At 31.0% G+C, this 288,358-nt stretch overlaps 1 protein-coding gene across 1 annotated transcript; it reads left to right on the top strand.

Moving 5' to 3' along the window:
• Positions 1-118,719: 118,719 nt before the first annotated feature.
• Positions 118,720-238,865, top strand: LOC148275842 (ras-related protein Rap-1). Its single transcript, XM_088235124.1, has 4 exons — positions 118,720-119,008; positions 231,590-231,915; positions 234,364-234,793; positions 237,052-238,865. Exons 2-4 carry the CDS (start codon positions 231,794-231,796, stop codon positions 237,349-237,351), a joined length of 852 nt encoding a protein of 283 aa, XP_088091250.1. The 5' UTR covers positions 118,720-119,008; positions 231,590-231,793; the 3' UTR covers positions 237,352-238,865.
• The last annotated feature ends 49,493 nt before the right edge of the window (positions 238,866-288,358 follow it).

Genomic DNA, 288,358 nt, shown 5'->3' with positions numbered 1-288,358 from the left:
CTAATTTGCATTACGAATTTACAATTCTAATGAAAATTATTCTAGTCCTAATGGGCATCACCAAAAACAACACTTTCTTCAATATCAGACAAAATAACACGTTTTTGGCTAGTTACAAAAATGTTGTTTTTACCTTCTAGATTCCCTTTGAAAAGGGCAAATGGTAGTCTAAGCTTTACAAAGCTTAAGATCTATCATTGGTAGATTGGTCACTTTACGCATTGTGTAACACTCAACATGTTGGTTTTGTTTTAACATTAACATTTCGCAAACTTAATTCAACTGACTGGTATAAAAATGTTTAAGAAACTGAAAAGTGTTTTTAGGCCTTGCCTAGAAGAGGGAATCATTCACCCAAATGAATCTCATCCACATCAATAAAAGTTTCGGCTTTTTTATTTTAAAAGTCAACAGATGGAAAAGTTCTGTTGCTTATTAAAACATATTAAGCAGAGTCAACAAAAAGCTAAAAAGAAAGAAAACAGAAAAAATATAGTATAACAAAAATATTTATGTATGAGGGTACAGTGATCAAAGGACAATTAATTAATGATAAAATATTTTATTAGCAATGTAAACGAATTTCGTCTTTTTAATGAGATTTATTATAACCAGTAAATAATTTACGTACAATGTTTAAACTTAGTTTTTGGCCCAATTATTCATTTTTCATTAAAATTCAAGGTAAAAATATCGTCACTGAAAATAAATAAAGACTACAAGATTCATAAAAAGAAAATGAACCGAAGTTTCCAAGTTCCGAGTTATACGACAATTTAATTATAATATTATGATTGGTTGCTACCCACTAACAAGCTTATTCTATAAATACGCTTTGAAGATGAGAGTCGTTGATTAAATATTTAGAAAACAATAAAAAGAGCGGGACAGTCCATTCAAGAGAAATACATGTCAATTATTAGTTATTATCATCCCTGTTTGAATCAACAATATTTTGCTCTTTTTTTTGCATCAAAATAGGTCATGAGGCCCATTTACAGTATTGAGTTACAGCACAGAATATTTAGGATTGAGAAAAACACATAGAACTTTTGTGGACTCACCGGGAACCGAACCGGGATTTTTCCTTGTGTGAGTCAAACATCTTAACGAATACACCACGGAGGTCGCCATCTACCTTATAAAAAAGAGAGAGGGGATGAAGAGAGGGGCATTTAAGTGAAATATTTTATGATCCAATTCTAACCGTTCATTCCCTGTAGCTGAACGCCGACGGAGGTATTGTATCTTAGCGCCCTTGTTTCACATAAATGGCGCTTTATAAAATATCAGTATTAATAGTAATAAAAATGTAGGCATTACTAGGAATTGTAACCTCAAGCATGGTAGGCGAATGGGCCAACGACTACAACACCAGGAAAATTGATTGTCACTCAATTTCCACTTTCAGGATTTTTATCTGAGACTAACCTTCGAGTCTCATCCAGTATTCCAGTTCTTTTTCACATAAAGACTTGTATTGAAAAAAAAAAAATCATCGGCATCAAACCATCATCCCAATCTAATGGTACATAGAGTATGCATCACCAGGTTTGAATATGGATCTATTACAAGAGTGTAAGATGATCAATCTTTCGCTTGTCAGTTCAAGGACATCAACATATTGAAGTGTGAAACCATTTAAAAAACAAATAATTTATCTCAAACCTCTCAAGACCTCAACGATAGATAGGACAATTCATAACCCTTATAAATGACTAGATTTTCATATTCTCTACTGAAAAATATTCTTCGTCTCTGCTGTAATATTTATTCAACTTGCCAAAATCGTTACAGATTAATTTTTTTTTTGTTGTGAAATTTACTTGTATGTATGCACGTGTGTACGCATGAATGAGCATGTATTTGTATGCCTCGACTAATCATGGATTTTATCGCGAGTCGGGGCAGGTTCACAGACATGGGTCGTTCCTGGTTGTATCATTACTACCTCTCTGTACATAAATAAGTTTTATACTGTTATTTTTTAAAAAAAACTTGTCGTCAAAGATTTCAACTTTACAATGTTCAATCATGTTTGTTTGATAAGCAGTTAATGTAACAAATATAATACCATCATTCGATTTTTTCCAAACAACGTATTCGGTAACTCACCTCTTGATTTTAATTGTTAAATTTTAAACAATTTAAATTACAATTTGATTCCAGTTTTGAATTCTAAACTTAATAATATAGGTTAATATTAGCAACTTTATTTAGATTGAATTAAATCGATAATTGAATTTCATCACTTAATTAAAAGCCTTTAACATTTCTGTAGCGGTTGCCAAAGCGTAATTTACATGATTTATGTGAACAACCAAATTTAATTATTAGAAAATTCGCCACACAAAATAAACAACAAACTACTTTGTAGAACCATTAGAAGTATAAAGATTTTTTAAATCAACTATATTTTGAATTTGCCTAATTGTTTGCAGACAAGGACTGAATTAAATCCCCTAGAGTAGGCATGGGTAACATGAGGGGTGGTGAGGGCTCTGGTTCTCCCGGCTGGACTTGTTTCTCCCGGCATACTAATAAGCTATTGAACCAAAATACCCTATCGCCATCAGAATTGGAAAAAATAGATTGAGGGTGAAAGACAAATTGGCTATATATACTGAGGTGCACTTATGATATCATTGAAAGCGGTAAATGTAAATTTAAGGAAAAGACAAATCTTTAACAAACCAAAAATATTAATGTAAAATTTAAAAAAGTAATTAACCGCTTATTAAAGGTATTTTTTTAAAAAATTGTCATGTGCGGCTTTAAAAAGAGGCCATAAGCTTCAAAAATGGATAAAGGTGAAGAAAAATGGAAGAAGGTCTTTGAATGTTGATTTTTGTGGAGCTGAAACATTATATTGTGAGGTATTTATCACAACTATATAACTTCAAAATAAGTATTTTTGAGTTACCCACTAAAACACATATTTGTATCTTCCTCCATGGATGCTACAAATAAACAAGTCGTGATTTATAAATCACACATTCTGATAATTTAAATGCCTAATTTAAATTCGGCGATTACGCGAATCTGGAATAGCGGGAGCGGTATGCGGTAACGCGGATGCAGAGCGGTTAAGCGATTGCGGTTATCTCGACGACGCGGTGGTCAATTCTTAACAAACTGCTGGTTGGACGAGGTACATGGGTACAGGGTGTGGGTGAGAATATTTTGTTAAAATGTGGGTAGCATAAAATTTAAATAAAAAACCAAGGTGTATATAAGCGTGTGCATCATTAAAAAACAAGTGGAAGCCTATCGCAGCCAGATTGAATATGCCGTAATTATTTTTTAAATGATTTAAAGGGCATGTTAAATATGCGAGTAAAAAAATAATAACAAGAACGAAAGCGGAAAAAGTGTTGTGCAAAGTTAGTGCTACAGACTGGCACATGGAATAAATATTTGTTTCGTGTCACACGATTGGGGATATTAAAATCATATTACCCACAAACTGATCCCACATTCATGTTACAAAAACTATCAAGATGCACTTCGGTTAGTAGACCAATGCAGTGCCCTATGTACCATAAGGTGCAAAAAGGGCAATGATGATGATAATAGAGTTTTTTGCAGAAATTAAAAAAAATATCTAGCCTGCAAAAAGGTAATGAAAAAATGTTTGTAAAAAAATACTAAAAAAGAAAAAAAAAAAATAATAACGATAATAAATAATGATCTTCGAGAAAACAATACAAAAACTTTTATAAAAGACAAAACGTTATTCGGGTGATTTATTACAATTGTGAAGATAGATTAATTCATTCAAGTTATTTATCTACGTTTCCAGGTATAAAACAATATGAGAACATACATTTTGTCGTGACAATCATATATTACATTATCAAAAACTTTTTCCCATTTCTAAGAAATAAAGATAAAATTACTTACAGTGATGCTAAACTTTTGATAAATGATAATTCTAGAAGGACACGAAGCTTTTCCTTAAAATCAACTAAGAATAATGGTAGATGTCAATTTTCAATGTAAAAATATAAATGTGTGCATGTGATCTGGGTATTCTCAGCGCGATCACTAATAAGTTATTTTATTTATCAATAAGTTATTCCCTCCACTGTGTCATGCTATTGCATGCACCAATAATTATGAAAAAGACGAGTGCATAGTTGACCACAGGACATTTAATAGAGCCTGCTGCGAGGGAAGTTCGAACATTTAGGTTGGAAGAATCCCATTACAAGACATGCAATTGAATTAATTTGTATTGGGGTTCGCTGTCAATATATATGAAGATAACGCTTTTGCAACTCCAAAATCCGCGAACCAGTAAAACCCGCCAATTCGAGCGTCTACTTGCTATCTGTCGAGTTGCGGGATCACTATTAAAAAAAATGTATTATATATGTATTTTGTACCGTACATATTATCAAAATACAAGTGCGTCGAAAATGGCATTGCAATTAGTGGGTGCCAATTGCCTTTCATTCTCCGATGGACTTTCATAATGACCATACGTGATTTTAAGTAAAAATATGCCTTCGTGTGTAGTATAAAAATATTCAAATTGCACTTCAAATACAATAAACAAAACATATATATCGTTTCGTTTGTAAACGAAATTCAATTTATGAACTTTTTATGTTTTTATTATAGGTAATATAAGAAATTTTATTTATACAAAAGAATTTCTTTCTTACAAGAGTAACCTGTTATTAGGACTGTAGAGTGTTCAGTTTTCAAAAATATATTGGACATGTCTTTCAAACATTCTTTTTATTTCTTCTATCCTAATTTTCTTCAACCAGATGTTAATTTCTTTTTAAAAATATTTTTAGTTATCAGTAAACTTAATTTTATGTGGAAACATACTAAACAATTTAGCAAAAAATAATCCTTAAACCTTTGTCCGAATGTTGTGTTAGGGCTAGGAATATTGATAATTATTTCTGGCCCTAGTTATAATATTCATGTTCCAAAGCAAAGAAACGACGATGTTCATTTTCAAATATGTAAAGAAGAATATTTTTAGTGTATATTAGACATATCACAGGCACCTCAAAAGCTTTCAACATTTCCGTAGATGAGGTTCTTATTGGTACCTTCAAAATAACTTTTATGAAGCCTTTTTGTACTTAAATAACTCGTTTAAGATGTGTAGCTGCAGCGGATTCCCATTCTACGAGCGTTGTTACTGAAGTTTTGAAATATGGCAACACTAATGTGAATATGTCAAATCTGACATTGGCATCGTAAAGTTTGCTATTTTGAAGGTTAAACGTACTCAGAACGTTTTGTCATGCGAGTGATATCTGTGTGGTTTACAGATACTTAAATCATTTAATCACTGACAAACAGGGAAGTAGTTCACAAAATCAAGTTCCCACTAGGAAGTTAAGTGAACACTGAATAAAATGTAAGTAGTAATGTCCTAAGTTACAACGTGTAGTTCAATAAGACCGTTCAGTCAGCCTCAGTCCGGACAAGCACAGTTAGTTCACAGAGTCGGTTCCAGTTTGTAGTTAGTTTAATTCACCAGTTACTAACGTAAAACATCTACGTAGTTTTTTGAGTTTTTCTACTGACATTTCTTGGTGGAACTGCATTTCAATTACAATAATAAAAATATTTTATAGTTTTATTCCACTTTTCGTGCATTCTCCATTATTGTATTTATTAAAATACACACAATGAAACTAATCGATAAGAATTAACTGCCGGGAATTTTTGCTTTCAGAGAATCACTTAATTACCCCCCGGGCCCGGAGACATAGCTGTCGATAGAACTACCAACCAGCGGCCCCAGTAATTTTTAATTAAATTTAAATACATGTAATTCAAATACATTTTCATTATAAAACTTCATAAAATTATATATTTTACACCAGTTTTTATTATATACGAGTACATTCAAACAAAACTTATATTCTTATAATTGTTATTACCTTATACTTAAATGATTTTAATTTAAACTCTTTTATTTACATAATTATATAAAATCGTGATTTACAAGCCCTGCTTGCACTTGTAAATAACATAGAAATTTGTTTAGTCTGACGATGTCGGTCACGACGAAACCCGGTCACTGGTAAAAAAATTATAAAAACATTATAAATAAAAGTGGAATAAAACTATAAAGTATTTTTATTATTATAATCTACGTAGTTATTCTCCCTATTACTCTGTTTATAAGATCTGAAATAAACACGTTTCTGAAGTAAGCAAAGTTTTCTTTTGTCAACCTTCAACTGGGTAGGAGATCACATTCATCTTAAAGCATCAAATTCTACATTGGTGACTCCGATGTTTAATGCATCAGATCCTTAAAGATTTTACAGGCAGAAATCTTTTCTTAGACTTTTCACTTTCTTCATATTTATATCTGATTTGTTTGTCTATTGTATTTTATGTTTCGTGTAGATTTATTCAACGCTTGCAAAATATAAGGCAAATAATAAAGTGAAATTACAAATTATGTTACCCGTGGTGCAACGTAAACGAAAAAAGGGGAAAACGAAAGAAATAATCAAATAAAAAATGTGTCAAAACATCTATCAGTGTCAAATACGGCAACCACGATAAAGATAACAGATCGTAATCCATTTAACCGGCTGAAATCGGATAGTGATATTTACCCTCAGTGTAAGAATTCGCTAGAGAAGCCGTTTAACTCTATTCTATGGAACAAAAGCGTTCCAAATTTTTGGTTTGGTTTTTAGTTTAACAACAAAAATATAATGGACGGTTTCAGTTTGCGCTTGCGATTCTCGACCTGAGTACCTACTCACGACCCGCTGTATTGTTGTAAACTGCATATAACTTCTTAGTCTATAATTATAGAATGGTTTTTGTCCGTATGACAAGTCTTTAAGCCAACGGCGTATTATTTTTAGATTTAACCATTATTTAATCGACCGGTTAGACTACGAATGTTTATAAGACGCTAAAATTAACCAGAATATCAAATATTGGTAAAAATGGTATCAATGAATGTTTATAAAACTGGCCATGAATCAACACAGCGAAAAAGAATTTTAATATAGAAAAATGGAAGCGAATCCTATTTGCAGGGTTAAAAATAATAATGAATACGGTTAAAAATTGACTATTCCGCCCATCTTTGACTTAAATCGGTTTTATTTGTTAACTTAGAATAATTAAATATTAGGTTTTAAAAATGAATTCATAAAATTGATGATTCGATGTAATGAAGATAGCTATAATAATTATTATGATATATGGAGTAAAATAAAACTCAACATTCAGACATAAAAAAAAATATCACACATTAAAACGAGTAATAATTTTCAATGAATTGTGATCACGTAGCTAGATAAAAATGTTGTTGTTTATCAAAGAATGATAAAATATTCGGTGTTCAAGCGGATGAAGAACAGTTCTGTATGTGAAATAGAACCAGAATTCTGGACAAGCGTTTTTGACTCGATTGGTACTCTCCGGGGAAAATCTTGAAAAAAAAATCCATATTGTATTAGTTGGCGTATTCACCTGCCGTGATTGAGGTTCGGGTTCGCTTTCTAGCTGGGTTTTCTTATGAAAACATTGTTTTAACTTCTGATTGTGTCACAATAAAATGTGTCTCTGTAATCAAGTAATGTATGTATAATGTTTTTAGTAAATAAATAAAATTGTGGTTTAACATTGCAATGTTTAATATTGCTTGGACTGGTTCCTGAAGCGTAAGATACGCTACGTTTGAAGTGACAATGCAGTGTTCTATGCACCACTGGGTACGCATAGGAAAATAATGAAGATGATGTAACAATTTTTTGAGTTCTTATATTTTTTTTGTAAACAAGAACAGAATTTCACCCCCTAGGAAATTATTAATATTAACATGTTATAACAGAGACGAAGAATATTTCAAATAAGGTAATATGGATATTTAGGCATTTACACAGCTTATGACTTGTCACATTACACACTGTGTAATTAATATTTAGCATGCTGCATATATTTGAACAGACCCATTACTTTAATTCTTACATATGTTAATATTCGTGAAGTTAAAGAATTGAAACTTTTATCGACGTGGGTTAGAGTTATCTGACTGAATTATTCCACATTCATAAGGCAAAGTGTGCAAAGTGATAACATTAAGCCAACCAATGATTGGTCATAAGTTATGTATATAAATACCCAGACTACAACTATCCTTTCTTGAAGAGGTTTTCTATCTCATTTGAAATTTTCATTAGTCTTGAATAAAAAACTACAAAAAAAAAATTGTTTTCTTGTTTTTTTACAATATACATAAGAGGTAAAACAGAATAAACAAAAAATAAAGGATAATTACATAACAATAAAACACAAATTAACAGTAAAAATAGTACACAAAAAATCCCACAAAGGCATAGCCTGTTCTTAGGCATAGAAAAAATGTTAATGAATTTGTGTACCTATAATGTAAATGTATTATGTAACTTAGTAGACATTATAATAATAAATATGTACATCTCCCCTCCCCTCCTTATCCTCTCTTCAAGCATTTTTGTCCTTATCTCTCCCAATTTACAGTAACTTAACGTTCTTAAAATAAATATTAAAAACATCTTTGATTATTGAGTACATGAAAATAACATTTTTATATGTATAAATTGTATGTATTTATTTGATATGTAATATATTTTCTTTACTAACTTTGTATACTATGTGGAAATCTGTTATTAGTTCTGAGTTTATACACTATATCTGTTTGTTTACTAAAAATATAAATGTAGAACTGTTGATTTCCCAATTAAAATAAAATAAAATAAAAAAAATAATAAAAAGACAGGTATAAATTTTTTTATTATTAAGAAAGAGAAAAGAAAATATACTGTAAAAAATTATGAGGTATTTTATTATTTTATAGTAATTAAAAAAGTAAATAGAAAATATATTTAAAAAACATAAAAATATTCCTTATTATTAAAGGACAATAAAATATATCATCGAAAAAAAGAGTAAATATCTTTAGTTTGAATCCAGAATAATGCGTGTTTTTTAAAAGGAAAATTTTGAAAGTTTGGGATCAATGAAATATTGTCAGAAAAAAAAGAATTCAATTTTTTTTATACAAAAATCAAACTTTGATATTAGCTTTTTGTGATTTCTTATATTTTTTAAGTATTCTAATAAAATTGCAAAAGGGTTTGTGAGGATTATTTTCTGGGGGGCAAATCGGAAGTTGCCATGGAAGTATGAATTGCCTCCAATCGAAGCGTGTGTGTGACATGTGACAAGATCTTATGTTGTTTGCTCGCAATTCTAAATCCATCTCCCGATCTGCATATTTTCTTCCAAGCAAACTATCTATACTCAAGAACTTTTTTTTATACGGTTTTAAAATATCTTGGTACAAAAATTAATTAATATATATTAATAATTAGATGATCATTGATTAAAAAATATGTAGTATTAATATAATAGGGAAATATCAGGTTCCTTTTTTTACAATTTTAAATTAATAAGAGTATGAAATACTGTCAAGGAAAAAAAAACGTAATTATTAATGGCATTTTTTTTTAATTCCCGCGAAAACGGTTCATTGCATTGGCCACGCTCCTAATACGTCACGATTCGTTTAAATTTTGGTGTTTGCTTGTGACTGTTTCAATTTCAACAGAACGATGTCACAAATTTTGAGGTAACTATTTAAGCCAAACTTTAACATTTTGATCTCTGATCATTGATTTCGTGTAGTTTTCGAACCGTTTTTTATGAGATTTATTACTTCAGATAAATTACTTGTTATTATTGAGTGATTTATCTGAAGCCTAGGTGTTTTGTGCTGTAATTCACAACTGAGATTAAGCCTCTTGGCTTGTTGTGGTGTAAAAAAAAAATTATGTATTTTTCTTGTATTTTTTTTTAACTCTAAAAAAATAAAATGGTATCTACAAGTTTGTACCGTCATGGAATTAGCATATTAAAATTGTTATTTTGCAATACGACATATTTACGAAGATTAATAAAAAACGAAATTTTATTCAAGCAACAGAAATATTGTTAAAAAAGCTGACTTACAAACAAAATAATAAAATCGATGTTTATAAAGGAGAAGTGATTTTATAAAACCAAACGGGAACAAATCTACGCAAAACTGATACCAAATAAGATTTTTTTGTAATAAATTATTTCAAAATGGCCGGAATTACTTAAAAACGTCCATATATATATCTACTGTGTGTACGACAGTGGTTTGTTGCATTAAATGCATTCGCATGTGGATTGTGTTATTTAAGACGTATTTTTACCTGGAAAATATAGTTTGATGAGTTTAAACTTATAAATTCTCTGTAAAACCTCGATGTGTTAACCAAAAACCATGCAAATAGACTAAAAATCATGTAAAAGTGCTTTAAGGTGCTTAACGTATTATTGCAAATTAAGATTAATATGTGGCTAATGTAATGACACCATTGCAAAAATGTGTTGACCCCACTAAAGACGCTTTCTATGCCAAAATTGTCATTAAGTTTTGTTATTACAAACGCCAACTAACTGTTTGAAATTTAGAGATTCACATTGTAAGTAAATACCAAGGTTCGGGTATGTTATTCATTTATACAATATATCACATCTTTAAAAAATGCAATTTATTTAATTAACTGTTATTTTTATGTGAATGCGAATTAACATCTTATGGTTCGTTCTCGGTGTTATACAAGATTTTTCCACGACCAATATTTGTGTATATTCGAGGCCCTTGTGTGCAAAAAACTAAAAAGTTTATCTTAACTATGATGAGATAGTCCGTTTAATCGACTACCGGAAATAGTTTGTCGCGAGTGTAGGTAAGGTTAAGAGGTGACGTTGCTGCGCTGCGCGTGGGGTCTAAATTTGAGCTTGTGTGGGCATGGCGCGCGCTTTATATTGTAATAATTGATGATTTTGATAAATAAATGCTACGTATAGTGTTATGTTTTTTTACATTTCAACTTTCATTTTGACAAACAAAACAAAATAATTTGACAAAAACAAAGGTACCATATATAAAACATTTAAGTTTGTAAGTGAAAATTCTTGATGGAAGTTCATTGTAATTTATTATATAAATAAAACACGAGTGATACTTTAATCCACACATTAGGAATATCTAGTGACCGGTTTCATCGCTTTAGCGACATCTTCGAGACTGGTACCTTTATTAAAGAGTTAAATGTATTTATACAAAACAGAGGTAAGGATAGGTAATTCAAAGTTATATGTAAGTAAATTAAATAAGGTTATTCATATTCCAAATTTGTGGATTAAAGTATCACTCGTGTTTTATTTATATAATTAAACAAAAGGTACCATATATAATTAAGAATGAATAAAAGAAAGATCCGACGGGAGTATCAAGAATAATCCCTATCTAAAAATTTATAAGGATTTTACTTTCTTTGGTTAGGTTGTTTAATAGATAATAATTGGATAATAGACCGTTCTTATTAATGTTTGTAATATTTTTGATAAATAAATACTCCTAAATTATGTTGTAGTAAAACACTCAGTGATTAAGTAAATACTTATGTTTAAAAAAATATGCCATGTTTATGTGAGACAAGATGACATTCTTTAAATTTAATTATGTTTTAAACAATTTTTTTATATATGCTAGTGGTATAATAAAGGAATACTGATAAAAACCTTTTTATTTTACAATGTTGTAATAAATTCTACATAGTATTTTAATGTGATACCCAGTTCAGGGCCGGTTGCACCCAAAACTTACTGAAGGTTAAATAATTGTTGCGTTTTTGTCGAATTTGTTGCACAAAAACGATCAAAATTAGATGGATGGAAAAATTAAGAAAAAAAAACCAAATTTGACCATTTTTAAAATACGTGATATATTTATTAAAAATATTTTTTAAGTTAACTTTTTTTGCAACTAGCCTGGTTGTGCCGATATTATATACTTATTTATTTATATTTATATTTATATTTTTATATGTATTTTTTCTACCCCCATTAACATTAATATTCTCACCCGCACCTGTCCCCAAGTTCCTCACCACCCAGAAGATTAGTTAAAAATTGACCACCGAGTCGTCTTGATCGTTACCGCTTACCGCTTACCGCTTACCGCTCCGCCCGCATAACCGCCCCGCTATCGCAAAACCTCCACAAACTAAGTGAGAAGTGAAGTGTCCCAGAGCCATCTCCAGCCTCCAGTCAACAACAAGATATATCCAGAAAGTAGGAGATTCTTTTAACTTTCTGCTGGGATCCAAACCCGTCTCCTTAGTTCCTATTCGCCGCACCGCTCCGCATGGCCACATGGCCCCTTCATGGCCAAAAATTAATAAAATTAACTGTAAATTTTAAGATATTAGATTGAGGGTATTTCTATAAACGATAAAAAGTTTTTGAAGTTTTGATTACAGTAATTTATCGGGGGTTTTGAATTGTAAATACCTAATAGCATATTCGATTCAACCCATTTAAGATGAATGATAAAATAAGTACATAAACGATTTATGATATCTTCAACCCGCTCCTCTAAGGATGATTTACGCTTCAGAATTAAGTTGAAATAATGTCCTTATTTTCCTCGCCTTGTTTGGCATTTAAACTGATGTCCTGGCTTTGGACTGTTTTGTTCAGACTTGTTCAAAGTTATTTTATAAATAATGACTTTCAACAAGTATCTGTGGGCTTTAGACAGTGAAACAGCGGAACTGTCATTCTCAAGGTTGGAGTAAGGATCCCAGATGTCTCATTAAGGAGCTACTATTTTGGAAATTCAATCCGAAAAATTGCCTAAATAACAAAAAAGCTCAATTTGTTTACGAACAGTCCTAAAATAAGAAAAAAGCTTTTTTACCCTGTATAAAAATAGAAATACCCTTACGCACAAGAATGAAAAAAGAGCAATCGCGAGAAGTGCGTTGATTTTCCTGCTATACATTTGTCCATGGCTCAAAATTGTTTTGTTTCCTGGTTGAAATATTAAAAGTGAAAACACAAAAAAAGAATTAAAAATTTGGTTTCAGGCTGGGTAAGGGAAAATCGAGAAGAAGAATCTACAAAAATACTGATTCTTTGTTTATAGTCCACGTTTTAATGTTTGACTTACTTTATAAAATGTTAACAATATTAACTTGATTCATATCATTGTAAACTTGGCTCATTAAAACCGGTATATTTTGATGCCTATTATTTTTTCAATTTTAAATTTTATTTATTCATAAATATGTACATTACAAAATGGAATATCTTTATTCATACATATGGAAATAATTGAAATAATTAGGTAAAATTAGGTATATATATTTAAAAAAACACATAAGTGTACATAATATCCAGAGAATAATATGTTAAAAAAGTAAGATAATCTCGTAACGAAAAATTCTCTCATAGACGTGAAAAATGTCAATGTCCAAAGTAATTTAGTTCAACATAGAGATAGCCCTTCCAACAGGCATAACCATTGGCAGGTTGGTTCTGTATATTGAATGTGAAACAGTCTATGCTGACGCTGTTTAAGGTAATTATCCGGAACATAAAAGCTAATGCTCCGTATAATTTCAGGGTTGTCAATATTACGGCGCAACAATCGAAAGAAGTGCGTTGTTAAATACACATTCCTTCTAGTCTTCAAACTGTTGTAACCAAGCATACCCTGGAGGAACTCAGTGGAATAAAGCCATGGATAATATTCGCACTCCCTCATGTAGAGAAACCGAAGAAATTTCTTCTGAAGCTTCTCCACCATAAAAGAGTACTTCAACTCACACTGTCCCAAATTATGAGAGCATGCTTTAACTTTAACCCTGCAATGCATGATTTTCTGATTTTTTTGTAATTTAAAATTGTAATATTAGTTCTTAATCTGTTACGTATTTACTTAATAAAACATATATTAAACAAATCGAACTGATTTAAATGATTGGTTAAGGTGGGGGTAAAATAATTTTAATAAATAAATGATAAAACCTTTAAAAAAAACCACGTTGATTCATTTGTGCATCAGTATTCGTTAAGCGTATATTATTTAACATAATTACAACATATATGAAGAACATTTTAAAGAAGGTAATAAAGAAGTCAAGGCAGTTACAAGGCTTATGATCTGTCATTGGATGGCCCATATTTGAACATTTATATTCCTTGAGTTCTTTCATCTGTTTATATTTGTGACTCTTTAACTTCACAAACATCAACAGACGAATGTTCAAATATGGGCAGAATGGTGAATGTTACACATAGTTTAAAGTGGCCACTTAAACCAGCCAATGACAGGTCATTAGCCCTGTAGATGCCTAGACTTCTATATTACCTTCTCTTAAATGTTCTTCACCCGTGTTGTAATATGTTATTATAAACGGCTCCCTAGAGAGTTGAATCCAGTCCATGTCTACAAAAATTTGTTCAAACTCAATTAATTGTTGGTATATTATTTACCTAAGCAAATAAGTACCAACAAGAACATAATTTTCATGGAAACTTTTGATACAGTTATTACTTTACTTAAAGCATTAAGCAGTTTTACATATTACAAAAGACGGAGAGCCGCACTGTAAATGTTTAAATTGTAATCGATCTGATAGGAATGCTTTTTTTTGGTAAATCTGTATTTCTAAAAAAAGTGAAAGATACATTGGACATGTTATTCCGTCTCTACAACAACACAGGCAAAACTTATAGTTTTCGGGTAATTCAAAATAAATATATTTAAAGCCTTTGTAGAAAATTTATCCGAGGTCACAAAAAATATATATCAATACCAGTACGATTGGAATTTAAAAATGACTTAAAAATAAAATAAAAAAACGTGAAAATGTCCTATTGATTAATAAAATAATTAAACTGTTATTATAAAAAATAAACGTTCACCCAAATATTCCGATTATCTGTATAATTTCAGTATATCAATCAATCAAACAGTTTTCATTATTATCCCAATAATTACAATATTATATTATATGTATAACATTAATTAAAATTTTGAAGCAGTCAACAAGACTCTCAAATTTCATGCGTTTTATTGCTGCAAAACGAGTGATAGTAAATTATTTATCTACTATATCTCAAATAAGGCACAACATTAGTAGCTGCCGCGAATCTTGATAATTTTTTTTGTTATATGAAGGTAAGATGATCAGTCTTACACTTTGGATGCAAGTCAAAGGCCTATGAAATATTTTATCTTCCTATCCTATACTATCAATATTTTATGTCAACCGTGTTGTGAATTGAACCCGAGACCTCTTGTGTGGTAGGTAGACCATTAGAACACAAGGCGCACAAAAAACAGCATTAATAGCGAACTTGGAACTAGCATCCTAACGGTTCATGTCCCTTGAAGCTGTAAGACGTGTTGGGATATTTAATGTATGTACAGCATTTAAGAGATTTTTTTTTTGATGATGAAAGATGATTTGAAGAAGATTTCGAGTGGCACTGATATTTATATTTTAAAAAAATAAAAAAACGATTTTTACATTTTCAAAACGGCTTAAAAAAACGATACACGTCTTTTTTATGAAATCCTTTTTTTCAAGTAAAAAATATAATCTTGAAATTTTGAAAATGTTTTTTAAAAACCCTAATGCTCTACCCCTAACGTTTCTTGGAAATAAATGTAAATACGTCTTGTAGTTAGGGCTATTTGTCTCAGAGCGTAAAGGCAGAGGCGCTATAATATATGTAGTGAAGGAAATAAATTAGGCTTCAGAGTGTCGGATTTACACAATCAAGTGCGGTTGACTAAAGTGAGAGACATTTACTAAATAAATTCCCAGACACACTTTTGTCTTTTTTTCCGCTTCAGTGTAAATCATAGTCACCTCACATGGCAGGGTAGCAAAAAAAAAACTGGAATAAAAATGTAATTTACATTGAATTTTTCCAAGTGTTCGTCATTGTAGTTTGGCAGCCTCCGGAGTCACTTGATTCACGCTTGGAAGGTTCCGGGATCGATTCCCAGTGAGAACACAAAAATTAATGTTTTTTTTTTAACTTGTGTGTTCTGTGATGCAAGTCACCACTGCAATTGGCCGCCTATTGTGGTGCAAAACATTGATTTTATCCCCTAATGAGTCATTATGATTAACGTATTACAACAGAGATGGAGAATAAATGTGAGAAGGAGATACAGATGTCTTTGAGCCCAGTAAATGCCAAGATTTCCATACACGGATTACTTGATGTTCATTGATGCATGACAAATTTACCTTTGATGATGCCTGTGGGGAGGCTGATTCGTCTGTAGAATAGTCTACCGAAAGAGATAGATCTTTACCATGCTAAAATTTACATTTTTTACATTTACATTTTTTTTTGCACAACAGGCCAGGAGGCCTAATTACAGTGGTGAATTACATCACAGAGCACCCAAGCTTGAGAAAAATCACATTTAAATTTTTGTTTTCTCACCAGGAATCAAACCCGGAGCATTCCGTGCGTGAGTCAAGCGTCTTGACCGCTACACCACGGAGGCCACCAAAATGACTAGTTTCAGACTCTTTCTCTCTAACTATGTATCATCATTGACATACCCAAATATCTCCTGTTTGTTTAGCAAGTTCTAGGACCAACTATCACATACACCAGCCTATTTCTAGACTCCACAGCTATGGTAATTAGTACGAAGACAAGGCTGATATATTTGGTTCTGGACATGATAGTTATAAGTTATTATAATCCCTAAATTGTTTGAAAAACTTGTACTTGATAACTTAATTATACCTTTTAAACAAATAATTGCTCCTGAGCAACATGGGTTTATTACTGGTCGTTCAACAGTCACCAATCTCATTTTGTACGAGAATTTTATTGGTAGTGCACTTCATAAAATGCACTAGGTTGACGCTATATACACTGACTTCAGTAAAGCCTTTGACAAAGTTTGCCACTCTAACTTGTTGCAGAAACTTGGTCGACTGGGAATACGTGATGAACTCTCAAAATGATTCATTAGTTACTTATATAATAGAAAAATAGCAGTTAAAATAAATTCTCATATCTCTTATAGTTTTTTTAGCAACAAGCGGCGTACCCCAAGGATCACACTTAGGACCTATTTTATTTTTAATTTATATAAATGATATTGTTGAAATTTTTAGCGATGTAAAATATTTACTTTTTGCTGACGACCTCAAACTTTATAGAGTTGTAAATAATACTGATGATTGCAATACCCTGCAGATGAATCTCAACATAATTTACGAGTGGTTCAATAAAAATAATATTTTTCTCAATAAAGATAAATGCCAGGTTATTTCCTTTTCTAAAAGTAAGAAACCTTTAATTTTCAACTATTTGTTGAACCACGCAACAATTGAAAGAGTTGATTTTATTAGGGATCTTGGCGTAATTTTTTATGATAAACTTACATTTATCAAACATATTGACAAGATTTAAAATGAGGCGCTAAGTATGTTGGGATTTATTTGTAGGGTTACTAATAAATTTGAAAGAACCACACCAATCAAGTAAATTTATTGTTTCCTGGTTAGAAGTCGTTTAGAATATATTTCTCCAGTCTGGTCGCCCCATTATCGTGTACGTTCTGATTCACTCGAGCGCATCCAGAAGAAATTTCTAAAATATATTAATTTTAAACTTCATATTCCAGCTGCTTAATTATAATCAATTGTTGTCTTAAGAAAATCTTTTAAGACTTTCTAATAGAAGAATCCTAACTGACTTAATATTACTTCATAAAGTGATCAATTCATCAATTGACTGTCCTGATATGCTGAAGTTGGTGTTTCCGTGTACCTGGTCGACATACCCGCCACAGATCTCCTTTTTGTTCTGCAAGTTCTAGGACCAACTATTAGATGCACTCGCCGATCCCTAGGCTCCATAGATATGGCAATCAGTATGAGGACAAGGCTAATATATTTGGTTCTGGACTTGATAGTTATAAAACGAGTCTGATTTTTTTTTCTCTCGCAATATTATTTTTAAACTTTTCTTTATATTTAAAAATGTTTTCCCTTTTTTTGTTTTTTCATATTTATTTCGTTAATATTTTTGGTTGCTTATGTGTATTTACTTACTTGTTACTATTGTTATAGTTATGCAATTTTATAATTTTTTGTTATGTATTTATATATATCTATATATATATTTTCTTCATTTTTATGTTCAATATATATCAAAGGCATTTTATGCCGTTTATGTAAAAATAAATAAATAAAAAAATAAAACGAGTTTGATTTCATTTTTTTTTCTCGCAATGTAATTCTTAAACTTTCAGCTATGTTTAAAAATGTTTTATTTTGCTTGGTCATTTTTACATCCGTATTTTTTATATTTTTAGTTACTTATGTGTATTTACTTGCTACTATTCATACGGTTATGGAATTTTGTTCTGTTTATTTACATTTTTTTCATATTATTGATCAATATATATTAAAGGCAATTTGTGCCGTTTATGTGAAAATAAGTAAATAATGTGTATTAGTGACTTATTTGTCATTGTTCACTGTTGTTTGTATGGATTATATGTTGGACCTTAATAATCTACTTTGCACTTTTTTATTCTAATAAGTTTATAAATACATACCAAATCATATACGCATATTATTATTTGCAGTTGTGCTGTATTGTACATTAAAAAAAAAAAATATTAATCTCTCATTCGTTCTCTTTATCTGTTGTAGTTCGTTAATTTGATTATTCACAAAGAAGCGTTTCCTTTTTTGGGTACGGGTTTAAATAGTTGTGTCCATACGAAAATATTGATCAAATGAATATTTAAAAAACAAACAAAGTGACTGTCCATGTTAAATAATAATAAAATATATTTAATTTGTGTAGCATTACTAAAATAAATTAGAAATGTCGACTGGTTTCAGATCATGACTGTTTTAAAAACAGTTCTTAACTTTATTTTTAAGTCTCAAGATACAGTCATGTTTTGAAACAAGTCAACAAACATAATGTTTAGAATTTAATACGGAAATACCGGCATTGACAGGGCTTACGCTCTTTCATTGGCTGGTTGTAGCACTTTACTCACTGTGCAGCATTTTAAAATTTAAATAACTACGTAATTTTTCAGACATGTTTCAATGCAATAGAATTAATTAAAAATAATTTCTTGTAAAATCGTTTTTAGCTCATAAACACAAACCAAAAATAATAAATATTAAAAAATTGTTAAAATATCAATTGTTTTTACGTACGAAGAGATTATTAGCTAAACGATTTGCGTTATTAAGGTTTATTAAAAGCAATTTGCAATGGATTTAGGACATTTTGTATACTTTATTATATTTCTCTCTTAGTTTTATATACTCGCATTGTAGGTAGTAAAAGTAAAACCATGTTCAACCCAAACATAAAGGCTTCATAATATTGTTTGTCTAACGCCGTAAGGAAAACCGTTCATTAGAAATAATAGAGTTGCCATCAAAAAAGTTTTAAAAAATGCTTGTCCAAATAACTGATAACTGCATTGAATAGCTCACTTGGCTTGACAATATAATAACCATTTTTCATTTTTAAAGATTTTTACTTTACAGTATTTTGAAAATATCCTAATTTTTGTAGATACGTACTGGACTTTACCCCCTTAAGGAATTCTTATTGAAATTGATACACATATGGATAGGGAACATCTTCGAGATGGAAAAAGGTTTTCTAGACGTTTAAAAGACTTACGACCTGTCATTGGCTTGTTTAAGTGATCATTTGAAACATTATTACTTAGCATGTTAACAATGTTTGAATATTCATATTTCTTAAAACAGACCGCTCTGTAAATGCCTTAACTTATATATTCCCATCTTAAAAATGTTCCCCAACCTTTTATATACCTAAATTACATTATTCTCTTATCGCCACGCGCTGGTGCATAGGACACTGAACTGGTAATCCGATTACAGCGTATTTTGACCATTTTGTCACAAATAAGGTGAAGTTATCAGTCTTACGCTTCAGGTGCCAGTCAAGGAACTATGAAACATTGTAGTGTACAACCACAATTAAAATCAATATTTTACGTTCTCTCAGCCAAGAATCGAACCTCGGACCTCAAGCATGGTAGACGGTCGCGCTAACCATTACACTACAAAGTGGACTTCTCCACTCAATTTAGTCTTTAGGATTTTCACCTGAGGTAGATATCGCGTCGAAAGCAGTCGTTCAGGCTAAAGCAGGCTTATTCTGTCACAATTTCGTTTCGTAAGTTCGTTCGTTCGTCATATATCCATCTCTTTCAATTGCAATCAAAACCATGTTTTGCTGTCGTTCCATCTCATACGGTAGTAGCATTTTATTTTTATCAAACAAAGAAAACATAGATAGACTAACTGTATTACAAAATAAAGCCTTTAGAATCATTTTGAAAAAAAACAGATATACGAGGGTAAAGTCGATGGTAAATGAAATGAAATTATTAACATATAAACAAAGAATATTTTTTAATACAATGATATTTGTTCATAAAGTTATAAACTCTAATAAAAAAACAGAATTTTGGAAAAAAATTGATCGGAACCAGCATGAACACGATCACAATACTAGAGAAAAGAACAAAATTAGACTTCCATTTAGGAAAAAGGCAAAGTCACAAAATTCAATTTTATTTAAAGCAATTAAAAAGTATTACGAAATGGAAAAAAATATTTATGAAGAAAAAAACATATCAAAATTCAAAATAATGGTCAAGACATATGTGATAAACAATATATAAATTAAATAAATTTGCAATGTTATTATTAAAACACACATAACAATATGTATGATATGTGTGCCCTACTTTAAGATTTAAATAAAATAAAAAAAATACGGTACGAATGAATTTACAAAACGAATAAGTAACATAAGGCCACTGGTTATATATTTTTCGTCCGCCAGAAGGTAGAAAATATAAAAATTAAGCTTAACAATATGTTTATTTAAAAAAAATAAACCCTTTTCTTAATTTAAAAAAAAAAACATTTCAGTTGTTATAATTATTTCAAATACTTCAATATAAATACATCCGATCTAATATGAAACTAAATATTGTTTAGAAAGGTACGCACATCATTAATAGTTTAACCACACATCCGCCGAGTGGTCTCATCCGAAAAGTTTTTTGTGTTAATTTTTTTTTTTTTAAATAACTTTTTTTTTCACAAAAACCTAAAATCCTGTACAAAATCTTTTCTATCGCCTTTGTTTACTTCTGCGTTGTATGATAATAACCACTTGCGACGTGTAGTACAATACGTTGATAGTGTACTGAAGACTATAATATGCCAGTGTTAGCGAATGGCGAAACAGCCAGCGGAGAACTTCAATAAGTCTCGTGCTGTTTATCCTAGATTGGTTTGCTTTCGGAGAGCTTATTACTGAAACGAAAAATAAATCGAAAAATAAAAATACGCGTTAAAAAAAAGGGTGGAAATCTCAATAACACGAGTGGCGCACTGTGAAAAAAGGAAATCGGGTGTTTTTTAAGCGCAAATTGAAAAAAAAAAACCAAACATTTGATGGAATGAGATTGTTTTCATTGTACTTAAAATAATAAAAATACCCTATTTTTATTCAAAATGTTATCCGATACGACTAGCACTTGCATAGTGCATTTCGTAGATTTAATTTTGGTCACTTTTACTATCACTATCCAATCCGGAAGGCTGAGTGTGAAATTGGCTTCCAATGGTTCAAGAGATTTAGTTTTTTTCCATAGACCATGGCGTGAACTTAACGTAGCTCTATCGATAATCAAATTAAAGAATCGTGGAGGTCAATTGAGAGGACTATTTCTGAAAACATTTTTTTCCTCAAACTTGTCACGCAGTTGATTTGTGGTTTTATGAAGAGCCCTATATATAAAGTGTTATTGAATCTTTGTATATAACCACTCACCAATTTTCAGTAAGTGGCTACATACAAATATCACACCGTTTCCCCGTAAGGGTACGCAGAGAGGATAAAACGCCACATCAGTCTATCTTTGTATACAAATTTCGCTTTCTCTACGTTCATACATCTTCTCATGCACGCGCGCTGTTTATTCCGACTTTTAGCATCTTTACAAAATAAAAAATACAAAAAATTCACACTATACTATGGAGAGGAAAGGGGATGGGAAGGAAAGAAGAAAGATAAAGGAACAATTTAAATATTTAGATAGTGACATTTCAATCTTGACTTAAATGTAAATAAAGAAGGGGCATCTCTAAAATTAGTGGGTAGATTATTCCACAATCGAGCGGCGACTTACTGTGAAAGAGAATGCAAGAAAATTAGAGCGAACCAAATTGCTTCTGGTCATTCCAATTAGAAGAGCAGTCAGGCAGCTGAATATGATTAATTTGGAGATCTACATCTTTCACATCAGTAAAACTTTGTTTAAGAGGCAAACATACTTTTGCTATTGGAGAGTATTACACTTTACTAATGTCGAACTATTCCTCAAGGGTTCCTGGTTTGATATTTTGTCCGAATATAACGTCTTAAATATTTTGTTATTTTTAATATTTTTTTTGTAAATAAATAAATTTAAATTTGAATTTGGTGCGGAAAACTGGTCAGCGAAACGTCGATTTTATTGATTTAGGCAAAACCAGTCCGACGCACAGTTATACTTTTTGCACAGTATCGCGGAGGCATTTGCAAGAGAGTGATAGAAAAACAATCGTCAAATACCTATTTGTTGAAATTTCCAGACACTGCATGTCCTTTTAACTCCCCTCAATTGCCCTTTTTAGGATTTATACCAGAGAGAAGTCACTAAATCAAAAACACAAGTCAGTGGTTCTTGTTCCATTCACACACATAAATGTATTCTTCTTCCGCCCAGACAGGGAAATAAACAAAAATATTATTTGACTTTACAAGTTAAAGAACTACATTATCGTTTTAAAAATTAGTTAAAAAGTTACTGAGAACAGAATATAAAAATGCACCGATGTGCAGGTATCTAGTTATGTACATAAGTTGGACTATTCCAATTTTTCAAAACATTTTCTTTATTCATAAATTATTTTTAAGATTGCAAATAACTATAGCTAATTTAAAATGATATTGACAAGTGACAGCAATCAGAATTTAACCCATTTTTAAAATGGTTTTTAATTGAGAAAAAAAGGATTTAATGCTTAAATTTTTTGAATACCATTTACTTAACTTATGAAAGACTGATACATCTTTAATATCATTAAAAAAATTCTCGCGAAAATCACTAACTTTAATACGAGGAGGGAACTTTAAAACTGAACAGAGGAATTAATTGCTTTAAAAGATTATAAGAATATCAATTTTAGAAAATAAACCTTAAAACATTTATTACAAATTTTGTATGCTAACGCATTAAAAATATAAACAAAAATGATTTAAATCTCTTGTACCTTTACCGCTTTATAAATACGAATATTTGCTAGATTTGGTTAGGTAAGAAAACGGTTATTCTGTGTCCAGGCGGATGAATAGTACAGATCTGCATGTGAAATGAGACTTTGACCCCACTAATTTCTCTTCCTTCAAATATTCAACCCATCTTAGCGAGCAGAAATCCATTTATAAATAACCTTTTGCTTAACTTAAAAAAAAAAAACGGAATCGTTTTTGTATTGCTCAACTGGGGCCTGTTGTTAGATCGGTGACAGTAACATGAATATGGGTGGAGAATTGATCGTTTGGTGGGGGATTCTTCTTTTTAGTTTTGAAACGAAAAAGGAGAGAACTTTCTCTAAACTGTCAAACTTACCTATGTTTATGTTGCTTGCAGACCCGAGGGTAGGGCTTTGGGAGGGTTGCGTACCGCGAACTAGTTTGTTTATAAAATAATTCAACATGACATTGGCAAAAGCATCAAATTTATTACGCAACGTCATTTTATTAAAAAAAAAAAAACAAACTGAATCCTGGACGAGTATTTTTGACTCGGCTACTCTCAGGCGAAAATTCTGATTAAATAAAACGAGTGGATATAAGTCCGCGTCGTTATCTAGTAGTTAGCGCTTGAACCTAACGTTCTTAAGGTCTTGGGTTCATTTCCTGTCAAGAAGGCAGTGAAATGTTAATTTAACATGGTATTTTTTATTGTTCCTGTACTGATGATAGCAAGTCCTGAATGCTTCTTATGAATATAATATTTCTGGGTATAGAATGAACTTACTAAATCAAATTACCTCTAAGAATTAGAAAATTATAAATTTTGACAAATCTGTGAATCAGGGTGTCTTTAAACTGCAAAATGTTGTAAAAAGGTTACTCTGTATGATATGTTATAGAATGGTTAGTGGAGAGGTGCCGATAGCTCTCGTTTGCCTAATTAGACATGGTTTTTCTGGTCTACTAACAAGCTAATGAACTAACATACCCTATTACCATCAAAATTGGATAAATAAGATTGTTGGTGACAGAAAAAAATATAGTATAGACTGGAGTGTACAGACATTGACAACAATAATTGCAAATACCTTACAGCGCGAATCTATTAAACTGTCCTCATAAGCAAAAAGGCAAGTCATATTTTGAGATATGGCAATTTTGAGTATTTATCAACTTTGTGCGAATTATTGAAAACAGTAAATAATCCTTAGGAAAAACACCGCCTGTCGATTATTTCTAAGCATAAAACCAATTTGTGTCATATCTGCACTGTGTTATTGCTTAAAACACGTTAAAACTCAAGTAAACATTATATCGTTTTTCAAACTGAAATATTTTATTACTGCTTTTTGATTCATATCAAATGGTTCGGAATTAACTGTAGAACGTTACCTTACAGAATCGGCTTGTATTTCTGTGGCTAGTATCTTGAAATCATGGATCAAAAGTCTGAGGTTCACACCCCTCTCTACCACAACTTGATTCTGTTTTTTTGATAGTGGGATATTTACAACTCTTTAAAAATGTCCATCAAAATTGAAACATAAGGGTAAATCGGACGAAGAAAAACGTTTCTTCTTTTTAAAATAGATGTTTTTAACTCAAGTTTGTGATTTCTGCCAAAAACTGTCTTGTTACTTAAGAATGCAGTATAAAAAAATATAATTTAGTAATAATAATAAAAAAGTAATAATTTGTTCATTATAGGTTAATTGTTTTTGCAATGAACGGATCGGTAAAGAAGCTACAACACCTCGAAATTGGTGAGGGCTTTTAATGTTCCTGAACTAGCCTCTGAGGCGTAAGACAGATTCCCGTATCGTCATGTAGCAGATGATCGAAACATGGTGAATTTGGTGTACAAATCCAGTGCCCTCTACGCCACTGGGTGCAAAAACAGAAATTATGATGATGAAGAACAGAGAAAGTTGTACTTTTGACTCACTCTTCAGATTCTCTAAAATAGCGTTCTTATTAATAAGTTCTGATATTATCTGCAAAATTAATATGTTTATTATGCACGTACCTACATTAGATTTCATAATTTACCACTAAATGGAGTTTATTAATGTAACGATGTTATTATAGTGTTAGCACTTGCTCGTAAGTCGTATAAAATCCTCGCTCGGTATTATTAAACAATTTCTGTAAGGGTAGGTAGACAGACGCTAATGAATAAAACATTTTGGGTATCTCGAGGAATATGAAGAAAGTTTTATCAATTTAGATTTTATTTACTCATGAATCCGTTTGCCAGGGATTTATAAATGTCGCGCGAGATGCAAATTTCGGGAAAATGTCAAATATTTACGCAATTATGAAAATTTTCAAGCGCTAATGAAAAGCAGAGAATTTGAAAATAATACGTCAGCAATTCGATACAAACTAAAAAAAATGTATTTTTTAAATACTGTACTGTAAGAGATTACATTCGCGTCTAAGAAAATTCCATTTATCTCCCTATAACTCTCCTCTTTCTCTTCTTTTATTTTTCATTTCCTATTGAAGGCTGGTATCGAATTAATGAATTAATATGCACATCTTGGTAAGATTTTCGTTTTATTTCTCATACGTATTAAAAATTTAAAAGTAACACCTTTAATAAAACCACCAATATACCTAAAAATAAAATTCTATAAAAATTAGGGCGGGAAACAGAAAAGAGAGAAATCGACAACATTTAAAAAATACATCACGATGACATGATGTGTTATTGTTATTATGTTTTTTCATTAGGAATAAAAACAATTAAAAATGCACTGTTTCCGTTCACTTAATCTTTCATTACTACAAAATAAACACCAGGAATGTAAAAAAAAAACAAATAAACTAGTTCCATTCTTCTAATTAAATTGTTGGTCATTAGAAAAAAAATGAAAATATACTGAGATTCCTTTTTATGACAATAAATAATGTTTACCTGTAGAAAGCATTTTAAACATTCTAGTCTATACTCGGTCAAAACAAAATGCCGCTTATTCAACTCTTGTATAATGCCAGTACTCCTATATGGGTGCTAATTTTGGCACCTTACCAAAGCTCAAAATACCAAACTTCTGAGTAGAATATTAGGTATAAGGTGGCTCGATTTTATAACTAACATTGAAGTCCGAGAACGGACACAGCAGCCTCCTATAACGAGCGTCTTGAGGATGCGGCGGTGGACCTGGCTTGGACACGTGCTGAATCTGCAGGCTCACGCCGTCCTGGAAGGCCGTCAATGACGATCTTTAGACTTTATTCAGCGGAATTAAGGACGCTGGATTGACGTGGGAAGAAGCAAAAATGCTGGCTGGCGATAGTGTCTCTTGGAGACAACTGACGATGTTCACATGCTCTACTTAGGAGCGGATGTGGAAAAGAAGAAGAAGTACAAAGCATTTTACATGCAGCCCGCCGTTCATTTTTAATTTCTAATGCGGCCCTTCATTCGAAAAGTTTCCCCAGACCTGGTGTCTAACGTATACTGTTTCCGGCCGGAATAAAGAACACAGTTCTGAGTAACATATTACAAACAGTGAATGTACTCCCTCTATATACCTGAAAAACCGTTTTAAAGACCGCGGGTCTTCCTATGGGTTTCGCTCATCCAAAAAAAAGTTTTTTTCGCCAATAAACGAGTTACTCTTTTAAAATTGCGATCTCGTAAATCGCGATTTTAATTTAATTTAACTCTACCATTTTCACTGCCCCTTTCAACCTCACTTCTTTGAATCTCACCTGCATATATAAAGGTTTCAGCTCTTTAACTTCACAAACATCAACAGATGAAAGGAATATAGATGTTCAAATATGGGCAGAATGGTGAATGTTACACAGTGTGTAAAGTGGCCACTTAAACCAGCCATTGACAGGTCATAAGCCCTGTAGATGCCTAGACTTCTATATTATCTTTCCTTAAATGTTCTTTATCTCTGTTGTAATATGTTAATATGAACAGCTCCCCAGGGAGTTGAATCCAGTCAGTCCAGAAAAACTCAAAATATTGTTAACTACACTTAATTGTAAAAGTGTAGTACCAATGAGCTTATTGTCCCCAAAAAAGGACGGCAATATAAAATTTGACGGAGACATCGATATAGATTATTGAAGGATGTTTTATATGTAAGACAGTTTGTACACGAGTTTTGTTTATGTTTTTAGTAAAATTTCGAAAAAAAAAATATTCAACATTTTAATAGAATTATGTGAAAAAGCAATTCAAACAATAACTCACCGGTAGACGCTGCAACTGCAATGAAGTTATCCGCGGATAAATGTCAAATTTGAGCAAGTCATTGTCATTTTCGGCACATTGTAATTTTCAGTGATATCTATGCTAAAGAGCTAATAATTTTTTTTTACAATAAAACGTTAAAAAAGCACATTCTAAGCCTCGTAAGTAGTGTCCTTAAATGGGGACAGAGGACGTAAATGAGTTAAAGCAATATGTCTGGCCTTTCAAACTGCTTACATAATAAACAAATATGTCCATTACAGTGTTTTCATAAATTAAATAACATTAAATTACATTATTATTACTCATTCACGCCAGCAAAAGATAAATTCGGTTCGTCATGCTTGTAGCACCACTCATGTAAAGGTTATTAACTTGATCAATTAAATCAAGTCACAGTAAAAGGATTTAATTAAATTAATTACGAATTAAAATGCTAGTTCTTATTCAATCACTTGTAAATAGATGCAAATGCTATGGTTTTGACTTTTAAGGACTCTTTAAAGGAAAAAACCAATAAATTTTAAGTAATAAAGTGTCAAAGTTTATTAATTATTTTGTGTCACTAATTTCAGTAACCCAACAATAACAGGCACTGAGCAATCATGTGAACAAAGCAAGTGGGATTGTTAAAATAATTTTCTTTGGTCCCCAAAGGCGTCTAATGTAATAACTTTGTTAGCAGAAACGATGTGAGGATAATATCACCCTCTAGTCTTCTTAATGAATACCTCTTCTTATGATGGGTGTACAAAAAGCTTGATATTCAAATTATTATTAATTTATTAAATTTAATCACAATATAACAGAAATAATTGATTAAATACAATGACATAGAAAATATTATAATAAGAGAACTTGTTAACTGGATTAGTGGTGAAAAAATGGGTTGAAAAACTTTTAACTTATCTAAGAATTGCAGATGATACAACACGGTATGCTAAATCCAAATTCAAAATGGCTGAACTTCTATCAACATTTGAGAGAGAGCAGAAAAATGGATCTGGTGATTAACAAAGCGAAAAGCAAAACACTCATGGTAGATTGTAATCATCAAGTCACCAGGACAAATACTTTAACTGATCTTGAGGTTGTCCATGAACTAAAATATCTCGCTTCTTGTATGGCGGACAGTAGCAGCTTCAACCTTGAAATCAAAATACTAACTTCAGCTCAATCACAATGGCCGCACTTGCAGGTAATTATCGACGCGACGACGACGTGATAAAAAAATTCTCATGAATGAGTGTTGGTTAAGAACTTTTAATCGACGTGTTAGAAGTGCAATGGCAAATTCAGAAAATATATGGAGTGATATTAAAACGAGTAAAAGCGTAACTTAAGTTTTGTATTTTTTTTGTTCAGGACAATGAGGAACTTCAGCCCTACGGGAAATTAGATACAAAAAGTTTTTTCTTGCGCGCGGTAAAAATTAAAGCATTAAATTGTTCGGCAAAGTTTCTTGAAAATGTACGAAAAAAAAAACACACTACTTTGAACGACGCCACTGATTCATATAAACCAGCCAATGATATGAGAGCGGTGAAGGATATCCAGTTTGCTTGCCGTAAGCAAAATAATTGAAAAAATTGACTTTTAAATGTAGCTGTAGCAAAATAACTCTCAAAAAACATAAAATGTTTTTTTTTATATTAAGAAGGTAATTAAATATTTTTGATTATTGCAAATAAAACGTGAAAGCTAAAGAGAAGAGTATTATTAATTGAATCGGCATTGACTCGTAACACTTTATTATAAATTATTATGGAAATAAGAAAAGAGTAATTGTTTTTTAAACCCTGTTCAAAATTTTTCGTTACGCAATTTTCGTAATAGGTACGAAAAAATCAAATTGAAATTGTGGTAAGGCTGCTGATGACGTTTGACGTTTTTCATAAATTATTTATTTTTCCAATCAGAATTTCGTGAGCAGGACACGTGGTGTTAAACAAGCTTAAAAAGTAACAAGAGTAAACACGTTAGAAATTTGGCCACATTTTTGGTTAGACTTTCTTGTTACCTACTTTAATTTTTTGAATAATTATAATTTTTAGTTAAATTCTATGATTTTTATCTCGATCAAGCCTAAAATTATTGAATTAATATAAATAAATTATATCTCAAGTCCATTTCAATGTCCAGTAGATAAAAATACAGCTCTGGCTAAAATATGATAAATTTGATGGAAATATTTCAGTATTTACACTGAGGTTTATAATGTGCATTAAGAGCTTAGATATTTGTTTCTGATCAATTTTAAGCCATATCCTGCAGCCGATTGATCTTTAATGTTTGATAAAATTTGTTCAATTTATTCATTTGTGGTGACTTGGGAAATGTAAATGGCGTATGTATAGCCTGTGAGCTCGCCAATACATGACAGATGACATTAACATAACCATAGAAAAACATAGCAGTTGAGCTCTCAGAAGTAAAGCAACGTGAATGCAGCAATGCTTGAACTACATGTCAATAATATTCTAATAATAAATAATATTATTTGGCCATACGGAACTTTAAAGCACACCTTGGTTTAATTACTAATAGTATTTTATCGGTTAGGTAGGTGTATTTAAAAAAAATGTTGCGTACCTGAAAAAAGCACAAATAATTATGTTTTTGTAAATGATGTCAGTAGCGACACTCAGAGAGTGGCTTTGTGACGTTTTGTCATTTTTTATAAGAAATTCATGGCGTAGCCGAAATACTGTTAAAAAAACGAGGATGTTTTTGTTGATTGACGTTAGCAGGCGCTACCCAGGGACGACTTTGTGACGTGAGAAATTATTTTAAAAAAGAGATTCATGGCGTAGCCGAAATATTGTAATTAAAACGAGGATGTTTTTGTTGATTGACGTTAGCAGGCGCTACCCAGGGGCGACTTCATGACGTGATGAAATTATTAATTTAAATATTTTTTTTCATTTTACATAGCGTAGCCGAGATAAGAAATTGCGTGGTGTTTCGAAATTTAACCGTGTAGGTAGCCGCCTAGTTACAATATTATTTTTGTATTTGTATAACTCCTGTTTTATAATGTTTATGTATTTATCGCTATAAGAATTAAACTAAAGATAGTTTTTACTTTTAATCGCTATCCGTTTTTTAAATTATGTTTGTAACACTCAGTAATATTTATTTTTCAAGTATTTAATGTTATTTTTGCATTTTAATTAATATTGTTAATATAAAGCGTATTTTTATTTATTCGAATTTACTAGACTGTTTTTATTACAAAAAATAAAAATGCATATTTCTCTATGTATTTTTCTGTTATAAACAATCTTTTAAAATAATACACATCAAATTTCCATTGTCTGTTGATTTTATTTGCAATCTTCTTTTTTTTCGATGGTTAAAACTCTAGGAAATTCAAAGACAATAAAAATTTTACTGTCATATATTGGCGAGCTCACACGCTATACATAGCCCATGTAAATCGTATTTTTCAGACCATAAGAGGCACTTTTTTAGTGTGAAAATTAAACAAAAAAATGAGTTGCCTCTTATGGTCCGATGCGTTTCAAGGTCCGCAAAATACGCTAATTTATTACCTGTACATATTGCGGTAAAACCCCTCATTTCAGATTTTTTTTCACTGTAATTTTATTTATTTAACTTTTTGTACATAATGTTATTTGTACATTGGCGGGCTTATTGCCAAATGGCAATTTCTTCCAAACAACCAACGAAATAAAAGTTTTATTTTTATAATTCAAGTTACAGAACATATTCAATAGAAAAAAAAGATTAAAAAGTTAAAAATATATGAAAATAGAAATAAACGTATTTGTTTATAAATTATCTTAAATGAAAACTATTTCTCAATGGGAAAAAGGAAAAAAGAGGAAAAAGGAAAAAGGGAAGGAGGAGAGATTAAGGAAGAGAAAGGAGATGTTTCTTCAGACGTGATTTAAACAGAGATAATGTAGTAACATCTTTGATGGTGGATGGGAGATGATTCCACAGTCGAGCCGCATGGACACTATATGAGTTAGAGAAGAAAGAGGAATTGCGCATGGGTATTAAGAGAGTGCCTTGAGAATGAAAAATTTTACTTGCCAGATTTTTACCTAGGTTAGTACAATTAAAAAAAAAAATGTTTGCAGTCTGTTAGGGGATTTCAGTGAAATACATGCTTAAGTTCTCATCCTTGATAAAATATATATTGCCTTTTATCGTCTGTTTTTTACTAAAACTCATAATTAATATAATATTTTACTTTCTATTGCCGTCGAAAGTGATGGTTTTTGAAAGGGCTGATAATATAACTAAACGTGAGATCAGTGTGAACGGTGATATTCTGAATCAGGTAGAAAAATTTATGTATCTGGGAAGTATGTTTACTAGGGATGGAAAGATCGAGAAAGATATTGAAAGGAGAGTGAGTGCCGGGAACAGGGTAAACGGTGTACTGAAATCTAATTTCGTGAACAAATGTTTATCGCAGGAGGCTAAACTAGCAGTTCCCAATGGAGTTCTAGTGCCAACTCTAATGTATGGGAGCGAAGTATGAAATTGGAAGAATTATGATGAAAGAAGGTTAAATGCTGTAGAAATGCGACCCCTCAGGTGAATGTGTGGTAAAACGATGTATGATAGGTGCACAAATGTCGAGATCCGTGAACTGTGTAAGGCTGAGACATGAATTATCGACAGAATCAAGAAAGGGGTGCTGCGTTGGTTTGGACATGTAGAGCAAATGGACAGCGAAAGAACGGCTAAAAGGATCTACGATGCGAACGTTGATGAATGCAGAAAACGAGGAATGCCGAGAAAGACATAGCACGATCAAGTCAATAACATACTTGAAGACGGACATGTCGAGAGTAAGAATAATCGGCGTGCGTGCATGAGAAGATGTATGAATGTAGAGGAAGCGAGGACTGTATGCAAAGATAGAGTGATGTGGCGTTCTATCCTCTCTGCCTACCCCTACGGGGAAACGGCGTGATGGTTTGTTTGTTTGATTGTTTGTTTTTTTGTCATGCCGTCATTTTGTGATGTTTCTAATTTTTTTTTTACATATACTTGTATATTACAAAATAATAATAATAACGTATCCCTAACTCGATGAGGCCAAAAGCCCTGTGTTGAGCTGGGATACAACATAATGGAAAGTGGAAGCATGTACATTATTAAATAATAGCTAAAATCAAATTTAAAAATTATAACAAACTTATATTTCAATAAACATCTAATCGGTAAAATTACTAATAAAGTTTAAATTCATATAAGTTTTTTTATGTTGACTTTAGGCAATTTTTGCCTACGAAAACCATTCGATTTGAAAAAACAAGAAGTTTATATGAACATGTTGTAGGTTTATTAGATTTTCTATTTTTTTATTATTTTTTGTCATAAAGTAAAGAAGTTTTGTGTATTAAAGAAAGTGAAATTAATAAAAATAAAAATAAAAATCTACATAATTTGAAGAACGAAGGAGATAAAAGTGGGGATAAAAAAACGGAGAGAAAGGATTATCATATTCACATTGAAATATGAGGATTATATTTCTGAGATTAAATTTTGCATCGTTATCCATACCCCGAATATGCGAGTACTTAGAGTTAAATAAAAAAAGCATCAATGGTTTTGATCACGTAGATAAGAATGACTTGAGCAAAATGTTACGTGTAACACGTTTTACGTTTTACGTTTAATGGCAGGAGTAGTAATCAAATGGTAACTGAAAAAATAAATATCATGATAAAATAAATAATTATTTAACTAATGATGTAATAACCTATTTTTACATGTAAGTTATTAATTAAAAATACTTGGTACACTTCCACTTATTTGTTTGACCAATTAGTGCTTTCACTTTCTAATGGGCATCTTCAGACTAGTGAATATTATACAGTGTAAGGATATAATAGAATCCTTACAGTACACCGCCAATACATGTTTCGATAACTTGTCCCACTCTGTTCCATTGCGTATTATACCTCTTTCAAATTATTTTTAATATTTAGTTTGATATCAATTATCTTTACACTGTATAATATTTACCAGTCTAAAGATGCCCATTAAAATGTGAAAGCGCTAATTGGTCCAAAAAATAAGTGGAAGGGAACCAAGTATTTTTAATCAATGACTTGTTTGTAAATATAAGTTATCACATCATTACAATGGAATTCCATCAAGTATTGTCAAATAAATAATTTAGATCAAATAATTTAACTTTATAAAATCTTACAAAGGCCTCTCTAACACCCTTTCTCTTACAAATAAAATGCTTTTTTTTTTAAAACGCGCCCACTTACACGTGCCCTCAAATATAAATTTAAAATTGGTTCAAATATTAAGATATTTCTTCTTTTTGTTGTTTCATAAAGGACAATAAGTAAATACTATCAGTATAAAATCGTTATTAATAAATGGACAATAGAGGTGGGACGCGTACGGATTGATGAGTGGATCAGGCTAAACAGGTAGAAAGATATTTTTATATGTGAGTTTAATTATGTTTTATATGTTTTTGAAATTATGATTTAATTATGTTTTTTTAGGCATGATTCAAAATTATATAAAATGTTTCCCTCGGCACGGGACACCCCAGTGAGGAAACATTATATTTAATAAAAATAATACCTACATATATTGTAAAATAATAGATAAATAAATATAAAAATTCCATAATAAAATGTAAAAGCAAAAGCCGTTGAATTGACGATGATTTATTTTTTATTATTTTTCTATATTCGCTCTAAGTAAATTGCTAGCAGGGGTGAATGGTCCATATAAGCGATTGTGCGTAATTCACCAATGTATTTGACTATCCATAATGATGTTTCAAAGTAACTTTATTTACAGAAAAACAAACAAAGTTATTTTTAACAACAGATTTGAAAAACATTTAAGAGAAGGTAATATAGAAGTCTAGGCATCTACACGGCTTATGACCTGTCAATGGCAGGTTTAAGTGGCCACTTTACACACTGTGTAACATTCACCATTCTGCCTATATTTGAACATCTATATTCCTTCAATTCTTCCATCTGTTGATGTTTGTGAAGTTAAAGAGCTGAAACCTTTATTTATGTTAAAGTTATTTTTCATAAATCGTTGCCACCGTTTGAGTTTTGATCCAAAAAATAAATGAAAATATCAATAAAACGCTTCCAGCGCCAGCAGTGTGCCATAAAAGTAGTCTATTATTCCAGTTTATTTCGTTACACAAATAAATATGTTATACTTTTAACATTTAAAACCTAGTTGCGGTTATTTACTTTTAATGTAAGCTTGGGGATTACACACGTTTTTTTAAGTTTATTGATTCGGAAAACAGTAATTACGGGAAACGGGCTATTTTTCTTTAAGATGATGCAGTTGACATATGACACCATTATTTTTGTGCAGTCATAACGCAGGATATGTGGGGCTTGAAGTAGCCGTTTTAGGCATTTTTTATTTCAACAACAAATCAGCTAATCGATATTTTAATTGTACTGGAAATAATTACATCTTATTAATTAAATGTAGCATTTTTCATTAACTTTTGTTTTAGTTATGTATTTAAATAATGAAGAATATAGCTACATAATTTTATATTTCGCGAAGTTAATAACAATCGTAGTTTGAGTTAATTTCATAGAGGAGAGATGTTGTATTAAAAAGGACCATAGAAATAATAGCAATTTATATATTACTTGTATTCAGCAGTGGCGAGCGGTGAGTTTTTAAATTGGTAAGCTATGAAAATTCTGATAAAATGTCCATAGCGGTAGTATGGCATATAAAAAACAAGTCTATTTTATATTTAATAAATAATTCCTAACAAATGGCTCCAGCGGCTAATAGTTTCAGTAAAAATATTTTCTAATGTAGCACAAACATTTGATTTAAAAAATACAATTCAAATAAACATAATTTCAAAAAAAAAATTGAAGCCCCTGTGCACTCGAACCCCCCGGCCCGCCTTCATCTTAGAAATCAACGACTTAACCGCGCAGCTATTTCGCGTTTTCGGCCAAACGTCGAAAAAGTAATTAATAAACTGGATAATTCATTAGCGCACCAGTGCATCTTTGGTTAAGTCAGACTATTATAACTTGTCTTGAAATAAAACACTATTTCTTAATAAATTATAATAATTAAATAATTTTATATATATAGTTCACCAAACAAAACATAAATTACGTTTTAAGAATCATTGTTTAATCGACTTTAATATCACATTAGTATTCACAAAACGACATAAGTTATACATGTTATAATTCTTCATATATATTTATTCTTAACACTATACACTAGTTACGTTTTTATCATAACTCTAACTAAATTTTAAAAGTTTAAATGGATACTGAAGAATAACCTACAATATTCAACTGTCATCGTATGCACAAAAACGAATTACAATCAAAAAACAATTAGCGAATCTTTGTTTTTTTAAAACTCACTAAAGGATTTATACTATATTATGGATTAAAATATCAATTCGTTTCGATTAAAATATAAATATATTAATAATTTTAAAGCAAATTTACTTTCAAACCACCGAAACATAAGTATGATCAATTACTGTCAATTACTTACTTATTATTGTAACTTTCGTGTTAAGACGTACGAAATATATTCGTTATCTCTTTCTCAAACATAACGAGTGCGTATATTGTCACCTCCCTTAGACTGTCGTAAGTCAAATTGATATATTTTAAAGAATACTAGCCCTTATTAAAAAGTATTTAAAGACTAAATTGCATTAATGAAAGTTGCAAGATTTTACTGTAATCGCAAGTGTAATTTTTCGAACGAGATTCTAAAGTTTTAGGTTAAAGACGTATTTGAATTAGTGATTTTAAAGTGAGCAGAGTAATCTCGTGTAATCCAGTAGTGATAATTTTGGCCAATAGAGGCGCAACTGGTCGCTGTATGGAATAAAGGAATATATACATTTACTTACCCAAGAAAAGTAATATATTTTTTTGGTGATGTGTTTTTTCCTAATAATACTACAGTATTATAAAACATTACTTACGATGTCAAAAAAATATGGTAAGCTGCATGTAATCGATTATAAGGAGCATTCGCCCCTGGTATTCAGTATGTACTATGTAGGTACAAATTAATGAACATTTTTTGTAGCTTACCTGTAAACAATATCACAGTTCGCTTTTGGTATGTAGATATCGTAAAACCTTTCTTTTTTGTCCGAAAAAAATATAAAAAACATTTCCACCAATAGGTTGGCTTTTCATTAAGATTTTTTATTTTTTAGGTTAATTCCAAAAGTGGTACGTTATATATGAATATCAGAGGATAGCTATAAGATAAAAAAGATAGGATATACGGAAACGTAAATTAAATTTGTAAATTGCAAGTTGACGACTACATAACAGTTTCTCACCCCAACGAATTACATATAATAATTATTATTTCACTCTTAAGTAGGGCACACATAAACATATTTTATTGGTGCTCTAATAATAACAAGATACATGAATTAAATAAATAAGTTATTTAACACATATTTCTTAAACTTCAGTTTGAAATTTTTTTTCTTCATAAATATTTTTTCCCATGTCGTGATATTTTTTTTACCTTTTACAAAATGGAATTTTGTGATTTCACCGTTTTTTTAAATAAAAGTCTGACTTTTACCCTTTCTCTGGTATTGTGGTCATGTTCAGGTTGATTTTGATCATTTTTTTTCCAAATCTCTGTGTTTTCTTTTAAGAATGAAAAATATTATGCACAAAATATCACCGCACCGTAAAATATTATTTGTTTATATTTTAGTACATTTCATTCATTTAACGTCGAATTTACACTTTCTACATTTATTTAAAAGATTAAAAAAAAGCAATTGAGTATTCGTAATGAATAACTTTAGTGTGTGATTAATCCATATCAATAAATTAAAAATATTTTTTCTGTTTCTCCCTTGCTCTCTTACCGCTCATTTACGATCCCTTGTGTATAATACTCCTATATGAAGCTGATACCTGTTTATATACAGCTTCTATAGAAAACACATTAGCAAAATCGAACGATACTCGCGTGCGAATGTTTTCCTAACAGAAACGTTTTTCTTGTGATCGTGTTTGTTCCGATGAGATAGCTATTAGGTACAACTTCTGTTTTTACAATAATATATGTACATTTAAATTCCCTCTAAAAACAGAATGAAATTCTTTCTTACCTTTGCAAAAAGCGTAAAATGCTAATTAACAAATTACAACAGGGATGGAGGATACCTTAAATAAGGGAATATAGAAGTCAAGGTATTTACAGGGCTTATGACCTGTCATTGGCTGGTTTAAGTGGCCACTTTACGCACTGTGAAACATTCACCATTTTGCCTATGTTTGAACATCCATATTTCTTCAATTCTTCGATCTGTTGATTTTAGTGAAGTCAAAGAGCTGAAACCTTTATTGTTGTGAAGAGATTCATCTGACTGAATTATTTCACATACTAAGCAACGCCTGAAAACAATTTTTCAATTTTTAAACTTCTTCTTGGACCAGTTGGTTTCATTACAATATTTGAGTTTGTCCAAATGTTCATAGACAAAAGACTGGATTTCACCCCCTCGGGGGTCATTAAGATTAACAAATTACAACAGGGATGGAAAATACCTTAAATAAGGGAATATGGAAGTCAAGGCATTTGCAGGGCTTATGACCTGTCATTGGCTGGTTTAAAAATATTGTAGTAAAATGATAAATTTCGATTTTAAGGGAGAAAATGTTTTGGTTCTTTTATTTTTCTGAATTATTTTAAACATGGGTTGTTTTTATGTTGTGATAATTTTTCCGATTGGTGATATTGTTTCTTGTCAAAAGAATTTTTATAACATTTGGACAACGCTTGCAAACTGTAGAAATTCTTTAAAAATCAGTGATCTGTTGGCCAAACGTACAGGGCTCTTTATAAAACATAAACCAGGTGTCAATATAAACATAACCAAAATAACATTACATAGAGATACTTATGTAATGGTGGGGTTGAATGGAGAGGGTAAGAAATAGTGGATTACTTTAATTAATGGGAAATATTTATATATATATTCATTAATAAATAAATTCAAATAAGTATTAATACATAGCTTTTATATACATACATACAACAGCTCTTTTAACCATATAGATATCTATCATACAGGATTACAATTATTTAAAAATAGTGTATTGAAAACTTTAGAATAAAACTCCCGTTGGTCCCTTTTTCTCTTATATCACTCAAATTACATACATTAATATTGTTATTATAAATCAAATTTCTCTTTTGAAATTTTGTATTACTACTAAAATCGCTTTAATGAAATTTTATCGACTTCTCTTGGTTTAAAATCTTCTCCTTATATTGCTTTTTCAAATTTTAAAGATTACTTGCTATACTTGTTATTCCTTCTTTATTTTTTCTTTTTTCTCTGCTGCCATTGGCATGTTTTTATACTTTTAAACTACTTTTAATTACTTATATTGTATATGTTAATAAAATCAATATATTGCTGCTCTTACTATAATGTGTTGTTAATTTTGAAGATGTTTTTTAAATTGACCTAAATTTACTGTCTTATATTTCACTTAAAGATTTTTCTCATCGTTTCTTTGAATCCCTTAAAATAAATATGAGTTTATGTTTTTCCTTTTTTTAAAAAAATGATATTACTATTTTATTTTATTTTTACATCTGAGCATGTTTTTCATTATTTTTTTTCATTTTTAATATTATTTCCATTTGTAAATACTCACTACAAACTACAAACCTTTAAATATATTTTTTTCACTTAAATTTTAATTTTTAAACAACTTTCATTTATATTTTCTATTTCCTTCTCTTTTTTATGCTTTCATAATTAACCTTACATATAATTGCTTTTTAATATGGAAACTTCACTGGTCCATTAGAATTAAGTCTAATTGTGTAAAATATTAAACTTTGTAACTGTACTGTATGTTTCCTGAATAAAAGAAAAAAAAAAAAATAAATAAGGATCGTTTTTTTATGCCATTAAAAAATATCTTCTTCCGTTCCACATTCGCTCCTAAGTGGAGCATGTGGGCATCACCAGTTGCCTTCAGGAGACCCTATTGCCAGCCAGCATTTTTGCCTCCACATAGACAGCAATTGTCGTGTGAGAATTGGTAGATCTTCGACTGATCGGTTCGGGGTCTCCACTGAAGTGAGGCAAGGTGGGGCTTTGCTCCGCTCTTATTCTTCATACTGATGGATTCTATTTTATGCAAATCAATATCATTTGATCGAAGCATAGAAGTGAACTCCCTTTTAAAGTTGTGTGACTTGGAGTATGCAGATGATGCAGTTTAAAAAAAAAATCTGTTGGTGATTTTCAGGAAATTGTTGACCAACTTCAGGAAAACTCAATTCGTCATAATATTAATACAAAAAAGACTCAGATAATGTGCAACAAATCCTGTCCTGACCATGATCAGAGTTTGATAAATATAGGATGACCATTACAATTCAACATCGTATTATGAACTATTTTTTATTTTATTGAAGCATGGAGTTGGAAAAAAAGGGACGAAAGTAGACTGAATGCTGTTGAAATGCGATCCCTCAGGCGAATGTGCGGAAAAACAATGTATGATAGGTGCCCTAATGTCGAAATTAGAGCAGAATGCAAGGCTGAGTAAAGCATTATCGACAAAATTAAGAAAGGTCTTTTGCGATGGTTCGGTCATGTGGAGCAAATGAATGATGAAAGAACGGCTAAAAATATTTATGATGCGAATGTGTCTGGTTGTAGAAGTCGAGGAAGGCCGAGAAAGACATGGCATGATCAAGTACAACAAATTCTTGAAAGTGGTCATGTGAAAAGTCGGAATAATCGACGTGCGTGCATGAGAAGATGTATGAATGTGAAGGAAGCAAAGGAAGTGTGCCAGGACAGAGTGGTGTGGCGTTCTATCCTCTCTGCCTACGTCTCCGGGGAAATGGCGTGATGGTTAGTTAGTTAGTTAGTTTATTATTTTATTTAATGCACAAAATACGCAAATTTTACATAGACACAATTATACGTTTTTTATGTTCCGACTTGTTAGAAAATTCCGTGTTAAGTCGGGACTCTTCGATATATAAATCAAAAATATTTATTTATATATTAAAACAATATACAGAATAATAACAATAAACAAAATAATAATAGAAAAATATACAAAATATTAACAGAAAAATATAAATATAAAAAATTTATTCATGTCGAAAAATGGAATGAAGAAACGTTATATAATAATACGTATGACAGTGATGACATACACATATACGTATATGGATAATAATGAAAACAGCAGCGATGTTATGTATATAAAAAGGTTGTTTGATTATGGATTAAAGATATTATTTTTTGAGTTTCAATATCTTGCTGTTTTTCATACGCAAATTATAGAGAAATTTCTGTTACGAGTAATGAGTTGTCTTCTATGGATGGCATTCTATAAAAAAAATATATGAAGTAGATTCTAAGGCGAAAAATATAGCCATTGCAATTTTCATGTCTATTTATTTTTCACTAAGTTTGAATTGATAAATAACACCAATGTCATTAGCATAAAAGTAAGATAGTTCAAAAGATAGTTCTTTTAAATTAAAAAATATATTTCAATTGTCAAGGGTGAAAATTTTGAAACCCAGGCTGTTTCACAAAGTATCCACTATCTAAGCAAACAAGGGAGGGATAGTTAGCTTTGTTATTACCTGTTCTTGTAGAACAAGGTCAGAGACAATCATTTAGAGCGGAAAATTTTAATATGGGGTTTATAATTGAATACTTCATTCTAAAAACATCGAATGTCCATATTTTCCAAAACGATATTTTTGGATTTTATTTTTCTTCGTTTATGAGATCATACAGTCGTTCTATCAAAATACATCGAAAAATTGTAGATACCTCAAACTCACTGTAAAAAAATACGGTTTTTATTGACGAAAAATCAAAAAATGTTCTGGAAACAGCAATTACTCGTTACTGTCCACATCAATTGGCAATTGTCCTCAGCGTTTGGCAGTTCAAAAGATGTTCTGGACAGTTGTACGAGTATATGTTTTAGCAGTGATGAATCATGAATACTTTAACTAATCTAAATATAGGGGGAGTTCACTACTTTACAAGTTTCTAAAAAAAAGGTTATTTTTATTTCAACCATTCCCTAATTTCTTCATGGTTTGCACTAATGATCCAAATATTGCGTAAAAACAGCAAATGTCGCATATAGTAGATATAAGTCCAACCCTTAGTGTAGTAGTTAGCGAATTTGCCTTCCTTGCTTGAGATCACCGATTCAATTCCTGGCAAGGTTTACATTTCATCGTATATTCGTCCGCCGCATGGTCTTGTGATCAACGCGTTTGCCTATCACGCAAGAGGTCTCGGGTTCGATTTCCGACATGGTTGACATGAAGTAATTATTTAAAAGGTGTTTTCCTCCTTGATGATTTTCCAAAGGTTTGAGTTTACTTTTCACCATATTGATGTGCCATATAATTGTTTTTTTATTGTTATTTTGTTGTTGTGTTTCTGATTCTATATAATATTTGTGATGATATACTCATGTGTCTATGTCAACTAATTGCTCGTTCCAACTCAACACAGGACTTTTAGTCCCACGGGATTTATGTCTCAAATAATGTGTAATAAACTGCCTTTAAGTAAATAAATAAATAAAAAAAATACCCTCAAATATTTCAGTCTCTGCACAAGCACCCAAAACGTAAGAACAATTATCTCACATGCGTGTAGCAAAAATTATCAAGATACACCTCGGTTGGTGAACCAATGTAGTGACCTATGTACCATTATGTGCGTAAAGAGAACAAAAATCATGTTGTGATACCGTGTCTATTGTCTCGGACTCTGGATTCACGGCTCAAAGGTTCGTGGTTCGAATCCCACTCTACCTAACTTGATTACTATTTTCTAATAGTGAGTTATTTACAACTCGTTGAAAATGGCCCTCAAAATATAATGTTTCTGTAAATCATAAGAACGCAAATATTTATTTTTAACACTTTGTATCCCGGAGCCATGTAAACACGTGATTATATAACTATGCGTTGTGTCCCGGTCCCGTGTTTTCCCGTGGTTTACCAGCTGTCTAAAAAAGTGCATTTTATTGACACCTAGTGACTTTTATTAGTACTTTTTCACTGCTGGTAAACTACGTGAAAATACGGGACCTGGCACAACGCATGGTTATTGTAATTACGTGTTTACATGACTCCGGGATACAAAGCACAAAAAAAGGAGTGAGGCCCTGTATATGTGCGAACATTGCAATGCGCAATGTGGTTCTCCATAAAGGCCAATGTTGGCAAAACTATCATACAAAAATGACTCATTGAATTGTTCCAAATAAATAAGAGAAATTTTAAATTGATTTAACCCAGTATTTTTATAATTATGACACTTTTAAGAAACGCTTCGCAAAGCATGAAATTTCACAAAAATGAGCCGGGCACAGGGTTAATTCTATGTGTATTCGGCCGGTACTCAAAGCGTTAACATATAATATTTATAAAATTTTCAAGTTTTATACAGTGCATTGATAGTATTTATATCTACAATTAATTTTATTAAAAGTCCAGAAAACCATAGCAAATTCGTGGTATTCCGTTTAAATACTCCCCTGAAAAATTGTTGGTTTGTGACATTTGAGGTTTTTTAAATAAGGTCTTCAATTTATCATTGATATTGTTTATCTATTCCCCTTTCGTAACTAATTTTATAATTTACCTACAAACGCCTTATCTCGTGTCTGCGTATTTTAGAATGATGCTTTTAAAATATGCCCATAATTATGAAGTTTATTGCTACGGGAAATTAAATATAGAAAATGTTTTCTTAATCGTGCGGCGAAGTTTTTCGATAATCAATGAAAAAAAAATCCTTTTAATAAAAACTCACCACTTTGAAACGTCAAATGTTTAGGTGGACACTTGTTAAGAATAGTCAATCAACTATGAATTGTATTAGAATTCCGGCTTTCAGGTAGTCGTGTTTAGCGTGTTTTAAAAAGTACGGGGTTCTCTTTTTAATGTTAGAAAAACTCGCCGATTTTAAGTCGTGACATCACGGGCGGTATAATATTCAAATGAACAAAACTTAAAAATATCATTGCGATGATAATATGATACATAAAAATTATAATAAAAACATTTTTTTGTCATCTCTGAATTCCCTCATTGCCCAAGGTGTTTAATCCTATTTATGGAACAAATAAATAAAAACCGTATTATATTTAAACTTGTTAGCTTAAAAATAGCTTGGTTCCGAAGGTTCAGGCAAAGAAATTTCAGGTTTCTGGGCCCCAAAATATTCAATATGTTACCCAAACATTACAAAACCACGACCCGGATTTAATTTAATAAATTTGTAAAAAATTGGTTACTGGGTTTAGATCGAGAAAAATCGCAAAATTTACTCAAAAATATTCTTACATAATAAATGGGAAAAAATAATATTGTATAACTGTATTGTTAATAAACTAGTAATTAGTAATCTTATAGTTTATTTTGCATAAAAATGTCTGCCTTAAAACAGGTTGTACCTAGTTAGGCAGACTAGACATGATCCAGAGAAATCTATTATCTAACTGTGTATGTAGTAGATAAAGTAATTGTTATTTTTGTTAATAAACCATGATAATTATTATTATTACCTTATTTATCGAACTGATGATTTCCTTTTCTTTATCGATAGGATAAACACAATTCTGATGCAGAAATTTAATTTCTTTGTCCAGGAGGATGAGATATACAGTTCTGTGTATGAAATATAACCAGAACCGTGTGCGCGTATTTTTTATGACGCGATGCGACTGCTCTCAGGTAAAAAGGTCGAACGGAGATAGGTCAGCCTGGCTGCGTAGTGGTTATTGAGGTTTTGGGGTTGATTTCTGGCAAGGTAGACGTAAACGTTTGATTTTAAACGTAATTTAATCTAAAATTTATTAATATTCTAGGGCTGATCACCCTACCTTCTTGCAAAATATGATTGATATATGCTGTAGTGAATGCAGTACTCTGCACACAGTATAGGTGTGGAAAGACGACTCAAGACAACTATTTTACAAAACATTTCTTAAAACAATATTTTGAGTTTTTCCAAATTTTTGTAGACAAGGACTGGATTCAACTCCCTGGGGAGCTGTTCATATTTACATATTTATTTATTTATTTATTTATATACGGCATTTCTGCCATTTACATATATGTGGTATAAAGAGTGCTTAAAAATAAAAATATTTAAAAAAAATCGAGTATGAAATATGAATATACTCGTACTGTACACATTATTAATAACTTGAAATACATATATATTTTAAAGAAATTATACAATAACAAAATACATTAATCAATCAAATTATAACTATTCCAACCCAAAATTCTGAAGATAATTTGCTCTTTTTGAGAGAGAGATGAAGAACATTTAAGTGAAGGTAATATAGCAGTCGAAGCATGTACAGGGCTTATGACCTGTCAATGGCTGGTTTAAGCGGCCACTTTACACACTGTGTAACATTCACCATTCTGCCCATATTTGAACATTTATATTCCTTCAATTCTTTCATCTGTTGATTTTTGTGAAGTAAAAGAGCTAAAACCTTTTTTTGCGGGTGAGATTCATCTAATTAAATTATTTCACCTACATACTAGGCAACGCCTGAAAATGTTTTCTTTTTAATTTCCATACTTCAATCAGGTGGATTTATCAACAGATGTGAAAAAAAAATTAAGAGAAGATAATATAGAATTATACAAAAATTTGGACAAACTAAAAATATTGTTGTTAAAATATATTAACATTCTAGGATTGATCAGCTTACCTTCTTGCAAAATATGATTGATTTATGCTGTAGTCAATGCAGTACTCTGCACACAACTAATTGTGGAAAGACGACTATAGACAACTTTTTTACAAAACATTTCTTAAAAGAAAAATATATCCTAGAATTGGACTCATCTTTTCTTTATCTGAAAATATATTTTGATAAAATGGAAGACCCGTTAGACTGTCTCAGGTACAAAAAGATTTTGATCTTTATTCAAATATGTATGTGGATATAAAAAGGTGGTGGTATATCCATGAAAATTAAATAATAAAACAAAGTGATGAAAAAAATTCAGAGAAATACAGTAAACATTTTAAACAGATAAGGACTGTATTTAGCCTAAAATATTGCAAAGGAGATGAAGAAAATTCTGGAGTATGGAAGTCTATGCATTTACAGATTTAAAGCAAAATAAAGGTTTCTGCTCTTTTACTTCTTTTAAATTATTATTTAATAATACAATATTTGAGTTTGTTCAAATGTTTGTGGACAAAAGACTGGATTTCACCGCCTCGAAAGTCATTAGAATTAACAAATTACAACAGGGATGGAGAATACCTTAAAGAAGAGAATATAGAAGTCTAGGCATTTACAATGCTTATGACCTGTCGTTGGCAGGTTTAAGTGGCCATTTTACACACTGTGTTCACCATTTGCCTATGTTTGAACATTAAACAGTCAGATGAATTTCTTCACAACAATAAAGGTTTCAGCTCTTTAACTTCACTAAAATCAACAAATCAAGTCTATTTTCCTTACAAGAGTGGTAATTTGATATCAATATTTTCGAAGCTAGACAGGTTATTGGGACTGATTTATTGGGTCCACGTGTAGTATTTAGTAAACATAATAAAAATAAAATAGGAATTAATTCATTAGTTACTTAAACCTTGACGAAGAAACTGGTTTGCTTTGAAACTGGTCGGTGGAAAAAAAAAAGTTAGCGGTTAAAAACAAAGTTGTTTTATTTATTTTATGATAATGAATAACCACAAAGTTAGTACTTCAAATATAAACTTTATATTGTTCTTAAATGTTTAAAGTGTTTTATTTTTGTTATTTCTTTATTTTTATTACAATGTAGAACTATAATTGTTATTATAATACATTAAAGTGAATAAATATATTATAATTGTAGTTTAAAAACTGGTATTTTTTTGTCTAGTGAAGCTGCTATGATTTTTTGCTTACAATTCAATTCGATATCAAATGTGTATTTTGTTTCATTTTGTATTTATTTATTATTTGCATTTATTTACTTTTATTTTTTGCCAATAAACGCCGTATTTTGGCACTGAACTTGAAACATGCACGCCCATCTTTGAACCTCTTATCTCATTCCTATGTCCATGTTTTCTATATACACGTTTAAAATTTTTAATGATTCGGTACACGAAATTTCATTAGCAACACACAATTTGAGGTACGTTCGTTGTTCCAATTTTTTATCCCCTGTAAAAATCGCCTCACATCAATTTTCTCACTCACTCAAACATACGCTGACAGAATACTGAACATCCGATCACCGTCAAACTTTGATAGATAATTAAAACAGTGCTGCCAATGTGACAGCAAAAAATATCGATTGGTGCAGCGCGGGTATTTTAAATCATAAATTCTCGTTTTTGTTTTGATTGTATGTTATTACTTTAATACATTTTTTTAAAACCAATTAACATGTAAAATCCGCTTCTAGGTTAATGTCCAAAGCAGGGAGTATCAAGATTTTGACACATTTTCAGTGATTTTACAAGCCTTTGATTGAACTTAACTCAGCACACAAGTCCTACAAAGCCAGCACAATATTTATTTAGAAAAAAAAAAATTAAAATGTCGAAAAAATTGTTTAAAAACAAAGACACGACACGGTTTTCGTATACAAGGTACCAGTATAAAGAAACAAAAAATGAGAGAAAGAACTGCTCACTTCGTGAAAAGTGGTTTAAACACTTCCGCATAGCAATCAAAGGAATTGTTATTTGTACATTACATTACATATTTTATTTGTACGAAATATTTCCAATCAGCAAAAGTGCTGGTATGAGGGGATATTATATATAATAACACAATAGTTTAAATAAAAAAATGATAAAATAACAACACATGTCACTCGTCACACGAGCTGTAAAAACTGTTTTTTTTAAGGTGTTTTTTAAGTCCGTACTTGATTTGTATATTTTTTAGATCATTAGAAAGTGAATTGTAAAAATTTATTACTGTATGCAAAAAACTGTTTCTTTTTCTGTTGGTCCTAGGTTGTTTGCAAGTTAAATTATTTGATGCTCTTGTATTTATTTTATGTATGTTGTAATTAAAATTAAATTTAATATTTGTCTTTATTTTATTCTTTTTCATCTTAAATACCATTTTTATTTTTTCTGTGAAGATCAATTCCTCTAAATTGAGCATTTTTGTTATTCTATATAAATCTGTGCTTCTAGTATATTTATTAAAATTAAAAGTTACTTTAAGTGTTTTATTTATTGTTCTTCGTATTGATTCTTGCATTTGTTTACTACATTGCGACCGCATATCATTAATTTTGTACTTTTGTCAAAGACATGTGTTCTTCTCATTATTCCAATAATTGGACCTTTGAAAGTTGGTTTAAATTTGTAAGATTTTTGCTTGTTGATGCAGGGAACTAAAAATCAGTTTGAGGTGACAGAAGAAAACATTATTGTTTCTAAGTGTTATAGTTGCATGTTGAATAATACTATTGTTCAAAATTGGAAATGGAGCCATCCGCCTGGTGTGGTACCTAAGGGTGACAGTTCGATCACTATCATTCAGTGCTATGCGCCCACAAAAACTGCAGCTGCCTTAGTAGGATACCTTCCATGACTCTCTTCACGCGATTATCGCATCTCTACTACAAAGAGACTGCGTGATAGTAATGGGCGACTTGAATGCAAGAGTCAGAATAGACCCATTACTTGGCCCATTGGTGGTGGGAAGGATAAGCCTCGAGCAAGTTAATGACAATGATAAAAGACTGATAGAGTGTGCGACCGTCAGCGATCTTGTCATTGGTGAAACCCTAGTTCCCCATAAATCTATCCATAATGAGTTCTTCCCACGAAAGAACGAGAGCGCAGCTAGATCACGATATTAATGACCGCACTAATTGTAAAGAGCTTCTGAATATCAAGACATATGTAGGGCCGACATTTATAGTAAAGCTAGGGTTTCCTAGGACAGCGGTGCCCATCTTTTAACGGCCGTAGTGAACGGCGATGCGGTGGACAGCCGTCGTAACGGTGACTAGAGTGTGGTTTCCTAGGAAAACGGTGTTATCGATACCATTTAACACCGTTTTCCTAGGAAACCACTTTCTAGTCACCGTTACGACGGCTGTCCACCACATCACCGTTCACTATGGCCGTTAAGATACGGGCACCGCTGTCCTAGGAAACTCCAGCTTAACCGCGAGTTAGGCATTGCTAAAATCTGGCTTACCGCGCTTGCCTACTTTACAAGGCATTAGGTTCTCGAAGTCCTCAACGTCCACGGCTGACTGTTCTTTGGCAGTTCATTTCAAAACTACGGGACGCAAACCTGACGTGGGAGGATACACGGGAACTGGCAGCCGACAGAAATGCAAGGAGTACCTTCGTGGGCACGGAATGATGATGATGACATAAGGGTGCTACTGCTTTTGAGGTAGTGTTTTCCATAGTGTTATCTTTCTAGTGTGGACTTGAAGTCATTTTCTATTTACTTGACTTTCAGCAATTTGACATTAATGTTTGATATTAAGTACTTTTGAAGTTATTATTATTTGAGGTTAACTATCTCTTTTCAATCCGCGCCTCATGTCTGTGGATGGTGATCATGCTTGACTCCAGGCATGGCTCACCTGTGGACAGTCTCCCTCCATCTGGAACGGTCTTGTGCATTTCTGTAGGCATTCGTCAGTGATAATTCTGTTACAACAACCCACAGGAAATGCATAATTCACCACATGTATTATTCTAAAAACGATAGTTAATCAGATGTCAGTGGACATTGGTTTTCGAGTGAGTCCCGCAAATTAGTTTCGAAAAAATATGTATGCAAAAAATTAGATACATATTTTTAACAATAATTAAAAATCAATTGATGACAATAGATATCACGTTACACTTGCATTTTGAATATTTATATGGTGTCGAAATACAAAATCGACTCCATTATATTTTATTCGAATTTTTGTACGCAATATGTATGAATTGTGAATTCAAACAATTTTCACATTTTCTCTTCAAAATATATTTTTACAAAGAAGTATTTTCGGATAAGCAAAAAATCTTCAAAAATGGTTATTTAAGGATATGATTTGAATTTCATAAAATAACAAAAGAGTTTTTCCTTCCGAACTACATACGAGTATGTGTTCCATAATAAAATATTTTCAGACAAGTCACGCATTTCAACAAGCTTAAATGTATGGATTAAACGCCAATGATAAAAATAATCAAAATTTGAATATAAGTAAAAAGGCCAAACCAAATCAAGACGCATTTGTATTTCAGTAAAATGATGAAAATAAATTTGTTTGATTATGCTTTCATTTGATGTGTGAATTGGTCACGTCTAGATGAGAAGAAAAATTCACATAATAATTCAAATCTGTACTTGCAAAATCGTTATTCACAAATTCCGCATTTAATACAAATAATATTTACAGTTCTAAAACTTCAACATAATAATACCATGATGAAGCAGAAATTCAAATTTTTTCCTGCTTTATACGAATATTGGATGCGTTTCCGAAAATTTCGATCTTAAATATTTATTTCGAAGTACGAATCATTTTAATATATTTGTGTTTTCTGAATTGGAATAGATCCGCACCAATTATTAAGAACTAAAAGCATACGTATTTTTTTCACAAAATTTATTTACCAAAATTTTAAAATATGTGCGCAAAGAAAAAAGGTCAAGTTAACTTTAAAAAAATATCTTTCTGTATGTAATACGTGAACACAAGCGAAAACGCAAAAAAAAGTTTAGCTATAGGTACAAATGAACGTTTTTTGCAGAAAGTAGCCAGCCATGGAAAAGTGAAACTGTTTAAGAAAAGAGTGAACAATAAAATCTACGTAACAGACAAATAATGCATACATCCATTTTAATAATGATATTTAAAAAAAAAAAAAATGTTTTTAACCAGTTGTAGTGATTTTTAAAGTCTGATTGATTACACAACCTAAGATGTGTATTTTGCAGAAAACAGCCAGCCCTAGTAAAACTCTAATGTATGTTGAGTCATTATGTATTGAACATATTATTTTATATTTATACTAGGAAACTTGATTGCAAAGAATCACTTATTACATATTATTAATAATATTTTAATTATGTGTTAAAGGATTTCGATGTTTTTTTTTGGCTGACCAAACAACCTATAATATGCATTTTGCCAAAAACATCCAGATCTTATATTGAACAATACCTCATTCAAACGTTGAATATATAAGGTGATAGTCTGTGTTAATACATTTTTTTCGTAACGAATTTTTTTTTAATGAACGAATTTATAAAATTTGGCGTTTTTATTCCCGTCAGAAACATTTGTGAGATTTTTATTTGCTGCTGGTGTTTTCTGCACATTGAAAAATTTCGTTTTTGTGATGAACACTATCTTTAGAAGGTGATTTTCAAAGTTTTTTTGTATAAAAGTGTCCTGGCTGTTATAAGCAAAACATAGAATTGATTTTACTGCACCTAATAACACCAATATCTTTTTTTTTTAAAATTGGACTCACTGCTTTCTGCATAACTACGGTCAATGAAAAATCTAAAAAGGATACAAACTTCAAGATTTTGTCTTAATACTAAAACTAAGAAGAGCATTATAAAGTCTGTGCAATATAATTATTGTATTATGCAGTTTTTTAGATATATTTTATCGGGCGTGTTTATTTTAATTATAAATTATTCATATTATTAAATTTACCATCTAAACAAATAAATCTATTTATTTTTCCACCACAATAGGCAAGGAGGCCCAATTACAGTGATGACTGTCAACTTAAATGAACTAATCATATTGATTTTTTTTTTCCCAAAATTGAGATTTTTGACCTTTGTTACGTTTAACTAGTTATGCGCATCCAAACACTAGCGAAATAATTTATCATGATATTGTACAGTCTTTTCTCTTTTATGGAGTAATTAGACGGGGAAAAGCCTATAATAATCACACTAAGCCTTTAGAAACCGTAGAAAAACTAATTATCAAAATTGTATTTCATAAAAATTCAACTTTTCCCTCCAAACTAATTATTTCAGGAAGCTGAACTTTTGAAGCTATGAGAAATCTATTGCCAGCAATATCTAGAATATGTTTTCATACGCCGGCATTTATTTCTCGAAAAAATTAATAGATCTAATCAAAGATTTTAACAGTTTACTTGAAATCCCTTATTGTAAATCCAGACTCGGGCAAAGACACTCGTATTTCATAGCTTGAAAACGGCTTACTGCATTTCATAAAGACATTATTATAGAGATGAATTATTTGAATTAATTTCGACTCAAATTTTTGGTGAAGTTATGGACATAAAAACAGATATAAGCATCTTCTTTTTTTATGAAATGAATATACATTTATTATAATTTTCTCGTTTCTTGCGACAAAAAAAATTGTGCTCTAATATTAGAACTCATTTTTATTTTTTTTATATCTGTCGTATTCTTTCAGTAGACTTTATTTCAATTTAAAATTTAATACTTGCCCACACACACGCCTTTGCGGGATTTTTTTGTGTTTATGTAATGTTTTTTTTAATATTGTAACATATGTATACCATTGTAAAACGAAAAAAAAATACAGCACAGAAGACTTAAACCTGAGAAAAATATTTTTTTTAATATTTTTTTTATATTTCTTAATCTTCTTTCTCTTATAAAAGCATAGGTTTGCAGTTCATGTAAATAATAAAATAACAAGAAAAAAACCCACATAGGCATCGCCTTTGCGTGGGTATACTAGTTTTTTAGTTTAACGTGACAGTACGAATTTATGAACAAAATTACACATACATAATGATACATACATGCATACACACATATGCATACACAACATACATGTGTAAATTATGTACATACACAAATAATTGCATACACATTTATGAAAAATACACAACAGAATATTTGAGTTCAAAAAACCAAAAAGTAACAAAAATCGAAAAAATAACATATTTTTCTAGCAATTTAGCCAAATAAATTAAGTGAATATTTTTTCATGACCCATTGCTTTTCATGTTCTCACCAGGAATCGAACCCGGAACCCTTCGTGGGCAAGTATCTTACTGCTACCCTGCGGAGGCTGTCTGTCCTTAAATACAAAGCATTGTAATGTAGATAAAGTACTTTGTTTTACAGGGGTTGAATGTACCTACATATTACATGCGAGTATGTATGGAGAGGGGATAATTAAAGGTGTGGCGTTGGCATGCGGTCAGTTCCATCAACCATCGGTTAGACAAAATTGTTTTCGATTTGGGAACGCAAATAGTTTAGTAATGTGTCAAATGGAACGATTAAAACACACTAGAGTATTGCGAAAAGTTAGTCGCCCACAATTGCCGTACGCTAGATAACTATTCCTTGTTTCAAACTTCATTACATTTCAGGTTCTTCCTAGTATTTTATTCGGATTTTGTATAAAAACATTTACCTTATTCCCACAAAGTGCTGCATTGTTTCAAATAATGATAAAATGAGGAAGTTTAGTGCAGCAAGAAATTGGAAATAATAAATATGTTTTTAGATGCGGTAAAAATTAAAGCATTTACTGTTGTACGACGATGTTTATTGATATTTGAAAAAAATACTAAAAACAATTTTAATAAAAATGATCTACTTTGAAACGTCACAGGTTCACGTTGTGGATGGCAACACCAACAGCCGTAAAGTTGACAGGTCAGAACTCGTAGTCCACTGCAACGTCAGCTCAGACAAGATATTAAACGCCGTGCATCGGAAGAAATAACTATATTTTATCTTGGTATTTTGTTCGTCTGACCACTAGCTCTATATTAAATCCATTTTATATATTTTTATCGGTATATATAGTATGTGATATTTTCCTATTGATAACTATCAGGGTCAGGCTCTCGACGCCTGGAAGTCCGCTGCTGACTCTTCGATTGCAGATTATGTCAGGAATACGGAACGCGAGATCTGAGTTACTGATACACTGCCGATAGAGGTGCCTGGAGGCGTTTGTGGGCATCATATGCTTCAACTAGACAGCGGTCATGGAATGATGTACTACTTTTTAATCAACAACCTCTCACAGAACAGCTTGTAAAACGTGAAGCAATTCCAGGAATGCGAAACCGGCCAACAGAGGGCGCTGTCAAACATTATGAAACAATGAACGCCAGATAGCGAATATGTGGGATTTAATCTCTAAAGCTCTTTACAATCAATTATTCTTACATTGTTAACTCAGTTGGAAAATAAATATCATGTACCTACGTAATCTTCGTCGGGTATAATTAATTATCAGGACATTCTCAATAATTGGAATTAACTAATCTCAAAACGGGAAAATCTTTGCGGATCACATCTCAACAAGCTTTAAAAATATTATTATAATCAAAACTAAATTATTAAACAAAGGCAAGTTTAATGCTCATAAATATCGCAAAACAAAACGATGAATTAATAAACATATTCAGTGATGAAATTTGGCTTTTTCATTTATTGCATATATGTACTAAGAAAAAAATATTTTTTTGACAAAAATATGAATAAAATCTTCGTTCCAAAAAGAAAAGTTACTGTTTGTGTACATTTAGGATTTTCTTTTATGTAAAATAGCGACTGACTGAGAATTTCAATAAAATATTGAGAAATTTTAAGAATATTTTGACCCATCTATCCATTTGTCTTATTATTCCCAGGCTCTTGAAGACAAACAAAAGACCCACAATCTACATAATATGAGGTCAGGAAGGGTATAAAAAATATTTTAAGGAAGTGGGTCTAAACTTACCCTAACCCTCATAATGTTTCCGGTATTCTCATCCTTTTTTTACTGGAAGAAATGTAATAAAAAAGCACCTCAAAATAGCTCTTTACTTTTAATATAAAATATTTGATTGCGTATGCATACATTTTTCTTTTTTACACATAGTGGTTGAACTTTATAAGAAATACAGAATAAGGCAACCAATCCTGCAAAAACAGCTAAAAACTGGCCCAATCATTTTATCATTTAAAATTCAATGGGCCTTTCAACCAGAACCAATATTAAAATGATCAGGAACTACAGTATTCCATTATAAAGAAAGTTCTACTACTAGAATTATCCTATCAGAGAGATAGCAAAGACTTTTTTAGAAATCACTCAAAACTCTGCCAGTTCATCATCTTAGAGTAGTAATATTATAATATTGTTAAAATTTAGTAATATTCTTATATTGTTAAGGTTTAGTGATTCCTAAAATGAGTAATAAATAAAGTAGTAAATCATTAAATTACATTGTGCCTAGTATTTTTTATTTAATTTCCACAGACCTTACATTTAATAATACATGTCATAAGAAAAAAAAATAAAACTGGTTTCTTAATCAAAAGTTTTAATTATAATGTTCTATATTATAATGTATTTTAATTTAATTTAAATGAATATATTTTTTCAGGATAAACTTGATTTTTTTTTATTGAGCGGATACATTCTAACTACTGCTCCTTATTTTGACTGTAATTGTTGTGAAAAGATATATTTCTATATTATTGTTATTGAAAACATTTTTCACTTTGTGGTATGACATTTAACACTTATTTGTTTATAAATTTGTATAAACCACATAATTTTTTTAATTACACTTCGACCGGTTTCGAGGACCTCATCGTCAGGAATTAAACTAACTTATAATTACACGCGTTGCTATTTATATAGTAAAATATTGTATGAAAGAGACAGAAAATTGAAAGAAAGAGAGAGAAAGAAGATAAAATAAATCATAACGGGAATAGTTTTAAAAGAGGACTCGAAGTTAAATTTAATTGATTATTTATTATTTGAAGTTTTCGATAAATGGATTTACTTATTTCTAATCGTTCTTAATTATCTAAACGAAAACCATTTTTATTGACATGCAAAATTTCTACACACGTTTCTTGACTAAATTCATGGTTTTCGGATATAAGATGATTTGCGAATTCTGAAAAATTATTATTACTCAGACATCTTATATGTTCATTGATTCTAACTTTAAATTTACGTGAAGTTTTTCCAATATAGAAATTTGGGCAATTTAAACAATTTAATTTATAAATTCCCGAACGATTTAATTTATTATCCTTATCTTTACAATTTGTTAATATTTTACCTATGTTATTATTAGTATAAAAATATATATTTCTATTTAAGTAGGATTAATTTCTATAAAGGCAAACTTCACCAACAAGCCACAAATTGTAGCGTGGTGATTTTTTTGTATTTATTAGATATTTTTTTTTTTAATCTCAATTTTTATTCATGTTTACTTTTACAATTAATTTTTTGTTTTTTTTTAAACTGCAAATGGGAGTCGGAAAATTAAAGGGCGCATAGAAATTGATGATGCAACAGAGAAGGACATTGTTTCGGAAGAGGAAAAAAATTATTTTTTTTAATTTTTAAGATACTTTAAGTAATATGAAAAAAATATTTAAGTTCTATTTCAAAATTGATTTTCTAAACACAGATCAAATATATGTATCTTCATCATCATCTTACCCTTATCGGCACCTCATGATCTGCATTAAAATACCAAATGCAGTTATCTCGATAAACTGTTTCATAAAGTGAAGTTACTAGTTTTATTTTTAGATACCAGTCCAAGTACAATAGAATATCATAATTGAAAACTATTTTTTTTTAATTTGTAAAAAAATATTTGGTATCTTATGATTTTATGAATATTCAAATATTTTATTTTAAGGGCCATTTTTAACGAGTTGTAATAACTCACTATTAGAAAGTAGAAATCAAGTTGGGGTAGAGTGGGATTTGAACCACGGACCTTTGATCCGTGAATCCAAAATCCGAGATAATAGCCACGGTACCACAACAGGATTCTCGTTTTTTTCCGCACATAATGGTACATAGGACACTACATTGGTACACCAACCGAGGTGTATCTTTATCATTTTTGCTACACGAACGTGAGATAATTGGTCTGACGTTTCAGGTGCCGATCCAAAGACTGAAATATTCCAGGGTAATTTTTTATTTATTTATTTACTTAAAAGCAGCTTATTACACATAAGTCCGTGGGACTAAAAGTCCTGTGTTGAGTTGGAACGAGCAGTTAGTTGACACATACACATGAGTAGATCATCACAAATATTATATAGAATCAGAAACACATCAACAAAATAACAATAAAAAAACAAACAAATGGCACATCAACATGGTGAACAGTTAATTTAAGCAATTGGAAAATCATCAAGGAAGAAAACACCTTTTAAATAATCACTTCATGTCAACCTTGTCGGAAATCGAACCCGAGACCAAGTAGGCAAACACGTTGACCACAAGACCATGCAGCGGACGAAAATATGATGAAATATCAACCTTGCCAGGAATTGAATCTGGGATCTCAAGCAAGGTAGGTGAATTTGCTAACTACTACACTAAGGGGTGGACCTTTATCTACTTACCTGAGAGAATGAAAAATACAGTTGCGTGCGCAAAATAGAACCAGAACCCCAGACGAGTGTTTTCGACTCGATGGCTGCTCTCAGGTAAAAGTCTTGAGTCAGAAATAGAGTTCAGATAAGTTCGGCTAGTTGTATGGTGGTTAATGCATTTGCCTACCCTTCTTGAGGTCCTGGGTTTGATTTCTGGCAGGGTGGACGTGAAATATTGATTTCATAAGTATTATAAACTGCAGTATTTCATTGTTCCTTGAGTCGAAATACCTACGCCACCTTCGGTTTACAAATAGAGTGCTTTATGCACCACTGTTGATCTACTGCCACCTCGTCGGAACCACTTGTCCAGAGGCATGGTTTTAATTCACATATAGAACTGTATTCAATATCCGATTTGGACAGCTTTGTACTAATGATGTGTAAAGCTAATTATCTACTGAAAAATTACAAACGATTGGGAAAGGTTAAATAAATTACACATTTTGCAATCTAATACTTAATAACAGAAAGCGTTTGAAAAAATTGCTTCAATAAAACATAAACTTTAACTTAAATTAACAATGTTTTGAGTATATCTAAATGTGTGTAGACGGGTTGGATTTCACTCCCTTGGAGTTAGTAAGGTCTAAATTTATTGCAACAGATATGACGATGAATGTCATACAGTACATAAACGTATTGTCAAGTAGATGAAATAATTAAGCCAGATCTATTTCATCCAAAGGTTTCAGCTTTTTTACTTTAAAAAAAACAGCAGATGAAAAAGTTGAAGAAATTTAAAAAGAATGGTGAATTTTACACAGTGTGTAAAGTGGGTTAGGTAAAAAAATTATCAAAAATAAATTAAATAAAACCAGCTAATGACAGGTTTTAATCCCCTGTAAATGCCTAGACTTCTATATACCCTTCTTTAAAATGTTCTTTATCTCTCTTGTAATATATAAACTCCCTAGCAAGTGCAATCCAATGTATCTACAAACATTTGGAATCCATTTAAACCAGCCAACGACAAGTCGTGAGTTCTGTAAATGCCCATATTTCTATTTTCCATTTTCAAAAATATTTTCCGTTTCTGAAGCAATAAATTAAGGTGAAAAAGCGTTTGAAAAGGCCACCCTCATTTAACTTTGATTCGAATGCCTAATTACAAAAATAATATAAAAAAGCTGCTTTAATTGAACTTTGCAAAACTTAAAGTGTCGACACTGTGCAAGATATTTTATTTATTACAACTGGCGTGAATTGCAGCTCAGAACACTAAGGCTTAAGAAAAACCACATTAATTTTTTTTATGTTTCTACCGGGAATCGAACCAGAATCTTTTTATTCTTTAGTCAAGTGTCTTAACCAATGCACCATGGAGGCCGTCTTATTTATTTATGTATACTGTGAATGTTCTATAAGTCACGTTACTTGGATGATCCCCAAAATTTTCATTTTGGACTGCAATATATGCAATATATGCAATATAAGTTTTGGAATCAACTTGTGGAAATTTTATATTTGCTGTTTCTCTGGCCAAGAAATTTTTATCTTTTTAAATGTAGTTCTTGGCTTTTCAACTCAAATATGTAAAGAAAACATTCTAACTTATGAGACAGTGTATTATATAGGTTACTATTGTAGTGACATATATTTTAGTTAATGCCTAAAAGATCCTCAAATTCCATCTGAAAAATAAACGATTATAAAACTGCATAAAAATGATTTAAACGCCAGTCGAGCATTTTTATTTTTTAAATACAGTTTAATACAAAAAAAGGTTAAAAGCGATAAAACAAAAAAATACATTCAAGAATACATGTAGGTACATTGTCATTGTCATTGTGCAAAGTGGCCACTCAAACCAGTCAATGATAGGTCATATGCACTATAAATGCCTAGAATTCCATATTCTCTAATCAAATATGCCCGTTAATCCTAAAATGATTTCCATCTCTGATGTAATATGCATATCTTATTTATTTTATTTGATACTTTATATACATATACAATAAATAAACATATAAGGGCGGGCATATTGCCTTAAGGCAATTTCTTCCTACCTACCCAAACCGTTAAGTTTGAGAAAATTATAAATACATGGACATATTGAATCTTACAATTTTATACAAAAATTAAAAGCAAAGATTAACAAAAATAAATATATAAATAAAAAAAAATAACACTTTACTATGAAGAGAGGAGAGGGGATGGGAAGGAAAGAAGAAGGATAAAGGAACAATTTAAATATTTAGATAGTGACATTTCAATCTTGACTTAAATGTAAATAAAGAAGGGGCGTCTCTAACATTAGTGGGTAGATTATTCCACAATCGAGCGGCTACTACTGTGAAAGAGGAGGCAAAAAAATTAGAGCGATGACAGGGTATTAAAAGGGTTCTCTCGTTACTAGAACGAAGAGATAGTCCGTGTTGTGAAAGAGGTTGGATGAGCTCTCTCAGATAAACAGGCGAAGTGGGATTATTTAAAATATTGTGAAGAAGTGATAGAATGTGATATCTTAATTACTTCATTGGAAGTTAAATCCAGATCTTTTTATCTAGAAAATTATCTACAAAATTTTTTTCAAACTTAAAACGGTGTTAAAATAATAGTTTTCAAAAAATATATATTTTTCTGTGCTTTTCATTGTCTCTTGACTGGCAATTGAATCGTAAGACTTGATAAGCTTGACTTCTTTTTTGACATATGATCGAGATTCGTTGTATTTGGTTAGCGAATGCGGTGTACTATTCGCAATCAGGAGCTGATATGGGATATAATAATGATCTAAATTGACATATTCGCTTTTCATATCTACATATAACATTTTATACATGAATAAAATTTGGTGCTGTTTACAAAAACAAAAAAAACATTTATTTGAATCCTTTCTTTGTGTTTTTAACACAAAATGAAACTCAAACACTTCAATTAATTAGTAAATTTATCCAATTCTCACAGATTTCTTTGCAAGCTGAATTTTTGTATGGAAAAATATAAAAATTCTTTTGTTTTCAAGTTTTTTAAGGTGAAGGGGAATCAACAAAGAGAGGCTTAATTTATGTTAAGGTCAAAAAAAAAAGGTGAAAAAGGAAACTAATGGCTTTTGAGAACAATCCTTTGTTTTTCGTTTATTTTGAAGGGCCCTTGTTCGAAAAATTTACTTGAAAAATGATGAAGTATTTTTTGATAACTCGGGAAATCAAATACACTCGTCCAGGGTTCTGGTTTTATATCACACACATAATAGTATTCTACACCCGTTTGAACACAGAAAAAAAACTGTATACATGTAGTAAAATATAAATATTATATTATTTTTAATGTTTTCAATTTTTTTTTATCGTTCACAAATGGTGTTTGTAACTCGATCAAAAATTCCAAAAACTTTCGCTTTGCCGACAATGTCAAGATTTTCAAATTTTTAAAAGTGCTGAGGACTCATTTTGCCTCCAAAATGATTAAAGTAATTTTTGGCATTGGTCTGTAACTAACAAATAACCTTTTAGCATACAAAAATGCTACGTTATCTTGTATACTCGCTTCAAAAAAATATCTCTATTTCCGTTCAACATGAATAATGTAGTTTTACCTCGCAATTACCAAATTAAAAATCTTGGTATTATTTTTTTGGTAAATTTCACGTTAAGGTAATACATTACTAGTGTTGTAGATACATCTAGTAAGATGCTTGGATTTGTATTTCTAAACTTTAGATAATTCAATAATACTACTGTAATTCACACATTCTATGATACACTAGTTTGCAGCATACTAGAATAATGTTCCATCATTTAGAACCTTATTGAATCAAACCACGTTTTTAAAATAAAGAAGGATCAAAAGCAATTTTTGCGACACTTTTATCTTAAAAGAATATAAAAATTATCCATTCTTGTATTCATCATTATTTCAAGCAGGGATGCTGAATTATAACACCCTCGAATCTCTTCTTCAATTTTTCCTAAGGAAACATTATTTCTTCTCAAGCTGATCTCTGGAAATATATTTAATCCAAATATACTGCAAGAGATCAGTTTGTTAGTTCCTAATAATTATACTAGAGCGATATATCATGCACTGTTTTACACACTTAGAAGCCATACAAATGCAAGTCAGAATTCACCAATTGATAGGGCAATTTGCTTGCTGGATACGGCTTCTGCGGATAACATGGATTTTTTTGGTACTTATATCGGCATATTAGCAAGTATCTTCTTTCCATTCATTAACTTTTAATTTGTATTTACAGCCTGCATTACGTGATGGGTTAAACAGCCTGTAGAGTAATGCAGACTACAATTGTCATGTAAATAAATATAGGTATAAATACATATTACGTATAATTATACTAACATTGTATGTATATTTAACTGTATTTGCAACTAATATGCAAAAGGCACTAAGTGCCGTTTATTTACATAAAATAAAATATGTACATTACAATATAGTATCTTAATTCATACATCATCATCATCATTCCCTTTCCGCACCTAATGGTGCATGCGGCATTGCATTGGCTCACCAATCGCAGCGTATCTTAATCATTTATGTTACACAAAGGTAAGATTATCAGTCTTACGCTTCAGGTACCAGTCCAGGGATAATGAAATATTTTTAGTTGAAAAACACCCTTTAAAATAAATATTTCATGTCAACCATGTCGGAAATCAAACCCGAGACCTCTTGCATGGTAGGCAAACGCACTGACCATTACACCATACGGCAGATAAATTTATACACAAAAATAAAAAGTCAAGAAAATCAACTCTATACAAGAATAACACGTAGGTATACCTACATAAAATCTTGAGAATAATATGGGCAAAAAGTAAGAGAATTTTGTAAAAAAATGTCATCGTTCAAAGTAATATTGTTCGACTTAGAGATAGTCCTTTCAACAGGCACAACCATTAGCAGGTTAGTCATGTAAATTGGAATATGGAACAGTCTATGCTGATGCAGTCCAAGCTGGAACATAAAAGCTAATGAAAGAAATGCGTACGCACTGTTGTTTCTTTTATTTTTTGTTACGGTATTTTAAAATTTTTGTGTTTTTTATTTTATTTTTATAACTCTTATAAAAGCCTTAAAGGCGTGAAAAATTAATAAATACGAAGTTGTCCGAAAAACCAGTAAGTTCTAAAAACACACGTAATAGCAATCAAGAAAAACACCATCACTATCGTAACGTATAGATTGGCTTGTGATAGAAACAATAATTAGCGTCACTCTTTATAAATCTTCTAAAAGTACCGAAGACAGAAGCGGATGGTGGAACATGATGATGCACTTTCCTACTACTAAAAGGCATGGCTTAGTGGAAATTACTAAGAAGAAAAAGAATTGACGCATTCTAACCGTGGCTTAATCTTATTTAATGTAATAATGCTATGTGTATATATTGCAGGAGACCGCTGAAAGATATTGCATAGATTCATATATAGTACTATTAAGCTTGTTGTCTAGATGTTTATTGAAATTTATGTTTGAGTAATAATTTTTAATTGTAGTATTCTTTAAATATGCTGCTTTCACTTTCTATTTTGTTGTATCTCAACTCAACACAAGGCTCTTAGAGTAGCCTCATGGAGTTAGGGATACGTTATTATTTTGTTTGTAATATGTATCTTTATATGAATAAATAAATAAATGTAAAATATGCTCTCTGACGGGTACCAGTTACTCCTGGTGTAAAATAACTTTATGAATTTTATTTTTTTATAAATTAAATATGAATAACTCCCAAGGGAGGAAATCCAGCCAGTCTGCAAGCATTTGGACATACTCAAACATCGCCAGTACTTTAAATTGTTTTGGTCAAGTTAAGGGTTATTATTAAACAAGCAAACAAATAAACAAACCCGCCGTTTCCCCGTAGGAGTAGGCAGAGAGGATAGAACGCCATATCACTCTATCTTGGCATACAGACCTCGCTTCTTCTACATTCATACATCTTCTCATGCACGCACGCCGATTATTCCTACTTTTGACATGTCCATCTTCAAGTATTTGATGGACTTGCTTGTGCCATGTCTTCCTCGGCCTTCCTCGTTTTCTGCATCCATCAACATTCGCATCGTAGATCCTTCTAGCTGTTGTTTTGTTGTCCATTCGTTCTACATGTCCAAACCAATGCAGCACCCCTTTCTTGATTCTGTCGATAATGCATATCTCAGCCTTACACAGTTTACGGATCTCGACATTTGTATCATCATACATCGTTTTGCCACACATTCACCTGAAAGATCGCATTTCAACAGCATTTAACCTACTTTTATCATCATTTTTCCAATTCCATACTTCGCTCCTATACATTAGAGTCGGCACTAGAACTCCGTTGTGAACTGCTAGTTTAGCCTCCTGCGATAAACATTTATTTGCCAAAGTAGATTTCAGTGCACCGTTCACCCTGTTCCCGGCACTCACCTTCCTTTTAATATCTTTCTCGGTTTATCCATTCCTAGTAAACATACTTCCCAGATACACAAATTCTTCTACCTGATTTAGAATATCTCCGTTCACACTGATCTCACATTTAGTTATATTTTTATCCCTCTCAAAAACCATCACTTTCGATTTATGAACATTCATAAGCAAATCGCTTTTCTTGCATACATCGTAGACTTTTGTTACCAAGAATTGCAGGTCTTCTTTGCTGCTAGCAAGAAGCACGGCATTATCTGCATACAGGGGACAGTTAATAGTTATACCACTCATTTTTGCTCCCATTATTAAATCTTTCAGTTCTTTCATACAGTTCTCGATGTTTATGTTGAACAACCATGGTGACATTACACATCCCTGTTTGACTCCTTTAGGAATGTTAAACCACGATGTGAATGACCATTCACCTTCACACATGCTGTGCTGTCCTTGTACAGAGACGCAATAGCCCTTGTCAGGTTACCATTCACTCCATACTCCGATAAAACCTTCCACAATTTCTCTCTGCCAACTCTATCAAATGCCTTTTGCAGATCGACAAATGCGCAGAAAAGTTTCTGGTGTTTGGCCAGAAACTTTTCTGTCATATTTCGCAGAACAAATATTTGATCCATACATCCTCTTCCATTCATAAATCCATTTCGTATGTCCCACACTCTATCTTCAGTCACTTTTCTTACTCTCTCAAAGGGTTATTATTATATTTCTATCAACCTAACGGTTGAGTAATTACAGGCATACACTTTTTCTAAATGGTATAAACTGAGATTATTGAAAAAGGTCTAGACTTCGCAAATATAGACAATGAACCCGAAGGAAAAGTATTTAAGAATTTTTATTTACAATTGATAAGTTTAGGTTTCTCTGAATATTTATATTTTGTATTGTAATAAAATATTAACAGGATTAAGTAAAACGAAATGGTTCAAAAAATGAATGAACACTCTGCTGAAGTATGATACTTTCATGGAGATTTGATGTAAATAAAATATCTTATACAGTATATTTACGCGCATTGTGCATTAATATATTATACATGACTGGTTTTACATTATTTTAAAATTCCTAAAATAGGAAATCGAGAGGGGACAAGTCCGCTTCATAGTGAAGTGGTCAGCATGTTCACCTACCATGCTTGAGGTCTTGGGTTTGATTCCGGGGAGGGTCTATATGGAATATTCGTCAATAAGATGGTTTTACACTGCAATATTTCACTCTTCTGCATATAAATTGCTGCCGCGCGGCATAACTCCGAGTCGCTCGGGGAAGTTCAGCCGCCAAAAAGCCGAAACAGTTTAATAGTTTTTATGATTCTAAGACTGTTTATATTGTTTAGGTTAAGATTATTAAGATTAAGATTGTTAAGGTTAAGTTAAATCAATCAATCCTTTACACAACTTGAGATTCTTTGGGACAGATCTTCCGACTTTTCGTAGATCTCTTCGCCATTAACACTGTGGGATAAAAATAAATTGGCATGGGTTAGTTTAAAATCTTATCTGTAAATTGTGTTTTTGAATACCATTACATTTTGCCCTTGTTTGTCTTTGCTACATCTTTAATTTTCGTTCGGTTCAGTTTCTAATACATATATTTCTTCATAAAAGTGTTGTTATTGGCTTTATTTATTTAACAGAAACAAATAGTCGACAATGATATAATAACACAAAAAAGATACGGTTTAAGGACAGACCAGCGAATTTGTATATTTAATAAATAAACAAATTAGAATAAATCTTTATTTATATAATTCTTCTGAACATGTGATGTCACTGAACTTCGCCTAAACGGCTTAACCGATTTACGTGCGGTTTTCAGAAAAATATAGATCTTTGCGCTTTGCGTGTTCGTAGATATTAAAACCTTCAATCGAGTGTGTAAAAAAGAAGTTAGGAGCATACATGTTTTATGCATTGATCTACCAGGGTTGCATTCGAGGAGAATGCATTGGCAAAAAAATGGAAAGATGTTGTTTTGTTGTGTATAAAAAAGTTTGTTCTTGAATGTTTACAAACAGCATTTGCTCTTTGTGGATTTCAATCAGATTCTTTTCTTAAATTCCTTATAATTTTGATCCATTTATTTCTTTTTACTAGATTTTTGATAATACTAAAATAATATTAAATTCAATACATTTTAAAAAATCGTATTCCTACATAAGTACACCCTTCTGTTGGTGAAAAGACCGGAGTTTGACTTTTGCAAAAAGAATGCCATATTTGAATACATATTTATTTTATTGGTTGGAATTCAACCATAAACAAGTACCTACTTAAATTCAATATTTGAATATTATCAATTTTTAGTTTTGGAATTTAATCACAAACAAGTACCTAGGTACCTACTTATCAATAAAAAGTATTTTTCCAAGGTAATAAATAGCAGGCAAACTCGGGCAGGACAACGTCTGGCGGGTCCGCTAGTATATTACATATCATTAATGCTAATGTGATGGGGGTTTCAAAAGCCCGTTATTTGGATTAACAAAAATGGAAAGGCATTCGAGATCGCTAGCAGAAGCAATATTTGGCCACTCAAAATTGTTCGATTAACAATAGGGAAATATTACATACTACGAATACCGATTAAAATATATGAAATGAATTTAGAATAATTAATTGTATTTTTAAATCAATATGGATATTGTGGAGAAATGTTTTCATACATAGAAAAAAATACAATAAAAATACGTTCGTAGAACAACGCGACGTGTGTGGCCTTGGTTGTTGTGACGTCAATATTCATGTAATTGTTCAACACAAATTTCAATGGCAGGAAAAAATAATCATGGATTGTGACGTATTAGGGGCGTGGCCAATGAAATCACCGTTTTTGTGGGAATTCTGAATTTAAATTTTTTTATGCTACTGATAATTAGCAAAAATATGTTTCTTTAATTGGGCTGTTTTTTTTACAGACCTTTATTGCTTTAAAAATGTTTAAAAAATGTTGTATTTCCCTTTTCCAGATTTGGCTTTATTCCACCAGACTCTGGCTGCATATGTCAGTTGTAAAACAAAGGTGGCTCTATAAATAAACCTGACAACATTACTTTTAAGGACTTTGTAAAATTAGTTTTATAAATCATCTTTAAATAAGCGGTGATAGATGCACGCTTATGGAATTTGTCCTTTGGTGACTTGTATGAAGGGAATCGGAGTTAAGAAATTTAAATAATTATGATAATAATGTTATTTTATGGGGCGTTTTATTTTCTGCCTACACCTAAGGGGGAGAAGCGTGATGGTTTGTTTGTATATTCGTTTGTGTTTTCATTTGTATAATACGCCGGGCCCGCGTCGCGTTCGCGCCCGCGCCGTGCCACGAAACGCTCGCCACTGTGGCCAAGCACTTAGTGTTACCTACTAAAAGCATGTGGTTTCAAATCAACACGTTAGTTTTCTATTTTCACGCATCTACTGGGATATCCTTGTTAAATTGGTGGACAATTGTCGGCCTCGTGGTGTAATCGTCAGCGCGTTTGTCAGTTATGCAAGAGGTTTCGGGTTTGATTCCTGACATGGTTGATATGAAATATTTATTTAAAAGGGTGTTTTTATACTAAAAGATATAATTTTTATTCTCTAGACTGGTACCTGAAGCGTGAGACTGATCATCTTACCTTCATGTAACAAAAATGATTCAAGATACGCTGCGATTGGTGTGCCAATGCAGTGCCCTATGCACCATTCGGTGCGGAAAGGGAATTATGAATAAGTAGACATAGAAATATCGGTAAGTGGTTATATGCAAACACCTAATAAATACACAACTATTTTTTATAATCTTAAATTAGTTAAACTAGTTAAACGTATGAGAAAATGTATATACCTATTTATTAGATTAAGGATTTTTTTTCAAAATCAATAATTTAGCTTATTACTCAATAATACATCTTTATTATAATATGGTATTGTTGAATGGGGTGGGGTGGTGGATATGCCAATATATTAAACCCTTTTAAAATAGAACAAAGATTAATTATCATAGTAATTTTAAATAAACCCTCAACATTCAGTACTGAAAGTCTTTATAAATTATTAAATTATACAAATTTATAAACAAGAATAAATAAAATAATTTGAGATGAATAAGTCACTAAGATACCAAAATAATATTAAAATCCAATAAAAGAAAAATTACAATAATCTCCCCAATAAACTAAAAATTATTAAAACGAATATATCTATAAATAAATTCAAGGTAATTTCAAGAAATTTTTTTAACAAGTGTAAAAACTTAATTATTTTTTATTTAATATGAGTTTATTATTATTTTCTATGTATTGATGTATTTGTATATTTAAAATTATATAAACTCTAATAAATAAATAACTATAAGGTGCACTTTATAGATATTTTTTGTTTGAATGTATTAGTGGTGGTTATTTATCATAAATAATGATTATTTTACTAAATGTTATTAAATATTTGTATATAACCACTTACCGACTTTCCTATATCTACCGGTTTCGAGACGTACCCGTCTCTTCGTCTGGACACCAATTAAACCAGCATGCGAAACCCACTATCTACCTTCACCATAAGTGTAGCTCAAAAATATAAAACCTACACAACATGCATTTAAATAAACACATGCACTTATTAGGACAAACATGCACTGGTGTGATTTTGAAAATATTTTATGCTGTTTAAGAAATAGATGAAAAAAAAAGGTGAGGGGTTGGAGAGAGGGTCTTGAGTTTAAAAGGTTTAGGGTGACCATTACAATTTGATTGAAAGCGGCAGACAGAAAAGTTGGTAAGTGGTTATTTCTAAATATTTAATAACATTTAGTAAAATGTTTGACTGCAAAGTTAATACTTAAAGCAAAAAATATTAATAATTAAAAAAATTTCCGCATAAATATATTTGCTATAAAAAATTATTAAAAAAAGGCAAATAAAATGGTAAACTGTGCATAATCGCTTATTTTGACGGTTCGCCTCTGCTCTATAGGGTGGTTCGCAACGTGGGGTTATACTTGTTATTTCTCCAACTGTGAAAGTGTTCGCTAATCCTAGATTTGAACGATCCTCCCATTTTTCCCGCGTACTCGGCTCTGCAGGATTCACGCCTGAGTTCGCATACTTTTCCCTTTGTATGTATTATTATTATGACCACATTTCTGATTATCGTAGGCAACTGAAATGGCTCAAAATTAGACAGCGGAGAGACTATCACTCCCTCTCACTTCTGTTCAATGTACTTCATAGTCCTAATGCTCCTATATACCTGTGTGAAAAATTTCAACGCTTATCAGTTCATGGTTTACCTCTTCGTTCTTATTCTCAAGGCACTCTCTTAATAACCATACACAATTCCTCTTTCTTCTCTAACTCATATAGTGTCCATGCGGCTCGACTGTGGAATCATCTCCCATCCACCATCAAAGATGTTATTACCATTATCTCTGTTTAAATCACGTCTGAAGAAACATCTCCTTTCTCTTCCTTAATCTCTCCTCCTTTCCTTTTTCCTCTTTCCTCTTTTTTCCTTTTTCCCATTGAGTAATAGTTTTGATTTAAGGCAATTTATAAACAAATACGTTTATTTCTATTTTTATTTATTTTTCACTTTTTACTCTTTTTTTTTCTATTGAATATGTTCTGTAACTTGAATTATAAAAATAAAACTTTTATTTTATTGGTTAGTTGGAAGAAATTGCCATTTGGCAATAAGCCCGCCAATGTACAAATAACATTATGTACAAAAAGTTAAATGAATATAAAAATAATAATTAACATTTTTTCCTTATTTGATGGGACAGAACACTCATTTCTGTTAGCTATTTTGTAAGTTAAATTACTACTTGTAATAGATTTTTCCATTTTTTACTTTAATGCTCGACTAAATTGTGGTAAAAAAGTATTATTTTCATATTATTTTCTAATCTAAATCTAATTTTCTTACTGAAAAATAGTTTTAGCGAAAATGCAAAAAAAAAATCGATTACTTGAACATCACTTTACACGCAGTATATCAAACGCAATTCTTTGTTTAATGATTCATATTTTTTAAATTATTTTACCTGTGTGGGACTCACCCGGAAACCAATACCCACTCTCGCCTGACCTGTTATTCACCTGAGGACAGTACAGAACGTGAATCATATATTTTCTTGTTCGTAAACAAAATGATAGCAAAAGTATCCAAAATACTGGTAACCTATCACGGATGTCGAATTGCTGACAGTAAGGAAAGTAAAAGTTGACCATAATTCCCCTTTCGGAAGTAAAGAGAATGGTTTTGTTCAGATGAACATTGGACAACTATCATAAAAGGAGTAGCACACTGAGGTTCCATCAGTAGTACCGTTGTAGTTCAGTAAAGTCCGGTTCAGTCATGGAGTACTTTAAATTCATTTATCGGCGTTACTCAGGCGTTTCATTGCATAATTATTTATATTATCTTCAACATGCAATAAATACGAGTACTCGTCGAAGGGTAACGTCGTATTATTTTATCATCTTCAACTGAGATTCCCATATTAACAAACTACAAAAGCTCGATATTGGTGACTCAGAAAAAAAAATTAAAACCCATTCTATCAAAAATTTACAAGCGAAAATCTTACACCTCTTAAAAATAAAGAGATTCAAAAGTTGCTTTGCAATGTGCGGGTATGAAAAAAACTACAATATTTCTAAAGTACGTCCGTGTGACTGGAGAGGCTTGTCTGCAAACGTTTGAAGAAACATCGTTGTAATATGAAATATTTTTCGTTTTAATGACCATCGAATTAAAAATGAATTATGGCACATGAATGGCTAAAATTTCCCTCGACAAACAAAGTACACAACTGTGTAGTTGAATTTATGTGACCACAAGTTTGGGGACGACACAGCGTACGATGTGAGGGTTGTCCTTTGACCTTTGTTTACTTAGGGTTGGGATTAATTAGTAAGTTACCATAATAAATACACTTAGAACAATAACATAAATTGACGAACCCTCAATTTGCACTTTAAAAATAAATAAAAGCTTTTTACAATAAAGTAAATTGCAGTAAGAATTAATTCATTCTCTAACATTTAAACGTAACCTGGGCAGAACTTTTCAGTCTTATAATTAGAGCCTTGAAAATTTAAGTGTAGATATGTTTGAAGTTCAAAGGTTTAACTCTGTAATATTTCTGTTCTAACAAAGAAGAGATGATTAAGATCGTTGTAGTAATTTTCCAATACGGTGCTCTATACACAATCAGGTGCGGATAAGGATCTGATGAAGTTATTTACAAATTGATAATGCATTAATATATTCAAGAAACATTTGAATCTGATTGGAAATTTGTGGAAAAGGTTGTACCACAAGGTTGTATTTTAGGGCCTCTACTATTTATAATTCATATAAATGAGCTACTTAAAATTGTCAAAACATACTGTACTATTTTTGCGAATGATACAGCATAATTTTTTGACTGCACAGGTGATTAAAAAAATATTTCCATAGACACAAGTGAAAAACGTCTATCAGTAGCAAATTGATTTGCATCTATAAACCTATCTTTAAATACAGAGAAAACAAAAACTATACTCTTTCGGCTAAATCAAGCATTTCCATTAAATTTAAATTAAAAATTAACTCTAAAATAATAAACATCACTTCTCACTGTTCTTTTTAGGTATTAAATAAGATAAAAACTTAAACTGCAAAGAACACGTAAAGACTGTTGTCGCGAAAATAAGCAGTGATATATTTGTATTAGAAAAACTGAATAAAATAGTAAAAATGAATATGTTATGTCTACTTATTATGCATATGTAAATTCATTTTTGAAATATGGTGTAATTTTTTAGCAAAACTCTATTAATGTACAGGATGTTTTTAAAATTGAAGAAATATGTGTTAGGGAAATAGTAAATGCTGATTACCTGGCTACATGCAAGCCAATTTTTATAAGATTAAATTTATTAACAGTGACGGGTATTTATATAATGGAACTTTGCCTTATTGTTAAATCAAGACCAGAATATTTTAGTACACTGGGGAAAATACACTTTCACAACACCAGGAATAAAAGTAAATTAAAAATTCCATTAACGAAACAATCAATTATACAAAGAGAGCCCGTATGCAAGGCAGTAAAAATATATAATAACCTCCCCCATAAAATTAAGGCAAAAATACTGGAGGTGTGTGAAACGCGTTTCTAATCAATAAATGTTTCCTTACTATAAATGAATATTTGGAAGATGTAATAGAAAAAATTGAATGTATTAAATATAATTAAAGTAACAATATACACCATAAACTTGTGTAATGTTTTTACTGTTTGCGTTTTTCTGAACTTCTTCATTTATTTGTTTTTAATTTTAATTTATTTTTTTTGGTTTTGAAATTAATTTTAATTTTTTTTAAAATTTAATTTTGGTTAGACTGTAAGAAATTTCAGGTGGCAATTAGTCCGTTTGTTATTATTTTTGTATATATGACATTGTATATTATGGTTAACAAAGAATTATTATTCTCATTATTATTATGAAATGGAAGGCTCTAATATAGGCATGAAAAAAGCCATATTGGAATGAGTTCAAGATTGCCTACCTACAAATATATAAATTAAGGAAAATTATTGAACACAGGTAGTAATTAAGTACCTAAGTAGTTATTTATTTGTGGTTTCTGGTTAAAACACGGTAACAGGATTTGTACATATATCTGAACATTGCTATTTTGTATTATAAATTATATTAGAACGTTAAAATAAATTACTACGTTTAAGAAACAACGAACATAACTTATTAGAAGTACATTCAGTATTGAGACCTTAAAAATTGTGCACAAAATAACACTGGGAAACAAACAAGACGACGACATAATATTAGTCAAAAATGCTGACATACATAAATATAACACCAGACAACAAAAACACTATCATATTGAAAAAGCAGAGACAAACACAGGACAGTCAAAAATACTACATAATGGACTTAAACACTACAACGACCTACCTTACTACTTGAAAACTTTTAATGGAGACAAAATTAAAATCAATCTGAAAAAGCACATGATGACTGAACTAACTAGACTAGACGAGACATAAAATGACTAGACAATATTAAATTTCTAATGTAACCCTAAGGTTTTTAAAATTGTAAATAAATAAAAAATAAAAAAAGACATTGCAATAATATCAACGAATTACGAATGAATGATTTTTGCTTTTTCTAATTTACGGCGTTATCTTTATTTTTATCAACCTGAATATGTTAAGCATAATTTAACGCATATACTGTTATAATATATTAATATCATTTTCAAAACTGTGTTATATGTATAACTATACTGTTTTTGTATTATTTAATAGTTTTATATAAAACCCTGTCATGTTCAATGTATACTCGTATACCACCGGGATCGTAGAACAATAACGCATCTGTTTTTCTTCAACTTTACATGTGAGCGGTTAATTTTTCTAAAGACACTTTATGCCAATATTTGATTAGTACATATAATAACATATAAAAATTGGGTTAGTGATGTGTCTACAATTTTTTCAAACCTGGAAAATAAGCCTTTATATACCTTTTTTGATATCAAATATAAAAGAAAGTCCATGTCGTATTTTTCACACATTAGTCGTTATTCTACGATTCCGACGTTATGTTTATGTTTGTTTTAGGTATTTGTGCCGTGTACCAACAAACGAAACAAAATAAAAATAAAATAATGAAAAAGCTATTCGACTAAAAATTAACAAAAGAAGAACACAATCGATATTAACGTTAGTACCCATTACTAAAATTATTTCAACAATATTTTGAGTTTGTTCAAATTTTTTTAGACAAAGACTAGATTCAACTCCCTGGGAAGCTGTTTAAATAAACCAATTACAACAGAGATGAAGAACATTTACGAGAAGCTAATATAGAAGTCAAGGCATCTACATGGCTTATGAACTGTCAATGGCTGGTTTAAGTGGCCACTTTACACACTTTGTAACATTCACCATTCTGCCCACTTTGGATATCTTTGTTCCTTCAATTCTTTCATCTGTTGATGGTTGTGAAGTTTAAGAGCTAAAACCTTTATTTATGCGAGTGATATTCATCTAATTGAATTATTTCACCTACATACTAGGCAACGCCTGAAAACGTTAATTTTTCAATTTCTATACTTCTTCAGGGACCAGGCGGATTTATCAACAATATTTTGAGTTTGTCCAAATGTTTGTAGACAAAAACTGGATTCAACTCTCCGGGGAGCTGTTTATATTAACATATTACAACAGAGATGAAGAACATTGTGTGTAAAGTGGCCACTTAAACCGGCCATTGACGGGTCATAAGTCCTGTAGATGCCTAGACTTCTATATTACCTTCTCTTAAATGTTCTTTATCTCTGTTGTAATATGTTAATAAAGTTATTTCCACGAAAAACGTTTCTTTAGTTAAAGAAGTTCGAAAATCAAAGCAAAAATGATCTTGTTGAATTTTTCTCCTTAACTTTTGTAATGCTCACTTCCATTGTGTTCCAGAACATTCTGTAATATAAATTGCCGGTATAACATTTTCCGAGCAAATAAGGAAAATTCATCACGATTCCATAAATCAACCCTTTCAAAATTGATAAAAGGAAACTTCTGATGGTCCAAACTAGATTTACAAAAAGCGACAAACAGCAAAATTAATAACACAGTTTAATGTTTTTAGTGTTCTTAGTATATATTGACGGACTTTGTAGGAGTGAATCTCTTCGAAAAATAATGTTTTTCGCTGATGATACAGTATTAATATATAGTGCCCCAAATTGGGCAGAAGTTCATGACAAAGCCAACAAATATATGATGAAGGTAAACACTTGGTTGAACGACAGTTTGCTTACTCACAATGCAGAAAAAACAAAGTTTATCTGTTTCAGACCAGCTTCGGTGGGACAACCAAACTCTGAGTATGAATTAAAATCACATCATTGCATAAATAATATAAATTATAAATGTACAATATTGGAAAATGTCACTAGTGTAATATATTTGGGTTTAAAAATAGATAAATTTATGAGATGGAACCTACAAACTGAAGAAATTTCCAATAAAAAAAAACGTTTGATTAATTTTTTCATACCTTTAAGAAATAAACTAAGGATTAAAGAACTTAAACAATTGTATTATGGATTGGTAAATTCAATACTGACGTATGGTCTGATTGGCTGGGGAAGCTGCACTAAAACGACTATGGCTTTAGCAGCTATAAAATCAGTGATAAGAGTTATATAAAAAAATTCATACCGACACTCGAGTGATTCGCTTTTCAAAGAATTTCAAGTGCTGGATATTCGTCAACAGTATATATTGAGGTCAGTAGTGGTCACACATCTCAACAGGGAAAAATACGCAAGGGTTTGTCATGTTTATAATACTAGACACTCCAATAAAGATCTGATTCTACAGAGAAGAGTTAATACTTTTTTGGCTCAAAGGCAGCAATATTATATAGGCCCGAGGGTATATAATCTTATCCCAGATTCATAGAAGTGTGGTGGGATTGCCAGGCTGAGGAAGGTGTTGACTGCATTTTTAATCCATATTGGTCGTCGGGAGTCAGAAAAATTGTTGTCCGATGTAGAAGGATCTAAGCTGATTTCATGTTTTACTAGTAATGACTTAAAACTTAGGATATAGAGATTTTGGTATTATTTACGTTTTCTCTGGATATTTATTGTTTACTTTTAAGATTGAAAAAGCACACATAATGATATAACTGTAATTAATTTTTAATATTTTTACAAAATACATAAGTAACTGCCTTAGAACGGGAAAGCTAACCCTAGTTAGGCAGTTTAGATGAACCAATAGCAAAAATACAAAATATATTTGTTTACTTTTACTACTTAATTCATTTGTTGTATAAATAATTTCTTGTAAATTGCTGTAATAAATATGTAAAAAATAAATAAATAAAAAATAAAAAAATAAAAAAAAGTGAATGAGGCAAATGAAAAGTAGTTTTAAAATGACATTATTTCTTATTGCATTTATTATTGATACAAGAGCATCAAATAATTTAACTTGCAAACAACCTAGGACTAACAGAAAAAGAAACAGTTTTGTGTACACAGCAATACATTTTTACAATTCACTTTCTAAGGAGTGATGTTATTTTATCGACTTCTTTGAACTATTGTGTTATTATATTGCTTTTGCTGATTGAAAATATTTCGTTCAAATAAAATATATAATGCAATTCAATATGTAAAGTTTAAAAACCTTGTATTTTGTCATAAATAAACAAATCTAAATCTATTTTAATTGTGCAATAGCGGTTGGCGCTTTCCACTACTACTATTGAGATTGTAATTTTAAATGGGATGTACATATTAGAAAATTGTGTAAGCGATTAATATCAATAAGTAATAGAATGTTTATATAAAATATTATGTCCCTGTTAATACTTTACGAATTATTTATTTATCTCTCTTTGAATCAATTATACGATACGCTATAACTTTCTGGGGGTTATCACGTGAAACTAATATTAATTTTATTCAAACTTTGCAAAATTCTATGATCAAATTGCAACTTCATAAAGATGTATACCGCCAGAGACACCAATATCATCAATTTCAATATCATTGATGTATAAATCTGTAAATAAATTATCTGTTAGGGCTCTACTTTGGTACAAATTAATTTGTCAGCATGCGTCGCACTCCGAGTATAAACACAAGTTGGTTTATGATTACAACACGAGGTTTACTAGTATAGAAGAACTAGCTGTTTCCTAGATATTGCAATAAATATGACAAAAGGACACTGCAATACAGTATACCTAAAATATTTAACATGTTACCAAACAATATTAAAAATACTCAGTAAATATAGGAGTGAGACGTTTGCTCAAATTATGGTATATAGAAAAAAGTTTTTTGTATTAGTGATAGTTTTTAATTTTTGATAATGTAATATGTAATGTTTTTCAAGTGAAATTATTGTTAATGTAAATTAAGTGTGAATAATTTATGCAATTTATAAGAACCTGCTGACGAGTTGTATGTATGCAACTCAGCAGGACTTTAATTTAAGACTATTTTGTAAATATTTTTGAAAAATAAATAGAAACAATATTTGAAAAAAAAAAAACAAAATCAACAAATTTTTCCGAAAAGACGTGTTAAAATTGTGCACCAAAATATCAAATTTACAAGCGTTTTTAAGATAAACCTACTTTTAGTGAAAAAAAGTTGTGTGTTAAGAAGTGTGTAAATCAGTGCAAGAGCAAATTGCTTTAAAATGGCAATTATCAACATTGCAAAGGGAAGTCCATGAATCTTTTTCATTACACGTGCATAAGACGAGAAACCTCGCTGTGCCGCGAGAGAGACTCTTTAAGTTTGTAAAAATTGTGTCGACAATCTTAACCTCGTATTAAATGGGTCAGAAAATAGTATAAGATCTTGTGCAAGATTTTACCTAATAAGTATTGCGTCCTGTAAAAATGAAAAAAATATTTTATTTCAGCTAAATTGGGCAGGTAGTGCAATACTCAAGCAGCCATACCACCATTACAAAGCGTAAAAATCAGAAAAAAAATGGATATTCCATTCGATTTATTTTGCGTATTTATTTTAAAAGGTGTTTGAACACTAAATTATTTCATAGTCCCTGGACTAGTACCTAAAGGGTAAAACTGATATTCTTCCCTTCGTGTAACAAAAAATATCAAGATACACTGAAATTGGTGTACCAATGTAACCAAAACCGGATCGTGGTCCCGTGGTAGTATTGTGGACTCGCTGGCCGAAGGTCCAAGGTTCAAATCTCACTCTACCACAACTCGATTTCCATTTTTCTAGCACAAGTTATTTACGACTTTTAGGAAATGGTCAGAAAATTTAAATATTTGAGTAAATAATAAGAACTCAAGTATTTATCTTTTTAAAAAAAAATGCCGGGCCTTATTTATTTATTTTACATAAACGGCATAAATTACCTTTAACATATATTGAATATAAATATGAAAAAAAAAACGTATATAAAAACATAACAAAAAATTATAAAATTGCATAACTATAACAATAGTAACAAATAAGTAAATACACATAAGAACCAAAAATATTAACGAAATAAATACAGAAATATGAAAAAAAAAAGGGAAAAACATTTTAAATATAAAGAAAAGTTAAAGAATAACATTGCGAGAGAAAAAAAGAAATCAGACTCGTTTTATAACTATCAAGTCCAGAACCAAATATATCAGCCTTGTCCTCATACTGATTGCCATATCTATGGAGCCTAGGGATGGGCAAGTGCATGTGATAGTTGGTCCTAATGCATAATTAGGTGCGGAAAGGGAAAGATGATTATGATATTTCATATAAAAATGAAACAGATTTATACAATACTAAAGAAAGAAAACATTCAAGGGTAAACCAGAAAGGAACTGAAAAAGAGGGAAATAAAAATATAACCAAAAAAAATAGTAAACAGTTAACAAAATGAAGAAGAATAGTAGTAAATCGTTCTGCTTCAATGCTGCCATAACCTCAATTCCCTGAAATGTTCCACCAATTGGCTGATTATGATGTTAGGGTGTATTGGGTGAAATCTGTCAAATTTGGAAAAATTAGGACTCGTCCTATTTTTATAATTGTCAACTTCAAATGTCAACGCATATTTGTTGTTGCTTAGGGACAGTTTATTTATCCTCGGTCTTATTTGTTTGACTACACTTTTTCAGTTCACGTTTTTTTTCTGGAAATACTTACTTTCAATAAGGTTCAGCATCCATGTTATTTAATAAACTTGATATTGATTGTAAATCGCAGAATAATATATTGTAGTAGTCACGTCGTCACAAGACCGCTCATTTTGTCAATTGCGAAACTGCCCGTTATCTATTATAGCGCCAAAAATATCTACGAACCAGGGACGAACCGTGTATAGAAGCAATTATGCGCAGCTTACAATTTTTTTTGTCTTACCATAATTATGTTTTACTGTAATTTTATTTGCAAAAAAACAAATAAATATTTTTTTTGAAATTTTAAATCATTTCCACGATTTGAATTTTTATTCTAATATTAATATTAATAAAGAGCGCCCAGCGCCTGCAGTGAGCCAAGAAACTAGCTGATTATTTTAGCTTATTTTTTCATACAAAAAAGTTTACTTTATTTTGAATGTCTTAACTCCGTGCGGGTTTTTTCTCCTAGATTAAACTTGCAGATTACATAAATTATTTGAACATTCTTGATTTGGAAAACATTATTTCTTAATGGCTATTTTTCTTTGAGATGGTACTTTTGACATAAGACCATAATTACTTTCATGCGTCATATTGCAGGACATATGGCGCTCGACGTGGCCGTTTTTAGCACTATTAATTTCTAGAACAATTCGGCCAGTTGAAATTTCAATTGAATATTTAATATCGACTGAATTCGCAGAGATTTTTTTAAAATGTATTTTTTAATAAGTTATGTACTAGAATAATGGATGATGAATCTATTATAATATAATATATCATGAAGTTACGTCGTTTGAGTTGATTTCATAAATAGGAGTTGTTATATCACACAGAACCACTGAAAAATATTAATTTATAGTATATATTACTTATATTATATAATGTACCTTCTATGTAGGTACACATATTTGATATTTTTTTATAGCTTACCTGTAAATAAAATCATCATTCACCACTGCTATGAACTGTGCATGCTTACTGTTCTGTTTATAACGTAAAAAAAAATGGCCCAAGATTAGGCATACGAATTTTGAAAATATAAACAGAGATGACGGGGTGCGGTGGCGTAGATCATGAACGACACAAATTTTATATGAACAAGCTACATATAGCAACAATTACGATAGTGTCGATTTTCCAAGAACATTATGCTACATAAATAAGGTATCAACACAAATTACATGAATTCTGATGATGGACGTTGCAATACGATCCGAAACGTTGGGAAAGAGTGCGAACGACACACGGCATAATAACCCAGAAAAATACATTGTGCATCGGAACGGCAGAGAAAATCCAAGGAATTTTAATAGGTTTTTTTTCTTATATTTTTACTCGCATTTTATATAAGTAAATTTTTTTTTTCATGAGAATTTCTAAAACAAATGTATTTATGTAGTTGTAAAGTTGAACATGCATTATTAATAAAATAAAATAAATATAAGATTATTTTTTTCGTATTTCGGATAAAGTGGTGTTTGTTAGGACCGATCTAACATCTCGAATATTTTTTGTACTTTTCAGGTCGAATTTCAGGACGTTGTCAATGTGTAAAAAACGTACTAAATTGTGAAGTTTGTATGCTAAGTACAAGGATTAGAAGTAACGCGACGTAAGAATACGTTTCTGTAGGTAACTTTGTAGAACATTTAAAATCAGGCTGATAGAAGAACGAGAGAAAACAAGAGGAAAGGAGACGAAAGACCAATCGATATAACAGTACAGGGCGGTTCTGACGGAACAACAGATATCACCTTGCCTCACGCAATATGAAGGCCGTTTTCACAGGAGCGCACGATAGATATGAGTGGTTTTCGGAGTAGTATAAATAAAATGTTTGTTTTTTATTGATGTAATTCGCTGTCCAGATTACTGGCGATTATCAGGAATAACGCGCAACAGTTGACGCATTCGTGGAGAGTAAACGAACTTTCCTAGGTGTATTTTGTGTTGGAAAACTGCATGAAAACTACGTATTTTATTCGCTCATTTAATGTAAAAAATGAATCTTTTAAAATTAATTGCCTTCGAGGGGCTTGTAAAAGAGATGTACATATATCAAGCAATCATTCATTATGAAAAACGAATGAAAAAACCTGTCTCCTTTGATTACAAAATAGACAATATTAATTTAGATGGAGTCAAGTCTATTAATGACCTCTAAAACTTACCTTTAATGAACATATTGATACTATGATTGAAAAGTCACTTAAACTCTTGGGTTTTGTTAGCAGGACATCTAGTGACTTTACTAACTAAACATTATATTGCTCACTTGTTCGTCTTCTTTTAGAATATGTATCCGTGATCTGGTCTCCCTTCTATGTATGCCGGATAAATCATATCGAATCGATGCAACATCTTTTGCTAAGAAAACTAGCATGAATGATTGGCCTCGAGAGGGGAGACTACTCTTATGGAGAAATGGAGTCAATGTTAAAAATCTCAAGTCTACAAAAACGTAGAAATAACATTGACTCCATATTTATGTTTAATTGGCTGAATGGCTTAATTGATGTATTATCGTTCCTAAAACAAGTGGCATTCAATGTTCCAATCTGCCGGTTGCGAAATAATAATGTGCTGTTCCTCGATCAACACAGCACAAACTATGGCTTGCATGCACCAATGTCCCGATTGTGTTGTATTGTAAACTCGAGACAAAATCTAGCCTTTTTTGTTGTTAGTCTTTATAGTTTTAAAAATTCACTAAGATAGACCAGATGTTGTCTTGAGGTAATAATTTTTTTTTGTCTTAGCTTTAGTTTTATTTAGTTGTATTTTATTTTATTAGTGCCTGTATCTATTATAAGAAATTGTATTTACCATCGTTAGAATGGACTGCATAAGTCCGTCAAATAAATAAATGAATAAATAAATAAAATAAATAATAATTAAGGATAACTTATATAGCGCTATTTTCGATATGCAATACCCAAAGGGCACTTTACAAAGTAAATAAATAAATTTAACATATAAAGTTAATATTTGAAGCACTAACTTTGTGGTTATTCATTAAAATAAAACAAATAAAACAACTTTTTAGCCACTAACTTTTTTTTTTTTTTTTTCCACCAACCGGTTTCAAAGCAAACAAGCTTCTTCGTCAAGGTTTACGTAACTAATGAATTAATTCCTGTTTTATTTTTAACATGTTTACTAAATACTTATACGTGGGCCCAATAAATCAAGTCTTTCTTTCCTTACAAGGGTGGTAATTTGATATCAACATTTTCAAAGTTAGACAGGAGAGAACTACAAGAAATATTGTTTATTTGGTTATTAATTATTTTTTTCTTATTATGAATCGTTTTTTTTAATTTCTAAGGTTTCTAAGTGTTCCAATTTCAATATTTTATTTTCAACGTGTGGGTTTAAAGATTTTTCCGAAACATCATTTCACTCTCACAGTTTCGCTCTTCTGCAGGGAGAGCATTCCATATCATAGGGACTGAATTCAGTGCGCCGTTTGCGTAGAGGTATAATAACTTCTTCTTTTTACGTAGCTGATCTAAGCGTAAGACCTCTGTGAGCTAGTTCATCTGTAGTGTTATTCTTAAACACTTACTTGCATACTTACTTGAAAGCCGTAGAAAACACTTTTTTCTCGCGTATTTTGTATAAAAGCTTTTTATAGAGCCGTAAGAGCGTTTTGTATATAACCTCTGGAATCCAAAGCTTGCTTCGATATTCCTTCATTTGTTTGAGACATGTTAATCATTTAAAATCAAAAATTGGTTTTGTTGTCAAATTTAAAATTAAAAAAAATACGTATAAAGGTATCCAACGAAAAAGACATGACATAAATAAATCCAAAAAATCCTTAAAGATGGAGATGTTAACAGTTGAAATAATCAACATGCGTGCATGAAAAGATATATCAATATGGACGTGGAAGAAATGATGTATGTATGCAAAGACACAGTGATGTAGCGTTAGTTTAAGACGCATAAACGCGAAGACACGTTTTTAATATAAGACCCAAAAACAACAGAATTAAAACCAGTCGGACATGTTTTAAAATTTCATTTTTTAAAAAATGTTTCAGGTTTAAAATTGCATTTTTTAAGTATTCTTCTTGAAACTTTGCTCCCTGATAGTAAAAATTGGTCCTGGTGTAAAATAATTCATATATCATTTTTAAGAATGCATTTGACGTCCCGTATTTTGCAGACGATAAGACGCATCGGAGCATAAGACGCACCCTAATTTTTATTTAAATTTTCAGACTAAAAAAGTACGGTAACTAATCGCTGTTGGTACACATTTGCACATTTTCAAGTAGTTTTGGCCATTTTGAGGTCATTTAAAAAAAAATTAACCCGTTAAGCTTCTATTTAAAGGCTTGCCAACAGGTGGGATAGAGAGGATATGGAAAGAGGTAATGAAAAATACACCACAACACCCAGACCAATTGTGAAAAAATCTTTCTTAGATTTTTTCTTGCAACTGGCGGGAACCGAACCCGCAACTCCAGTTTCACAGCTGTCTAACCAACTGCTGGAAAGCGCATGTTCATTTGTTAGTTCCAAAAAATGACTCCTGGTGATCAATTTGCGTAGAGCTGTCGCCCGTTTACTTGGGCTACACATTTACAAACCTAAATATTGTAATTTTATTATGATAGCAAGAAGTTTCTTTTTTTAAAAAAGTTTTTTATTGTTGATTATAATTCGGGGTTTTTATTTTTTGTAACCATTGGAAAATTAATTCGAAAATTAAAATGGAATGAATTAACATAAAAAATGAAAATAATGAGTATTGAAAATTTTCCCAACAACCTTTTAAATGGCAATTCCCTGACAGCATACACGTACCACATTTTTTTATATGTATAACGAGTTAAAGAAAACAAGAAAAATATCTTATCGTTTTCAATAAATAAATAAGATAATTAAAAAATAAAAACTTCAAAAACTCTACTAATTCTATGTTCAGAGATCAAAGGGTTAAACAACAAAAAACATTGGAATTTGCGCTTATCTCTTCAAACCACAAAATGCCTTTAGGTACTTTATTATTATAATCTCAAATATCTAAGAATTCTGAAATCTACATTAATCAAGATAATATCTCGCATGAGGGGTAAATAAAATATATAAATCAGTTTTCGTAAAGCGCTCAAACTTAATTTAAAATTAAATCTGACTTTCGCAATTCTTTAATAAACCAATTATTTTTTATAGTTTAGATAAGCGCTCCTTGAGAGAACTTTTAATTAATCTTTTAATAGGGGTACTTCGAGTTTATTTTTGTTTTAATTACCGTGATTTTTTATAAATATCTTATATTGACACACCCGCGACCTTTTCTAGAAGTTTTGTTTATTAGTTCTAGTTGAAATTTATTTTTGGTTGACGAGTCGGCAACTTTCTTTCTTACTGCTAAATTAAAAAACAAAATTAAAATTTAATAACTGAAATGTTCTGGACGTGTTATAATTTCGGTTTTATTTGTGAATGAGTATTAACAAAATGCAAACACTTCAAAATCAATTTAAAAAAAGTTGATGACGTCTAGATTTCATATAGTGCATGCGCTATGTAGCTGCAAGACGCGCAGTAGTTTTTACAAATAAATAATTACGTTCTCATAATTTAAACAAATATTTTCAAGGGGCCATTTTCATTTCCAAATTCGAAGGCATTAAAAAAGAATGCCCCTTTAATTATCATCATTATCATCCTATATTTCACAACCCGTGGTGTAAATGACACTTTATTGATAAACCACATGCATTATAGTTCGATCATTTATTACATCAAATAAATCTAACCAGTCTTAAGCTTCAGGAGTCAGTACGGGAACAGTGGCAGGGCACAACGGGGTTTTAGTACCAATACGTATGCAAGTAAAGCACGGAACTGGCATTATAATTATGAAAGCAGAGTGAATGCGGTCGCTCAGACGAAGGTGTGGAAAATCAATGAAGGACAGCGTTACGAATAGTAAAATGCGAGATTGCAAATCTGAGATAGGTGTAATGGATAAGATTAAAGAAGGGTCACATAGATAGTTTGGGCATGTAGAACGAATGGATGACGAAAGAATAGTAAAACAGTTACATATAGCGAGACTAAATGGTAACGTAGGGCGTGAATGACCAAGAAAAACGTTGCATGATCAGAGAAATCGAATTCTCATGTCAAAAGGAGACACAACCAAAGGGCATGGATGGCAAGATGTATGAATGTGGAAGAAAATTTTTTAAAAGTTCGAATTTTCGATAAACTATATACTAAGTGACATTTGACATTGAGATCGCAGCACCACCTACTGGGTCCAATTCTGAATCTAAACCACCCAGGGATCCACTCAAACACACAAAAAAAAACAGTGAATTACCCGCGAACAGAAGAATTATATAATAAAAAAATAGTAACACACTTTATTTATTTTTTACCATTTTTTGAGCTATTAACATATTCGTTATAAGAAGTAGTTTTTCGTTTAATCTCTTTATGTAATTGGCTAAGAATCCTCGTCGTGCTAAAATCAAAATCGTGCAAAAATCACTTCTATAATAAATGGGGAAAATACGTGTAAATTAAGAGAAGGCAGACCACGTTTTACTCTGAGCCCTCCAAAATTATGACACTCAGCTCATGTCCGACGCGAGTTTAGTCATTCTTTAACCGCCAGCCAGCCGGGTTTTGACGCGAGCTTGACATTTAATTCGAAACCAAAAAACTGAAAAGAAAAATGCCCGATTGTGTCGTGGAAGCGTGCAAAAATGGTCCGGAATAAAGGAAAAAAACTTTTCATTGATAAGTAGGTTCTTAGGTACTTGTTGATGATTGAATTCCAAAACTAAAATTTATTAATATTAGAATATTGAATTTCAGTAGGTACCTAGGTACTTGTTTATGGTCGAATTCCAGAACATACAATTATTTCTTTTCAAATAAAGAATTATTTTGGCAAATGTCGAATTTTGCTTTTTTCATCAACAAAGGTTTACTTTATTCATTAATGCGATTTTTAAAAATGTATTAAATGTCAGTTTATATTATTTTAGTATTACCAAACATCCAGTAAAAATAAATAAATGGGAGGAAATTACCAAGAATTTAATGAAATAATGTGATTGGGATCCATGAAAAGTGAATGTTGTTTGTAAAAAAATAAAAAAACAAACTTTTTTTTACACAAAACAACAAAATCATTCATTTTTTTTTGTAAATGTATTCTCGTCGTATGCAACCCTGGTAGGTCGTTGAAAAAGAGATTTATGCTCCTAATTTTTTTTTAACAGCATCGATTGAAAATTTTAATATCTACAAACACGCTCAGCGCAAAGATCTACATTTCACTTCAGTGAACTTAACTGATTTACGTGCGGTTTTCAAACCGCACGTAAATCAGTTAAGCTGTTTAGGAGAAGTTCAGTGACATCACACATAACGAAGTATTATATATATATATATATATAAAGATATACACATTTTAATAATATATTATAATAATAAAAATATTACTACAACAAACCATCACGCCGTTTCCCCGTAAGGGTGGGCAGAGAGGATAGAACGCCAAATCACTCTACCTTTGCAAACAGATTTTTCTTCCTATACATTCATACATCTTATCATGCATGCGCGCCGATTATTCCGACTTTAAATATGTCCATCTTCAAGTATTTGTTAGATTTGGTCATGCCATGTCTTTTTCGGTGTTCTTATATATCTGCGTTCATCAACATTCGCATCGTAAATATTTTTAGCCTTTCATTTGCCGTCCATTCGCTCTACATTTCCAAACCAACGCAGAGCTCCTTTCTTGATTTTGACGATGGTGCTTATAATAATAATATTACTATATTGAAAGAAAAAAGAAGAACTTGCAGAAGTGAAATGCTTAAAACATTTATAATGAAGTTAAAAAATAATAAAAAAACAAACTTGTAAATAAAAATTGAAAAAAAAAAAAAAAAAAACATTAATAAATTGAAATAAAAAAAAAACACTTTTACTAATACTGTCTTTTTGTTTAATTATTTATTAATTTTAAATAATGATTCAGTGATTCTCTATAAGTTGGTGACTATTCCCTTGTCAAGTTTTAATTGTTATTAAGACAAAATAGTTGGTCGTTTTTATTATTTTAATTTTGCTAAATTTCTAGGGGCAGAGAGTTGGCACAGAGCAAATGAAATCACGAATTCTACACAAATCACTTTGTTCTAGATGTGCCCAGTCTAGCGTACTTTACCGGGATGACTAAATTAGTCCATCTGTTTTAGTGACTAATTTGGAACCTGAATATTGTATTGTCAATAAATTGGAACTAAAATATTGCCGACGTCAAATAGTGATGGGCCCAAATAATTAAAACAAACAACAATAATTATATTACGAAATCAAATCAGTAGGGCGGAATCACTCAAGGAAAAAGATCTAGTTAGTTCGGTATTGTGAATTATTCAGATGTATTGTACCTTCTGCGTATTTGATGAAGAAAACATTGAGAATAATAAAATGCTGGTAAGGTTTAAACTCGTTGAAAATATTTAATATTTATTTCACAATTTGAAACGATTAGTAATAAAACACAGGAACATATAATAAGATAATATGTAATATTGCGAATACCGATAAAAATATATGAAATGGATTGAAAATAATTAATTGTATTTTCAAAATCAAAATGGATATTGTGGAGAAATGTTTTCATACATATATGTAAAAAATTTTTTTAATAAAATACGTCGCTTGAAAAACGCGACGTATTTCAGTTTCAATGCAGCAGAGCAGCGTTTATTTAATAATTTAGAATACATAAAATTTGTTACCCACTAAGTCTAAAGACGGTTGACACATTTTTTTTACGACAGGTTTATTTCACATTATTTTATTTATATTTGAACATATTACAACAGAGATGAAGAACTGGTTGAAAGCTGGTTTAAGTGGCCACTTTACACACTGTGCAACATTCACCATTCTGCCTATATTTGAACATCTAATTTCCTTCAATTCTTTCATCTGTTGATGTTTGTGAAGTTAAAGAGCTGAAACCTTTATTTATGCAGTATATTACCTTTTCTTAAATGTTCTTCATCTCTGTTGTAATATGTTAACATAAACAGCTCCCCAGGGAGTTGAATCCAGTCCTTGTCTACAAAAATTTGAACAAACTCAAAATATTGTTATTTATATTTTACATTTTTTTTATAAACAGGCACTATAAAGTATTTAGAAGATATTTCTTCAGTTATTTTTTATTTTATTTGAAGATCTTTCAAGTTAATGATGGTTTGTGGGAGTTCATTGAACAACCTTGGAATAACGCAATTTAAGGTTCGCTCTCCAAAGTAATTTGTGATTCGGGGAACGATTAGGCAGCCCTTAGTTTTTAATTTAGTGTTGTGAGTGTGGGAAACTCTTTTTTAAAATTCAGGATCAACAAAGTGATCTAAAATCAATTTATAGTCACAAAGTCGTTTTACCGGCAGGACATTACAGAATTTGACATAAACACCTTCGCCTTTATGTTTCGCTTCACGGATTATGCTATCCGGTACAATCCCTTTTAACAGTCTCACCTGAATATCATAAGTTTTACCCAGGTGAGACTGAAAGGTGAGACCCCAGACACGCACTCCGTAAGATATAATCGAGGTATTTATGTATCTTAACGTTTTGAAAGGTAGTATGCTTTTGATTTCATAAACCACCTCAAGCCAGTACCTTAATCTGTCGCAGATTTCATCAATATGAACACCCCAGCTAAATTTAGAATCAATAATTAATCCTAAATATTTATGATTATATACAACATCGATAATAGTTTGGCCTTGGTTGTTGTGACATCAAAATTCATAATATTGTTCTAAACAAAGTTCCATGACCAGGAACAAATAAACACAAATCTTGACGTAAAGAAGGCGTGGCCAATGGAATGACCGTTTTTGCGGGAATTCAAAATTCAAATTTAAAAGGTATGTTTTATGCTACTAATAATTAGCAAAAATTTTTTTTTACTGGACAGTATTAATTACTTTAAAATATAAAAAAAAACAACGTTCAATTTTTATGTTACAAACAAAAATTATTATTAATTTCTAGCGAGTACCCAACACGCGTTGAACAAAAAAAGTTTTTTTGTTTTAATTCTGTTTATTGAAGTGCTTTTCGAAACACAATATGTTTTGTTTCTACGTCTGCGTCTGGTGCGTTCACGAATAAATTAGAAGGTTTTCCGGCGCGTGAGGAGGCCATACACACAGCTGACCATATGAGAAGTATGGGTTTCCAATTATTATTTTTTGAATTTTCTTTTGTTTCGAAACCTTTGCGGGCGTGCGCACAACTACTCATTGAAGTTTCATCGCAATCGGATGAATGGTATAGGGACAAAAATAAACATTTATTTTTATATACGAATATGTAAAAGATGGAAAATTTAAAAAGAAAAATAAGCGTTCTTATAATTTACCAAATATTTCGATTTTGGTGGCCATTTTTAATGAGTTGTCAATAACTGACTTGGAAAATGGAAATCATGTTGGGAGAGTGGGGTTCGAACCTTGGACCTCTGATCCGTGAGTCCGCAACACTAGCCACGGGACCAATACCCGGTTCGAGAATAAAACCCAATGTTTTAATATTACTTTTCAAAGCTCTATTTATATCATATTACAAAATGGAAATCGTGTTGGGAGAGTAGGGTTCAAACCTTGAACCTCTGATCCATGAGTCCACAACACTAGCCACGGGACCAATTCCCGGTTCGAGAATAAAACCCAACGATTCAATACAACTTTTTCTAAGCGCTATTTATATCATCATCATCAGTGCTTTTCTATTTGCGTCCAGTATTGCACGGCACTGTGCTGGTACTCCAAAAGCAGGATTTTTTGTAACATGGAAAGTATCACGGTCTGTTTACTAGACATAAAATGAAATTTCGATGAATAAAATATTATGAATGAGTTGTTTACACTCATTTTCATTACTTTAATACTTTTATTCTTATGTTTGAAATATCTGTTAGAGCAGAAAGAGGGAACATACGTATTATATACAAATAATAGAGCTTTGTTTATAACTATGTAAATATAATATGCGTTATTATTATGGCGAGAACAGGCACCGTGGGGGAGTTGGTTATTATTATTGTTATAGAGTATTTGTTTAAGAAAATGTACATGTTGTTACATAATAAAAAACATGAACACATATAAAATAATAAACATACATTTATTTTGGTTTTGATGCTTTGAAAATAAGAAATAGTAAAAAAAATACATTTTTTACAAGTGGAATTATACGGAGGGCTTTTTACGGGTACGCCATTTTTCTTTTTTTTGCATTTTATTTACTAACTTTACTTATTTATTTCGATGGTTTACGCCTTTGACAAAGTATGAACAAATATTTAAGAACAATTATAATAAAACAAAACACCTGAACAAAGTATAAAAAATATAGATACTTGAAATAAAAACAGCTGAAAATAATGAAATAATAAAGGAAAATTAATTAAGAAATTTTATAATAGAAATGCAGCAAATGAACAATAAATAAAGGGTTAAATAAAAAAGGATTGAAGTAACAGAGGCGATGTATCATATCATAAACAGTAAAACAAATATAACACTAAGTACATTTTTATAATTTAGAAAATAAGTGATTAAAAAGTAATGATTTTAATTGATATAAAAAGATAAATGAAATAAGTCTAAGTTTCCATGTTTGTTTGCTAACATGTGGGACCGTGGAATAGGTGAATATTTGGCATAGTTTGAACTATGCAAATCAACAGCAAAAGAAGTATTTTGTCTCGTCCCACGCTGTCTCACATAAAAATTAACACAATTTTTCTATAATTTTGGTATGTTTGTACATGTTGTTTTTTTTTTGTAAAATATTTTTGGCTGTTAAAACAAGATTCAAATTCATATTTTTTTTAAATCAGAGATATACCTTTATCAAGTCTTGTTTTCCATACAGACTCGTGTAACATCATAGCCTCATGAAAGTTAAAATATAAGGTAATTGGTAATCCTTCAAAATATGAGAAAATTTGTAACTGCTGAACATAAAATAATATGCATACATAAGCAAATATAAATACGGTCAGCATCTATGTCCACCATTCAAGAGGTCTCGGGTTCGATTCCTGACGTTGTTGACATTTTATAGTAGGTGTTTTTACATTAGAATATTTCATAGTCCCTGAACTGATCACCTTACCTTCATGTAATAAAAATGATCAAGATACACTGCGATTAGTGTACCAACCTAGTGCCTTATTCACCATTAGATGCGGAAAGGGAATGATGATGAATATATTTATCTAGAAACTATGTTATGAGAAGCGCGTTTCTATTGGAGTTGGTAATCAAGCCAATCGAATATGCAAAGCTTATTAAATAAAACCCAAAACCAACCCAAGATAGAGCAAATCGCACTGAAGCGGTAATTCTCAGCAACCAGAGGTGTAGTTAGTAATCTTATATATTTACTTGTGAAAAATAAGATAATTACAAATATTAATAAATTATTTATTTAACACTTCACATACACATTTTATAATCAAATAAGGGCGGGCATATTGCCGTTAGGAAATTTCTTTGGGTAGGTATATCCAAACCGTTCAGTTTGAGAAAATTACAAGTAGAAACATGGATATATTCTAGGTACAAAACCATATATTTTTATGCAAAGTTTGAAACAAAAATGAACTAAAAATCTACACTTTACCATGAAGAGAAAAGAGGGATGGAAATAAAAGAAGAAAGAGAAAGCAGTTTTTAGACTTAGTGGGTAACAAATTCTTATATGTATTTTTTAATTATTAAATGAACGCTGCTCTGCAGCACTGAAACTGAACAGTTCAAACATTTAGATAGTGACATTTTAATCTTGATTGAAATCTAATTAAAGACGGAGCGCCTAAAATATTTGTGAGTAGATTATTCCACAATCAAACAGCTACTACTGTAAAAGAGGAGGTAAAAAAATTAGAGCGATGAATGGGTATTCAAAGGGTTTTCTCGTTACAAGAACGAAGAGACTGTCGACTAGTATTTTAATAAATTAATTTATAATTAAATTCAAAAAGACCGGTGCTGTGGCGCAGTTGGCAGACGGCCAGCTGTTAAACTGGCGTCACGAGTTCGAATCTCGCCAGTTGCAAGAAAAAATCCAAATAATGTTATTTTTCAATTGGTCTGGGTGTTGTGCTGTATTTTTCAACACCTTCTTCCATATACCCTCTATCTCATCTGCTGACAGGCCTCTAAAAGGCTAAGCGGGCTATTCCTTTATACAAAAAATGAGTATGTTTTTATATATACCTACAAGCTATTACTACCATCACGCCATTTTTCCGTATGGGCAGGCAGAGAAACTGCCATACACGTCTATTCTGGCATACATTTCTAGCTTCTTCCACTTTTGTATGTATTGTCATACATGCCCTTCGGTTCTGTCTGCTTTTGACATGACCAGACTTAAGATTTTGATTTATCTGATCATGCCACGTCTTCCTTTGTCATCCTCGTCTCACGTTACCGTTCATTTTCGCCAAATATACTTGTTTTACCATTGTAAAATAGGATATGGAAGGAAGTTACGAAAAATATACCACAAAACCCAGACTTATTGAGAAAAAAATCTTTCTTAGATTTTTTTTCTTGCAACTGGCATGAATCGACCCCGTGACGCTAGTTTCACAGTTAGCTGTCTCACCAACTACGCCAAATGTTTTTTTTTTTTAGTTTCCCGTATTTGCATTTGTTTGACGTTATGTCATCAGTGTGGCCATAAATAAAGCAAAGTTTAGATGCATGCAAAAAAAAATCCCCAAATTAATCACTCTCCAGAGGATTTTTAGTTTTTGTATTTGACGACTCTTTCCTTCATAAAATGGCAAATCTCATGATTCAACGCTGAATGATGTATAAAACTATAAAAAAAACGAATACGGTTAGGTCAATTCAACACAAGAGTTTTGCATAATGTTAAAGGTCGCAATAATGGTCGAAATTTATTTAATTTTAATTTTATTTATTTATTTATTCTGTATGTAGGCACATAATAAATGAACACTGTATGGTCAACTATAGTTGTATTATTTATTGTAATGTGCAACTGTGTGACCAATATTCATTTACATTTCTAGTAATATTATAAGTTTTGTATTATTTTATGTTATGTATAATTTTTATGTGACAACATTTACAATAACAATATTATGTGGAAGCCTCTAATTGGACTTTATGATATGTATTTATGGTATAACTGATTCTTATAAATGTACAAATGTCTGTTGGCTTTCCAATGAAATAAAATAAAATAAAAAATAAAATAAAATAAAGAAATGAAAATTTTCCTATTTAGTTTCACGTGCTTGTATTGGTTCGACGTTTAATCGTCAGTGTAGCCATAAATGCAGCAAAGTTTAGGAGCATGCAAAATATAAAAGTCCCACAATTAACCACTCTCTAAGAGATAGAGAAGATTCAGAATACCACCACTAGAAAGGTAGTAAAAAGTGGCCTAAAATGGCACCGATAGAATGCGATATATAACTGCTAAATGTGTTATTTTATTCCTTCAAATATAATGCATGTAAACTAATTCAAACGAATATTTATTTCAACTCGAATTCGTATCAAACTTTAAAAAAAACGATTAAAAATATGTATACTCTGAATTAGCTAGTATTATGTATTAATGGAATTAGAATGATATAACAGTTCGATTACTGATATTTAATATGTATCTCCATGCCATAAATGTTTATTTCAGCAACATTAATTTTGCTATCGCATTAGCAAAATACTTACCTACTTATAACCAGTTCTGAGTTAGTTATCTAAGTAGGTCTTTCCTGTCATATACTCCAATTATCACTCACGTTTTTATGGTTGAACTTGATAATGACAAATAGTTTTACCTTTTGAATAATCTAGTTTACACCATTGAATAAAAACCAACTTCAGAAAACTGTTCAGAAACAAACAAAAAAGTATTATAAAATTTACGTTTGAAACACTAACTTTGCGGTTATTCACCATAATAGCATCTTGAAATAATTGTTAATAAACTAATATATTCAACCTTTGTGTTCAAACGGCTAAGTATTTACGCCCAGCTAAATACTATTAAAATAGTATATTATGCACTTGTACAGTAATCGCTTTCCTATGGAATAACTGGATGGGGGGGAGCTTACAACAACCATTTTATTAAACCATTAGAAACTGTTCAAAAATGTATATTATAAATAATGCTTCACAAAATTCGCACTTTTCCCTCTTTTTAATTGTTCCAAGAAGCTAATATTTTAGACATAAGACAAATATATTGTTTTCAATGTTTAAAATATATATTTAAGAACCAAAATTTATTTACAAGTAATTCAAATAGATCAAGTCAAAGAAGGAATCGTTTGTGAGAAATGCCACATTGTAAAACAAGGCTCGCACAGAGACATGCATATTTTATAGGCGCAAAAATTTTAAATCCTTTTTTACGATAACATATCATTGATTCCAAACTTTCAAAATTTTCCTTCTTTTAAAAAACACGCACTATCCTGGATTCAAACTAAAGATATGAACTCTTTTTTTCTATGATATATTTTGATGCCCTTTAATAATAAGGAACATTTTTGTGTTTTTTTAATTTATTATTTCCCTTTTTAATAACTTTAAAAAAAAAATATCAAGTAATCTTTTACAGAATATCTTACAGAATATTTTATTTTCTCTTTCTTCTGTTACACAAAAATATTATAACTGTCTATTTATTAAAGGAGCAAAAATTAATTAACATTTTCTTTTATATCCACAAACAGGCCATACTTTTGTGGAATTTTTTGTTTAATATTTTTACTATTAATATGTATTTCATTGCCATGTAATTATCTTTTATTTTTTAACACTCTGTTTTACCTCTCACGTGTACGGTAAAAAAAAAATAAAAAAAAATAAATATAAAACAATGTTTTTAATCATTTTTTTTTTAACTGACTGGTTTCAAAGCCACATAAGCTTCTTTATCAAGGTATAATGATTTTTTTTATACCTAGTTTTATACCGAGCTAAGTTAATATATATATTAAAAATTAGCATATGTGATGGCCCACTATAGAGAACATAAACATATAAGCTTTCGTTAGCAACCTTAAGGCAAAGTAGTGAATGTTACACAGTGCGTAAAGCAATCTCTTAACCCAGTCGATGACACATCGTAAGCTCTGTTAGTCTAAACTTTCATATTATCAACCACATTCACGATGTTGATTTTTTTTCAAATATTGATATCAATCCCGTCAGGGAAAAAATATTAAGTTGTGAACAAAAATAAAGGAAAAAAACATATCAAAAATATTTTTAGCAAAGTGTCCTACTGAAATATAATATTGTGCTTTTTTTTCAATTTACGTATGTGTTCTTATGATCTACCCAAATACATAATTTTGAGCGCTATTTTAAACGAGTTGTAAATAACTTATTATCATAAAAGGGGAATCAAGTTGGGGTAGAGTGGGATTCGAACCACGGACCTTTGATTCGTGAGTCCGGAACACTAGCCACAGGACTACGACTCGTTCTATATCCCTATTGATAATGTATGGAATAGATTCACCGCCATATTTCATTAAACGAATAGTACATTAAACGAAAAATATATTGGATCATAGTCTATTGATCGATGACACACGCACGTGTAATGATTTCTTCTGACATATAGAGCAACGACATAAGAAGCAAGTCAGCATTTCATATTAAACACAATACAACGAATTATGTAAGTGTAACAGTGTTGCGCATGAGACGTCCGTCCACATAAGAGCAACATCCTGTTGTTCACGAACTTCGTTCCCGCCATGGAAAGATGAAAGAGAACGCAGCCTATAAAGAGACCACAGGGCGTGGTAACGTCAGTCAGCCCAGTCAGTTCGATACATCATCGCCGTAACACTAAAGCGAAATAATTCATTTGCAAAGTAATAAATACACAAACAAACACATATTTCGTTTTTTCTGCCAATCTCAAACCCGCCATAACTATCAACATTCTACAAAAATAAGTGTTTTTTTCAAATAAGAAATAATTTTTCAAATGAGAGAATTGACCCTTTAAAAGGGGCTTTGATATCTATCAAGCCTCATTTATAGTACACGAATTCAAATTATTCATTTTTAAAAGTGCACCTTTACTATTTTTACAGAAAAAAAATGTGATTTAAGATAATGAATTTCTATTTTCATTACGCATTCCAGTCGACTGAATCTTGCAGATAATTGTATTCATACGAAATCATTCACAAGAAAATTAATACGTGGCAAACCTATTCAAAGTTTATCAAATGGAAGCTTTTTGAAGTGTGGCTTCATTGAAATAATTTTAACTCTTTTTATTAAATTTCGTTGACTTTATTAAAAAGCTAGCTTTGAACTTGCACCGTTTCATACCCCGCTTTGCGTCATATGCTATTTTTAATAAATTAATTTTTCTTTCCATTGATAAATTTTTCACGATTGAGTAGGCAAAAAATAGGAAGCGAAAACGTTAAGAAATCGTTTTCTTCGCTCGATAAAAGCGGTAAGTTCCATAACGGCTTTTGCCATTTCCCATTATTTATTGGTAATATATAAGGCATTAACTTCATGGTCAACATTTCAATAAATGTTAGTTAATATTTGTTTGTAGCTATTTACCGAATTTTCAGTGTTTACCGGTTTTGAGACGAACCCGTCTCTTTTAAGGAAACTAATAACATTAGGATTCAAGTGGAATTTGCATGTAAGTGTAATTAGTCTCTTGATAAAGAGACGGGTACGTCCCGAAACTGAAACCGAAGACATTGAAAAGTCAGTAAGTGGATTTATAAAAGTATTTATAATTATTAAAAAAAACAACTTTGTTTTTAACCACTAATTTTTTTACTATTTTTTTTCCCCCGACCGGTTTCAAAGCAAACAAATTTCTTTGTCAAGGTTTACGGAACTAAGGAATTGATTCCTATTTTTTTTATCATGTAAACTAAATATTACACGTGGACCCAATAAATCGAGTCTTTTTTCCTTTCAAGGGTGGTAATTTGATTAATATTTTCGAAACTAGACAGGTAAGGACTAAAAGGAATAGTTATTGTTTATTTGGTTATTAATTATATTTTCTTATTATGAATCGCTTTTTTAAATTATAAGATTTCTAAGTTGTCTAATTTTAATATTTTATTTTTAATACAAATTACTTTTAATCCAGTGTCTTTATTGAGTCATGATAATTTTCTATTTGTTAGAAAAAGATTTATTAGAAAAAAAATATTATTTAAGCATCTAAGGTGTTCTTTTACTCTAATATTAAAGTTTCTTTTATTTTTTTCAATGTAGATTGAATCGCAATCAGTACAATTTAATTGGGATTAGAAGTACTTCATGTTGAAAACAAAATATTTAAATTAGACAACTTACAAATCTTAGAAATTAAAAAAAGCTATTCATAATAAGAAAAAAAAAATAACCAAACAAACTAAATTTCTTTTAGTCCTCTCCTGTCTAGCTTCAAAAATGTTGATATCAAATTACCATCCTTGTAAGAAAAAAAACTTAATTTTTTGGGTCCACGAGTAGTATTTAGTAAACATGATAAAAATAAAATAGCAATTAATTAATTAGTTACGTAAACCTTGACGAAGAAGCTTGTTTGCTTTGAAACCGGTCGGGGGAAAAAATAATTAAAAAATTAGTAGTTAAAAACACATAATATTAGAAATCAAACACTGATTCAAGTCTACTAAACACTTTATTTTATTTTTACAAATTTAAAAACAAAAGTATTCGTTTGAAAATGCCCTAACAACGCGAAACAATTGTCACGAAATTTTTGTTTTTATATTTTTTAAATTTGTAAAAATAAAATACAGTGTTTTGTAGACTCGAATTAGTGTTTGATTTCTAACATTATAAGTTTAAATAGGGAGTTTACAAAATAAACACCAAATCAATCAATAGTTAAAAAACAAAGTTGTTTTATTTATTTTATTATAATGAATAACCACAAAGTTAGTGCTTCAAATATAAACTTTATATTTATTATTATTTATGGAAAAATTGTTGTATCCGAATTTTCGCAAATTGGTTCACAACTTATTTTGCGTCTAAATGACGTAGCACAGAGCGGCGTGGCGTAGAATATCTAGGAAATAATTTATTTCGATTTTGGTCTAATTTTGACAGAAATTCCAATAAATAGTCGAATATTTTGTGATGTCTTTTCCCATCTATGGAAAGAAGTGTTGCTGATTCTTGGTGTTAAAATTGTCAAACGTAGTAATGAATTAATAAGTAATTAATTAACTAATTAATTGTTTTTAAATAAGCAGTGCTACATCCGTGATTGTGGGATGTATTTTTGGAGACTAAGATAAAGAGCACTGTAGTCAAGAAATTTAAAAAAACTTAATAGTAATAATCCAATCCGATATTTTTAAAATTATAAAATTACGAAAATTTATTCATTGTATCAAGTAAGTATTGTAAATAACCTATAGTACTCGGATTTATAAATAAAAAAATATATATGTCAACGTAACAAAATTTTTATTTTAAACAAGTTCGAAATTCCAGCATGCTTTCAATCTTAATTTAAACGTTTGAAATTTATAATTTGACTTCCTAATAAATTCCCATCATTCTTAAAATAAAGTTTGTGTCACCTATTAAAACTCTTAAATCGGGCTCACAAAAAACCTTTTCGTTTATATTATAAAAGACCCTATTTCTGTTGGCTTATATTAAGGATAGAATACTTTCATAAAAGCCCTTAATCATTATCCCAAATTGCACGAGGCGATTAAGCTTACGGAACTTGTCAAAAGTTTTTGCTTCAGAGGACACAGTACCTGTACGTACTTCCGTTTTTTATCTATTCAGTATTTTCTTTACGAGATTTTTTTTTTCGCAAAAAAACGACTGAAACTATCTATACAAAAAGAGACATTTTTAATTATCTATTAAAGACCTGATTTGTCAATGGGATGGAAGTTATAATATATTTAATTGGACGTTTAATTAACATATTCAAACATTCTCAAAAAGTTTGTTCAACAAATCTCTATGTATATTCGAGTTTATATAAACTTCGTAGACAGACACTGTATTTTTTGAGTGACAGATGGTACATCACATATTTGAGAACTTTTGAGAACAGAATATAGATTAACAAATTACAACAGCGATAGATAATATTTTAGAGAAGGAAATATGCCATTGGCTGGTTTAAGTGGCCACTTTAAACTCAGTGTACCTTTTTTCTTTCAAAATTTTAACTCTTGTATCTTTATTGAAATCGTGATTTTAATTTATGAGATGATTGGCGAACTCTAAAAAATTAGTATTTTTTATGCATCTTATATGTTTTATTATTCGAATATTAAAGCTGCGTGACGTTCTCCCCATAAACCTTAATGGACACATTGTAATCGTTACACCCCCGAATTGCTCAATATATCACTTTTATCTTTACAATTCATTTGTAATTTTCCAATATTATTTTTAGTATAAAAGGCAAATTTTACATTCAAATAAAAGGAATCAAATTAAACATCTGAAGGTGTTTCACAAGAAAAAAAGTTAAAAAATAATATTCCAATTATTAATAATAAAATATGTTTTCAATATAGCCCACATTTTAATTTAAAAATTAATTAAACATGTAACGTTCAACTACTTAGCCCCTCCCCTTCCTAAGGCCCCCAAAAATTCTGCAACATATAACTAAATTTTATCGACTTTATTTTAGTCCATGTTATTTTAAATATATTTGGACCACTGTATTTAGTAGCCTGACATATACAAAGCTTAGGTAATCGGAAAAATAATCTTTTTTTTTTATCTTGGAAACGGGATGTTCGATCACTGATTTTGGTTTATTACCTTTATGAGTCCAATCACCATTGTTGCAAAGTTTAAGAGCAATGGAGCAATGATAACTACTTTTAACGTGAATGTGAATATGTGTTAAGGATATTCCATCTTTTATGCATTCTGCTTAAAGATTATGGCGTTGGAAACTGAAAAATGGGCACTGAAATAACAGATGTTCGATACTCTGTGAAGAAATATTATTGCGTGGACAAAAGTCATCATTCCTTAATTTAAACCTATATATGTAACTTCTTATAGATCCGTGTGCGGAAAAAACTCGGGTCGTTTCAAAAGCACTTTGGTGATGACGACGGAAGTTTGCTGCATCAGCCAGCGTTGGGAAAAACATTTTGGTGACTTTACTTGTAAAAAAAGCGCGGTAATGATCCTCCCAACGCTGCTGGGTGTTTTGTTTTATACAGCGTTTAGCAAAGCAAAGATGAAATTCTGAGGAAAAAAATTTCGCTCTACTTTCGAGATAGTCATGATGTATTAAATGGCCGATCCATCTCACTCGCCTTTCGGACAAGGTCCTGAGCAGGTGTCTTCCACCTTTGATTCTTTGGAGAACCTCTTCTAAACTGAAAGAACTGCAAGAGGCCTTAACAACTATGGAAAGCATTCTTCAAAATAATTACAGTATGAAGATAAATAAAGACAAAACAAAGCTACTGACTGTCAGCCGAATGCAACACCAGATGAGAGTAGTGATGTCGAGAATACCACTAAAAAACACCAAGAAGTTTGTCTACCTCGGGAGCAAAATAACGTGGGACGGTCGGTCTAAGAGCGAGATCGACAGCCGTATACATCAAGCTAGACTTGCATTTAATAAAAGGTCAAAAATAATTGAATCAAATAATATAGATCTAAAACTAAGAATACTCCTAATCAAGACCTATGTATGGAGTATCTTGATGTATGGCTGCGAGACATGGTGCCTATCCGAAAGAGATAAACGGAGACTAGAGGCTTTTGAGATGTGGTCCTATAGAAGACTACTAGGAATTTCCTGGAGATACCACATTACAAATGAGGAGTGCATATATCTAATGTAGTCATTGCCCGGTGCGTTTTTGGGGCTCATATTCCGTAGTATATTAATAATTTCTTGTTTTGTAAATAGTGGGTCGTCTGGTTCAATCGATGAAAGTTGAGCTTCGCTTTTTATTTCAGAGTACAGCACTAATTCTAAGAAGGAGTCATCGTCTGGAAAAAAATGTTCCAAAAGACCCTGCACAGAGTCCACAGCAGTTTTAAAAACTGTGTCTCCATTTTTGAGAGACATTGGAGGATTCTTGTTGTCATTCTTTGCTAGGACCCTGTTTATAGCAGACCAAGCTGTTACCTTGTTTTGCATTGAGCAATATTTTTCCACGATTCTATCTTAGCATCAGCAATAGCTTTCTTATAATTTTCTTTTGCTTTTAAATAAGCGGGAAGCATAATGGTTTTGCGTCTAGTTATTCCAGAATTCCGGAGTTTGTGTGTTCCGGAGTTTTAGTGCATGTTCGGACATGGTGGTATTTGGATTCCTTTAACTCTGCATGTAATTTATGTATTTTTTTTGTAAATACTATATTTACTGTGACGGAAAAGGTGACAGTGTATTTAAGTATTTGCATGTTGGTGTAGTGAGTGTCCTGACAAAAAGACGGGTAAGTCTCAAAACTGGTGGACATAAAAAGCTGGTAAGCGGTTAAGTCCTAATATTTAATAACATTAAATAAAATGTTTGACCACAACGTTCATGCTTTGAACATATAAAATAAAAATTGTTTGATTTATGTTCCCATAATTACAATTACTATATAAACATGATTATTGATAGTCAAATATAATGATAAGCTGCGCATACTCGATTAAACATATGGACGATTCACCCCTGCTGTCCAGTTTTGTATTACACGACACAGTACCTTGCACAAGATCTGGTCCATGTTCTTACCCATGTAATACGAGCTTTAGTCATTGTTCATGCAAAAGTATGATAGAGGCAAGAAATTTTAATTTTAAATTAATACTTTGAACATTAAAAATACTAAATAACTTAAATAAGATAATACTGAAGTGAATTTGTTTTCGTGTAAAATACTAGTTATATAGAATTTCGACTTTTCGAATTTTGTTGTGTTTGCGTGTATTAAATAAAATATTTAAAATAAATATGAATGCGGTTTTATTATTGACTTGATTGAGTATTACTTAATAAAATACTAAAAATTGAATACCGAACAATACTGTTTAATCAAAACTGAGAGATTTGAAGTTAATTAACGTTAAATGTAGAAAGTAGTTAAAAATGTTGTTTCGAAGACAATTGAAATCAGTGCTATGCGGGGAGATTTTGAATTAAGTTTTTTAGGTGTGTTGCGTTGCTGCATTGGTAGGCCTGGCAGCTTGTGTTGAAAGTGTCAAGTGTTACTAGTGCCCATTATATCAAATCGTGATTTTAACAGTGGTGACCCCGACGTGATTCCAACATTATAAATGTATATGTGTAACACTAATAACAGAGTTTTAAATTTATATTAATAAAAATGAATACTTATCCATACATATTTAAAAAAAAAATTTAACTTACAGCTATTTGCTACATTTATAACATTTTTTTCAGTGCCGCTTTGGTGAGGAATTTCAAGCTTGATTAATTAGGGACTAAGGGTCGTATATCCTAAACTAATATCCACTGTGGCGAAAAAGGAAAGTTTGCGGACATGCTTAAATGCTATGAAAATGTGTCGTTATGGGTGTAATAATTAATTAGATTTGTCTTTTATAAAAATAAATGTATTTTTCTTTAGAATTTATCCTCAGTTATCATCATCACAATTTCTCATCCGCACCAAGCGGTGCATAGGGAACCGTTTTGTAATACCAAAAGTAGTGTATTTCGGTCATCTGTTATATAAAAGTATCAGCCTCACGCTTCCGGTGCCAGTCTAAGAAAAATAAAATATTGTGGCATATATTAACTTTAAAAAAAAAAAATTGACATCTACCCTGCCAGGATGACAAGACTGAATGATTTTCTGCCAGTAAAACTGATACTGGTTATCATCTATAGCAACTTGTAGACAAGGAAAATAATGCAAGGAAGGAATTCGCATTAAAAATGAACGCCCTAAAGGCCCTAAAGGCCAGCTATCGGAGACGCATTAACATTCGTTTTACTATGGATAGTAGTGGAATAAATGAACTTAGTTATGCAGAAAGCAGTCAAACCACCATTTTGAAAAAATGAGATAGTGATGTTATCGGGTGCAGAACGGTCAATTCTATGTTTTGCTAAAAACAGCTAGACCGCTTTTATACATAAAACTGTATTAATCACCTTCTGAAAATGGTGTCGATCACAAAAAAAGCATTTCTCAATTTGCAGAAAACACCCACATCTCTGGAAAAATCTTATGATTTTTAAAAAATCATTAGAACTGGTCAAATACATAATTAGATTCTTGTTTGTAATATAAAAAAAACTTATGTGTTCATTGTTTATCATTTGTTAAACATTCCAACTGTTGTTTAGATTTGATAATTCACTCATTTCAGAAAAGTGCTATTATCTCAGTTTCATTTTTATATGGCTGGCTGCTTTCTGCATCACTACGTTCAAAAAAGAATATTCGTTTTCAATATTTAGGACACTACGCTGGTCACATGACCAGTGGAATCCACAATTGGAAATAAAGATCAGAATTGAGCTTTTGAGATCAATCTTCTATCAACTGTAGAAACTTTTATGCAACCGAGATCGGAGTCTGAGCACAAGATGGAGAGCAATAAAAGCCTTTGTATTGCCGGTGTTTCTGAATGGAATGTAGAGTCAGTCTCACTGATGAACAAAATACAAGAAGAGAAGTATGTTTTTCCAACTTATTGTGCGGAAGGAAAGATAAAAAAGAGCATCATGGCTCAAAAAATTTAGACAGTGATTTGGTGTGCCGGATGCATCAGCGTTGATTAGACTGGCCCAGGATCGAATTCAAAATAATGATCGCTAACCTTCGGTAGGAGCGGCAAAAAAAGAAAAAGGAATTGTAGCCGGGATTTCAAGCATCGTCAACGAGTGCGCCAACCACCAATTCTAACTCTTTTAGCACTCTTCTTTACGGCACAATTATTTTTATTTCCTACGAATGTACAGGACAGAAAAAAACTCACCTTACCCGACCCTTACGACTACACTGTGCAAAAAAACACACCTGTTTGTCAGAAAATACCTGAAAAAAAATTATGGAAGGCTAGGCATTTACAGGGCTTATGACCTGTCATTCCCTTATTTAAGGGATTCTCTATCCCTGTTGTAATTTGTTAATCTTAATGACTCCCAAGGGGGTGAAATCCAGTATTTTGTCTACGAACATTTGGACAAACTCAAATTTTGTAATGAAACCAACTGGTCCAAGAAGAAGTTTAAAAATTGGAATTTTTTTTTCAAGCGTTGCCTAGTATGTGAAATAATTCAGTCAGATGAATCTCTTCACAACAATAAAGGTTTCAGCTCTTTAACTTCACTAAAATCAACGGATGGAAAAATTGAAGAAATATGGATGTTCAAACATAGGAAAAATGGTGAATGTTACACAGTGTGTAAAGTGGCCACTTAAACCAGCCAAAGACAGGTCATACGCCCTATAAATGCCTAGGCTTTCGAATTCCTTTATTTAAGGTATTTTTTATCCCTGTTGTAATTTGTTAGTTAATCACATAAAACTTAAAAGTTTGTAAGTGAAAATTCTTGATGGAAATTCATTGTAATTAATTATAGAAATAAAAGACGAGTAATAAATGGATATTAAAAATTTGTGGATAAAATATCATTTGTCTTTTATTTCTATAATAAATAAGTAGATGACCATTGGTATGTATAATTATCTAACAGCAACTGAAGTTCTCTTTTAAAAAACAAAACAATTTGTTATAACTTAAGTTTTTCAATTAGAATAATTAAAATTTATTCGTAAATTAGCGACTAATTGTAGACGAAGAATTAAAACTTGAAAAAAATTATTGTAAACATGGACACGATACGAAAATATAAGACCAAATCATATGCAACATTCTTTATCGAGACAAGGACAGTCGAGACTAATAAACCAGGGACTTAAATTATACAATAAACTATCAGACACAACTAAACAAAAGACTCAGACCACGTCTACAAAAGACGTTAAAAATATTATCATTCACAATAAAATATGTCTTTAAAAAAGAAAAAACATTTTGTTAAGTGAATTTCATCTGTAAGGATTTATAAATAAATAAATTTAATATAATTTAAACATCCAGTATTTTAGTTTCGAACATAAATAAGAATTAAATTCATAGCGGTTGTTTTGTAGCAAAACTAAACTCCAAACTCGTTTAAATGTAAGTTTTTTTTCGTTTCTTTTATTTTGGTTATTTTAGGTACCTTTCTATTATAAACTTAATATTGGATTGATACGAATTATTTTTTATTTATTGATACTTTTAACTATTTTTTTTTTGACATATTTGAATAAAAATCAAAAATATTTTTGAAACTTTTTCGCTGCCGTTATTATAATTTTATAAAAAGATCAAATTCAAGGTGAATAAATAAATAGTAGGCAACAACTCTAAACCTAGCCTACGAACCGGTCTATGCGTATTTTAATAAATATTAAAGATACTTTAGATTCATTTTTATTTATTTATTTGTTATATATTTGTATTCAGCTCATTTTGATTATAAGTATTCAAATTATTTTAGCTTTAATTTAACGGCAAATTTAGAAAACACATTTTCTTCTCTAAGAGTTATGGTCGCAGATGTCAACTAAACTGGCCATTTTGAATACAAAATTAAAGCGAAATCAACCAGTATTATCATTGTAATAAAATCCGCAGAATTACGTTCGGCTTATCTGAAGTAACACCAGGTGTTCTGAACGCGCCCCCAATTTCACGGATAATATAATTTTCTCGTGTTTCCCTATTTATCAGATTCAGTAAAATAAATACCTCGTACACAGTTATGTGTCACGTAGAGCAAAGGGTTTCATTAAACGGTGAACACCTATTGCCTCTTTATAGGGTCGGATAATATTAATGGCAATAATCCGATAAAATGGTCAATAAAAAATTAACATGGATACGTGTTTTAACACAATGCGTTAAAACCAAAGCAAAATGTTAAAAATTGCGATTAAATTAAAATCTAAATACACATATTATATAAATAAAACACGACTGATACTTTAATCCACAAATTTGGAATATCCAGTGACCGGTTTCATCGCTTTCGCGACATCTTTGAGACTGGTATCTTTATTAAAAAGTTAAATGTATTTATACAGAACAGAGGTAAGGATACACAATTCAAAGTTATATGTAAGTAAATTAAATAAAGTTATTTTTATCTTAAGGATCATTTTTAACAAATTTTCTATGGGTTAACTAATAAATTGATATAATGCTATTTTAATGAGTTTAAGTATTTTATTTTATTTTTGGTGTCTCATCCTTTGTGAGTGTGGTTTTGTAAATAATGATTTCTGAAAAACAAAGGGTAAAAAGTCATGACTTTCTGACTTTTTGACAGTCTGACTTTTTACCCTTTGTTTTTCAGAAATCATTATTTACAAAACCACACTCACGAAGGATGAGACACCAAAAATAAAATAAAATACTTAAATTCATTAAAATAGCATTATATCAATTCATTAGTTAACCCATAGAAAATTTGTTAATAATGATCCTTAAGATAAAAATAACCTTTTTAATTTACTTACATATAACTTTGAATTGTGTATCCTTACCTCTGTTCTGTATAAATACATTTAACTTTTTAATAAAGATACCAGTCTCGAAGATGTCGCGAAAGCGATGAAACCGGTCACTGGATATTCCAAATTTGTGGATTAAAGTATCACTCGTGTTTTATTTATATAATAAATTACAATGAACTTCCATCAAGAATTTTCACTTACAAACTTAAATGTTCTAAATACACATAAATACATTTTTTAAGACAATGTTTACAAAGTTCTGTCTTAATTTATTTGACGAACTTATGCAGTCCATTCTAACAATGGTAAATACAATTTCTTATAATAAATACAAGCATATTATAAACTTATGACTTCTTCTAATAAACTATTTCTAATATTATAAACTTATGACCCTCCATTGGCTGGTTTGAGTGATAGAGGTTTCAGCTCTTTTGCTTCACAATAGTCAACAGATGGAAGAGTTGAGGCAATGTGGATGTTTAAACATGGGCAGAATTGTGAATGTTACACAGTTGTTGAAATTCCATTTGTCGATGCGTTTTGAAGCTGCGAGATTTTTGTAATGTTATCTATCATATTATGTAAATTTTATCAACTATCAAACATCTAAATTTAGTGAATGGGGTCTAGAATTTCAACCGTCCATGCGCTCAGTAGCTGCGAGACTTGTTGTTATCGAACTTCTAATTTTATAAATTTGCTTTTTATTTCGTTTTTAAAATATCGCTTAAACTCTAAACTTCATTGTCAAATAAAAAGGTAAATAGGGGCTAGATTTCTTATTGTCCATGCGCTCTGTAGCTGCAAGATGTTCTGTTATCTAGCCTATTTATATCATAATTGGAGACGAGGAACTAGAATCCCAACCATCCATGCGTTCTTTAGCTGCAAGACGTGTTGGGATACTTATTTATTTTACAGCGCCCTTGAGGTGATTTTCACAAAAATGGCGCTATATAAATTATCCAAACATTAAGCACTAATAAAATAAAATACAATAAAATTAAATTAAAGCTGGGACAAAAAAATAAAAGTTACTACCTCAAGACAAGATCCGGTCTATCTTAGTGAATTTTAAAATCTATAAAGACTTACACCAACAAAGTCCAGATCTTGTCTCGAGTTTACAATACGACACAATCGGGACATTGGTGCACGCAAGCCATAGTTTATGCTGTGTTGATCGAGGAACAGCACATTATTATTTCGCAACCGGCGGATCGGAACATTGAATGCCACTTGTTCCAGTTATATTTAAAAACATTGACGATTATATATTTTTTTGTCCAAATTAAATAAAAGCAACCAAAAACTATGTGATGTAAATTGGTCAAGATTTTGACTCTTTTTTAGTTAATGACTTCATATACTTTTTTGTGGGATTAACGGGCACAATACAAAAAATAAAGAAATAAAAAAAAACATATTAAATAAAAAATGTTTTTAGATAAAAAGTCCATCTAACTATGTTACATCTGTAGGTATTTTAACTGTTTTCTTTCTTGACCCATCAGTCATTGTGAGATGTTTTTTTAAATAAAAAGAATGGGTATTAATACTATTTATAAGTTATTGTTAAAATGCACAAAATGTTTTTCTGGGTTAATATGCCGTGTGTCTTTCACACTTTTTTCCAACGGCAGGTCATATCGTTCGAATGTCTGACGATGGAATGATAGAAGGCCAAAGCGTGTTCGCGAGTGGTCAAGGAGTCATGGTGGAATTTAACAAAATTAACGTTTTTTAGGATACGAGAAATTAAAGTAAAATATAAATTAAAACAAAGGGTTTTATTTAATTTGAATTACAATGAACTAGCTTTTACCTACTCACGTGGTATTAGAGAGAAATTATTTCGGTAATTAATAAGCTGTGTTGTTTATCAATAATAGATTCTGTTTACCAAAAAGAACTTTCCCGGTGAAAAAATCTATTTTAGTATCGGAATTTAAATCAGCTTGGTCTTCCAACTGTCGATATGAAAGAGATACAATAATCTGTCAGATTTCGGCGACGTAGCATTGTTATTATGTTTACAAATAATAAATCCTACCACAAAACTAAAACCACATTTAAATTTATTTCAACAGAGAGGGAAAACACCTCTAAGAAGGGAATATGGAAGTCTAGGCATTTACAGGGCTTATGACCTGTCATTGGCTGGTTTAAGTGCCCACTTTACACACTGTGTAACATTCACCATTCTGCTTATGTTTCAACATCCACATTTCCTTAACTCTTCCATCTGTTAACTTTTGTGAAGTAAAAGAGATGAAACCTTTATTATGTGGGTGAGATTCATCCGACTGAACCAAATCACCTACTAGGCAACGCTTGAAAACAATTTTCCAATTTTTATATTTCTTCTTTTACCAGGTAGTAATTCAACAATGTTTGAGTATGTCTAAATGCTTGCAGACTAGCTGGATTTCCTACCTAGGGAGTTATTCATATTTCAATTTATTTCAACAGAGAGAGAAAATACCTCTGAGAAGGGAATATGGAAGTCTAGGCATTTACAGGGCTTACGACTTTCTTACGACATTCTGCTCTTTTACTTCACAAAAGTCAACAGATGGAAGATTTGAGGAAATGTGGATGTTGAAACATGGGCAGAATTATAAATGTTACACAGTGTGTAAAGTGGCCACTTAAACCAGCCAATGACAGGTCATAAGAACTGTAAATGCCTAGACTTCTATATTCCCTTCTCAGAGGTGTTATCCCTCTCTGTTGAAATAAATTTAAATATGAATAACTCCCTAGGGAGAAAATACAGCCAGTCTGCAAGCATTTGGAAATACTCGAACATTGCTAAAACCATATAATTATTTACAATAATAATACAAAAAGCAAACCAAACTTACTATTAACATATACAGCAAGTCAATTATATAAATTGAAATAATACATTTTGACTTTTGACATTCCTTCTTACCGTCTACATATTTTAAATAATGTTACTAATTTATTTTTCATTGTATTTGATTAAAATTTGGAATGAAAAATAAATATCCTATTTTACTTCACTCCTCTTAGGCTATCCCTGTGCCAGGAAATATGTCCGTCGGTCATTCCGTTAATTCGTGAAAGAAACACAAACAAACAAACAGACTTTTGCATTTATAATATTAGTATGAATAATCTCCAAGTCAATGGTTCAAAAATTTCACGAAACAAAAATATTTAGAACAATATTTTGAGTTTTTTCATACACTTCTATACAAAAACTGGATTGAATCCTATTGGGAGTTATTAAGATTAACATATTCCAAATGATCCCAGAAGCAGTATAAAACTGAAAAATATTTTTTTTCCTAGTACGCAGGTTACATGAATTTTATTATCATCAATAAAATTTTCAGTTTTTCAACTTCACAAAAATTTACAGATTAAAAATTTAATAAACATAGACGTTCAGAGATAGGCAGAATGGTAATTGTTACGTAGTGTTTTAATTGGAAACTTTAACTAACTCCTGACAGGTCATTAGCTCAGTAAATGTCTTTTCAAAAATGTTTTTTACATTTATTTTTTTTATTTTATTTATTTATTTACACCTTTTATCAAAATACAATTTGACGTTCACTTTGCCCAGCTAATAAAGGTACATACCCTGTTCCAAGCTAGGCAATTACATTCTAATATATGATAATAGTTAACAAATTAATAGAGAGCACAGAAAAATAAAATATAAACTTATTCGTATACACATTTTGATACACATACATACGCACATACACACATATATGTATATATTTATATATACACACATATATACAAACACACATACATACTCTTGCGAATACATATACACACATTCATAAAAACATAGACAATTTATTTATGCGAAACTTTATGGTTGCCATCTATAAATATATTTTTTTAAATTATTCCTTATTTTCATATTTTATTTTCGACATCCAGTAAAAATCTGCAACCCGTGGCATGCATCAACTTTTCTGACTCCCTACGACCAATGTCATGAAAGAGCGAGGTCAACACTTTCCGCACCTTGACAACACTCCCGTCTTTTGTTTTAATATGTAAAAAATATTAACGTTTCAACGTTCACAAAATGAATCATATTGATATTATTATGAATAAAATTGATGAACACTGTTTTTGATGAATGATATTCACTAAAAATGGAATAATGTTTATATCCCTGGCGCTATTCAGCGTGGAAAAATCAATATGTTGCGTTTTTGATTGATTTGTGTTCGGTGAAATGGCGATCAATAAGCTGAGCGATTCATAAGTCAACCACTTTGTTTCCCAAGCGGACCGTAATTTTATACATACACTGCTTTTTATCAGCGATAAAATAGAAAAACGGTGTTTAGTTTTGCCATAACATATTGTTTGTACGTAATACGGCATGTTGTAAGAATTTCTTGTTAATTTACGTGTATTAATTAAAACATAGTAAAGTTAAAGATAATTTTATCTCTAAATTTGTAGCAACAGAGAGGAAAAACGAAAAACGGCACAGCGTGTTAAGTGGCAACTTAAACCAGCCAATGACAGGTCATAAGCCATGTAAATTCCTAAACTTCCAAATTCCCTCTTCAAAAACGTTTTCCCCCTCTGTTGAATCAAATTAAAATCTTAACAGATAACTAGATTCTAGATGCCAATAAATAAATAACTATAACAGTGTAAGTTACTTTCCAAGTACAAAAGTTAGTCTCTTTTTTTGATGAGTTACATTTACTAGATTTATAAAAGTTTATATGTATAGAAAAAAAACATGTACCGTTTATGAAATATATTGATTAATAAAAATAATATAAAAAAACTTCTTAGGGGAAAAAACCAACCTACTTACAAACATTTGGACATTCTCAAAACATCGTTAATAATTTTATCTGTTTGCAATATATGCTTGAAAAATCAACGTATAAAATGATATTTGAAACTCGCAAGTAAATTCCGAATTAAAATGGATTTAAGTTCTAGCAAGACAATAATTAAAACAATGAATAACAAATAAATATATTTAAAAGAATAAAAACGTTATTTAAAACAAAACATTAGCTCATTGTTTATTCATATTTATCAATCAGATTTAAATCAATAAACTGAATAATATACAATTTTTTATTTTTTATTTATTCGCACGCAAATACTCTGACGTTGATTTATATATTATGGTAAATGTTTTTTTTAATGTTTTTTAAAAAAATTGAATCATTTTAAGCTTCATATTTATTTGGATATTTTATTGAGAGTTTTATGTCTTAAAAACTATCAGTTTTTACTAAAAAAAACGTTTGACCTACAGTTTAACACAGATAAAAATCTTTTGAGTGTGACACACATTTAATTTTATAAGGTAATTCAATCAAAATACATACTAGATACATACATATGTTCAATTATAGAATTACACAAAATAATTAGAAATAATAATAATTTTCAAAGGTAATATTGTAGTATGAATCAAATAAATAAAATTATTTTAATAGGTCCAAAGATGTGATGCAAAATACTGCTTTTTGTTGACAATGTAAAAATTCAGGTAAATGTTTTAAAAATTTGAAATATTTGAATGTTACAATTCCTATGGTAAAATGAGTAAAAAACCTGCGTGTAAATTTGACGAACGTCTTTTTGCAAAACGCAATACTTCAACTCGTCATTATAATTATAATGTCTATCTCAAACATACGGGTTTCAATTGCCAAAGCTTATTCTCAAGGCAAGTGCTCTTCAAAACCTACGTGAATCATTAGATTAAGTTCAATTACTACGAATACATCAGAGTAAATAATAGTTATGATTATCATCTTTGTTGTGTTGTAATCGAATTTCTGAGAGACGTGCGTTTTGAAATTATTGGAAGCAATTTGGTAACGATTATAATATTAGTACATACGTGTACAAAAGTCATTAGGGTGTTACCCGAAATTTCAAAAATCAAAATAGCGTAACCAATTTTACTGTGTTAAAGTATTTATGGCCAATTAGTTATTGCTGCTGCTGACGCCTTTGTTACTTAGCAATGTTAAATTTTAAAAAACTGGAAACAAAAAGTGCCAATCAACGCTTTTTAAATAGAAAATGATTTAAACAATTCTGGAGTTGAACGCAAAGCTGATTATAAAATAAATATTTATTTTAATAAATTCTTTACACCAATAATTAACCTGAATCCCATAGTGAAGTTCCGATATAATTTTTTTGTCTTTGCCATTTCTTTTATTGTTTCATTACTAGTTGAGGGCCATTGAAAATAATTGTCATTTTCGTTATAATGTTTGCAGAAAATAAATTCTGTAAGTTTATTAAAATAAAATAGAATTTAATAGAATTAAATAGTGAATTTAATAGAACAGAATGGAATATAACAGATATAATAGGATAGAGGTTTATGGAGTAGGATAGAGAAGGATAAAGTAGGATTGAGTAGGATAAAGTAGGATAGAGTAGGATAGAGTAGGATAGAGTAGGATAGAGTAGAATAGAGTAAGATAGAGTAGGAAAGAGTAGGATAGAGTAAGATAGAGTAGGGTAGAGTAGGATAGAGTAGGATAGAGTAAAATAGAGTAGGATAGAGTAGGATAGAATAGGATAGAGAAGAAAAAAGTAGGTTAGAATAGGATAGAGTAGGATAAAGTAGGATAGAGTAGGATATAGTAGGATAGAGTAGAATATAATAGAACAGAGTATGAGAGAATAAGATAGGATAGAATAAGACATAACAGAGCAGAACAGAATAGAACAGTACAGTACAGAACAGAACAGTACAGAACAGAACTGAACTGAACAAAACAGAACAGAACAGAACAATATAATATAACAGAATATAATAAATGGAATAAAACAGAATTTAGAAATATCGTTAAAAATATTTTGCTTTTTTCATTAGCACGCTAACGAAATGAAAAAAAAAACATTTTTTTCGTCAAACCGTGTATGTATATTAATGTAAATATTTCTCTTTCATTGTGAATTCTCACCTTTATAAGAAATGCGTTATGTAACTTAATTAAATGTTCGAGGATGCTTATTCTGCGATACCTAATTTGGGATAATTAAGTATAGGGGAAAAGGTCAAGGGTAGGCCCCGGATAACAAGGGATTTCGTTTATTAAATTAACCGATTCGTAATTTGTATACCGCGTCCCGTGATTAATTATCCCGAATCGTTTTAATTTAAATTGAGGAAGTTTTGTACATTGTTAAATGTTTAAAGTCGAAATGTTAAATTGAGCAGAATCCCTTTTGAAATGGGTTCTGCGATAGAAACCTTGAATTTGGAAAAAGGTTACAGTCCAGTAAAAAAATATATTTTTTACTTAGTATTAGTAACATAAAAAATATTTTTAAATTTGTGATTTTGAATTCCCGCAAAAACGGTCATTCCATTGGCTACTCCCCTAATACGTCACGATTCATATTTATTCGTCTCTGACCATTCAAATTTATTTAGAACATTGTCATGAATTTTGACGTCACAACTGTCAAGGCTTAACATGGTGCGTTTTTCTAGCGACGTATTTAAAAAAAAAATATTTTTTAAATTTACGCATGAAAACATTTCTCCACAATATCCATATTGATTAGGAATATACAATTAATTGTTCGAAATCTATTTAATTATTTTTTATCGTTATACGTAGTATGTGATATTTACCTATTGTATTTCATATTTTTTAAGGCCTTCTTTTCTGGCTTTAATATGTTTTTGTGTATTACTTTATTTGATGTGTTTTATGCTTACTTACATAAATATGTTTTACATAATTATCATTGACATATTAATAAATTGACCCGCCCCATGGAGTAAAATATTTTTTAAAGTAGTGACACGAAAACGTACCCATAGTCACTAATTTATACCGGGGCTACATTCAATGATCATGTTTACGCTACCATGTATATAATTGAATAATACTCGTTTTTGGTAAGTAAAAAATATTGTATTTCAACGTTTTAACAACCAACATTCGTTTTTAGTGGATCGCAATCAAATTCTTTCATTAAATTCCCTATAACTTCAACACGTTTATTTCTTTCAACTGGATTTTGGAGAAGGCATAAATAATTTCAACTCAATTTTTTTATATTTTGAAAGCGTTTTCCTATCAGTGCAGCCCTGCCAGTAAGAAAAGCTTCACAATTGCGCCGCCCGGTCTAGTTTGCGCTTACAAAAAATAATGTTTATGTTTAAATATGATTTTTTTGTAGCTTTGTTAATCTCTCAAGAAACAATATTTATTAATAAAAATTCGTATTTATGACACAATCAGGCATTTTGGTTTCGGTTTTAAATGTCACGCCTGGCTAGCGGTCGAAAAACGATTTAATACGATTTGGACATGACTGAGCGTTTGAACATGAGTTAAGTGTCTTCATTTTTGAAGGATCAGGGCATGTCTATGTATGTTAATATGTCAATGATATTGACGTATGGTGTTTTTTTTAAGTCAGCCAACAACCTTATAGAAGCCCTAACATTAACAGATTGGCATTAATGAGTATATATATATATATATATATATATATATATATGTATATATATATATATGTATTATTTAATAACACTTAACCTAAACAATCATAAAATCTATTTGAATTTACAGAAAGTAAAATTATAGTATTATCTAAGCGGACATGGCAAGTGCGTCATCGTGAGTCAAGAGTGAAAACACCGCTTGCTTCTTGAATGCTTGCTTGCATAATATTGAAATTTATCGTTATCACTATTTAAATATATATATATATATATATATATATATATATATATATATGTTTCCAGAGCTGCCTAAGGCACTGCACGGTGCTCCAATTACAGTTGTATTAATTTAATTTTAAAAATGTTGAAACTCAAAAATGTACAAGTGAAAATATTAACGGATGTCGTATTCTTTGTTATCGGATCTATTTATTTTTATACGCCCTGAAGGCTTTAAAATAACAGGTACAAAATTAAAACTCTAGTGTTTTTTTGTATTTATAACAAGGCAAACTATTGGTTTTATATATATGTCTACAAAAAACTGTTTTTTTTTTGAGAAACAAATTATTATATGCTTTAAATATATATATAGCTTTATGACATAACTAACATTAACTGTATTTTGAAAAAAAGAGATTTATGTTTAATATGTGCCCGTGTTTATAAATTTTGTATTTTAATTTAATATTGTTTTAGTTGTATATTTTCTCAATTTTTTAAATTGTTCAATTTTTAATTTATTTTATTATTTTGTTTTGCATTTTATGTTTTATTTTTATGTTATTTTGTAAACTTGGCAAACACAAGAGCTAGACTCTTTTTTAAGTGTTCCATTTTTCTACTAAATGTATTGTTTATGCTTATAAAGGTTTTTATTTAAAAAAAAAAAAAATATATACGTAAATATACATAAAATACAACATCAAAGTAGTTAGTTACATAAATAAATGCTTTAAAAAAATTATAACAGTTTTAGACAAAAAAAAATATCGTAGGTATTATTTAAGTGTAGGTAAGTAAAACACCACTACAAATGAATTCAGAATTTTAATACTTAATTGTAAAAGATTATTATTTATTTTGATTTAATTGTAATAGGCCATTTTAGGGGAGTACTTTGTTTTTAAAAGACAAACTAATAAGACGCGTTTTGGTGTGATCAAAGAATTCTCAAGATTATTCCATATTGAAAATAACAGAACGCTCGCTTAAACATCGCCGCTTGTTCTTGACTTTTTGACATAAAACCAGACCGCATTGATCTGCAGTCATCGTATTCACCAACCCTAGCCCCCTGCAACTTTTCCCCAGAAGACTATAAAAAAAAAACAATCTTTTCCGACCATAAAGGCGTAATGAATGAATCACAGACGAAGTGTATTAAATCTGATGGCAATTACTTTGAAGGGGACAGTATTGGTTGGCCTCGTGGTGTACTTAGAATATCAGTATATTGGTACTTTTTTTTGCACCACAACAGGCCAAGAAGCCCAATTACAGTGGTGAATTACATCACAGAACACTCAGGGATGAGAAAAATCACTTTTTTTTTTTTAATGTTCTCACCGGGAATCGAACCCAGAACCTTCCGAGTGTAAGTCAAGCATCTGGACCACTACACCATGGAGGCCGGCAGCATTTGCCTACCTTGCAAGAGGCCTCGGGTTCGATTCCCAACATGGTTTATATGAAATATAATTAAAATGGGTGTTTTTACACTAGAATCTATCATAGTCCCTAGACTGGTACCTGAAGCGTAAGACTGATTACCTTAGCTTCATGTTACAAAAATGATTAAAATTCTCTGCGATTGATGTTTCGATGCAGTGCCCTATGCACCATTTGGTGCGGAAAAGGAATGGTGATGTATTGATTAGATACAAATAAATATACACAAATTCCATGTATGTTTTTTTTAAACAATGTACGCTGTAAAACTAGTAAAGGCAATTGTTGAAATAAAAATATAAAAAAGGCACAAAATTTCAAACACTGTATAAGTGGAACTGAAGATCTATTTATGTCTGTCAATAGTTCGGATTCCCCTGAATGAGTTATCTGTGGTTTCCTCTTCATAAAGCAAACGTGGATACGTTCCTTAACAAAGCCACCGCCTTTTATTAGTTTTATTTTTTATTTTATTATTTTAAATCTTGATGTAGGGCATAATGCAAATACTAGAGCACACATAGTAATTATATAATTATGTGTGCTCTAATAATTTATTTAAAATTTATCGTCGGGTTTCTGGCACAAGTTGGTAACTATATTTTACTAGTTGTGTGCTTTTGCTCTTTTAAAGTTAAAAGATCATCCCAAATCAATGATTTACATAAAACTGCAAGCTGAATAGTATAAAAAATATTTTTTTGTAATTATAAAATAGGAAAGGGTTTTATTTACTTTTAAAATAAAGACTATTTGATGTCGTTCATGGAGATATCTAATTTAAAAATAAAAAAACACTTACACCTAAACCTTAAATTTGAAATTTTTTATTTTTTTTCTTCATAAATATTTTTTCCCATACCATTTTTTTTTATGCGATACTAAAAATTGAATTTTGTTCTTGTTTTATGATCGGGTTTTAGTTGGATGAATTTTTTTTTTAAATTTCTGTGGCTTTTTTTTAGAATTAATACTTTTTTGTCCCACCCGCTTACTCAAATTAATTTTAAAGGACTTGTGGCCTCTTTTCAGATCCGCATATTGCAAAAACAATTTTTTTCCGTTATTTTTTTGTGTACAAAAGATTCGCGTTTTCAATTCCCATATCGCCATCAGAGGAATCTGTTAAGTGTATACAGTCAATCGGTCTGTCACCCCTGATCTAATTTTACAAATTCTGACGGAGATAGGGTATGTTAGTTCATTAGCTTGTTAGAAAACCGGAGAAAACAAATCCGATTAGAAGAAACAGAAAAATAATTTTATATACAAATTCTAAGTAAATATGTTTAATTCATTTAACGTCGAATTTACCCTATTATCCCGCCAGATTCTCAGACTCAAGTAAAAAGAGTTAGAAGAAACATTCCTTTCATAGCAAATATAAGCTTTGTGCATTTTAAGCAAGGCAAAAATAAGCATTTCCCATGTATCAAAAAAAAATCCAAGTGAAAGGTATTTTGATTATTTGATAATACGAAGATACGAAATTTAACTTAGATTTTAGCCTAGGGGCATTGAAATATCAATTTATATGAAAATCAATATTTTACTACTTTGTGTCGACCTTGTCGGGAATTGAACGCGAGATATTAGCAAAACGTGCTAACCAGTAGGTCAGAGGGCAAAATAATTTCCTACCGATTTTATCGATTAGGATTTCCTATATTGCTTGAAAATAAACACCGGGAAAGTTGAAAACACTTGTCCAGGTTCAAGTTCGCCTACACAGATCTACATGTAAGGTAAATAAAAGTTTGTTTGTTTATACGCGATAAACTGAAAATTAACTTTACCGATTTATGTGTGTTTTTTTGCAAAATGATCAGCGTTGTCTTGGAAAGGTTAACAACTATTAAAATCATTGACGTGACCACTAGAATACAAATAAGAGGGCTAAATTATTATTGAAGTTCCTGTTGTTTGATCATTACTAATTGTAAAAAATTGAAAGTAATTGTTACAATAATTTTGAAAAGTTAATTTTTTGTGTGGAAAAAATGATAAGGCAGGTTCGGTGATAGGAGAATGATGATATTATCAATCTTTTAAAAAAACTTTATGATTTGTTGTATCGAGCAGCGATGGAAAAAAAAAATTAAATCGAAATTTTAAAAATTGATAAAATATATTTTTTACTATTTGATACATAAATACAAGTATGTTTTTTTTTTAACCGAACCCCCCTGAACGTACTGGCTCTGAGTCTCATGTAATACGGTTTCACATAACATGTCATTCTATAAAAACCTACATACCGTGTTGTAGGAGGGTTACCTTTACAATAATTGATATCAAACATTCAATTCTGTTAATTTAAGCAAGAACATAAATTAATCACGCTTTTTAAAAGAATTGCACGACTTGAAAACAAACACAGTGATTTTTTACCCATGTTTTCTTTTAATAGTCGGCGTTTCCAATGCAAATAAATGCATTCAATTGTTTTTTTATCAAACGGGTTCAACAGTTGTTTTATCTGCCACAATCAGATGATAAGCTCTTAGAATCTAAGTTTTACGAATTCAATATTTTCAATAAGTAGACTGAAAAGTGGAACTAAACAAAAATGGTGTAACACCACAAAACATTAAAATTCGAAAACAAATAGAAAATCGAATCCTTTTTCCTCTAAAATCAAACTTGAATCCTCTTTTAACGATTGCAGCCGAGCCTTAAGGCCAGGACGAAGCTTAATCTATCGGTATAATATAGGAGAGGGAAAATTGATCTTCGCCAAGCGTAGAAATTCGAGCAGCATTTCAAGTCGTTTTAAAAAGGCTATTTGCAAAACGGGTAAATTTACCGATATCTCTTTATATCTCGTTCCTTTTAAGCTGGGCTCACGCTTTGCTTCCAGCCTTTCTTGTTTGCTGGACAGGGCGAAGCGCCCGGGTCCGCTGTATACACTCCGCTGCCGACCTCAGAGGGAAACGCAGCCCGACTGAACTGACGCGCCGCGCTCCTATACGCCGGACCGCGGAAAACTTTTGAATTTCAAAGAGGATTTCGAAAAGAGAATCAAAGAAAAAAACAAAAGAAAACCGACGCACCATTTAATTCAGTTCTTTGTTGCAAAATTGTTTACAGATTTTTGTGTTTTTTTCGACAAACAATAAGTGATTTTTTATTATTCTTAAAAATTGGACATTTTATTTTAAAAGTGCATACAAAACTTGCGGTCGAAGCTTTAATAGGTAAGACATTTATTTTACCAACTTATAACTATTGATGTACCTTAACGTAAATGGTACGAAAATTAAATTACTGTTTAATAACAATAGAAGACGGTTGATGCTTGCACACAGTAAAAACACCTGTATAATATAGGATCGTATTCAAGTATCTCTTTTCCATTCAATTTCAACGGTGCTGTAATAAAATTTTTATTGAAATAGGGCACCACTCAGAGATTGTATAAAACTTAAGGATTTATCTATTTAATTATTTGGATTTTTAGGAAGAAAAAACAACAATTTCCATTCATCTAAATTAGTAAACCAAGCTATTGTTATCAGAAAACGATTAAAAAGTATTAAGTTACGCAGAACAGGGCAATGAGAGTAGTATTGAAGTGTGCTTAAAATACCAAAATTAAATTCATGCCGGATAAATTAAAAAACCTAAATATTGAAAATAATTCAGTTCAATACTGTTACTTTTATATACAAGTTGAAAATCAGACTGCTTCCTGAATACATGTTAGAAGGTAATGATTATCGTATGATCGGAACGAGAAGTGGAGGCGATTTCAGGCTTCGGAAATTTGTGAATCGCTGGTATCGCTCGTCTTTTATTCATAAAATAAATTCGTAAGATGAGACTGTCTGAAACTTAAATTAACTTACACTCTAAAGAGTTGAACGAATTGTCAGGAAGTTGCTGGGAATCTAAAGCAAACAAATAAAATAGAATGGCGACGGACTTCAAAAATATTGATACCATCAAAACTCTTTATTGCTCACTAGTTCGACCCCATCTAGAATACGCTTCTCCTATTTGGTCTCCATTTCACAGACCTCATATGACCATATCGAGTCTGTCCAAGACCTCTTTTCAAGAAAAATGGCATGGTTGCTCGGATTACAAAGAGGTAATTATTCCTTTTGTGAAATAGAACAATCTCTTAATCTGTCTTTATTGGAGAAACGTAGAACTGAAATGGACTTTATATGCATTTTCAAAATACTTAATGCTATAAGTGATGTCCCATTCTTGTGGCAATCAATTTCTTTTCACGTTCCCAACCATGTCACCAGAAGTCAAAATCTGCTATTTATTAAATATTCTAAGATCAACTTTGGTTGTTATGCCCCAATGTCCAGAATGTGTGGATTAGTCAACTCATCACAAGACTTGGAATTCTTCGAGATAGATCTTCCAGCTTTTCGTAGATCTTTTCGCGATTAAAACAGTGTGGGATGAAGTTGGATCGGCATGGTTTAGCTCCAAGTCTTATGTCTTTCGTTTTTATGAATATCTCGTATATTATTATTGTATTGCCCTTGTTTGTCTTTTCTACATAGTTTTATGTTATTTTTCTTCAGTTTCTTGTATTTGTGTTTCTTCATGTAACTGTTGTAATTGGCTTAGGCCGTAAATATAATAAATAAAATTAAATAAAATTAAAATTAAATATCACGCTGTTTCTCAGAAGGGGGGGGGGGGGCAGAAAGGTAAGAACGCTATATCACTTTGTCTTTGCTCTACATATATGTTCGAACGCCGATTATTTCAACTTTTGACATGTCCATCTTTAAGTATTTGTTAGATTTGGTCATGCCATATCTTTCTCGGTCTTTTTCGTTTTCTGCATCTATCAAGATTAGCATCGTAGATTAGATTACCATCAAGATTAATCTTTTTAGCCGTCTTCCACCATCCATTCGCTCAACATGTTATTAGTTTAACTTGGAGCGTCTCTACTTTTTGATCAAAATGTTTTGTTATAGGGATAAATAATATATGATGTAGAATTATAGGTAAATTGAACTTATGTAGGGATCATTATTTTTATTATTAGTACAATGTTATAGTACTAAGTCATTTCAGATAATATTTTTTATTTAAAAGCTTAATAAATAAAAATAAACCGTTGATTTATAAATTATCAGCATCATTCCCTTTCCGCACCTAATGGTGCATATGGCACTGAATTGGTACACCAATTGCAGCGTATCTTGATATATTTTTTTGTTACATGAAAGTAAGATGATCAGTCTCACGCTTCGGGTACCAGTCCAGGGACTATGAAATATTCTAGTGTAAAAAACGCCTTTTAAATTAATATTTCATATCAACCATACTGGGAATCGAACCCGAGACCTCTCGTATGGTGCGCTGACCATTACACCACGAGGCCAACTAAATAGCGGTTGTAAAATAGTGAAGTTTCAAATAATAATAGTTTAATAATTCCGTCTTATTGTTATTCAGATTAAACATTTGCATATAGGGGAAATCATTTGCATAACCGTATATCGTCATAAATTACCATACATTAACCTTTATGCGTAAATTGATAATTGATTTATAGCTCTTCATATTTAAACAAATATAGACAGATTTACAAATTTCAATTTCGGGAAGAGTCAGAAGATTTTTTGATAAAGATTCATGCAAAATTATTTAAAACACAATTATTGAACCACATATCAACTACTGTAACAGTTTATTATTTTTATCAAACTAAGAAAATTTAAACAAACAAACCGTATTACAAAACAAAACCATAAGAATTATTTTGAAAAAAAAAACGTTTCAAATTAAAGATATATTAATTAAAAGTACTAACATAAAAGCAAATAATATTTTACATATCAATGATATTTGTGTATGACAGTATTTTTTTTAAACACCGAATTTTGAAAAAAAAATATCAGAGCAACATGAACATGATCCAGATACCAGAGAAAAGGTCAAAATTACGCTCCCATGAAAGAAAAGATGAAAGCACTAGATTCGATTTTACGGAAGCCACTAAAAAATATTATGATATGGGGAGAAACATTAATTAAGAAAAAATAAATAAAATCTTAACAGAAGGTTAAAAAATACGTGTTAAACAACTTATACATTACATATCTGCACGAGTACATAGTTATTATTAGAGCATACAAAAAAACATGTTTACGTGTGCCTTATTTCAAGATTTAAAAAAAAACTCTCATTAAAACAATTTTTGCAAATAATTTTGATGTGCATCTTTTTTTAAAAATTGAATATAAAAAATATATTCAAAGTTATTTTGCTGAAAACATTGCTCATTAGGATGCATAAAACTTATTTTTTAATTAAATATAATCACAATCAATTAAAATTAAATTAAACTTCAAATGTTTTTTCATTGTTTGTTCTTGTATATGTTAAATACCATGTATTTTTAAATTATGTTTTTGTTCTGCATAATATATATGGTGATATGCATGTAGTTAAAGCGTAGTTCATATATTCGTCCCAACTCAACATAGGATTTTGGTTCCATGGAGTCGAAATTTGTGTCTCAATAAATGTTACATTAATATACTGTGAATAAAATAAATAAATAAAATAAAAATAATTATCATTTGTCTTGTAAAAAAATATTTTTAATCACTTATTTTCGGTTTTTTCAACCGACCGGTTTCAAAGCTACATAAACTTTTTATTACTGATAAAAATAAATGTTAAAGGAAACAATTCTTGTTTTCACTATTAGTTTTTTGTATAATTATACTCTGCCGTATTTTTTAGTAACATTTAAAAAAAAATTGTTTTGTAATTTATTTTTTTTTAATTGAAAATAATTGCATGGGGCACTAGATTGCTTCACCACAAGCAGCGTATCGTGATCATCTGTTACATAAGGGTAAACAGCGCTTTAGGTATCCGGGCGGATAAAAAAACAGTTATGTGCGTGAAACCAGAATCCTGGACCATTGCTTTAGACTAGATAACTATTCTCAGTTAAAAATCTTGACTAATAAAATGGAATGGAGATAAATTTGCCGTGCTTGGTGTCCCGGGTTCGATTCCTGTGAAGATCGACACGAAATATTAATTTAAAAGGGAGGTAGCTACACTGCATTAATTTATATGCTCCCGGACTGATTTCTGATGCGTAAGGCTGACCACCTAGCCTGTATGTTACAGGTTATTGAGATGTACTGCACTTGGTGTACCAATGCAGCCTCGTGTGCGGATAGGATTTGGTGATGACAATAATAATAAAGTCCTTAGAGGGTTTAATCCACATCTTGGTTACAATGATTTGGATATATTAAAACATTCGTAAGACGAGTTCACTGAATTCATAAATAACTCATTAATTTATATTCCTTTAAGAGTATTAAAAACAAAATAAGGTATTTTTCCCGCAAATTTGAAAATAAATTATTTCATGAATAAAAGACAATAGAGGTATTATTCGCTTCAAAGAACACGGATCTATTCTGGAAACTGTTTATAAGACATGATTTTGTGTATTTTTCACTTTCCTGGTTGCTGAGTAAAACAAATAAACAAATCAGTGCGCCCTTTCTCAGAAGGTGTAGGCAGAGAGAAAAGAACGCCAAATCACCTGTCATTGCATACAGACCTCGCATCATTTTATGCACGCGCGCCTTGCTCGGTCGTCCTCATTTTTGCATCCATCAACAATCGTACCGTAAATCTTTTCAGCCGTTCTTTTCCCGTCCATTCGCTCTACATGTTCAAACCGACGCAGAAACCTCTCTTAATTTTGTCGATAATGTTTATTTCAGCCGAACAAAAAGGACGGATTTTTAAGCATTTGTGTAAAAAAAAAATATTATCTTGATTTCCATTTATTATTGAAACCTTACAAATATTTCAGAAAACTCGTAAAACGAATGATCGAGATTTTGAATAAATATTTTATTGAATCAAATATAATGTAACATGATTTGATTAATGTTATTACTTAGAATAAATTATTAACAAAAAAAAATATTATTTCCGACTCTCTCCCTGATATTTTTATTTTGATTCTTGAAATGGAGCACAAGTAAACATATTTTTACGTATGCTCGAATAGTAACAATGGACATTTACTTCATATAAATTTTATATTTGAAGCACTTACTTTGTAATTCTTTATTAAAATGAAATAAATCATTGTTTTTTTAACACTTAAAGTAATTTGAGATGGATACGCTGGATAAGAAAGAAATAATAAATAACCAAATAAACAATATTTTCACTAGTTCACTCCTGTCTAGTTTTGAGCGTATCCATCTCACATTACCATCCTTACAAGACAAAAATACTTTATTGATTAGTTCCATATTCAGAATAATACAGATAAAATAAATTAGGATTCATTAGTTAAGTACACTTTGATAAAGAAGCTTTGAAATAGCTTTAAAAGCGGTTGGTAGAAAAACTATAAAATTAGTAGTTAAGAACAAAGTTATTTTTCATACATTTTATAAATGCAGGATAATTTTACACGTATCTCATCATCACTGTCCATATCATATTATCGGGGTTTTTGTAGGTTTCAATCGCCTCTTTTACCAATAGAGTTTAGTGGCTTTTTGGTTTTCCTAAGATTATTGTCTCGAAGTAAAACTTATGCCGCATTCCTATGTGGTGTTTTTTAGAATTTGTATCTAAACTGTCGTCTAATTAGCTGTTGCATCATAAATATGCAATATGCAACGAGTAACTACCTAAGAGCAAGGCAACACATAGCATTTGTTTTTCCTAAATGCAGGTATAATTTACTACTCATGATGCCTGTGGGTAGAATGATTGGTCTGTTGAACATTTAACCAAAAAATATGGATCTTTTCTATGCTAGGATTACTGGTGTAAGACTTTTCCATTCAAGCTATGTATCGTTATGCGTACTGGTGATAAAGCTGTCTTTGTTTTTTATTTTAGTTTTAAATTTTCTATCATGCACTTTTTAAAAAATATGTATATTTTAGGTACGTTGTAACTTACAGGGTTACGAATGGTGAAATCAGGCAAATCTGTGACAGGTGTAATTGATAAGATTCTCTGAGATGGTTTGGTCACGTAAAACCAATGAATGTCGAAAGAATGGTTAAACAGATATATATGGCGAGAATGAACGGTAACGTGAGCCGAGGATGACCAAGAAAGACGTTGCATGATCAGATAAATCAAAATCATAAGTCTGGTCATGTCAAAAGCAGGCGGAACTAAAGGGCAATATGACAAGATGTATGAATTTAGAATAAGCTAGGAATGCATGCCAGGATAGACGTGTGTGGCGGTCAACAGTCTCTGCCTACCCCTACGGGGAAATGGCGTGATAGTAGTAGTAGTAGTAGTTATCAGCAGGTGCCATTTAATTTACATATATTTTTTTATCAAATGAGTATGTTTTCCGATATACGCTAGTAAAGGACATTTTTTTTTTCTGTATAAATTATATAAGATTGTTTAAAAAGAAACTGCGTCTTAGTAATTCGTTTTTGATTTTAATACATTTATGTGGGTGTAACATTATTTGTTAGGAAGACTTCATAACTGAAACAATGAGACTTGTTTTGACGAGTAATGCGTAGATAAAAATCGAATTGGTATATTATAAGGGGAAAATGTGTTTACATACCGTTTATTGGCATTTTATCTGCCTAATGCTTCGTGTAATGTCAGTAAAAGTAAATATTATGTTTCACGTCAAAAATTGAATTCCAGTGAACATCCATTTTATGACAGCTAAACAATGTATTCAACTTCTTTTGTTTTCCCTTTTTACTCGTGTTCATCCATTGATACATAGTATATGTATACACACTACATTGTATACAACTACTTCTTTTGTATTTAAATAATTTTAACAACAGACAAACCTTCCCCAAAGCAGTGAGAAGAGATGATATATTATCAAACCACACTGAGGTATAATGTTCAAATAGAGATGTTGCTTCATAGAACGATTGTTTTTAATTATGTTCTGAAAAATGACCGTTGTCGCGTCAACATTCTCGTTAGTAGTAGAGTGAAAAATGTGTCGGGAATATAATATATACTGCCCAAACAATAAAATTGTCATTTTTCATGATACTCTCTCGGCTTTTGCGAATAATCTCTAAGAAATAAATCTTATTCAATAAGTACACACGTACAATTTTGTTTTTATTGCATTGTATCCCGTAAAGAAAATATTTAAAAATATGTATTACAACTTAATGTATAAATGTATTTTGTGTAATTCTATAATTGAAGACATATATTCATGTAAAATTGTATCGACGAATGCTTTCAAATTGGATGTTTTCTAGTATGTATCTTTGTTGAATTACCTAACAAAATAAAATAAAAAAGAACAACTGTCTATGCCAGTTAACGGGGGTAAATGTCACAATTTGTTTTTACAATTATAAATTAATCAGCACCAAAAGCTTAAAAACTATTTTTTAAATATTATTTTTAAAACGTCACAGCTGTCAAGGCCAAATTATCGCGTTTTGGTAGAGACATATTTTTTAACAATCTGATTTTAAAAGTTTTAAAACTTTTCTCCACAATATCCATATTGATTTTGAAAATAAAATTGATTTTTATAAATCCATTTCACATATTTTTATTGGTATTTGCATTACATGATTCATTCTTATTCAAAGCGTATATAAAGTGTATTTTTACGTCGCTTCGCATTTACTCACAACAAGTTAAGTTCCGGAACTTAGCTCGAATGGAACACTACTAGAACACTAGACGAGTGCTCAGTTCTGCATATAACGTATACTTATATATTAATGTCACACCATAGTATTTTTAACAATATTTTGAGTTTGTCTAAATTTTTGTAGAAAAGGGCTGGATTCAACTCCCTGGAAAGCTGTTTATATTAACATATTACAACAGAGATATTACAAGAGTAAAAGTAATAAAAAAGTCTAGGCATCTACAGGGCTTATGACCTATCAATGGCTGGTTTAAGTGGACACTTTACACACTGTGTAACATTCACCATTCTGCCCATATTCAAACCATTGTATTCCTTCAATTCGTACATCGGTTGATGTTTGTGAAGTTAAAGAGCTAAAATCTTTATTAATGCGAGTGAAATTCATCTAATTGAATTATTAAATCTACCTGGTCCATGAAGAAGTATAGAAATTGAAAAAATAAGATTTTCAGGCGTTGCCTGGTACGTTGATGAAATAAGTCAATAATATGAATCTCACCCGCATAAATAAAGGTTTCAGCTTATCAACTTCACAAACATCAACATATGAAAGAATTGAAGGAATATAGAGGTTTGAATATGGGCAGAATGTGAATGTTACACAGTGTGTAAAGTGGCCATTTAAACCAGCTATTGTCAGTTCATAAGCCCTGTAGATGCCCAGGCTTCTATAACACCTTCTCTCAAATGTTCTTTATCTCTGTTGTAATATTTTAATAGTATTTTTCCTAAATATAATGTTACTTCTCTCGTATGCATGCTGATAATAACTACATACATATAAGTGAGTTAATGTTGGCGTAGAAACTACGACGGCCAAGAAAAATTTAAAAAACTAAAATAATCTGGTTTCGTCTAAGTTGATGTAATCGAAGGCATGCATAAAATTATCTTAGGTTATAAGTCAAATCAGATGCGAAAATAAATAATAATTAAGTTGCAAAGAAATAATTATTCTAATTATTAAACGTCAGTTCATAAAACGTAACTATTTTTTCATCATCCGAACAATCCATACTTACATTGTAAATACGAAAAAGTGTTTGTCTGTTTGTTTGTGTTTCTTTCACGTCGCTACGGAGTGACCGATATAAAAAAAACAAAAAAATCACATCAAATAATGAAATATAACAAAAATATTAAATATCTAATTTCTTCGGAAAAGATGCAACCGATTACATGAGGCAATTTTTTTTAGCAAGTAACTATATATACGAGTATTATATCAAGTTTTTTGATAGTTTTTAATGATAAGAAAAATCAGTGCTACGGGAAATTGGATATAAAAAATGCAAAAAGTAATAATAAGAGCTTGGCGAAGTTTTTTGAAAATAAATGGAAAAGTGAATAAAAATGAACAACCTTGAACTACGTCATAAGTTCTTCAGAATCAACTGGAGATATAATGTTTGTAATAGATTTCCGGTTTCCGGAAAGCCAACTCACCAATCAGCAGACGACTCACCTACGAGATTTTTTGACGTCACGGACGGAGTAATTACAAAACTTTAAAAATCGAAGGGCTGATAATACGATGCATAAAAATAATTTACTTTATTTGATAGTTAATTAACAAATATTTTTATTTTTTAAATAAACAATCGCTTCCTCATTGATTATCGGGAGTATTGATGAAAATATTCAATTGCGTAAACTGTTTATTTCACTTTCTCGTACTTACAGCAAATATCGCAAACGAAATGAATTGATTATTATTTTATTTCCCACAGGATTATTTTCTGCTGGGAAATAAAGCCTTTGTATTCCCAAAGTAATCCCAGAGACGGGAAAAATTCCTAACCGAAGTATTTGCTCAATTAATTGAAAAGAAACTTATTTATTGGTTACGCACATTACTCAAACAAATCATATTTAACAGAAAACTTTCACTCTTTCGATACAATAATAAATTATTCCTTCCCAAGGGATGAAGCTAAAACTAGCTACTTATTCCAATAACATACAATGTATAGTACAATGATAACTTTGTAGTGTCCAAAGAAAACTCGGTTGATATATTCCAACTATTTAAAAAGAAAATCTATTTTAAAAGAAAAATAATTAGCTCACGTTTCGAAAGATAAAACGTACTGACAATGCAATGTCTTGTCTCTCTGAAAAAATAAATTCTTGGTATATTTTGTTGTTTTTATGTAGTTTACAACACTTCAGAAGACCGGAGTGTTTAGGAAGCTAAGTTTGGATGAACACTCAGTATTGCAGGGTTCAACGTGATTTTTTGACCAGGGCTACGGGTGCAGACCTCAACGGCTGTAATGGCGGAGATGAACTTCATCAGTACGTCGGAACAGGCGGAAGCGCACCAATTTTCTCTCATACTACGGGCTATAGATTGTTGGGAGACAGCGGCGTGGGCAGAACGATGTGTTGAGGATGACAGCGGTGGCATCCTAAGCTCCGGTTAGCGAGAGAGGTTTCTGTCTTGGCGTCAGGTGGCAATCAACCGTAAAGAACAAACCAAACTACAATTCTCCTAGTCCGACGTGTAAACTGAGGATTAGGAGAGCTGCCTCCAAGTAAATGGGACGTACAGCCAGGAGAAAGAAGATGGAGTTTACAACAACCTTCGAAAAAACTTTTTATATCTTTAATTAAATAACTTTTAAACAAATTACAACAGGGATGGAGAATACCTTAAATAAAGGAATATGGAAGTCTAGGCATTTACAAGGCTTATGATCTGTCATTGGCTAGTTAAGTGGCTACTTTACACACTATAAAATTCACAATTTTGTCGATGTTTTTTTATTTTATTTTATTTTCTTTTTTCTTTTTTGCATTTACAATTGGTATACATTAGTTACAAATATACAAACAACTATTACATTAACACAAAAAAATCCACAAAGGCGTGACCTGTGTGTGGCTTTACATTTTATTTTTAATTTAAATAAAGGCTACTGCGAAAATAAAATAGATATCAAGTCATCATAATTAATTTAATTTGATAATCTAATTTGAAAGGAATGTAAGACGATAAGTTTTTCCAGTATTAAAGAGGTAAAACCATTTTTTATAATAAATGCATACTACATACAATAAGTAATTGTATTCTCTTTCTTTAAATCAATTTTAAGCAATAAATAAAAGGCTTATTAAAACCCGATTTTCTTTTATTGAATTTAATTAATTTCCTTAGTATTTTCATCGATTTAAAAATACTTGTATAAGATTCTGATTCTTTCATACACAGAACTGTATTCTGCTTCCGCTTGAATATGGGATTTCAAAAATTATAATTTCTTTTACTCTTTCGGTAAATACTCTGATTATTAAACTACAAAGGAAGCTATTTATTCGTCGTAATTGGCCTTAACATTCTCAGTAAATAAACAATTGCAATGGCTTTATGTGAGGAAAAATGTTAGAGGGTAAAAGGAATTATCATTTCAATACTTCCACTCCTTATGTTCACCCTCTTACATCCATTTCTTAATAGGAAATGCTAGCTTCAGTTTCCGCCACTTATAATCGGGGTGTGGCGGAATTTTCTTAGACTTTTTTCCATTTAAAGTTATATCAAATTAAATTCAGGTCAAACACACCACTTTTGTTTATTATATTCAAAGCGTTAACTTTGGGGTCATTATTTTATTAAATGTTACAAAATAATTGTATTTAACCACTTAAATACTTTTATTCACCTACCGGTTTCGAGACGTACCCGTCTCTTCGTTAGGACCCAAACTAAACTAATATGCAAATCCCACTATTCATCTTTACAAAAGTAGTTGCACAAAAATATGAAACTAATGTTCTGATACGACACATACTTTTAGAAGCTAACTCAATTCTTGTCAATCAGTTCATAATTTGTTTTTGAAAACTTTATTTTTATTAATTATTTTTTTTCCATTTAGAACTACAAAAAAGAGGATTTCATTTACTGAATACATTTTGAAAAAACACACAGTCTGACTTTTCTTTATACAAACGTATTCTTGTATTTTTGCCTGGATTATAGCACTAGACAAGAATTTTTTTTACAAAATATAAATATTTACCATTGGCGTGTTCTTATTCTTTTTCTTGTTTTATAAATTGTTTCTTATGAGAGATAAGTCTATTTAAAAATCCATAAAAGCGCTTAGTTTTATCTGCAATCTTCCGACTACGATATACAATCATGATTAATTAATTAATTATGGATAACTTATATAGCGCCATTTTCGTAATAAAATACCTCAAGGGCGCTTTACATGGTGATTCTATTGTTAAGTTAATTTAATTGAAGCTTTTAAATTTGCAATTTAATCAAAATAATTTATTTTGTTGTCACGTGCTACGGATTTATTCAAATGATTTAGAAAACAAGTGGATTTTAAGTTTTTTCCGAAACATCACTTCACTTTCACAGCCTCGCACCTCTGCTGGGAGAGCATTCCATGCCATAGGCCTGCGACCGCAAACGCGCGTTCACCAAATTTAGTGCGCTGTTTGCGTAGAGGTATAATAACTTTTCCTCTCGCCGTAGACGTAGCTGATCTAAGCGTGAGACGCCTGTCAGCTAGTTCATCTGGAATGCATAGTTCCCTTAGATATTCCGGAGCCGAGTTGTGCAGTGACTTATACATAAGCCAACAGAGTTTGTATTCGACCCTCTGTGGAAAACGTAGCCAGTGTAGTTCCCGAAGTAGTGGAGTGATATGACTGAACTTAGAGATTCCGAAAATAAGTCTCGCTGCAGCATTCAATACAGATTGTAGGCGAGTCATTTTGTTCATTGGTAGACCTGCATAGATACCATTACAATAATCGACTCTAGACACTACAAACGCATTTATTAATTGACAGGCGGCATCAACCGGCAAATTTTGCGTATGCATTTAATTTGTCTCAGCTGGTAGAAGCATGAACTTATCGTTCTACTAATTTGAGCGTCAAGAGAAAGGTCAGAATTGAGTAAAACTCCCAGTAGTTTAACATTGGGTAAAGCGGCACTCCCTACATTAGGGAGAGCCGTATCCTGGATCAAATTCTGTCGTCTGGCTGAAGCCACCCACAGTTGTTCAGTTTTTGATGGGTTTAATGTTAGTCTGTTTTCAGCCATCCAGTTTCCTATTTTCTTGATGCATCCATCAATTAAATTGACAAGCACACTTCTCTCGCCTGGTTTGCAATAAAAATAAATCTGCGTATCATCTGCATAGCAGTGCGACCACAATCCACATTCTTTGATAATGTTCTCTATATCTTTAGTGTAAAGGAGATAGAGAAGTGGTCCGAGTACTGACCCTTGAGGCACTCCCGTAGACACCCGAAAGTTGGTTGAGCTTTTACCCTGGAACACAACTGCATATTCTATTTTATTAAGATATGAACTGAACCACATATGTGCCTGATCACGGATACCATAAGTTTTCTCCAGACGTTCAAGCAAAATATTATGGTCTACAGTATAAAATGCAGCACTCATGTCCAGAAGAGCCATCAACACCAGATTACCAGAGTCCACCGCCGTTATAATGTCAGACAGTACTCTTATCACTCCCGTCTCCGTGGAATGAAAACGTCGGTATGCCGATTGCCTTACCGAAAATAAAGAATTCCGCTTGATTCCGCTGATGGCTATTTTTGAAAAACGAAAAAGGTACTGACACAGAAAATTTCATTTTGAAACCTTTTTACTAACGTGATTTTCGCGATACTTATATTCTAAAGGAAAAAGTTATTATCCATTCTTGGGTCCATCATTATTTCTAGCAATGATGCTGGATTACAACACCCTCGAATCTCGTCGTCAAATTTTTCTTGAGAAACATTTATGCTGATTACTAGCGGACCCGACAGACGTTGTCTTGCCAGAACGTTGGCTTGCCTGCTAATTATTACCTTGGAAAAAGACTTTTCATTGATAAGTAAGTACCTAACTACTTTTTTTATATTCCAAATTCCAAAACTAAATATTTATAATATTAAAATATTTCATTAAAGTAGGTACCTAGGTACTTGTTAATGGTTGAATTCCAAAACATAAAATAAATATTTTTTCAAATATGGCATTCTTTTTGCAAACGTCAAACTCCGATCGTCTTATCAACAAAAGGGGTGTACTTATGTAAGAATACGATTTTTTTAAATGTATTGAATTTAATATTATTTTAGTGTCCAATAAAAAATCCAATAAAAAAAAACAAATGGGTAGAAATTATAAGGAGTTTAAGGAAAGAATCTGATTAAGATCCACAAAAAACAAATGTTGTTTGTAAACATTCAAAAACAAACTTCATTTATATCCAAAAAAACAACATCTTTCCATTTTTTTGCAAATGCATTCTCCTGAAATGCAACCCTGGTAGATCGATAAATTAAACATTTATGCTCTGATTTCTTTTTTACATATTCGATTTGCAAAGATCTATGTTTCTCTGAAAACCGCACGTAAATTGGTTAAGCTGTTTAGGAGGAGTACGGTGATATCACACGTATAGAGGAATTATATATGCATATTAAAATATAATCCAAATATACTGAAGATCAGTTAGGATGTTCCCAATAATTATACTAGAGCGAGATATTATGCACTGTCTTACATACCCAGAAGCCATACAATTGCAAGTCAGAATTCACCAAATTAAAGGACGATTCGCTTACTGAATACGGCTTCTACGGATAAAATATACATATTTTCTGTAAATATCGGCAGTTCAGCAGCTATATGCTTTCTTTTGATTAACTTCTTACTTATATTTCATAATCATCATCATTACCTTTCTGCATCTAATGGTGCATAGGGCACTATATTGATACACCAACCGCAACGTATCTTGATCATTTTTGTAACGTGAAGGTAAGGTGGTCAGTCATATGCTTCAGATACCTGTCCAGGAACTATAAAATATTCTGTGAACACACCTTTTTTAATAAATATTTCATGTCAACCATGTCGGGAATCAAACCAGAGACCCTTTGCATGGTAGGCAAACGCGCTGACCATTACACCACGAGGCCGACACTATATGTAAACGTAATGCAGACTTTAACTTATATTTGCAGTCTGTATTACGTAATGGGTTAAACAGCCCGTAAACTTATGCAGACTACAGTTTGTCAATTTAAAAAAAAAAAAACAAAAAATCGGTACAGTTTTGAGGTGTGAAAAACGGGACAATTCATCGACGATTTTAGTTAGGCATAGTCAGTCGGATGTGCAATTCCCCTTTTCGCATTGTGTCGGAGATATATTTGCTAGAAACTAGCAGAAAAACAGTTTTTAAATAGCATTTCAACTAAATTGTCTAGCACCGCATTTCTTTCAAAGTTGTATAATTTTTTTAGTAAATTTGGAAATAATTTTGTCAATAATAAAACAGAGAGTAATAATTAACTTAGTAAATTGAATACAAGTTAATTAAGTGATTGATTATTATAAATAGGGATTAAAAAAATTCATGCCTGGGGAAATTATATTTGATAAAAGTTTTTAAAATTCTAGTGAATTGACTCTAAATGAACCAATGTGAATTTTCATTTTATTTAATAAATTACAACAGAGATGAATAACCTTCTTGAGAAGAAAAAATATTGGTTACATTGAATTCTAGGTATTTACAGGGCTTATGACCTGTCACTGGCTGGTTTAAGTGACCACTTTACACATTGTATAACATTCGCCATTTTTCCTATGCTTGAACATCTAATTTTCTTTCTGTTGATTAAAGTGAAGTTAAATAGTTTAAACCTTTTTTTGTTGCAAAGGGATTTATCTGGTCGAATTATTTCGCATATTAGGCAACGCCTGAAAACTATTTTCCAAATTTAAATTTGTATATAATTTTATTTATTTTTAAAAATCTTTTTAGTTCACCACATTAGCCCAAAGAGCTTAATGACAGTAGCGAATTTTAGTTTATTCAAAAAATAAAAAGCATACAATATTTCAACTAAATGCATTTGATATAAATTGAATAGATATGTTAACATACAATTAATTAGAGCACAAAGGTTTGAGAAAAATTAGATTACTGTTTTTTTACTCACTGAACCTGAAACCCTGTGTGAGTCAAATATCGTAGCTATTAAACTATGCAGGCCACCAAATATCCGAGCTCCTTTGATTTATAAAAAACTGGGCCATATTATTTTCTTTTTATAAAACTAATCACATTTATGTATGTGCCATGGGATATAATTGAGTTATTTTGATGCTAAACGCGTGGGCATAAATTCTTGCAAAATTTACATGTTTCAACACGAACATCCCTGTATAATAATTAAACAATTCTTATGTCTGAAACGAAATCAAATATAAACTGGAGTAATTAAATTCTCAATTAAATCAAATCATAGACCTTTCATATAAATCGGAAAACGGGTTATGTTTGAAAATTATAGATGTATATTATGCCATATTACATCGTTTTAATGTTATGGATTAAATATAGGATGGAGAGAATTCTTCAAATCATATTAACACCCCCTTTTCATTTCACCAAATTCCAATATGATAAAAACCAAAAAAACAAGTATGTATCCATCCAATTCAATATTTAAAAAATGTAAATACAGCCGAAGATATATTAAAAAACATTTATTTTTTTTAGCATTTTAAATGCACATATAACATTTTATACTTATCGCACCTTTAGGACAAAAATGACTCAACTAAAAAAATTGACTCAACTATAAAAAAGTACCTGGAAAACTGCAAAAGATGAATGTGAATTGTGACACATTCGTATTATTTTATCAATTGTTTCGTATTTTTCGAAGTAAGCACAAAATTTTGAGTTAAAAAATAAACCGAAGATATGCAGATATAAATATACAAAGAAAAACGTAATAAAAATAAAATATTATAAGTTTTATCAAGATATTTATTTAATGAGTAATTATTAGATTGAAAAAAAAACAAACAAACAAATACACTTTGATAAATAAGATGATGACAATTTTTATTAGGTCAGATCAGGTCACCAAACATCGGTTTTTATTTATTCACGAGATGACGTAAACTCATAAATAAGTCTTTAAGATTATCAGTAAGTCGGGACGAAACAATCACAAAGCTAAATTGGTCGTTTTAATATTTTAAAAAATAAAGTAATATGGCCATTTGAATCGGAATAACATCGACTCAGCCGGCTTTCGGTCACTAATGTTTGTGAGCGTTGTGTCCGTCACACAGCAATATAAACACAACACTAATAGCGTAACTAAAAGACCAATGTAACGGTTTTGTCCTATTTCAACCCGAAAGTTGCATTTTTTAAATGCAGAAAGATAGATAATGTTCATTAAAGTCGTTTTTTGATCTTAACTCATTTTAAGTTTTTTTAGTTGTCTTTATTCTAAAGAAACGATATAAAGGCGGGTGTATGTATTGTGTGCCTTAAGGTAATTTCTTCCTATTTACCTACCAAAATTGTTTGATTTGGCACTTATATGCAAGGTATATCAAACTCATACATACATGCAGACATATAAGAGTTTCCGGGTTCCGAAGGGTTCAGTTACTTTTCTTTTATAGATTCCCACAAATTCAAGTGACTTTTGAGTTGTTTAATCTATGTGATGTTTTAAATGTAATTTTGTGTGTAATTTTTTTTGCTCCACAACAGGCCAAGAAGCACAGTGGTGAATTATATCGCAGAACATTCAGACTTGTTTAACTTTTGTGTTCACATCGGAAATCAAATCCAGGGCCTACCGTATGGGAGTCAAGTGTCTTGACCACGACACCGCAGAGGCCGTTATTTATTAAAATTTTTTGTTTACATTTGAGTACATTTCATATCAACATATTACTATATTTATTACAGCAAAAATCTCATAAAAGCGTAAGATGTTTTATAGAGTTAACTTTATTTAATGGTTTGTTACCGAGAGTAAAGTAAAAAAATTGGCTAGTTTTGCGAATTAAACTGATAGAATAGCACATTTTTAAATAAAATTGCACATCATTTTAATCGCAACAAATAAAATAATGGATGTTTTTTAGTGTGCAATTTATAACAATTCTCTGTTTTCTAAGTATCATTTTTAATTTTTAAATCACCAGCGTGCAGGACATTTACAAGTATTCGTTAATAAAAAACAGGAATAACAAAGGACCTAGATGCGACCCTTGCGGAATTCCAAAAGTCGGAGAGTAAGGCAATGACTCATAACCTCTAATTATTACCACTTGACACCTATTTGATGTGTATTATTGAGTTCAGCGCAACAGGTCATCATGTATACTGATATTTTCAAGTTCTTTTTTGAGAATATGATTATTAACTTAATTGAATTACCAAAGTCCGTATAAATCATATCAATCTGTAACCCATAGTGCTTTGTAAGGCGTCCAAAACTTGTGCAGTTGGGAGCTTAGTAGTTGTTTTATTGACAGTCGATATGTGGATAAGTAATAGATTACACAAAAAACCAAAACAGTATAAAATGCATATTAGGCGATAGTTACATAATATGTCTTATTCATAACCGGATGTAAGATTGACGATTTTACAGAGTCTGAAAAAACTGCACTTTATGACAATCGGCCTCGTGGTGTAGTGGTCAGCACATTTTTCCTACCATGCGAAAGGTCTCGGGTTCGATTCCCGGCATGGTTGATATGAAATATTTATTTAAAAGGCGTTTTTTATTCTGGAATTTTTCATAGTCCGTGGACTCGTACCTGAAGCGTAAAACTGATCATCTTACCTTCATGAAACAAAAATGATCAAGATACGCCATAATTGGTTTACCAATACAGTGCCCCATGCATTATAAGGTACGGAATGGGAGTGATGATGATTATGAAAATTCGTTAAAAAAATATATACCTGTAAAGGTTTTACAAGACTTGAAGCAAACATTTTAACAAATTATAGAAGAATGTCATATGTTCAAGTTTTTTTTAGAGTCTAGATTTTTTAACAAATTACAACAGGGGTGGAGAATACCTTAAATAAGGGAATATGAATGTCAAGGCATTTACAGGGCTTATGACTTGTCATTGGCTGGTTTAAGTGGCCACTTTACACACTGTGTAACATTCACAATTTTGCCTATGTTTGAACATCCATATTTCTTCAATTGTTCCATTTGTTGATTTTAGTGTAGCCAATGATAAGTCATAAACCCTGTAAATGCCTTGACATCCATATTCCCTTATTCAAGGTATTCTCCATCCCTGTTGTGATTTGTTAATCTTAATGACTCCCGAGGGGGTGAAATCCAGTCTTTTGTCTACGAACATTTGGACAAACTCAAATATTCTCAAAAATTATATCTGATTCTGTTAAGTAGATGCTAGTTATTAAAAAAATAATTTTACTTAAATATGATCATTGTAATCGAGTCATTTTTATTCTGCGTACTGTGAAAATCAGCCTCAGGTAAATATTAAGGTAATATTTTTAACAACAATATTTTGAGTTTGTCCAAATTTTTGTAGACAAGGACTGGATTCAACTCCCTGGGGAGCTGTTTATATTAATATATTACAACAGAGATGAAGAACATTTAAGAGAAAGCAGAATGGTGAATGTTACACAGTGTGTAAAGTGGCCACTTAAACCAGCCATTGATAGGTCATAAGCCCTGTAGATGCCTGGACTTCTATATTACCTTCTCTTAAATGTTCTTCATCTCTGTTGTAGTATGTAAATATTTTTAATTTTTCACGCAGAGTAGTAACAAAAATTATATACATTCGTCTAAATAAGCTTTATATCTTGGCATAAAGAAAAATATCTTCAAATAGAGATATTACCTTTTAGTCGGGAAGTCCCGTAATTTATTTATAAATTAAATTCATGAACATATAATCTGGGTCATTGGGGAATAAAGATCCTTGTGATTAGATCCACTAAAATACCATGAATTTACTTTAACAAGAAACATGATTACGCAGTTCTAAGTTCTAAAGATCAATATCTTACTTTAATTTGAGTCTTATCTTAGATTAAGACTCAATTTCCAATACAAATTTGACCTGTAGATTAAGGAATTACATAAATTTACATCAGAATTAACACCAGCTTCATACGGGTCAGGTCGGTGTAGATGTATTTATGTAAATAGATTCTAGTTAAGAATCAATGACGTATAAAGAACCAGACATAAAAAAAAAAATTATTTGACGGACCTTAATTCTGTGCTGACACGGAAAAGGGGCATTAGTCGGGTTCTTTGCCAAATTGAGTTATTAATATAATTTGATATTCCATTTACAGACGCACAAGTAAACTAAAGAACAGTAAGAAAATCCTCATCATAACGATAAAAAATCGATATTAAATTTAGGCCTTAGTCGATATTTGTAAAAAAGTATCAAAGAAAATAGACCTGACTTGAGTCGTGCTTTTTCAAAAATATTTTGATCAAATTTGTAACATGGAATACGGGCACAAGTCGACCTGAACCCGCAGTGCAATGCAATAATATTAATCTATGTTACTGTAGAAGGGCACTAATTTTATCTTTGGTCGATCGGTGTCCTTTCAATATCAAATGTCAACTTTAAACCTGAGTCGTCCGCCTGCGCATTGTGATCGTTGCCGCATATTTCCTGTTATAAGAAAAAAAAATCCAAGATAACGTCGTGTCGAGGATGTCAAGAGCCAAAAAAATTATCGCCCTAATAAAGTGATGAGATAAAAATGTAAATGTGCAGGGAGATTAAATAATAAAATATCTTTAGGTTTATCAGTAAAAGCAGAGGAAGGATGAAAACCGAGTGAACGTGGTCGAAATGCAATCTCTTAGACGAATGTGTGAGAAATCGATGTATGGCAGGGTTACTAATGGTGAAATCAGGCGAGAGTGTAAATCTGTGTCAGGTATAATTGATAAAATGAATAAAGGATATCTGAGGTGGTTTGTTCGTGTAGAACGAATGTATGACGAAAGAATGGTAAAACAGATATATATGGCGAGAACGAACGGTACCGTGGGACGAAGATGACTAAAGAAGATGTGGTATAATCAGATAAACCAAAATCTAAAGTCAGGTCATGTCAAAAGCAGGCAGAACCGAAGGGGGTGTATGACAAGATGGATGAAAATGGAAGAAGCTTGAAATGTTTGCCAGGATAAACGTATGTAGCGGTCCATTATCTCTGCCCATCCTTACGGGAAATGGCGAGATGGTAGGAGTAATATCAGTAAGATAGCAAAAGGTAGAACCTTCAGAAGAAAGTGCCGATATTCTTTGAGTCTACAACATAGTTGAAGAAAATATAAGCTTGAGAAAGAAAATGTAAGTAGAAACGTATAAAAAATCATGTTTGGTGAAAATATAACTCCAATTTGATCAATAGCAAAGCTAAAATGCATTCATAAATTTAGAAATCGATTGTAGTATAGAGAAAAAAATAACAAGGAAAAAGGACACAAGTCGTGAATGAATGCACATTTTTTTAAAGAAATGAACATGGCATCTCATAGAAAATACTCTATTTAAATATATTCGGCCATTGAAAGTGAAAATTTAAAGTTATATCTTTTGTAATTAATAAAAAACCACCGAAACTCTAGCTGTCAATAAGTAAAATAGCAATATTATACAATTACACCCCTCAGACTTATGCCCACTTTCCGCGTCAGCACAGAATTTTAATATGACGTGACGCTTTGCATAAAAATGTCATCGTCTGTGACGAAAAAATGCCTTATTTACAATGTAACTGTAAAAAACCAAGCTGATATGTATCTTTTTTATACATACATTTCATACTAGGTAAAATGGCTCAAAAAACACATTTAATTTTTTTAAATTAAATTTTTTTCTTGCACTAAGAGTAGGCTCAATATATGAAGGGTTTGGTAAGCCAAATGCCTAATGTTGCGTTCGGTTCCCATATGGGCAAATGCCTGTTTTAAGAAACCGATTTGTTGCGGCGAATATGTTTATCAAATATTGTTGTTTCCTGTAAAAAAATAATATTAAGGAAATAGAAAAACAATTATTGGACAAAATATTTAAAAAAAAACATAAATAATAATAAATAGATTTAAAAATGATTCCATTTTGAAATCGATTTATTTGAATTTATCTATTTATTTATTATTAAGTTGGATGTAAGATTTCAATCGTCTTCCTACACCACATTTCAGCCCGTAGCGCAGGACTAAAAAACATATATGCGTAGTGTATACACGCTTTAAAACCTACTTGTTAAGCCAGTAGTAGAGTCGACGATTAACCGTTCGCTAGTGAGTGATCTTCACCACAGAAATGGTGATCTACGCTACAATAGATGTCCCCCATAAACTGACATATAGATTAAAAACCTTTTATATTATGACCACCTTTGACTTGTGTTTTAATTAATGTTGCCAGTCCACAGACATTGAAATATTGCTGCTCAAAAATATCTTCTAAATCAACCTTATCAAGAATAGAACCTTTGCGGTTTGAATTGAAAGTTTTTTACATAAAAAAAAAATCGTATCGAAATAGACAGTGAGAACGAAATTCCAGTTGTTTCGAGAAAAGTGCGTAGTATTTCTATTTATAATTTTGTGGAAGGCTCTTTCGCAAGTTTTCATGTCGAGTACCATTTCGTATTTTTCGTTATCTGCTTACTAAATACTTTTTCCGCATGACCAAACAAGCACAGAGTTATCGATTGCTTAGGGTGTTGATAATACAAAATTGCATGTGTATTTGCTCCTATTCAAACTAATTTAACCCAAAAAAACAATGGCCTCCGTGGTGTAGTGGTTGACTCACACATGAAAGGTCTTGGGTTCGATTTCGGTGAGAACGCAAAAATTAAATGTGATCCATAACAGGCCGCAAAGCCTGTTATGGTGGGAAAAAACAACTTTTACGTACATCAAAAGCGACAAGAATGTAAAATATTTTACAAAAACAAATATGGAGGTTTAAGCTGTTACAGAGCTGATGACTCATTTCAAAAATAAAAAAATAATTTTTTATTCAATTTTATACAAAAATTAACAATATCTAGATCGGGCCAAACTCAAAATGAATAAACCTTTATTAGGGAGTTTTTTGTACAAATAATAATAAAAGGAAATTGTCATAAAAAAACAAATAAATACACCAATAAAACTATAAGCACTAAAAACGAAAAAAGTGATATTGGATATTGAAAGTTCACACAATTACACATTTTGAAGTTTTGATTTTCGATAAGGAAGTCTTTTAATCGTCCGCTTCCTTGCTTAAAACTAGTTGAGTTCTTTACCTGAGCGGGAAGTTTGTTAAACAGTTTTGGTTAAATGAAAAAACAACATCCTTGTATTTTTATATTATTTGCATTCTCGTCGAATGCAATCCTGGTAGGTTGATGAATATAACATTTGCACTATTAACTTTTTTTTACAGATTAATCATAAGATTTTAAGAGCTATAAAAAAACCTAGCATAAAGCCAACCATTTTGAAAAAAATCCCTCGTAAATCAGCCTAGAAGTTATTTAGTCTATCGAGGGCATACATACGAATATTGCTTTTTACGCATAAATACTGTATTGGTATTTAAAATTTTAACCCCAGATATATCTGCTTTTTGTTCTTGTCACAAAACCCTTTATCCCCCCATGTTTTCAATAAACCTTTTTAAAAAATTCGAATATTTTGGGTTAAAGGTTTTTTTTTGCAGATAAGTGTTTTTGTTATTTGTTTATAATATACGTCATGTTTAATACGCCTTAAATAAAATGTGATGCTTCTTTGCTTAGAACTAGTTGAGTTCTTTACCTGAGCGGGAAGTTTGTTAAACAGTTTTGGAATAATAAATTCTGTTGTTCCGCTTCCATAGAAGTTTTGTGCTTTGGACTTTACCAGTTTTATGACCAAAACCATAGTTTGATGTTTGTGACTAAGCAGGGTTTTTGCCATCAAAAATCTTCATTGTCAGTTTAAAGTGGTTTTGTTAATAAATCTAGAATACAAAAATTGGACTGCACCACCAAGATAAAGATGATGTAAGCTGTTATTCAGATATGGTTTCGAGATGACAGAAACAAAGAAAACTGTCAAAGTATAATTGATTCCATGCCAAAACATGTTCAGGTTGTTATGACAGTAAAAAGACGACATACATCCTAATAAATAAAAAAATATTTCAAGATTGTACGTCACCTGTAACTCAGAATATTAATAAAAACGTATTTTATGATTACACGGAATTTTATTCCATTTATTCGCACAATACTGTATTGGCATCTCTTTCATTTGAATAATTATTCTTCGCATGGTTAAGATAAATATTTTTCGTATAGGTCCAGGATATTTATATAAATTAAACTTTTTAAATCTAATTAGAAAATGTCCATTTGATGATTACTAAAAATACAATTTCATAATTTGATAAATAAGAGAGATATATCAATATTGTATCTTATGCAGACTCGTGTTACATAGCCACACAAAATCTACATATCCTTTTTTCCGTGTGTTTATTTTTCCTTATAAAGTTAGTCAAATTGATGAACTTAATAAATTATCTTTGACCAATTCCATTATTTTAATGACGCATTTCTCCCAAACAGCTCGGCCCTAATTTGTACAGCCTTACGGCAGGTTATTAGTACATAATTTGTTCACTGGTAACTTTAGTAGGCACATCACTTGTTCGGCTGTAACTTTAGTAGCTACAGCACTTGTTCGTTGGTAACTGATATCATTTCACGTGTTGCTTCCGTTGACTTTGGGGTCTATTGAAGCGAAATAGCTGGCCCGATATGTTTGAACTTTATACGATTTTCCGTGTGACGGCATAAGCGGAAAAAGGGATAGTTAATCAATCATGCTTGACAGCCATATTGGAAAAATAGAACACATTTTTTGCAATATTTTCATCCAGAAATAATCTAGTAAAAAAAAGCCTTTTACATTGTTGTAATATAAATAATCAGTAGCAACAATTATATTATCAAGTAACTAATTATATTAAGGCTTATTATAAATGCCTAGACTTCCATATAACGTTTTCTTAAATGTTTCTCATCTCTGTTGTGATTTATTAGTTACAATAGTAAAAAATAATATAAATAAAAACCATAATAAAAAAAAATACTTTTAAAAATTATTGTTTTTATTTTATATATGTTTTTTATTTTTTATTACTGCGTGATTTTAAAAAAAACACTCGTTTTAAAATGGAAAAATCGTGTGGTTTCCTAATTTTTCGTACGTTTTACCCGACTACAGCCTTAATGTCAATAGTACCAATGACTAATATAGAAATTCTTTTAAAAATCTTAGTTTTAATTAATGAACATTTATGCTAATACATAATACTAATGAATTAAGCCGCAAATTATTTTTCAGTTGACACTCACTAAGAAGGTCGCAAAAATTCTTACCTATTATTACTAAATGGTCACTCGTACAAGCATTAGTACTACCTATTCTAGATTACGCTGATGTTTTCACGACTGATTTAAGCTGTGAGCAACTTGATAAACTTTAACGACTTCAGAATACATGCATAAGATATATTTTTGGTCATAAGGATATATGATCAAATTTTCGATTATCGAAGGGCAACTGAAATGGCTCAAAATTAGGCAGCGCAGAGACATTCACTCCCTCTCACATCTGCTTGAAAAAAATTAATGCTTAGTACCCATCCACAATGTATTTTTCTTCTGGAACTCATAAAGTGTCCATGCGGCTTGACTGTGGAATAATCTCTATCAAATATCTCTGTATAAATCACATCTGAAAAAACATTTCGGTTTTCGTACTTAATCTCGCCCCCTTTCCTCTTTATTCTTTTTTCCCATTTCGTAATAGATTTATTATATGAATATGATAATTGATATGAATATGTATTTTTTTATATTTTTGTATATCTTCAGCTTTTTCATTATCATTTTCTATTGAATATGTATTGCAATTTGAATTATAAAAATTAAACTCATACTTCAATTGTTGGTTGGAAGAAATTTCCATTCGGTAATAAGTCTGTCTTTGTGAAATTAACAAAATGTACAAAAAGTGAAAAAAATAATGAAATAAAAGCTCAGCCTTTAAAAATGCCACTACTCATTAAAAAATAAACAGTTCGTTTTATTTTTATTTGTTTAAAAATTTATTGCGGTTATAATTTAGTTTTTTTTTTCTATGGTAGAATTGACTCTGTACTTTTATCCATTTCACCTAAATTAAAATTATTGTTGATATAAATAGGTTTATTTAGGAACACAAGAGCAGAACAAAAAAAAATAAAAAAATAAACCAACTGAGGCATTTGTAGGATATTGCGTGGGTTTACTAAAAAATAAAATTTAATGAATAAATTTGAAAAAAAAACACCTAAAAAAAGGAAAATATACATCAGTAGTAGCGTATCTCGATTACATTTATAAGATGAATGTAACATGCTTAGTCTTACGCTTTAGGTGAAAGTTCAGGGACTATGATATTTTCTTGTGTAAAAACATCATTTCAAAAAAAAAAAATCGGGTTGTTGTCCCGTAGCGAGTGTCTCGGACTCACAGATCAAAGGTCCGTAGTTCGAATCCCAGTCTACCCCAATTTGATTCCCATTTTCTTATAGCGAGCTATTTACAACTCGTTGAAAATGGCCCTCAAAATTTAATATTTGCGTAAATTATAATAACGCAAATATTTCATTAAAAAAAAAAAAAAATGTATGTTAACCATATCGGATTTTTTTGTTATTTTTAGATTTTTTTTTTAATATTTGTGTTTTTTTATTTTTAACCCAAATATTCAATTTAGAAAGCCATATTAAATGAGTTGTAAATAACTCACTATTAGAAAATGGGAATCAAGTTGGGGTAAAGTGGGATTCAAACCACGGACCTTTGAGCCGTTAGTCCAAGACACTAGCCACATGCTCACTACCCGATTTAATTGAATCCAAGAACTCTTACAACCATCAAAACACGCTGTATCTGTTTACTAATGCAGTGCCCTTTGCACCACTGGATGGGGAGAGGGAAATGATGATGACGATAAGCCTTCGGGGATCATAATAAAAGACAGCACTGTAAGCATTTTTAGATAAAAAATAAATAAATTTAAATGTGATTTGTTTTTATTGACTGAATCTAATTTTGGCTCGAATTTTATGTAAAGATTTTATGGTGAGATTTTACTTCGTCAACACTTTTTTAGTTTGTTAATATTTGATTTTACTTCTATAAACGGATTCTTTACAGCAAGTAAAATGTTGTGCTTTATTTTAAAAATAAAATTGGTTTCCTGGTATACGAGACTCCTGTTAGCGGAAAATAGGTTTTTCTAAAAAAGTACCTACGTTGAATATTCCATTAAATATTTTTGTCCAAAGTACCGACTCGCATATTTAAAACTTATAAGCATGAACTTCCAACGAACTAGACTAAACTCATGGCCGTATTTACAAACTGAATTTGGGATGAAGAAAGTAAATTCAAATCTCAATTACTTTAATCAAAATAAAAATATTATAAATACAATTGAAGACATACGGGGATGAAGGTGTTATGTCGCAAATTAAAAAAAAAAATTTTTTTACACGAACGAAGATTTTACACATTTGTTACATAAAGCCAACTACACCACCGAAAAGTAGCAGAAAACAGATTTTGAGAGCGAATAAAGATGTTATTTTATCAATAATGAGCTGAACTCGGCAATGCTTTGCTATAGCTAGATTTTATTATATACTGGTATATAGATTATTGAAGTTCAAATAGAATATGTACATAAAAATTATTATTTTCGTGTTTCGGATTACATAAATTATGAGAGTATGCGTGAGAGGGAATTTTGATAAGTATTTCAAAATTGTTTTTTTTGTCACTGTCTTGAAGATGCCTCCTCAATGCTGTGTGAAAAAAACAGCAACATATCTGGCCTTTAATGTATAACTTAAATGAATAAATCCCTGCACTAGTTCCATAAACTAGTGAGAAAATACGTTTGTTTGAAGAAAAGTAAGACCATGTTTTCTCTTAAAATTAAAAATTATTAAGTACCTATGCATACAAAGATTTACTTCATAATGCTTTTGCATAACCAAAGAATCAGTAATCTTAAATTAAACCATAAATATCAAAAAAAAATTATCAATATTCCTACAGAGATGAGGTAGAATTTTTTTTTTCAAATTCAGGATTATCGATATTCTTAAATAGAGTTAAATAGAGTCTTAAATACATAAAATAAAGTAATATGCTAATTAAAAATACTTAACTTCAATATCAATACATAGATGGTGCTCCAACACGCTAGTGAATGCTTTATCATTTAATAAGATATATACAAGAATCAAAATGATACCAATGTCGATATTCGCTAATAAGCGGAATGGGGAATGTTGTACGTAAAGTGGCCACTCAACCCAGCCAATGACAGGTCATAAGCCCTGTAAACGCTCGAATATCGATAATCCTGAATTTGAAAAAAAAAAAAAAAAAAATTCTACCTCATCTCTGTAGGAATATTGATAAAAAAATATATACCTACTTCCCCTCGGGAGAAATCCAGATTTGTGTATGTACAAAAATACACATACCAAAAAAAATAATGTTGCATAAATATCAACTCATTAATTAACATAGACGCACCCTGAGCCCTCTAAAATTATGACACTTAACTCATGCCCATACGCTCAGTCATGCACAAGGGGTATTTAGTGGATCTACAACCGCCAATCAGGTTTTGACGTAAATTCAAAACTAAAATGCCCGATTTTGTCATGAATGCATGTAAAAACTATTCGAATAAACGTAAAAAAGATTATAAAATAAATAAAATAACTTTGTTTTTAACCACTGATTTTTATTTTTCAACATTTTTTTTTTAAACCGATTGGTGAAAAATAAAAATTAGTGGTTTAAAACAAAGTTGCTTGATTTATTTTATTATAATGAATACCCAAGTTAGTGCTTCAAATATAAACTAAATATGTCAAAAAGATGGTTTAAGTTTTCATTGGTATGTATGTACCAAGGTACTGGTTTATGATTGAACTCTAAAAATTAAAATGATTCATTTTTAAATACAGAATTCTTTTTGCAAATCTCAAACTTTTATCTTTTAACCAACAGTGGTGCACTTTATGTAGGAATATGATTTTTTAAATGTATTAATTCAGCATATCGTCGTTGCACATCAAATATGGGCCATGTGTCTCGGAGCACATTCTGAGAAAATCATCAAAATGCGACTTTTTGGCATAAAGTAATTGATATTTTAAATAAATATATTACTTTATTGAAAAACACTGTATTTTCCTACTTTTGTCCACACACAAAAGTGTTATTTTCGGTTTAGTTTTTTTTAAAAACGTTTTTATCAATTTTCTCAGAATGTGCTCCGAGTCACGTGGCGCATATGTGATGTACAACGACGATATATATTATTTTAGCATTGTCGAAAATCTAGTAAAATGAAATCAATGGTTGGAAATTATAATGAATGTAAGGAAATACTCTGATTGGGATCCATAAAAAACGAATGTTGTTTGTTAACATTCGAATACAAAGTTTTTATATATGAAAAAACAACATCCTTGTATTTTTATATTATTTGCATTCTCGTCGAATGCAATCCTGGTAGGTTGATGAATATAACATTTGCACTATTAACTTTTTTTTACAGATTAATCATAAGATTTTAAGAGCTATAAAAAAACCTAGCGTAAAGCCCACCATTTCGAAAAAAATCCCTCGTAAATTAGCCTAGAAGTTATTTAGTCTATCGAGGGCACACATACGAATATGGCTTTTTATGCATAAATAATGTATTGGTATTTAAAATTTTAAGCCCAGATATATCTGCTTTTTGTTCTTGTCACAAAACCCTTTATCCCCCCATGTTTTCAATAAACCCTTTTAAAAAATTCGAATATTTCGGGTTAAAGGTTTTTTTTGCAGATAAGTGTTTTTGTTATTTGTTTATAATATACGTCATGTTTAATACTCCTTAAATAAAATGTTATGATTTGCTTATTCCCAGAACCACAAAACGTTGAGATTAAAAAATACATTAAAGCATTGTTAACAATTCGTAAAAATTTAAAAATTAATAACTTTCCCTTTTTTTCATGCCACTAGCCTAAAATGAGTGTGTTCGCCAAAAAAACGAGAAATCCAGGTTATTTGAATAAATTTTTATTTTTATTACACAATCATAAAATTAATGTAAAATAACCTTGTTTTTGAACAATTCTTTTTTATTTTTCCTACCGACCGGATACTTCATAATACTCGTATGTATCAATTATGTAATATTTAGTTATCACTCTAAAAATAAAAAAGGATTGAATTCATTTTGTAAGTTGAACTTTATAAAGAAGCTTGTGTAGCATCGAAACCAGTCGGTAAAAAAAAGAAGTGGTTTAAAACGAACTCGTTTAGTGTTAATTTTATTAAATAAATGTAATTTAAAAAAATTACAACCAAAAACATAAAATTTTGATAGATTGAAAATTGGTAGAATTTACCGTGGATTATCTTATAAATCTGATGATATTTACTCGTAGTTCCTTCTTCATGCATGATCACGCGCTGGTCTTATTAGATCTTCTGTTTCTTCTTCTCCGTCAGCTTTGTTCTCTCCACTGCTGGATAAAGGCTTCTTCCAGACATATCCATTCCTTCCTATCACCCGGTTTTATCACTCATGTTTTACCGGCTATCAAGGCAATGTCCCTGACCCATATTTTTTGTGGCCTTCCGACATTTCTTTTGTTTGACCTCGGTATCCGTTTTATTATTCTGAGTTTCCACCTGCCATCTTTTTTGCCTCGCCAAGTGTCCAAGATGTATTTAAATAATATCTCTCTTTCTCAAATAATGCTCCTCAAATATAGATAGAAATATTTTTTCCTGGTATAAATCCAACGACACATGTTATCTTGTCCGAGATCCGAAACTCAAAGATTTGCGGATTATCTGTCAGCTTATTTCAAGTAACTTTTATGTTCATAACCTGACACTTAAGTATAATACTTTGAAATTATACCGTGAACAAAGTTACGAACAAAGTTTTGGCAGCAGGGGGTTAAATGATATAATGGTTGTTTAACATCGTATCAGCATTAAGTTAAATATCGTACGCAACTTGTGGCTTAAGTACAACAGTTTGCAGAAAAAAAAATGCTAAATATATTAGGGGAATAAATTAAATTACTTTGTTTTTTGAACAACTTTTTTTATTGTCACATTCGACTAGTTTCGGCAACTCACGTTGCCCTCTTCAGGGTTATAGTATATAATAACTTATGAAGAGGGCAACGTTAGTTACCGAAACTAGTTGGTTGTGACTATAAAAAAAAGTGGTCCATAAAACAAAGTGATTTTATTTATTCCTTTAAAACATAACAATGAACTACAAAGTTAGTGCTACAAACGTCCAAAATATAATTGATAAATAGTTTGCTCGCACGCTCTTATCAAACAACGCACGATGCTCACATTATTTATACTTAAATCATTTTAAGATATAGAAATGTGGTAATTTGTGAATACTTCTATTTTTATCTACCATGTTTTATTTTATTTATACATTTTATCATAAATATAACTTTATGTTCTCTTTGCTCAGTTAACAAGAGTACAAACCCCGTTTTAAGCTAAGCAATTACATTTCAAAACATGATAACAGTTTACAAGTTAATAGAAAGCACAGACCAATAAAATATAAACTTACTCATACACACATTTTGATATATATACATTCATACATTCACATACACACACATATACATGTATACATACATACACATTTACAAATAATACATATAATATATACATACATAAACATATACGCATATATTTATTTACATATATACACACATATTTATATATATACACACACATGTACCCATGCGCAAACACATATATATATTCATAAAACATAGACAATTTATTTGATGTAATGCTAAACTTCATGATTGCCATTTTTGAGTCTATCCAATTTTTTGTAGACAAGGACTGGAATCAACCCTCTTAGGAGTTATTTATATTAATATTGAGAATAACAACAGAGATATAGAACAGCTAATTGAAATTCAAATTAATTTGTTTTACCTAAATAACAATTTGAATAACAAAATATTTAAGGCGTTATGTTGAAACAACATATTAAACCAAGAACCCTTTAACGATGGTTAGACATTACATTATACTACTCTATAATAGCAAGAATATTTGTCTATTAAGCTTAAGCATGATGTGAAAGACGTTGATCTCGATAATGTTCAGCTGCCTAACTGCTTATCTAATCGGCATAACCACAAGCAGATTGGTTCTGGAAGCCGGGAGGTAAAAAAATCTATGCTGACGCTGTCGGAGATAGGAACATAAAAAAACATACTCTCTAAAACGGCTGAGTTCTTGATAAAACCTTTTATTCATCCCCACTATGTTGCAAACTATTGGTCTCAAACATGCTCAAGAGGAATGCAGTGAGATTAAGACATATAGACGAGAATACAATTCACAATTCACAATTATTTATATTATAAGAAAGAACGCCAAATTTCAAAATATTTTTTGAGAAGATAATACGGAAGTCTAGGTCTTTTTAATAGTGTGAAATATTTTGAAGTAAAATAACAACGTGAAATATTTTGAAGTAAAATAACAAAGTGAAATGTTTTGAAGTAAAATAACAAAATGTTAGCAGTATAATAACAAAATTAAAAGTGTATCAAATGTTTATATATATATAGCAAGGTATCAAGATTGACACATAAAAATATTTTTTATCTGATAATTGCGATATCATGTGCTTTTTTTGCTTTTTTACATTTTTCTAAATATTATTTGAAAACATATATACTTTTTTTTCGCTCCATACATTTATATTTAAGTTAATAGTAATTATTATTATACAATTATGTAATGTGATCATATGTTTTCATGTAAAGGATCTTTACCGACAAGACATATTGATTGGCTTGGTGAGTCCTTTAATAAAAAAATAATTTAAACAATGTTTTATATAAAAGATTTTATTAGTAAATAATAAATTTCAACAGTGAAACTAGCCGTTATCTGTCATTGCGCCCAAAACATCTACATATTGCACATGCCCAGTACAATTTTAAATTCCAAAAACTGCCTACTGTAAAACAGCAAATAAAATGGGCCAAGATATGGCACGAGAGTTATTGTAGAAGAAATTGTAAAATATCTTGTACCATTTTCATACCCATGTAATACCTGCTTTAGAAACTATTAAGACATTTAAAGGAATAATACCTCTACAATGTCATGGAAAAAGCTCATTTTTTAAAAATATTTTTTCAATTTTTTCATGTCCAATTTTTTTTTGTTGCATCTATCTATGTAAGTAAACACGTACTAAGATAGATAAAAGTTGTAACATTATGGTGTGGTAATGGTAGGGTACGCACCCGCAGGCAGCTCAGCAAGAAACGACAGAAAGGCGATCCACGGTCACGTGCTTTAATATATTTTTTTATTCACCCGAATGACCGCGGACCACCCCGCTATTGCCGCTCACTATACCTCCCACAAGTAACAACAATCATAACACATATCTGAATTGGAAAATTAAAGATAAATAAAAAAACTACATTAAGAAATTATACATAGATAAAAAAACTACATTAAAAATTATACAATGTATTTCAGTGTATGTAACGGTGTATTAGTGTGTGTGTGAGGGTGGGATAAATGTTTATTATTCTTTGGTTATGTTTCCGTTTAGACTTCGAGATTATTCTTAAAATTTCCTGTTGTTGCGTTGATAGCTCTTATTTGCAGAAAATTCATTTCGTAGTCTGCTCAAATTACGAGGCATTTCGGACGTTTCATTTTAGTATCGCTTATATTGGAAATCTTTTATGGTTACTTTGTCACTGACAGATTTCATCTGCTTCAGAGATTGGCCCCCAAAAAGGACCTCTTAACCTCGTTTTCATTAAGTAATGTGTTTATTACGACGGCCATTAATCAAAACGTTCCTCGATTTTACCGGGATTAGCCTGATCAACTTGACAAATACAGTTTACTCGAATTTAATTTATTATAATTACAAGAGTTGAATGACATGAATTTTAATGAATTTTAATTTATTTCAAACAAGAGGGAAAACATTTTTGAGTGGGGAATATAGAAGAAAAATTTTTAGAAAGGAATATGGACGTTTAGGCATTTACAGGGCTTATGACCTGTCATTGGTTGGTTTAAGTAGCCACTTTACACACTGTGTAACATTCACCATTCTGCCCATGTTTGAACATCCACATTTCTTCAACTCTTCCATCTGTTGACTTTTGTGAAGTAAAAGAGCTGAAACTTTTATCACGTGGGTGAGATTCTTCCGGCTGGACCTTAAATATCAAAGTTGACGAGAGTCGAGTTTCGTACAATCTGCGTGAGTTTCAGTTAATTTATTTCTTTGCACATTGCAAGGTTTTCTTTCTGAATTAATCTAAATACAACTGTATTAAAAAGTATTTGGTTAAATTATTTTAAAAAATGGCGTGATTGTTTTGCATTGATTAATCAATTAACGATCATCTTATACACGACATTGTCAACATAATATTTTAACTTATGTGTCATTTTATTTCTGTCTCAAGTGAGGAAGTTCAGTGTCTCTTTAATTTTTTTTTTGTTAATAGACAAAAAATGTTCATAGTCAAAGGTTGTTCTCTGTTAGTTCTTCCGATTGGTTTTTTTGCGGTAAGCCAACCGGATATCCTTCAAAACTCTCATACCATTAGATGGTTCATACGAACCAGTGTTCTTTAAATAATAAACGGTTCCAAACATCGTAATTCGGAATACGTAAATATTTTGAGAACTGTTATTTAATAAAAGTTAAAGCGTGGCAATACAAAAAAAAATATTATTTTTACCGATTGATGAATTTTCGAATTATTCGAATGAATCGGAAAACGATAAACAATCATGGTGAGAAAGTTTTATCGTGTCGGTTATGACCGACAAGTGCGGCCATTGTGATTGAGTTGCTGCAGCATCATATTTTTTTTAGTGATTACATATTTTAGTAAAAATGTTTTGAGTTTGCCCATATTTTCGTAGACAAGGACTGGATTCAACCCCCTAGGGAGCTGTTAATATAAACATATTACAACAGAGATGAAGATATTTTTTTATAAGGGAATATAGAAGTCTCCGCATCTACAGGGCTTATGGCCTGTAAATTGGCCACATTACATTTTCAAGTAAAATAATTCAATCAGATTAATCTCACCCGCTACAATAAAGGTTTCAGCTCTTTAACTTCACAAACGTCAACAAATGAAAGAATTAAAGGAATAAAAATGTTAAAATATAGGCCGAATGGTGAATGTTACACAGTGTGTAAAGTGGCCATTTTAACGTTTCATAATAAATATTGTAATCTTGAGATTTGTAATAACTGCAAAAAAATGAAGTCTAAAGGTGCATAAAATACCTGAGAGTCATCATTGACTGTCAACTTAAATGGACCAATCATCTTGAAATAATTGTTAATAAACTGAGATATTTAACCTATGTGTTCATACGACTAAGTTTTTACGCCCAGCTTAATACTATTAAAATGGTATATTATGAACTTGTACAGTCATCACTTTTCTATGGAATGGGGGCGACTTACAACAACCATATTAAACCATTAGAAACTGTTCAAAAATTTATATTATAAATAATGCTTTACAAAAATTGCACTTTTCCCTCTTTCCAATTGTTCCAACAAGCTTAACTTTTAGACATAAGACAAGTATATTGTTTTCAATGTTTATTTACAAGTTATTCAAATAGATCAAGTCAAAGAAGGAATCGTGTGTAAGAAATACCACATTGAAAAACGAGGCTCGCACCGAGACAGGCATATTTTATAGGCCCAAAAATTTTTGATTCTGTTTTTACTCATAACATTTCATTGATTCCAAACTTTCAAAATTTTCCATCTTTTAAAAATCATGCACTACCCTGGATTCAAACTAAATATATGAGCTATTTTTTTCTACGATATATTTTTTGCCCTTTAATGATAAGGAATATTTGTATGTTTTTTTTATATTCTTTATTTCCTTTGAATTACTATAAAAAAAATACCATAAAGTCTTTTACAGAATATTTTATTTTCTCTTTCTCATGTTTCACAAAAATATTATAACTGTCTATTTATTAAAGGAGCAAAAATTAATTAACATTTTCTTTTATACCCACAAACAGGCCATACCTTTGTGGAATTTTTCGTTTAATATTTTTACTATTATTATGTATTTCAATGCCATGTAATTATCTTTTTTTTAACACTCCGTTTTACCTCTCATGTGTATGGTAAAAAAAAATAAAAAAATCAGCCAATGATAGGTCATAAGCCCTGTGGATGCCTAGACTTCTATATTCTCTTATCTAAAATGTTTCTTATCTATGTTGTAATATGTTAATATATTTTAATATCAAATAAGACATTGAACTTTTTGAAGAGATTTGAATTCAAACGTAAATTATTCGAAATCTTCTTAGAACGAACATTACATATAAAGCAGATTAAATTCAAATGTTAGCTTTTCTCATTTTATACATATGTACAGCATGTTCAGTTTTAAATAAAATTTCTTGTAAAAATTGAATCGCATTGTGCTCGCTATGGTTAATATGAAATATTGATTAACACAAGACGTCACTTTCTGAGTTCGTGAACCCATCACCACCTGTATTCCTAGACAACAACAGTTTAATGGTAACTGCAAAAGTCAAATATCTAGGGCACATACTGACTGATAATTGTAAAGACGATCAGGACATAGAGAGACAGAGAAGAGCCATTAATGTCAGGGCCTCTATGCTAGCGAGACGCTTCTTTCAATGCAGTAACGAAGTGAAGAAAATCATATTTACTTCGTATTTGACGTCCATGTATACAGGTGAACTTTGGAACAACTATACGCAAGGAGCGTGGAACAAATTAAGGATCACATATAACAACTCATACCGACAATTATTCGGATTGCCCAGGTACTGCAGTGCCTCTGAAATGTTTACAGCTGGACGAATAAACACCTTCGCTGCCCTGCTTCGCCAAAGAGCCTGGAGCCTATGGGAACGCCTAAAAAAATCTAATAACGAAATTCTCCAAGCCACTGCAGAGTGGATCCAATCACCGCTGTTGAAGCGATGGCGCGATATGTTAAGACCACCATAAGTGCTGCAATATAAAATTTTATTTTATGTTTATATTTATGTTTATTGTTATATTTATGTTTATTGTTATATTTATGTTTATTGTTATATTTATGTTTATTGTTATATTTTTGTTTATATTTATATTTATGTTCATGTTTATATGTTCATATGGTAGAATTGGCTCTGCACTTTATAGCCATTTTACTGGAATAAAAATTAAAAAAAAAAAAAAAAAAAAAAAAAAAAAAATAGGGTGTTTTTAGACAAGAATATTTCAAGTCCCTGGACTGGTACTAGAAGCGTGATCCAGATACGCCGGGATTAATTACCAATGCAGTGTCCTATGCACCATTAGGTGCGGAAACGGAATTATGTTATATATATGATATAAATAAGTGCAGTGCTCTGCCGAGTGGAAGTTTATATAATTGAATAAATAATCGATAGTAACTAAAAGTAATACAAACAACAAAAAACAAATTGATTGCATCATTTTCGTACTTAATGGTGCAAAGAGCACTGCATCCCGACATTTTTTCGTTACATAAAAGTACGATATTCAGTCTTACTTGTCAGCGCTTTCTCAGGGACTATAAAATACTGCAGTTCAAAAACACAATGTTAGTAAAATATTTCATATTAACCGAATCGAATCCGAGACCTCTAGCGTGGTAAGCAAACGCGCTGACCATTTAACCACGAGGCAGACAATAGGGAAATATCACATACTACTAATACCGATACCGATAAAAACATATGAAATGGATTTAGAACAATTAATTGTATTTTCAAATTCAATATGGATATTGTGGAGAAATGCTTTCATACATAAATGTTGAAATAAATTAAATGAAAATACGTTTGCAAGAAAAACGCGACGTGTTTGGCCTTGGTTGTTGTGACGTCAAGGTTTCGTGATAATGTTCTTAACAAATTTCAAGGGCCAAGAACAAATCAACATGAATTGTGACGTATTAGGGGCGTAGCCAATGGAATGACCGCTTTTGCAGGAATTCAAAATTACAAATTTTAAAAAAAATATATGCTACTTATAATTAACAAAAAAAGATTTTTTTACTGGACAGTATTTCATAGACCTTTGTTACTTTAAAAATGTTTAAAAAAAAGCGTGATGATTTGTTCATCATGACCATCATCCCTTATCCACACCCAATACAGCGTATCTTGATAATTTGTTACCTGAAAGTAAGGTGATCAGTCTGGTGATCAAATGGTGAATGTTACACAGTGTGTAAAGTGGCCACTTAAACCAGCCAATGACAGGTTATAAACCCTGTAAATGCCTTGACTTCCATATTCCCTTATTTAAGGTATTCTCCATCCCTGCTGTAATTTGTTAATCTTAATGACTCCCGAGGGGGTGAAATTCAGTCGTTTTATTAAATTGATATTCATATAATTATTTTGTGAAGCACCCTTGAGGTATTACAACACGTAAATGGCGCTGTGTAAGTTATCTTTAAAAATAGTAATAATAACTACTCAAAAACAAAACAATATACCAGGATTCTTTTAATACTGACAAGTAATTAAATTTCATACAAAATATAATTTGTTTTATATAACCTTTGAATTTGAGAATGTTTTTTGCACCACACAACAAGACGCCCAATCACAGTGGTGAATATCAGCATAGAGCACCAAGACTCAATTTTTTGCTATCTCCCTGGGAATTGACCCCGAAACCCACCATGCGTAAGGCAAGTGTCATAGTTATTTACACCATGAACTTGCTAAGATATATTTGTTGCAACAGAGAGGGAAAACCGTTTTGAGAAGGAAATATGAAAATCTAGGCATTAACAAGGCTAATTAATGACCTGTCATTGGCCGTTTTAAGTGATCGCTTTACACAGTGTGAAACATTCACTATTTTGCCTATGTTTGAACATCCATATTTCTTCAATTCTTCAAAGTGTTGATTTTAGTGAAGTAAAAGAGCTAAAACCTTTACTTTTGTGAAGAGATTCATCTGATCGAATTATTTCACATACTTAGCAACGCTTAAAAACAATTTTCAAATTTTTAAACTTTTTCTTAGACCAGTTGGTTTTATTACAATACATAGAGTTTGTCAAAATGTTTGTAGACCAAATGTCTGTTGTAATTTTTGGTGAATTTGTAAAAAATGGTGAATATTACACAAATTGTGAAGTGACCACTAAAACCAGCCAAAAACAAGTCATAAGCCCTGTAAATGCCTAAACGTCCATATTCCTTTCTAAAAATTTTTTCTCTCTATAGCAACAAATTTAAATTCAAATAAAATCAATTTATTATTTCCTAAACACTTTATTTTTCAATTTAATAACTATTTAAACATGAAAATTTAAGTAAGAATCTACACTATATTATGAATGAAGATAGAAATAAAAGTGGGAAGGAAAGAATGAGGAAAAGGGAACAACTCTAATATTCAGATAATGACATTTCAAACTTGAATTAAATGCGATTTAGGAATGGGTTTCTCTCATCATAAAATTAAGAAAAGTCCAGAAGGAGCGTAGAATCATATTTGAATGCATCGGACTGTGTCCAAAAATCCCCCCACTTTGCCCCACTTTCACCGCGCGCATTCGTGAAGTTACCGCGTTATGTTGCCGGATGGGAAAAATATAATCATAACACAAATGTAAGGTAAAAAAAAGCAATTTGTTAATTTCTCTAAAATTTTGTTGTGTACGAGGAAACATTGATTGACACAACAGAGTAGATAAGTAAAGGGTTATTTAATAAGAGTAATTGAATTAATGAACCTTGAACTTAAAATATAACACAAATTTTATTTTACATAAAACGGATATTTTTAAATCATGTTAAATAATATTTGATGTTTTAAAGATTATGTCGTTGAAATGTCCACCATGGCATTGTTATATCCGAGGTCCAATTTTCATTAGTTCTCTCATTAGATGAGCAAAGTTGGGTAAAAAAAATACTACCCTGGCAACATTAACGAAATGTCTATTTTGTTTTCTTTGACAATCTGGCAGACGGAAAAATAATAAAAATTTGAAGTAATGCATTAGCTACTTACACATGCATTTGCTAATAACACGTAAAATGTGATCCCATCCTGTTTCTTAAAGATCCCAGCAGTATTTCTACACTTTAAAACGACACAACACGAGCTAGTTGAATTCAAATCGGGAGTTGCGTACTGAGCGACGTCTACAAAGAAACTAATGGGTCAAAAATAAATAAATTAATATCTATGAAGAAATTGGCCACTAAATCAGAACACGCTGTATGCACGTTTGTAAGAACACGTGCGATTATATTACGTACTCACGGCACTTTTCCCTTATTATTTGCTTTGTAAATTAACTCTCCGTAGTGTAATTGTCGCCATTAAACAGAAATACGTTAACTCCTCTTGGCTTCTCCGCTTTCCACACACGACTCGACACGACGTTCCTTAAATCTCAGCGCAGACAATGTAAAGCACTTTCATTTGCTGTTAATATTTACAGAGAACTTGCTAGTGCCATAAATGTACATATTATACACAATAGACTAAATGTTTCAGCGCAATTTCGATGATTTAAAGACGCTTTAACCACTATAAGGATAAATTTTACGCCTTTGAATTGCCTATTTTTTAGTATTTACGGGGAGTTTTACTGCGTTTTTTTTCTAGAAAAATCTGTAGCTGCGGCACATGTAATTTTTGTTCTGTCGAAATATGCAGATACTGGTTTTGACGCTTAAGATACAGAACGCTCATGCGCACTGAAAAAGTTTAAGAACGAAGAATTGGAAGCATTAATTGATGAAGACCCATGTTAGATGCAAAATGAATCAGTCAAATAATTAGGAGTTGATTGCACAACAGTTGCCAAACGTTTAAAAGCACGAGGAATTATTCAAAAGCAAGGAAATTGGGTGCCGTACTAATTGAACTCGAGAGACGTCGAACACAAATAGTAAGAACTTATTCAAGTCCCAATACAAAATTCGTATGTGTTGGTAGACACACTAAATTATTTAGATGAAAATTTATTGCTATGCATACACAAAGAAGAAATTATTATAGATTTTATTGAACTGTATGCAGATAATGTTTTTTACGACTATAGGTGGATTGAATTGTTATAAAAAAGTTATGTTCTAATATTTCATACTTTGTTTTGTTTGATTTATTGAATTTTTAAGATCCTTATTACTTTTTACTCTGTTTTTACTACGTTTTTTAAAATCTGTTTTTTTACGATGCATATACATTTTTTTTTTACATCTACACTACATGTTTTATCTTTTAACTCCGTATCTTACCATGTTTTTTGCTATGCACATATATTTCTTATACTATGTATTTTGTTTTAACTAGAGATTTTATTGGGTTTTAAATATGTTTTTACTATGTATTTTATTTTTACTACGTATTTAATTCTTTTTTTTAAAATACGTTTTTCTCTTTATTTTTTAATGTTTTTTTGCCATGTATTTTACTTTATTTTTCAATACGTTTTTTACCTTAATTTATTGTTTTTAGGTATTGATTTCTGTTTTTCATATATTTGTTTTAATAGCTTAGAACGGGGTAAATAACCCTTATATAGTGATAGCAACTCGGTATACATCGTGTATAATTTTATGTATAGAATAGGATAATAAATAAAATTGTTTATTTTTTAAAGTTATGGTTATATAGAAAAAAAATTACTCAAGAAAAACGATTCCATTATGGCGTGTGCGAGATTTTGACGCATTTAAAGCTTTCTAATTAATAAAGTACAAACAGTTTTTATGAAATTATTATTTGAAAAGGAACATTTCAATCAGGTTTTTTTTTATTTTTGTAAAATAATTTATATGTATTATACAAAAAGTCACCAGGGGGGTTTAAAGTGCTATAGCAGGTGCAATAAAATCGACCCTACCTTTCCAGATCATTATACAAAAACACAAAAGTCTATTAATTATGATAAATTTATGATATTTATATGGAAGGAATTTATATATTCAAATATTGGCACAATGGTGAATGTAACACAGTGTGTGAAATGGCCACTTTAACAAGCCAATAATAGGTCATAAGCCTTGTAGATGCTACGACGTGTATATTCCCTTCTCTAAAAAGTTCTTCACCTCTGTTGTAATATGTTAATATTGACAGCTCCAACGGGAGTTGAATTGTCTACAGAAACTTAGACAAACTTAAAACATTGTCAATAACAAAAAAAAAATATTCTTGCATAAACAAATAGATTAATGATGTAATAACTTATATTTACATATAAATTATTATATTGATTGATTTGGTGTTTATTTTGTAGAACTCCATATTTAAACTTATAATATTAGAAATCCAAAACTGATTTGAGTCTACTGAGCAGTTTATTTTATTTTTACAAATATAAACATATAAAAATAAAAACTTCGTGACAATTGTTTCGCATTTTCAAATTAATGTGAAGATTATATGGATTGAATGTCCTTATATAGTTATATAATTCAAGGTACTTAAGTAGAAAATAAAAATAATCGTATGAACTATAGCATGTAAATTAATCATAATTGAGGAAAAAACCAATGGTTAAGGGCAAGGCTAAGTGTTTAATAGGTAATTGGAAATTTAGGTATTTATATTTGAATTTCGGGAAAAATATAACAAAGTAAGTATTTATTGTTATACAACTATGTATTGTGAGATAATTAATAAAGCTTTATAGTATTGTAAACTTAGATAATTGCTGTCGAATGTAAGGACATTCAATCCATATAATCTTCACATTCGTTTGAAGATGCCCTAACAAGGCGAAACAATTGTCACGAAGTGTTTATTTTTATATGTTTATAATTGTACAAATAAAATAAAGTGTTTAGCAGACTCAAATCAGTGCTTGATTTCTAATATTATAAGTATAAGTTATTAGATTAAAAATGCTTGGTACACTTCTACTTATTTATTTGACCAAGTATTTTTTAATTAATGACTTGTTGAATGTATAAGTTATTACATCATTATAATGGAGTTTCATCAAGAATTGTCAATAAATAATTAAAATAAAATATATTGATTTTTGTTTTAATAAAAAAATAAAGTAACAGCTATAATCTGAAACCGTCGGTGATAGCTGTTTCACTTTAGTGAGGCAGGTACCAATTTTCGATTTGCTCCAAACCTCCCAATGTCAACGTTTATCAGCGCTCTAAAAATGTTAATATCTATTTATTTTTTTTAAAGTTTTTCATAACTAAATTCAAACCATCTTCACTGTATTGGAATTTAATGAAATAAAAACTGCTTTGATTTAGGACTTTCGATAAAAAGGGAATTATTATTAAACTCACATTTTTTTATGCAACTAAGCAGAAGTATTACATTTTTTTTGGCTTAATTCAATACATATGACTATTTTTCGTTTTCAAAGAGTCATATTATGTTTACATTATCTGATTATTATTCTAAATAATTTCGAATCCCCAATTCAAAAGCTATTGTAGAATGGTAATTTTAATGAATAATTAAACTTGTCGCATTCATTAGGGCCTTGATTCAAAAATCATAAAACAAAACTTAATTAATTACACGCTGCGCGATTTTAAATCAGAATCTTCACGAGAGACTGAGAAAGCTAATCCTTATTGTGGCGGATAAGGCATTTCCACGAAAGAGACACATTATGTTCAGAAGTAAAAAAAACAGGAGAAGTTGAAAACTGCCTAATGAGCTTGATTGGAACCCGCGGAACAAAATGGCGGACAGCAGTGGTTTAACCCATTTCATGCGGTGTTGTAACTTTTGAATATTCCGTACCTGACATTGTTCTGTGCTATGTTACATAATGTGATTTTGTGGTTTAATCTGAATATGGTTATTCGAATCGATTCCTTGATTTGTATGAACATCTGCTGTACATTATAAATAACCTTCGGCAATTGAATCATCAGTAGATGCTTTCAATTTCAATACATATTTTATTGTACGAAATGTTGTCAGTAGCGAGTTTCTGGTAAGGACTCTAGTGAGATAACAATAAATTAATGCATTTTTACTCGAGCCAGGGTATTCGTGCTATAAATCAACTTATTATTGGGTCTTATTAACTTTTGTGTTGCAAAAAAAAATCGTTTCACTTACATATCAGTATTATGTTTATAGACAGTTACAAAATTTACTGAGCGAAATGTAGCTAAATTGACAGAAAACTCAATTAAAGTAATTTCGAATTAGTAGAAAATCTCTAATTTTAAATTTTTATAAAAATTGTGTATGAATCTTGCCAATGAAATAGCTGTGAATGATATATTTTTAGTAATTAAAATATTTAAAAAAATAATTTTGATTGGCTCTTCTGTAAAGTTGCTCCACATCGCTGAGTAAATTTTGCCATTCCACCGTCGATATGCATATTGACATTATCAACTACATAAGTAAAAAAAAAACTAATTGGTTTATACGCACGATGTGTAAATTTTTTATTCAAACCAGCCACCTACAAGCCATAACTCAATAATTCAATTTAAAAAATGGCGTTTTTATGTCAAAAAGTAAACTTCTTATTTTATTGAATTTTAATTTAAAAAATCTAATTCTGAAGAAAAATTTCTGAAAAAATATATTTCATTATAAAAGGAAAGGATCACTTAGAAGTTAAGTCAAATTCATTTAAATATCTGAGTTCATTACATATCAGAGTTGAAGAGGTATTCTAAGAACCTATTCATTGATTTTATGATCGAAACAGCTAGATGAGCTTTGACATAAACTTTTTTCAATGCATTGCAGTATTTTTTTTTAGAAGTTCTTAAAATAGGTACACTTTAAAAAAAACTTATGTGTACCTTTTCATTATAGACTTTTTTTTATTCATAAGTTGAGCAAAATAAAAAAAAATCTAAACAATTTATGTGACAAAAAATTGTGCTTCAATATTGACAATTATTAACTTAAAGTTTCAAAATATATTTTTGGAAATAGTTGATAAATCACTGTAGGCCACTGAATCATTAACTTGCTCGTATATCAACATATCATCGTATCCCTGTCCGCACCTAATGGTGCATAGGGCCCTACATTAGTACAATAAATGCAGCGTATATGAATAATTTGTCACTTGCAGATAAGGTGATCAGCCCTATGCTTCAGGTGTCAGTCCAGCAACACAAAACATAGCTGTGTAGAATCACATTTTCAATCAATTTTTCATGTCGGCTTTCCCAGTAATCAAACATTCTTGACACTCTAATCGCAACATATTATATCGATTATGTTTGTTACATGGAAGATAAGGTTTCAGATTTACGCTTCCAGGGACAGTGAAATATTGCAGCGTGAAGTCACCATTAAAACAAATATTCAACGTCGATCCTGCCAGAAATCAAACCCGGGACTCTAAGCGTGGTAGGTGAACGAGCCAACCACTTTGAATAAGGCGGTCTTATCTACACTAGATTTCCTTATTTAAGAGTTTTACCTGAGAACAGTGTGTCGAAAACACTCGCCCTAGATTCTGGCTTTATTTCACACACAGAACTGTATTCTTAACCCACTCGGACACAGATAAAATTGACACGTTCACATAACCAGCGTCAACACCACCGACGAATTATTCCGCAAAAAAATCGAAACAATTTTTCCGCGTTCTTAGAGGAATATAGCAATTCATGTCTTGTTGACGTGTATTTTGGATCTGTTTACTTCACAAATGTCAAAGTAGAACTAAAATTTGCCGCTTTTGCCAAATTGCTAAAGTTATGGCATCTTCCGATAGGGTGATGACATTTGCGCCACCTTATATAATATATAAATTAAAAACGTATTCAGGGCCTGTATTATGTATGATTTTAAAACGGTTTAAGTAAACGAATAACTTTTTTGAGTTTGTCCAAATGTTTTTATTTATTCATACTTTTACATTGTTTGTATTCAATTTTTTATACAAAATAATGTTTCCTCGCTGGGGTGTCCCGTGCCAAGGGAAACATTTTACAAAATGTAAAACATGCCTTAAATTAGTTACTTAACAAAGTTAACATAGTAATAATAATAAAAATACGTAACTAATTTAATCAATCTAATTATCATAAACATAATAAACAAGATAAACTAAAATAATCATAACAAACATAACCAATTCATACAGACCAATTGAACAAATTTCATAAACAGTACACACATTTTACCTATTTGGCTTGATCCACTCATCAATCACCTCCACTATCCATTTCTTAATAGCAATTTCATATTGAAAAAACTAACTAATTGTCTTTATGGATAATGGAAGTAGATTGTATACTTTAACCGAGTAGTAGGCCAATCTTCTTTAACCGAAGTTTGTATTATTATTTAATTTTTTTGCAGCTTCAGGGTGGAGTATCCTTTTTTGTAGACAAAAGGATGGATTTGACCCCCAAGGGAGTCATTCAGATTAACAAATTACAACAGGGATAGAGAACATTTTAGAGAGTTCCATATTTCCTTTACAAAAATAAATAAATAATAAATATTAAACAAATAACAAACAAACAATTTTCCGGCACCTTAACTTTATAATTTATAGACATCCGCAAGCCGAATAAATTACAATGATTTCAAAACTTTAGTCCATAAACGGAATGCCACGAGGACTAAATAGGAAGCTGGGGAATATATTGAAAACATCGGAGTATATTGCATGTTTTTTTTCAAACTATAATTTGAGAGTACAGTACAGTAATAAACGAATAATACATACATTTGATTTTCCGGAACGTGCCTATGCTTCATTAGAGCTTCTTCCACAAAAAGTGATTTAATGTAAAATATTTACTAATTCTTTATCGGTTAGATAGTTATTAAATTCGAAATTCCGATATATATTTAAATAAACCGTCAGCGTCGCGTCGGTCTAAATGACAAAGTTTGGTAAAACTATTTTTTTTAAAGATATCATTTTTAGAGCGTTGTCATCTGATAATATCATAAAGGTATAGTTTCAAAATGAGCATAACTAAATACCCACTAAAAGCACCTATGAAAAATACATTTTCTGGTTAAAAACCATTGATTCCATTTACCAGATATATATTTTTTAATATCATCTATTAAAACAATTTAACTCTTGTCGACGAGTCTACATAGGATACAAGACTTGATATATATCTTTTATTTATTTCAATGCTGAAGTAATATTTTTCTCGATTTTCAAATAAGCATTTTCACATCGGAATAAGAAAGTAAAATATGTATAAATATGCTAGATTTTTAAACAAAAAATATTTATCTTTTCTATGCGATTAATAATTATACAAATAAAAGTGATGTCAATACCACAATAAATCTGATTTAATAAACTTTTAACACGGATGACAGAGACGCTGTGTGAAAAAGACAAAAAAAAGAAGAATATCTTTATATATTATATTTTGTAGCACAGACTTTTAAGAGTTAAAGGAACTCAAATGGTTTCATGGTATCCAAAATTTGAATGAAAGTAAGACAAACATTCAAATTGAATTTTCTCAGTATATTCAATATCGCGTTTATCAGTTGGAAAAATATATTGCATAAAATGTGTAAAAAAAAATATTTTTGCAATTTTGCAATTTTTCATCCAACTGACAAGAGCCTGATCTAAGGATAAAAATAGTGAATTTACTGGCAACAAATTAAAAATATATTCACAGGTATACAAATAAGAAAAATTAAACAAAGCATCAAAATAACAAAGACAAAAATTTGAATATTTAGTTCCTGGAGTAACTCATAAAACCTTTTTTTTAGTCCTGTCCAACAATCTACTTGATCACATGGATGTGTAATATATTGGAACAGTTCACGACTTTTAGAGTACCGTCCAGCTGACTGTAGAATGTACGCTCGGTGCAATGACGCTATTCGCCTTAGGGCGAAGGATTAAAATAAATAAATAAATAGTTTAAGTACCACTGGATATATTTTAATTTTAGTAGATAATCGTATAAAAGTTTTGTGTTTTCAATGGAAAAGAAAATGAAAATCTTCGAGTTGAGTTTTTAACTGATATTTTAGTAATTAGAAAGTTAAATAATGGAAGTTTTCTTTTCCAGAAAATCTTACTTTAAAAGCAGATAATAAAATACACGGCTTTTATGGAGCTAGGAAAATTTCAAAATAAAGTTGTTTATTTTAATTATTTAAAAAAAACTTATAAATAACGACAGAGATGGAGAACATTTAAGAGAAGAAGATATGAAAGTCTAGGCAATAACTTATGAGTTGTCATTTGCTGGATTAAATGTCCACTTTCCATTCTGTGCAATATTCACCATTCTCTGCATTCATACGACTGAATTATTTCATAAAAATCAACATTGAGAGAGAACACCTACTCTCACCGGCAGCTGTTATAGAGTCCCGTGGGATTCTCTTTCAACGACGCTTTTTAAATATAAATATCTTTTTACATATATAAAAATGAATGAATGAAAGTCTGTCCTTTATAGACTCAATAACTAATGCACTAATTTACATGCGATTTTTTCAAAATAATCTAATTTACGTGAATTAAGTTTATAAACAATAATATCTTCAATATGTTCAGCAGAAAAAAAATAAGGAGAGACTTCGACTAAAATGCATATTCCGAAAATTCGGAAAATGATGTTTTTTGGCACATTTTTTTATTTTTTGTATTTTGACGTTTACACGCATAAATTATTTTTAATGTATGCTGAATTGACTAATTTCCTTACAATTTCTTAATTTCTACATAATAACATATTTTCAATGGATTTTAAGTAATGCTAAAATAATTTTGACTGTTATTTGTTATATTTTTAGATAACGGATTCTTACGCAAAATGCACTACTGTTTTTTTCCCCCCTTTATTAGGGCCTTCTACCAAAACTTGATAACATCGAAAAATGCACTTTTGTTGATAAGTAGCGCAGGGTTCGACATTTGCAAAAAGAGTTCTATATTTGAAAATAAATTATTTTATGTTTTGGAATTCAACCATAAACAAGTATCTCGATACCTAATTAAATTCAGTATTTAAATAATAAATTGGAATTCAATCATGAAAAAGTACCTAGGTACCAACAAATCAATGATAAGTATTTTTTCTTTTACCGACAAAGTAATTTTTCTTTTATTTTTATTAATTGATTTACTTATTGACATTTTCTTGCACTAAAAACAGGTAAAAATGAAGTAAAATACAACTAAATAAAATTAAAGCTAGTGTAAAAAATATTTGAAAAATTACTTCCTCAAGACAAGATCTGGTCTATCTTAGTTTTATATTTTCTTTTGGTTTCGAATTAAATGTCAAGGTCACATCAAAACTCTGTTTGCAATTAAAGAATGACTAATTCAAGAAGAGCATGAGTTGAGTGTCATTATTTTAGAATGCTCAGGGTAAATCGCGCTTTGAATTTTATTAATAGGACGTATTCTTGCATGATTTTGATTTGAGCACTACGAAGACTCTTAGCGAATCACATGAGTAGATAAAACGAAAAACCAACCCTTATTACGAATATATTAATACTTCAAAAAAGGCAAAAATAAATAACGTGTGTCCTTATTTACGGTTCAAATTTTGTTGAACCAGCTTATAGAATGCAAGCTAATGTTCGGGAATGTTAATAATTTACAGTTTTGGAATTAAATCGTAAACAAGTACCTCGGTACCTATTTATCAATGAAAAGTCTTTTTCCTACTATCCGAATAGTTTTTGTACACTTTTACAACTCTTTTTGCTTTCGAATTAAATGTCAAGTTCACGTCAAAACACGGCTGGCGATTAAATAATGACATTCATAATTTGAGAGGGCTCAGGGTAAATTGCGCTTTTAATATTCTTCATTAACACGTATTCTCGTATTTTCTCCCCTGATTATAGCACTAGAGCATTGATTTTTGCACAATTTTTATTTAAGCACGATGAAAACTCCCAGCCAATCAAACAAAGAGATAAAACGAAAAAAGAAACCCTATTACAAACATATAAATATCTCAAAAAAGTTCAAAATAAATTACGTGTGTCCTTATTTGCGCAAACACGTTTGTTCAAGCAGGTAATAGTAAGCAAGCCAACGTTTGGGCAGGACAACGTCTGTTGGGTCCGCAAGTCTTATATAAAAATAAATTTGCCCAAATAAATCACTTTTGGTGGCCATTTTCGAGTCATAAATTAATCACTTTTAGAAAATGGGAATCAAGTTGGGGTTAAGTGAAGTTCGAATCTTAGACCTCTGATCCGTGAGTCCACAACTCTAGCCACGGGACCACAATCCGATTCAAATTTTTCCGATTTAAATTTGAACGAAATTACTTTCCAAACACATTTTTTTGGGATTAATTTTTTTATAAGTAAGGGCAGAAAGAGTGTTCAATCAATAAATATACACGCTTTCTCTACCTTAGCTTCCCTCAATGTCTCTGTAACCATTTTATTTGAAAGAATGTATTGTAAAGTTCATATATGAAAAAGTTTATATAAACAAAATATATTGAAAAATAAGTATAATAAAACAATTATCATGCTATGATTCTTTTTTGTTTAGCACTAATTGAAAACACCGTCCTTTTTTTGGAATTGAAATTCTATACTGAAAATATTTCCAAATAAAAAAAAAACACATTATTGTAAGACGTCACTCCTCATTATGGGCACAAAATTTATTTTTTCTTTTACGTAATGGGAAACGTTGATATTTATTTTATTCTGAATAAACTAAAAAAAACAATGACGTTCATTAGACATATTTGCAATAATATTGCATCTAAAATGTTACATCGCCACGTGACCGTTACGGTCCACTTCGTTTCTTTCTAAAAATGAATAATGCCAAAAATTGACGCAACACCGAGCGGAGCACCACTAAGATGGGCAGACAAAAGAACTTTTGTCGTATGTCAACAGAATACTGTCATAGGAAAATGGCCTTTAGGAAATAATTTTCCAAATACTATTTTCCACGTAGAAAAGCTTCAAATAATATCTGTAATCTTCAAGTGAACTCAGGAAGGAAAATATACCGACTGTTTTGAGATATTGAAATAAAGTTTACAATTTGTATGAAGAAATATGCAGCAGTAATCGGCCAGTTTCTTTCCTCCACTTGGAACGGGCTGGACGCTAGGTGCGCTTATAAATGTTTGTATTTATTTTTTTAGGGTAAATTTGCATGTTGGTGTAGTGAGTATCCTGACGAAGAGACGGGTACGTCTAGAAACCTGTAAGTAGTAGTTAAATACTTATATTTACAAACATTAATTAAATTGTTTGACTACAAGGTTAATGCTTTGAACATAAAAAAATACAAATGATTTGATCTATTTTACCATCGTTAAAACTACTATAAAGCATTATTATTGAAAGTCAAATATAATAGTGAGCTACGCAAAATCGATTAAATGAACGATTCGCCCCTGGTATTCAGTTGTATATTACACGACACAGTATCTTGCAAGACTCGTCTTCACTGTCTCGACAAGATCTTGTACCATTTTCTAAACAATGTAATACGAGCTTTAGTCATTGTTCAGGCAAAAGTATGAAACAGGCACGAAATTTTAATTTTGATAAAATCAAAATCTTTATTGTTTTCACATTGTTTATAAACAGAAAATATGATAACAAATTCTCCTCCATAACGATGACCCTTGACCTTTTTTCACTCAGCGAAAGAACGTCCTTTAAAATGTAATTATTAAAAAATAATGAATATATAAAGTTTGTATTTTGGAGAGGATGAATCTGGTTTTAAAGTTTCTCTAAGATCTTTATTACCTTGAATAAGTAAAAAAATGCACGTCTAGGCGTTTAAACTTTAAGAATAAAACCAACATGCAATTGATAATCTACTAGTTCATCGATTTAAAATAAGCTAAAATTTAGAATCTTTGATAAAATGCCTTTTTTACAAAAAGTGAGTGAATCTGAAAGAGAGTCTATTTTATTTATAAATATTTTGAGTTTGTCTGAAATTCAAAGACAGGATTTCACCCCTTGGGGGTTTTTTTTATTCTTTGAAGTGGGGGTCAGTGCAATATAAGCTCTCCACATTACGACCTGCGAGGATTATTTTTACCAGTCATTAATTTACAAAATTAAAATGTCGTCTTTGCGATCGCAATATATTTTTTTTTGTTACCTTTATTTTTTAAAAGCATTTTTAATTTCTCATTCGGATGACACCATAATGTTTCAACAAAATATACTAAATTACCTTAATAAAATGATTTTTTTTATCTAAAAAAATCATGAAAAAAATCTATCGTCAAAATGTATATTGTTTTAATTGTTTCATCAACTTTTTTGTAAATGTTACTTAATAGAAATTGCTAACGCAACAATGGTATTACTTGTGTATTTTTTTACTTAAAACTTTATACACCCTTACGGATTAGATTCATATAAAAAAATGATTTTTCTTTTTTAAATTCATATTGTATTGTTAATGATAAAATTTTAAACATCTTTCATAAATGTTGTCTGAGTATTTGTTTAGTTTTGACTGGTAGTTTATTGTACAATTTCAGTCCCCGGTTTATTAATCTCGACTGTCCTTGTCTCGTTTTAAGCTGTTGTTTATGGTATTGTTCTTATATTCTCATATTGTGTTCATGTTTTTTACTATTTTTTTTAAAGATTTAGTCCTTTGTCTACAATTAAATCAGTGGATAATTTAGAAATAAATTTTACGGATTATAATTGAAAGAGTTCATTTATATTTCACTGTTTAGTTTGTTAGAAATGTTCTTTAGTTGCTGTTAGATAACAAATACTAATTAAGAAAAATGTTTCATGTAACGCACTTGTTTGTGGATGTAGTCACTCCATCCACAGGCACGTTTTGGAGTATCAAATAAGTTATTTATTTACAAATATGTGTATTCTCAGATCAATTACTAGGTAATTTTAATTTAAATATGTGATAAGAAGATCGAAATAATAAAAAAAAGAATACTCTTTTAATTCATATGCGCTGACGTATGAGACATATCCCTCTTCTTGCTTTTTCGTCTTTTTAGGTATGCATTTATAAATTAGAGTTTTAAAGCATCTTTATTAATTTTACTCACCGGTATCTCCATACTTTATAAATTATGAAGTTAAGGTGCCAGAATATTGTAACTGTTCAAAATGTCTCTATCCGTAAATTGTTTTTGTCTATGATTATTAGTCAATAGGTTATGGATTCATTTCTTGACATGCTTGCCATAATATGTCAATTCAAAAGAGTCCATGGACTGGCACCTAAAACGTGAGACTGACAATCTTGCCTTCACGTATATGATAAATGATCAAAGTACGTTGCAATTGGTTTATCAACGTAGTGTACTATGCACCACTGGGTGAAAGAAAAGGAGAATTATGATCATGAAGAATATTAGCTGAATACATGGCCTAGGTTTCATACTAACTCTTTATATCATCGAGTGAAATTTCATAATTACTAATAATTAATTAAATTTCACGTTGCAATTGGTTTATCAACGTAGTGTACTATGCACCACTGGGTAAAAGGAAATGAGAATTAATCATGAAGAATATTAGTTGAATACATGACCCAGGTTTCATACTAACTCTGTATAGCATCGAGTGTCAGTTCTGTCACAAACCATTTTAGTCCTTACAAAATCGAAAATAAACATCAAAGTTACTTTAAATCAATGTTACACCACAAATACACACCATTTAATGAAATTCAAGTATATTTCCTGATAAACCCATGATTCGATGATAATGCTGGTTTAAAGAAAATTCATTTGAGATTAACGCTGTATTAAACTAACAGAGACGCGTATTTGAAATATTTTAAAACACCTAAAAAATATTTACATGAGATATTCATTACAGATTTTGAGTGTTGTTTAAATAAGCAAAACAATTGTTACAACATATTTTATACTTCTTTGGCACTTTAGAATACTTTTAACACCATGTAACATAAATAACACACTCCAATTTTCTGCCATTTTAAAAAATTTTTTGTAAATATTATAAAACGCTATCAAAATTCCCGATGTTTTTGTATTTTAAAGAAATTGAGTTATAAAAAATTCATACAACACAACGTTAAAACAAACAAATATAAAATTATTTTTTATATGGTGTTTTAATTAATTAACTAAAACCATGTTAAGTTAAAGAAATCTAACAACTTGCGAACAGGCTGAGATGATTTTTTTCGTAATTCGTTGCCTTAAATAGCTTCTTTTTTTTCAAATATTAAAAAAAAATAAACCTTAACTAGAAGACTCGTCACTAAAAAATGAAAAAAAGTTTTTGTACAAATGAAATGATGTACGAGATTAAATACATTTTACTCGCAGATAACTGAACAGAAGGGAGATCATTAAGTATGAAGAACGTGATTCTAATACATATTCAATCCGTTCGTTCTATCTTTATACTCCGGTATAAAAAATATCCCATCAGTTCACCCCCGCGTAGCGTGGGAGTGACTCATTTTTATCAAAATAAATCTTATATATTTGTGTATGAAATATTGGTTTTTAAAAATTAATAATGTTTTTTTTAATTTAAAATTAATAAAGTTAATAAACCTTTGACATAAATTTTAGTAAAGTAATCTATTTATTGAGAAAAAAAAGGTTTTTAGTATGAAGAGTTTTTCGGGAAAGAAGCTATGTGCAGTTAGTGCTTTCACCGTTGAAAAAAAAATCATCATCACGCCGCTTTAGTTCACCAAATGCAGTGATCTGGATCATCGGTTACATGAAAATACATTAATTAGTCTTATGCTTCAGGTGCCAATCAAAATATTAAAAATATTGCACAGAGAAACACCAACAGAAAAATATTTTAGTAAATCGGTATTGTTAAAAATGAGCAGTACTAATGATGTGTTCCTATAGCAAAGATACAAGCGGTGTTTGTACCACTCCTGGCTTAAATATGACACACTTGTCATGTCTGCCTAAATCTTACCACGACTATGCTTAATGTATTTTTAAATAATTTCTTCAATGGTTTGTAAGTTTCTAAGACTGAGAGGATAGTTTAGGTTAAAATTAGTTTTTTCATAGTTTTAAGAAAATTTTTCAATTTGTAGTATGACATTTTACACTAGGCAAGACATCTCGGGGACATGACAATATGTGACACGGGTCGCTCCTCGGCACGTTTGTGAATAATATTGATAAGCCACGACCTTTGTGAAAAAATCGAAGATCATGCTTAACTTTTATAACGCAAATCTTAAAAATAATCCGTGTCAAGGGGATAAGCGCCTGAAAATATTTGATTGATAATTTAACCAGATATTTTTTAGAAAACAAAACAAACAAACAAACCATCACGCCGTTTCCCCATAGGGGTAAGCAGAGAGGATAGAACGCCATTTCACTCTATCTTGGCATACAGACCTCGCTTCCTCTACATTCATACATCTTCTCATGCACGCACGCCAAATATTCCCCACTTTTGAGATATCCATCTTTAAGTATTTGATGGACTTGATCGTGCCATGTCTTTCTCGGTCTTCCTCGTTTTCCGCATCCGTCAACATTCGCATCGTAGGTCCTTTTAGCCGTTCTTTCGCTGTCCATTCGCTCTACACGTCCAAACCAACGCAGCACCCCTTTTTTGATTCTGTCGATAATGCATGTCTCAGCCTTACGCGCTTCGCGGATCTCGACATTTGTGCACCTATCATACACCGTTTTACCACACGTTCGCCCGAGGGATCGCATTTCGACAGCATTCAACCTACTTTCATCATCGTTTTTCCAATTCCATACTTTGCATTAGAGTTGGCAATAGAACTTCATTGTGAGCTGCTAGTTTAGCCTCCTGCGATAAACATTTGTTTGCCAAAGTAGATTTTAGTGCACCGTTCACCCTGTTCCCGGCACTTATTATTATTTATAAATTAGTATGAACAACTGTATTTTTTAACAATATTTTGAGTTTGTCCAAATTTTTGTAGACAAGGACTGGATTCAACTCCCTGAGAGCTGTTCATATTAACATATTACAACAGAGATGAAGAACATTTAAGAGAAGGTAATATAGAAGTCTAGGCATCTACAGGGCTTATGACCTGTCAATGGCTGGTTTAAGTGGCCACTTTGCACACTGTGTAACATTCACCATTCTGCCTATATTTGAACATCTATATTCCTTCAATTCTTTCATCTGTTGATGTTTGTGAAAGAGCTGAAACCTTTATTTATGCGGGTGAGATTCATCTAATTGAATTAGTCACCTACATACTAGGCAACGCCTGAAAATATTATTTTTTCAATTTCTATACTTCTTCATGGACCAGGTAATTTATCAACAATATTTTGAGTATGTCAAAATTTTTGTAGACAAGGACTGGATTCAACTCCCTGGGGAGCTGTTCATATTAACATATTACAACAGAGATGAAGAACATTTAAGAGAAGGTAATATAGTCACCCGCATAAATAAAGGTTTCAGCTCTTTAACTTCACAAACATCAACAGATGAAAGAATTGAAGGAATATAGATGTTCAAATATAGGCAGAATGGTGAATGTTACACAGTGTGTTAAGTGGCCTCTTAAACCAGCCATTGACAGGTCATAAGCCCTGTAGATGCCTAGACTTCTATATTACCTTCTCTTAAATGTTCTTCATCTCTGTTGTAATATGTATTTTTTAAACCTAACCGAACTTAACCCGATGTATACTCAGTGATTACGTAAGTACTTTGTACAAGAGGACGATCTTAATTAGTATAACGTGTCATGTAAGGTTCTAGAATTATAATCAGTTCTGTAATCATGATAATTGTTTGTTCAATGTACACAATATCACATACAGATTATACAACCTCGTTATTACATTATTACCGTGAGCCAAATGTGTGCATTAAAACTTGCGTATATATGTATTTTTATATATATACACACATATATGCATATTTATATGTTTTTATAACAGGGGCGAACCGTGTATAGAAGCGATTATGCGCAGCTTACCATTATATTTGACCATCCATAATATTTTTTTACAGTAACTTTATTTTCAGAAAAACAAACGAATAATTAAACAAACAAACAAACCATCACGCCGTTTCCCCGTAAGGGTAGGCAGAGATAATAGAACGCCACAACACTCTAACTTTGCATACAAATCTCGCTTTCTCTACATTCATACATCTTCTCATGCACGCGCGCCGATTATTCCGACTTTTGACATGTCCATCTTTAAGTATTTGTTGGATTTGGTCATGCCATGTCTTTCTCGGTCTTCCTCTATTTCTGCATCCATCAACATTCGCATTGTAAATATTCTTAGCCGTTCTCTCGCTGTCTATTCGTTCTACATGTCCAAACCAGCGCAGAGCTCCTTTCTTGATTTTGTCGACAATGCTTGTCCCAGCCTTACATAATGTACGGATCTCAACCTATTTCTATAAATCATTGCCACCATTCGTATTTTTCTCAAAATATAAAAAATATATCAATAAAACGCACCCAGCAATAAGCCAAGAAACACACTGATCACTCCAGCTTATTTTTTCATAAAAATAAGTTTACTATATTTTGAATATGTTAAACCCAGTGGCGGAATTATTCTCCTAGAGTAAACTTGCAGATTACACAATTTTTTTGAAGATTCTCGATTTGTATTTCAAACATAATTTCTTATGGACTATTTTTCTTTTAACATAACCAGCTATTCTTACACACTGATAAATGTTTCGTTATTTTGTTTACTAGAAACATAAATAAAATTATTTTCAACTATGAATTAACGGTAATTGTCTTGTCCGGAAAAACGAGCTGAGAGATTTAGGTGTGATTATGGATGAAAAACTCTTATTTGATTCCCATATTCAGGCGTCTATAAATAAAGCTTACAGAAATCTGGGCTTTCTTACACGCACTACTCAACCATTCAAAACATCCGCAACCCTCAAAATCTTATATAATGCATACGTTCGCAGCTATCTTGAGTTTGCATCTGTTGTTTGGAATCCTCGATATACAATCACCATCACATCAACTAGATAGAATACAGAATAGATTCCGTGAACTTCTGGATCGTAAATCTCTCATATATTTTGACTCGGATGAAGACTCTTCTTCCTTACTAAACGTAGAAGCATTTCTGATCTGTCTTTCCTCTTCAAAATTTTAAACAATTTTATCGATAGGCCACATCTCTTAGAGCGTATTTCAACCAATTGTCCCGTAAAGTCAACACGACAAGTTAATTTTTTTATAATTCATTGCCCAAAGAAAATTATGTTCAAAACTCGTTTATCTATCGAAGCTGCTCCAAATTTTATTTACTTTGTCCCCATTTAGATATTTTTAATAAAAAAAAATGTGACTTCAAAAAAAAAACTTTTTGAAACACTGTAAAATGAAACATTTGTCAGTTTATGTTCCTTTAAATATGTTTATTTTATTATGATATCAAAATTTTGAATTGGTCAACTATATTATGAAAATCCCTCTCCTCTACTCCTCTTTTTCCTTCACTCTATTTCCTCATCCCTTAACCTTCTTACGAGCTCTTTTTTTTTATCATGTCTTATATAATGTATTCGTTTTCTCTTAACTGTGTAACATGTTCTCTCATTATATTTGTGAAAAACTTTAACAGGATGGATTTACTATTTTTTTATATTTTGTATTCTTATATTACAACTGTTGTTTTTTCTTAGTAAATTTAAAAAAAATTAAAAAACTTCTAACTAAGGTGGATATTCACTCAATTTCCCTATTTTTACCTAACAGTAGCTATCTAGGAGAAATAAATATTTTATGGATTTTTTTCGTGCAACTGGCGGAAATCGAACCCGCGACGCCAGTTTCACATTTGCCCGTCTAACCAACTGCGCCACGGTGACTGTCGGCAGTTTAGCAGCTATCTGCTTGCTATAAATTAATTTCTAACTTATAAAAACAGTCTGCATTACGTGATGGGTTAAACAGCTCTTAAAGTAATGCAGACTAAAATTGACAAATAAATCAATATTGTGAGAAAATATTTGACGAGCGGGTTTAAGGATCCCAGTAGATGAGTTGAAATCTTCTACCTCTGGGATCGATTATGGTCGGTTGACTGAAGGAATGTGAGCTGGATTCTAGGACACTTTTATTCTTTACAAATGAGGTTATCACGGCAGGTTAGTGGTTATTGTGGAGGATAGCGGTAAAGCAGTTCTCTAATCTTAGGTTGAATTTTTACTTGTCCTACTGGAAGAACAAGATATGTGAAAGGTGTAGTTTTGAGGATGTGACAAAAATTCTAGTTATTTCTTTCAATGAATTAATCAATAATTATAACATAAATTAATTCATGAATATTTGTTTAATTTCGGCGCAACCGCAACTCCCGGCCTTGGAGTAACACTCCAACAGAAATATTATCTTAAACGAAAAATACGTATTTGAGAATATTATGCAATACAACATGCGAATTAAGTGATCGATCGAGAGAGAAAAAAATAAGTGTTTTAACGAAGCTGTTAAACATCTTTTCGTTAGAAAATTTTTCTGGAAACTCGGTCTAGAAAAGAAGGACTATAAATTATTACAAAACGGAGAAATTTTTAAGTTTCAAGATTTATTACAGTATTTAGAGGTATTTTGAGATAAATGCGGGGATAAAATTATCTCAGAAGAAATATGAATGATACTTAATGGTTTGAAAAAGGGTTATTTTACTCGGAAGCACAATAACCAGACATTTGTTTTTGAGATATAAATAAAATAACTTTGTTTTATGAACCACTTTTTAATCACACAACCGGCTAGTTTGGGTAACAACACCTTTCCCCTCTTCAAGGTAATTTATTGACTAAACAAAAATCTATATATATAAAAGGAAATGTGCGAATGGTTGTCCTCGATGGACTCGATAACTACCGGACCGATTTGAGTACGGTTTTCAGATAAATATACATCTTTGCCTCGAGAAGGTTTATAGCTCATAAAATCGTCAATTTATTAAGAACAAAAAAGTTAAGAGCGAAAATGTTTTTTTTATCCATCACCAGGGTTGCATTCGTCAAGAATGCGTATACAAGAAAAATGGATGGATGTTATTTTTTTGTGTCTAAAAAAGTTTGTTTTTGAATGTTTACAAACAACATTAGTTTTTTATTGATCCCAATCAGATTGTTTCATTGAATTTGTTATAATTTCTACCCATTTATTTCTTTTTACTGGATTTTTGGCTATACTAAAATAATATCAACTAACATTTAATACATTTTTGAAAATCGCACTCCTGACTTAAGGGCATCCTTAGAGTACATGTATACATCTGAGTGCATCCCTGAGCAGAGTTTGACATTTGCTGAAAGAATTCTTTATTTGAAAATAATAAGTTATTTTATGTTTTGGAATTCAAACATAAACAAGTACTCAGGTACCTACTTAAATTTATTTTTGAATATCTATTATTTTTAGATTTGGAATTCAATCATAAACAAGTACGTATCTACAAAAAAACACCCTAACTAACTAACCATCACGCCATTTCCCCGGAGGGGTAGGCAGAGAGGATAGAACGCCACACCACTCTGTCCTGGCACACTTCCTTTGCTTCCTTCACATTCATACATCTTCTCATGCACGCACGTCGATTATTCCGACTTTTCACATGACCACTTTCAAGAATTTGTTGTACTTGATCATGCCATGTCTTTCTCGGCCTTCCTCGACTTCTACAACCAGACACATTCGCATCATAAATCTTTTTAGCCGTTCTTTCGTCATTCATTCGCTCCACATGACCTACCTAAAAGTTCCAACATCTATTTTACGTTTATTTTAACGGTTTTACTAAAGATTTTTAGTAAAGTTTTGTAAGTATACTTAATTATGTTTAATCTTAAGAGGAAACGTGGTCCAACTTTTCTTCATACGAACGTATTCACGTATTTTCTCTCTGAATTATGGCACAAAAAATGTTTTTTTTTACAATAACAACAACAAATTATCACGCCGTTTCCCCCTAAGGGTAGACAGAAAGAATAAAACTCCACATCACTCTATCTTTGCATTCAGATCTCGCTTCCTCTACATTCATAGATCTTCTCATGCACACGCGCCCTTTATTTCGACTTTGAGCATGTATTTGTTAGATTTGGTCATGCCATGTGTTTCTCGGTCATCCTCTATTCCTGCATCCATGAAAATTTACATGTAAATATTTTTAGCCGTTATTTCGCTGTCCATTCGCTCTACATGTCCAAACCAGCGCAGAGCTCTTTTTTACACATTATAGATATTGACTATTGGCGTGTCTCTATATTATTTCGTTTTTTTTAAATTGTTTACTATGGGAACTAGAACCATCAAAACCCATAAAGAGCATAGTTTTATCTGCTGTCTTCGGGCGCACGGTATACAAATATAAATATTTTTGAAAAACGCAAAACATACCGACACAGAAAATAAAATATATCAAAATTGGTTCAGTTTTAAGGTGCGGAAAATAGTACAGCGAACGTTGATTTTGTCTATTCTAACAAACGGTTTGACAAGCAGTTGTCTTTTTCGCACAGTATCGGGGAGGCATCTGCAAGACAGTGATAGGAAAACAATGTTCGAACACCTATTTAGAAAAATTCTCTGTCCTCACAATTTATCTATACCGAAACACAAAAAAATCATGTTTACAATATATCTAATTTGGACTAAATACAATAATTGATATCAAACTTTCGATTGTGTTCAAATGAAAGATTAAATAATCTATTTAGCAAAAACTCAAATCTAGCAATAGCAAAGCATTTCCAGGTTCAGCTCGTAATATATCAAATAAACAGTGAACATTTTAGTGGGTGTATTGTGTTAATAGTGAGTAAGGAGTAGGGAAAGGGGTAATTGGGTTTAAAGTAGGGTTAGACTTTACTGGGAAAATATTTTGTTGAACGGCTTTTTCCATTTTTAGAATTTCCAAATTATTTAGTTGATTAGTTTTATTATTTAAATGCACTATTTCAATTCCGTCTTCCAGTTTAAAGGAGTGGTTATTTGTCAAAAATTCCTATAAATTGTTCTTGTTGAGACATCTCATGAGTTTCTAGTCTAATTTTAAATGAACGCGATGTTTTTCCTGTATAAGAAACTGCAATCATGGAAAGTAAGTTTGAACACCCCTGATTTAATTTATTTGTTTGTTACACACAGTTAGTGCTATAAATATAAAAAACAAATAAAGACATTTATTTGTTGAGTTTTTGCTCATTTTGTTGTTTTAAACACTATTTTACTCCGCTTTTCCTGTTTTTTATATTTTCTTCCCCTTAAACCATTATTTTAAACTTTACCTACGCCGCTCATTGTCTTTTTTTCTTTTTTGTTACGTTTTCGAGTATTTCTGTCCTTCTCGGCATTTTTTTATTATATCTACCCTTTCATATCCTTCCCTCTTACACTTCTCTCCCGTTTTCCCATTTTCGGAAGTGATGTTATGAGGAAATGGGTATTTTCCTGGAAGGCTTTTACACAGATGACAAGGGTTAGTTTCGGGAAATTCTCATTAACAATGTCAAATTGTTTCTTGAAACCGGAGTCAAGCGGCTAGACGTATAATATTTGAGAACATTTCCGCCAGACACCTCAAATTAACAAAGTTTCAAACTTTAATTTTTATTTCACACCATAAAAAACACGCACTTTCACTATGCTTCTAACTCATATTCTAGTTACAAGAAAAAGAAAAGAGTAAGGATAGTAATCTGTCTGTGTACGCGGTGTTACATGAAAATTTTTCTTGTGTGTGAGAAGTAAACTTGAGTACCTATCTGTAAAAAACGATATTTTTAGGAGTGACAAATTGGTGATTTTTTTATACTTTTCACATCTGGTATTATTGAATGAGTGGCTTTAAAGCAAATTTGTTTTATAAATAAATGACTTTTTATATATTAATAAAACTTAAATGTTTTTTTCTTACTTGAAAAATTTTTTTGATACACAAAACGAAGATAAATTTTTAAATTATTATGCACTCTTCCCATCGATGGGTGATAGAAAACTGCTCTCCCAAAACCGTAGCAGTGTTCTTGTAAAATAATTAAAATTTTGCAACATTAATATCAAAGTTTTATTTTCGTAATAATTTATAGTGAAGTGTTACAAAGTGAATGCCGATTCAAGAATAATATGAAAATAAATTCGTTTACTCCTACAAATAATGAGGAGTGGTCTCAGCAAAACGTTTGAACGAGGTTTTCCCAGGGAACAAGTTATGTTATCGACGACTTTTGCTAAAAAAACACCTCTCCTTTATCGCACTAAGAGCGTTGTTTATTATTTTAAAAGAGCGTTATAATTTCAAAAAAGAGTTTCAAGACTGGACCTTCTTTAAGGGGGAGGGATTTGAATGATAAACTCTTCTATGGTTTTTCAAATATTTAAGTTAGTTTATTTCAATTTTATTTGTTGTTTTTATTTTTTAACAAATGTTTTTATATTGCGTGTTATTTTAAATGTTGATATGCCATGTATATTTTAATGATGTTTTTGTTCTGTATAATATGTATGTTGTAAAACTGTTATACATATATACGTCCCAACTCAACACAGTACTTTGGTTCCATGGAGATGGGATTTGTGTCTCAATAAATTTTAAATAAATATATCGTTAATAAAATATTAATAATATTAACAATTAAGTTTTTTTTTTCAGAAAATGACCAAACTTTATTTTACGATTTAAAAAAAAGTTTACATGTATTTATAAGCACCTATTTTTTTCTGAAAAATAAATTATTACGATTATTTTTACTGTATGCTTTCTTACTGTCATTTTCCTCTCATGTGGTGTGGAGTTACAGTATAAAATATATATTATCTTTGTTATTAAATAAACAAGAAGTCAATGCTGTTGATCTCGTAACAGAGAATGATTTTTTTTTGTTTCGAAATAGTAATACCTTGATTTCATCATATTTGGAGTAACCGTAGTTTACCTCTGGCATAAAAATTCTAAAAACATATTGACGAACATAGGATACACGCCAAACTACGTGATAATTTTTTTAAATGAAATTGATTTAGTTATTTTTTGCTGTTTGACACATAAACATGATATTTTTATAAGGAACCTAACCCTCCTATTTGTATTGACTCTGAGTCTCGTGTAACACGGTTTTACACAACATAGCATTGCATATTATAACCATCTACCGTATTGTAGGAGGGTTGCCTGTATAATGTCTTATTATATTTCTTCATGTTAGAAAAATAAAGCTATCAAACCAGCCAATGACAGGTCATAAGCCCTGTAAATGCCTTGACTTCCATATTCCCTTATTTAAGATATTCTCTATCCCTGTTGTAATTTGTTAATCTTAATGACCCCCGAGGGGGTGAAATCCAGTCTTTTGTCTATGAACATTTGGACAAACTCAAATATTGTAATGAAACCAACTGGTCCAAGAAGAAGTTTAAAAATTGAAAAATTGTTTTCAGACGTTGCCTAGTATGTGAAATAATTCAGTCAGATGAATCTTTTCACAACAATAAAGGTTTCAGCTCTTTAACTTCACTAAAATCAACAGATGGAAGAATTGAAGAAATATGGATTTTCAAACATAAGCAAAATGGGAAATGTTACACATTGTGTAAAGTGGCCACTTAAACCAGCCAATGACAGGTCATAAGCCCTGTAAATGCCTTGACTTCCATATTCCCTTATTAAAGGTATTCCCTATCGCTGTTGTAATTTGCTAATCTATTAAATTAGGTTTATAATATTTCTAGTGAAACTAGCATATAATATAAGGTCAGACCTTTTTAATGTGACTCATTATGTATCGCTTTTTTTATGTATAATTATCCTTTTGTAAAGATATAATAAAAAAATAACAAATAGCATTAATTAAGTAAGCGTTTTTGTGATAAGAGCATGTAATTATATTATAGGGGTCTATTAGTTAACACCTATTGGTAAATTATTTGTCTTTAACGCTTAGTCACTTTAATTATAATAAGCTAAGTCACTAGTTAATTGCACGCTTATGCAGGAGAATTCAATGTCGTAACGTTTTTTTTATTTAAGCAAAAAAATAAATTTACCAAAGTAAGAATAAATATTTATTAACTTTATTTACAGAAAAGATATTAAAAGGAGGGTAAATACCGAGAACAGGGTGAACAGTGTTCTAAAATTAACCACGATAAAAAAACGTTTTTCGCGAGAGGCGAAATTAGTAGCAACGAAGTCCTGGTGTCCGACCCTTGTTTATGGGAGTGAAGTATGGAAAGGAAAAAAAGATAGAAGTAGGCTGAATGTTGTCTAAATGCAATCTCTCATGCAAATTAAGATAATTTCAAATGAGTTTATGCAAGAAACAAAACTTACGATGCTCGTTATACAAGTTGGGAATAAATTTATAACAGGAACATTTGAAGTGGCGAGTCATTCTCCAAATCAAGATTTTAAATTTGTTTTGGATCTCTTCTAAGATTGGTGTCAAAAAAACATGCAGCATAAGAAGCGAAAACAAAATTACAGCATTGAAAAATAAGTATGGATCATCAAAAGAAAAATTAGAATAATGAAACATAAATATATAACAGCGCGAATAATGCGAAATAAATTATAGAAAAAATCGTTTCGTGATGAAAGTAATCGACAATATCATGCCTGCTAAATAAATAATATTGAAGAAAACCAACCAATACAACAACACTCGCTTGAACCTCAGAAACAGGGAGATGACGCATACAAAGTTGCTTAAAGTATTCAGTAAAATAAAAAATACAAAATACAAAACAAAATAGGAACTTGTAATACAGTTGTTGAAAATTTCATGGTACAGTATAATGTAAGTAATAACAAGTTTTTTTTGGAACTATTTAAAAAAAAAACTACATTACAAATGTGTGGTAAAACTATGTACGATAGATGCACACATGTCGAGATTCTTGAATTTCACGTACGGCTGTGAAAAGCTTCACCGACAAAATCAAGGAAGGAGTTTATCGTCGGTTTGGATACGTAGAGCGAATGGGCGACGAAGAAATGGCTAAATTTCAATTTCTTTATTTTATCCACGACACTTATCCACGTTAAGGAAAAGTGAATTTTTTGTGCACCAGGCCTCAAAATTATCCAAATTTTTTTGAACAATCGAACAGTCAAAAGGAGTTTGAATAAGTCTGAAGTTCTTGAGATCATCAGCGAATAAAAGTATTTTGACATCGTGGAATAAATTAACAATATTGATAATGAATAAAATAAATAAAATAATAAAATAATATGAAAGATGTCGATATCCGAAGAGATACGGTTGAGTAAAGACATTGCTCTTCCAACTGGCATTACCATCGGCAGGTTGGTTCTGCAAGTAGGGAAATAAAACAGCTTCAGCTGCCCATGTCTAAGGTAGTCATTAGGAACATAAAGAAAAATACTCCCCATGACACCTGTGTTGATCGTATAACCACGGATTAATCCGAAAAAATACATAAACAAGTATGCATTCCTTATTTTTTCCAAACAATTGTAGCCAAGCATTCCCAGTATGGAGTCAGACGGGTACAACCACGGATAGTATCCGGTATTCGCACTCCCTTAAGTAAAGATACCTCAGAAATTTCTTCTGAACCATCTCCAGCATAACAGAGTTCTTCAATATGAAACAGATTAACGATACGTATGTCGATAAACGCGGAAAACAAACAAGACTGAGAGAGATATGGCATGACTAAATTTGACAAATGTTTGAAGATGAGCATACGAAAAGTTGGAATAATCAACGTCCGTGCATGATATATTTGAGTTTATAGAAATCAAATGGCATGATGCTTTTTATTATTATTTGTAATTTAAAACGAACAGCATTGGTAACCAGTATTGTTAACCGGCTTAAGAATGTTTAAAATAGCAATATAATTTCACCAATAATCTTATGGTGAGTGTTCAAATAACTCGATAACCGACTGATTGCATGTACTAGTAGTTATTTTATGCACGTTATAATTCCTTCTTTTTGTCTTAAAAATCAAATAATGTACTTTAAACGGTCACTGTTTAAGAACCTAATCAAATTAATTCATTTAAAAAACAAAACCGAACTTAATTATACTAAGTCTGTACAAACCAAAATCAAATTAAAATTTCTAAGAACCAGAATCAGAACCAGAATCTTGATTGGCGGCATTGAAAAGCTGTCATTTGATGTTCATTAAAATATAATCAAATATACAGACAGCATACTGTATTTTGATCTGTCACAAAAACGAGTAAAATCTTTGGTTTTATAATGATACAAAGAAATGACAATAACACAATAAAACGACATGCTTTTCATGATAATTAAAAAAATATGAAAATAAATAAATCACTTTGTTTTTAACCACTTTTTTTCCACCACAAGAAATGAAGCTAACCCACTCCAACAATGGAGGCTGATTTTTTTTATAATAACATTTTTCTAAACAATAGGGAAATATTACGTTGTGTACTATGGTATTGTAAAAAAATCGCAATTATTTCTCTTGGAAATAGGAAGATTGATAAAAGGGAAATACCACATTCTATGAATATCGACAAAAATATAAAAAAACGATTAAAAATAGTTCATTTTATTTTCAAAATCAATATGGATATTGTGGAGGAATGTTTTCATATATAACTTTAAAAAAGAAAATATAAAAAAATAATGTCACTAGAAAAACGTAACATGTTTGGCATTGATAGTTGTGACGTCAAAATTCATGATGATGTTCTATAAAAAAATTAATTGCTCGGAACAAAGTTGAAAATGAACATGAATCGTGACGTATTAGGGACGCGGCCAATGCAATAGAATTCAAAATTACAAAGTCCTTAAATATAATAAATCTGGCATATACCAATTAAATTGTAACGATTGTGATTCAATCTTTATTGGAAAAATTAAAAGGAATTTTAATATTAGAGTAAAAGAACACCAAAGATAACACACACTATAAATAATAATATTTTTTTCTGAATTCGCAAACCATCTTTTCCTACACTATAATTTCGAATAAAGATACTGGATTAAAAGTTCTTCGTTTTGAAAATAAAATTCTAAAATAGGTCAACTTGTAAATCTTCGAAATTAAAAAAAGCCTTTCATAAAAAGAAAAAAATCAATAAACAACAAAATAAACATTGTTTCCCTTAATCCACTCCTGCCCAGTTTTAAAGATCGTATCCATCTCTCTTTGCCATTCCCGTCTTAACAAGAGCAAAATGATGAAGTCTTGACTTATTAGCTCCATGTGTTTTGAAGGCATATTTATTTGATAATATTTAGTAATCACTATTAAAATAAAATAGGATAAGAATCATTAGTTAAGTATACCCTTATAAATAATTTTGTGTAACTTAAAAAACGGTCGGTAGAAAAAATAACAATAAATGGTTAAAAATGAAGTATTTTTATATTTATTTTATTATGTAAAAGAAATGTTAGCCGAGAGTGGTTCAACTTTAATTTTCTCCTAGTTAAAATTAAACGACTGCAGTAAAATGACATGAAATTCTTTAAAAGGTTTATGAAACATAAACTGTTGGTACTTTATAGTTTAGTGGCATCCAAATGGACTTCGCTTGGTCGTGAAACAGCGAGATGTCCCGTGTCCATCTCCCGGGCACCTAAACCTTAACAAAATGGCTGCCAAGGTAAGCCGGCCGACCGTTCACGCGAGAGTAAAAAATAAATAAAACATTTTCACGTTATATCCTTTACCCGGCGAGGTTGATATTACTTTATTTTTCCCACTCTAATATCCCAAAAGCATTTCTGCGAAAAGATAAAAGCGGAAATCGCATTTTCATGGCTTATTCAAAGACAAGTAATTAAAAACGAAACACAAAATAAAAGGATTCATATTTTTTATTTTATACGCCATTTTCATATCATCAAGTAGTAGTGGATTTTGAGGGAATCCTTTGATTTCATGAAATTTTATGGTAGAATTTAAAGGATCTCGATATTGAGGCTTATGATAATTTTTTATATTAGTGATCTCCGCAGTAAAAAAAAGGGGTGATGAATATTTCATAAACCTACTTGGACTCTGAATAAAACACATTAATTTGATTATTCAGTAGAACTTTTGTTTAAACGTCATTTATGTAAAGGTGTTTTTTTCCATAACAATTTTGGTACTATCGCCACATGTAAGTTTTTATGGATTTGACGTGTATCGATCGTACTTCTTGTCGTGTTGTGTAATCATCTAGATTTCGGATGATGATTCAAACGTCACGTATCAGCAACAAGTTCGAAGAAAACAGTAATCAAGTTGTGGTAGAACAATTCAAACCTCGGTACTTTGAGGTAAGTGTCCGCAACTCTACCACGGAACCGGGTTAAACCTGATATCAATTATTTACGTAAATATGTACCATTAAATATGTACTACGTCAATTTGTAAAAAAAATGCACAAAATTTTCAGTTTATCCTTATTTTTGTAGATTTCACCCCCTAGGGCATAATTAAGATTTACCTGTCATTGGTTGGTTTACGTACTGTGTAACATTCGCCACTTTTCCCACGTTTGAAATTCCACGTTATTTCCATTCTTCACGTGTTGATTTTTGTGAAATTAAAGAGTTTAAACCTTAATTAATATTCAACCGTAGGCATACTTACTTTGCAACAATAACCGATGAACTAAAGATTCAGTCTGTTTGTATAATATACTCATATAACGGTCTATTTATTTTTATTTTTACTAAATTGGTGTGCCAAATAGTGTGTCCTTTTGTTAGATTAACAAACCTAAAATGTATCTCTTATTTACTACTTTACTTCTTTATTTAAAGTTGTTACAGTCAAAAAATTAAGGAAGAAATAACCACGACAATAGTGAAATTAATAAATAAACATGTAGCAGACGGAAGCTTTCCAGAAGTAATGTAATTAGCAAGAATAACACCAATTTACAAAGGAGGAGAAAAAAACTTTTGCAAAAGACCAACATGGATTTAAAAAAAGAAAGGGTATCTCCACAGCAATGACATCAGTTTGCAACTTTATACAAACCAAAATTGATAAAGAAAATACAGTGACTGCACTCATACTTGACTTCAAGAAGGCATTTGACACAGTCCACATAGATACCCTTCTAGATAAACTACAACATACAAGAGATAAGGGACAAGCTCTCAAAATATTTAAAACTATTTACAAGGAAGAAAACAGTTTACGAAAATTGAAGAACACAAAAGTGAAATAACAACAATGCAATTCAGAGTACCTCAGGGATCAATATTAGGACCATTGTTTTATATAATATACATTAACGACATAATACACAGTGATATAATGGGAAAAAAAAACAATCTATGCGGACGACTTAGGAATTTTATATGAAAACAAAAATGACATTGAAACGACTAAAACCATCAACAATGACGTGTAAAAACTATTAGAATGGACCAACAAAAACTTCTTAACACTAAATGCCAAGAAATGCAATATAATACATTTAGAAACACAAAAGAAGAACCATAACATGAACGTAAGAATAAACAACGAAACTCTTAAAGAACTAGAACATGTGACTTACCTAGGACTCACAATGGACAGACAATTAAAAAGGACAAAACACATGGACGGACTCACTAAAATAATGGCATCACTCCATAGCCTCTTCTACAAAATTAAAGATTTTATACAAAGAAAGGAAAAAATTATGATGTACGAAGCCTATGTCAAAAGTAAATTGAGTTACATGATCGCCTTCTGGGGAACTGGTAACAAGACAGACATAACAAGAATACAAAGACAACAAAATAAAATTCTTAAACTAACATACAACCTACCCTACCTGACCTCTACGACTGAACTGTACAAAAAAACACACCAGTTTGACATAAACTACTTGACTAAAATTGAGACCTTTAAAATTGTGCACAAAATAACACTGGGAAACATACAAGACGACGACATAATATTAGTCAAAAATGCTGACATACATAAATATAACACCAGACAACAACAACACTATCATATTAAAAAAGGAAAGACAAACACAGGACAGTCAAAAATACTACATAATGGACTGAAACACTACAACGACTTACCTTACTACTTGAAAACTTTTACTGGAGACAAATTTAAAATCAATCTGAAAAAGCACATGATGACTGAACTAACTAGACTAGACGAGACATAAAATGACTAGATAATATAAAATTTCTAATGTAACCCTAACGGGTTTTTTAAAATTGTAAATAAATAAAAAAAAAATACTTCACTGTTTTACTATGAATATTTTTTTCTTTTTTACGAAAGATTATTTTTATTTATTTTAACATAACATTTAACAATGTTTTTTTTCTATTATACAACTTTGTACTTAACTTTGATTTTGTACAAATTGGCTGAAGCCGTTAGTTATAATAATAAATAAATAAATAATTGAGAATTTTATAAAGTGTGGGAAGTGGCCAATTATACCAGGTCATCTGTAAATGCTTAGACATCCGAATTCCCTTTTCTAAAATACTCTCCATTTCTGTTATAATATGTTAACATAAATTTTGTTGGTAACCGCAAGAATCAACAATCCCTTATGCCGCTGCTCCTTAGGGGTACGTAAAGGTATAGAACGTTTATTTAATAACTTTGCCAAGTCTTTTGATTATCGATCACGACGTTTTATTAAAAAAAGGGACAGTATTTAAATGATCGAATATAAATTCAAACTAAGGGTATCAAAAATACTGAGTACTGATTATGGCGTACTGAAATAATAAGTGGGCAAAAAACCGAGGGCGAAAACAAATATTTAAAACAGCGACTTGAAAGTACGAATTTGATTTACAAGTTATTCAGAACGATCAGTACAAAAATTCTTGAAAGAAAAAAATTCTATTTAGATAACAATTTTGCAGCTTACATTATATTTAACATCTGGCATATATTTAATTCCAAGAGTGCTGCCTTATATCCTATTCGAACTGTTTCATATATCATGCTGAGCAATGAACCAAAGACTCGCAATAAAACCTAAAACTAACTTATAAAATAACTGATTGGTGTATACAGTCAACGCACATAAAGAACTTAACGTAACCTAACCTAACCGAACAAATCTCAAAACAGTATTTTTTTAAGCACTTCATGTATTAACTCAAATCGGTTATATATTCACTCCCTTACTATTATTTTCGCCCACTCAGTATTTTTTACGCCCAATTTATTATTTAATTCGGATACTTAGAGTTTTAGTGGCTAGCTTAGATTAACTGTTTACCACTATTAGTAGCTCATTTTACGAATTTTTAGTCATTCCTAATTATCGCCAGTGAAGTTAATTTTTTGCAAACGTAATATAACGCCGCTCGGTTTAGTATTAAAGTATCTCATTAACAGTCCTCTATATGTTATTTATTCGCCCAGTTTATAATTTCCCTTAAAAAAGCTGTACAAGAACGAGTTATCGGGCGGTATGTTAAAATTAATGGCGAACTACCTCCAAAATAGAAACGTAATTTTGAACTTGCGTTTTACGTTATTTACGGATGACTCAAAACTTTTCTTAAAGGTGACAACTTCTGACGACTTTTGTCTTTTTCAAGCGGAAATATTTATTCATTTATTTATTATATATATACGGCCTAAACCAATTACAACAGTTACATGAAGAAACATAAATGCAAGAAACTGAACAAAAAGAACATAAAACTATTTAGCAAAGACAAACAAGGGCAAAATAATAATAGTATACAATATATTAAAAAAAACGAAAGACCAAAAATTTTGAGCTAAACCATGCCAATCTAACTTCATCCCACACTGTTTAGTCGCAAAGAGATCTACCAAAAGCCGGAAGATCTATCCCAAAAAATTCCAAGTCGTGTGATGAATTGACTACACATTCTGGACATTGGGCCATAAAAACGAAAGTTGCTCTTAGAAGATTTCATAAATAGCAGATTTTGACTTGTGGTGACAGGGTTGGGAACATGAAAAGAAATTGATTGCAACAGAGATGGGACATCACTTAAAGCATTAAGTATTTTGAAAATGCATATAAGGTCCATCTCAGTTCTACGTCTCTCCAATGAAGACAGATTAAGAGATTGCGCTATTTCAAAATAAAAATAATTACCCCTTTGTAATCCGAGCAACCATGCCACTTTTCTTAAAAAACGGAAATATCTAATATATTTGAATGGGGAAGGCGAAACAAAGTTAGGTTCAACGTTATTAAGTGTTCGGTCACGTCCTTCACTAGGGCCCAAAAACGTCACGTCATTCACTAAGGCCTTCTGGTCAAAAAAAAAAAGGTTTTTTAATGACCAGAATCTGCTACGAATAAACTTTTAGATCTAAGACAAATATATTGTTTTCAATGTTTTGAATATATATTTAAGAACCGAAATTTATTTACAAGTAATTCAAATAGATTAAGTCAAAGAAGGAATCGTGTGTTAGAAATACCACATTGTAAAACGAGGCTCGCACAGAGACATGCCTATTTTATAGGCCCAAATTTTTTTAATTATTTTTTTACTGATAATATTCCATTGATTACAAACTTTCAAAATTTTCCTTTTTTTAAAAAACATGCACTATGCTGTATTCAAACTAAAGATATGAACTCCTTTTTTCTATGATTTATTTTGTTGCCCTTTAATAATAAGAAATATTTTTGTGTTTTTTTTTAAATATTTTTAATCTTCATTTTTAATTACTATAAAAAAAAAACCATATTATCTTTTACAGAATATTTTAATTTTTCTTTCTTTTGTCACACAAAAATATTATAACTGTCCATTATTTATTATAGGAGCAAAAATTCATTAACATTTTCTTGTATACCCACGAACAGGCCATGCCTTTGTGGGATTTTTTGTTTACGATTTTTACTATTAATATGTATTTCATTGCTATGTAATCATGCTTTATTTTTTTAATACTCTGTTTTATGTTTATATGTTTATTGTAAAAAAAACAAAAAAAAAGCGAATGTTAAGGATCTGGGCATTAGATTTGTGAGCACCCTGAAATACCATGATCACATAGAGACAATCAGTGGTAAAGCATTAAAGGTGCTAGGATTCGTTCTGCGTACTGCCAGGGTTTTCGAAAATACCCGCGTACTGAGAACTTTTTACAACTCTTGGTGCGAAATAGACTCGAGAAGGGCTCGATGATTAGGTTGCCATATGAACTGAATTACTCTCTTATGACAGAGAAAATTCAAAAGAAGTTTCTGAGATGCCTCTAGATGAGAACGTATATGAGAGAAATAATGATGAACATTGGTTTGCATATTCCTGATAATTACCCAAGATAGCGTCAGCATACATTGTTTCATATTCCGATATACAGGACTAACCTGCCGATGGTTATGCCTGTTGGGAGGGCTACCGCTATGCTAAACAACATCGCTCTGGATGTTGATCTGTTTCGTGTATCCGAACGAGTTTTTCGGAGCAGGATTCTCCCACTATTTTGACAAGAGTATGTTAATGTATTTTTCGTCTTTTCATAATATGTACGAGTACGTGTTGAATTAAGTTTATTATTAACATATTATTTTATAATAAATTAATTGAATTGAAAAAAGAACCCGACACTACTCAGTCTTTGCATGCAGACCTTGTTTCCTCTGCATTCTTATATTTGTGATTTTTTTACAATGTTGAACGCTTAGCGCAGGTCAAAAAATACATTTTGTTACGTACCTTAGTAGACAACTACTGAATTTAAACTTCGAGGTTTATGTAAGTTAACGACAAGTTAAACACTTTGAATCCCCAAATGAATGTATTTCAATTATCTCCATTAATGCAGCAAAATAAATATTTTAATTTTTAACAAGATTCTTGAATTCCAAACCAAAAAAAATATAATATTATGTAAGTGTCGATCCAGGAATAAAATGAAAGGACAAGAACTTACGGTTTCCTCGCATTGGCACTTGTCACAGGATAGAACTCCGTCGATTTTATTAGCAGCGCTTCATATTTGATGGTTCGCGCGCGTGATTTCGATCGACGTTGAAATATGGAATATTTCGTGTTATGTTCATTACGATATGTTACCAGAAATACTGTTTCTTTCTTGACTCGCCACCGGCAAAGTATGTGACGTCAGGGACTGTGAAAATCAAGACACGTGCCACCGGATTTCATAGGATACGATGGTTTGACACTGGAATCTAAATGTACATGAATACAAAATAGTTAGTGTTACGCGTTTATTATATTAAAAGAACAAAACAATAGTTTTGACAGAGAATTTTTCCCATATTTTTTTTTATAATAGTTCATCGTGAAATATTAAGAAGTAAATGGAAATTAAATCAGCATATAAAATTTGAATGGTTTGCAAAATAAAAAATAATTTACGCATGAAATACGTTTTTCTATCTGCGTTTGCAATTACTAATCGATGGAAATAAAAGCGGCTAAAAATTTTCTTCGAGATACACACTTGACATTTGAAAAATAATTTTTTATCGAGAACTGATCAAATTTTCCGGATAATCTTTATTTGAATGACCTTTCGAATAGTACAATAAAGCCGAAATGAATTCAACTTCAGTAATTATGTGGTAAAGAAAATTCATTAAAGATTTTTAAATGCCGAGAATTGAACGTTCTTATTTAAAGGCTTTTCTAGACGTTGACCATAATTAAGAAATACTTATGAAGAGATTTTGATATATATCTCATCAAAAATGGAGATAAACAACCTCTTCGAGAAAGAGTCTAAGGATTTATGGGCCTCTGTAGAGATTCTCCATCTATGATAAAACACAGAATTTTGATAAATCTATTTTTATCATATTTTTAGGAACATGCTTTTTGTTTGTGTTTGTTTATCTTGGCCGTATAATTAACTGCATCTAGGCGCCTTTTTACTTAATATTGGGCCTCACTTATAAAAATACTATAAAGTTACGCCTAGGCGTAGTGGTAGAATGCAGATGGGAATACCATTCTTATTCAACTACTACAATAAGAATGGTGTTCCCGTCCGTATTTTACCACTATGCTTAGGCGTAACTTTATACCAAGTTTATGAGTAAGGACCTAAATCATTTATGGCAATAAAGTTTTATTAATGAATTTTATGTATCATTTACACGCGTATTATTACATTTATTTGTTATTTATTTTCATACATAGAAACGAGTATTTTGATATATGTATTTGTTGTACTTGAGTATATTTTCTGTTTGTTGATATTGTAATCGATGCAATGAATCAAAATAATAAAAAAATAGAAAATAACAAATTATTTTTAGTTTTTCGAAATTTTTGGAAACAGAGACTGGATTTTATCTCCTTACGAGAAATTAATATAAACACATCACAACAGAGATGGAGAATATTATAGAAAAGAAAATATGGAAGTCTAGACATGGCCTATAAACTGTCATTGGCTAGTTTTAGTGGCCATTTTACACATTTTGCCTATGTTTAAAAAAAATGTTAGTTTATCCAACTGGTCCGGAAAATAGTTAATTAGGATTTTTAATGTTTTCAGACTTTGCCAAGGGCAAGTAGGTGAGATAATTTAGTTAGATAAACAATACCAATAAAGGTTTCAGGTATGTCACCACACTCAAATCAACTGGATGAATTGACGAAATATAGCAGTTCAAACATAGGTAAATTGGTGAATGACAGGACATTAGCTTAGATTTCAATATTTTCTTCTCTAAAATGTTCTCCATTTCTGTCATTATATTTAAATAAATTAGATTAATTGGCAAAGAAATTAAATTCGCTTTTCACTTTTCTCCAAAACGATTACTTAAAAAATCTCTACCAGCTGTTTTCAGCCTATAAATTTCTGATACTGGCATTTAGGATCTAAGAAGGGTTTTTCGATAAGAAATATATGAAACCCATCTTCCTTTACCCAAAGATAAATCAAAATCCTCACTGTATTTTATAACATCCTTTATTCGGAAACCAACGTGGGTAGACCATGTTCCAGCCATTTTGAATAAAACAAGTAATGAATTTCTATTATTTTGAGATAAGCAAAATATCTTCCCGACTAAAAGCACACATTTGTACAAACACGTGGTATTTTTATTATTACGCAAATAATAGATATAATTTAAGTTATGGTCACACTGTGATATGCTACGGGTAAAATGTTCGGGAAAATCTCGTTTATATCCATAATATCCACAATATTCAATGTATTTAATAAATCCCTTACGTCTTTTATTGACCTGTAGACCATAATGTTTATCCATTATCTTTCTTTGTCTTTGTTTTATTTTACTATGTATGATTGTATTTTTCGTTGAAATATATGTTTAAAATAGACTTCTCGTAATTTTGTCAAAATTAAAATAAAATAATAATTTAAAGTTTAAAGCATCCTCGTCGATGGTAAAAAGGGTGATGCGCTTTAAAGCGAATTTTGCGGTAAATGAATGGAAAATAAAATATCAATTTTTAAATAATATCAGTAAAACATGTGTAGGATTACGAGTTTGTAGGATAAATATCAAATTAAGATTTTATTGTGAATCTAAATAACAATTTATGAGATATAAATATTTTATTAATTTTTCTCGCCCATTCGGCTATTACAAACATGGACGTTATATAAAACACTAGTGGACCCGACAGACGTTGTCTTGTCCGAACGTTGGCTTGCCTGCTATTTATTGCCTTGGAAAAAGACTTTTCATTGATAAATAGGTACCTAGGTACTTATGGTTGAATTCCAAAACATAAAATAAATATTTTTTCAAATATGGCATTCTTTTTGCAAACGTCAAACTCACAAACAGAGGGGTGTGCTTATGTTGGAAAACGATTTTTAAAAAATATATTGAATTTAATATTATTTTAGTTTTATCAAAAATCCAGTAAAAATAAATAAATGGGCAGAAATCATAAGAAATTTAAGGAAAGAATCTGATTGTGATCCACAAAAAAACAAATTCTGTTTGTAAACATTCAAAAACAATCTTTTTATACACAAAAAACATCATTCCATTTTTTTGTAAATGCATTCTCCTTGAATATTGATGAATAAAACATTTATGCTCCTTACTTTTTTTTTACATATTGGATTAAAAAAAATAATATCTACGAACACGCACAGTGCTAAGATCTATATGTCTCCAAAAACCGCACGTAAATCAGTTAAGCCGTTTAGGAGGAGTTTGGTGACATCACACGTACAGAGGAATTATATATATGAAGATACGAAGATTACATATAACAAAAAGTTTAAAAAATACAATTTAAAGAAATAGACGATAGAACAGTGTTCAAAAGTATAGTTGGCATATAAAAAAAGTTATAAAAGAAGCTGTAAATATGCTAATGTTATGATTACTCTTGAGGTAATTTTCATAAAAATGGCACTGTATAAATAATAAACAATAATAAGGGAATTTTAGATGTAAACGTCAAAATTTACGTCCGATGTAAATACGACACAACTTGAAATTCCGAAAATGTTTAAATGTTTTTATTTTCTTTTTTAATATTAATTTCACAGAATGTTTAAATGTTTTTCTTTTCTTTTTTAATATTAAGTTCATAGATTGTTAAAATTTGTTTAAATTTTTATTGTTTAAATGTATACTATGTATTGTTACAAGAAATGTACTATTTTTTTTATGTACCGTCCCAAATGAGTTTTCTCGTTCAACTCCTGGGAATATAATATCATGATGTTCATGTCTTATATGTTTTATTAATAAATAAAATAAAAAAAAGTGGTATACTTGTATATAACTTGATTTCGACTACATAGTGGCGCATTAGTCACTTTGACTTTGGTCGATATTAACTCCAATTCAATATGTACTGTCTTTTGTTGGTGATCTTGTATAGGCTGAATTTGTTCACAGTTTACCCAGAAGATGGTTCATGCGACGGCAACCGAAACGTCGAAACCAACCTACCATGTCAAAGTACACGAACTGACCCAAAAAGACGATACATATCGATAATATTGGCATTGAAAAACATCGCACGTATTTATAATCTATTTTGGAAATTTCGGGAATTTTGGGAAGATCTAACTTTGTTAGCTAGAAAACTTTTTTTACTTACACTAAAAGAGCGAAGTTTATTTTTTTAAATTCAAAGAGAATACAAATACTTTTAATTGTTATTAGACTCTACCGACATGAGTATTTTTAGTCTGTCAAATATATTTGGTTGATTGGCTAATGAATAATTCCACTTCGCCTGTTCATCTGAGAGATCTATTCTAACCTCTATTACACAATAGACCATCTCTTTGTTCTAGTAACGAGAGAACCCTTTTAATATCCATCCACCGCTCTAATTTTTTTGCCTCTTTTATCACAGTAGTGCCTGCTCGATTGTGGAATAATCTACCCACTAATGTCAGAGAAACTCCCCTTCTTTATTTACTTTAAAATCAAGATTGAAATGTCAATATCAGAATTTTTTACTTTTTTTATTCTCCTTCTTCTTTTCTTCATGTCCCCCATTCCTCCTTTTTATAGAAAAGTGTAAATTTTTAGTATAAAATTTTATATAAAATTACACGATTCAATATTAATATCTACCTACAATAAGTTCTTGTACTTGTAATGTTCTTAAACTGAACAATTTGAGTAGGTAGGAAAAAATTGCCTTTGGGCAATTTGCCCGCCCTTATATGTATTTAAAATGTATATGTATAAAGTCTTAAAGAAATCAATTATTAAGTACCAAATAATTTTTTTTAACGCGTCTCTATTAACTAGCAAAAAAAAGAAAAAAATATTTTTTTAAGAAAATATACAAGAAGAAAAATAATAAAAAGAAGAGGAAATGAAAAAATAGAATGAAGGAAACGAAAAGTGAAAAAAATTGTAATAATGAATGGAAATGATGATTTCGCTAACGTAACAACTGTTTTTTTTTTAAATTTCTATGCGTTAGAATTTGTAATCAGCGCATGTCGTATTTTGTCAACGTCAAAAAGCAGTGTGTTTAAAACAAATGCGATACCACATATTTCATTGAAATAGTACGAAATACGCAATTTTTTGTAATTCCATAATTACATTTTTTTAATATCCTTCTCCCTCCCTGTTAGTTCGTTGAAAACATCAGAACTTTTCCCATATTCGTATAATAACATTATTTAGTATGCAACAGCACGTACCAATCCGCCGAAATTTACATTAGAATGAAATGTGAAAGAGAATTTTACATTTTTCATGAGCCTCTAGAACCACGTGCGACAGATAAAAACATTCAAATTATATTCATGTTAAAACCACCGAAAAGCAGAAAATTACCATTCGAAGACATTATGACATATGGACATTGAACCGGGTTGTGGTCACGTGACCAGTGTCGTGGACTCGTGGCTCGGAGATCAGAGATTGGCACTCCGCTCTACTATAACATGGTTCCCGTTTTCTAAAAGTTAGTTGTTTACAACTCGTCGAAAATGGCCACCGCAATTGAAATATTTGGATAAATTATAATAACCAAATATTTCTTTATAAAAATTAAAAATTATGGATATCAAAATATGTTCTCATTTATTCAAACGTTTATATGATTATAACGTGTGCTCATTTATTAAAACGATTACTTTATGATTGACGTAATTTTTTTGGTATTCGCGGAATGAAGCAAAAAAATACTGTTTTTTTTTATCTCTTCAATTATTTTTAATTTTTGTGTTTGTTGAAAATTTCATTCAATTCTGTTTAACTAAACATCTCGAGAAAATCATCGATCTTCTGATCAATTGTAATTTATTGTTAAAATAAATAAAACAAAAATGCAGTTTTCTGTTAGTCCTCTAATATCGATTTTTAAATATGGTTATTACTTATTGTATTTATTATATATACGGCCTAAGCCAATAACAATAGTTCTTTGAAGAAAAATATGGATAAAAAACTATAAATATAAAATTAGAATCATTATTTTAAACATAAAGTCAATTTAAAACTCATGTAATGTTATTCGTTAAGCAATGCATTTTCAAAGCTCTTATGTATATTTGAAATAAAATGTTTACGTAATAAAATTTATAACTGAAATTCAAAACTATTGGTCGCTTTCATATAAAGTTTATAACGGGTCAAAATAATGTCAGATTAATATGAAATTAATAACAAACCTTTCAGTTTCATCAGCTTTAATTAATTCTGAATCTCTCACTTGATGAACAATATTATTTAATATGAATTTAGATCACGCGTTGTCGCCCTCACAAGATCTAAGCTTCGAAATCCCCAAACTTCTACACCAAGTTTTAAGTACCCATATAATGTAATCCTTGTCATGTGATTTACTAGTTAATGTGTTCCCGTGAGAAAGGTTTATGCGGTATATTCAATTTGCTTAAAAATTAAGCGTAAGAACACGGCTTTAAACCCCTAAAACCGCCACAACAGATAAAGTTAGCTGTAAAATAATTAAGCTCCATAGGTGCGTAGATTTTCGCAGCCTTTGAACCGGAGATTATAGAAACTACAGTACACGAATAATTAAAGAGGCAATTGAAATACACCCTTATAACAAAAACAAAAAAAAAATGGTTTATATTTCAATATTTTTCTGGTATTTATCCTACTTTTACTACTATGCTTAATATACATTTTTGTTTAAATCATTTTTAGATTTCTAGAATTCCATTTGTCCATGCGCTTTGTGGCTGCAAGACGTTTGCCAATCTAGCTTCCGTATGTAAATGTCATCAAGTATCAAATTGTTTATACTTACTTTTTGTTTAAAGGGTCTCGAATTCCAATCGCCCGTGTGCTCTGCAGCGGGAGGACGTGTTTTTATCCAGCTCCTATCTGTTATTAAATTGTATCATAATTGAACGTAGTCATGCTGAAAGCAGCCAGCCATGGAAAAGTGAAACTGAGATAATGTTACCTTAGTGAAATGGATGAATAAACAAATCTACACAACAGTTGGAATGTTTTTGACTTTAAGAAATGATAAACGATAAATGTCCCTCCAAGCAATTAATATTTCGTTTATAAACATACGCACCCACACACACACACATCATTAGCGTCATCAAACCTTTATTCACGCCTGATGGCAGTACATTTGTTGATTAAATGCAGTGTAATCCGACCGTCTGTTTTAGGAAGATTTTAAGTCTCAGGTACCAATCTAGTATAAAAATAAAAGTATAAAAGCCTCATAAAAACAAATACTTTATTTCAACCCACTAATGAATTGATCACAGGACCTCAAGCATGGTAGATGAATAAACTAACCACTACAGTACGAGGCGGATATTTCTCCACTCGATTTCTGTTTTCAGGATTTTTACCCGAGAGAATCCATCGAGTTGAAAACATTCGTTCACTGGAAAACATTCTGGTTCTTTTTCACAGACAGAACTGAGTTTCTCATCCGCACAGAGGTTTGTTACAAAAAATGTTATAGTTTTATTTTGTACAGAAAAAAACAAAAAAACTGGTTAAAAACAAACAAAAGTAATTCCATTTATTTCGTTTAATTCTATAATAGAAGATGTTCGAGTATATGAATACGGAATTTTTATGTTTTTAGTTTTGCACCTTTGTTAAATTACTTTATAAAATAAACATTAATTTCAGAACCATTGGCTTTATAATAACTGTTCATTTTTTTTTTAATATTCCTTTTAATTTCTGTAATTCGCCGTAAGATTACCCTCTTAGTTTTAAACATAAATTTTGTCAAAAAGTAAATATAAGGAAAATAGCTTTTTACCACTATTTATTCGATAAAATTTAATAATCACTGTTAAAATAAAATAAAATAATATCTATTAGTATAGTTTAAAAGGCACACAAGCTTCTTTATAAATATACCCTTATAAAGAAGCTTGTGTGCCTTTTAAACCGGTCGGTAGAAAAAATGAAAAAAGAGGTTAAAAACATAGTTGTTTTATTTATATTTTATTATTATGAATTACCACAAAATTATTCCTTGAAATATATTTATTTATTTATTTGAAACATAAACAATGTATATACATATAAGGGCGGGCATATTGCCTTAAGGCATTTTCTTCCTACCTACCCAAACCGTTTGAGAAAATTATAAAAACATGGACATATTGAATCTTACAATTTTATATACATTAAACATAAAATTTTGTCATATTAATTAGATGCGTTAGTGTTTTTTTTATAATTTGTTTACGTTATTTTTACCTATTCAAAAAAATGTTTATTTCAAAAAAGATTCATTGATCGTCGTCAAAAGATTTTGTAGAAACTTGCAGTCAGAAATTGCGATTTCATTTGTAATCATGATCTAAAAATACGATGATGATGATAAAGCGTTTGTCTAATGTTTACACACTTACATTACATGTAATCCATTTATTACTTTATTTATTATTTTTAACCATTTCATTTATTTAAAATCCAAACGGAACATATTTTCCAAGTTTGACAAAATCTCATTCTGTGAATCATAACACCCACCGTTTTATACGGGAGATAATAAAAATGTCGGCATTATTGCGCGATCATTTCGCATTTGTAAATCCTTTTGATGGCGTATCATTAAAATGTCTCGCCACCTGGCACCGGAGTTATTGAAAATTTGTGTTATTTTTATAAATTGAATTATTCCGAGAATGGTGTTGGCGTGATAGTAAAATGTAGCTCAAAATGTTAACGGGACAGTCAGTGTGCCAGTTTAGAAGTAGATTGGAAGGGCGGTCCCGCTAAAAAGATATATTATTCCCGCCATTTTCGAGGAATTCCGCCATTGATATTCAAATCGCAAAATCTAAAAGCCTAGCGTTTGTTTGTTTTGACAAAAACAATCACTTACTGGCTGACCTATAACGGAGGCATTTTTTATTGCTATGCAAACAAGCGTTGATTTATATAAACTGCGATATTGTTCGTAGTAAAAAACATTTTAGGAAATTTTCAGGAAACAGACAGTGAAAATCTTATTATGGTTGAAGTTCTCGATCGAATGTTTTTTCAAGAAATTGAAATTATTTTTTTTAAACTTGAACTTTATAAATCCATTAAAAAACATCCCATAAAAAAATAGACATTGCTCTGATTACTAAAAGTAAAGAAAAACTTATAGAAGCTTTGATATCCATGGAGAATGTACTAAATAATAAAAAAATATGAAAATAAACGGAACAAAACTAAAATGATTACTGTGGCCCGTAATGAACAACAAATAAATGTAGCTATGTTAAGAGCAACTTTGAAAAACGCTCAAAAGTTCGTGTACCTTGGAAACAGGATCACCCAAGATGGTTTTACAAAAAGAGAAATCGACTGCCACATACATCAAGCGAGTTCAACAAAAAACTCAAAGATTTTCGAGTCAAACTACATAAACCTAAAACTTCGTAAGCAACTTGCCAAGACATGTATGGAGCATATTGATGTTCGGTTGTGAGACATGGTGCCTCGCCAAAAAAAATAAAAAAGACTAGAGGCCTTGAGATGTGGTGTTACAGAATTATATTAGGAATTTGCTGGAGAGACCACATCTCTAATGACGAGGTTCTCAGTAGAATCGAAGAAAAGAGGCACCTAATCAAAACCATCTCAGAGAGGCAGGCCCAATTGATCGGCCACATTATGCGCCAAGAGGATCTCTTGCATGTCATAATGGGATAAACCACAGAAGGCGCCCCCAACGGGAGCATTAAGAACAAGTGTGCGAGGATTCAAACTGCGCCTCATATGTCAAGCTCACGAGAGCTTCAGATAATAAGAGCGAGATGCAGGACTTTGCTGCAAACCAATCCCCAGGATTGAACATCGAAGAAAGAAATATAACATGTTATCTAAATAATAGCTGTTATGACAGTTTTTCCTTCAATCCGTCAGCACTTAAAATCATCTTGAGTAATCTCCGATCACTGGACTACGTAGTTTTTATTAGTCATGATAAATTTAATGACAAATCATTTGTTTTCAATATTGTTGATTCTCCTTCGTGCTGCTGCGGATATTCTAATCAATCTTTTAAACACTTTCTCTGGTCTTGTCCCTTTCTTCTTCTTTATGATCACCAAATAGAGCTCCTCACTACTATCCATGGCCTTGTTATATGTCGTGTCGGATATACAGATCTGGTGGCTTTCAAAAAAGGCTTTTAAAAAGTTTGGTAATCATTTCGGCGAATTGATCATGGCAAATCAATTTAATGCCAATCAGTGGAAAATTCACTTCCCTCTTTTCTTAATTCAATGAAGTACATATTATGTACTTCTGGATTACCTTTTTTCAGCACAAAAATGCGAAGGCTACCAGATTACAGAGAGCTCCTATGGGCAGCATTTCTCGTTTGGTATCGAGTAACTTTTACGTGTATGTGGGCACTGGCAAGGAGTATTTTATCTATTGTTTCAGCATTTACTTGGTGAAAAAACATTTTGAATTTATTTAAAATGAAACACTTCGTAATTTTTACCACATAAAAAGTGTTTTATTTACACCTGGTGGTGGGTAATTCAGAAAACCTGAAACTAGTTGTGTCATAATATATTAAACTCTTATGTTGTAAAAAATACAAAGTGTTTCATTTTAAATAAACTGCCAAGGAGACTTATTTTCTCAGATGCGGTGTGCGGTATGTGGTGAGCAAGCTGTTATGGCATTTTTAGGACTTTTACTATCTTATCCCGGGTGTGTATTTAAATATACCAGAGTCAAAAGATTTTTTCTCGTTTGTACCAAAATTTGACATTATTATGAAGTAATATTTTATCATGTTTGGTTTTAAAAAGTTTTGTGATTTTAATGTTAGAATACATTAATTCATTTATATTAAAGATCGCATTTTATTTAAGACCAAACTTAACATATCCGATTTTCCAGTCTGTTTCCTAAGCGTATATGTATATATTTTAATGACTGGCCCAAGTACCAGCTATTTCTAAATAAGTTTATTCCGTAGAGAAGTTTCAGAACTTCATAGTAATTACAGCCTTTGCCATTTTCTATTCCAACTCTTTTTATGCAGACAGAAAGTAATTACATCACGGAAACGGTAATTAGTATTAACTTTAAGCGAAATTTCATTCTAAAAATAAGACGCAAAATCAGGAATAGTAAATTTTTTTTAAAATCCTAAAAAACTGTTTTAGTAAGTTTAATTACTTTTACGGAGGTGATTTACCAGCAAAAATGTTCGCATATAAAACCAATTATTTTTTCATAAGGAAGTTGAAAACAAATGTTTAAGACTTCACAAATCAATATTTTATTTTTTATAGTTGGTAGTTGCGAAAGTTTTAATCAAGCTTTTGTCGCGATCGTAACTCTTAAAAGTCTGTCATAAAAATATTTGCCTGCGGTGATGCAACATTGTGTTACTTCAAGCAATAGATGGAATATTCTGGTTGTCGTCGTCCGATCAAATTATATTGCCAGCCCAACTCAAGGGCCCCACCTTGATGAGGCTGATCACATTGGACGCTAGATTTCAAATAGCTCTCTATTGTAGCGACCACGCCACCGGTTGCTTTCTTTCACACGGCCATAGACAGCTCTGGAAATCATTCTCTCAAATGTTGCAAAGGTTCCTTCAATATTTTTTGTCATAACCCAGATTTCGGAGGCATAAGGTAAACTTGGTTTGATCAGTGGTTTGTAGAGTATTATCGTAGTGTTTCATCGTATTAGTTTAGACCGTAGTTGTTCCTGGAGCGCGTGGTAGCAACGCCAACGGCTTGCGGCCATTATTGTCCTCCTAGTAATATTTATGTATAACAATAATGAATTGAATAGTATAATAATATTATATTTCAGTATTTTTGTGTTTAATATTTATTTGTTACTTCACATGTAAGGTAATATTTACAGGAATTAAATTATCACTTTCATTTTTCTGTTCAGACTTGTTGAAATAATACTTTTAGTATATTCAAATGTTTTTATTGTGATTTTTTTCTCTATACTTTATTTAATCCTCTGAAAGATTTAACGTCTAAGAGTGTTGATTGAATTTGATATACAGTACAACAGAAATCGAGAATATTCTAAAGTAAGGAATATGGCGTTACCTAGTATTGAAATCGAGTTGGGGTCCCGTGACTAGTGTTGCAAACTCACGGATCAGAGGTCCGAGGTTCAAACCCCACTCTATCTCAATTTGATTTCTATTTTCTAATAGTGAGGTATTTACAAATCCTTAAAAATTGCCCCAAAAATCTATATATTTAGGTAAATAATAAAAACGCAGATGTTTCCCGTTTATGAAAAAAAAACTTAACTCACCCAAGTCGATAACGGTTTCAGGGCCCCGATTACAGTGGAAAGTCAACATTTATCTTCAATTGCATACAATTTTTTCTTCTAAACATGTTCAACTATACGTTTCCGACGGAGGTACTATAAATGTTCAGGCAAATACCTATACTCATTTTCGTACGGAAATATCGGTTTATCTTTATAGACAGTTGAAGATAACTCTGTTAACTTCCCATTGTAATCGGGGCCCAGCTTTTTACTTTATAAAATATCAACAGATTGACAATGACTATGTGGCATTCATTGACAACACTGTATAATTATGTAGTTTTAGGAATAGTTAATAAGCAAAAATGGAAAAAACATAATTGTAAGATATCACTCCCCATTATATACGCAAGATTGATTTTTTTTCGTTTGCTTGGTGGAAAAGTTAAATTATAAATTAAAATGTCTACACAGTTTGTAAAAAAAGTGTTAAACTGTAATATTTTTTTTTTTACTTAACTAAACCAACCATTTTCTGAAACTTAACTACATCAAAATAAATGTTTGTCGCAAAAGGCAAAATTAGCAGTTCACTATGGAGTCTTGGTCCCGACCCTGATGTATGGGAGCGAAGTATGGACTTGGAGAAACAGGGATGAAAGTAGGCTGAATGCTGTCAAAATGCGATCTCTCAGTCGAATGTGTGGTAAAACTATGTACGTTAGATGCACAAATGTTGAGATCCATACATTATGTAAGGCTGAGATAAGTACTATCGACAAAATCAAGAAAGAAGCTATACGCTGGTTTGGACATGAAGAGCGAATGGACAGCGAAATAACGGCTAAGAATATTTACAATGCAAATGTTGATGGACGCAGAAAAAGAGGAAGACCGAGAAAGACATGGCATGACCAAATCCAACAAATACTTGAAGATGGACAGGTCAAAAGTCGGAATAATCGGCGCGCGTGTATGAGAAGACGTACGTATGTAGAGGAAGCGATCTGTATGCAAAGATAGAGTGATGTGGCGTAATATCCTCTCTGCCTACCCTTATGGGGAAACGACATGTTGGTTTGTTATTTTTTTTGTTGTAAATTAAAGCTACTCGTCGATTTACGACCGCGATCGGGTCCGAAAAATAGGTCGTAAGTCGGAACATGCAATAAATTCTTTATATTGAACTAATAAAAACTATGACAATAAAACTTTTACTAATGAAACTAATGTATATTTAAATAAATTCAAAGTAAATCTAAAATTTTTTTTTGAATAAGTGTAAAAACTGCATTAAATTTTAATCAGTATGAATGTATTATTATTTTCAGTTTTTCTTTATATAATATGCTATGTTTTTGTTTTTTTCTCATGTACTCATATATTCAAATTATATGGACTCTTGTAAATAAACAACTATAACAGTGAAAGTCACTCTCCAAGCACAAGAGTTAGTTTTTTTTTTTTGAGAGTTATAGTTATTACATTTACAAGATGTATAAAAGTAGATTTGTATAGAATTTAAAAAACATGTACCATTTATGAAATTTATTTATAAAAAAAATATATACAATTACTTACGCTGCGTGATGACATAATACGGCGAAACTAAATATTGTGTCACTGTCATTTATCGGGTTTCTTTGTTTCTTTTTGTATTATTTTGTGTTGGTCTGTGGTTGAATAATCATTACCTCACTTGGAAATCTCGATTTATTGTATTCAGCGCAGGCGAACAGTTGATCGCGAACAACCGTTAGTTGCATATTTTGTAAGTCGACAAATATCTGTACAGAAGAATGAAAAAAAAAAGGATTTTAAAACATAGACGAACAAATGGAGAGTGTTACACAGTATGTAAGTGATAATTTAAACCGGCCAATGACGTTACGAAGTCAAAAGCCCCGTAAATACCTATACAAACATATTTCCTTCTTTAAAGTGTTCTTCAGCAAAAGTGTAGTTTTTTTCCTTTTAGTGGGATTTCCCAGTCAGGAATTCGGTTTTTCCAAATCATTTTACGAAAAAATAATAAATACGTAAATGTTATAAATTAATTTTGTGATATAATCTCCATTTCTTTCTTGCCTTTTATTTTGTCTTTCCTATTGAACATTAGCATCAAACTAAATCTATTTTAAACTGAGTTTCCGCAGACAAAGACAAAAAAACGATATCATCTTTTGAATCGATCTCCAATTTCAATCACAGATTGTGATCTCACCTCTAGTATGCAAATGTTAAACTACTGGGTGTTCATTAAGATTCAAATCTGTCTCTTTTTTTTCATGTGTGGTGAATAAAACTGTAAGTGCTGGTTTTTTCCCTCTCCGACAAATCAAAACTGCACGAAGAAGTATTCCAATAGACGCTCCAAAAGCTTTTGTGAATGTTTATATCGTTTCGCGGCTAGATTACTCTAATGGAATATACGCAAAACTCCCAAAAAACTAAGCTGATAAACTTTAAACTGTTTTCAATACGACAGCAAGGTTTAGAACGAGAGTAAAAAAATATTCTTCGATCTTACTTTTTCGAGATTTGAACGGGTTAAAAAGCCCAGAGGGAAAAAAATATATAATTTATTGGACAGTTTTTAAATTCATCAAATATCTGCAAGATATCCAACGGACCTCTGTAATAGGGAAAATACATTTCAAAGAAAATCTGATCTAAGGTCAGCAATTGATTCAGGCAGAGGAAAACTTAGGTTTGGAGATGGTGCTTTTGCCGTTGCCAGCCCCTCTGCCTGGAAACAATTGTTGGCTTGACACTAACGAATCATTGACAACCTGATTCAATGATTCGCTAGATCTCAACTGAAATCTCACTTCTTTCGTTTGTCATACCCCTAATTTTTAAATCAGAAAATATAATACGTAATGTTAGCTTAGTTAGAATGTAAGTTAACGTATAAAATTATTAAGCGCCCGTGAGGTAATTTTTCACCAAAATGGCGCTATGTAGATCAGCCAAATATATGTATATTTTAATTTTCAAAGTATTTTTATTTACTTATTAAAATGTATTCTTTATCCATTTTACCTATTTTGTGTTTTTTTTTCACAGAAATTAAAACTTTAAAAAAACATAATTTATTTTATTGTTTGGTTGCAAAAAAGACTTTTAAGCAACTAAGATTCCAATGCACAAATAAATTGTACAAAAAAAACAAAGAAATATATGACCAATTTAATATTAACGTGATTAAATTCTGTCTGACATTCTTTATCCATTTCTGTTTGACTGTATTTCACTGTCTATGAAAAAGCAAAACATTCGACAGAAATCCAATAAAGCAGACAAAGCCTTGTATGCCGATATTCAGTTCATATTATCTAAAAAATGTCCTAAACACTACAGTGAACATTTCTGAGCGTGAGATTGTATTAAAGTTAACGGCGTGAACAACTTTACAACCCTTAGTGAACTATTGCTCATACTCTTGAAATATTAAACTTTCTAAGTGGAAATTGTTACCCCATCAATTTGAAACTTAATGTCCTCTAGTTTAGTTGATTCAGATAAATAAGATTAATTTATAAAATACTCCCTGTCTGTGAAATATTTAAGTAGAAAGATAAATATTACTAGAATTAATCAATGTCTCTAAGCTTTATTAATGCCTCACTTTGTATAGGTAAGGAAGATTACAAATGATTCAATTTATTATATTTTACGATCAGCACTTGCTGACTCAAATACAAATCGTAGCTATATATAAAGATATGATATACCTACATGTCGCACCCCCAGAAGTACGCTGAGGTATGTCTAAATCGGCCATCTTGCAGGTGAGCAAAAACAAACTATCATAAATTAACAATATTTTGAGTTTGTCCAAATTTTTGTAGACAAGAACTGGATTCATCTCTCTGGGGGGCTATTAATATTAACATATTACAACAGAGATGAAGAACACTTTAGAGACCTTAATAAAGATTTATAGGTAATACAGACTAAATATAAACTTCAAAGACGTCAACAGATGAAAGAATTGAAGATAGATGTTCAAGTACGGGGAGAATGGTGAATAATATAGTGTGTAAAGTGGCCACTTAAACCAGCCAATGACAGGGCATATCTCAAAACTCATTATACAAGGGATTGAAGCTGTACAATGAGTAACCTGAAGAAATAAAGGCAATAGAAAAAATTTAAATATTTAAAATAAATTTGAAAAAATATGTTATTTAGAAATTTTGATAAAAAAATTGTAATATTATTAAAAGTTTATATTAGTTCTTAAGATGTTGTAAACTAACTTAAAAAAGCATAAAAAAAATTAATACGCCCTGTAGATGCCTAGACTTCTATATTACCTTCTCTAAAGTGTTCTTCATCTCTGTGGTAATATGAAAATATTAATTGATAATCTTCGTAACTTAATGTAGGTATACTGACAATATAATACAGAGGGTTGAAATATGTGTGAAATAACTTATAAATTAAATAAATTAAATAAATATACATTTTTGTTATTAAAACAAACAAGAAAATGTTTATATGTGCCCTATTTCAAGATTCATAGTAAAATAATAAAAAATAATGCCCAGTATTGGTTTGTGATATTTGCTTATTTGACGGTTAAAATGATAAAAAAAAACACTGTAGCATCATTATTACCGCAGTGCCGTGTTCTTTTCGATATTTTACTCATTTGATTGCAAAGAATACCTAACTTAGATGTATATGTGGTTAACTCTTAAAAGGCTGTGCTAAAAAATATCTTAGCACGCGGTGCTGTAATATTGTGTAACCTCCTTAAGTAAACGACAGTTAATTGTTTTCCGAAATCTGTTATTGTTTTATTTTTTCGTCGTTAAGTTATTTTCAGATATAGAATTAAGAAAAGTCCAGAAGGAGCGTAGAATCATATTTGAATACATCGGACTGTATCCAATAATTCCCCCACTATGTCTCACTTTTACCGCGCGCATTAGTTATGCCGCCGCGTGATGTTGCACGATAGGAAAAATATAATTATAACACAAATGTAGGAAAAAAAATGCAATCTGTTAATTTCTCTAAAATTTTATTATGCACGCGGAAATATTGATTGACACAACAGAGTAGATAAGTAAAGGGTCATTTAATAAGAGTAATTGAACTTATGATCCTTAAACTTAAAATATAAAACAAATTTTATTTTACATCAAACGGATATTTTTATATCATGTTAAATAAAATTTGAAGTTTTAAAGATAATGCCGTTCAAATGTCCCCCACGGCGTTGTTTAATCCGAGGTCTAATTTTCATTACTTTTTTCATTAGATGAGCAAAGTGAGCGAAATTTCCATTTTGTTTCTTTGACAATCTGACAGATGGTAAAATAATTCAATTTTTAAGTAATGCATTTGCAAATTATACGTGCATTTGCTACTTTCACGTGCATTTGCTAATAACGCATAAAATGTGATCCCATACTGTTTCTTAAAGATCCTAGCAGTATTTCTACACTTTGAAAGGACAAAACACGACATACTTTAATTCAAATCAGGAGTTGCGTATTAAGCGACGTCTACAAAGAAACTAATGGGTCAAAACATAAACCTACTCATTTATGAGTAGTTTAGTCGCCTTCTGTTTGATTTGCGTATGCGTTTTCTGGACTATTCTCAATTCTATGTTTTCAGATGTTATCATGAATTTAATGGTCGATAATCAATGACGTATAATTTAATGGACACAATTACTAGCGTGTAGAAGATGACATTTGAATTCGTGGGTAATTGCGTTCCGTGCTTACATATTCTAACATTTTTTCATCGTGATATTTTGCTACGCAGAAATGTACCATCACGTCACTGAGGTATAATGAAATGAAGATGATTCTTCATAGAACAATAGTTTGAAATTATGTTCTAAAAAACGAGCGTTGTGACGTCAACAATGCCGTGCAAAGCGCGTAGTAAAGTAAAAAGCACTAACTGTTTATGCCAGTTTCCTGTGAATTCAAAGATGTATGTAGCGCCCTTTTACGCTGCTTCACATTTACTGACTACAAGTTTAGATCCGGAACTTAAATTGAATAAAATACTAGACGGGTGCTTAGTGCTGCATTTAGATGTGTAAACATCATAATATATATCAATATATATCAATACATTATGGGTAAAAAATGATTCAGTTGCGCTCCAATAATCGACTTATTAACAAACACAGACGCGCCATGAGCCTTTAAATATTGTGATAACTCGTACCAAATGGGTATTCAGTCATTCTCCAACTGCTAGCCGGGTGTGACGCGACGTAAGCTCGACGTTTTGAGTCGAAACCAAAATGCCTGCTTCTGTTGTGAAAGCGTGTAAAAACCGTTCGGATAAACATTGTAAAAGGGATGATGTAACATTTCATAGGTAATTATTTTTTCATAAGTGATAAACAAAGCTTAAATCAATCATATTCAAATATTTTAGATAATACGCCTAGCGGCAGAATTGCGAAGCTCTTCTAACTCACAGGGATAAACTGGTAGGAATAAGTTTTGAAAAATAGAATAAATGTTAGTTCTTAATATTGTTGCCTTTCCCAAAATTCAGTAAACATAAATAAATAGGTAGAAGTTATAAAGAATTTAAAGAAATAATCTGATTAGGATCTATAAATAAAGAATGTTGTTTGCCAACATTTAAATACAATTTTTTTTAACCAAATACGGGCATCCTCTCATTTTTCAAAATTGAAATTATAACTTTTATCATAAAACATTTTTTATTTTAAGAATAAATATTTTCATAATTATATAATGAACGTTTTAATTATAAGTAGTTTTAAATCAAAATCAAACTAATGTTAGTTTGGAATAAAGCAAATTTTTATATTTGTTGGGAAAAAACTTAATAAATACTGCAATTCTTTACTCGTTTTCTCGGCCCCGAAGCTTAAAATATGTAAACTTTATGCTGAAGTCTTTTCACATTTTACATAACAATATGTTATTGAGGAAATGCAAAGAAAAGCAGTATGCTGAAAGGAATAACGCAAAGAATCAAGTGACCCGCAAAGCTTTAGTCGAAAATAATCGATTTCAGGGTTTTGTATGTAGATGAGATTGCAGCTTATGACCTTATGAAAGTTGGTTTTAGTGACAACTTTAAACATACAATATTATATTAATATATTATTAAACCTATTAGGCAAAGCCTGAAAATACTTTTTCATTCATACACATATGAATTGATTAGTGTCGCATTTCATTTTCATTTTAATTATATTCGGTGTGTCTGGGCCAGACCGCGAAACTTGAATCGGGTTGTTGTCTTGTGGCTAGTGTCTCGGACTCACAGACCAAACGTCCGTGGTTCGAATCCCACTCCCTAACTTGATTCGCATTTTCTAATAGTGAGTCATTTACAACTCGTTGAAAATGGCCCTTTCAAAAATTTACTCATAAGAACTTCAACATTTATTTTTTTTAAATAAAACAAATTAAATCAGTGGGATATTTTTCATGGGAAAAAACCTTTGAAACAAAAAAATATTAATTTATAAATGGACTAAATGTCGGACTAATGTCGGACTAAAATCCCTTCCACAAACCTCTACCTCCCCCCTACCCAACCTCTTCCATAGTCCGTGTACGGTGCGTATCGCTTCGTTGAACAAATACGTTTTTATTTATTTTTTAATTTGTTGATTTAATTGTTTTCTTTATATTTGTAACTTACGTATACCTATTATGAAATGCAAAGAAAAATTTATAAAAAAAAAAATAAAAAATGAAACAAATATTATTTTTCCTTTTTAATTTTGATTTGATTTAATAGCATAATTATACATTTTTACAATTTAAAAAAAATTCACTTGTTATATTTTTACTAAAACTAAAATCCCACCAAGCCACTTTTTGTAGCTTGTTGGTGTATATTGTTGATGGATATTTAACTTAATTTTAAAAACGGGATATTCCAAAAAAATAATTAGGAGGCATTTGAAAGTACACGGTAAAAACTATTTATCTGAAGTTTCGCAGTATATCCCTGAAAACCGTGCAAAATAAAACAAAACGAAATAAGTGCTTCAAATATACATTTTACAATGTTTAATATTGGTTAGTTTTTTCTCATCCCTTGAAACGCTGTCACTTGTATTGTGAGTCAAGTAGCAACCTGACAACTCGGCAGAATGGAGTCCCAATGGAACAATGGCCGCCACCCACGCTCACTTCTGAGGCACCTTTTGTGAAACAATCTGTTAGGAGAGTGGGCGAACATCTTCTGTCTTATACGAGACGCATTATGCGCGTTTCTCATTCCAAGTACGCCTCGCATTAAGGTCTATAAAACGAAAGTATCCCGCCGACGATTTTCGTATATTTATTGTAAATACTCTACTTTTATCACTGTTTTTATATAAAAAGAAAAGCACACAACGTACATGAAAGTATATTAACAGTATTATACTTACTGGCGTAACTTTATACCGGGTTTATAAGTAAGGACCACTTATTTACTGACAATATTTTTTTAAAAATAACAATAAAAATCAAGCATTTACCCTGATAATAGAATGTGATCATAAACAATGAAAAGAGTGCATATGACATACGCCATAATAACTTTGACATTCCCTTCTCAGTAATGTGTAACTAGTACAAATTGCTTCTGAGAATTTTTTTAGACTTTTTTATTTTTATTAATAATAAAACATAAAGGTTATTTTACACTCCCAGGAGTTCTTAAAAAAAACCTCATTTGGGACTGTACATATCTACATATGTCTATGCAATACTCCAGTTACGGGTGCTATTTTTGATTTTACATGTTCAAATTGGTAGCTCCATAAAAGTTGGGAGTCAAAAAATAGTCCCAAGTATTTAGTAACATTGGCCTTTTCAATCTCTACAAATGGAATAAATTCTGGGTTAAGATTTTCAATACTCCTCATTTTTACGTTTACATTATTGAAATGATTTGTTTTTAAATAATAAATAAATACAAATCGGAGATGAATTACTAATACATTCCAAAGTTTACCAATACGTCGTATGTCTTATGTAAGAATACTGAATGGTTGTCTCAAACACTCTTTACGTCTTACTCTCGATGCTACAGGTATATTCGCGAGCGAGAGAGACAAATTTACGCATCACGTAGGGCAGTAGCAAAGTAGCCTGTACGATTGCTACAGCGCGCCATTTGTGCGCAGTTGCTTTCGAGCGTATGTTAGAGGCGGTCCCTCTGTTAGAGCTGCGAACTTCGGTCAATATTTTTTTCATGTTTTTAGCAATTAAATTAAAAATATAATCGCTTTCAACTTCAACTTTAAATTATTGAAGCAATAGCCTATAAATATTCCATTTTTCCCTTTAAAATATCTATTTTTTGCATGCGTATTGACTTTCACATCACCGTAACGCAGGAATGTTTTTGGCGCAGCGAGAATATATAATTTAAAAGAATCTTTAACATTAAAACACCACAAACTTTGGTTCAATAATTAAAAGCACAAAAGTAAAGTTATATGTATATGAAACTATGATGATATTAAAATAAATCATTTTTAGAATTGTTAAAAAGTAAGGATACAAAAAATATAGGCATGCTTCCCAATAGTAAAGATTCCGTTTAAATAATATAAAGAGAAAAGTATAATCGTTATAAACATAGGTATAGGGGTGACAAATTTTAAAGTCTTTAGATTCATTTGGTTAGATTGAAGTTATAAGTTTGTTTGTTTGTAGTATTATTAAAATATTTTATATTCATTGAAAAAAAATACATGCATAAAAAATATATTGTCACGAAAGCAGAGTGAAAATATATTTTACCAGTCTGTGCTCTCTATTATTTTTTTAACTATTATCATATATTAGAATGTAGTTGCCTAGCTTGGACCGGGGTATGCACCCTTGTTAGCTGGGCAAAGTGAACGTAAAATTGTATTTTTGATAAAAGGTGAATAAAAAAATAATTAAAAATCGGCAGCCCGACCCCACACTAAAATGCCATAAGGCACAATAGTGTGAAAGTAGCTTAAACATATTATTCTCGCTGTAGCCACTTTCGTTTTTAGCCTGATCTTCCTGAAGTCGTGCCGCTAAAGCTTTTTATGAGGGGCCCACTGTAAGGTTGAATCTATCGTTAGACCCAGGACAACTGTGCTTTTAACAAAATCTATCCTGTTGTTATTTAGAATTCTATCTAGTTATGAGTATTATCCTATTTTTGAATTTTAATAATGTGTACTTAGTATTAAATCTAAACATATGGAGATAATAAATTAAGTCGTGGCAAGTTGTATTTTCTAGTGAAAATGTGAGGTGACGGATTATAATAAAAATATTTGGCTGATTTCTATAGCGCCATTTTTGTGAAAAATCACCTCAAGGGTGCTTTACAATTGTATACCTAGACATTCTAACTAAACTAAAGTGATATATTATATTTCCAGATTTCAAATTGAGGGTATGATAGTCTAAAGAAGTGGGATTTAAGTTAGGATCTGAACTGACTGAGACTGTCGATGATTCGTAAGTTTGAAGACAATTGGTTCCAGGCAGAGAGGCGGGCAACGGCAAAAGCACGATCTCCAAATCTAGTGTTTGGGGAGCGCCGGATTTCGACAAGTTTTTCTCTCCCTGAATCAAATGCTGACCTAAGATTAGATTTTCTTTGACATGAATTTTCCCTAATACAAAGGTCGGATAGGTGTTTTGGAGCCATTTCATGAAGGGATTTGAATACTGTCCAGCAAAGCTTGTATTTTATTATCTCTGGGCTTTTTAACCAGTGCAAATCTCGAAGATGTTGTGAGATGTGAGAATATTTTTTTACTCCCGTAATAAGCCTTGCTGCTGCATTGAAAACAGATTGAAATTTATGAGTTTGATATTGCGGGAGATTTGCGTATATTCCATTACAGTAATCCAGACGCGAAACGACATAAGCATTTACAAAAGCTGTTGTTGCATCTATAGGAATATTTCTTTGCACGGATTTGATCTGTCGGAGATAGAAGAAACCAGCACTTACCGTTTTATTGACCTGAGAATGAAGAGAAAGATCTGAATCTCAATAAACACCCAGTAGTTTAACATTTATACTAGGGGCAAGATCACAACCTGTGATTGAAATTGGAGATCGGTCTAAAAGGTGTTGTCGCTTTTTTGTTGCTGTCAATAGAAGCTCAGTTTTAGATGGATTGAGTTTGAGTCTGTTTGATGACATCCAGTTGTTGACGGTTTGGATGCATTGAGACACGTGATTTTTTAAATTGTTTATATCTTGAGGAGAGCAGTAAAAATAGATTTGTTGGTCATCCGCATAACAGTCAGAAGTAAGTAGAATGAAGTTATTTTAAAATAAACTAAATTTCCTACAGTACATTCCTGTCAAGTTTTAGAAGTAATGCTCGAATTTTAATTCCTCTCATCCCTCAGTTCATAACGTCACAACAATATACTGCATGATACGACTTAACTCCATATTTGTATTTATATTTAATATTTAGAACACACTGTTAAAATGAAACAACATGATTTTATTGATTACTATTTTTTTACATATTGAGAAGGTTGTGGAGCTTCAAAACGCTCGGTAAAAAAAAAATGTGTTTTGCATCCTATACTTATTTTATTTTAGAAAGGGTATTTTAATTTGATTTTAGTTTACCGACGAATACCATTATATTAGCAATACTTTTTAAAATGTAAACCGATGCTTCGACAACTCTAACAACGCTGAAACTGAGAAACAAGATTTTCGCAATATTGAACAAATGAAAAGTTTACGAGTATTAAAGGCAATGTTGAGGAATTGATAACTTTATCGTGTTCTTAGCAAGAAGAACAACGGCTGTCAGAGCCTTAAATTTTTTAATGAAAGTTAATTATGATAATCAAGATTTGTTTGAAAGGTTTTTAAGTAGAAGAAAATGAAAAAGTTTGCAAAAAATGACATTATTCGTTGATAAATGAAACTAAATTTTTGTGTTTGAAAAAGAAACAAAATATTGGACGAGAGTTTCCTAATCGATGGCTTTTCAGATCAAAATCCTGAAAAAGAAAATCGAGTGATTAGTCATGAAGTGTAGTGGTTAGAAATTGCCTATTACCTTTAAGATCTCGGTCCCGGGTTCGATTTCTGGCAAGATCGGCGAAAAAAAAATCGGTTTCAAAGATGCATTCACACTGCAGTATTTTATTGTCCATGCATCCCTACTTTTTTACTATTAAAAATTCTTTTTTTACCGTAATATGTTATTCTTTTTTAAATTGTTTTTTTTTATTCACGTAAGACGTTAAGGCGTGTTGCAATCAAGCTTCTGTATGTTACAATAAAAAAAAAAATGGAAATGGGGAACTGAATCCCTACCGCCCATGCGCTCTGTAGCAGCAAGACGTGTTTTTTCACCATGTTCTTTGTACAGCGCCTTTGAGGTGATTTTCACAAAAATGATGGTATAGAATCTATCTAGAATAAATAAATAAATAAACTTTCATTTATTGTCTTTGATTTATTTTATTGTTGCTTCTCGTCTGTTCTTTTTTAAATTCCTTAAAACATCAATATTTACTTTTTCTTTTTGAAAATGTTTTTCACATTTGAACATGTTTTTTATTCTTATTGATTTAATTCTTACTTTTTTATTACATTTAGTAAGTTGTTTTTTATTCTGAATATTATTTCCAATTATGTAAATACTGACTAGATACTTTTTACATAACTTTTTTATTTAGAAATCAATTTAAATTTCATATTTAAACTTTAATTTTTAATAATATTAGCGTACTCAGAAAAATAAAAAACGTTTATTGATAACCTTAGCTTGTAGTATAATATGGAAATATCATAGCATTAAGTTTAATTTTGTATACAATAAAACTGTGTAATTGTACTGTATGTTTCCTGAATAAAATAAAATAAGAAAATTGAATCCCTGGAGCGTGAGACTGGCGATATATAAAATTTATTTGTTAATTTGCTTATGGATAGTTTATTACACATTATTTGAGACATAAGTCCCAACTCCATGGAACTACAAGTCTTGTGTTAAGTTGGGACGAGCTATTAGTTGACACAGACACATGAGTATATCATCACAAATATTATACAGGATCATCAATATGGTAAACAGTAAACTCAACATTCAGAAAATCATCATGGAGTTTCCCATTTAAATCCCTCCCACTAAGAAAAGTCTTGACCATAACTTCTCTCTTAAAAAAAGTTTTTGTCCTTGAGAGCTTAATACGCCCTTCCCAAAATATTGAACACTCTAGGTGCGATTAAGGATAGATGTTATGTTAATGTAACAAATGACGATATACTCTGCATTTGCTCTACCTTATGCACCATTTCATTAGGTACACACGCGGCAATCGTTTTGTATTATAAGATTTAAACGACTGTCACAAAAAAAAAACAAATCTTTAAATGTTAAAATATATATATTATATATATAATATATATATTACCAGGGAGTTGAATCCAGTTCTTCTCTACGAAAATTTGGGAAAACTCAAAATATTGGTGATAAATTACCTGGTCCATGAAGAAGTATAGAAATTGAAAAAATAACATTTTTAGGCGTTGCCTAGTATGTAGGTGAAATAATTCAATTGGATGAATCTCACCCGCATATATAAAGGTTTCAGCTCTTTAACTTCACAAACATCAACAGATGAAAGAAATGAAGACATATAGATGTTCAAATATAGGCGGAATGGTGAATGTTTCAGTGAGTAAAGTGGCCACTTAAACCAGCCATTGACAGGTCATAAGCCCTGTAGATGCCTAGACTTCTATATTACCTTCTCTTAAATGTTCTTCATCTCTGTTGTAATATGTTATTATAAATATATATATAGTGAGTTGAAAAAGTTCAACCTAAAAAACAAATAATTGTACCGTGGTAAAGTATCAAAAGTATTTTTTTTATGTGAAAGCATTTTATTATTTACTGCGAAAAAAAAATATAGATAAAAAGGTATAAAAATACCGTGATTAAAAAAATACACATTTGGTTTAACGGGGAAAGAAATTGTATCATTATCAAAATTAACCCCAAACCTAGGAACGCCATCCCCTTACGCCGTCTCTTGAGGTTTAACTCCTTTTATCTCGAAATATTCCATTGAAGGGCCTAATTCATAATAACCTCATCAACTGAAATAATAAGCAATCATCCTTCCATCATCCCCACTCATCTTTGTTCGATATAATAGGGAGGGGGGATTAAGAAGGAAGTTTCACGCGCAAAATAAACCACTCAGGTCGAAGAATAATAATTGCAAGGACCGAAACATGGTATCAAGTCAGATCAATAAATCAGAAAGGTATCAATATTCCCTACTTCAAAATAATTAAAAACATGTCAGGCAGTTCTGTCTAACACAGTATACTCAACTCAGAAACATACAAACAAATTATTATGATTAGTCTTTTGTGTTAATAATTAATTGATAATCAATATAATCAAGAATTAATGCGTCGACCGGTTTTCAAATAGTCCCCTGCATTTAACAAATGTATACATCATATGAGGGTTTGGGGTGAAAAGAGTGCATTTTTCGAAAGATTAGTACTCCGCCAAGTATGACTGCTCACCAGTTAGACCTCAAGGTAACTTATTTTTTTCCCAAATTATTTTTTTTCGTGATATTTGAAGACACAAATGCGTGGGGCAAAACCTTGGATGATTGATTCAACAAAATACAAAGTTTGTCAGGAAATCGCCAGAATAAACAAACCGTTTATAGAGATAGAAATTTTCATCAATGTCTTCAAATTTGCATACTTGAAAATCTTCAATTAAATGATATTATTTTTTGTATCTAAGCAATGTATCTAAAATACGAGTCTAGGCATATTCCAACATTTATTTTTTTATTTTGAAAATCAAAGTTGACGGCGTACTAATTTTTATATAACTGTTCGCTTTCCACGACGCATACTGTTTAATGAATTTATTACACAATAAAACACCCTTCTAAAGAAATAAATGATATCGGCACAATAAAAAAATGTTCTTGTGAAAAAATGAATTTGTACAATATCAAATTTCAATTTTACGTAAACACCTAACGAAATGATTTTCTACCTTTTTTATTAGTCGGTGCAAAATCAGTTACGCAAAAGAAAACCGAACCTTTTTTTATTCTATAAATCTTATACAACGGTAGTTACGCTGTCCTTAGGGTAAATGGTCCTAAAAAGGTACGCCATATTTTGTGATTAATATATTGTTTACAATAAATCAGCTGCTCTGAGTTTAGAGTTATTAATTACGAGATATTTGATATCTAGAGAAATTAATTTAGCGAGGGTTTTGGAATTTAAAGCGCCGATGTGTTATGTTTATAATGGTGTTATTTCACTTTGAAAATATACTCTTGAAGTTCTTCTTGTTTTTGCTGTTACTTGTTAAATACTCGTATGTAATATGAGAACGATTAACTTTTTACCAAGATTGAGGCAAACGAGGTGGATGTTTAATTGGAAAATAAAATTCGTTGAAAACTAGATAGTAAGATGTGCAGTTCAAAGAACCATTAGCTTTAACAATTTGACATTGACACTTAAGTTTTAAATACAAAGAGGCACACAAAATTGTAAGATATAAATTTAATTGGCTCGCACTTACCCGATGCCGATGGTAGAAAATTGTAACTGAAAATGATAACCCTATAAACTTGAAGAAGATAATGTTTATAAGTCATTCGTTCACTTATAGCGACTAACGCGCAGATTATTGATTAATATGAAGATCACGTGGCAAGAAAACATTATTAATTACAAGCAAACACTAAATTGTAAATTCACTGATACTAAAAAACAATGTTTAATGATTGTATTCAAAACTGAGTACTTATATGCAATAAACACAATATTAGATTTGAAATATATAACTTTTACACGCAAGCGTACGTTTAATGTTCTCGAAATATTCACACTCAAAATACATATCAACACTTTGATGATTTTTTATAGAATAAAGAAAGTGTAAAAAAAATTATTATAAATGCCATATTATTGACACGTAGTTGAAAAACATCACATGGCATACTATTCACACGGAATAATTCGTACAGTCCTGGTTTAAATTATGAATATATACGTTAACACACAAAACCGTTAAAGAGTTGGTAGGTACATAATATTAAGTATAATGTTTATCAGCATACTTTAAAAACAACAAAAATAATGCGATTAACTTCGAAATAGATATTATTTGTGAAACAGATACAATAACACAAACTATGTATTATATAACCTTTCAACCGGGCGCCATTAGGCTAACTGATTTAAGTGAATTATTGTTACAATTCAAAACCTCTTGTAGACAGAACCGTTTTTCATAGAATGATAATAATTATCGATTCAAAGCAAGGCTAGCAACTTAAAACATTTATGACATGAAAAACGCAATACAGAACAAAAAATTATTTTTTTTGATGTAAATGCAAATGAACATCTTGTGTAAAATTCAAATTTTTTGGTTATTCATTATAATACAATAAATAAAAACAGCTTTGTTAATTACTCATTTTTTAAATTTTTTAACCGTCCGGTTTCAAAGCTATACAAGTTTCTTTATCAAGGTAAACAACTAATAAATTGCCTATTTTATTTTATCAGTGTTTACGAAATATTACATATGGAGCTAACATCTTATGGTTCGTTATTGGTGTCATGGAAGGTTTTGCCGCGATCAATATTTGTGTACTTTCTTGAGCCTCGTGGGCAAAAGCTATAAGGATTACAGAAAATTTAAAACAATTAACCTAAGTAGTAGTTCTAGAAAAAAATACACATAAACATATTTTTTAAATAATTTAGTGTTATACAAAATTGTTTTAATTTCTTTATTACTATTTTTTTAAAACTATTTATATGATAATAATTTTGTAAATAACTGTTAATAAAAATAAGTTTACAATGTTTTCTTTTATTTATATCTGTTATAACTTAACTTTTCATACATAGAGTATATTAATGTATTTGCAACTTATATGTAAAAGGCACTAATTGCCGTTTAATTTAATAAAACATAAAAAGTATTCTTAAAATTTTCTCTTCTCAGTTTTTATTGAAATGTCAGTTAATCTTGATTCTATTAGATTGCCTTATGATTCAAGACGATCTTAATCGTCTAACTGACTATTGTATTGAAAATAAACTGTTTTTGAATATAAATAAATGTGTCTGCATTACATTCACAAGGAAAAGAAAAATTCTTAATTTTGATTACAAACTAAACAATAATGTACTAATGAGAAAGCACGAAATTAAAGATCTTGGGATTGTTTTAGACTCAAAACTACTTTTTGAATCGCATATCAATTAAATTACCTCCAAAGCATTGAGCATGTTAGATTTCATAATTCGAATAAGTAAACACTTTGATAATCCAAAGGCCCTTATTTTATTTTATTATATTATACATTTGTCAGAAGCCATTTGGAATACGCCTCTCAGATATGGAATCCCCAGTATGCCATATATATAAGTAGAATAGAAAATATTCAAAACAAATTTATAAAGTACCTTAAATACAAAACCGGTATTTCTTATGTATCTACTCTCACTGCTTCCACCTTCCATGGAATCATTTCTCCACAATACCGCAGAGTGTGTGCGGACCAACTACTGCTTTACAAAATTATGACAAGAATGGTTGATTGTACAGAGCTGCTTGGTTTAATAACAATACACGTGCCAGCCAAGATTTGTAGACGGTACCACCTGTTTCATGTACCAATAAGTAAAACATCGTATGTTAAAAATGCTTCTTTTCGTAGGACTTTTTTAATGTACAATACAAAATTTAAAAATATAGATTACACAAACATCACTCTGTCAGATTTAAAATTTACACTAAAAATGTATTTTGTAACTTAGTAGACATTATAATAATAAATATGTACATCTCCCCTCCCCTCCTTATCCTCTCTTCAAGCATTTTTGTCCTTATCCCGCCCAATTTACAGTAACTTAATGTTCTTAAAATAAATATTTAAAAAATCTTTGATTATTGAGTACATGAAAATAACATTTTTATATGTATACATTGTATGTATTTATATGATATGTAATATATTTTCTTTGCTATCTTTGTATACTATGTGGAAATCTGTTATTAGTTCTGAGTTTATAGACTATATCTGTTTACTAAATATATATATGTAGAACTGTTGATTTCCCAAATAAAATAAAATATTAATATAATATATTAATTCGGAGGTTAATCTGGTATGCACTTGTATGAAAAGATTTGGAAATACTGAAAAATTAAAACAAAATTAATTATCTTTTAATAAATCACGTATAAGTAAATAATTCATTACCTATGGAAACAATGGGCGGAGATGATCTGGGGTCATCCGTTGTGCTGTTTGGATTAGGCTTAGACCCTTTATAAAAATTAATTATTTCGTTAACCAAAACACCATCATGTAAACTAGTGATGCAAATAATCATCCATGATATTCGAATACCTAATTGTTCGATTCGTCTTCTAAGAAAATATTGTAGACTTTTTTTTCGCAATTTACTTTCATTGTCAGAGTTTAAAAAAATTATACAGTTTTGAGTTTGAAATACCACAAGAAAGTTATTAACGATAACTCCATTAATTTTTTTTGTTGCAGGTTATGGAAAAAGTAAATATTTTTTTTCGCTTTATTTTAATGCTTTATAAAAATCATCCGATTTAAGTCAAATATGCGCCGTTCTATTTGATAACTTGTTTCCAACGAGAACCTAACTTTATAATGCCCCTTTCGTAGAAGCCTTTATCCTTATAGGCTAGAAACTCGGGCAACCAATTTTCAAGGGCCCCTATTGAGGCCAAATTTGTACCCCCATGTTGGCCATGGACAAGAATAGGTAGTAGTCACTTAGTGCCAGGTCCGGACTGTAGGGTTGATGCATAAGAACTTCTCATCCGAGCTCCCGGAGCTTCTGGCGCGTCATCTTTAAATGGTCGAGTTGTTCACAGTAGAGGGAAAAATTAAGGGTTATGTTATAGGGGAACAGATTAAAGTAGAGTATTCCCTGCCAATCCCGCCAAACACATAGCAGCACCTTTCTGGTCGACAGCCCTGGCTTGGCCACAGTCTAGGCCGCTTTATGGGCTTTCAACCACGATTTCTGTCGCTTGACATTGTCATAAATGACCCATTTTTTATCACCAGTCACCATCAGCTTCAGAAATGGGTCGATTTTGGTGCGATTTAGCAGCGATTTGCAGATGGAAATTCGGTCCATGAGGTTTTTTTGCGTTAGTTCGTAAGGCACCCAAACATCCAGCTTTTTCAAAAATCTAGCTTTCTGCAAATGGTTTAAAACGAATTAATGATCAATATTCAGCTTCTGAGCGATGCTACAACTGCTAACATGACGGTCTATCTCGATATTTTCCACGAAATATCGACATTTTCAACAACAGGCCTGCCAGAGCGTGGTGCATCATTGAAATCGCTCGAACCACTTTTGTGCAGTACGAACCGAAAAAATATCGGCCCCGTATACATCCCAATATTTTTTGACGCGTTTTTTCCCTTTCAGGCAGTAAACAGGTAAAAATATGGAGAATTTCTTCCTTTGAGACCTCCATACTTGACGCACGATAGTTCACGACTGAACCGACCAAGTCCAATACTGTTGGAAAATGTTTGTAGTATATACTTACACCTTTACAACGCCGTATCGTTTAATCCGATGCAACCAATAATGAACGAGATATACTTGGTTGAAAAAAAAGAGCGCAAAATACGAAATTACTTTTTCCCCAACCTGATATTTCAAACACAGTGAGGCGGCGATTATAATTTTGAGTGAGTATTATTTGACTTAATCGTTGATTTGTGTTCATTTTTGCGGAGAAATAAAAGGTGCGTTGCGATAATAGCAGATGCGGTAATGAACAGCATGCGCCCAAACAAACCACAGCAAACAAAAATCCTACCTTCAGGAAGACAGGAATGGGAATCAGGGACAGAAATCTGGATGTTATCTCCAAGTCCTGGCTTCTGGGTAGTTTCCTTTTTTGGTGAACACGGAACTTTCTTTATAGTTACGTATTTGCAAAATATAAAGATGAATGTGGCGGAGCAACGGTCAAAAAATGTTATGGTGTTCAGATGCGGGCAGATGATTAAATGACGAGCAGATGCGGACAGATAAAATAATGAACATGCGGTAGTTGATAAAAATTATCAATGAGAAAAAATGTATGATTGTTAATGTTGGTTGCTATGGATATGGAAAATTATTCCCATAGTAACCGCAGCTACCCACGGCCATAGAGACGAGGAGAATAACAAACATTGAAGGTTGGGAGATCACAAGATAAGATAAGTGGACCTTCATCCACTGGCGGGCTATCCAGTCACAAACCACTCAATCCCATAAATCACTCGCGCAACCACACAGAATTGTGTTTTTTACTAGAGATAGTCAATTAACTAAAATGGTTTTTTTTCCATGTTTTAAAAAGGATGTTTATCTATATTTTTGCGAAAAATATTCAGTTACCGATAAACACATTTAAGCTTTTTATAAAAATATATACATGTTCGTACAGAAAAATCGAATTCACTAAGTCAATAGACGGAAGAATTGAGGAAATGTGGATATTCAACAAAGACAAAATGGCAAATGTTACAGTGTATAGAATGGCCACTTAAAACAGACAATAACAGGTCATAAGCACTGTGATTACCTAGATTTCCACTACCCTTTTCAAAAAATGTTTTCCCTCTCTGTTGCAACGAATTAAGAGATTATAGCCTTTTTGTTATTTCTCACAATCGGTATTTCACATCGCCAGACTAAGCCAAATTGGTAGCACATCATCTAACTTGGTAAAAGTCCGGTATTAATTTTCAACTAATTATGAATTTTCGGTACTGGCTGTCAATTGTTGATAGACAGGCGCTATGGCGCAGTTGGTAAGAATGCTAATGAATCTGGCGTAGAGGGGTTCAGTTTCTGCCAGTTTTTAAATAACAAAAAACAGGCAGTACCGATGTTTAACTTGTCTTGATGAATATGTGAATTTGAATTTCTCTAAAAAACTCTAAAAAAGCACCACTCGGGAATGGCATTACGTACAGAAAATTTTATTGCGAATAATAAATTTTAATTTAAAATAAAATTATTGTGACGAAAAGGGGTATTCAAACCGATGCCCCATGACTTGAGCATTTGAGGCATTACAATATTATCATTATCATCATTCCCTATCCACACCCGATTGTGGATAGGACACTGCTTGGTACACCAATCGCAGCGTATGTTGATATTTTTTATTACAGAAAGGTAAGATAATCAGTCTTATGCTTCAGTTGCCAGTCCTCGGGCAGTAAAATATTCTGGTGTAAAAACACCATTTTAAATAGATATTTGATGTCAATGTCGGGAATCATACCCGAGACCTCTTGCATTGTAGGCAAACGTGCTGACCGTTAAAGTAATTGATTTGTACAAATAATCGCGAAATGTTTAATATTATTTTCTATCGATTCCATAATTCTTAATGCGTACCTACTTTAGTATAGTTTCTATTTGTTAGAAAAGTTAAGATTGTTGACGAAAAAATGTAATTGTAAGAATAATGTCTGGGGGAAAAATGATTTAAGGTATTGTGTATTCATGATCAGTATTCAATTAATTTTTAAAATGTAATTACGCTAGTAAATATTGTTTGCAATCAGTATGAATATTATTGAATGATTTTTGAACCACAACAAGCAAAGAGGTCCAATAAAATCGATGAATTTGTTATTATCACCCTTTTACCAGCACCTTACGGTGTGTAGGGCACTGCTTTGGTACTCCTATTGTAAAGAATCAATAATCATTCGTAATGTACAAACTTGAGATTACAAGTATAACTACTGAGACCTTAGGAAATCAAACTCAGAACCTCAGGTATGGTAGGCAGTTGCATTTACCAATACGCCATGAACCAAAATAACCTTCACTAGATTTCCATTTTCGGGGTTTATTCCAGAGAGTAGTAATCGAGTCGAAAACACTCGTTGTAATGCACAGAAAACTGTATATTTTATTACGCCAAGACAAAAAAAACGCCACAATTAATAATAATAATAAAAAAAACATTTGACATATTTTATAAGATTTAAACCCGGAACCTTTGTGCGAGAGACAAGCGTCTTAGCCATTATACCACGGGGAGGCGTGTCTCCCTTGTCGCAAATGTAATAATACATATTTTGACAAAAATTTCCATTTGTTTATACAAATAAACTGTTTTAGTACCTCACAAATAAAACAAAACAGCGATATATATTATTTTCGGCGATGTTATTCTGTCGAAAATTGTCACATTTCAGATAATATGTTGGGGTTCAATTTGCATTTATATGGGCTCATTTGAATCAGAATATCACCCCATAAAACATTTACTGCTTCAACATTAAAGGAGAATTCAGATGAAACTTAATTATAATATATTGCCATATTTGCTTAGGTGTTTGAAAACTTGAGTCATGTAACATTTAACGTGTAGTAAACCCTACAAATTTACCTGCATGCGTTTAAATTAAAAATTATCCAACACGCGTAGGGGTGTAATATATAAACTAATTAACAAAGTGATACCGGAACTTTTTTTACACGTTTTCAGAAAAATACGAAACGAAAGCAAAATTTTAAACAATTAGAATATGAATGAACAAATGCGTAAAAGTAATATTCTTGTAATTATACTATCCGTTTTTCAGATTCCATACTGTAAGAAAATACGCGGTCTGACTTTTCTTCATACAATATTCTCGTATCATCTCCCTGGAATATAGCAATAAAGAAATAAGTTTTTACACACTTATAGGTGTCTTTCATTGGCATGTGTTAACAGTTTGTTTTTTTGTTTAATTGTTTTCTATAAGTAGGACCATCCAAAAGCCCTAAAAAGCGCCAACTTTTATGTTCCGTATTTGGACGTATGGTATATAAACATAAATACTTTTTTTTTTAAAAAAAACATACGAACAAAGTCAATGTCCGACTGATACTTTTTCTTTAAAAAAAATCTAAATTGGTTGTGTTTTGGGGCGTAGTAAACGGGAATGCGAGATATCGATTTTTTGTAAGAATAATCAGGCTGATTCGTAGTTATTTTTTCGCACAGTATTCGGGGAAGCATCTGGGAAAGAGTGACAGAAAAACTTTATTTCAATACCTTTTCGTCAAATTGCTTTTGACAGCATATTTAAATTTTGTTTTTATTTTGTATTTTTTATTTATTTTTTTTTTATTTTTATTTTTCTTTGTTAAATTCTAAACAATTTTTTCAATTCCCGCCAAACTGCAAAAGCAGTTTTTTTGCAGGGATTTCTCTCTTTAAACATTTTTGTAACACAATATAATAATGTTTACATAAAATATTTTTTTAAAAATCTTAAAAATATCAATAAAATAAAAGTTTTTAAAAAATTTAACATTGCTTATCGCAATTTTTGGACACGGTTATACGAAGTTAAATATACCTTCATACATTGGTACACGTGATGTAAATCAAACAAATTACATTAAATACTATTTATTAAATAAATCAAATACAACAATTGAGAGAGCAAAATTAAAATGTAAAATTAAATTAGGATAAGATAAAATACAATATACACCTATATATAAAGAGAAAACTAAATAAAATCAACATAAATTTAAGGTTAAAAACTGATATTTTAGATATCTTTTGTTTTATGAACTACTCGTGTTAAAAATATTACCAATAATTGAAAAATTATTTTTAATGTGAGCAGAGAGCAATACGCAAGGGAAAAATAAGGGAAGGAAAAACATGACGGGCTTAAAAGCCCTAAATTTTCACAAAACCTTAAAAACTAGTGACATCTAAAACATTATTTATTACTGCCCTTGAGGCAGGTTTTGAAACTATAATAACTCAAGAAAATAACATAAGAGTTTTCTTGCGAAATAGCTTTTCACCCCGTGGCCTAATAGGATATTTTTTGTCACTTAGATGTTTGTCCCAAGTGTCAAATTTTTTTCAGTTCTCTAGAAAGCAATCAATGATGACAAATAATGTTTTCTTTCATAAGAAAGGTATAACGTTAGTATAATTACTATCGCAAATAATTTTCCTTCCGATAAAGACAAACTAAGCAAAGAAAATGCACTTTAATTTCATCTTGTAATTAAACTTTTTTTTTTTTCTAATGCTAAATGTAACAAACATTATGATCGTGTATCTATTTATATATAATTATTATTTTTTAAATGTAATACTCTTTGTTCACATAATGATATTCTCAAAATTAGTGGACTCAAAATATATATTAGAATCAATGTCAACACGAATATCAAACAACAAATAAAAACAAAGTAAATGCTGCTATTTCTTCCTAAACCAACATCAATAAATGCGTTGATTCATCGAGTTGTACATTTATGTAAAGAATTACCGTTTAAAAATAAGAGAAAAATATTTATTTTATTTAAAAATGCGTTTTAAAAAAATGTGTGTAACAAATAAGTTAGTTCAAAAAGTGTATTGTGTAAAATGTACTTATATTGATGGTTAAGAGATTGATTCGTGATAATTAGATTTAAGTAAATATTAGGGCATTAATAAAAGTTTGCATGAACAAGTTTAATATATAAATAAATACATGCCTTCCTGTTGTGTTTGCTTTAAACAAGACAAGGCTTGCGATTTTGGTTTTTTTAATCATGCCACATCTTTCTTGGTCGTCCTTGACCTACGTTATCATTCATTCTAGTCGTTTGTATCTGTTTTGTTTCTCCCTCTTTTTTCTTATCCCACTTTCTTCCTTCTTTCAACCAGTAATAAATAACTTCGGTTAGAGCAAATTTCTCCGAAAAGTTAAGTAAAAAAAATATGGTCATTTGAAAACATTTAATAATGCATTTAATAGTGATAAATTTAGCAGGAAAACTAAAAAAGATGTTAGATAATAAATAATTATTCAATTCGCATAAATCACTTAATAACTTACAAAATGTTTTGAAACGTGCATTTCATGGGCATAAATCTTGTATAAATTTATTTTTATTACGATTTTCTCGTTTGAAATAAACAAATGTTGAAATATTGGTATTCAAATGTCAAAATCAGGAGTTCGTGGAAATAAAGGTCCTTTACAAATGATACTAACATGTAAATATTTCAAAAAGAAATACATCTACAGGGCAATTCAGTACGTATATTATGTTGTATGTATATTTTGCTTATTTTTCAAATGTTTATTGTATAAGTATACTATTTATCACAACGCAAAAGAGGACTTTAATCCAATTTTCAACGTCCAACGGAGTTGAAACTTGTGTAAGCCTACTAAAAATAAATAAATTACTAAAAAATAATAAAATAAACAAAGTTACTATTTTTTTATTTAAAAAGTTTTTTTAATTTGGTTTTGTATGTATATAAATACTCCGATAAAAATATATGAGTAGACAATATAACCACTAAGTATAATTTTTTACATATATTTATATTGACGATCCTCATTAGGTAAAATAAAATAAAAAACTTATTTACATAATGGGAAGTGATGTCTAACGGTAATTTGTTAATTTTATTTTTAATTATAAATATTTATAGTATAACATATAAATTACAAAAAAATAAAGACACCCCTGTTTTCAATCAATGCTACATAAAAATTAATTGTAAATATAACGTTTCGCTTCTTTCTTAAATATGTTGTATTCCTGACAGCACTTTTAATTTCTTTTCTTTATTTCATTAAAGGAAAATATTCCATTGTTAACAAAATAATGTTATGTTGTAGTTATTATTTTATTTTATTTTGTTATCAATGTTTCAAGATGCTAGGCTACTAAATTATAGAGAATTCCTTTGGAATGCTTTTTTTATCCGACAACGAGTAATTTTTCCTTAATGTGGAAACCGCAAAGAAAGATTCCTCAGATGTGGTGTACAGTATGTGATGGGCTATTTTGATAATCAAAATCGAAGGAAAAAAAAATAATGATGTTTTTTTTTTTTGTTTCAGATCGACTTCAATTACGATTCACTGCTGGCTGAAAAATCAAAAATGTAATTAAAATATTGAGGATATTGCTAAAAACGTATTGAGAGTTCTCATAAAAGTGTTTCGAATTTGTGTTACAAAAATAAATAACTGTCTCTGGACAAAAAGTTAGATATTTAGTTTGATTATTTACAAAGGTGGGTGAGTGATTTGTGTAATCTGCGCATGTCCCCCGCGCACACTTCCGCATCCGGAATGAAGGGGCGCCACCAGTTCCGGAGAAGGTTCAGCCTGCAGCCTTCCTTCCTGAAAGAAGAACCGGAAGACGACAGGCGCACCAATCATAAGTCAGTATGACATGCTTTCTACGATTATTCTTTTTACCTCTTTTTCCGGTTCATAAAAGCTTTGAAAAAATGTATATTAAAGTGGTTTTCCTGCTGAGATACTGATTATTCAGAATAATTTTCAATATTTTCGATAAAAACAAATTGTTATTTATTTTATTATATTAAAAGAATTGTGTAAATAAATGAGGTCTTAAAATACATTTATAAAAATAATAAATTAAACATTTTATTAATAAAATAATATCAATTATAAATAAATAAATAAAACATTTTATCAATAAAATAATATTACGTAAAACGATTTATAACAGATGCGTGTTACTCTACCCCTACACGATAAATACTATATTTATAAAACATTTTTTAAGCGGTATTTTTAGAATGTAAAACTTAAAAATTAACCCATTTGAAATTTTTACACATTAAAAAGAAGGAATTAAAAAAAGTAAATGAAATGTAAATAGATATTAATTCAAAGGTATTTTTAATTCTCAATAGCGTTTGCCAATCATGCCCGGATGACATGAATTATTATTATTTTTTATTTTTTTAACTAGAAGATTTTATGAACCCTGGATTGGCATCTGAAGCGTATGACTATTTATCTTCCTCTCATTTTACAAAAATGATCATAAGACAGGCTGGATTTTCTCCTTAGAGAGTTACTTAGGTCTAAATTTGTTACAACAGAGAAGGAAAACATTTTTGAGAAAGAAGTATGGAAGTCTAGGCATTCACAGGGCACAGGACCCCACATTATTGAACATTTACCTTTTTGCCTATTTTTAAACATGCAGATTTCCTTGACTCTTCCGTATGTTGACTTTTGTTAAATAAAAGAGCTGAAACTTTTATAATGTGGGGGGGATTCATCCGGCTGAACCATTTCACCAACTAGGCAACGCCTGAAAACCATTTTTAAGATTTTGATCTAAATAACTCTCTAGGGAGAAAATCCAGCATGTCTACAAACGTTCTGAAATACTAAAAACATTGTTGATTGAAATAATTGGTGTAAAAAGAAGTATAAAATTGAATAATTGTTATCAGGCGTTGCCTAGTAGGTGAAATGGTTCAGCCGGATGAATCTCAGACACGTAATAAAGGTGTCAGCTCTTTTACTTCGCAAAAGTCAACAGATGGAAGAGTTGAGGAAATGAAACCAGCCAACGATATGTCAAAAGCCCTGTTCATAGCTAGATTTCTATATTCCGTTCTCAAAAATGTTTTCCCTCTCTGTTGCAACAAATTTAGATAATTAGGAGACGCTTCGATAAGTGAACCGATGTGGGTTACTATTTATTTATTTATTTATTTATTTATTTATTTATTTATTTATTCATTTATTTATTTATTTATTTATTTATTTATTTATTTATCTATTTATCTATTTATCTATTTATCTATTTATCTATTTATTTATTTATTTATTTATTTATTTATTTATTTATTTATTTATTTATTTATTTATTTATTTATTTATTTATTTATTTATTTATTTATTTATTTATTTATTGATTTATTTATTTATTTATTTATTTATTTATTTATTTATTTATTTATTTATTTATTTATTTATTTATTTATTTATTTATTTATTTATTTTTTTTTTTTTTATTTATTTATTTATTTATTAACTATGCACCACACAGTGCGGAAAAAGAACGATGATGCAATAATTATTATAATTTTGATAAAAACATAACAAATAATCAGCAATAAATTAAGCTTGCCCAAATTTTTGCAGACAACGACTGGATTCAACTCCCCGGAGAGCTGTAAATATTAACATATTCCAACACAGATGAAAAACATTTTTAGAGAACATAATATAGAAGTCTAGGCATCTACAGGGCTTATGACCTGTCGTTGGCTGGTTTAAGTAGCCACTTTACACACTGTGTAACATTCACCATTCAGACCATATTTAAACATCTATATTTCTTAAATTCTTTCATCTGTTGATGTTGTTTGTCCCTAGTAAAAGGGTGAAATAATTGAATTAGATGAATCTCACCCGCATATATAAAGGTTTCAGCACTTTAATTTCACAAACGTCAACAGATGAAAGAATTGAAGGAATATAGATGTTTAAATATGGTTGAAATGGTGACTGTTACACGTATGTAATGTGACCACTTAAACCAACCTATGACAGGTCATAAGCCCTGTAGATGCCTAGACTCCTATATTTCCTTCTCTAAAATGTTCACCTCTGATATAATATGTTAATAACAAATAATGATAAATGTTAACCTTTAATAACAAATTAATCAATTCGTAATTCGTACCCAACATTACAAAGTGAATAAATTGATTATAATTAAAATAATCATATAATTAGTTTTCAGTCCACTCTTGCCTTTTTTAAAGTCTTAGAAATACACGACTCTGTTTTTTATTAATCTGTTAATATGTTTTACTAATCGTTATCTTTTCTTGCAGAAATGACAGAACGGAAGATACGAACTCTAGCAGTGGTAATCTCGCATCCAATAATGTCAGACATAAAATAGTCGTCATGGGATCTGCAAAAGTCGGCAAGTCTTCCATCATAGCCAGGTTTCTGTACAACACATTTACTCCGAAGTACAAGAGAACGGTGGAAGAGATGCATCACGGAGACTTCTCAGTACAAGGAGTCCAACTCACCTTGGATATTCTTGACACGTCCGGAGCCTTCGAGTTTCCAGCCATGAGGGCTTTGTCTATTTCATCTGCAGATGCTTTTATCCTTGTTTATGACGTCACGGATCAGTCCACATTTGAAGAAGTTCGAATGATAAGAGATCAAATTCACGAAACAAAGGCTAGCACTGCGGTCCCCATAGTTGTCGTGGGGAACAAATTGGATTTAGCTGACAGTGGAAGAGAGGTTTGTTCAATTAATTATTGATATTTGTTCATATTTCTCTCTGGTATCCACAAGTTACAATAAATAAGAATTATATTTCCCGATAGATCGGAATTATTTTATTTTAATATCTTTAAGCCCACTGGATGAAAAAATGTATGAGCGAGCGGTGGGTCAGATTAGACCCAGTTTTAAAAGTCACTTCTTTTTTCAATAATATTTCAACATCAAAATATGCTCTGAATTAACAAAAGACGTTTTTAGTACGATTTTTTACGATGTTGTTATTAATAAATAACGCTAAAAAAATATTTTCACAAAATCGATAATTTTTCATACTACTGGGTCTAATCGGACCCATCTTCGGTGGGTATAGCCAAAAAGGATTTCGTCAAAAAACTTACTTATTACACGTACAACTTACACATAAAACTTGGGAATTATTAGTTTACTTTTAACGTAAACATGAGAAGTACACTAGCATCCTGCACATAAATAAGAACTTATTGATTAAAAAAAAAAAAGTTCTTATGATTTATCGAAATATTCAACGTCAATCCATGAGACTACCAGCCACCACAGCCTGTTTTTAAACATTTTTTGTGTCTATTTTTTTAAACCTTTTTTCTAGAACCCAATTTTTCTACTGTAAAATCAATATTTACATGAAATATCCGAATACGATTACTTATACGTTAATAATCCAAGGACCCTCATTAGAGGCATTAAATTTGAAAGGAAACAGTTGTTTATGGCGATCGAAAAATATGTACGTGCAATATATGTTTGTAGAGAAGCTTTATTTTCATTAAAAGTAAATATATTGTTTAGATTATATTAACAACATTAAAAATAGTAAAAACCAAGGAGTGACCTGTCTATTTTAATTACAATTGCTGATATAAATATAGAAATTTTTTGTTGAATCCAAGGTACTCCTGAAAAATTCTAATAAATAGTCCATCCCTATTTTAAGTCTAAGTCGCTTTTAACTTAAATTATTTACTATTATTCTTATTCTTAGAGGTGGGGGTCAGTGCTATTTTTTAAGCTCCTGACGCCACTGCGATCTTGAAGATCTATTGTGACGTGTTCTTTTGAACAGTTCTCCCCTTCCAATCCCAGGCCCGTAAATCCTCAGGTCCAATCAAACCAACCAGTGGTCCCCCGAGGATGCGGCTTGTTTAATGATGTAATGGTAAAGCATCACATTCACATTGAATGTGTATAGGTTTTTCCTCATCTGCACTGCAGAACCTACATCTAGAAGTTTTGAAAAGGTTCATTACAGCAAGGTTTATTTAAATAACTAATAACTTTTTTTATCTTTTAAAAGTATTTTTAACGCAATAACTGTCTTCCGTAATTTAAGCCCCTTAAATTCACAAAAAACTTTATTGAAGTTTCAAAGGAACCTGTTTGCTCACTACCCTGATAATAAAGGCAATTTATAAAACTGATTAAATTCGATGAGGTATTTTTCCTCCTTCAGTTCGATAAAAGGAGATACCTTAGTATCTTTCAGGGGGCTAGTCGCTGGTTACTTTGTAACATCACAGTTAAAAAACATCAGGCGTTCCAAAGAACCAGATACGAAAATTGGAGATAATTTACTATTCTTTTATACATGACTGAATGCGACTTTTATCGATAAAAAAATTGCCAGTAATTCACTCGTACGTTTTCGATTTGATCAGGTAATTCGTTGAACAGAATTTTGATGGATTTATTCATTCCATGTACGAATTGATTAACTTTTTACAAGTAATTTAAAAACGTTATTAATTTTTGACACTCATAAATTTAATCAATTATACCTTAATAAGGAAGTTTGTGTAGCTTCAAAACCGGTGGATAATTCAATAAATATTAGGTGGTTAAGAACAAAGTGTTTTTATTTTTATTTTAACGATACTACATATGTAATGAATTACCACAATGTAAGTGCTTCAAAAAGAAATGTTTTATTATGTGATGGTGATTTATTTGTTTACTTCGAAAAATATTTTACCTCAAAATTGACTATAAAAAACTTTTTAACCTTGTGTATATAATTTGTGAGAATCGGGTGGGATGTTTCGGCTGTGGCCTGCTTTAGGAGCTTTTCGCATTTGCTCTAATGACAAGAAAACCTCAGAAAACTCGCGAGGAGAAGGCGGACTGTTGTCGTTCGTCAACAGACTTTCCGATTCACTTGAAGAGTGATCGGCATTTGCTGCTATTATACGAGTAGTAACGTAACGCAGAAAAATAAATTAACATTTTTTATTTTTTCCCAGATGGACTATGATACAACCGAGTCAGTCGTAACCGTGGACTGGGAAAACGGCTTCGTGGAGGCGTCAGCCAAAGAAGGAACCAACGTCACTCAGGTTTTTAAAGAACTTCTTACGCAAGCCAAAGTGAAGTACAATCTCAGTCCAGCTCTGAGAAGGCGCCGCAGGCAATCTCTTCCTCCCCCTCCACCGGGAGCACCACCACCAGCCGCCGCAGTCCCAACACCGGCCCAGCTCGCTCATCTACAACAGATCAGGGAAAGGCACTCTGGGGGTAAGAGGAACTCCTGCATCATATCCTAGAAAGCAGGAACCAAGAAGAAAAGAGACGCCAAAGATAAGACGGATGAAAAAAATATATAATAAGATGGAGTAAAACGATATCGAGCATTTGAAAATGTTTCGATAGACTGGATGAGTTTGTAAGAAATAATTTTTTAAATGGTTATAAAATCATGTTTTGTAAGTCTTACTAATTTCATATCTTTTTACACTTAATTCTATGAATTCCTAATGTATTGACAACTGAACTTATGATATTTTGAAGGGTGTCTTTCTATCCAAAGTGTTTCGTAATAGACTGGCTAGATATATTATTCGCATATTATCCGAGAGTCATTGAGAAACGTAACTTTAGTAGTAACTTGTCCGGAGTGTTTCCGCTCATTGTACGGTTCGGTGTGAAATTTGCTTCATTAGTATACGAGTTCGCAATTCTGACAGAACATTGATCACTTCGTAACTAACTTAACAGTTCCAAGTTTAACTGTATAATAACCCTTGTATACTACTGTAATCAATTCCATTTGAGTTAAGGTACTACATCCGAGAACGCAAAGTTCGTTGAAGGATCAAGAGCGTTGTGCTTTTAGCTTTTACTGACAGAGTAAGATAAGAAATATGTATCCTATATATGAGGGGTAAAAGCGTGATGAATGTACGTTTTTGAAATTGTAAGACTTTTTCTTCGAGAGATATAAGCGCACAAGACGTGACTGTTGTGGGTAATCGTATACTCTCTTTTAAAATCGATTGAAAGGTATGATAAAACATAGCATTTTAAAGATCTAAAGTCATATCTTTGAAGTAAATAAATATAAAAATCAAAGAATTTTTACTTATCAAAAAATTCAGTTGGTATTCATATCAAACATGTTTTCGCTTAAACATTCGTACACAATAAATGTGCAACTTTCAAAATATTGTATGTTTACTATAAAATCATTAAGTAAGCAGCTTGAATTTCTCGAGCAACCAATATATGTGAATTAAGATTAAAATTGAGTCGTAAATTTGATGTGTAGATACAAATTTAGTTGATTACGGTAAATCTAAAGATTGTTTTCAAATGAATGTACATATGTGTAATAACTTAAAAGTATAGGTAACTACTTCCAATAAATTTTAAGATTTCGCCTTTTGGAAAACCAAATTTTAAATTTATCGATTTCTAACATTACATACAAAACCTAAAATATTACACCACACTTAAAGTGAGTTTTCACAATTCAATGTATTTCGGTATCGACAAATTTATTACACTATTGACTAAACTTATTTAGCTTATTTAAAATTATCACGCCTGTTTTAACCTATAAAATCAATTATTCTCAAAGGGATACCTGTGAAAAATACGGGCAGTACGTGATGTGATTTCATATTGAACATTATTACACACCCTTCATCACAGTTTAACACTAAAATAACTAAAATACGATAACAGTTATTTATTATTATTTCATTATTACTGACCTTATTAAAGTTTAAAAATAATCGTGACTGTGAAACATGTAGAAAAAACGTCTTTAAAATAAAAATAATATTTAAAATGTCACATAAGTTCCTAACCAGTACAGGTTTTCTTAATTTATTATGCTTGTTCAAATACGATATATTTAAAAAATATTATTTTACGAAATTGCATTAGAAGTACGAGTAAAATTGTATCTTATCATATTATTTTATTCTTAAGAAGCAATCAATTGAAAATGATTTATCTTTACTTATATTTACTTTTGTTTTCATCATATCTGGTGTTTTTTAACCGTAACACAATTTGTTGGAATAACATCGTTTTATGATTCAACAAATCTTCTCCACGATTAGCAGTTTCATAGTTTCAACGTTTCAAAAGTTGTATGTTTGTTTTCATACGCCATCGACTTAACGTAACTCTGTAGGAAATAATCTAATTTATTCAAATCACAGGATCGTGAAGGCCAATTAACAAAACCGTTTCTGCAACCAAAAAAATTCTGTCGCCAAACTTGTCACGCAGAAAGTTCATCATTTTATGAACAGCCCTATTAATTTGGCTTGTTAAACACAAACCTTGAAACTAAATTTTCCGATACACAAGAGTTTTTTGAGTAAAAGTTCCACAATTGTGAATTTGAGTATTCTTACAGAGCACGAATGTAAAAAAAGAGACGGTGATACAGATCAAAATTTTTATGACTATCCAAAAAACTCCTGTTATGACAACTTTTTCACTAGAAAGATAACATTAATATTTACGAACTATACAAATTATTTACTATTACAGCTTAAGATTGTAAATTATTTGTAACAATTTTCAAATTTTGCTAACTGAAAAGAAATAAAATATAATCCCACTATTTGCACAATTCCCATTTACTGAAAAAAAACCTAAACTGAACTGATGAAGTATTTTGTTGGTTGCAACAATTACTTTACTATTTAATACCATTAATGTACCGAAACTTATAAACCTTATTATTTTTTTAGGGTAATTTTTCTAGAGTGATGAAAAATCACTCTTCTATAATAATCTTTGTACTTTATCGGGTCCAATATTTTGTTAATTATTTTTATACCGTCTTCACATAACTAAACTGAGGCAAATAAAAATACGTAGCTATCAGCCTGAACCTTTTTTGTCATCATTAATGTGGAAAAAAAATATTATTTTACTGACCCATCAGATGATGATTAATTAGAAATCAAATAAATAAATAACAGATAAAATAAAAATAAAAATAATAGTTTATTTCAAAATTTAACTTGCACTCGTTAAAACTTATTTAAATGTTAATATAAATAAAAATAATTTAACAGATTTGTTTGTCATTTATTAAATATCATGCTACCGACATTTAAGTGGTTGAGAAAGTAATGTTTATCAACTTTAAAATATACTAAAGTTTATCGGATTGATAAAGTAAAAAACTTAGATTACTACATTCACTTTGTTTTTTGTAAGTATTCGCATTTTAAATTAAAGCAAAAACCATAATTTAAAATAATTTTCTACCGATTAAAATTAAACCAAATTATTGTTTGCATTATTGTGAAATTCGGCATCAATAGGTTGAATATAAATATTTAAGATTTTACTACTGTTATATCCGTTTAATTAATTGTTCAATTTATTTTTAAATTGGCAGAATATTATGTAATATTTTATTATTTTTAGTTGAATGGATTTTCGAAATGGAGATTGAAAATGTATGTTTATATTAAAAAACGTTTTAATTTTTGTCGTCCTGTGTTGAATGTTAATAGTATTTTATTTTTTAAAACGTGTAAAGTAGCAATGGTTTCAAAATTTGATGTCGCTAAGCTCAGTGGCGATATTAAGACTTTAAACCTTTGGTGTTGTTAAAAATATATATATTTTATTTAAAATGTTCTGGCCTAAGTGTTACGCTTAGAAATTAATTATTGTTTTTTGTATGTTTACTGTTTTAATTTTAACTATGTAATTAAGATGCTATGTATTTGAAATATATACTGTTTACATATTTTTGCTTTAAGCACAAACACTTTTAGTTGTACATAAGGAGTTGTGTACGAATTTCAGAAAAATTGATCGTTAATTTGGTGATTAAATTGAGTAAAATGGATGATTTAGTAGTATCTATCTATCATATATAGATTTGATCAAATGACCTTAAACTATAGTTGAAAAAAAATTGCTATCCATTTCTAGTTTTTCCCAGTTTCATATATTGTGTCATACGTTTTCTTCATTTGACAGGGCACATTCGAAATGTGCATATATCTGATCATGCCTTGGCATTACTTTTTTTCAGCAATATTTTGATGAAATATTTTATAGTATGAGAACGTGTCGAGTTACATGTCAACATAGAGTTAATAATTTGGTATTCCCTATAAAATTTTGTGTACATAGTTTAATTGAGTAATATCGTGTTTCGCGGATTTCGTAATCAGTACTGTAATTAATTAAATATTCAAAACGTATATTTCACGCCCGGTTTTCAGCATACTACACTTCAAAAGAACTTTTTATATAAAAGGAATAATATTTATTCGTGACTGCGAAATATTCAGATTGAATATGAATTTTTAAGTCATTAACCTTAATAGTAACATTAGGGCCAGGTTATTTGATAATTAGTTATAGTTAAAAATCAAAAGTAATAGTTATAGTTTTGAAAAATTATTATTTATTCCATACAAAAAATAATCCGTTTGTAAAATTGTTAATATTACTTTCGATAGCTTATGATAAAACAACCGTCTTTGATGTTGAGACCTACTAATTATTTGAATTAGAATTTAAGAGGAAAGATATAAATTCAACTAAAAATCATCGAAAATATTTGTTTTAAGTTCAACGCCATGTTTCATATTTTACAATAGTCAATATCTTGTATAATTATTTTTCGTGGTACAATTTGTTTTTTTTTTTAAATATTTTTCAACACAAACTGTTTCATAGCATTCACCCTAAATAAATCAAACCCGAGACATCATCATACGTAGGAGGCAAACGAGCTAATCATTAGTTGAAAGCGAAAACAATTTATCACTATAATCATTATTCAATAAAATTGAGTAACTTAAAACATCAATGATATAATGGCAATGTTGAAATCCGACTCGAAGGACCGGTATTGTTGTAAGTTGTTCTGGGTGTATCAAGAGTTGCCTGTTAAATATTCAATTCAAAAACTTTCTTGTGGAACAATAATATATCGCAAAATATTACACATTTAAAAAACAGATCTTAAGTTTGAATAACTAATTGAATAATCAAATAATTCTAATCAATTATCCTATACACTGTAATGATTAATACCTTAGGCACAGAATACTTTGTTCTTTATTGGTGTTACACCAAACATGACTATATCGGCCGAAATACAAGTTACATATGTGCAAATTTAAATTAAATAACAAAATGTTTATGGGCACTCTCAACAATGGACACATAAAACGCCAGGCGCCAGGCCTGCCAGCACAGAGGCACAACACGGCTTCAACTACCGAGAAACTAAATTCAGATTCTCCCCGGTGAGCATTGATTCCGGTTGTCTTCAGAACGACTTTACTACTCACTCAAAACATTTAAGTGAATTTATTCCAATCTCCACGGTTAAGTTCAAACAGTATTTATTTAATGTATTTTGTTCAATTAAAGTTAATCAAATTGTGAATAAAACTCAAGATGAAACATGTTGTATATTAAGAAAACTTAAATGAAACCTGTAGCTAACGCGCTACCGGCGTCGTGTTGTGGTTCCGCTGCAGTCACTAACGCACACGTCCCGATCCACTGGTTGTAAGGCAGCGGAGGCTAGTCGATCTTGTTAAACTCGTCAGGGCCGGAGATGTCCTCAGAAGGGCCTCTTACTTCAGGTTGAAGTTGCCGGTTCGCCGTGGTCAGGAATCCGTAGGGAGAGAAGTCCAAAATCCAAGTCTAGGGTGAAGCGAAGGTGTCAAGCGAAGTGAAGTAGAATCGAGTAGAAAGCCGAGTCGGGGAGCAGCGAGTAGAGATGAGTAAAAGCCAAACGTCAGAGAAGAAGTGTGGTTTATTTTCAAGTGTACATGTTATATACCGTTCGCGCTACGTGCCCCACCATTCACCCCGCCGAGCGGGCCTAGCCGTCGTATGCCGCGCGGAGAGAGAGAGAACGATAGAGAAGGCCGCACGCCCGCTCTATCTGTCTCCCTCCCTCCACGTATATAGGCACTACCCCCTCCAGCTCTTACGGCATTCTTGCGGCGGCAACACAGCGCGAAACAATAGACATTCAAAAATATACTTAAAACTAATTTACAAACTAAATGCCTATTCTAAATGTCTCGGTATGGAAAAGGCTACCCCCGAAAGTGACAAATACTAGTCTTTATTGGAGAGGCAACTCATTTCTAACACATACCGAGATCCCTAATTCTAAACATTTAGCCTAGCGCAGTGGCGGTCCCTACAAGTGCCGCTTTTCGTTTTGACGTCCGTAACAAATCTTTTTTGATGACGGAAACAGGAGTATCCACAATACAAATTGAAAATCTAAGCACTTATACAAGAATACCATAAAAGAGTTGGCTATGAGAATTTTAACAAAAAATTCAAGCTAATATTATCAGAAAAAAAAACATGAAAAACCTGATCGTGCCTGTACAACTTTTTAAAAAGAATTCAAATGATAAAACAGTTTCAATGAACAACAAATTCAATGCCCTCAACAAAATTCCACAATAAATAGTTTGATACAGCTTGCCCACCACCTACCGCACACCGCATTTGAGGACATAAGTCTAGTTGCCAAAGCTCTCTGCAATCTGGTAGCATTAGTACCTTCGTGCTGAAAAAAGGTAATACAGAAGTACATAATATGCACTTCATTGGAGTAAGAAAAGAAGGAAGTGAATTATTCACCGACTGGGATTAAATTGATTAGACATGATCAATTCGCAGAAATGATTACAAAACTTTTTTAAAGCCTTGAAATTATTTTTGGAAACCACCGGTAGCTCAATCAAAAATAACTATCGACGTGCTTATAAGCGACGTGATAAAAAAAATCTTATCATAGTTGTTTATCGTATTCGCGATCACAATGGAACATCTGTGAACACCTAATATTACATGTTAAAATTTCTACTTTTCACGACGTATAATCCTGCTGCGCAATCACATATTTGGATTTCGCCGATGTAAATATGGAAAATATTCCAAAACTGCTATTTTTTTATTTTATTTATTATTCATCATGCTATTTATTGCGTTTAGCGGCTGGCAAGCCAAATGTCAGGAAAAGTAGTCGCCATGGTAATTGTAATTAAATTTTAACGTTTTTGTATTAAATACTTACAATTTTGCAAATGCAATAAATTGTATTATTTTTTATGGTAAGCGCCGATTTTTTGCCAACGAACTGTATTTATTTACGAGGAAAACAAAAAACAATCCGACACGAGCGTTGACTTAGAGGTTACACACGCGTTGACTTGTGACTACGATACCTTAAGCATGTTCATTATTGTTCATTGTGATCGCTAAAATGCTGTGTTATTTGTGATTGAGAGACAGATCTGTATATCCGACAGGATCTATAACAGGGCTACGGACAGTAGCGAGAAGCTTCATTCGGTAATCATATAAAGGGGGAAAGGGTCAAGACCACATAATGAAAGATACCACAGAATGTAGATAGTTTGATACTGTATCTTTTTTTCCTTACCCGTTAGTTCTTGGCAGAGTAGTTGTGGTCTTATTGGCAAGAAAGAAGCACGTCTCGTGTCGTTAAGATGCACCTTTACCCGCTTCTGTCTCCAGCGCTTCTGGAGGCGTCAATCTTTCTTCGTTATCTTTCTGGAGCGTTCAGATATACAGGACATATTCTAAAACTCAAGATATTTTAAATAGATTTTTAAAAAAGCATGTGTGATTACAAAAATCAGCGCGAAACATTAACTTATAAGTATAACATAAACTTATAAGTAAAGGAAGTATACTGTACTAATTTTTTCTATGGTTATAATGTCCTTTTATGATTTTTTCGAATGCAATGCATATGGAACTGCAAGTGATTGATACACGTACTTAAAAATAAATTAAATATTTATGTATAAAATATATATCTAGAATTACGTGTACTTAATTACTCAAATAATTAAGAAACTGTGTATATCTGTATTATTTGTATCTTTAAAATACATATGTATGTGTAAAACAATGTAATAAATGTATTAAAAATAAAAAATAAATGAGTTGTATATTCCAATAATTTGATTTAAATACAAACCTTTACCTGACATTCTAATGTAAAATCAATATTCGACGCACAAACTGTTTTCCATACGAAAAACGCATTCAGTTTGCTTAAAAAAAAAAAAACAAAAACAGGAGTGTTCTGAAACCGGTTGGCATATTCCATTCGTTTCAGAAATTTTACACTGCTTATTTAAAAGGGTACTAAGGTGTTTTCTAGACCTAGATGTGCAAAATTAACAGTAACAGGGGTGTGATTCTGATTCTAAATCTTCTCGCGGGGGTAGAGAAAGAAGAAAGAGATTTTTTTTATGCGACTACACTTTGCTTTATATATGGCAACACTAATGAATAAACTTTAAAAAATTACGAACATGTGAAACCAAACATGATAATTTTAATTTATAAATATCATTGAAAACGAATATTATTGCATTACCCAAAACACTAAAATAGGTTAAATTGACAAAACCGTTTTCGTTTTTTCTGTTTTTTAAACAGTTTATGTCGAACTATAAAATTTCAAAAACTTTTTGCATGCAAAAAAAAAAAAAAACTTTTTTTCCTCACAAAAAGATTCTGAATACCCCAGGGTAGTTTATTTATAAACTTTTGGTGGATCTGATGCAGATGAATGCATAGGAGCTGGCAGCAAATAAAGAAATGTAGCCTTTGATTTTGCTTTTCTACTTTTCAAAAAAAAAAACTGAAAGAATTGAAGAAACGTGGGTTTTCAAACAAAAGCCGAATGATGAATGTTAAGCAGTGTGAAAATTGGCTACAAACCAGCCAATGACAAATCATTAGTCCTGTAAACGCGTAAACATCAGTTCTTTCTCTTGAACGCTATCCATTTCTTTTGTAATAAGTTTTGTAATTTTAATAACTACCTTAACGTGTGTCTTGTCCTCCAGTATCGTTTATAAAAAATTGGACAAATTAAAAATACTGTTGATTAAACAAACTGTTTCTTAAAAAGGGTAAAAATTATTTTTTATTTTACAATATTTTGAGTATGTTCAAATGTTCGTACATATGTGGAATTTCACTCCTTAGGGAGTTGTTAAGATCGTAGATTGATTAGTAATTGAATAAATTAAATAATCGAATGAATCAATTGAATGAATCATTTATTTCCGACATTCCATAGATAATACAGATAAGCGTTTTGATTATTGCGGCCTATGGTCACTCAAAACCATGGAAGGAGGTGCCAATTTATTTTCGCATTGCGCCTACACCACCCTCTAAGGATATCAAGCAGATTTTTCAGAAAATAAATTCAATCAATTCATTCATTCACTTATTCATTCAATTACTAATTCATTCGAATTAATTATTACATTCGGACTTTCATTCTCATGAATTTGGTAATCGAATGCGATCGATTATTTTCATTCAAATTAATCATCTCTCATTAACATATGATGTTACAACATGGGCAGAATGGGTTACATTACACAGTGTGGAATGTGGCCATTTAATCCATAAACCAGCCAATGACAAGTCATAAGCTCTGTAGATAGCAAGACTTCCATATTCACTTCACACAATGTTTTTCCTCCATGTTGCAATAAATTGAGGAATTTATTATTGTTTTAAATATTCCTTATAACTACGCTTTTTTAAAAATATTTTAAAACTGGTTTTTTGGATTGGGACGGAATGAAGTTGTCAAATTGTAAATGAATTTACGCTTGCGTAGGTGACACCTCCTGGGAGGAGAGGAGGTAATCCAAAGGTAAAAAAGGGGGGGTTATCTCAATTTATATTCATAGGAAATGCGAGCTGAAGATCTAATTTCCCTCCCGCTTTGGGTGGGTATGAAAGGTAGGCGAAATCTCGGAAAATTCTTTAAGTACCACCAAATTCCACCACGCGTGAATACGGTGTGGAATATGGCAAATAAAGTTATAACATATTATAATACACTATGTAACTCGATGCTGCATGTTCTAGATAGTTTTTTTTAATAAATTGCTTGCAAAATGACTACAAAATTACACAATTTTGCATATATTTGGGGGTCATGGTTCATTGATCGATGACACACATACGTGCTAAATAATTTCACGTAAAATAAAGTCTAAAGACCCCAAAAAGAACTTCAACCAGTATAACCAAGTGGATTGCTACACAGGACCACAAAAAAATTCTGATACACTCCAGGCTATGCAGTGATTCCAACACAAAATATATTTCTAATTTCTCTCTGATTTTTAGTGTAATATTTCTTTTGTATACCTTTATTATTATTATGTTCGATTCTAAACTTGTAAATTCACAATTTGTTCGCCTTAGAGTAGACTATTAGTTGAGCGACAAATTGTGAATTGTAAACAAAGAGTACTGAATATTATTCAACAGTATATATTGAGAACGGTAGTGGTTACACACATCAATAGAGACATTTACCCAAGCGTCAACCACAATCATAATACAAGATACTCTAATAGGGATCTGATACTAAGTGAAGGGGTCAACACTGTTCTGGCATCGAGACAACACTATTACGTAGGCAAAACGGTCCTTAACCTTTTGCCAGAATCGTGGAAAGACGGGAGTGTTGTCAAGTAACGGAAGGTGTTGACCTCGCTCTTTCATGACATTGGTCGTAGGGAGTCAGAAAAGTTGATGCATGCCACGGATTGGAGAATCTTACTGGATATCAAAAATAAAATATAAAAAATAAAGAATATTTTTTTTTTTGAATGACAACCATGAAGTTTCGCATAAATAAATTGTTTATGTTTTTATGAATGTATGTATGTGCATGCGCATGGGTGTATGTACGTGTGTGTGTATGTACATGTGTATATATATATGTGTGTTTACATGTGTATGTCTGTATGTATATGAATCAAAATCTGTATCCGAATAAGTTTATATTTTGTTTGTCTGTGCTCTATATAAATTTGTTAACTATTATAATATATTAAAATGTAATTGCCTAGCTTGGAACGGGGTATGTACCCTTGTTAGCTGGGCAAAGTAAATTTTAAAATTTAAAAATTAAAAAAAAAAAAAATGTAAAAAAAAAGTAAAAAATTCGTATGGGTATATGTAAATTGTTTACTTTCTGTATCTTGTTTCTCTTCACTTCAATTTATAATCTTAATAATAAATAAATAAAATAAGAGATGATGTGATAAGTCTTACGCTTCATGTGTCAGTTTGGAAACAATGTATTTGGTTACGCCACATGTACACACATATTTATATATATCTAGCACATTTGTTAGGATGAGGCGTTCGGATTTGTTTACTACCTACGGGGACCCTGGTTAAGATGTTGCATTTTCCTACCGTGGGTACCTATATTGTTCCAGCGCCAGAACAACGACTGAACCGACCGTGTGCACATGTGATTTCTCATATTGTCATCACGATCGCAAAAATATATTTTGCCATCACTAAGTATTAAATCTACTGTGTGTATAATTCGTCAAGTGCCCCTCCTTCCTGACAGCAAGGTTGGATCTGATCCTGATTGCCGCGATAGAAGAACCAGCAATAGAGGGGCCAGAACCTAGAATAAGGTAGGAATTGCAATCATTGTATTAAGAGTTCTGTAGCAAAGTGAACAAAGGATAACGCATACCGAGAATCGGCAATTTTCGAGCGTGCAACTGCTAACGGGCAAGTATTATTATTGCAGTGTAAAACCCCCGTTATAATAAGTATTTCTCGTCCACCCTGTGACTCTGCCAGAAATCTAACCTCAAAAGCAAGATAGCAAAACGCGCTGATAACTACACTGTAAGGCAAACCATTTCCTTTTAAGATTTTTTACCTAATAGTAGCCATCATTTTAGTCGAAAAAACTCGTCCAGGGTTCTAATTTTCCTTCTATTTCACACCCAAAAACGTTTTTTTTCTGGACATAGAATATACAGTTACTAACAATATTAGCCTAATAACAACCAGCTAAAAAATAAAATGTAAAGACAATGTTCGTTGGAAGATGTTGTTCATCGTACGTGTATTATATATTTAAAAAAATATTAAACATGTATTATATGAACAAGCGTCCACGTGTCCGCGTTGCACGCGTCGGACGGATCGCATCAAGCGAATTTTAAAATAGGGAATTATCACTTTTAAAAATAAAAATAAAAAAATAATAAGAGTCTATGAAATACTGTCAAGAAAATTAAGTAAAAAAAAAAATTTACAATCTATTTGTAGCATCAAAAATGTTTTTAATTTGTAATTTTGAATTCCCGCAAAAATGGTCATTGCATTGGCTACGCCGCGCGCCGCTAAAACGTCACGATTCATGTTCCATATCAGCTTTGCTCCAAACCATTCAAAGTTTTATACAAAATCGTCACGAATACTTTCTAATGACATATTTTTTTTATTAAAGTTATATATGAAAATATTTCTTCACAATATCCATATTGATTTGGATAGTTCAACTAAATATTATAAATCCATTTCATATATTTTTATCGGTTTTCGTAGCACGTGATATTTCCCTATTCTTTATATCGTAAGTAATACAAGTGCGTCCACTGATCCGTATCGGACGGAACGCACGCATCGGCCCGTCAGTAATGACGACGCAATTATTTAGAAGGGTGACTATTCCGATGAGTGCCGATCTGGAGCGTGCGGCCGCGGTCTCAATTTGGAACGAACACTATATTCCTTTACTGTCATACTGGAAAATTAGAAAAAGGTGATTGTGCTGACCATGTGTATTTGATTGATCACATATTGTCAATACTGCAGTGAGGGGTACTATTATGGCTTTTAAAATGTCCATGTTTTGTTATTTTTGCGGTTTGATTGTAGAGATATATTTATTTTTGCTTAATTAGTTTTCGAAAAATGATAGTGAATATGCAAAACTACAAAAAAAGAGACAGGTCTTTATGAACAGCTTCAAAAAAGGGGTGGGTGCTTTCATTATAACACAAAATAATCATCATACCCCTTTCCGAACACTGAGTTAATAGACTAAATGCAGTGTATTTAAATTATTTGTTACTTGAAAGTAAGCTGATCAGTCCTACACATCAGGTGCCAGTCCAGGAACAATGAAATATTGCAGATTAAACTATTTTTAAATTCAATATTTTATATCCACCCTGCCAGAATTCAAACACAGAACCTCAAAAATGGAAGGCGAATATGCCAACCACTACCTACATAACGAGGTTGGCTTGTTCCCACTCGATTTCCTTTTTCTAGATTTTTACATGAGAGTAGGCATCTAGTTGAAAACACTCGCCCCGTGTTCTGATTCTATTTCACACACACAACTGTATTCTTCATTTTAGAATTACTGTTATTTAAATACTGAAGAAACGTCTCTGGTTTTACATATTAAAGGCTTATGCAAAATAATTTCCTTCCTTCGGGTCCTTTGAAAAAAGTTCGCCAAAACTTCCGGGCCTATGCCCGAGGCACGAGGAAACAAAATTCATCTCTCTTTTTATTTACCTAAAATGGTAACCTGTGGAACCTTGTGTTATTTGCATGTTGAAATATTCAGAAGGAACAAGAAACTTAGGTAAATATTGATAAATCTGCCACTAAATAGAAATTAGCTCATTCTTTTTTTCTGTTTTTTTTATAAATTATACATGATTATGCAAATGTATGCTTATTCTGAATTGCTTGATAAGTTGGAACGATTGTTAAATGTTTTTGTTTATTTATTTATTTATACATAACCATTTTTTTGAATATTCATTTATTTCCCGCCAAACCGTAAAAGCAGTTTTTTTCCAAGGATTTTTCTATTTTAATATTAAAGTAACACAATATAATGTACACATAAAAAAAATCTTAAATATATGAACAAAATAAAAATTAAAAATAAAATATAAATAAATCAAGTCTTTTTTTGATACCGAGATTACGAAAAACAATAAACAAACACAGTTTTAAAGTGTCTGGTTTTATCTATTTTTCACATTAAACTTAGAATTGACGAAAAAGATTTTTAAAACTTATTTAACTCAATTTTTATTTATTTTACTCCTTTTTCTTTCACCTGGGAGTCTATTTACTATGCGTGGGAGTATAAACGCCCTGGTCTTCTCTCCATACGCATTTGTTTGTGTACGTCATATCTTTAATCTTGACAAATCCGACCACATAACCAAATATCGCACGCAACTACACTGGCTCAGTATTAGTCATAGAAAAAACGTTCACATTCCATCACTTCTTTACAATATTTTTAATTATCCCACTTCACCTAATTATCTGAAAGAGCTCTTCCAACTTATATAACAGCATGGGCTATCTATTCGTTCTAGCAACGAGAGAACCCTTTCGATATCCATTTACCGCTCTAATTTTGTCACCTCCTCTTTCACAGTAGTAACCGCTCAGTTTTGGATTAAGTCCTCTTATAAAAAGCAAAAAAATGGTTTAAAATTTGGCAGTTAAATTGTTAAATTTCAATCTTCATCTTAATTTTCAGTTCCACGAAAGTTTGCTCGTATTACACAAAGTTTACCTTAAATAAAGTCTACATTTTCTAGCTGTGAGGCTTCTAGATTAAGCATACTGATACCATACAAAATAGATCTCTTACTTTTGCAGCCGTGCGCCAAAGAATCTTATCAAAAGATTAGATAAGTATCATGGATTGAAACTTTTCTAGAACTTGTACGTCGTATCCTTAAATATATATACTCTTACTACACGTTTATATTTAGTACACGAAATAACTATTTCATATCTACATTAACTATACCTTTATATATGCGACTTAATTATATTTACTTAAAATCGAGATATTTTTTGACATACACAATTTAATATACTGCAGAAATATGAAACAAAGGATAAAGTGATTTTTTTTCCGTTTTATTTCAACTTTCGTTACAAAATATATGCCAAATAAAATCAAAATAGGAAACATAAGTTTGTTAAAAAAAGCAGTTTTATTATGGACAAGTTAAAAGTAGCTCGCTAGCACAAGTGCCTTTTACAAATTGTTGGTGTAGTAGATACTTCATCCTTACTTATTTAACCTGTCCGGCTGAATCATATCCTGCCACCGATGCGATGGATATCACCTTGTAATTAGCCACAATTAGGTTTCCAGAAGTGCAGCCTTCTCTCATGAGCAGGCATATCAGTAGATGGCCGTCTTTCAGGGTTACGCCGCAGTCACACAAGATATCATCAGCAGAGAGGTACAAAGTACAAAAAATAAAGAAAGTTTTGTGTAGTTTGAATGACCGATTAAGTTTTTAAAAGTTCCAGGAAGGACTGTATTTACTAGAGGGTTGTCAGTTTTAGTGTAGTAATGTTGTATAATAACTAGCTTGTAAAATATGAAATGTGCAAGAGTTTGATTATTAATTGAAAGATTGTACTATTATTGGTATTGTTAGTCAAATATTTATTTCTGCATTCCTTTTCTTTTTATTTTTTGTTTTTTTTTTTACAATATACATAAGAGGTAAAACAGAGTATTAAAAAAATAAAGGATAATTACGTAGCAATGAAATACATATGAATGGTAAAAATAGTAAACAAAATATCCCACAAAGGCATGGCCTGTTCGTGGGTATACAAGAAAATCTTAATGAATTTTTGCTCCTATAATAAAAAGACAGTCAAAATTTTTTTAAGTGTACGCTTTTATCATTCAGTTATTTAAAATGAACTGTTTTATTCTGCTCAATTTAGGTTTTACCGAGTTAGGTAGACAGTGTGTATTCCAGAAAAATCTATTACCTTAAAATAATATCACTTTGAAAAATTTAGTAGATTGTAGAAGAAAAATCTTTAACAAATTAAAATTATTATTATTTTACTTAAATACATATATTTATATATTTTTTAGGCTGTTTTTAGTGGACTCGTGGGGTTCGTATAGTTTAAATACTTCAGTAATAAATATTACATGGTGTGAAAAAGAATGCATTTAATGTAGTATGGGTCTTAAGTTCATAAGGAGTTTGGAAGGAGAAAGGAAGTGGATCCAGGAAAAAATATAATTAAATGAAGGGAAATTAGGGTTTTAAGATCTTCTATAATATTATTTTTGTTTAAAGCATTAACTTTGAGGTCAAACATTTTAACTAATGTTAGTAAATAGGGGTACAGTTACCGATTTTTTTGTCTACCGATTTGGAGACGTATCTGTCTCTTCGTCAGTACATTCACAACATCAAAATGCAAATACTTAAATGCACTATCATCACTGTATTGTACACAATCATTGCCAAATATATTTAAATATAGCACCCTTTTTTTATTTAAAAATTAGAAATCGTGTAACTTTCAACTTCCAGCACCCCTCTTCCAAAATTGAACTAATCCTCAGTGAAATCAATAACCAGAAAGTTATTGCCTCCACAAAGAAAGTGCTGGGAAAGAAGATGAAATTGATGTCGAAGTTGTCGAAGCAGACGCGGGACCATCAGCTAGTGAAACATTTCCCGGCCTTGAAACTGCATTGAAGTGGATGGAGCGTCAGCCCGAGTGTGACCACATGCAACTTCTCACTGCCAAGCAGAAGCGCGACTTGGCTGCCCGAAAACGGATGAAGAGAGTCAAACAGCCCACTTTGACTGAGATGTTTAGTAAGCAATGACTTTCATTTACAGTACAGTGCGTAAATACTGTACAATTGTACAGTTGGGTAGGCCGATATTTTTTTTCCTAATTTTGAAATGAAAGGGGTCTAAAAAGTTGCCTTTTGGATTACTCGGAATGCAAAAAAAATATATATACTTCTTTTGGCCCTCAACCAGAGATTGAAATTTTCGAAAAATTTAATTTTAATTTTAAAAGTAAGAAAATCAGTCAAATTATATTTTATAATGTGCATTAAACCTTAAGAATCTAAGGGCGTGAATTGCAGTTTTTTTTTTGTAATAAATGGGTAGCATTGTTTTAATGAGCCATTGTTTTCGTCAAGCAAGGCGCTCAACGGAATTAAGTGTAAACTTTTTGCATTTCGGAAGTTTTAAAATGTGTTCGAATTTGTAATGTGATTAAATTAGACTAATGAAAAAAAACTTTTATCGATATTGATAAATAACAAAATGTTCAGAGAGTTATAAACTTAAAACATTGGTTGAGAGCCAAAAGTAGTATGGAACATTTATTAAATAATTTTTATGCTTAATGTGATCCAAAATGCAACTTTTTAGACCCCTTTTACTTTGATGTCAAAAAAAAATAAAAAAAACTTTGTACATGTTAAAAAGTTTTCTTTTCATTTGATTAATTAAAGCTCTTTTTTTTTTAAATAGTTTTTTCTCCCATTTTTCAACATACACACAGAAATGAATTGAAATAGACCCCCTTTTTGGAAAAAATCTAACACAAATTTAAAATTTATTATATAAATAAAACACGAGTGATACTTTAATCCGCAAATTTGGAATATCCAGTGACCGGTTTCATCGCTTTCGCGACATCTTCGAGACTGGTATCTTTATTAAAGAGTTAAATGTATTTATACAGAACTGAGGTAAGGATAGATAATTCAAAGTTATATGTTAGTGAATAAAATAAAGTTATTTTTATCTTAAGGATCATTATCAACAAATTTTCTTTGGATTAACTAATGAATAGATGTCGCGAAAGCGATGAAACCGGTCACTGGATATTCCAAATTTGTGGATTAAAGTATCACCCGTGTTTTATTTATAAAATAAATTACAATGAACTTCCATCAAGAATTTTCACTTACAAACTTAAATGTTTTACAAATTTAAACAATGACATTTTAACTTATCTTAGCTTACCTAACTCTTTATTTTTTAAATATTTAAATAAACCGTTTTGAGAATTTTAAAGTATTTTTTTCCATTAAATTGTTTTATTGTCAACTTTTCCTTGTCCACATTGAACCAAAAAACAAATGTTTTGATCAATTAGTGTTTATTGTACCCACATCTTCAGTTGAATTCGCTTTACACAGAGAATTTGATAGCTGTCCAGAGTCTCCATGTTTGACGTAGTGACTCCGGACACTGAAATCTGAAAATAAAATAATAGCATAAATACGATAATCGTAATGTGCTTCACCTGTTCTTTAAATTTTTACTTGTTTTGGGATTACGTTTTATTTTTCTTCACAAATTTTCGTAAACTTAAATAATATAGAAAAAAGTGTTCGGAGTCACCCCGTTCTACTCTACATCACGTTGACTGCCTAATCTTGTACAAATTACTTAATAAATTGGAACAATTACAACACGGTGTTAACGTTTTAAGAATATAAAATATTTACATGAATATTATCAACATGGAGCAGTTTTCATCAACTAAAAGCATTCAATAAAATTTGAGTTAATGTAACTAACGCAACACGTTTCTCTTGTATTTCGTCGTTTTACTATAGAACCCTTAAGATAATTTACTATCACAAAGCTACAGGGCTGTTTTGTTTAACATATAGATTGAATCATAAACGTTGTATTTTCAATTCCATTAATGCTTAAATTAAATTTTGTGGCATTTTAGCAGTGAAATAAATTCAATTTTACACAAAAACCACAATTTATGACTAAACGCCCCCTGGGGAGAGATAAATGAAATATCATTGTAAATAACGGTAAGCGTTATAATTGACTAATTAAGCGTTATGGTCTCAGTAACTCGAGTAATGTTCTAGTTAATGAAAAACTTAAGCAATATAACTTATAAATAGGCGATCAAGACAAATATATATTTATGATTTTTTAAATTTATTTCAACAGAAAGGGAAAACATTTTTGAGAAGGGAATATGGAAGTCTAGGCATTTACAGGGTTTATGACCTGTCATTGGCTGATTTAAGTGGCCACTTTGTAACATTCACCATTCTGCCCATATGTGAACATCCACATTTCCTCAACTCTTCCATCTGTTGACTTTTGTGAAGTGAAAAAGCTGAAACCATTATCACGTGGGTCACGTTTCGTTACCACTACTACTTCTTCTACTACCATCACGCCATTTCTCTGTAAGGGTAGGCAGAAAAAATGGACCGCCACACAAGTCTATCCTAGCAAACATTCCTAGCTTCTTCCACATTCATACATCTAGTCACACATGCCCTTCGGTTCTGTCTGCTTTTGATATGACCAGACTTAAGATTTTGGTTTATCTGATCATGCCACGTCTTCCTTGGTCGTCGTCGTCTAACGTTGCCGTTAATTTTTGCCATATATACTTGTTTTACCATTCTTTCGTCGTCCATTCGCTCTACGTGACCAAACCATCTCAGAGACCCTTTCTTAATCTTATCAATTATACTTGTCTCAGATTTACACTCTCGCCTGATTTCATCATTCGTAGCCCTGTCATACATTGATTTCCCACACATTCGTCTAAGAGATCGCATTTCAATCGCGTTCACTCGGCTTTCATCCTTCCTCTGCCAGTTCTATGTTTCACTTCCATACATAAGTGTTGGGACTCCGTTGTGCACTGCCAGTTTAGCTTCGATTGATATATTTTTATTAGAAATAACTGTGCTTAGTGCTCCGTCCATTTTGTTGCCCGCATTCACTCTTCTTTCAACATCTTTTTCTACTCTTCCATCTCTTGAAAACATGCTTTCCAGATACACAAATTCTTCTACTTGCTCGAGACATTCGTTGTTTACATTTATTATGCAGTCAGTAACCTCACTTCCCTTTCAAATACTCGTACCATACCTTTTGACTTACTTTCTAGAGACTATTTTTTGCAAATCCTCGTTGCTGCTTGTTAATAGAACTGCATCAGCAGCATACAACAAGCAGCTTACTAAAAAAATATCAATTTTTACTCGAATGCCCATACATTATATTGTTGTCTTTTATACAGTTGTTTATGTATAGATTAAACAACCATGGTTACATTAAATATCCCTGTTTCGCGCCTTTTGAGATCGCAAACCAAGATGTGATATGTCTATTATTGTTTGATTAAAATATATTTTTACCGTTTGCATTTGTATATTTTAAAAATTGTACATATTCACCGTTTTTAATATAAAACCCTCTTGAGAAATAAATCAAAACCTACTAAGGGGCGTTTAAAACATTTGTTATTTAAATAAATAAATAAAACTTTAAATTTTAAATTTAGTTTTGCAAAGTAAATAAGCCTTGTCAATTTGTTCCATAAAAAAATATTTCATAGTTTTAACGATCTTTTTGTCAAAAAAATAATTTATCTAGTTTATATTTTTATGAATATTTTTGTTTTTTATTTTGTTTATTATGTTAATTATAATTAGGTTAATTGGTTTAATTACGTTTTTTTTATTGTTCTTATTTTGTTAATTTTTTTAACTTTGTTAAATATATTTCATAACTTTGTTAAATATTATTATATTAGACATGTTTCACATTTTTGTAAAATGTTTCCTTCGGCACGGGACACCCCAGTGAGGGAACATTATTCTTAATAAAAAAAAAGAATACAAACAATGTTAAAGTATAAATAAATAAATAAAATATAGATGTACAATATTATAATATCTATATACGGAACATTATTATAAAATCGTGCTGATGAACGAGCCAAGGTTAATTTAATAATTTGTTTCTCCTTGTTCTCCCTCACACCTCACACCACACACCCCTCAAGAACTAAACGAACTAGAGACACAAATGACAAAAATATACGAAAAATACAAATTATACGAATGATACGAAGACACAAATGATATCATGATGCAAAAGATGCGGAGGTTCGATGACAATAAGCCGAATGAGCCAAATGAGCTAAAGATACATTCGTTCAATTGAACTACTTAAAAGATTCAGTCACTTTGATGATTCAGGTCAATTGATACGTATCCTCACGGTGACAGGGTCTTATCCAGTTCTACCGCAATGGACAAACACAATAATGGTACAAGTACATTAGTGATGAATCAAGAGTACGATTGATTTAATTTATTTGTTACAAAATATTTTACACGTTAATCAAGATTTCAAAAATTATGCTACACAAAAATAGAATGAATATGAATGAGAGGATGAAAAGAGATATGAATGTTTAAACACGGGCAGAATGGTAAATGTAACAGTGTGATAAGTGATCACTCAACCCAGTTTTGTAAACGTCTTTGATTTTATATTCCCTTCTAAAAAATATCTGGTTGAATTATCAATCAAATATTTTCAGGCGCTTATCCCCTTGACACGGATTATTCTTAAGATTTACGTTATAAAAGTTAAGCATGATCTTAGATTTTTTCACAAAGGTCGTGGCTTATCAATATTATTCACAAACGTGCCGAGGAGCAACCCGTGTCACATTATGACATGTCCCCGAGATGTCTTGCCTTGTTGAAAATCGTTATTTACGCACTTATTTTTTTGTAATCTTTTTGTTTTGATTTATACAATAACATGTTTTTATTACTCAGACCTTAAGTTAGTAAACACCCTAATTTAAAAAAATATTATTAATATTTAAACATTTACTTTGTGGTCAAAAAATTTACTAAATGTGGTTAATAATGTTATATAGCCACGTTACAATTTTTCTTTGTCTACCGGTTCGAGACGTACCCGTCTTTTTATCAGGAATTTAATTACACAAACATGCAAATATAACATATATAAATAATTCAAAAGTATTCACGGCAGTATTATCTAATAAGAGTATGTTTTCTTAATATAAACATGTTGGTTTTATATTTTTGCCCAAACTTTGGTGAAGGTATATAGTAGAATTTGCTTGTTAGTGTAATAAGTATTCAGATGAAGAGACAGGTACGTCTTAAAACCGGTAGATACAGAGTTTTTTTTCGCTACGGCTTACTTAATTTTGATTTTACAAAGCAAATGGGAAAAATATTGTCTCGAAAACAGAACGGTTAATCCACAGTAGATACGGTATTTTCATTTAAATTTCACGTCGCTACAATTAACCGCTATAAAATTTGATTTTACTTGTACGAAGAGAACCAAAAATTTTTTCTTGAAAATAACGAAGTTGACCGAAAAATTTGTTTCTAGAATAAAGCGGTGACATTTACGTCACTACGACTAGCCGTTATGGAGGAGTTTTTGTGACAGACAAAAAAATTTAAAAATACATTAACATTTATCTTCAGTTTTATGATATAAGGATAATCACACAAATTCACTGATTTTTAGATGTCACCCGAATCAACATCGTCATTTAAAACATTACGTTCAAAGGAAGGTGATCAGAACGCACTAGAATATTTTTACCACAAATTGCGAAGCCTTCACCCCAAAGGTGAAAAATTGATTTCATTATTTCTCCCATTGAGGTCGGCGGTAAATTTAGAAATGAGAATGGTTCTATTTTTACACCTTCATTCAGGCTTGAATCATACTCACAAAGGCCTTAAAAAGCACCTTTTTCAAAGTATTGTTAATAAATATCAAGAAACCAAAATACATATTTTCTAGTTTCTCAAAGTGTATGTCAATAAAAATTTAAAGATTGAGAATTTAAATTATTTAAAAAAATTACTTTAATTGCCTCTTTTGTGAAGTTATTTTATTGTTAAATTTTATTGTTTTGTTTTTCTTTTACAATATACATAAAAGGTAAAACAGAGTATTAAAAACATAAAGGATAATTACATAGCAATAATATACATATTAACGGTAAAAATAGTAAACAAAAGTCCCACAAAGGCACGGCCTGTTCGTGGATATACAAAAAATGTTTATGAATTTTTGGTCCTATAATAAATAGACAGGTATAATATTTTTGAGTAATATAAGAAAGAGAAAAGAAAATATTCTGTAAAAGATTAAAAGGTACTTTTTTATTTCATAGTAATTAAAAAATGAAATAAAGGGGAGAAATAAAGGGCAAAAAAATATATCATGCAAAAAAAGAGTTAACATCTGTAGTTCTAATCCAGGATAGTGCTTTTTTTTAAAAGAAGGAAATTTCGAAAGTTAGGGATCAATGAAATGTTCTCAGTAAAAAAAAAAAAAAAATGTGCTAGCCTCGTTTTACAATGTAGTACGAGTATTTCTAGCACACGATTCTTTTGTTGACTTGATCTATTTGAATTACTTGTAAATACATTTTGGCTCTTAAATATAACTTTTAAACATTGAAAGTAGTACATTTTTTATTAATTTAAAAAATCATATATTTCACAAATGGTAAATGTTTTTTTTATTCGAAACAAATCTACTTTTATACATCTAGTAAATGTTATAACTGTAACTCTCCAAAAAAAGAGACTAACTCTTTTGCTTGGAGAGTGATTTACACTGGTATAGTTGTGACGATGTTCTGTTTAAAATTAAACGGTCACAAACAAAGTTCTAAATTAAACCGAATCGTGACGTAGGTACAAAGGGCGTGGCCCATGAGTATCCATACATATAGATAATCAACACGATTTTAAATTAGAAAATATCGAAGCCTATAAGGAAAAAAACAATATCATTAAATTACAGGTAATAGACCCAAAACTCACAATATATGCAATTTACAGGCAACCTGGAAAAAATAAAATAAAAGACTACATCGAATACCTCGACCGAACACTAAATAATCACGGAACTGAAAAAAGCATCATTATCGGAGACCTTAACATTAATTTACTAGACACACATAACGACGTTAAAGACTACATAAATATGCTTAAAAGCAAAAACCTAAAAATTATCAACCGAAAAACTGACAAAGAATACACCAGAAAAAACCAACGAGGACAAAATTCAATAATAGATCATGTAATAACAAATATAAAACCAAAAGAGAAAATAGAAGTTTACCTTACCGACACCCCACTTAGTGACCACAGACAAATAGACATACAATTGAAAATACCACCAAACAATCCCAAAAAAAGCCTACAAAAGTATGCCTCTAAAAAAATTGACTATGCAAAACTTAAAGAAAACATAACAAAAATAACAAATCATCTCAACATTGAAAGTTTTAAGGAACTACAAGAAATAATTCAAGAAGAAACGAGACAAAACACAAAAACCACCATTAAAAACTATACAACTTCAACTAAAGAAGGCTGGATGACAAAATAAATATATGACAAAATTAAAACAAGAGACCAACTGTATAAAAAAATGCAATACTTTCCATCATTTACCCAACAATTTAAAATTCTGCAAGCAGAAGTTAGAAACAACATAAAAAGAACAAAAAAAAAACACTTTGCTAGTCGCATAAATGAAACTAATGGGAACAGTTACAAAATATGGAAAGAAATTAAAAACATTACCCAAGAAAATGATACCAAAAAAACTAACATATCTGAATTAAAAAAAGAAAATGGTGAAGAGACTCAGAATGCAAAAGAAATAGCCGATATAATAAACAACTATTACACAAACATCGGAAAAGAACTAGCAAGCGCTTTAGTAAATCAAAATACAACCAAACCAAATTTTAGAAAAATAGAATATGATGCAGAAATTTACTTAAGATATACGAGCAACAAAGAAATCAGCAAAATAATAAACGGGCTCAAAGACAACACATCACCTGGCCATGATGAAATAAAAGTTGTTACAGTCAAAAAAATAAAGGAAGAAATAACCACGACAATAGTGAAATTGATAAATAAACATAAAGCAAACGGAAGCTTTCCAGAAGTAATGAAATTAGCAAGAATAACACCAATTTACAAAAGAGGAGAAAAAAACTTAGCTTCTAACTACAGACCCATTGCAAACTTAACCATTCTAAGTAAAATATTTGAAAAAGTGCTACACAATCGATTATACCAACACCTTGAAAACCTTAATTTTATTGCAAAAGACCAACATGGATTTCAAAAAAGAAAGGGTACCGCCACAGCAATGACATCAGTTTGCAACTTTATACAAACCAAAATTGATAAAGGAAATACAGTGACTGCACTCATACTTGACTTCAAGAAGGCATTTGATACAGTCCACATAGATACCCTTCTAGATAAACTAAAACATACAGGAGTTAAGGGACAAGCTCTCAAAATATTTAAAAACTATCTACAAGGAAGAAAACAGTTTACGAAAATTGAAGAACACAAAAGTGAAATAACAACAATGCAATTTGGAGTACCTCAGGGATCAATATTAGGACCATTGTTTTATATAATATACATTAACGACTTAATACACAGTGACATAATGGGAAAAAAAACAATCTATGCGGACGACTTAGGAATTTTATATGAAAACAAAAATGACATTGAAACGACTAAAACTATCAACAATGACGTGCAAAAACTATTAGAATGGACAAACAAAAACTTCTTAACACTAAATGCCAAGAAATGCAATATAATACATTTCGAAACACAAAAGAAGAACCATAACATGAACATAAAAATAAACAACGAAACTCTTAAAGAACTAGAACATGTGACTTACCTAGGACTTACAATGGACAGACAATTAAAATGGACAAAACACATAGACGGACTCACTAAAGTAATGGCATCACTACATAGCCTCTTCTACAAAATTAAAGATTTTATATCAAGAAAAGAAAAAATTATGATGTACGAAGCCTATGTCAAAAGTAAATTGAGTTACATGATCGCCTTCTGGGGAACTGGTAACAAGACAGACATAACAAGAATACAAAGACAACAAAATAAAATTCTTAAACTAACATACAACCTACCCTACCTGACCTCTACGACTGAACTGTACAAAAAAACACACCAGTTTGACATAAACTACTTGACTAAAATTGAGACCTTAAAAATTGTGCACAAAATAACACTGGGAAACATACAAGACGACGACATAATATTAGTCAAAAATGCTGACATACATAAATATAACACCAGACAACAAAAACACTATCATATTGAAAAAGCAAAGACAAACACAGGACAGTCAAAAATACTACATAATGGACTTAAACACTACAACGACCTACCTTACTACTTGAAAACTTTTAATGGAGACAAATTTAAAATCAATCTGAAAAAGCACATGATGACTGAACTAACTAGACTAGACGAGACATAAAATGACTAGACAATATTAAATTTCTAATGTAACCCTAACGGGTTTTTTAAAATTGTAAATAAATAAAAAAAAAAAATAAAAAAAATGTACCGTTTTCTCCGGAATTAAAAACTGCAAATTTGAAAATATTTGTTATGCCACTAATAAATAGTAAAAAAAAATTACTTGACCGTATTTCATATTTTCGGCCTCGTAGTGTAATGGTCAGCGCATTTGCTTTCCATGCAAGAGGTCTCGGGTTCGATTACCGACATGGTTGAAATCAAATGTTTATTTAAAAGGGTTTTTTACACTAGAATATTTCATAGTCCCGAGACTGGTACCTGAAGCGTAAGACTGATCATCTTACTTTCATGTTACGAAAATGATTAAAATACGCTGCAATCGATGGATCAATGTAGTGCCCTATGCATAATTAAGTGCGGAAGAGAATGATGATGATTCATAGACCTTTATTCATTTAAAATTTTTGGAAAAAAACCGTGTTATTTTAGTATCGATTTAAGTTAATTTTTTTGTCGAGTCTAATTACAATTGTATCGAAGTCAAAGAAGAATAGGCATGCATAACTACTATTAATGACCATGTGAACATTTGTTAGCGATATTCTATCTTACCTGCATTTTACTTCAAAATTATGACATTTTAAGCTGAAAAATAGACATTAAAAGAATATATGTTGGAATAGGAGATATTATTGCACAGACAATAGTCATCGTTCATTATTTCAAACCTGTGTATGTAACTTCTCATAGCTCCATACGTATCTCCATATTTTCCCCCTGGATTATGGCACTATTGCAATGATTTTTTTTCGCAGTATAAATTTTAACTATTTGTGTGTCTCTATCATTTTGATTTTTATATAAATTGTTTCTCATGAGAGCTCGGACCTTCGGACATACGGTAAACAAAAAAAATACATTAAATCGATATTAATACTCAACAGGAAAAAGGAATAAAGAAGAAAAAGAAAAGAAGGATAGATAAAGGAAGAGAAAGGAACTGTTTCTTCAGACGTGATTTAAACAGAGATAATGTTGAAACATCTTTGATAATGGATGGGAGATGACTCCACAATCGAGCTGCATAGACACTATTGAAATAAATTAAAGAAAAAAGAAGAAATGGAGATGGATCTTAAGAGAGTGTTTAAAGAATAAGGAACTTCAGCTCTACGGGAAATTAGATTAAAAAAAAGATTTTTTACGCGCGGTAAATTTAGAGCATTAAATTATAATGCGAAATTTCTTGAAAACATACGAAAAAAACAAACTACTGAACGACGTCACTAGTTTAGATGAATCTACCAATGATAATAGAATTTCCGGTTTACGGTAATCCAAAGGATCAATCTGCAGAACTGATCGAGAAGAAGCGGAAGAGAACTTGAGACGTCATACGTGGAGTAATTTTAGAAATACAAAACTTATCATATCGCTGATAACACGATTTTTTAAAAAAGATTTGGCTTAGTTTAAAAGTCTGAACTTCCTCATTAGAACAAAAAGGTAAACCATGAACTTATGAGCGAAGAAGTTTTTTACAAAAATATAGGTGCGTTAGGACTATGAACTACAATAAACAGAAATGAGAGGGAGTGATGGTCTCTCCGCTGTCTAATTTTGAGCCATTTCATGAGAAATGTGGTCATGTTTTCTGTAGCAGAAGCGCGGTAATGCTTTTCCCAATGTTGCTGCGTATTTTGTTTTATACAGCGCTTGGCATAACTAACACTGATCACCTTATCTTTGTGTAACATATGATCAAACTACCCTGCATTTGGTTTACCGATGCAGCGCCTTTTGCACTACTGGGGGCGAAAAGAGGGATGATGATGTGGATTTAATATGTAGGTTCTTTTCCCGTTCACTTATAAATTTATGAATAAAAAGGGTGGTAGCATAATATTTTATCTACTGTTGACGCACTAACACGTCATGAATAGTAAATAATCTTACCTGAGATTATAGACCCTAATGCGTTAGGTCCGTTTACATCCCTTGAAGCATTCATGAGATTAGCTTACTTCCGTTAAATATTCATTTAGCGATACAGGAAAATCTTAAGACAGGAGTCATCAAATTCGTAGGCTCCGATTACAATGAAATTTCTTCAGTTGTCTGTAAAGCGAAATAGATTTTTCTGTACAAATATGTGTATCTTATATAAATTTATGGTTACTGAGAGCGAAAACATTTTCAAGAAGGATTTTTCGAAGTTTAGGCATTTACAGAGCTCATGACCATTGGTTGGTTTAAGTGGCCACTTTAAACACTGCAAAATTTTGCTTATGGTAAAACGTAAAAAAAATATTTATCCTTCCCTCTTTACCCCCTCTTCTCTTCATAGTAAAGTGTAGATATTAAGTCAATATTTATTTCTAAAAAAAATATTAAAACAATAACTGCTGTTTTATTATAAAAATATAATAATATACTTACAGTGTGTTCATATACCACTAATTTTCTCAAATTGAATGAATTGGGTAGGTAGGAAGAAATTGCCTTAAGGCAATATGCCCACCCTTGTGTATATGTGCCTATGTAAATTGTATATGTTTTATTCTTATTCTTAGAGGTGGGGGTCAGCAGGGGCGAATCGTCAAAGTAAGCGATTATGCACAGCTTACCATTATATTTGACTTTAAATAATAATAAATTAAAGTAACCATGTTTATGGGAAAAAAAATTAGGTAATTGTCATTTATTATAAATCACCGTTTATATCTTTCTACAAAAAAATATCTATGGAGCGCGCCCAGCCCATTCTTACTGAACGATGAAACTAGCCGATTACCTCAGCTTATTCTTCCATACAAAAAAGTACACTGTATTTTTCGTCTTTAACCCAAGTCGGCTTTTTAAGTACTAAAACAAACTTGCAGATTACAAATATTTTTAGGAGATTCTCTATTTGGAAACTAGTATTTCGAACATTTCCGAAGGACTATTTTTCTTTGATGGGATACCGTTGACATATTATGTATCACATAGGACAGGTGGCGTTCGCAGTGGCCGTTTTAGGCATTATTCATTTTAAAAGAAATCGTGCAGTGCTCAAGTCTTGACAGTACTGTCAATGACAGATCATAATGGAAATACCTGCGGAATGTCATTGTGGTATTTGTTAATAAACTTTTGTGCAAGTATGGTATTAAAATAGTGTAGAATAAAACTACGTTTATCGCGTGTTTAATAATAATTGTTGTTTGAGTTGATTTTCACAGAATAACAAAAAAATAGTCATTTATAATTACATTACTTACGTGTTATGTAAGTACTTATATGTAGTATAAATTAATGAACATTTTTAATAGATTACCTATAAAATAAAGCACGGCTCGCCACTGGGGGTCAGTGATATGCGTTAAGCTCCTGACATCACTGCAACCTGTGCAGATCTATTGTGACGGGTCCCCGTGAATAGTTATCGCCCACATAGCCCAGGTCTATAAAGAGCCTGGCTACTATGTGGAAGGCGAGAGTTCTCATTTTGCTCAATATCCCCTTCCAAGCCCAGATCTGTAAAGTATCGGGCTATTAGGCAGGGAGCGAGATCTTTATCATGCTCTTAGACTTCCATGTTCCCTTTATAAAAATGTTTTCCCTCTCTTTCGCAATAAACTAAGATCTTATTAACTCACTGGTGAAAAAATCCAGCGTGTTTTTAAACATTTGGTCATACTTAAAACATTTTTTTATAATTTTCAATTCCAGACACCAGCCTCTTAAACTATTTATTAAACTGATCGGATAAGCAGAAGTTAAGTTTTCATTACCTTTCAAATCCATCTAAAATTATAATGGATTCATTAAGTAGGTAACATGGTGTCCAGAACACCAACGCTCCATCTAACCTTATAGGTTTCTGAAAATGGTCTTAAAATGTGCCGTCACATTTCTCCTATTATCATTAACGATTTTTAATGTTCCATTACCATTTCCGCTATGAGCCAATATTTAAAGAATAAATAATTAAGAATTCTTGAAGTCGTGAATACAGTAAGTGTCTGATACTCATATGCGTAGCGGAAAATCATGACGTGTTCACGTTGGCCATACTATAGGGCTGTATGAGTAATGTCTGCTAAGGCTCGATAGATCACGCTTTTAAATAATGATAATAATCATATAAACTTATGTTTTAACATTCATATGGTGCATGAGACATGGTGGCTTACTCAAAGAGGTTAGAAGCCTTTGACATGTGGTGCTAAACAAGAATATTTTGAATTTCCTGGAGAGACCACACCATTTATGACGTAGATCGCAATAGGATCGATTAAGGGAGGCGCATTATTCAAACCATTTCAGAGGCGAGCCCAATGAATTGGCCACATTATGCGTCATAAGGGTCTCCTGCATGATGATAGAGGGAATGGCTGAGAGGACAAATCACAGAGGTCGCTCATGGCGGGAGAACTTAGAACAAGTGTGCGAGGATTTGTACTGCGCCTCATATGTTAAGCTGAAGGGAGCTGCAGATAATTTAGCTCAGTAGAAGATGAGATGTGGAACTTTGCTTCAGACAGCGAAGAAGAAGAAATTTGTATAAATAAAATACCATAGTAGAAATTAATGTTTGTAACTCAAGGAAATTAACCCAGTTTTAGCTACCGAATGGTCGAGTAATTGTTGCAAAATGGCCAAGAGTCATGGCCACTTAAATTATTGAAATATGTTTCGGTTTTGGCCGAAACTAGAACAGATACCGAAATTCTAATTCGCTTTCGGTTTCAGCTGAAAATCTTATTTCAATCGGTCACTAAAAATCAGGTGTGGTAGATATTTCGATATTATTTTCTTTTTTCGTTTTATTTCTTTAGTTTCTATTCGTGGATGAAAATTTTGCTGGAGGAAATCGAGTGGAGATTAGTCGGCCTCATGGTGAACTGGTTCGTGCGTTTATCTGTCAATTAATGAGTTAAATGATAAAGTCAATCCACTCCATATTATTATATCGGGCTGGGTGGACTTTTACTGTGGTATGAAAACGTTTTCTGCTACTGCAGTCATTTTCAAATGCAGAAAAAACTTTAAAGCAGTTTTAATTCTTCCACGCATTTGGCATCTGTCTTAAGCTTATCGTAAGGAGCTTTTAGACTTGACTAACGAAGTTACAGTTATATTAAATTTTCAGGAATATATATGTTGATGGACTAAGAAACAATTTGTCTTCATTACGTTATGTCAGATGAAATTCATATTTACTTTACTCTGCAAGGGTTCCGTCGTGAGGACTCGTAAGTATTTTACGAAAGGCTCTTTTCAAATAATATATTCTAACAACTAGAATGAATAGGGTTCATTCATCTTATTAAAATGTCTCTCTATTGGCCTTTGAATAAAGGTAAAATGAAAATTACATAAACTTCAAAACTTTCTCCTTTCATCGCAAAAGAAAGACTTAATTTTATCGATTTTTTTCCTTCATTTTATTAATTCTTGCCGAGAGTTTCTTTCAGTGATAGAAAATGAGCCGTGACCTTTGAAACGCAAGCTTATTGGTTATTGCATTAAGTTTGAGGTAAATGCTGGGTTCTTTTATTGATATTATCATCATTTAAGACATTTATTTTTTATTTATAACTTAAAGCCGAACTGCGTTTTACAGAGGTTTTTTTTAACATGTTGGACCCTTACATAAAAACTTATGTCAGTTGCAATGCATATTAAGAAGATTGTGAGCAGATGTATAAAAAATAGCCATTTTTTTTATCCTGTAAATTGATTCTTTGACTAAATATTTTGTCTGTTTTTATTTTCAATTTTTTTTCAAATTAATCTTTATTTTTTTATTATTATTGATGTATTTTGTAATTCATATTTATGCTTATATTTATATTATTATTGATATGATTGCTAATTATATTTATTTTTCATTTTGAAATGCAATCTCTTTGACGAATGTGTGGGAAATCAATGTATGACAGGGTTACGAATGATGAAATCAGGCGAGAGTGTAAATCTGAGACAAGTATAATTGATAAGATTAAGAAATAGTCTCTGAGATGGTTTGGTCACGTAGAACGAATGGACGACGAAAGAATGGTAAAACAAGTATATATGGCGAAAATTAACGGCAACGAGGACGACCAAGGAAGACGTGGCATGATCAGATAAACCAAAATCTTAAATCTGGTCATGTCAAAAGCAGACAGAACCGAAGGGCATGTATGACAAGATGTATGAATGTGGAAGAGGCTAGGATTGTATGCCAGGATAGACGTGTGTGGCGGTTCATTCTTTCTGCCTACCCCTACGGGGAAATGGCGTGATGGTAGTAGTAGTTGAAATATCATTATTATTCATTAGAATTGTTTACCAATCCATAACACACAAAAAAGGTTCTGTCTAAACACAGGAAATTTCTGGCTATATTCTGCTTCTTATTCCACAGTCAGATTCCTTATGGTTGTGATCTCCAAAGGTTAAAAGATGCACCAAACTTCTCCACGCCCTTCAATCTCCAAAAAAGTGCACTGCTTCCGCAGAATTGGTAGCCTCCTTAACATGATCGATCGATCCGATAGGAGATCTATCCCTCGGTCTTCTTCCAGGCACGCTGCCCAGCATGACAGTCTTATCAAGGTTTGTACATTCTCGTCCCGAGATATGGCCAAAGAAACGTAGAATAGTCGGTCGATATAAAGTCAATTATCTTGTGCTTAATTGAAGTTCTTTGAGCATGTACGAATTCGTTCTACTTTCCGTCCATAATATCCTAACCATTCTTCTTCAGCACCACATTTTAGAGGCGTCTATTTTCTTTCGTTTCATCGACTAGGTTGTCCATGTTCCGACTCCGTAGAGAAAAATGAAGAAGACCAACACTTTGAAATATATTTGTACTATTTTTTTCTTATTGTAAATCGTGTGTGTATGTTCGAGTATATTTAATCTATAATATGTACTTGTACGTTTGTGCTATCTGAATAAATCAGTATACCCACGCACAAGATGTGCGATTTTTTTTATTAAACACAGCTTTTCAGGGCCATACCGCAAAACTTAACAAAAACATTTTTTTATATACTTATTATTTTTTGTGACATAGCATTTTTTAAAAATTGTGATTAAAAACGTATTTGACCAACGACGCATTGCGTACCGGATGAGGACTAGGGATGCGACTGGGTAGGGGATAAGTAGAGGTTTGTGGAAGGGATGCCAGTCTAAGCTATTAAGGATAGTCTCCATTTTTAAATTAAAAAAATTGCTTTTCTTTCATTTAAAAAAGAAATTTTGAAAAAAAAAATTGCTATGGTTAATAAAAAATAAACAATACATACGAAATTGGTATAAAAATCACAATTTATTACAATATTTGAGTTTGTCCAAATGTTTGTAGACAAAAGACCGGATTTATTACGTGTAGATATTGTTCATTAATTATATGTGAACACAACATGCACAAATAAACAAAAAAAATTATACACATTTTTTAAAAATTGACAAGCTTAATTTAATTATATTGATATTATGAAAGTCATTTATTTTTCATTGTCAAAATATACAATGCTCTTCAAAAAGTATTGTATCCTGTAAACAATGTACTTAATTCTCGAAGAATTATTTCACATTGAACTTTAGTGTTCCCAGTGGACTTGGAGGATAATGAATTTGCGAGGGAAGCAGTCAGAGAAATAAAATAATATACTTGTAGACTTTTTTATTCTTTATGCCCCGTATTAACAAATAATATCTCCAGAGGGGTGTAATAAAAAGCTCGATAAGATATATTTTCGCCGTTAAATTTAAGATTTTAAACGGCAGTTAAAAGCTAACTTGCAAGGGGGAAGTTTTGAGCTTTCGTGTAAATTTATCAATATTAAAATGACATCAATAAAATGTATATCAGTTGCTTTACTACAAATTTTAAACCCCGCGGTTGATTCCCTTCTATGCTATAAAAACATTAAGATTATTATTTATTATAATTTTTCATATGTGACCTATCATTGACCCAATCTAGTCAATGATTAGTCATAAGTAATTTTAATGCCTAGACATCCCTATTACCTTTTCAAAAAAGTTTTCTCCCTCTGTTGAAATACATTTCAATCTTAATAACTCTCTAGGGAATGAAATCAAGGCATGTCTACAAACGTTTGGACTAACTTAAAATATTCCTTATGTTATTTTTCAAATGTGGTTTTAAAAATTTACCTACGTGCGAGTCCATTAGAATTTTGATTATTGTGTTCGACAAATTTATTAATTTATTTTTAAACATCTAGCTTCTAGATTAAATTGTACTTTCGACGTTTCGGATTGCATTACACCAATTATCTTCGGTGTTTGCGTTATTTATTTAGATGCATTTCACTTAATGTACTCAGGATTTAAACAAGCTGGTTAATTTGATATCTTTGTCGTTTCAGTGCAGAGCGTTTGATACAGAACGATTTCCTTGGTATCAGCTCAAGTTTTGAGTGGATTCATTCCACTCGACCTGAAGATCGGGAGGTCGCAGAGGCAAACGAGATGGAAAAGAACCTTACCTTGCAGGACTTGCAGCAAAACAGACGATACCAGGGATTCGGAGACTTGTGTAATAAAAAACAACATTGACTGTTATAATTTCTCGTAGAGTGTGAAAAATTACCTCTCTAAATAAATATCATTAGTACCATGTTTAACTCTCAGTGTTTACCATCGAAAATAAGAATTTTTCAACAAATACGAATCTTCGGCATTTATTGTAAAAAAAAAGGTTTAGGACACCCAACAGATGACCAAATCGCGCGCGGAGCCCGCGCATGGACCCATGGCTTGCTACGCGTCTCTCAACCGCACCGCGCCGCAAAACGCTCGCCACTGTGGGCAAGCACTCACAGTCTACGCATATATGTGATTTAATTATTACCTGGTACCAAGGGGATTTGAATCGTATTGCGCCATCTATGTTTTCATTGTCGGGATGTTTGTAAATCACAATCGCTTCTTTGAATAATAAGGTTTGACGACAGAGATGATGGGATGCGACCCCAGTACCTAATAATAAAGAAATCACTTTAAGGCCAAGACTATGAAACAACACATATCTCACTTAAGCTTTACTTTACTTACAAGTTCTTTAAAATATCTTGTACTTAACAGAACAAGACTCCATACTACATTTGATTTGCCAGTACCTGGGACTAACTCAAGGAAAAACGACTTTTTCTTTAGAGCATGTCATTATTATAATACTGTTCTCTCCGGTCACGCAGACATTTTTCATCTCTCCTATATGAAATATAGAAGATTCCTTATAGACAGTACACCTGTTTAGTTACACGGTGTCGGTAATTATGTATGTTCTCGTATGTTTATTATTATATTTTGTACCTTTTACATTATTTTAATATAACTTTTTTCTTTTCTTATTCTTTAAATTTAAATTTATCTTGTTTCTATTTACTTTATTTTTCTTACTGTGTATAAATATATGTATTTTTATTTTATTTGCAACTTCTAAGTGCATAACATTTTTTAATTGTTAAACTGATTTTTTTATACCGATAATGTACTTAATCAATAGCTTACACCACTGTGGAAATTTATATTGACTGTTTTCACAATTTTCGTTTATATATATTTTTATTTTCTGTATACAATATATGTCAAAACTGTTGTTTTTTTCTCAAATAAAAAAAAATAAAAAAAATGTTTTTTATCACCTCCATATGTATCAAACTTATGATACTGTTAAAATGATAAAATATGATTTATGCTAAATTTTTCATTATACTTCGATAAAAACGCACGTTTTGCTTTGAAACCAATCGAAAATAGATTAAATAATTAGGTGTGAACATAAAAATAAAAAAAGGTGATTTTTCTCAGGCCTGGGTGTTATGTGATGTAATTCACCACTGTAATTGAGCATCCTGGCCTGTTGTGGTGCAAAAATAAATAAAATAAATGTGTTTCAATTGTTACTCAAGACTTATTTACCTAGTTCTAAAAATTAAATTCTGAGAAATGCATCCTTTTTTTACGGGAAATGCTAAATATAATCCCGTAACGAATTTTCTGTAATTTCGTTAAATTAATGATCGACAGAAAATGGAGCTGTTACCGGCGAAACATCAGATGCTAATTTTATTAAGTAAAGCAATTTAAACCCAATTTGTTTATTTTAAAATACAAAAGAAAGAAATCTCAGTATTCCCCGAAGAGAAAATCTAATATTCTTCACTGTCAGGAGTTTTGTTTTCTGCTATTTTTTTACATTTAGGATTTCATTGTAATATCATCCGATTTGTACCGTTGCGGTTACAGTTTTTAGGTATCACGTTTAAAGTTCCGGATTATTTATTAATTTATTTAACACTTTACATACTCACATGAATAATGTTCATACAAAACCACTGATTTTCCTTCGTGCTGCTGCGGATATCCTAATCAATCTTCTGAACACATCCAGTGGTCTTGTCCCATTTCCTATCTCTATGAATACCGAATGGAGTTTCTCACTATTATCCGTAGCCCTTTTAAAGTCCTGTCAGATAAACATATCTAATGGCTTCCAGATAGAATTTTAAACGTTTTTAAAAACACTGTATTAGTTTCAGAAAATTGATCATGTCCAATCAATATGATCTCAGTCAGTGAAAAATTTACTTCTCTTTTTTCCTCAGTTTACATAGTGTTTAGTATTTATTATAGTGTAAAGTTACTTTACACAACAACATTTATTTATTTTACACTTTATGTAGATATACAATTGATAAACGTATAAGGGCGGGCATATTGCCTTAAGGCAATTTTTTCTTACTTACCCAAATACCCTAACTAAACTACCAAAAAAAAAGTATGTGAACTAGTACTTAAACACATACTTTTTTTTACAAAACACTCAGTTTACCCTGAAGATGGCTCCTGCAATGGTAGCCAAAACGTCGGAACATATCCAATACACACGGTATCACCCAAAAAATAAACATCTTGAGTACATGGACATACTGAATCTTACGATTTTATACAAAATTAAAACAAAGATTAATAAAATAAAAAATACAAAAAATTTACACTATACTATAGAGAGGAAAGGGGATGGGAAAGAAACAAGAAGGATAAAGGAACAATTGAAATATTAAGATAGTGATATTCAAATATTGACTTATATGTAAATAAAGAAGGGGCGTCTCAAACATTAGTGGGTAGATTATTCCACAATCGAGCGGCTACTTCTGTGAAAGAGGAGGCTAGAAAACTAAAGCGATGACAGGGTATTAAAAAGGTTCTCTCGTTACTAGGGCGAAGATATAGTCCGTGTTGTGATAGAGGTTGGAAGAAATCTCTTAGATAAACAGGCGAAGTGGGATTATTAAAAATATTGTGAAGAAGTGATAGAATGTGAATGTTTGTTCTATGCCTGATACTAAGCCAGTGTAATTGCGTGCGAGATTCGATTATGTGGTCGAATTTGCGAAGATCAAAGATATATCGTATACAAACATTTTGCAATCGTTCCAACTCAATTTGAAGTAATTAATAAGTAGCATCTGGATAACATACATCAGCATAGATAAGGAGTGGAAGAAGTAAGCTCTGTTCTGCTATTAATGCTAATATTAATATTAATAATTTATTCAAAGAAAACCAAACTTATGCACATAAGATCACCGAAATATAAATCTCACACAACACCGTCAATTTTATCACATAACTATACGTGTATCCATAGTGATATTATGCAACCGTGCATGTGTGAAAATATTGAAAATATTGAGCAGTATGTTTATTTAGGTTTAACTATGGATTGTAATTTTAATTTAAATGGGATGTACATATTAGAAAATTGTGTGAGCGATTAAGAGCAATAAGTTGTAGAATGTACATATTAAAATATTATGTCCCTGTTAATACTTCACGAATTATTTATTTATCTCTCTCTGAATCAATTATACGATACGCCATAACTTCCTGGGGGTTATCAAGTGAAACTTATATTAATTTTATTCAAACCTTACCATATTCTGTGATCAAATTGCTACTACATAAAGATTTATACCGCCAGAGACACAATTTTTCAATATCATTAATGTAAAAATCTGTAAATAAATTATCTGTTAGGGCTCTACTTTGGTACAAATTAATTTGTCAGCATGCGTCGCACTCCGAGTATAAACTCAAGTTGGTACATGATTACAACACCAGGTTTACTAGTATGGAAGGGCTGTTCCTAGATACTGCAATAAATATGGCAAAAGGACACACAGTATACCTAAAATATTTAACATGTTACCAAACAATGTTAAAAATACTGCGTTAAATACAGGAGTGCGACGTTTGCTCAAATTATGGTTATTAGAAAAAAGTTTTTTGTATTAGTGATAGTTTTTAATTTTTCATAATGTAATCTGTAATTGTTTTTCAAGTAAAATTATTGTTAATGTAGGTTAAGTGTAAATAATCTATGTAATTTATAAGAACCTGCTGACGAGTTGTATGTATGCAACTCAGCAGGACTTTAATTTAAGACTAAAAGAAAAAAAAAACGTTTACTGTTCTGCTTATGGTTGAACATCCATAGTTCTTCAACTCTTCGGTTTGTTGATTTTTGCGAAGTAAATAAGTAATGGTTATCGATAAAGGTGGGATTCACGGAATTATTAAACCATGTTTTTTTAATCTACAATGAAGAAGTTTAGTTATTTTCCAAAATATTTTTTTGTATCGTATAATCATCACGATGATAGGTTTTGAAATTTTGAAATTACTTTGCCCGTGACGGCGTGAGATGTATTCGGTGAGTTGTGCCAACATTTAAAAGTAAATCCTCATGGCTGTTAAAATAGACTAAACGTTGAAAAAAATCGCTACCCGAAACATGAAATCTATCACAACCACTATCTATGCAGTGATCATAACACATGACAACGCTATAATTGATTGATTCATAAGAACTTGTGGTTCGTTTTTACAAAAACCATTATTAATTATGTTTTCATTCATTAATGTAGAAAACGAGGATGACCGAGAAAAATATTGCACGATAAAGTCCATCAAATATTTGAAAATGGACATGTAACTGACTGGTTTAGATGTACTTTTGTGACATTGCCCAAAAGGCAGCATCCAAAAAAATGCAGTGACTACAGATTAATAAGTCTGATGAGTCATTTACTGAAATTGTTCCTTAAAGTTATACATGCGAGGATTCGGAATACATGCGAACAGGATCTGGATGATCTGCATTTTGGCTTTAGAAATGCTTTCGGTACAAGAGAGGTTTTATAAGCTATCATTTTTTTGCTGCAGAAGTGCTGTGATCAGAGATAAGAGATTTTAGCATATTTCATTGATTATGAGAAAGCATTTGGATATCAAAGATCAAATGTTTATCCAAAACCTATACTGGTACCAAACAGCTGAAATCAGATGCGGAAACTAAATATCAGATGTAATACCTCTTCAACGGGGAGTGCAATAAGGTTGTATCCTGTCCCCCTTGCTTTTTAACTTGTATTCTGACGCTGTTTTTAAGAAAGCGTTGAACAACAATGAAAGAGGCCTGAAGATCAATGGAGTTGTAATCAACAATATCAGGTACGCCAACGACACTGTTTTGTTGGCGGATACCATTACCGATCTTAAGGAGCTATTAAATAGTGTGGATGCATTTGGCGAACAACTGGGTTTAACAATTAATTTTGGCAAAACAAAATGGATGACATTTGGCCGACTTGATTACTCCGCATTTTCTTTCAAATTGAAGGGTAGTGACATTGAAAAGGTGAACAAATTTAAATACTTCGGCTGCATTCTAACAGAGACCTTTGACCCAGATATAGAAATTAAATGCAGAATTAAGACAGCAAGAGCTGCTATTAATAAAATTAAATCCATATTTTTCAATGCTTATCTCAACCTGAAAATAAGGCAAAGATAGGTAAAATGTTTTGTGTGGTCTGTATTGTTGTATGGCTGCGAGACTTGCACTATGAGAGTAATCACTATAAACAGGCTGGAGGCTTTTGAGATACGGTTGCATCGCAGAATGCTTAAGATATCTTGGACAGACCTGACAACGAATTCAGAAGTTTTAAATCAAGCTAAAACGAACAGAAAACTCTTAACCACCATAAAAGTTCGTTAAATTTCATATCTGGGGCATATAATGCGTGGAAAAAAGTACCACTTTCTTCATTTAATTTTGGAAGGCAAGGTTGAAGGTCACAGAGGGGCTGGAAGAAGAAAGATGTCCTGGCTCCGAAATATACGAGTGTGGACTGGCTTCGGGACTGTGAAGCAGATTTTCCAGGCAGCACAGGACAGAGAGGCTTTTGCCAGTGATTGCCAACGTTGGGGATACCTGACAGGGCAATAAGAGAAGAAGGACTTGTCAAGAGTAGGAATAATCAGCGTGCGTACATGAGAAGATGTATGAATGTAGAGGAAGCGAGGTTTGTATGCAAAGCAAGAGTGATATGGCGTTCTATCCGTTTGCTTGTTTTGTCATTCATTTTCAAAAAACTTTGTCGAGCAACTAAATGCTTTAATATTTATCGCGTACAAGTAAAAAAATATATATTGAATTTCCCAAAACACCCAACTTACTCGTAGAATCAGCATTTCTAGGATCAAAATAATTTTAGTATATGTCACCATTATTGTTGCGAGTATGTGCGTTTATGAATGTTATAATGATATATGAGATTATGAAAGACACGCTGGACGTAAGAAATCTTTCCAAGACGGTTGACTTGTGTCGAGAATAGCTGAAATGAAGAATATATATTTTCATTTTGGCAGTAAATTCGTTCATAAGCCATGACTTGAATACGGTTTTCCATTACGCGGGAACATTTGAATAATACTAGTTGGGATTCGGTAGCAAATCCCACATATACTGAATTCAATAAATCTTGTATGGTAATGTGGACTTTCACAGAATAATTTCTTTCTGAAGCTCAATGCAAATGTTTTATTGAAAATCAGGTAAAGACACAATTATTGATTAAATTTACTACCACATTTTATCAAATACGTACGTTTGTATTAAAACTTCCAAATTAAAAAAAAAAATTCTTTCTATTAGAGTGAGAATTTTTAAAGTAAAATGAATATAAAACTACTTTGTTTTTAACCACTCATATTGTTTTCCTTCTAGCGACCGGTTTCAAAGCTATCAAAGCTCCTTTATCAAAGTATACTTAACTAATGAATCTCATCCTAGTTTATTAAAACAGTGATTATAAATATCAAATAAATATACGCCGAAACATATGGAGCTTATAAGTAAAGTCGAGTTGTAAAAAATAACTTTATTTTCATTTTTTTTTTTTTTAATATGTATTTGCGTTTTTATTATTATCCATATTTTCGACTTTTGGGGGCATTTTCATACGAGTTGTAACTAACTCACCATTCGAAAATGGGAATCCAGTTGTGGATTCTGTGGACCTCTGATCCGTGAGTCTGCAACACTAGCCACGGGACCACAATCCGATTTTTCTTCAACTTAATTTAATAAAACAAATTGCTCATAATATTAGACGTAATGCGAGCATAATTGATAAAATATTCAATCAAAAATAAAAACGCAAACTTATAAATAAATAAATTTTATATTTGATGCACTTACTTTGTTCACAGTCATTCAGTATAATAAAATAAATCAATCATTTTTTTAACTAGTTACGTAAACCCTGACAAATAAGCTTGATTGGTTTGAAACCGGCCGGTGGAAAAAAAATAGTGGTTAAAAACAAAGTTATTATATTTATTTTATTATAAACAAATATTTATAGTCTTCCACAATTAATAAAGCAGACCCACCTAAAAAAATGGAGGCGGATTCCTTTAATAAATGTCATTTTTTCTAAACAATTATCTTATTCCCTACCATCATACATTCAACCTGCATTCTATTTAATTTATAATAAAAAAACATAGTCAAAAATCACAATGATAAGGTCTCTGAATTTAATAAATCTGGCATTAAATACCAAATTTAATTGTAATGATTGTGATTCAATTTGCAGTGGAAAAACTAAAAGAAACTTTAATATAGGAGTAAAAGAACACTACTGAGGTGGATATTATTTTTTTTCTGAATTCGCAAACCATCTGTTAGAAAATAACCATAATTTCAATAAAGACACTGGATCTTAAAAATCAAATATTAAAAAGAGACTACTTGAAAATCTTAAAAATTAAAATAGCGTTCATCTTTACAAGAGCAAAATGACAAAATGACTTGACTTATTGGCACCATATGATTCTATGTGTGATTATTTGATAATATTTAGTAATCACTGTTAAAATAAAATAGAATAAGAATAATTAGTTAAATATACCTCGATAAAGAAGCTTGTGTAGCTTTGAAACCAGTCGGTAGAAAAAAAAGTTTTTAAAAACAAAGTTGTTTTACTTTTATTATATTATAATGAATAACCACAAAGTAAGTGCTTTAAATATACATTTTAGAGAATTATGTGAATTAAAATGTTATATTTTTGTGAAAAGTTACCGTAAAATGCTGTAAAAACTAACGCAATCACCATTTATAATTGGCGAATTACATGTTTGTATATTGGATGTTTTTGTGTTATTTCATTACTATTAATTGTATTTTTTATAAGTGATGTGATATGAAGTGACTTAACATAAGTATGGTTTTTATCCCTTTAAAAAATAGTAATTAATTTTGACATTTTTTATCGCGCCGTTTTCGTGAGTAACAACTTTATGAGCACTGTATATTAAATTTAATTTTTAAAAAAGTCAATCTATAGGCCAACTCTTAAAAACCACATTCTTACAGACAAATATTACAAATCATGTAATACACTGTTTGGACTGCAGGCCTTGTATCTGTAAGATTTATTTTGTTGGGTGTTTGGTTGGAGTTCCTACCCCAGTTAGAGATTGACAGAGAAGTCACGAGGTTGGTGTTTAATGCGTATTTATTACATGGCGAATAAGATACAGCACTTGGTTGTGTGGCGCGAGCGTAGCGGCGATGATAGGTAAAAGTAACTTCACTTGAACTACATGCTAGAGTTGAGCAAACTGCACAGATCTTGTTGGGCTGACTGAACGAGCTGACTGACGTTGGCTGCGTCCTCTGGTCTCTTTATAGACGACGTTCCTTTGTAGTTCATTTCTTCATGGTAGGGACGATGTGAATGTGCTGCTAGGCGACGATCCCGCCTTTATGTGCAATATTGCTAGAGTTGTAATATAAGTTGTACTGGGTTCGATAGAAAATGATGACATTGCATCGTCGGTCACTTTTCTACTTCAGGTGAACTAATTTAACACGTGTGTGTCATCGACTATGGACTATGGACCCTACATATCTAAAAAGTAGCGCTTTTCAAGTCAATAAACGATTTCACAAATAAACAAGTAATTATTTATAATAACCTTTAGTTTATAATTCTCTGCTCGAGTGGATGAAGAATACAGTTTTGTGTGTGAAATAGAACTAAAACCCCAGATACGTGTTTTCGATGGTTACTCTTAGGTAAAAATCCCGAAAAAGTATATTGACTGGAGATACCTCTGCCTCGTAGTGTCGTGGTCGACGTTTTTATCTACCATTCTTGTGGTCCAGGGTTTGATTCATGGCAGAGTCGAGTTAAATTATTGATTTTACTTTTTCTAATTGCAATATTTTATTGTTCTTGGACTGGAAAATTATTGAAATACGTTGCATTTGGTTTCCAATGCAGTGCCCTATGCGGTACGGAAGGGGGTTGACGATGATTGTGGTAATATTTTATAACAAAATTTTTATGAGTATCCAATATTTTGTAGACAAGAACTGGATTCAACCCCCCTAAGAGTTATTTATATTAAAAAATAAAGTTTGTAAAGTGGCCACTTAAACCACCCAACAACAGGTTATAAGCCGTATAAATGCTAAGACTTCTGTATTCTTTTTACAAAACGTTCTTTATCTATGTTGAAAATATTAATAAATTAGATACTCACACCCTCTTAAAATCTTAGATGTTCTCTGCTTCGTCATATTTTAATCGTTCTAATTAATTTTTAATATCGTTAAATCGTCAGTATGCATTACTGGGCCTCAATTACAAACGCAATCTTCATCTGTATATATCGAGACGGTATACTTAACTTCTGTACTATGTTTTATATTATTTCATTTGGGATTTTTACAGCTATTACATAAACAAAATAATTAGAAAAATCTTAACAATACTAAAGCCAATTAAAAAAATCCACTGTAAATATAATGACACATAATATATAAGAAAAGAAGTTTAGTAATTGTATTTGTGTGACGTTTGTATTCATGTGTATGTGAATGTGTGTATGCGTGAATGAATGAGGGAGAGGATTCATGTGCGTGTGGGAATGAATGAGGGAGAGGGTGCGTGTGTGTGGGTGCGTATGATAAAAATAATTGTTCAAAACTTGTAAATTGTATTAAAAATGGTACAATAAAGAGCTTAGTAAAAAGTTAAAAATCTTTTTGTTAAAATTCAAATGACGAAATGATATAAATTGTATTTTTTTTTAAAAAGTATGTTAAATTTCAAAACCGTATTCTGAAAAAAAAAAGCATTTTATTTTAAAATTTAACTGATACACATCGAATGAGTAATGTGCGACGAGTCCTATACAATGCAGTAGGTAACCACAAATGTTCTACCTACTTGCCATGTCGACATCATATGATCAAAACGAACCAATGGATGACCGCAAAAATCAGTCCGCTTTCCTTACTTCATTAACATTTCAAATAGTTCTCATATATATTTTAAATATGCTTCTGTGATAGAAAGTGCCCACTTCAAAGGGATTTAAACTTTTATTTGATTGTGATTTTTAAAAGACTTTAGACACTTGCCAAGACGATATGCTTAACGATCGTCTGTATTTATCTACCGAGCGACTACAAAGCCGGCTCTTTTAACGTCTCGATACGTACACTCCGGAAAAAAGTAAAACAGATGGAAAAAATATAAAAATTAATAATTTTTTTATGGCGGCAACTTTCTTACTCCTAGATACTCTTATATGTTAATATTGATCTAGCGACATTATTTTTTTGCATCTAACCACTCGTTTCGGAAACTGACTAACTCTCAGTATACGTGTCAGAATTTAATTCAACTTCAAAATTTACTTATTTCTCTTTTATATTTTAAAAGGGCTTTTAATAAAAAAAATCCCACCTGAAAACGATAAAAAATTTAAGTTAATTGTAATTAAAGGAAAAATTGCTGGGTGGATTATTTTTTTTGTCATTTTTCATCCGTAGATAAACGTATCTAGGGGTTTTAGACCCGCCGATATAAACCGATGTGCTTACATCAAAACTTGATGGTGCGGGGGATCGGTAGTGTATCTTAGTAGTCTGTCGGGAGACTGTTATTTCAACTATTACATTAAACTAAAACTATGTTATTTTAGTGCGTAGGTATGTATAACGTGACGTACGCTTCCCCTTGTTTCATATCGATTTAACTACCCAAAACTTTAAGGTAGGGGCGGTAGTGTATCTTTGTAATAGCTATAGAGAATTTATATCCAACTATACCGTCATGATAAAGGTATGATGTTTTTATCTTACCATCATAATCAAGGCCCTGATATCCTTTGAAATTGTATCATAGTAGATAAAATCAATATATATGTACAATTTTTTTTTTTACTTCAATTTTTTTTTTTTAATACGTATTTTTTTAAAATATTTGCAAACTAACTTGACAGTCTTTTTTCTTCGCCTTGTATTTAGCAGTATCGTAAATTATTTAAAACCACGGTGATCTGTCTAACGATTAAAAAAGTAAAGAAGCGAATAGGATATTTGAAGAAACCCATACGTGCTTACAGTATTTCAATTTGTTATTTTAGAAAAATACTTGTCTAAAGTATTGGAAAATATTTTACCCGTAGTTCGCCTTAGGGTTGATTTTCGTTAACATCCCTTGGAGATTAGTATTATATTATAAGGGGAAATTGTATTGGCAACAAAAAACTATTCTTAAGAATTTTTCTTAGAAAATGTTTTAGCTTTTTCTATCGACCAATAATGTTATTGTATAAGCATAATCATGTTTAAATAATTTTTAGTTTACGTTTCGTTTTGCCCGGTAAAGCAAATAGTTTTTCTAAAGTGCGATACAAATGAAATACTAAGTGTTATTAAATATTTGTATGTGACCACTCACCAACTTTTTTATGTCTACCGGTTTCAATACTTACCCGCCTCTTCATTAGGACACTAATTAAACTAACATGCAAACCCACTATGCACTTCCATCAAAGTTTTTGCACAAATATATGAAACCAACATGCCGAATTGAAACCACATTCTTTTAGTAGGCAACCCTTACATGAAAATGTTTACTATTGTGGGAGATATGCATAGAAAAAGAGAGAGGGGATAAAGGGAGGGGCGTGAGTTTAATAGGTATTGGGTGATTATAACAATAGACCATCGTATAATGGGATATATTAAAAAGTTGTTTAATTATTATTTAGAGGGACATTATTTTTAAAGCCTTCCTTATGTGAAATATTTATGTTATTAACTTTTTGTCTTCATCACCATAATTCCCTTTTCGCACCTTATGGTGCATAGGGTACAAATAAAAAAATAGTAGATGGACGATTTTTTTAAAAATCCAACGGGGTCAATCACTAGCCTCAACAAGTGTATTAGTTATGTAGGTTTTCGTACAACTGTTTATGTTGAATTTATTTGCTTTTGAAGTTTTTTAGTTTTGCATTGATGCTCTAATTTTGTTAATTCATTTTTTTAACTCAATTACCCATAAATCCGTTAAGATATAAAAATAAAAAAAATAAAAATTCATAGCAACAAATATCTTATAACATGCTTAATAAGATAGCATTATTTATTTTTTACTTGTTTATTCACAATACATTAATGTAAAATCTATTGAGATACAAATTCTAACTCCAAGGAACCCAAGTCCTGTGTTGAATTTTTTTTAACGTTTTAATATGTACACAGGTCCATTGTTCCAGGTCCCGACGAGCAAGGATATTTTTGTTTTAGGCAGGACCTTCTTTTTTTTCTCATTAAAATATGCCTAAAAATAATAATAGTTTTATAAAAAATGAAGCATGAATATAAATGAGTATACATACCGATAATAATAAAACTTGAAACGTAAATATAAATTAGATAATATGCCATTTATAATTAAAAAATAAAACATAAATGTAAATACTAAAAATTATAAGAAAATCAAAACGTCATGGCTAAAGATAAATAAATTGAAATTAAATGTTTGTAAAACAAAATATATGGAAATAGGTAATAAAGCACATGGCATAACAATGAATGTAAATATTGATGGTAAAATTATTGAAAGGGTTGATGAAATGAAATACTTAGGAATTATTCTTGACTCCAGATTAAATTTAACATCACACTTTGAATATATACATAAGAAAATTTCAAAAAAGATTTTCTTCCTAGGAAGAATTCGAAAAAAAATAAATAAAAAGAGTGCAGAACTTATATACAAAACAATAATTGCCCCTCATTGGGACTATTGCTCTACTATATTATATTTAGCTAACGAGGGAGACATAAACAAGTTTGAAATACTACAAAATAGAGCAATGAGAATTATACTGAAAAAAAGCAAATATAATAGTGTTGAAAAAATGAGAAAACAATTGAACTGGATAGGAATAAAGAAAAGACTATTGTATAATGTATTTGTATTTATATATAAAGTGTTTAATTATCTCATGCCAAAGTATTTTATAAGTGAAATTATATTAAATAGAAATGTACATAAATATAGGACAAGAAATAGAAATAGGATAAGACTACCACTTAAGAAAAAAACAAAATCACAAAATAGCTTAATGTATAAAGGGTTAAAACTGTAAGATGATTTGCCTGAAAGTATGAAGAATGAAAGAAAACTTACGGATTTAAAAAAAAATGTTATGTTTATTGTAATAATGTAGTTATGTAAGAAATATTTAATAAGTATTTGTTATAATTGTAAATATATTAGTTAATATACAATGTAATATGAACTTACTTAAGTAAATAAATAAATAAAAACAAATATAAATTAGAAAACATGAAAAATATTTAAATAAAAAGAATAAGGTATTTGACAATTAAAACCAACAAAATTTTTAGTCATAGAAATCCACTTGTGCACTATTTTCTTATAAACATTGTAAAATGACCGACGCCTTTATGTCAGGGTCCAACGTTTAAAGTTGGGACGAATATATGTATGAAACTTTAACAGCATACATATCACCATAATATATTACACAAAACAAAAACATCAATCAAGACCCCAGCTGACGTCTTTGATCTGCAGTCAGATCTCGACCGTCTAGAGGATTACTGCAACTCCAACTGCTTGGACGTTAAACCTTCTAAGTGTTCAGTTATTACATTTAGTCGCAAAGTAAAAATTTTACGTACTAACTATGTGCTTAAGGGTCAAAACCTCCAACGCTCTTTATGTGTAAAGGATCTAGGTGTCTTCCATGATAGTAAATTACTTTTTGACGCCCATGTTGACAGCATCATAAAAAAGTCATCGCGTGCGCTTGGCTTTGTTATGCGCAGCTCTACGTCGATCACTATGGCAAAGACACTTAAAATCCTTTACTGTACATTAGTGCGAAGCAACTTAGAATATGCATCACAAATATGGAATCCTATGTACAATGTGCAGATATCACGCATTGAAAATATTTTTAAAAAATTCGTAAAGTTCATGTGTTTCCGGTTGAAACTTGAGTTGAAATCTTACCAGTATATTCATATATGTAAAAAACATCACCTACTGCCTCTGCAAAAACGTCGTGAAATAGCGGATATAATTTATTTACTTAAAATTGCCTCTGGTTCAATTGACTGTCCCGAACTACTTTGCAAACTTTCTATCAATGTTCCTTCCAAAGTTTTAAGAAATAACCCTCTTCTTCACATACCTCTTGTTTCATCTAATTATAGGCAAAACTCATATTTATGGCGAACTTTTAATAATTTTAATGTAATGAATAAATCATTTAACATAGATTTATTTGAAAATAATCTTAATAACGTGCGGCGTTTGCTTTCGAAATAACTCGTATTATTTTTTTCTTTTCTTTTAAATTTACATTTAATTACTATTTATTTTATGTTCGAGAATCTTTTTTAACTTACTGTGATGCTACTTGTGAAAACCTGTAATTGGCTTATTTGTTATTTGTTTTGTTATATAAATATGAGATAATTATAGCTGTTGGTTATCCAAATAAATAAAATAAAAAATAAAATAATTTAAAAATACATGGCACATCAACATATAAAATGACAAACAGTGAAAAATTAATAGGATTAAAAGAGAAGCCTTAAAATACAGTAAAATTAAGTTTGATGTTAAGACCAAAACCCCCGTCTTCTACCCTTTTCACCTAATCTAATATAAATATAGGTAAAATCGAGGTTATATTACGTGATTAGCTAATTTTCTCCAAAACACTCCACGTTGTAACCTATACACAGAGAGGTATTTGACTAAAACCAATTTACGTCAAAGTCATAATATGTCAAAGTCGAGGCAAGCCGAACTTATGCTCCCGAGGAATAAATATATATATTTATCTCAAGGGAAAGGTTTGATTTCTCCATTAATTTATCGTAGATGGATCTCTAACATCTTAACGGTTCATAAATGATAACTATATACACATTTATCGACCAAACTAATATCTACACGAACATTATAATCAAATATTGAGATTATATTCATTAATTATTCATATGAAGAGGTTAATGTGTTGTTATGTGGGAAAAAATAATGAACCACAGTAATATAATATAAATAATATTTATTATTAATTAACTCTGTAGTCAAACATTTAACTAAATGTCTTTCAATATTTGCTATCAACACTTCCCGACTTTGACATGTCTACCGGTTTCGAGACGTACCTGTCTCTTCGTCCGGAAACTAATTGAACTAACTTGCAAAACGCACTATACACCTTCACCGTAGTTTTTGCACAAAAATATAAAACCAACATGCCAAGCATTTAGTAGGCAACCCTTTAATGCACTGATGAGGTTAATAATATGTTCGATGTTGTCGGAGAAATAGTATTAAAAAAGAGGGAGGAGGGATGAAGGGAGGGGCGAAGGAAATCTTTTTTTATAAAGGGAAAATATTTTTGAAAAAATGTTTATTGTTTTATTCTGAATTTTATGTTTTCTATTCTAATAAGTCATAAAATTTTTATTTACTAGTAAAACAAGTCACAATCACATTCACATTTTTTTGACGATTATTTTATTTATTTAGATATGAAATGAACAAATTTGTAAACAAAGATTTTGTATTAAAAGTGTTTCACAACAATGCACACATTTAAAAATTTAGACAATAATTTACTACCTCTTTTTTTTACTCTCTGGTCCCCACAATATATAAACATTTTTTTATTACTTGTGAATCATATAGTACAAAGTATTTGAAAAAGTTTAAAACATTTTAATTACATTCTCCGGAGTTACTAAAATTCAATTCGGGACGACATTTTTTTTCAACCACATATTCAGAACCACCAAGAAATGAATAATGGATGGTATTTTTATTTTTTATTTTTTAAATATTCTAGGTTGTAAATGCTTTGTGTTTTATTATATATGTACTTTACTAAATACACATATCGGAAACTAATGAAAAATAAAATTAAAAACCTGAATTCGCTAGCACCCCCTGACAAAGTTTAAATTAATGTTTGTCTAGTTCCTAATAATTGATCAATGATGCATATTATTTGTCTCTTACAAAGGTCATGTTTAACAAGGGATAACAAACTATCTAAATGTCAGTTTTGAATATTCAAACTTATGTTCTACATATTTGAGTTTAGTGTACATAAATGAGTTAGTTTTGGAAGTAAACTTGAAGTAAAAATATTATTGCCAATTTACCATTTGCCAGAGGAGAACTAAAACCATTTCTTATTTTCGAAATTCAGTGGATATATAAATGACATATTGTACATAATTAAAGTATGAATTTAAATGCACGTACAATTTTTGTAATATCATATATAAGTTATGTACAACTTAATTTGTCAGCATGCGTCGCGTTTTGAGTATAAAGACAAGTTGGTACATGATTACAACACAAGGTTTAGTATGGAAGGGCTAGTTGTTCCTAGATATTGCAATAAATATGGCAAAAGGACATTGCAATACTGTATAGCTAAAATATTTAACATGTTACCAAACAATATTAAAAATACTGAGTTAAAAACAGGAGTAAGACGTATGCTCAAATTATGGTTAAACGAAAAAATTTTTTTTTATTAGTGATAGTTTTTAATTTTTAATAATGTAATACAATATAATATTATATGCAATGTTTTTTAAGTAAAAATATTATTAATGTAGGTTCAGTATGAACAATTAAAGCAATTTATAAGAACCTGTT

The sequence above is a fragment of the Micrasema longulum genome, unplaced genomic scaffold, assembly GCF_059751315.1.
Source record: "Micrasema longulum isolate JH-2025_06_02 unplaced genomic scaffold, ASM5975131v1 h1tg001335l, whole genome shotgun sequence".
In the NCBI taxonomy this organism is placed as follows: domain Eukaryota; kingdom Metazoa; phylum Arthropoda; class Insecta; order Trichoptera; family Brachycentridae; genus Micrasema; species Micrasema longulum.
Note: the sequence above shows the minus strand (reverse complement) of the source record. Positions and strands in the feature narration are given on the sequence as shown.

What these genes read in the sequence shown, in the direction of transcription:
- LOC148275842 (XM_088235124.1), top strand. Translation starts at nt 231,794, where the DNA reads ATGTCCCCCGCGCACACTTCCGCATCCGGAATGAAGGGGCGCCACCAG. An exon ending in GACAGGCGCACCAATCATAA is followed by an intron (nt 231,916 to 234,363) that starts GTCAGTATGACA and finishes CTTTTCTTGCAG; the next exon opens with AAATGACAGAACGGAAGATA. An exon ending in TAGCTGACAGTGGAAGAGAG is followed by an intron (nt 234,794 to 237,051) that starts GTTTGTTCAATT and finishes ATTTTTTCCCAG; the next exon opens with ATGGACTATGATACAACCGA.